We start from the raw sequence: 288,358 nt of genomic DNA, 5'->3' as shown, positions 1-288,358 counted from the left end.
TCTTAGGCAGTGGACAGAAAGGTGTGCACTATTCGACAGGTTCCCTTGTCAGTAGGTTTCCAGAAGAACTGAACAGATTGAGTGATAAATAGTAAATGTTCGAGTACAGGTTAAAATGGTTTCCTTGTAATACACTCTTTTTAATCTATACATAAGTTCCTCATAGTACTCGAAACTTTCCTCTGTAACCTGTTATTTATAAGTATAGTCTCACATATTTTCATATTTTATTTATTCACTAGCTGAGTACTCGGTGGTGCTCTGGGACATATTTGCTTCATTTCTGTTAGTCTATCTCTTCCTTCCTCCACTCTGTGTCCTCCTTCTATGTGCCCTTCTCTCTCGATCTCCTTCTCCCCATTCTCTGTCTCCTACTGCACCCCTCATCCTTGTCCACCTCCTGCGTCTTTCTCTCTCTGTTTATCTGCCACTCCCTTATCTCTGCCCATATCCTCCTCCCCACCCTCTCTGTGGATCTTCTTCTCTCCTTCTCTTTCCTTTTCATATCTTCTTCCCGCCGTCACCCTGTCCATCTCCTTCTCTCCTCCCCCTCCCTCTTTGGATCTTCTTCTCTTTCCTTTTTATGTCCTCTTTCCGCCGTCAGCCTGTCCATCGCCTTCTCCTTTTCAGTCTCCTCTTTCCCCTCGCTAGATCCATTTACTCCTTCCCCCATATCTCCTGAGCTACGTGTCGTACAGCGATATAGTTTTGTAGGTACATTCAGCTGCATATTTGGATATTGTCTGCTAACTGTGTTGCGAATAGAATTTGTACCAAAGATGCAATAAATGCAAATGTTATGACGTCATGTCTGATGCAACAGTTCAACTGTATGAACAGCGGAGATGTAGTAAGTGATAACCTTTTTACCTTTCATCATTTTGTGGGTGTTGTCAGCGAGCAAAAGTTTCTTAACGGTTTGAACTTATGTGTAAAGTTTATTGCAAGTCACTAATTGCTCTCTTTTCACTTACTGGATCAATAAAATCTAGGTATTCGCGCATCGTGGCCTAGTCCTCTTTTTCACCCCCACCCTTTTGATAGGTAGTTAGGTCTTACCCCCACAGCGATTCTTTCCAGGAAGAAGGTAATATACCCCCCCAGGGGGCCCACAACTCTTTTGTGGATACGTGCGTAGCGAGCACGGGACCCCGAGCTAATGTGACCCTCCTTTCTTTCTGGGTTACATACCTTCCCTTTCGCATCTTTCCCCATCCCCCATCTCCCCCCCCCCCTCACCTCCGCCTCTTTCCTTCCCTTTCTCCCTCTCTGGGAGTAGGTTTTGTGCCTACGTCTGGAGACGGACGGTCGAAAATGTAACGTATTCTTTGCTTCCTCTGCTTGCAAGTCTTCGTCCATCCTTTGTCCTTCTCTTTTCCTTACCTCTTCTCTTTGCCCTTTTCTTCACTGCGGCGTTTGAGACCTCTCTTCCTTCCTTTCCCTTTGTTTTTCCCTTTCTCTTTTTTCCTCCCTGTGCGTGTCTGAAGGCCAACCCAAGCATTTCCATGCATAGCCGGTGACGGGGTAACGCGTAATTCCCCGCCCCGGGTAGACAGGTACACACGTACATACCCCTGGTAACGGCCAGGCCCAGGGAGGGGTGATTACCCGAGCTGAGGCCTTCAGAAAGTGCCGATTGGTCCCTCCATCTGTTTCTCGGGAGTTGTGACCTGAGGTGTGGACAATCACCCCCAAAAGGACGGAGCGCACCATCGGAGACGCCAGTAATCATGGGGGATACTTTCGCAATGGTTTCCTCTTCTTCTACTAACTCTGCTCACAAGCGTAAGTTCAATGAGTCTCAGCCGCAGACTGTCCTTCCATCGTTGCCACAGTTCCTTGTTGTTTCTCGGTCTGACGAAGGTCACGACTTCTCCAAGGTCAATCCTTTCATTATTCAGAAAGGTGTCGACGCAATTGCACGCCCTGTAAAGTCTTGTTCCAGATTACGAAACGGCACCTTGTTGTTAGAAACAGTCAGTGCCCTCCAGGCTGCGTTCTTCGCTGCTACACACCTTCCCTGTCGGGGTGGAAGCGCACCGCACTTTAAATTCATCACGTGGGGTCGTTTATACATGCTCCCTCAACGGATTGTCTGACGATGAAATTCAACACTACCTGTCTGACCCGGGCGTAACGGCTGTTCATAGAGTCATGAAAAGGGTTGACACGAAGATCATTCCAACTCGTACTGCCTTCTTGACATTTGACAAAGTTCAACTCCCATCGAAAATCAAAGCAGGCTATGAGATAATTTCCGTTCGCCCTTACATCCCAAACCCTACGCGTTGCTATCGGTGTCAGCGGTTCAATCACACCAGCCAGTCCTGTTCCAATCCGGCCAAATGTGTTACATGTGGCAAGGATGCCCAAGAGGGTGCTTGTCCACCTCCATCCCCTCGTTGCATCAACTGTATGGGTGACCACGCTGCTTCCTCTCGAGACTGTCCCATTTTTAAAGACGAAAAGCTTATTCAGGAAATCAGAGTGAAGGAAAAGGTGTCCACCTTTGCTGCTCAAAAATTATTCGCCAGTCGAAAGCCCACTGTGCCTCAGACAGGAAAATACAGCACTGTGCTTGCCTCTCCTCGGCCAACGAAGGAGGCGGCCACGCAGACTTGTGATCTCAGCTTTAGTGCCATGGTCGTCAGATCAGCCAGCGCAAAGATCACCCACTTTCGCCTGCTCACTCTATGGCTCACCCTTCATCGGGCTCTGCTAAATCTCGAGCCCAAAAGTCAGGCATCAAGACTTCGAAAAAAGAGCATATTCGTGAAGATTTTTTACGTAGCCCAACTTCACAACCATCGGTTCCTCCTCCATCTAAACCTCATTTTTCCAAGAAGGCTAATAAGAAACCCAGTTCCTCTCCTTCTCTACACCTCCACCTGGCGGTAACCGCCCTCTGCCGTCTTCTGTGCCGCCGATCAACCGGACGATCGCTGGTGGCAGGAGCTGCTCCTGAACAACCTATGGATCAGGATCTTCTGCCTTCGGCTGATGTCGTTCCATGCTGGCGGTTGCAAGCTCTGAGCAGTCGTTGACGGCAACCTTGGCCACATTCCTCCATTTTCTGTTCACCCTATGTCCATTATCCACTGGAATATACGCGGCATTCGAGCCAATCGGGATGAATTGTCGATCCTCTTGCTGTTCTACTCGCCAGTCATCTTCTGTCTTCAGGAAACAAAGCTGCGTCCCCACGACCGCTTTGTTCTCCCCTATTTTCAGTCTGTCAGGTTTGATCTCCTCTCTGTTGAAGGCACTCCAGCACATGGAGGACTTATGATTCTTTTCCATGATACTCTCCATTATCACCCAATCCCTTTAAACATTTCCTTCCAAGCTGTTGCTGTCCGTCTTTCCCTTTCTGGATACACCTTCTCTCTTTGTCCTGCATACATTCCATCGTCCACACCAATGGTACGAGCTGATCTCCTTCATCTTCTTGGTCAGCTTCCACCCCCCCTATTTGCTGGTTGGGGACTTCAATGCCCACCACCCGCTTTGGGGATCTCCACATCCTTGTCTGCGTGGCTCACTATTGCTAGACGTCTTCCACCCAGCGGATCTTGTTTGCCTCAACACGGGGGACCCTACATTTTTGTCTGCCTCCTCGAGAAATTTCTCTCATTTGGACCTTTCGGTCGGTACTGTTTCGCTAACTCGGCGCTTCGAATGGTTCGCCCTCGAGTGACCACTTTCCATGTGTCCTTAGACTGCAGCCTCAACTGCCATATATGCGCCCGCGACGCTGGAAATTTGCCCAAGCCGATTGGACACTTTTTTCGTCTCTAGCGACATTCGATGACCGTCACTTTCCTAGCGTCGACGATGTGGTCACACATATTACAGACGTTATTCTTACAGCTGCGGAACGTTCAATACCATGCACCTCCGAATTGCCCCGGCGCCCCCCCCCCCCCCCCCCCCCCAGTTCCTTGGTGGAACGAGGCATGCCGTGACGCAATACGTGAGCGGCGACTTGCTCTTCGCGTTTTCCGCCACCATCCTACTCTAGCCAACTGTATCCGCTATAAGCAGTTCCGTGCGCGATGCCGTCGCGTCATCCGCGATAGCAAGAAGGCAAGCTGGAACTTCTTTACTACCTCATTTAACACCTTCACTCCCTCCTCGGAAGTTTGGAGTCGGATTCGACGGTTATCTGGCGCGCCTAGTTTCTCCTCGGTCTCTGGGCTCACTGTCGCGCATGATACGTTGGTGGACCCCGTCGCAATTTTTAACTCATTGGGTCAACACTTTGCTGAGATTTACAGCTCTTCAAATTACCCGCCAGTGTTTCTCCCGAAGAAATGTGCAGCGGAAGTGCAACATCTTGCTTCCTCTCTCAAAATCGCGAAAGCTATAATACTGTTTTTTTTCCATGCGGAAACATCAACATGCACTCTCTTCTTCTCGCTCCTCCGCCCCAGGACCGGATGGTATCCACATTCACATGTTGCTGCATTTATCATACCATAGTCTGGGTTACCTCCTTCGCCTTTATAATCGAATTTGGACCGACAGTATTTTTCCCAGACGATGGTGGGAAGCTATCGTCGTTCCTGTTCCGAAACCGGGAAAGGACAAACATCTCCCCTCTAGCTATCGCCCCATTTCTCTCACGAATAGTGTATGTAAGGTTTTGGAGCGTATGGTGAATTGCCGTTTAGCTTGGTGGCTGGAGTCCCGCAGTCTTTTAATATCTGCCCAATGCGGTTTCCGAAAGCATCGTTCTGCAGTTGACCATCTTGTTGCTCTCTCCACTTACATCATGAACAATTTTCTCCGGAAACGCCAAACAGTAGCAATATTTTTTGATCTGGAGAGAGCATACGATACCTGTTGGAGGACAGGCATTCTCCGCACACTGTTCTCTTGGGGCTTTCGAGGTCGGCTGCCCATTTTTCTTCGCGAATTTATGACAGAGCGCACACTTAGAGTGTGAGTGAACACTACTCTCTCCCGAACTTTCTCCCACGAAAACGGGGTACCCCAGGACTCCGTGCTGAGTGTTGTACTGGTTGCCATTGTCGTAAATCCAATTATGGACTGTCTACTTCCCGATGTCTCAGTCTCCCTCTTTGTGGACGATTTTGCGATCTACTACAGCTCTCAACGGACCAGCCTTCATGAACGACATCTTCAAGGATGTCTCGATCGCCTCCCTCTTGGAGCATCGAAACCGGCTTCCGCTTTTCTCCCAGTAAGACCGTTTGTGTTACTTTTTAGAGTCGTAAGGAGTTTCTTCCACTCTCCTTACATCTAGGACCTGTCATCCTTCCGTTTTCGGACGTCGCTAAATTTTTTGGTCTTATGTTTGACAGAAAACTGTGCTCGTCCTCCCACGTTTCCTATCTTTCTGCTCGCTGTCTGCGATCCCTCAACACCCTCCGTGTCCTGAATGGTACCTCCTGGGGAGCGGGCCGAGTGGTCCTTCTCCGCCTCTAACGCGCCTTAGTGCGCTCGAAATTGGACTATGGAAGCATAGTTTACTCCTCTGCTCGGCCGTCTATTCTTCGGCGTCTCGACTCTATCCACCATCGTGGATTACGTTTAGTGTCTGGAGCTTTTTACACCATCCCTGTGGAAAGCCTTTATGCTGAGACTGCTGAACCTCCGCTATCCAATCGGCGAGCAGTCCTTCTGAGTCGTTATACTAGCCATCTGTCTTCCATGCCTGCTAATCCGGCCCATGACATTTTTTTCGTCGCCTCCTTGGATTTAGGGTATGCAGGCCGCCCTTCCTCCCTACTACCACCGGGAGTCCGCTTCCGTCAATTGCTCAATTCTCTTTCCTTCCGCTTTCCTAAAACCTTCTTGACAACTTTGGCTACAGCACCGCCTTGGCTCCGTCCCCGGACCTGCCTGCTCCGTGACCTTTGTCAATTTCCCTAGGATGGTACCCCTTCACTTGTTTATCGTCGGGCATTTGCTGCTCTATGTGCACAAATAAAGGAAGCCACATTTATTTACACTGATGGCTCGAAAACATCGTTAGGTGTAGGGAGTGCCTATATTGTTGGCGACGCCCCAAATCGATTTCGGCTTCCCGACCAGTGTTCGGTTTATACTGCGGAGCTTTATGCTGTTCTCCAGGCTGTCCAATACATCCGTCGCCATCAGCGGATACAATATGTTATCTGTTCAGATTCTCTCAGCTCTCTCCTCAGTCTCCAAGCTCTGTACCCTGTCCACCCTCTGGTCCACCGGATTCAGGACTGCCTCCACTTGCTCCACTTGGGGGGCGTCTCTGTGGCGTTCCTCTGGATCCCAGGACACGTTGGTTTCTTTGGAAATGAGGCGGCCGATATAGCAGCCAAGGCTGTAGCCTCTCTTCTTCAGCCAGCTATTCGCACGATTCCCTTCGCCGATCTACGGAGTGTTTTATGTCGTCGTGTTACTCTTTTATGGCACGCACATTGGTCGACACTTCCGAATAATAAATTGCGGGACGTGAAAGCTCTTCCCTGTGCTTGGACCTCTTCCTCTCGAAGGGGTCGTCGGGAGGAGGTAATTTTAACTAGACTTCGGATAGGGCACTGTCTTTTTAGCCATAGACATCTTTTAAGTGGTGATCCTCCCCCACTCTGTCCCCCCTGCTCTCAGCTGTGGATGGTAAGACACCTTTTACTTGAGTGCCCCTATTTTACTCCGTTACGCGTCCGTCTACAGCTGTCACCTGATATGTCTTCCATTTTAGCAGGTAACACGCGCTCAGCTGATCGAGTTCTCGAGTTTATTAGTGCCAGTGAGAAGACGTCAGTCATTTAAAGCTCTTTTTGGGGACGACAACCCTCTTCTATAGTGGTTTTTTAAACTTTCCTTCTATTTTTAGTTTCTCCAATTTTTTGAGTTTCGTTCCATTTCTGCCTTTTCCTAAGTCACAGACTGGGTGCTAATGACCGTAGCATTTTTGCGCCCTAAAACCATAACACAAAAAAGAAGGTACTATGTGCACCAAGTTTGGCTGAAATTGGTGCCGTGATTTCGGAGGAGATGTAGAACATAGATATACACATACATACACACATTTTCATAATACGTGCGAATATCTGTTGTTTCTTTTTTTCGTGACTCGATTTTGATTAAGTATAGTGCATATGGTGACCCTCACTACGCTGAAGTTACCAATGAAAAGCTCATAAAATCCAGGCAGTAGTTTTGTAGATTAGCGTGTTCAAAGACAAACAGACAGACACGACAGTTGTACAGATTTATTACTAGTACAGGTACAGATACAGATACAGGCTAGCTTAGCGCCCGCTGCTTCACTCGCGAATACTGTATGGCCTCCAGAGATCTGCAACGCCTTCTAAGCTTTTCTCGTTAATTGAGGCCTTATAAGCATGGTCTTTTCGAATCTACTTCCGACCAAAACGTGATTCTGCTAGCGGAAGTCCGAAGTGTTTGTTAATTATGAATTTTGAATTCTTGTAGAGATATTTCCATAGCAACTTTCATCTCTTAACAAATATTTCTTTATATATAAACGAGAAGTTAAAACTTAATTTTCATAAATTTAGCTTTAAATTTTTTTAATGTAACGAAATATTTTCTTGAAATATTTCGTCCCCTGTTTCACCCCATTAGAGATTGACTTTCCAAAAGCAGTGACACGCGTATGTTTTATTTCTAACAGAAAAACCCAATAGAAATTTTCATAGATTTATCTTCAAGAATGCTTGCACAATGGAATATGTCCATAAAAAATTATATCCGCCGTTTCTTCACCAAAGGGGTTGAATTTGAAAAAACACTGAAAACTTTTTTTTTAAATTTCTAACTCAGAAGCCAAAGTTAAATTGTCATAGATTTAGCTGTAAAAGTGTTTTCATAATAAAATATCTTCATAAAAAAATTCACCCACTATTTCTCCCTCTTAGTTCAGTTTCCAAAAACACTGAAACAGACATTATTTATTTACAACCGAGAAAAAACCAGTGTTCACAAAGATAGCTTCAAAAATACTTTAGTAGTGCTTAAATAATGATATATTTTCAAAAAATCTTTATACCACTATTTCACCCCCCAAAAGGTTACATTTCCAAAAAATGCTAAACATGTAATCCTTTATCTCTGGTCGGGAAACTAAATGCCAGTTTTCGTAGGGCTAGCCTCAAAATCGTCTTAATAGCAATATTTTTAAACAATACCCTTCATCCCCTATTTCACCCTCTTTGGGTTAAAATTTCGAAATATCCCTTCTTAAAAGACGCCTACAGTATAGATCCACACCCTCTCCAAATTTCAAGTTTCTATCCTTAGCGGTTTGGGCTGGGCGATGTTGAGTCAGTCAGTCAGCAAGTCAAGACACTGCCTGTTGTACACAGATATAAATCAGCACTTCCTTGTTTTGGCTTGTAAATTTCCTGAGCCGTATTTAGAGAAAAGTACTTTGTAACCTCCCCACAAAATAAAATAATAAACAATATTAACATTTAGTGTAACCTCCCAATAGATAAATAATATGTCTAATAACCTCCCAACAGTAAAAAATATATAATTCACATTCAGCGTAACCTCCCTCAGATAAACTCCGTAACCTACCAATAATACAATGTGACTAACCTCTCAATAAAATTGTCGCTTAATTATAACCTTTCAATAATAATTGTGAATTTAAACTGGTAAATTTAGGACGTCAGCAGTGCTGCGTCATGGCCCTGAAAATTCATTCTGAATAAATTGAAAAATCTTACCTCAATTAGGTCGCCTGATAACGCGTATATATCTGCTCCTATAAGAACTTTTTCTGGCGCAGCTCTGTGCAATGCTGCACGATAGATTTGTCATGTATAAAAAGGAACAACTGATTTTTCTTTTCAATAATCGGGATGACCAAGGATTGGAGAAATTAGTAAAATCTTTAAATTGAAATTAATGATTGTCAAAAGTTACTTTTTATGAGAAACATTATTATTAAGAGATTTTTTAAAAACATTTACGTGGGACTTGATATAACAATACTACATATGCGCGAGGCTGCATTTACCTTATGCTATAACGCTCAGGCTCCGCCATCGCTTCCCACGACCGGCCCAGCCAACTTGATACACACGACTGCTCGCTAGCAACAACTTAACTGCTAATACTGCACAGTTCCTACTGCAGTCAACGCTGCTCTTTGGTCTCATATTCTCTTATAGCTTACATATCGCAGGCAGGGCGTGAGCAATCCATCGAAATTACACTCCTGGAAATTGAAAAAAGAACACCGTGAATTCATTGTCCCAGGAAGGGGAAACTTTATTGACACATTCATGGGGTCAGATACATCACATGATCACACTGACAGAACCACAGGCACATAGACACAGGCAACAGAGCATGCACAATGTCGGCACTAGTACAGTGTATATCCACCTTTCGCAGCAATGCAGGCTGCTATTCTCCCGTGGAGACGATCGTAGAGATGCTGGATGTAGTCCTGTGGAACGACTTGCCATGCCATTTCCACCTGGCGCCTCAGTTGGACCAGCGTTCGTGCTGGACGTGCAGACCGCGTGAGACGACGCTTCATCCAGTCCCAAACATGCTCAATGGGGGACAGATCAGGAGATGTTGCTGGCCAGGATAGTTGACTTACACCTTCTAGAGCACGTTGGGTGGCACGGGATACATGCGGACGTACATTGTCCTGTTGGAACAGCAAGTTCACTTGCCGGTCTAGGAATGGTAGGACGATGGGTTCGCTGACGATTTGGATGTACTGTGCACTATTCAGTGTCCCCTCAACGATCACCAGAGGTGTACGGCCAGTGTAGGAGATCGCTCCTCACACCATGATGCCGGGTGTTGGCCCTGTGTGCCTCGGTCGTATGCAGTCCTGATTGTGGCGCTCACCTGCACGGCGCCAAACACGCATACGACCATCATTGGCACCAAGGCAGAAGCGACTCTCATCGCTGAAGACGACACGTCTCATTCGTCCCTCCATTCACGCCTGTCGCGACACCACTGGAGGCGGGCTGCACGATGTTGGGGCGTGAGCGGAAGACGGCCTAACGGTGTGCGGGACCGTAGCCCAGGTTCATGGAGAGAGTTGCGAATGGTCCTCGCCGATACCCCAGGAGCAACAGTGTCCCTAATTTGCTGGGAAGTGGCGGTGCGGTCCCCTACGGCACTGCGTAGGATCCTACGGTCTTGGCGTGCATCCGTGCGTCGCTGCGGTCCGGTCCCAGGTGCACCTTCCGCCGACCACTGGCGACAACATCGATGTACTGTGGAGACCTCACGCCCACGTGTTGAGCAATTCGGCGGTACGTCCACCCGGCCTCCCGCATGCCCACTATACGCCCTCGCTCAAAGTCCGTCAACTGCACATACGGTTCACGTCCACGCTGTCGCGGCATGCTACCAGTGTTAAAGACTCCGATGGAGCTCCGTATGCCACGGCAAACTAGCTGACACTGACGGCGGCGGTGCACAAATGCTGCGCAGCTAGCGCCATTCGACGGCCAACACCGCGGTTCCTGGTGTGTCCGCTGTGCCGTGCGTGAGATCATTGCTTGTACAGCCCCCTCGCAGTGTCCGGAGCAAGTATGGTGGGTCTGACACACCGGTGTCAATGTGTTCTTTTTTCCATTTCCAGGAGTGTACATCTGCTCGAGTGCGCTAGCAACAAATTCCTTAATTATGGACCTCTTACAACTTTAAAGTTGGTGGATCATTCAGCTGTGGTCGTTGTGTAAAAAATTTTCATGTTTTAAGTACTGTCGGCTGTTGAAGTTGGGAACGGTTATTATATGGTATGTGTGTGTTAACTGTAGTTGCGCTTATATATCTTTGGTGTGTCACAGGTACCTTACATTTTGTACTGTGAAAGCCCTGAAAGCGATTACGTGAACGGCTGGTTAGTATGCAGTGGTGGTGGTGCTAAGTTCCTATGGGACCAAACTGCTGAGGTCATCGGTCCCTATGCTTACACTCTACTAAAAATGGTTCAAATGGCTCTGAGCACTATGGGACTCAACATCTTAGGTCATAAGTCCCCTAGAACTTAGAACTACTTAAACCTAACTAACCTGAGAACATCACACACATCCATGCCCGAGGCAGGATTCGAACCTGCGACCGTAGCAGTCCCGCGGTTCCGGACTGCAGCGCCAGAACCGCACGGCCACCGCGGCCGGCCTACTTAATCTAACTCAAACTAAATTACGCTAAGGACAACACACACCCCTGCTCGAGGGAAGACTCGAGCTTCCGATGGGGGGGGGGGGGGGGGGGGGGGGAGCGTTAGTTGCTTAGTTTCCTTTGTTTACAGATTTTCTAATCAGAATTCTAAACAGCAGCCACTGACTCTTTAAATGAACAAATAGCTTTGGCTTACGTGGTCCCAAAGTACCTAAAAAGTAAATAACGAAAATGATAAAGTAAATCACAGTTGAGGTTCATCGGTTCCGTGGCGTAGTGTTTGATGTTGGTATTTAGTGATTCGGGGAGCAAGGTTAGATTTACGATTACTCTTTTATGAAGGGGAATATGTAGAACGGAGTCCACTCAAGTCAGTGATGCCAAATGAATAATTCATTGATGACTAAGCAAGCATTCGAGTCATCGGTGTGTCGTCAAATAGAAAGGCCTGTAACAAATTGGCAGCAACGTTATGCGACCCAGTATTAGAAGTGACAATACCACATCGTCCGTCTTTCTTGAAGTGTTAAACAAAACACAGAAACATCAGACCATTCTGTTAAAACAAAGCAAGGGCTACGACCTCGTACAGCATTTCTAACTGGAATGGGAACGGATGCACGCACGCTGACTTCCTAGACATCATCCACAATGGATCTCTCTATAAACAGGATAGGCTTACACAAAGACAGCCGGTTTTTTTGCAAGTACAAGGAAGTCCTTCGTGCGGAGAGATGCCTTTCCACTAGCAAGGACCCGGGATGTCCGCCACTCGGAAGAGTGGCACAATGGAAGCCGCCGTGCTAGCGTGAGCGCAGAAACGAAACTAGTCCGTGCTCAGTGGAAACAGCGGTTACGTCCATGACAGCCGCGGTATTTCGCAATACTTTCTCAGCCAAATAACTGCTCGATGGCAACACAAATACATCCGTACACAGTCTAATTAAAGCTGTTGGTTGGTTGACACTTCACGCGTTGGAACTAGTTTTCTTCAGTCAGAGCGCTCGACGTCACGCACAAACTGTTCACTGTTGCCAAAATGCAGTAAACAATGGTCTGTTCACTTCCATTGTTTGGCTATTGCTGTGTATTTCGTTACCATCGTTTTGTTTTTTGTTGTTTTTTGTGGAGTTCTCACATCAGACGGAAACCGAAATAAAAGGGGAAGGTCCAGAATACGGGTTCCAAATATATCAAGAAACAAACAGAAGTGCGAGAATACTTTCAGATGGAGGAGGAAAATGAGGAATCTCTCTCACCGCTAACGAGAGCAGTCGATCAAAGCGCAGCAGCGCTTAATGTTAACGAAACGGTCGTATTTCGTTTTGCTACGTATTGACTTGCCGTGGTTGGGTAGGCTTGCGTGCCTCAGCGGTAGAGGTAGCCGTGCCGTAGGTGCAACCACTACGGAGGGATATCCCTTGAGAGGCAAGACAAACGTGCGGTTCCTAAAGAGGCAGCAGAATTTTCAGTAGTCAAAGGGGCAACAGTCTGAATGATTGACTGATCTGGCCTTGTAACATCAGCCAATATGGCCTTGTTGTGCTAGTACTGCGAACGGCTGAAAGCAAGCAGACCCTACAGCCATTATTAGATATAGTGTCAGTGGCGTTCGGTGGCAGGATGGACAGGACTTTTGGTCAGGTGAGTACAGGGCTATAAATAAAAGATTCAAATTGGGGTAGATCCAATAATGAATAAGAAAATATGAATGCAGGTAAGCCACTAACAAGGGAACCTCCACATTGCACCTCCCTCCCCCCCCCCCCCTCAGATTTAGTTATAAGTTGGTACAGTGGATAGGCCTTGAAAAACTGAACACAAATCAATCGAGAAAACAGGAAGAAGTTGTGTGGAACTATTAAAAAAAATAAGCAAAATATACAGAGTAGTCGATGAGGAAGATAGGCAACATCAAGGGCCATGTGAGCTGAGGAGCGCCGTGGTCCCGTGGTTAGCGTGAGCAGCTGCGGAACAAGAGGTCCTTGATTCAAGTCTTCCCTCGAGTGAAAAGTTTAATTTCTTATTTTTCAGACAATTATTATCTGTCCATCCGTCCGTCCGATGCGAGGTAACGGCGTCGTAGTATGGGGACGCTACACCTAAACAAACATCGAAACACATGACGTCAGTCGACTACAGCGCACGGAAACCTAAATCGGGCAAGGTAGAAGAATCTATTTACTCATTCGCCAAGTGTACAAGTTAGGTGGGTCGACAACATATTCCTGTCATGTGAGGCACATGCCGTCACCAGTGTCGTATAGAATATATCAGACGTGTTTTCCTGTGGAGGGATCGGTTGACCTATGACCTTGCGATCAATTGTTTTCGGTTCCCATTGGAGAGGCACGTCCTTTCGTGTGCTAATGACACGGTTCATCGATGCTTAATGTTATTAGTTAAAAGAAAAAAAGTGAAAAGTTTAATTTCTTATTTTTCAGACAATTATTATCTGTCCGTCCGTCCGTCCGATGCGAGGTAACTGCTCCATAGTATGGGGACGCTACACCTAAACAAACATCCACATGACGTCAGTCGACTACAGCGCACGGAAACCTAAATCGGGCAAGGTAGAAGAATCTATTTACTCATTCGCCAAGTGTACAAGTTAGGTGGGTCGACAACATATTCCTGTCATGTGAGGCACATGCCGTCACCAGTGTCGTATAGAATATATCAGATGTGTTTTCCTGTGGAGGGATCGGTTGACCTATGACCTTGCGATCAATTGTTTTCGGTTCCCATTGGAGAGGCACGTCCTTTCGTGTACTAATGACACGGTTCATCGATGGTTAATGTTATTAGTTAAAAGAAAAAAAGTGAAAAGTTTAACTTCTTATTTTTCAGACAATTATTATCTGTCCGTCCGTCCGTCCGATGCGAGGTAACTGCTCCATAGTATGGGGACGCTACACCTAAACAAACATCGAAACACATGACGTCAGTCAACTACAGCGCACGGAAACCTAAATCGGGCAAGGTAGAAGAATCTATTTACTCATTCGCCAAGTGTACAAGTTAGGTGGGTCGACAACATATTCCTGTCATGTGAGGCACATGCCGTCACCAGTGTCGTATAGAATATATCAGATGTGTTTTCATGTGGAGGAATCGGTTGACCTATGACGTTGCGATCAAATGTTTTCGGTTCCCATTGGAGAGGCACGTCCTTTCGTCTACTAATGACACGGTTTTGCGGTAAGTTCGCAAAACACAGACACTAAACTTATTACAGTGAGCAAGGATGTCAATGAACGAACGCACAGATCATAACTTTGCGAAAATAAACTTTTCACTCGGGAGAAGACTTGAACCAAGAACCTCCCGTTCCGCAGCTGTTCACGCTAACCACGGGGCCACGGGGCTCCTGAGCTCGCACTATCCTTGATGTTGCCTATCTTGTGCATGCACTACTCAGTTTGTAAATTTTGCTTATTTTTTTCATAGTTCCACACAACTTCTTCCTGTTTCCTCGATTGATCTGTGTTCAGTTTTTCAAGGCCTATCCACTGTGCCAACTTATAATTAAATCTGAGGGGGGTCGATGGGGAGGTTCCCTTGTAAGAACAGCACAGTGAACACTTATCGTACCTAAGACAGACACAAAGCCAACAACTTCCACTGCAGTACAAGTTTATATGCCAACTAACTCCGCAGATGATGAAGAGATTGAGAAAACGTGTGATGAGATAAAAAATATTATTCAGGTAGTTAAGGGAGAGTAAAATGTAATTGTGGTGGGGAAGTTGAATTAATAGTAGGAAGAAGAAAAGAAGGAAAAAATGGTGTAGATGGACTAGAGGGGTGAAGGCATGTAAGAACAAGCCGTTTGCTACAGTTTTGAATAGAGCATGATTTGGTTATTGGTAACGCTTGGTTCAAGAATCATGAAACAGGTTGTATGGAAGAGACATGGACAACACCGGAAGGTTTCAAAAATTGTTCAAATGGCTCTGAGCACTATGGGACTTAACTTCTGAGGTCATCAGTCCCCTAGAACTTAGAACTACTTAAACCTAACTAACGTAAGGGCATCACACACATCCATCCCCGAGACAGGATTCGAACCTGCGACCGTAGCGGTGGCGCAGTTCCAGACTGAACGCGCCTAGAACCGCTCGGCCAACCCGGCCGGCCCGGGAGGTTTCAGACTGATTATATAAACCACAGCAGAAGGTTTCAGATTGATTATATAATGGTAAGACAGAGTTTTCGGAACCAGACCTTAAACTGTAAGACATTCCAGCCGCAGGCGTAGCCTCTAATCACTGCTTATTGGTTATGAACTGTAGATAATAAACTGAACAAATTGCGAAAATGCAGCAAACTAAGGCGACGGGATGCAGATAAGTTAAAAAAAGAAGAACAAGGGTTGCTGAGAGCTTCAGATCGGGCATTGGACAATGATTGACTGAGGGACAAGGAATACCGCGGAAGACTAGCCATTAAATAGTGGAGGCAGCAGAGGATCAAAGAGGTAAAAAGACAAGACCTAGTAGAAATCCCGATTATCGTAGGAGACATTGGATTTAAGTAATGATGAAAATGCAAAAAAGCAGTAAATGAAGCAGGCCAAAGGGAATACACACTCCTAAAGAATTTGATTGCTAGGTAGTGCAAAATGACTAAGCAGGGATGGCTGGAGGGTAAATGAAGGATATAGAAGGCTATATAACTAAAGGAAAGATAACTACTGAATATAGGAAAATTAAGGAGACGTTTTTAGAAAATAAAAGCAGCAGTATGAGTATCAAGAGCTCAGATGGAAAGCCAATACTAAGTGAACATGGGGAAGTTGAAAGGTGGAAGAAGTATATGGGAAATGTAGCTGAAGGAAATATTATAGAAAGAGAAGGGAATGTTGATGCCTGTCTTACAGAAAGGCGTTCTACTCATCATCTTTTTACGAAGAAACTTTCAATTTGTAAAAACCTTCGTATCATGAGTAATACATACAATGTCACTGATTAACTAACAAAAAGTAAGGAAAATTCAAAGTATGTATGCATGAAACGTAAAAACGACACCTGTGGAAGAAAACCTACGTTCATTTTCCTAAAGAAGTAAATTATTTTGGAAGGAAGTGGAGACTTCCTGTTCTTATGATTCACTTCTGTTTTAATATTCGTTGTACTAAGTGGTTTGTTGTCGAAATCCCTGTGATATAGAATTTTTAAGAAATAATAATATTTTCATTCATAGATATCGCTGTCTGTTGTTATTGTACTCGACCTATTAATATCACCATGTTGAATTTATGTAATGATTTCATATTTTTCAGGCGAAAGTATCAGGAAATGCGCTCACATTGTTTTGAGGCAAAGCGAACGATTGCTTATCGTGTAATGTTATTTAAATATTCTATCCTCCACAAGTCGAACCTGCAGATCTGTTTTTACGAAGTGAATCGAATATTCTTCATCATTTTCTATGTGGAAATCACAAGAGGATTTTACGGACAACTACCGTACAGACGGAGAAGATGCTGAATAACCACCAGGATCCGATCCATTGAAACAATATAACAGCGATGACCTAAAGATTTACAAGTAACGATGGTTCAATATTTTGAAGAGTTAATTGTATATGAAAGTGTGTAAAATTACCAACAGCATCGTACCACAGCATTTGTAATGTGTCTTACCGGAGGCAAACTTATTCAAGCACAGCATGTTTTTTATTAACTTTAATAATTCTCTCTCTTTTGTCTACCGTAAAGAAAGATACGTAACAACATAGATGAAGATGATATAGGAGATATGATACTGTGAGAAGATTTTGACAGAGCACTGAAACTAGGGCTCTGGAGAAATGGAGTTTCCTCAGAACAACTGACATACTTGGAAAACCCAGCCATGACAAATGTATTCCACTTGGTATGCAAGATGAATAAGACAGGCGAAATAACCTCGGACTTCAAGAAGAATGCAGGTGCAGACATATATAAATACTACCTATCTGTTCAATTAGTAATAATTGGAAAATACTAACACGAATTCCTTATGGAAGAATGGAAAAAGATAGCAAAAGCTGATCTCGGGGAATATCAGTTTGGATTCCGGAGAAATGTAGGAGCAGGCGAAGCAATACTGACTCCACGACTTATCTTAGAAAATATGTCAAGAAAATGCAAACCTCCTTTTACAGCTTTTGTAGATTTTGGGGAAGTTTTTGACGATATTGACTGAAATACACCGTTTGAAATTCTTAAGGTAGCCGGTGTAAAACAAAAGGCGGGGAATTTTATTTATATCTTGTACAGAAACCAGATAACAGTTATGAGAGTCGAGGGGCAGGAAAGGGAAGCAGTGGTTGCGAGAGGGTGAGACAAGTTTGTAGCCCACCAGGGATGTCGTTCAATTTATGCATTGAGCAAGCAATGTGATGAAACCAAAGGAAAAGCTGGAGAAGGAGGTTAAGTCCAGGGAGAAGAAATCAAAACTTTGAGGTTTCCCGATGACACCGTAAATCTGTCAGAGACAGCGAAGGGCTTGGAACAGCAGTTGAACAGAATGGTCAGTGTCTTGAAAAGAGGACATAAGATGAACAACAACAAAAGCAAAACCTGAGTAACGGAATCTAGTCGAATTAAATCAGGCGATGCTGAGGAATCACATTAGGAACGAGACACTGACAATAGTAGATAAGTTTTGCTATTTGAGAAATAAAATGACTGATGAAGGCTGAAGCAGAGAGGGTATAAAATGTTGACAGGCAATCCCAAGAAGAGCGTTTCTGGAGAAGAGAAATTTGTTAATATCGAAATTATATTAAAGAGTTAGGAAATATTTTCTGAAGGTATTTGTCTGGAATGTAGCCTTGTATGGAAGTGAGACATGGACCATAAATAGTTCAGACGAGAAGAGAATAAAATCTTTTAAAATGTAATGCTACAGAAGAATGTTCAAGATAAGATGATAACCGACAAGAAGGTACTAAATATAACTGGGGAGAAAAGACTTGGCCAAAAGAAGAGATCGGTTGATAGTCCTATTCTGAAACATCAAGGGATCAACAGTTTAGTGTAGGAGGGAAGAGGGGGAGGGGAGGGGAGTTGTAGGGGGAGGAAAGAGAGGAATACAGTAAGCAGGTTCATAAATATGTAGGCTGCAGGAGTTATTCTGAGATGAATAGGCTTTCACAGGAAAGAACAGCAAGGAGAGCTGCATCAAACCAGCCTTCGGACTGAAGACAGCGGCAACAACAAAGAAAAATACGAGAACGAAAGAAGTAAAGCAGGACCCCCTTGTCTTCATACATCGGGCAAGAAGAGAAGTATTCAAAAACGCTTAACAGATTTGGATCCTTTCCCATAATATGCTATTCGTCGTCACAGATCTACTATTATCCTCGCAGAGACAGGTCTACTTAGATCAGCTGCGTACGAGATTGATTGGGGCCGAACTCAATTAAGGCAGTACATCATGTTCGTGACTGGTTCTGCCGAGACTCAGTTTTAAACACAAAGTATTTCGGGCGGCGAAATATTGCTGGAAAGAGAAGACATTGCCACATGGCGTTGTAGACTTTTGCTTAAAGCAAAAGATAATTCGTGGGCATTGTTTTGTTCGACGAAACACGGGTGAAGATAATACATACAGTTACGAAAGGTTGGACTGATGACAAAAGAGAAGTGCCACTGGCACAGCTGGTGGAATCACTCCGTTGTTTGCTGCTACCTACCATGGATTTATTCCAGTCTATAAACTGCTTTCCGAATCGAAGGAAACGTCGAAGTACCATGAATCATTAAAATTTTTCATTTTGTTCGAAAATACTTTGTTCGCAAATTAAGAAACTTCATCAGTAATTATTCTCGACAATCCTCCATAAGGCAACGGATTAATCTTCAGCCATGACCTATCGAAAGAAAGATGATATTCGCTGGTTATGGCGACACGAGGTTACTGTAGATGATATCCTGAAAAACGCAAAATTGTTATAACTTGTGTCGCTTCATGGCCCCACAATTCCCGACGTACGTTACGGCGACATAGCGTATAATTACGGACATATTCGTGAGAGTACCACTATCTTACTGGAACATTAACGCAGCTGAACATATTTGGGCGCAGGTGAAAGGACACATTGCTCGCGAAAGTAAAACTTTATGTGAATGTAGGTGGGAAACTAACTATTCAGAGCCTGGAAAATCTCAACGAAATGGACTGGAGGGCTGTTGTCATGTATTCTAAACGAGTACTTGACAAAGCGCGGGGTAGTGAAGGTCTTCTCGAGCATAGTTTTACGGAATTTACTAATGCTTCAAGCTGACCATTCACTTCGGAAAGTTCCAGTGGCTCTGAAATGAGTGATATGTACCTTTTGTGTAAGGAAGCTGCCTCCCTACAACCGTGTGCCAAACAGTAATGCTCATCGTCTGATAACACCTCAGCTCGTGTAACGGTGTGAGGATGGTTTCAGGTAACCAATGAAAGTGAGACATCACAATTTGCTTTTGGCGGGAAACTGAAATTTTTCTGTCTTGAGCTTACTAGTAGACATTAGCTTTAATTGCAACGAACAAAGAGAGCGTCATTAATAGTTCTGCCGTTTTTCGGATACATTGGAAATCACGAGGCTGTGATCAAGTTAGGTCTCGGTTTTAAATTCAGGTCTACAATACGCATCATCTGCTGCAGTTCGATCACTTAACACCTGCTATCCACGGAGCATCTCACGTTCGCATCATGCCTCACGGCATCCGCTGCCAACATCGCCCCACGTTAAATGTGAAGCCGTCGGCACATGGATCGTACATTCAAACACTGAACGCTGAGCGCGCCGAGTTTCCAACGCCATTGCATAGAGGAAGCACGTTAGGGTCCCTTTCCGAACGTGCAGAGGAATATCTACGAGCAGTATGACAGATATTCTGAACGTGCGTTTGAACGTAGACCATTGAGACGGAAGAACATGACGGCTTCTCTCTTCAGTTCAGTGTCGACAGACGACATATTGGCTTTCTGTAGAAGTCCATATGTATATATTCCGTTTCTAGGCTCCAACAAATTGAGGATCTCTCAAAAACGCGTCGTTAATTATACGATTTGTTGTACTAAAATGACGGGAAACGTCATATTGGTGTTAAATAATTACTGTAACTTGAGAATTGTGAAAATATGCCGTTTCAAGGCAACGGCAAATTGAGAATTCATCCAAAACGCAATGTTTCCTGTAACTGAGTGTCAGTTGTAACAAGCTGCGGTCGCAGTTTCGAATCCTGCCTCGGGCATGGATGTGTGTGGTGTCCGTAGGTTAGTTAGGTTTAAGTAGTTCTAAGTTTTAGGGGACTGATGACCTCAGTTGTTAAGTCCCATAGTGCTCAGAGCCATTTGAACCATTTTTTTTCAGTTAGTAACATATCTATGACTGGAGCTTTCAGAAGAAGGTAAGCATCAAAGAATGGTCGTAACTCACTTATTGCTGTTATAGCGTATTGAGTAGAACTGCAGAATTTTAACCTGACGGATGACGTGTTGTGGGTTACCAAAGTCATCATTGTTAGATCCAAACATATTTTTAATACCCTTCCGGTTTTCCAATAGCGTCTGACACTTTTAGCGTCTGACACTTTCTTATTAGTTTAATAAAAGTATGTTCTATAATATTCGATTTGTCTAGATATAAGTTCACTGTTCCTGAAATGTTTGTTCGATTGGCTTTATCTACATGTTGTAAATATTTTTTTACCTGAACAGGAACGGTGATTCTGCCTTAGGGTTTTTTAAAAAGTGAGCGAGTGCTGAAATAATTCTTATCTTCCGTGAAAAACATCGTCAGTTTGTATCGCACAATCTATAATGGAATTTTTATAAGCCGGTATTCTTATTGAATGGACATGATACATTTCTTTGCCTTATAACATGTTCTTGGATATTTAAGTTTTTATTTAGACTAGCATATGGACAAGCTATGAACCGTGGGTTTTAAAAGAGCTAACGAAGGAATTTTACGCCCGTACATTTTGTAAACAGTGTAATTTGTGGATATATAGCCAACAACTGCCACTCGATCGCTTTGCGATCGAGTGTACCACGTTGAGGCACCAGTATCAAATGCACAAGTCGCGTCGTTTTCTGAGCGTACGCGAGTACGTTGAACTCGACAGGCTCAACGTTGACGTTCGAAAAAAATGTCCGTGCACCGACGACTTTTCAGCCTCGGCACTTGTAAATGACCCGCCGCGTTTGTTTGTCGCCTATAACCGAGCGAAAGCCGATAGTCTATGTAGCACAAAAGTCAGCTAGCAAGTAATTTTAATCAGACTATGATTTACATTCGTATTGTAAACTGAGTGAGCAAAGGTCATCCTATGAAACGTCCCCTTAGAAAAATTTATGAATTACTGAGCTGATAAACCTCTTACACCATTTGATCTTCAAACAGCTGAGCAGAACTGAACGTACTCAGACATTTCTCTCTTTACTTATTCCGATCAACACTAAACTGACACACAATCTCTTTAGCGGAACGCAATCTGATTTTCAATAATCTCTACAAAAGAATGGCCCTGACTTACAGTAACCTATGCCTTCCATGAATCACTTACCTCAAAAAAATCTTCGTCACTCGAACTACTGCAATAATGCGAGCGCCAATATTGCCAGCTAAATAAAAGATTCTAACTACCGAAGGCAGTAACTACTGATAGGCTTAGTTAACAAATGAAAGATTTCGATAGAAACAAACAATGTATGTACCTTAATTGTGTTCAAAAGTCATTATATGTATATCAGTTCGTGACATACAGTCTTACAAATTTAATACCTCTGATGGACACACGTCCAGATCATCCGCTCTCAAAACTCCGCCATCTCTCTCCCCACATCCACCACTGCTGGCGGCTCACCTCCAACTGCGCAAAGCTACGCGCTGTTCACATCCAACTGCCCACTACAATTGAGAATATTTCAACAATGCCAACCAGAAACAGACTGCACACAGCACAGCCAGTGATTTTCATACAGAGCGCTACGTGGCGTTACCAATATAAAAACCTAAACAACCTACTTACATAAAAACCTAAACAGCCTACTTAGATAGCTCCCATGCTCCCAACAAAAAATTTTACAAATTGTTTTGGGTAGTAGCCAATACAGATTTGAAAAAAATTTTCATAATTACAATAATAAAGAAATCAAATGTACACACTTATTGATACAATGTTGGTCAAAAACTAAAATTTTCTCACAGTCCATAAAGACAGCCCTGATCATTCATCACAGTAAAATTGCAGTGTTTTTTTCTCAAAGTCTGAGCAGTAAAAGAAAATGCACACGGAAATAGTGGATTTCAAAAAAATGGTTCAAATGGCTCTGAGCGCTATGGGACTTAACATCTTAGGTCATCAGTCCTCTAGAACTTAGAACTACTTAAACCTAACTAACCTAAGGACATCACACAACACCCAGTCATCACGAGGCAGAGAAAATCCCTGACCCCTCCGGGAATAGTGGATTTCCATGCAGCCTTGAAGAAGTAGTGTTGTCCTTCCAGCGGAAAGACAGTGCTGACTCTTGACATGCAGACAGGTAATGGACCACACCAGAGCAAACCCACCGCAGTGTCAGTCGAAGTTTTGAAGAATATTGGTAGGTAGGTCATCACAGAGAAGACCCACTGGAGTCCTGGTAGAGATTACAGTGTTTTTGGGTCACCAGAGGTGCAGACCCGCTGCAGTTCTTGTAGAGACGGCCAGCAGTCACAGACTGCACACAGCACAGACAGTGATTTTCATACAGAGCGCTACGTGGCGTTACCGATATAAAAACCTAAACAGCCTACTTCCAATCTAAAGGGGCTGAAGGTGAGGTCAATGCCGCCGGAGGTTCCAGTCCTCGGGCATGGGTGTGTGTGTTGTCTTTAGCGTAAGTTAGTTTAAGTAGTGTGTCAGTCTAGGGACCGATGACCTAAGCAGTTTGGTCCCATAGGAATTCACATTTGAACATTTTTGACTGAAGGTGAGGCGTTTATAACGTCCGAACGTTCGTGTAGTGCAGTGGTGCGTATGTAGAAAGGAACAGGGTGAAAAGGACCATGTCGTGAGTTAACAGATTTTAATCGATGCAACAGATTATAATCGATACAAGACTCCTAGGTTGTAGAACATCGAGAGACACAAGAAATCTGGTTACCAATGTCATCAGTGTCTAGGGTGGATCTTAGCTCTTGACACGTGTAAACCTCCGCAGAAAATGGCCATAAGAGTTTGACAAGCGTATGTCATTACGCCTCCACAGAGCCCTTCAAGGCGATCGACAGTATACTGTGTCAGGTTGCACCCGATTTGAATGTGGGGCTTCAGGAACTCATTTAGTCAAGAATGCACTGCGTATACTTCAGCAGCGCACTACTACCTTGTGTCCCTAAGGTGACATCTGGAGCACAGCTCGACGACTGGCATGGGCCCTGTGACTATCGCTACTGGGCCATTGGCGTGTCAAATGATGAGCCATATCCAACTGATGGGGGCGTAAGAGCTTTCCTTATATCCCACGAAACTGTGCCTCAACGAGTTTGTGCCCAGGTACGAGATGGGCAGTTATGTCCTGGACAGTGCTCACATGATTGCAATTAGAACTCATTGTCCAGCCGTAGAAACCGTTGACAGGTGCACGATACATGGTCACTTTTGCAGTCCATCCATATTCATTTCTGGAATTAGAGTACCCAGATGGAGAAGCTATATTGCAATAGGACAAGACGACACATCACCTCCATTTGGCTGCACACAGGTGACATGATGAACAGTGAATTCAGGAACATGGATTGGCCTTACACATCACGCGATAATAATCCAATCGAGATGTCGGTACTCGCGTACGCTCGATGAACCCTAAACCAATCATATAAGAAACAGTTACGGATAGCAGTGCAGGATGCGTGGATCTCCAGAACGAAATTAATATCTTGCCGTCTATGCCCTGACGTGTTACTGCAGTTTTGACAGATACGAATGACAAGCTATTAATATCATCTGACTTTTGGCTACCGAGCGAGGTGGCGCAGTGGTTATCACATTGGACTCGCATTCGGGAGGACGACTGTTCAATCCTGCGTCAGGCCATCCTGATTTAGGTTTTCACTGATTTCCCTAAATCGCTCCAGGCAAATGCCGGGATGGTTCCTTTGAAAGAGCACCGCCGACTTCCTTCCGTCCCTGATACGACGAGACCGATAACCTCGCAGTTTGGTCTCTTCCCACAAACAACCCAACAACTTTTGGCTATTAAGTATAATTCTTTCAAAATGAATTACCATAGAGCAACCCAGTTCGCATCGAGGACTGATATGGAACATTAAAGGTAACGATAGAAAGAGCGGTACTGTGGTCGAAGTAGGAGCCACACACTGAACACTGCAGCATTAAGCCCACGACAACATGTTTTGGCTTCAAAGGGGACCTGCTGCTTCGAGATCGTTCTGAGTTAGCAACACTGTAGGCATACCTCTATAGAGGCGATGAACTTAACTGTGTAAGAAAATTATTTCCAGTGAGACTGTTTTGTGCTCCAACAAGAGCATGTATGGCACTTCCGAAGAACTGCCTATCACTTTCAATGTGAAGGGTCAGCAACGTATCAACATTGATACCCCTGGTCTGTGCTGGAGTACATGCATGTCAGCCTGACTGGCTGGATTATCTGACTTCACCTGGCCAGAGCGTTACCAAATATTAAATAAATTATGTTTAGTGTTGTTTTCACTAAGGGGACTTACTCGTCAATAGGAACATTTTCATCCCATACTTCCAGACTGCGTTACTCTTCAACTATAGCACTGACGACATTGGTGTTTTATGCTTCAAAATGGCTCTGAGCACTATGGGACTTAACATCTGAGGTCATCACTCCCCTTGAACTTAGAACTACTTAAACCTAACTAACCTAAGGACATCACACACGTCCATGGCCGAGACAGGATTCGAACCTGCGACCGTAGCAATTGTGCGGTTCCGGACTAGAGCCCCTAGAACCGCTTGGCCACCGCGGCCGGCATTGGTGTTTTATGCCAACAATGAATAACATTAGTTTAATTATTAGCAAAAACTGCATTTATTTATCTGTAATAGTTTAATTACTGCAACGATTTGTTTACGCTATGAATTTTCAACACACGTTTAGTTCTCAGTGTCATTATATGAGACATCATCCATCTAATATCATTTAAACTTAGTACTCTCTAAACATTCAGATAATTATTTTATGCATAATTTAAGGCGAGAAGCCTGATACGGGTTTGAGTGACATTAGGCTAGTAATGTTCTAGGTAATGGTAGCAAAAATTCATCAGAATGTCTTCAGAATTCATGGCATTAACAAATTGTTGCAGAAATTAAACTTTCTAGATAGTCAACCTAATGCCATTCAGTGTTGGCATAAAACCGCAACATCCCAAGTGTTGCACACTAAAGTGACAAAAGTCACGGGATAGCGATGAGCACATTTCAGGCATTACCTCTCACCAGGGACAACGCAGTGGCTTACACTTAACGACCAAGTGTAGCGGTATTTGCGTAGAGTTGTCAGTGGAACAGACAAGCAGCACTGTGAGAAATAACCGCAGAAATCAATGTGGGATGAACGACGAACGTATCCTTTAGGACAGTGCGGCGAAATTTGGCGTTAATGGGCTATGGCAGCAGACGCCCGTCGGAGCTTTTGCTAACAGCACATCATCACATGCGCCGCCTCTGCTGGGCTTGAGACCACATTGGTTGTACCCTAGATGACTAGTAATTCATGGCTTGGTTAGGAGAGTCCCGATTTCAGTTGATAACAGCTGATGGTAGGACTTGAGTGTGACGCTGATCGCCAGAAGCCATGTACCCAGGTTGTCAACAAAGCACTGTGCAAGCTGGTTGTGCCTTCATAATGCTGAGAGCTTCCTTACGTGGAATGGACTGGGTCCTGTGGTCCAATTGAGTCGATCATAGACTGGAAATTGTTATATTAGGCTACTTATGGACCATTTGCGACCATTCATTGACGACATGTTCCCAAAAAACAATGGAATTTTTCTGTATGACGATGCGCCATGTCACCGGTTCACATTGCGATTGGTTTGAACGAGATTCTGGACAGTTTAAGCGTATGATTTGGCCACCCAGATCACCCTACATGAGTCCCATCTAACTTTATGGGACGTAATGGAGAGGTCAGTTCTTGCATCCTGCACCGGCAACACTTTTGCATTTCCGGACGGCTATAGGGGCAGCGTGGCTCAGTATTTCTGCAGAGGACTTCCAACACCTTGTTGATTCCATCCACATCAAGCTGCTGCAATACGCCCGGAGGTCCGACATGACGTTAGGAGGTACCCATGACTTTTGTCACCGTAGATCAAGAGTAATGCACTCTGAATGTATGAGGTTAAAATGCTACCGGCTCAAGAGTAGGTCGCCATTTTTTATTTTAGTACAATCCCGTTTTTGTTTTTTCATTAGAACACTTGCTTATAGGTAATACTCGTATCTTTGCTGTTCAGACGACGGCAGAAATAAATTTCAGGTATTTAGGCTTGTAACTCCGTACATGTGAGATGCACGATTCCTTCAAGTTGACGCCAAAATATCGGAACGCTTGTTAATATACTGTACTTCAACTTAACTGGGAATTGCCATCGTTTCAAAACATAAAAAAAAATGAGGAGCTTTTAGACGACTGTCGGTTTGGAATTAAGAAAGGTAAGAAAAATAGGTTTGACGTTGCAATGGATAATGAAAGCAAAACTTATGAAAAATCAGCATTTTTCGACCTAGGAAACGCATTGGACGTTGTAAAACGATGCAAGATATTGGAAATTGTCATAAAAATAGGAGTACGTTATAGAAAAGGACAGTTAATATACAAAATGTACAAGAAACAACAGGGAGTAATAAGAAGGGAAATGCAAAAATGAAGTACTCAGATTAAGAAGACGGGGATCCATCATTTCGCCCCTACAGGAAATGAACGAAAGGCTCAATGGTGCGATTGAAATTCACGGTGAAAGTATATCAACGACAAGAATCGCTGATGACATTATTATCCTCAGTGGAAGTGACTTACAGGGCCAGCTGAATAGAATGAAAGGCTAACGAGTAAATTGAAAGAAAAGCGAAAGTAATGCGGATTAGTAGAAATGAGATTAATGATAGACATAACATCAAAATTGATGACCACAAAGCAGATGAAGTAAAAGACTTCTGCAGCCTTTAAAGTTAGTCAATCCATGGCGGTCGAACCATGGAGGACATAAAAAGCAGACTAGCACAGGCAAAGAGATTTCTCCTGCCCAGGAGAAGTCTACTAGTATCAAATAGAGGCCGTATTTTCTGAGAATGTACGACTGGAGCGCAGCATTGTATGGTAGTGAGTTATAGACTACGGGAAAGCCGTAACAGAAGAGAATCGAAGGATTTGAGATGTGGTGCTACAGACAAATGTTGAAAATTAGGTGGACTGATCAGGTAAGGAACGAGATTATTCTCCGCAGAATCGGCGAGGGAACGAATATAACGGAAACACTGAGAAGAAGAAGGGACAGGATGATAGGAGATGTGTTATGACATCAGGGGGTGACTTCGTGGTACTAGAAAGAGCCGTAGAGAGTAAAAACTCTAGGGGAAGACAGAAATTGGAACACACCCAACAAATAATCTAGGATGTGAGGTGCAAATGCTACTCTGAGATGAAGAGTTTGGCACAGAACAGGAATTTTTGGTGGGCTGTATCAAACCAGTCAGAAGACTGTTGCTCAAAAAAAGAAAAAAGGTACAATGGAAATTTACGTCCAGTTGAAAAAATCCATGGAAAAGACACTCAACGAGCAATGTACACTATAGATCACCAGTCCTCTGAGCATCTACCGCCCTGTTATTGACAACTTCCGTTAAAGTTACTCCGCAAGTTCGTGGCAGTGTCTGGATGTTTGTAAACACGCTTTTGTGAGCAGCCCACGATGAGTTCAAGCTGAACTTGTGCTCACAGTAGCTCTCTTTCTTAACATTTGCGCCCTAGATGTGGTAAGTATACTCCCGACTTGGACTCCCTGTAACTATTTTACAGTTTTATTAAATCTAAAAATTACCTTTAGCCTTTTAATGGAAAACCATGAAAATTCAAATTTTGAACACATAGTAATGTAGCTCCTCTTAAAGCAAAACGTCCCAACACTTTTCATGTAACGTAATGTACAATTTTTGTAATCTTGACACCCACTTTTCTCGCGATGGCATTGCTCAAATACTTTTTTTTAAACTCACCTGTCTTCCACTTTTTCCATTTGACATTGGTCCCCTACAGTACAATGTAAGTATTACATTCTTTCGATACTTACACTGAACGTATCTAAGTTTTCTTTTTCACTTCCAATTATGTCAAATATTTATATATCCATAGCATTATGCATTCGCAATGTCAGTTTCAGATCCACTTGAAAAGGGCTTGATGTAAACACCGAAGCTGGTCGTACAGTTTACGAAGTTCTTATTAGTTAGCGGTTTGGCTTTTCATTAGCTGAATATACAATTGGTGTGGAATTCCGCATGATGCAAGACATCATTATGTAATTTTGTTTTCAAGCAGACGTGTTTTTGCATCGTTAGTGTGTTTAATTGTTTATTTTCTTCCTGCAAAATTGTTGTTAAGTGTTCGCCTCCTGTATGGTTTATATGAACCATGGAACAAGACACTTAAATTGTAAAAAGAGCGATTATTGTCAAATATATTACATTAGTTAGCTTACAGTACAGAATTAAGACGTACATCACTGTGTTGAGTCATTCTACCTTGTACATTTAGGACATACCTAAAGGCTTCAGTTTTATAGCATATTTGGAAATAAAGTGGATGTATACATTTGTTTTCATACTTCACGTGAAGCTACTGGGTTGTTTATGCTGGCTGCTTCAAATCTACTACACAATCTACAGTTCGTCATCGGAAAATAACATTTTTTCTGTTTATTGGTCATTCCTGATGGAGATCGCTATACATCGGGACATGTAGCACCTTATTTACACTTTCTGATGTTGTATACTCTCCCCAGTACATTCGTTTCTATATGAAACTTACCATTATATATATGAACAAACTGTTATCCAAGTTACAGTCATATGCTAACCTTTGATAAAACAGAACCGAATTTGAACTTAACTATAACTGATCTGAATGCATCTTGCCTTTATAGTAAATGCACAACACAAGCATAACATTTACCTCACCCTAATCAAAATTTTCACTTTCCTTTCGTCTTGACAACATTGTTGCAGATTTCTCGAAAGCACAACGACAAGCAGCAGGCAGGCAGCGGATAAGCTAGATTTCTGTTTCTAAGTATAATTTTCAAACTGTATTCAAACTGTTGTCTACAGCATAGTGCAATGTGGTAATGCGTAATAATAAACTGTGGGATGAGGAGTGTAAGTATTCCTATGAAATGATATTCCAAAACAACGATAACAGAATGCAATACGTATTCATATAGAGAGTACAAATTTCGCGTGTTCTTCCCACATAACACTGGTTTGAACAATACTAGCCAGCCGCGGTGGCCGAATGGTTCTAGGCGCTTCAGTCCGTAACCGCGCGACTGCTAAGGTCTCAGGTTCGAATCCTGCCTCGGGCATGGATGTGTGTGATGTACTTAGGTTAGCTAGATTTAAGTAGTTCTAAGTTCTAGGGGACTGATGACTGCAGATGTTAAGTCCCATAGTGCTCAGAGCCATTTGAACCATTCGAACAATACTATGCTTAACAAAGTGAACAACGTTTTGAAAAGGGTACAGTGTTAACGGAGGATTTGTATAAAAACCAAAGAGCTTAATCAGTTAATATGTTAACGCATGACTCAGGGAAGCGGTGTGATCTTTCCCTCAACTCTGAGAAAGTGAACGAAATTAACTAGCTGACAATAATCCTTTCTACAAATTAGGTGCGCAGTGTTCCAGTTTTACCTCAGACTTCTTCTCTTCAAAAAATGATAACATTATTCAAAATTTATATTCTCTTCACCTTCCCGTATATACATCTTATGCATCTTTGCTGTCCTTTACAGTAAATCTTCCTTCGTCTAGCAGATACAATCACATTCCAACACAGCACTACTAAACAACGAAGAATGTATGAGACTACGCAGAGCCAAAGACTGTGCCACAACAAGACCAAAAATTGTGTAGCAGTAACTTAACTTCCCCCCCCCCCCTTTCTCCCTCTCTCTCTCTCTCTCTCTTACATGCATGTCGATAAAAAATCAAAATGACATGCCCACTTTACACTTGCTGTGCTTTTTTCCTTGTTGTGTCGTTGTAACACTTTTATTTCTTACGCTGTTTTCGTTACACATGCTTTTTGTGAGGCGGTGTTCCTCTCCATTTTTTTTTTTTTTACAAGCATGGAAATAAGAACTGTAACATTCACAAGATGAGCAAGCAATTGCCGAATCAGTGCCCTCCAAACACGGAGGAACTAATAACACTGCAGTGTGTTTTGGGCTTTCTCGGGATCAGGACAGGGCGACAATAGGTGCGACGCCGGTAGACGAGGCCCGGTGCTCCTCCACTAATTATCGCTTTCCCTCGTTGCCACCACAGCTCGCGGCGGTCGCAACGGTGTAAATTCGGCGTCGCCGATGGAAAAGCGTCTTAATTAGCTGTGTCCTGTACGTCTACTAAGGCCACCAATCACATGCGAACGACAGAGCAGACACGCGACGTAATGGCTGTGACACACTTTCCAAACAGCTAGGGACCGTTGTCGTTACACGTTCGCCAACGCCCTTGACAAACGAACGTTCTCTTACTGTAATGTCTTAGACAGACCTCCTAGCGTCAACTAGACTGACACATTACATTGATAGTAGTATATTATAAAAATATTTGTGATCCAACAAGACTTCACATTATAACTGGACACATATGACAGCATTCTCCGAAAGCTTTTGTTAAACATTTTCTAAGGAGCTCCACTGATCACTCAGGGAAATTAATGTCTCGTTACAGGAAAATTCGAGTACGTAGTTCCATAAACACAGTTCGATAGCACTTCAAGCGAATAGTTCAAAATGTTTCAAATGGCTCTGAGCACTATGGGATCTAACTACTTTGGTCGGCAGTATCCTAGAACTTAGAACTACTTAAACCTAACTAACCTAAGGACATCACACAACACCTAGTCATCACGAGGTAGAGAAAATCCCTGACCCCGCCGGGAATCGAACCCGGGAACACTTCAAGCGAATAAATAAGAAAATAATGCAGAAATTCACCAAAAAATCTCGAAAACATTGTATTATTTCCATTGAGATTCTTCTGTAATAAGAATTGTCAGATATATAAAAAGAGCCGAAATCCATGCACTCGGACGCCACAGCGGGCCGCGCGGGATAGCCGCGTGGTTTTGGGCGCCTTGCCACGGATCGCTCAGCTCTCCCCGTCGGAGGTTCGAGTCCTCCCTCAGGCATGGGCGTGTGTGTGTGTGTGTGTGTGTGTGTGTGTGTGTGTGTGTGTGTGTGTGTGTGTGTGTGTGTGTGTGTGTTGTTCTTAGCATAAAATAGTTTCAGTTCGATTAAGTCGTGTGTAATCCTAGGGACAGATGACCTCAGCAGATTGGTCCCATAGGAACTTACCACAAATTTACAGTTTCTAAAATTTGCCGCAGCGTGATTCCCTGCATAACAACAGTGCCAAAATGTCTATAACAGAATTTCGTTCCGTTCATCTTTTGGTTGAAACTGGACGTGAAAGGAAGGCAGTTTGGCTACACTAATTACCCTGCCTCAGTAGTGTGAAACTGTGCTGCCCTGTTAGAGCATTGAATAGCGTTTTGCGTTAGAATGCTTGAGTTCCAGAGTTCGAATCTTGGTCTAGGTGTATTCTGTTACGGTATTATTTTAGGTTGTATGATACTGTATGGTACCTAGCTCCTTAATCGTTATATAGTAATTACATTAGCTCATGCACAAAACATTTGCATTTATGTAATACCAACACAGAAATGAAAGTACATTCGTTTTTATATTCCACTTTTAAATATGTATTTTGGCTTTAAACGTTTATTTTGTTTTCTTCCATGCACCACACCACTCCATTAACAACGTCACTACCTTTTTGTTCCACCGAAGAAGACAAAAAACACCACGACCCTTCACCTTCTTGATGTATTCCCGCTTCTTGTATCCTAGCTAGCCTTAACTATATATGTATATGAAGATGGTATTTGTTCTTTCGCACATGTCCGAAAGAACAAATACCATCTGTGATCATGCAGCTCGTTGATATTAAATTACAATGAAATGAATACCCTTAGATGCATATTGGCGTTGATATAAGTTAACGGGGACAGTTTGAAACGTGTACCCCTACTGGGACTCGAACCTGGGATCTCCTGCGTACATGTCAGACGCTCTATCTATCTGAGCCACCGAGGACACAAAGAAGAGTGCGACTGCAGGAACTTATATCTGCACGCCTCCCATGAGACCCACATTCCCAACTTATTGTCCCGCACTATATTCATAATGCCCCTGTACATTATACTCATTACTCGCGGCCTGTTGCCGATTCCCGTAAGAGTTCGGGCACTGTTTGTGCATCCGAACAGAAGAAGATGGTCAAATCGCTGCTGAGCCTTAACTAGATATGTATATGATGGTGGTATCTGTTCTTTCGCACATGTCCGAAAGAACAGGTACCATCGATGACCATGCAGGTCGTTAGAATTAAATTACAATGAAAGGAATACCCTTAGATGCATACAGGCATATAGGGATAAGTCCCTGCAGTCGCACTATCCTCTGTGTCCTCGGTGTCTCAGATGGCGCCGGCACGGTAGCTCAGCGTGTTCGGTCATCGGGTAAGCTGCTCTCTGTAAAAAAACTGAGTTCATGATGAACTCCAACAAAAATCATAGAACGACCACCCCGAACAAATACGACGAACACTAACGAACAAAATGAGATCAACCCAAAACAAAGAGTATATAAAAAATAAATGGAAAGAGCATCTGCCATGTAAGCAGGAGATTCTGGGTTCGAGTCCCGGTGGGGGCACACGTTTTCAACTGTCCCCGTTGACTTATATCAATGCCTGTATGCAGCTAAAGTTCAAATGGCTCTGAGCACTATGGGACTTAACTTATGAGGTCATCAGTCCCCTAGAACAACTTAAACCTAGCTAACCTAAGGACGTCACACACATCCATGCCCGAGGCAAGATTCGAACCTGCGACCGTAGCGGTCGCGCGATTCCATAATGTAGCGCCTAGAAGAGCTCAGCCACACCGGCCGGCTGCAGCTAAGGGTATTTATTTCATTGTAACTACGCAAATCACATACAGACATAGTCAAAAATTATTGTGTCGCTCCACTTCATAAGCTATTTCCGAATGCAGTATCCAGTACCTCCTCCTGTCATTGTCTGTGTCGATCAGTGCCAGTTATCACCACTTTCATATCCATTTTATTTCTTTAGGACATTACGTCACCAATAGGGGTCCAATACCCGTGCCACAGGTAATTACGAGACTCAGCTACGTTTATTCTACTTAGCGGATGAATGTACAAGAACTGGTAGGCGTTTTGGTGCTCCTCTTGTAACGGTGGACGCCACCTCCCTTACGAAGAGTTCAGAAAAGCATGATCGAGAGAATCTTGATACGTTTGGACATGGAAGGAGATCTGTTTGAACATTTACTCTGAAGATTATGTACGTTTTGTAGAAGACATGCCGTCATTGATAACGTATTTACAGTATTACAACTGTCCAGCCTTACTGATTATACACTCACGGAAAAAAATAGCACCACCAAAAAAATAATTAATTTACAGTAATAAAAATTCGGAAATACAATTTTGTAGGTAAAATGTATAAGTGATTAACGTTGCAAGATCACAAATTAATGTAAGCGCTAGTCAAGGCATTGCAAATATGAAATGCTGCTACATTAATAATCAGTGTTACCACCAGAATGCTGAATGCAAGCATGGAAATGTGCATGAATTGTGTTGTACAACTACCAGATGTCTGTTTGTGAGATAGAGTTCCATGCCCGTTGCACTTGGTCGGTCAATACAGGGACGGTTAATGCTGCTTGTGGGTGACGCTGGACTTGTCGTCCGATGATGATCCATAGATACAGCTCTGGTGATCGAGGAAGCCAAGACAACATGTCGACACTCTTCACAGAATGTTGAGTTACAACAGTGATATGAAGGCGAACGTTACCCTGCTGGAAAAGACTCCTTGGAATTCTGTTCATGGCTGGCGGCGTAACAGGTCGAATAACCAAACTGACGTACAAATTTGCAGTAAAGGTGAATGGGATAACCACCAGAGTGCTCCTGCTGCCATACGAAATCGCATCCCAAACTCCAGGTGCGGGTCGAGTGTGGCTACCACGCAGGCATATTAGTTGCAGACCCTCAACTTGACTCCTTCGCCTCTAGGCCCTTCAGTCTGGAACCGCGCGACCGCTGCGGTCGCAGGTTCGAATCCTGCCTCGGGCATGGATGTGTGTGATATCCTTAGGTTAGTTAGGTTTAAGTAGTTCTAAGGTCTAGGGGACTGATGACCTCAGAAGTTAAGCCCCATAGTGCTCAGAGCCATTTGACTCCTTCTAACCAACACACGACCATCACTGGTACGAGGAAGAACCAGCTTTCATCAAAAAATACAACAGACCTCCAACCTTACCCTCCACTGAGCTCTCGCTTGACATCGCTGAAGTCGCAAATGGCGATGGTTTGGAATCTTCGGAATGCACGCTACAGGGAGTCTGTGTCTGAGCTGTCCTTGAAGTAACCGATTTGTAACAGTTCATTGTGTCACTGTGGTGTCAGTTGCTGCCCAAATAGCTGCTAGAGATGCAGTACATGCGACACAGCCATACGCCGAACACGATGGTCTTTCCCTCTCGGTAGTGCCAAGTAACTGTCCGGAATCCGGTCTTCTGGTGACCGTATATTCTTGTAACCACCGCTGCCAGCAATCATGTATAGTACCTATATTCCTGCCAAGTCTTCCTCCGGTATCGCAGAAGGAACATCCGGCTTCTCGTTGACTTATTAGACGACCTCGTTCATACGCAGTGAGGTGCTGATAATGGCGTCTTTGTCGCCCTAAAGGCATTCTTGACTTACTACATCCAACCACAACGGTAAGTACCGCTCACGACCGTTACAACATGTATTTAAAACAAATTTGATTTGCATCCTCATATTGGGCTCTCTTACGCGAATGGAATGTGAATAAATATCACTTTCAAATGTAGAAACAGCAATAACTTTCGTTTAAGACGTTCAACTCCTTCTTAGTGTTCTGGATTTTTTTTTTTTTTTTTTGCCGTCACTGTGATTAGGAAACTCTATTACGTTTATCTGCTCCACGAATGAATGTGGATAAACTGGTAGTGTGTTTTGGTGCTCTCTTTAATTGTGGATGCAACTCTCCTGAGATGAGTTCAGAGAGGCATGATCTAGCGAACTGTTAAGTGTTCGGATGAGCGCGGACGTCTCTGTAGAATAAGAATATGTATGTTTTATGGAAACTTGCTGTCACTGATAGTGTATTTAAAATATTAAGACTGTCCGCTGACTATAATGTGTATGTTTAACATCTCCACATTAATAAAATTTATAGTTATGTTTGTCTTATAACTCGTAATTTAATTTTATCTGATTGTTGCTCTTCATGAATATTTCTGGCGTAACTAGCAAATAACTATTACGTTCAATGTTAAAAAGCTGTAGTTGTAAGAAATGGATTGTTTAAGTAACAATGTATGCTACATGTTATTGGGCAGATCAAATTATAAAAAATTTAAGAAATTGCACCTAGAACCCGGAATCTAATTCCCGAAAGCAAAACTCTACTCACTGCAATAACTTTTGTTTCTTTAATTATGGATCTTTAACATTCCATCTCACATACTATCAGTGTAACTGGATGAATTTGTGCAGTACCAAAGCAAGTTTATCATTTCTTCGCGATTATTTGCAACAAGCCACAACACCACTTTCAAGCTCACAATATCCGTGAAAGATACCATAGCTGTATAATTCGCATCTAATAATACAGTGCTTAGCCTTTTTATCTTTTCATCCAACATTATCCACCCAGCACATACGTGAACACTTGAGTACTTTTCCTGCATGTGGTCGGTACTATTCTACAAACTGTGGAGGATTTTTGCAGTGGACATCAGTCTTACACCGTCACAGTGCTGGATTTATCTCACAGAGAGCAGCCAGGTAGTCGAGTTGCTTTTACAGATGCCCACTTAACTGGGATTCACAGTTACACAACTACTAAAGCAAAATAGTTGTACATGTAGTTACAATATTGCCAAATTGCCCTCCTTTCCCGCCGAAATATTTTTGTGCTCTTAATACCCAAGGATTCGCGCTATGGTGTCGCAGTGTGAGCCTTGGTTAAGCCTGTACATATCAAGTCAACGTAACCAACAATTCGTATCTACAAGACGACTAGGCTCCTCCGTCTCGTTGTAGCGTTGCTGGCTCGTAAAACGGATGCCACGGCTAGGTATCGTGGCTGTTTATGACTAATGCAGTTAATGAATTAAACATAAATTGGCTGCGCGCATGCGCAATCATCTGTGTGTGTGTGTGTGTGTGTGTGTGTGTGTGTGTGTGTGTGTGTGCGCGCGCGCGCTCGCGTACTTGCGTGCTCGGTGATGCTGCCCTCGACGCTCTACATCTGTTTCCATCTTGTACTAATCGTTTCTTCAGTACACAATTACTAGGCCCCACATCACTTACTATCACGTCAACTACAATTTGTTTTCAATATTCTGGCCTTTGTCTACCCCTAGAGTTGGTCCCACTTTCTCGCACCTTCCAGAGCCGATTTAACTCGTTCTAAACCGTTCTTTCTTCTAGTAAGTGTTTTCCACAATCTGCTCTCACTTTTTTTTAGCTCTTCATCATTTGGTATCTTACCTGTCCATTAAAACTGTAACGTGTTTCTATAGCACACAAAAACCGAATGCATCCAGTTTCGCCTGTTTCGATTCTTCCACGGTCCACTTTTCACTACCACTACTAAGCAACGGATTGTCACTTTAAATAACTTCTCCCTCACTTCCATTTCCATATTTTATATCTGTAGGCCGCTCTTACTGGATAAAGGTTTCTTTTTCTTTGTCGATCTACTTCATATCTTCCTTAATCTGGCTATCTGTGCAGTTTTACTTCCTCAGAAGGAGAAATCTTACGCTTTTTCCTCTGCCTCATCTTTCCCAATATTGAAGTTACCTAAGTAATTGTTTATTTTTCTACAATTCAACATGGCCATAGTCTTAGCCTCGTTACTGTTAGCCAATATTCTCTGTCAAATACAATGAAAACACTGTGATGACCTGCTTAATAGTTTGTGCCGTTTTTCAGCTAGAAGACATCAAGCATGAAAGGATGCAGGTGGGTCGCAATAGTGTTCACCTAGTGCGTCGCCACCATGAAGATTCGATTACTACCACAGGTCTTGTTGAAGCCCAAGTGAATGTTCCTCATAACATACTGTCTCTATGGGCCTGCGTCCATGGCGCTGTACATATTTCGAACGGCCTTTCGCCTGGGCGACGGCGTATCCTGACACACCCATCGACCTAATGCAACGTCGAATGTGATACACCCGACCAGGCAACACGTTTACATCGATGCATGGTCCAGCCTCTTTAATCTAGTCTGTAATGCAATCGGAGCTGACGACTTTAATGGGTCAACTCGGGAACATGTAGGGATCGTTTACTACGGAACAGCACGTGCAACAGTGTGCGCTAAACAGTGTGCTACGAAACTGGCCTGCTTTGTCCTCTTCGATAGCAGTGCAGTCAGGGTGGTGTATTGCTGACTGAAAGGGCCCGGGTTCGCTTCCCAGTCGGATCAGAGATTTTCTCCACTCGGGGACTGGGTGTTGTGCTCTTCTTACTTATGTCTGGTTATAACTGATATTTCGCTATTGAGATGGCTGCATGGGCATGTCCCGAAAGCTTGTCTGCACCAGTTCTGTACTCGCTCGTCAGATCTGCCACAGATCTCCGCATGTACTGTTTTAAAGGATTGATAAGCTCCCGACCTCCACGTTCTGTGATTCGTCGACGTCGAAAACTATTTCGCATAATCATCATTTCACCGTCCTTCACCCCGTTTCCACAGATGTTTACGATAGTAACGTTTGTTTGTTTGTTTGTTTGTTTGTTTGTTTTCAAGTGCCAGGCCATAATAACATGCTGTTTGACAAAGTCATTTGTGTCATTGGACTTACCAATTTTCGATCAGAATCTACACTAGAATGATTCACCATTTGTCTCTGCCCTACTTGTATACTCTCCTTAACATGTCACGAACCCGAAAAGTCACTGGCGGCATTCAGTGTCACGGGTGGGTAGTCGTAATGTTTTAGCTCATCTATGTATCCTAATATTTCACTTAGAGGACATATATTCTCTCATGCCTTCAGCCGAAAGGGCTAGAAAATAATCTTAACAAGTAACTTCATTGTTAATGTGGGATGTAAATAATATAAATTATCTGTACCTCGCAACACTTGCGTACGATATCGAATGTATTTGCTTTTGTAACGTCTATATTCTCCTACGTATAATGTAATACCTGTGTTACTATGTTCTATGCTCCAACACAAATGGAAATAATTGTTTTTTTGTGTGTAAAATTATTTAATGACAATTAATTTGTGAATGTAGTTTCCAAACTATGTTCTTCTATGGTAAGATAGTTAGCACCATGTTTCATGGTTCATTTTGCAGCATAAATCGTAATGATGTAAACCGAGTCATTTTACATTCACGTCGCAAATTAATTTGTACATTGGTTACATGCTAAGAATATCCACATTCACTAGTTCCACATTACAGTAATAGAAATTCTTTTACAGAACAAAACGAGTTTCTTTTCAAATTTTGCTTAGCTGTCTAGCTGTCTGTCAGACATTTTATATCACTGGGTAAGTGGTCAAAAATTTTGTTGGCACTATGAACACAATTTTGTGATAAAGACAACCTTAACGTGAAGTAATGAGTGTCATCTCTCCTTCTGGTTTTGTAATTATGTACATCATTGTTTCTTTTGAACTGTAGTGGATTATTTACAACAGGCTTCATAAGGGAATAAATACAATGTGAAGCAGTAGTCAAAATGCCCAACTGCTTAGACAGACGTCTACAAGATGATCATTGCTAAGCACCATAAATTTTTCTTAGAGCACATTTTTGAGCAACATATACTTTCTTTCTTAAAGATGAGTTACCCCAGAACATTATTGAATGAAAACATGCAGTAAATGTCAGCTTACTGATTAGCCTCCCCCCAAGATTTATAATGATTCTAAGTGCAAATGTGACTGAATTAAGTTGTGTTAGGAGTTCCAAAATATGTTTTTCCGTGTCAAATGTTCATCAGTATAGACACTTAATAATTTGGAAGGTTCCGCCCCATTTGTTATTTTCTCACCATGTGTTACACTTAGCATTGGTGTAGTACCCCTAACTCCTACACGAGCAGAACAGAATATGTTGTGTCTTTTTAAAACTGAGAATGAGACCATTCACAGAAAACCAGTCAATATTTTTAAGAACATTGTTTCCACTTCTTCTGTTTCTGTGTGTATGCTTGGATTGATTCCAATAAAAGATCTTCTGCCTAATATGCAACAAGCAGAATTAGTTCTTTTTATGCATGGCTCTAGTATTGTAATCAATCCAAGCATATAAGGAACAACAGTGGACCTAAGACTGAGTGATTTCTCCCTCCCCAGTCACAATTACATGCCCGGAGTATATTTGTTGATTTACTAAATACAACTTTCTGCGTTCTTTTGGTTAGATATGAAATTATACTTTTGCTTATTATGCCATGAATTCCATAACATTTCATTTACCTAGGAGAAAACTGTGATCCACACAAATGTTGGTCGCAGGAAACGCCAACCGGCGCTATTTTATTATGTAATGCTTTTAAATCTGGTGAATGGCGGTGGTATTCTCAGCAGAGGGACTCTTCTGAACAGCAAACTGTGATTTTCTGAGGATATTATTGTTGCTAAGGTGAGATAAATTCTAGAATACATAATCTTCTCAAAATTTTGGAAAATAATCTCAGCAATTATAATGCAAATATATTAAAGTATTTTGTACAAAACTGGTTCATGCATAACTTACGTAGATTTATGCACATGTAAAACCTGGAGGGAAGCCCCTCTGCAATGAAACACTGTAGGCGGGAATGTAAAATGTGGTTTGATGTAAAGTACCACAAGAAGTTTTTGTGGCACGGATAGTCATACGTCAGCATCCAAACAATTAACATCAGCAAGAATGGATTAATTATGTCTCGGATGCGGATGTATATTGACTGTTAGATTATGACATTTATTTGTTAGCCTTAATCAAGAAATTCCGGCGCCAAGAAGACAATTTACGGAGCAATTTTACATCAAGAGCCATAATCAAGTGTGAGGACTTCGTTTTTGTGCCATAGAAGACCGTCACAGCCACCACCTTAAATACAAGCAAAGTATAATATTGTATTTATTTGAATGGACCAGTAAGTTGCTTAATACGCAAATAATAAGTGATCTGATTTCCTTAGTCATTTACCTGCTTGGGTTTCATTTCCTAGTACTGCAAATATTCAGAGTGTCCGAATTCTAATTAATCGTTACGTTTTAAAAGTGTTTATTAACTTTAGTAGAGTAATAATTTTCTCAAGTGTTTAGATAGTCTTTTGAATGAAAGGTTTCATGTGATTGGCAGAAGTGAATAGTCAAAGTATTTCAAAAGAATTATTGCAAAGAAAAAGATCTAATTACAATAAATAATTTTCTCCCTTTTTAAAATATTTGCTGAATACTAAAAGTAACAGAATAGAATTGTGATTATAAGAAGTATTTGCAGGTTATTAAAATTTAAAGGCCAACACAATTATTCTTTATTTTGGTCTGTGATAGTGATTTTATTCTTATATTTCCGTTTGTGTAAGTATCTTCATTCTCTCCAGTCAGAAGTGTTTGTAGTAAACAGTCAGTGGACGTTACATATACTGGGTTCCCTCTACCAAATGTCGAGCCAGTAACTCAATAATTCTTATAGTGAAAGTATTTATGAAGTGTAGTGTTCATTCTAGAGACATTCGCGTTCTTGTTAATACTACTGGCAAGAAATTATTATAACCATAACAGATACAGGGCCCCATATTTCGCTTGTGTTCTGTATAATGCTAAAAGTATATGTTCCATTTGAAAACAAAAAGTAATCACTTTAGTGAGCATAACACTTTGATAATATTAGTACCTTTCAATTGTACAGTGTTGGAGCTACCTCATGACCAATTTAGTTGTGCTCCTCTCTTATTAAGTGGTACTGTGTAATGAACATAATATTTCTTGCTTTAAAACAGACAGTATGCTTTAGTGAGGGAAAATTGTTGTCCAGACATTTTTATCTTTTATTTGTGCTGCTCATGGTTAACTCCACCATCAATACTTGCTATGTTGTGCCATTGTTTCTGGTCCAGATCGCAAAACAGGTTTCAGTCCCAAGTATAGTCGCATACAGCAGTTAGCTTTCTTGATTAGAAGTATATTTACTTGGAATCGCTTAGAGTAATTAGCCTGGCGACAGTTTCTTATTTATGTAACTGCAGTTTCAGTTTTCCACCACAATTACATTTGTTCGATTCCCGTTAAAATGACTGCTTCACCCTGTCAATAAGCAAGTTTTCTGGTGACGAAATTTTGTTCGATAAATCGCTATTAGCATACCATCATGGTCAAACTTTAAATTCCTTTCGCAGGAAGTTATTGAGGAAATGAAAGAACTAGAAATAAGCGTGGAGGATCTGCACAACAAAATATAAAATCTCAAGAAACTGAAAAGCAAGGAAATAAGATTTAAACCGAAAATGGACAAATGACACACATCTGAGGAAAGCTGGAATAGATCAGAACGAATAAAAAGGTACTGGACAGTATTGTAGGGCCCAAATACGTATGCACCTCCTGAAGAACATGGCCAGCAAATGGTTGACTAAAGTGGCCTAGTGAGGCTACAAAAATATATAACAATAATAATAATAATAATATTAATAATAATAATGAAACAATATTGTTCTATTACTTAGCATGCAAGTATATATGTAATTTGATGGGTTACCCTGGTAGCCGACGTACTGAGTTCTACAGATGATTCGACTGAACCGAAACCAGCGATAATTGAAAAAATTTGGGTAATAAACGATCAGTAAAATTAGAGGCTACGTTGGTGATAATGATAAGCGTCAAAAAGTTCCTGCAAAGAAGCAGGGATTGATCCGCTAACTTTATGATAGCTAAGTTGACATTCATTCACCTGAGCTGACTTCCCAAAAAGCCTTATAGTAAACAACAGCCACGATAGTTCTGAGTTTTGGGTCGATCAGCAGATGTGGGAGGAGTGCTGAGCTGAATAATTATTATACCAAGTGCGATCACTACCGTAGAAGCAGCAACTTGGGTAGAAATGAAAGTAGTACTTGGCCTTTTACGAATAGCTGCTCCTGTCTCGGCATTACAGTCTACACGTTGTAAATAGCTTTACCGATACGTGAAGCTGTTTCACCAATGTTAATGTTTAAAAGTTGAAAGTCTAACAACACAAACATTAATCCGGTCGACTAAATGTGTTCTCAGAAACCAGGAAGAACATAAACGTCAGAAGTTCCAAACAGGCGAATGGAGAACCGCTGACTCAAACATTTTAACAATAGTCAAGAGAGTTTCCCCGATCAACGGCTAACAAAGAGCGGAAACCGACCGCAACCGAACTCCCTGCTGCACAATTGGCATTGTACCTGACACGACTCTCACTCGGAAATTTTGATGCATCACTTGCTCACAATGACACCAGTGATATAAATTTTTATGTAGTACTTCACCGGAATTTTCCGTCACTCGTGCGTACACCAAAGTGCCACTCGGGAATTTTTGCGGCACTAGTCATTTGATCGTGGATTATGACATCAACGCATGTGTAGGAAAACCAATGACTTCTGACAACGCCGACTGGTAATAGGAAAGCTTCCCGTGTTGTCCGTAGTAAATCGACATTCTGTGTCATGCGGTGGGTGAAGATAACTCTACTAACTTCTAAAGGTTGTTGGGAGACGTTCATTAGATGTTTCAATGGAAGAGGTACAAGATCACATGTACCTCACGATAGCAATCACTATAGCAATATAAACTGACATGGTTGCATCTGACAGATTATAGTGAAAATCTAGTCAAGTTTCATTCGAAACTTATATAAAATATGTCTTGTATATTTTGTGATACCTCAGACATTGGAGGTAAAAGTTATTGAATAAGCGGGAGTCAAACGAAAACGAGACCGATGGAAAAAGGTTAATAAACTATAAGCGGCGATCATGTAGTTTCGGTCTGAGGGCGTTGCTGCAGCGTATATACAACGTGGCTGCGACTCCGATGCTGCTATATAAGCACCGACACGTAGACTGGTGATTAGTGTGGTGTTCGTGTCTTTCCAACTTGCTTGCGCCAAATGCAGAAACGTGAACTGTGGTGACGTAATCACCAAATGCGTCTAAACAGGACTGTTATTCTTTAATTAGCTGCCGAAGGACAAACATCGGTAGGCATCCTTCGGAGAATGAAGAATGTCTACGGGGCTGCATGTCTGTGGGAAATTATCGTTGTGCAATGGTGCGCCAAGTTCCATGGTGGTCGCGATTCGACACAAGACGCCCCTATATCGCAAATGTCGTAAAGCAGAAGTTATTCCAGATCAAGTGAGAGACACTCGCGCATCTACCCTCAATCCTGATCGCCCCCCATCTTACTACAACTCCTTCGGCTCCTTAAAAAAGGTCTTGAGCGGCCGACGATTCCTGTCGGCCGATGATGTGCAGCAGGCACTTATGGACTTTTTCACGCGACAGGTTACCGTGCTGTATCAAACAGTATCTTCAATCTGGTGCTCCGATCGGATTATTGCCTCAAGACACACGGCGGTTTTTCCTGATTTATATATTGCTTCTGGACTGTACGGCCTTCGAACGGAAACTTTTTGATCGGTCCTTACGTTATTTCAAAAGTAATCGCCGTAAATGTTAGTACATTTATCCCATTGTGAGACAGTTCAGTCACTGCCAGCATGGAAAAATATTTGCTGTTTTCTACGGAAACATGGTTGTACCCAGGAGCGCACCTCTTCGTCCAAAACAAATGGAAAAGTTGGCAAAATATTGGCGGGGCTCTAATGAGACATCGGAACATTTCATCAGTCAGTGAATAATTTCTGTGTGGGATCATAATCATCGAAAACGTTGCAGGCAGATCGGTGTTTTGCGCGGTTGTAGGTGATGTGGTTGTCTATAGGAAGAAAGTAAATTGCAGAGGGCGGATGACTGCTAATGTAAATGTAAATTTAATGTAATGTAAATGTAAATGCAGACAGACAGGCGAAAAGCCTTGTTACTGTTCTATTACACCACCGGTTATAAATCGCTGGTGGCTGTAACACCTCTATCTGTGATTAACCGTCCGTGCTCACCTACAGAGTAAAGACCGCCTAAGACAAATAGTAGGAAAAGGGGGTGCTGGGCTGATGGGAATGTTATCTACGAAAACAGGAGGACACAAAACACCTATTCGTCCGTTCTTTTAGATATTGATCGCCTTCCTGGGACCTTTATTACGCTCGATTTATAAAATAGATAACAAGATCCAACAATGAGTGGCATGCGTCGTTGTGTGATCGTTACGGAGATGCTCAAGAACCGCAACTGGAATTTGGTACAAGAGAGACGTTGTATCTGACGGAAAGGTTTACTATTACACAAATCGAAGAGGTATGTTGCGGGCAACATATTACTTGCTCCCACAATGAGGAATTAGAGCTAATACAGGTTTTTTTACCGACAGCATTCTTTCCATGTGAATGGAGCTTGGGAGCAGGTTAAATATCAGATGTACCCGCCACCTCACACCGTAAGGTAGCGTGCGGGTATTGTTTTGGATACAGACACAGCATCATCTGGAAAAAAAACTGTAGCTGTTCAAAGAACGGCCGAATGTCACCTAGAGCCTCTAAACGACAATTCGGTTCCATCTTCGAATAGATATGTAAGGAGCCCTAGAGGTGAAGCGTCAAGGCCTATTTTACTATCGTTCTGTAGAATTATTTATCTGTCTATTTGGCATTAACAGACGTCCATTAAAGCTACAGTCTTCACGAATGTAGTTTATCGCACCAGTTGTTTAAATAAGTGTTTTGGAACGGCTATAACCACTTAACTGTGTCACAGAATATGTTGTGGACTGCAGCCGGCCAGAGTGGCCGTGCGGTTCTGGGCGCTACAGTCTGGAGTCGAGCGACCGCTACGGTCGCAGGTTCGAATCCTGCCTCGGGCATGGATGTGTGTGTTGTCCATAGGTTAGCTAGGTTTAATTAGTTCTAAGTTGTAGGCGACTGATGACCTCCGAAGTTAAGTCGCATAGTGCTCAGAGCCATTTGGTGGACTGCACTTCTTGTTATTCCGTAGTTCTTAAGAAAAAACAACAGTAAACTGCTGCAGTTTCCATAAATACTGTTATTCCGTAGACCTTAACATTACCGCGGACCACAAACCCCTCGCTGTAGCTATGTAAGCCCGCAGTTTCAAAAACAATATGCAAACAAGTTAGTATTCCCATTTAGAATTCCCCTGCCCCACTGCCACCTAGATGTGGTTTTAAAGAACTAAATTCTCCAGGGGCCGCTTTGTCCTTTCCGGAAGGGAATGAAAGATGAGTAGAAAAATAAAAATTACAAGAACGATAAGTGAGAGGCAATCCGTCATCAGATCAATGGTGGGCCGCATCTGGCCTGCGGGCCGAGATCTGAGCACCTCTGTATTACGTTATTGCCAGAAACAGTGAATCCCATAAAATACCGAGGAGTAACCACCTAGAGTGATCTTAAGTGAAATGAGCACATAAACCATAATCAGATACCGGGCTGAAAGAAAAGTAATTCATCTCTAAAGGAAGTGGTATACAAAACACTACTACTAAAAAAATGGGGTTACCTGATTGGTTGTGGCTGACTTGCAAAGCTGCTGCATCAGTGGGGAAAAAAAGACTACGTTCAACGAGGACAGTGACACCATTATGCCGCTACCATCACATACCCGTCGTAGCGATCATAAGAGTAAGTTGATAGAGATTTGGAAATGTACAGAGGCATATAGAGAGTGGTTCTTTTTCCTCAGTCGGTATGTTAGAGTAAGATAGGGAAAAAAGGTGATAACATTTCTATTATCTACCGTCTGCCGTGAACTACACAGCGGCCTGTAAAGCATGTGTTTAAATGTATATTGGCGATGTTTGCAAATAATGCAGTCGTTTTTAAGAACGAAGATGCTAATTGCGAGAAGAAGAACTGTATAGAATCAACGATTGGTGAAGGAAGTGGCTGTAAATAAATGTACGACTAGGATATTGTTCTATAAAGAGGTGAAGAGATCTATTGCTGTTCGATTAGACTATTGGTAGTAAGCCTTTGGAAACATTATCAAGGATATGATATCTGGGAGTAACCGTCTGGGCCGAGTTAAAGTAGAATGGTTAGGAGAATCAGGTACCCTGTTGAAATATGTTGGAAAAATCTTAAGGAAATTTGAGTCATCATCCACAAAAAGAGCGGCTTAAAAAACATCTTCTTGGCTGACTACAGAATACCATACACGTCTGGTGGAATGGCCACAACGAGGAGTTACAATTACTATGTAGGTTACCAACAAGTATTCTTCAGGTTCAGACTAGGGATCCCAAGTAGTGTATACATGTGGTTTACGAATGCAGTAATCTCATTGTTCTGTGTAATATTTGGGCTGGCCATTGTTGTACATTTTTTATTGTACAGGTCTTAAGAAAAAGAAGCATCTTAAATTGGTACGGTTCCCACAAAAACTATTATTTTGCAGGGCTTAAGGGCTTGGGTTGTTTGGGGGAGGAGACCAGACAGCGGTCTCATCGGATTAGGGAAGGACGGGGAAGGAAGTGTGCCGTGCTCTTTCAAAGGAACCATCCTGGCATTTTCCTGGAGCGATTTAGGGAAATCACGGAAAACTTACATCAGGATGGCCGAGCGCGGGATTGAACCGTCGTCCTCCCGAATGCGTGTCCACTGTGCTAGCCACTGCACCACCTCGCTCGGTGCAGGACTCAAGAAAGTGATGCATTGTTTTGGATAGACTAAGGTGGGTCCATATTAAAGAAATTACTTCAACGTTCCAGCAAAAGATACTCCACATCATATAGTACATGTACAGTGTAGCTCGGACAGTGCATTAGCGGAAGCTAAAAGTGAGGCAACTTTGCTGCTGCTTCTTCTTCATGTATTCATGCCCCTCTTAATATATGCCGGTTTAACTGATATCGAAGTAGAAAAATTTAGGACTGCTTTAGTGAATGAGCATGTAAAATTTCGCTTTAAAAATATTTTGTTTGTTTCAGGAAACAAACTGACGCTTACCGTCGAATTAAAGATGCGATGAACAAATATTTGTTGGTGCCGACAGTAGCTACAAATAGCAAATATCTCCCGGAAAATCTAAGGAAATAGACTTGATACCTATTACGATATATAAGCTGTCATTTTTTATCCTTGCAATTTATAAAATGATAAAATTTATTTAATATCATGACAGAACAAATCTTTGCTAAGAAAATAAGCCTAAAACAGATACTGCAGGGTCATCTGCTGAGAAGTTCTAGCCAGTTGTTGAGAGCGCCTTTTTTTCCTTCGAAAACTCGATGTATCTCCAGAAATATTTAAGGCTTTTTTAATTTTTTAAATAAATGCTTGGTTTGACTTACGGCGGACTATACTTACCGTAAATAGGAAATATGGGAATGTGAATTTCAACGAGTTAGAGTGAGCCCCAATTTTTAACGGTTTTTTCGAAACGTAGGCAATCAATCTATGCTTATCAAAAGGCAATCGATAGATCTCTTTAAGTCCTACAACTTCCTCACTTAAAACTTTTCGATCAGAGCTATAGTTTATTTACTTATTAAAAAAACGTTGCTGCCCCTCTGTGGATTGTTTGGCCATGTTAGTCATCTTGGATCGAGTTTCATGTAAAAGAAAGTCTATTTAAAATTTAGTTTCCTAAACGCTCATACTTTTTCCGGTAACGATTTTGGTAGTGATTTCTCCATAACGCTTTGACTAGAAGGATTATCTTGCATTGACGTACTTACTAGTCTTCATAGGTTTATCGATGGCCAGATACTCCTAACTGCCAGAGATTCAGAAGTGCGGTATACAAGGACACGTGATGATTTTCAGTGACGCAGCTGGTCCAAATGTCCTCTTCATTGACTGTTGTCACGAACACACTAAGCTTGTCTCGTACATGAAGTCCTGACACTGAAAACATCCACCGTAAGAAATGACCAACAATGTCTCCGGATTGAATCTTACCAAGGAGGCTTACAAGTTTTCCTACAGTTCTTCACAAGAACCATACAGTCTGCAGTTACACCTCTTGCACCATAACTTGATGAATACCGATTGAGATCAGGTCAGGCATTTTTCGTAGCTAGAGATAGTCGTATACCATGTTACCTGCCTCCTTGTTGAAGAAATTTTCTGGTTGTGTTAGACTTTTACGATATTGAGTGTTTTCCGTTTCAGAAATTTCTAATTCCAGATAGTGCAGTGTACTAAATAAAATTAAGCTTTACAAAATTCTTCTATTTGAATTTGTGGTCTCTGAGCATATGATTGGCATCAGATGGGTGCGACTTCTCACAGAGTCGTAATAAGACGATTCTTGAATTCGCTACCTACACTGACGGAAAAAAAATACAGACACCAGAAAATATTAATGTAGAGTAATGGAATTCCGAGAAAATGTTTCTCTACGTAATCTTTAAGTGATTAACGTTGCAAGGTCACAGGTTAATTTAAGCGTGAGAAAAGCCAATGCTAAAGTGAAATCGTGCTATGTTAACAACTACTGTAGCCGCTAAAATTCTGAATGTAAGTATGCAGACGTGCATACATTGTGTCGTACAGATGCCGTACTTTCGTTTATCTCTCACAACTTTTTCTTGGCATTGTTTTTTCTTCATCAGAGTAGTAACTCACCAAATAATAATAGAACAGAGCAGAAGAGGTGGTCACGCTGTTCCTGGGAAACGTGTTTAAGTGTCTTTTTATGATGAAAACCTTTAAGTCGGTATTGGTGGTTGGACCACCTGTGAGAGCCGAAGCTGATCCATCAAAAAAAAAAACTTATTTACAAGACTGTGACAGCATTCCCTTTAGTTGGTATGACCCCATTTTATTTGCCATCATCCTCCTGATGATTTGATACTGCCCCCCAAGAGCTACCTCTCCTGAGCTAACCTCTTCATCCCCGAGTAGCACTTACATCAGTGTCTTCGATTATTTGTTGGGTAAATTCCAGTCTCTGTCTCCCTCTACAATTTTCTCTCTAGTACCGTGGAAGTTATTATTTATGTGTCGTACCATCCCGTACCTTTCTCTAGTTAGTGATTTGCACATACTCCTTTCCTTGCCGATTCTCTTGAGAATCTCGTCATTTCTTAACTATCAGTTACCTAATTTTCATCATCCTTCTGTAACACCACATTTAAGACGCTTGGATTCTCTTCTTTCCCTGCATCTGTAGTCTATGTCAATTAAACTTTATCTTTTTCTGTAGTTCTTCTAGCATTCAGTGCAGTAAATACGCTCTTATTTCATAATTGTGCTTGTCTTTTGGACACCAATGTAGAGACTCAAACTAAATTGTCGCTAAGAGACAAAAACGGTTTGAATAAACATAGCAATAAAATGTGTTACTTATTTTTCTCTTTCTGATCAGAGAAATACGATCCAGCGTGTAGTTGCACTCCACAGCTTCAAGTACGTTGGATGCAGGATAGAAAGTGGCTGGAAATGTGGCACAGGTATGAGAAAAAGGTTACTGGACATAAGAAAATGAAGGAAAAGAATGAGTAGAACATTTTTAAAGAAAAAAACAGCTCTTATAAAGACAGCCTTACAATGATATGTGGAAGGGAAGAGAAGGCGAAACACGGAAGGTTTTCATATCCTGGATGATATACATCTACAATCTACGTCTATGTCTGTCACCTACAGATTGCCTTCCGGTGTGTGGCGGAGGGTACTTTGTGTATCAATGGCACTCCCTCTTTCCTTTTCCTGTCGCGAATAGTCCACGAAAAGAGCGGTTGTTGGTAAGCCACTGCGTGGGCTCGAATCTCTCTAATCATGTCTTCGTGGTGTTTTTGTAGGATTTTTTTAATTTTATCATATTCTTCTCTGTTTACAACAGCATCATCCTTGAAAATCCCCTAATGGTACTCCCGTTGTTATGCACTAGCTCATTCATGCACACATCAAAAAAAGTTTTGCATCACCCCGGTTCCCAATGTCCTGAAGATAGACATTGACTGTGGACAATGTACCACAGACACAGTCCCTTTGACTGTTCAGAGATGTCACTAAACCCGCCTAAAGATGTAAACAGCCATGAATAAGCAGCACCTATTAGGCGGAGGGTGCCCGACAGCCGATCAGTTCTAGTCATTCCACCGGGAAGGAGGAACACGGCTCGTGTTGTCTACAGTTCAACCATGCCTAGACGGTCAATACCGCGGTTTGATCGCGTCAAAATTGTTACTATGTGCGAGGAAGGGCTCTCAACAACGGAAGTGTCCAGGCGTCTCGGAGTGAACCAAAGCGATGTTGTTCGGACATGGAGGAGATACAGAGGGACAGAAGCTGTCGATGACATGCCTCGCTCAGACCGCCCAAGGGCTACTACTGCAGTGGATGACCGCTACCTGCGGATTATGGCTTGAAGGAACTTTCACGGCAACGCCACCATGTTGAATAAAGCTTTTAGTGAAGCTTTAGTGCAGCACAGCTACGACTCAAGCTGTGTGCAACAGGCTCCATGACGCGCAACTTCACTCCCGACGTCCATGGCGAGGTCCATCTTTGCAACCACGAGACCATGCAGGGCGGTACAGATGGACCCAACAACATGCCAAATGGACCGCTCAGGATTGGCATCACGTTCTCTTCACCGATGAGTGTCGCATACGCCTTCATCCAATCGTCAGAGACATGTTGGGAGGCAACCCGGTCAGGCTGAACGCCTTAGACACACGGTCCAGGAAGTGTAACAAGGTGGAGGTTCCCTGATGTTTTGGGGTGGCCTAATGTGGGGCCGATGTACACTGCTGGTGGTCATGGAAGGCGCCGTAACGGCTGTACGATTCGTGAATACCACCCTCCGACCGATAGTGCAACCATCTCGGCAGGATATTGGTGAGACATTCGTCTCCATGGACGAAAATTCGCGCCACCATCGTGCACAACTTGTGAATGACTTCCTTCAGCATAATGACATCGCTCGACTAGAGTGATGCATAACGGCTGTACGATTCGTGAATGCCATCCTCCGACCGATAGTGCAACCATCTCGTCAGCATATTGGCGAGACATTCGTCTTCATGGACGACAATTCGCGCCACCATCGTGCACATCTTGTGAATGACTTCCTTCAGCATAACGACATAGCTCGACTAGAGTGGCCAGCATGTTCTCCAGACATGAACCCTATCGAACACGCCTGTGATAAATTGAAAAGGGCTGTTTATGGACGACGTGACCCATCAACCACTCTGAGTGATCTATGCTGAATCGCAGTTGAGGAGTGGGACAATCTGGACAAATAGTGCCTTGATGAACTTGTTGATAGTATGCCACAAGGAATACAGGCATGCGTCAATGCAAGAGGACGTACTACTGGGTATTAGAGATACCGGTGTGTACAGCAGTCTGTACCACCACCTCTGAAGGTCTCGCTGCACGGTGGTACTCGTACAACACGCAATGTGTGGTTTTAATGAGAAATAAAAAGGACGGAAATGATGTTTATGTTGATCTCCATTCCAATTTTCTGTACAGGTTCCGGAACTCTCGTAACCGAAGTGATGCAGAACTTTTTTGATGTGTGTACATTTTGTTTCTGTGACACTCACTTGGAGTACGCCCAAAATTACTTTTATCTGTGTCTGTTCCTCCCTGTTAAGAATGAAATCCTGTGTTCTATTTGCTAAAAGCTATTCATTCCAATCACAAATCTGGTCCCTCATTGCGGACGCTCTACTTTGTTTGTTAGACGACATTACAGAATTGTATCAAACACCTTAGAGGAAGTCAAGGAACCTGGGCACCTGTACCTACTACCTTCTGGGAGTCATGGACAAACAGACGATCTTTACTTGCGCATTCCATATAGAATCCTGCAGAAGAGCTTTTCTGTCTCCAAAAATATCACAATACACTAGCATAAAACGCGTTCCAGTATTCTGCACCAAACTGACGTCAGCGATAAAAGTGTATAGTTTTGTGTCTGTTCGGCGATACTTCTCGAAAACAGGAGTGCCCTGTACTTTCTTCCAACCATAAGGAACGCTTCACTCTTTCAGTGACCTACAAACATTGCTGCCAGAAGAGGAGCAAGTTCTTTTGCATAGTCTATGTACAGCAATCAGATAGGTATTCCATTCGGTGCAGTCGCCTTTCCTCTGTTGATCAATTTCAGATGATTTTCTGTAGCATCGCCACTTACTTCGACATCTGTCATTTTGACATTCTTGTGAAGATTTAAAAGAGAAACAACAGTACTATCTTCCTTGGTGGAACAATTTTGGAAAAAAATTATTTAGTATTTCTACCTTCTTCCGTTTAGATTCCATTATAATCAACGGAGTGTCTGGAAATATGGTTTTGATCCGTTTACTGATTGAAAATAAGACGAAAATATAAAAACGTAGGCTTCCACGTTCGATGTGAATATAACTTAAATCCTACTTGGTGCACTGCTGTATCGTCTTAGAATTTTAAATAGTTCATAAAATGAAGCAGCAGCAAACCCAGAAGGATTTTAATGAGACAAGAAGTAAAAGTCTTAAGACTGTCACCTGTGGTGGGCGTTACAACGTACTGTTACATTAAGAGGAAAGCTACGACCCGCTAGAAATGGAAACTCAAAGGCCTGGCCAACGTTGTGACTATGGATTATACTCATTTTTAATAGCGACTGAACAGGGTGGACTGAATTTAAAGAATGCCGCGGCGGGTGCCGGGGTGAAATCGCTGCACGGGGAGCTGCCGTTTCGAATCACGACAGGGACGGACGAGCAAAACCTCTGCTGGAGTGCAGTGGCGTCGCCAGGCACTGCCCGTCGCCGGAAAAAAGCTCTGGGGAAGGCCCAAGCACACCGTCACTGGAGCTGGACAGCTTTTTGGAGTTTTGTCTCCTTAACGACGGAATTCTGCAGTAGCTGCACTAATCTGGACTGGCTGAAGTTCTGCCTATTAAAACTGTAACACCATGAACCCAGCATGCACCAAAAATCAAACTGGCGTGCTTGGATATACAAATGATTAGTATTTGAGTGCAACCTGGCAGAGTAGAGTGGAGTGGAGCCATTTGCAACCTGACTGGGACTAAAATCCGAAGTCAAAGGATACCAGTGATAAGAATCGCTGATGATATTGCTAGTCTCGTGAAAGTGAGGGTGCACTGCAGGACCAGATGAATAGACTGAACAGATTGATGGACACGTCGTCTTCAAAAAAGTGTTTGGTTAAGTCAAAAGAAAGAGGTTATTACAGATTCTGGAAGATGAACTTGTTCCCCAGCAATTTATCGATAAAACTATATAGAAAATATACGGAACAAATTTAATTGAGAAAGCGATCAGTTTATCAGATTGGGGCAGAATACATTAAGGAGCACTCCTCTTCATTATTAATATGAATAAAGTCATCCAAGGTTGGAGACAAAAATTCCACGTGTCTTCATTCAAATCAACAGAAAAACAAAGCTAGATGCTTTACTTTTTGCAGATGACTTAGCTCTTGTAGCGTGACAGAAGAGTTCTGTACACAATTTAAGTGTTATTTCCGAGATACAGCATGGGCATCAACGCCGAAAAAACAAAGACGGTGGCCTTCTGCAGAAAATACCCAGTACAAAGTAGAATATATTTGAAAAATAAAATTTTGGAAAGAGTGAGCACATTCACCCATTTAGGCTATAAACTATCGTTTTTGAAAGAATCACTCCTAGCTGCAAAAGCCACCAATTATACAAAGCAATGGGACTCATCAACAATCTAATGAAACGTACCCTAGCACAAAAGCAGCCCATGATACGCCTTTACAAGATCTTAGCACGACCTATGCTGTGCTTTGATAGTGAAACATGCATAATAAAGTTTAAGCTGGGAGAAGATTAACAGCCTGCGAATGGAATTCTGGAGGCGAGCTGCTCGTTACACCAAAGGAATGGAGATGTGTTGAAGGAACTCAAAATGGAAAGCATCATATTATATTCAGACCTACCAAAACAATGCAACGAATGAGCTCAAAGAGGATCCCAAAATCCATGCTAAACTACCATCCCAACGGCATATGATCGCTAGGTCCACCAATGAAAATATAACAGGTCAACTTCTCGGCGAGATTGTAACAGATCAAGGGGCTAAATACTCAGAAGGAAGATGATGACGATGATGATGATTGATAGCAACCGAAGAAAGATGAGAGCAGTGCGGAGCAGCATAAGTGAGATTTTTGATATACTTCAAAACTGGGGACCAAGAAGTAGACAATGCGAAGGAATTCTACTATCTTGGTAGTAAGATGACATTTGACCTACGAAATGTATTAGCACAGGCAGTTGGAGGATGACAGGGTATTTGCTATCAAAGAATAACTTCCTGGTACTCATGAGAGCTGTAGAGGGTAAAGACGTGAAGTGACGACGGAGACTGGAATACATCCAACAAATTACTGAGGACGCTGGGTGCAAGAACTACTCTAAGATGAAGAGGTCGGCACAGGAGAGGAATTCGTCGTGAGCAGTACCAAACCAGTCAGAAGACCGATGACCCAAAAAAGAGCAAAAATGACACAACTTGTTGCACATTCGTAAATCACATTTGAATATTGATTCTTTTTGGCAGATTACAGTGTTTTGCTCCGGATAGGGAGGAGAAAAATCTACCAACACGTGTCGGAATTCGAAAGCAACAGGATCGTGACCTGCGATGAGTTCCGGTTTGGCGTGCAGTATCATGATGGACGTATCCTTGTCTGGAGATGTACGTTGCCAGACTGCATTCGTCATCTTCATACATCATACCTGGCATTATGCTATGGGGGCCATTGTGTACGCAATATAATCTCCTCTGGTTCGCACAGCCGGTGAACTGGACAGCAGGCGTTGCATTTCTGTCTTGTTAAGACCGCGTGGAGTGATCAATTACAACAAGAGAACGCGAGACACATCTTTGCCTTGCTGTTCTGACTCACCTCGATAAGATGGTGTTCGACTGTGGCCTTAGCCAGTACATTTTTCAGATCTCTCACCCGCGAGAAACTAGCACGCCATCACCCGCCAGTCTCTGAGCCATTGATTCTGAAAGCGTGGAATGACGTACTAATATCTGTCATCGAAGATCAGTTTCATTTGATGCTCAGCCACATTAGAGTCATTGTTGCACCAGAAATTGCAGCTTCACGCTCTATTCATAGACCAACATCGTTAACATCGGTTTGCTGCACAATCCTGAAACATATTCTAAGTTCGAATATAATAAATTTCCTAGAGACCGATAAGCTTACGTCCACGAATCAGCACGTTTTTAGAAACTACCGCTCATGTGGAACTCAGCTTGCCTTCCCTCACATGATATACTGTGAACTATGACGAAAGCAACAGGAATATTACAAATTTCTATATTTCTGAAAAGTATTTGAAACGCTGCATCGCTGCACACGTGCAACAGAAGGACGAGCATATAGAACAGCATCCCAGATACACGGGTGGCTCGAAGACTTCTTAAGTAATAGAACCCAATATGTTGTCCTCGACGGCGAGTGTTATCAGGGATAGGGGTAGCGTCGGGAGTATTCCAGAGCAGTGTGCCAGGACCGCTATTATTTCCTATGTACATAAATGACCTGGCGGACAGCATGGGCAGCAATATGCGGTTATCCGTTGATGATGCTGTGGTGTACGGGAAGATGTCGAAATTGAGTGAGTGTCGGAGGATACAAGAAGACTTAGGCAAAATTTCTAGTTGGTGCGATGAATGGCAGCTTGCTCTAAATGTAGAAAATTGTAAGTTAATGCGGATGAATAGGGAAAACAAATCCGTGAAGTTGGAATACAGCATTGGCAGTGTCCTGCTTGACACAGTCACTTTCTTCAAATATCTGCAAAGCGATATGAAACGAAATGAACATGTGAAGATTGTGGTAGGTCAGGTTAATAGTCGATTTCGTTTTATTGGGAGAATTTTAGGAAAAAGTTGTGCATCTGTATGAGAGTCCAAGTGTAGGGCGCTAATGCTACCCATTCTTGAACATTGCTCAAGTGTTTGGGATCCGTAACAAGTCGGTAGTCGGGTTGAAGGAACACATCGACGCAGTTCAGAGGCGGACTGCTAGATTTGTATTTTTTTCTAGTTTCTTTTAGACTGTTACCTACATAAATGAACAGAGTGAATGTTGCACATGCATTTCCATGACTTTAGCACATAATACTTTAACATAACATAAAACGTGATTGTAATAACTAATCATTACGCTTTTTGAGAGGGGGAAATGTACGTAGAATTCCTACATAAAAGAAAAATAATAATAATAACTAAAAATGGGAATCCCTGAAGGCGATCTCAGAAATTTAGAGAACCGGCGTTTCAAATTGATTGCATATCGTTTCTACTGCCACCAAAATACATTTCGCGTAAGGACCACGGAAATAAGAAACGAGACATTAGGGCTCACACAGACTCATATAGATAGTCTTTCTTTCCCGCTGTCTTTCCAAGTGAAATGGGAAAGAAAATGACAAGTAGTGATATAGAGTACGGTCTGCCACGCACCGCTGTCTCTTGCTGAGTATGTACGCAGGTTTAGATTTACATCACAAATGCGCGGTAAATTTAATCACGTATTCGTTCCAAATACTTTAAACACACAAGAAGTTATACTCTATTACTGTCGTTTTAATGGCCAGTAGCGTCGTTTCCACAAGTGGTCTTGTTAATATCATATCTAGACACGGGAGCTAGCGTTCATATCCACCGTGATGTAAAGTAGATGGCATCTGTGTAATAGCGACAATGGAATCCCGGAACACGACAATCTTCATACCAGCTGGTGCATCCAATCAAATCTGCCTCCCGAATATCCACGGCATTTTCTCTTCATTGTTTATATTCCACCGCATTAGAAAGGCTGGTACCGGTTACATTGCTGATGTTCAGCTTAATAATATCAAAAAATCATATAGGCTTTTCCGACTAAAATGAAGAAAAATAATAGGATTAAAATACGCAAAAAGGTGTTTCCTTTTGATAGCACTACAGAAAAAGCACAAGTGGTGATGTTTTGAATGGAGTTATGATGTAGATGAAGGTGCTGTTTGAAGAAATTCTACGGAGATGAGATCCTAGTAAGTTCCATGACGGTAGGAAGTGAAGTGGAGGTATGACGAACAATACAGATGGATAGATCGCCATATATAGATGGGAGGGGAACGGAGAGGGGTGGCGAGTAAGTAGATCTTGGAACGTGGACGAGGCAGGACAAGGTTGACGGGACCGGTATGCGACTAAGGCTTTTGTAGTTTTAAACGATGATGGAGAGCCTGTTAGACAGTTTGGTAATTCTATTGTGGGCATCTTGTAATAACTTCAGTCAGTAAGTTACACATGTCGTCCTTGCTAAGACCATTGCGTAACAAGGTTGGCGCATTGTTAGAAGAGAGTGCATGTTCCGGGTTCCCTACAGACATAGTTCTGCTGTGGCGCGTATAACAGGTGCAGCACAGCATGCGAGAGAAATAGCACGACTGGAAACGTGCTGAAAAGTTGAAGCATTCGACATAGTACAAGTCTTGTGAGCATGACGTCTAAATGGCACACAGATTCACAGTGAAATCCTGGGTATATGCGGAGCAAACGTAATGTCGCGTCTCGCCGTAGTGAAATGGTCCCGACAATTTGACCAAGATCGCAGAAAGCCTGAATGAACATATGGTGGGGGAAGGGGTGAGGGGGGCAGAGATTTTCCATCGATGAGGACGTTCACAAAGTGGTTTTCGGTTGGATCTGCGAGGCAGGAATGGATTGTCGAGAAGCTTTTACAGGAACTTGGTGATTATGTTTAAATACAATTTCATATATCTGAGTCATTCTGAAGAGTAGTCCAGCATCTAATAAAAGCTACTTGGTCTGCTATAATTCCGTGTAACTAATTTTGTGAAGTCCCCTCGAAAATCAAGAAGACGGAAACGAAGCGAAATGCGTTCAATGGCCATTGCCAGAACTTGACAGGATTGGATTATTTGCTGTGTCAGTGGTTACAACAGGACGTGAACTTGTGATACAGTTATAAGCGAAATTTTTGCAAACGCCACATCCGATGAAGTCAACTGAGATCACATGAGACAACATGGCTTCACGCATTCCGTGTACAAACGTTGACGAATAGCCAGTCTATGTTATTCGACAAAGACAACTGAGGTCCCGGCTGACCACAGAATTAACTCGATCACTTAAGTAAACTAAGTGTCCATTGCAAACACGGACTGCGAGAGCTGAAAGTTTCTTTCTGTACAGACACATAATAGACTTAACTGAATTTACTGATGATAAAAAGAAGAAGCCAGAGTCAGTGCTGTTGGAGAAAATGACAAAGCATGAGTACAAAATAGAGTCATTAATTTGATGGTGAACAAATAACAGAATGTCGGACACGATGCGATGTGACTGGGATTTTAGCGTCTGCTTTTGAGAGGAACGAGGAAAATAGGAGCAAAAGTGCTCACAAAACATATCGATAATTTTTCTACTGGACAGCAGTTTAAACACTATTATGAACAGTACATGAAAATACTGACTCTAAACTGCCCTTGAAAGCCAAAAATAATTTTTCTGTAACCATATGATTAGATTTTCACAAGTCCCAGAACAAATGAGTGATAAATTGCTAAATACAGGTGTAGTTACGCACCTACATTAGATTTTTATGAAAGAGCGGTACATCCAAACCCGAGCCGCCACTGGGTGCTTTGGTCCAATCATGGATTCACAATCGTTGAAGAAAAGTGCCAACCATTGTGATTGTTACTATACCTTTAGTATGCGGAACCCTAGCCACTTGTTAGAATACTGGGGAGTATGTCGCTTTTGTATCCGTATTTCGCCCTCTATGGCGTAAATGTGGCAGTGCTGATAGGCTGTTTGAGACCTCCATTCAATTCGCTGATTACTGACCTTAGCATTTGGGTAGACAAGCTGTACAGCACTCTGGACAATGTATCAAGTGGTGTTTACCTTAGGAACGTTTCGCTTACTTCTTAGGATGATTACACATTTTCTGCTGTTTTGTGTTTTCTTCTCTTCCACTCGTTATCTACAACCAAATGGTGCACCAAAAAGAGTTTAACTGATCTGAAGCACTTTTCACACCAAAAGAAGGAAATTATCTTTTGATAAACAGATGTCTAGACATTTTTTAGTTATTATTAAAAGAATATTTATAATTGTGCCTTATCCGTTTTCCAATGTCAGTTCACAGATTTTTTCATCACTTTTAAGTCATAGGAGATATTCAAATCGTCCTCCGTCGTCTAAAAGGTTTCGCTACTGCATTAATAAAGAATAGAGAGAAGTTAAGATGGTGGTTTTAATGTTTCAGGTTTCATACGTAGTCTCCCCCCACTTGAGTATAACCGTGTGAAACTGTTAGATAAGTCCCTCTTTGGCGTGTTGTTCAACTTCCATATCACCCTGGCTTGAAAGTCGATTAACTCGTCAAAAAGTTGATTCTCCTAGTGAATTTCTGCATTTTCGTTTTGTAGTAGGTTCGCCACTGGTAACACCAAGTCTCGTCACCCGTGATAATTTTTTCCAGAACAGAACTGACTGCGTTCTGTATTTCACTCCAGTCACGGCAGGTGTCAACGTATCAGTGTTTTAATTCGGGAGTCAGAATGTTTGGGACAAACTATGCTAACACTTTTCTCTTCTTCAACACGCTCTGGAGAAAGACTCGAACACGTATTTAGAGGTGTTGCTCCATTGAGATTTGTGACACTATGACGTTGACACACTACGGTCGAACTTCCACAGCTTAACACTACCTGTTCACAACCGACTGGTCCAATTCACATCTGTTGTTTACAGTTGTTGGTTCGACCTTCGTCTGTAATTACTGCAGTGACGAAGCTTATACGCCAGAAATAAAATCAGCCTTGGAACACTGTGGACGGACGGTTGTCCAAGTATTTATGGTACGCCGGTATTTTGGCTAATAACTTTTGACTCTGACTCTTCAGGCCGGATTTCTGTATCATGTTTCTACTCTTCCACTTCTTCCGTCCATCCCCAAAAGTTTGCCTCATCATCAAACTTATCTTGTCTCATAAATGGCACAACATTTCCAAGCAACTCTTTATAACATTAGAAACTTTTTTTTATTACAACAACTTTATTTCATGAACTAAATTCCAAAATCACATTACAATCAGATTCATTCTGTATGCCTATAAAAATGACTTCATCCATGTGACAGAAACCACACAGTGAAACCTGCAAATCAACGGCCGAGACAACTTTCTGTGGTTGGAAAATAAAGCTTTCTGCAAAATTTCCATAACTCAAGAAACATTTCGACATCATGTACTACCATGATATTTTTTATAAATAGCCCAGTTGCTCAACAAATGAGAATTGGGCGTGAACCATTTTTGATAAAAAAATAACACCAAATCAAATTACGACAAAATTGAGAACCTTCAATATCGCAGCGCTTCAGCATTCGTTGATTAATATATTAAAAAACTAGAAACCCGCCTCGATTGCGAAAAAAGCACCTAGTGTTAACCTAGGTTTCGGTGTAGATAACTACACCTTCTTCAGAACAATAAAACCCATAAGTGCCTGAGAAGACCTTTCTCAAAGATTAAAAGAATACCGTAGCTATACATTTATAAATTAAAAAAGGAAAACACAAACAGTACATATGTACAAACTCTAAACCGTGACTTGACTTAATGGTGTAACCTCGGTCATGGCCCATCGAACATAGGCCGGTGTGAGGTGGAGGTTACACCATTAAGTTAAGTAACGGTTTAGACTTTGTACATATGTACTGTTTGTGTTTTCCTTTTTTTGTTTATAAATGTATAGCTATGGTGCTCTTTTAATCATTGACAAAGGTCTTCTTAGGCAATTGTGGGTTTTATTGTTCTGAAGAAGGTGTAGGTTAACACTAAGTGCCATTTTCGCAATCGAGGCGGGTTTCTAGTTTTTTAATATAAAAAGAAATTGTTTCCTCCATTTGCATTAAAGAAATGTGGGATGTGTTTCATTGCTAAAAGGATAGCTAGTGTAACAGGGCGGCAGTTCAGTTATAAACGTAATGAATACTAGCATAAAACTGATCTTGAAATCAGGAAGTTAGCCGCGCGGGATTAGCCGAGCGGTCTTAGGCGTTGCAGTCATGGACTGTGCGGCTCGCCCGGTGGAGGTTCGAGGTTGGTTCAAATGGCTCTGAGCACTATGGGACTTAACTTCTGAGGTCACCTGTACCGCCTAGAACCGATCGGCCCCCCCGTCCGGCTGGTTCGAGGCCTCCCTCGGGCATGGGTGTGTGTGTTGGTCCTTAGGATAATTTCGGTTAAGTAGTATGTAAGCTTAGGGACTGATGGCCTTAGTAGTTAACTCCCATAAGATTTCACACACATTTGAACACTTTTTTTTCAGGAAGTTAGTTTAGGATCACATGAAAAGTATGAATGTCAAATATCATCATGTTCCCCACAACAAACGAATAAATGCAGTACAGCTAAAAAAACGCACACTTTTGGTTGGTTCTATGGCCGTGTCACGCCTAGTAATATTTGATAAGGCTGGCAGATATCGGCACCGGGATTTCCGTATGCTGTAGATTCCATTCACGAAACCAAGTTTAATGGAAGCTCATGAAACATTTATCGTAACGAAAAACTACTTACCGTAATCACACTCAAAATGTTTTTATGTAATTAGTTGCTGCGTTTTTTAGGATACCTCACTTCAGTCATGTAAAAATTTACAGCGAAATACGATTTCTCAGCTTTCCAATAGTATCCAGTGTTTTCAGATTTATCTATCTCATAATCATCATGCACTGAACATAAACACCAAAACGTATTCGTTTCTATAGCAATACGGTCACCACAGGTGGACTTTAGGATTTGTGTGACATAAAAAGGACTCGCCCACCATCTTGTACTATCACAGATCTCAACATTCAGATCGAGTGATTTACGGGAAGCGGGTAATATCTAAATCAGAAGTTCGAAAGTGTAAATTGAAGTCAATTCCTTCGTGTCCAGTATTCTGCGTGATAACTGGCTCGATCAGAAAACTGCCGATGAAAAATTAATGAAGAAAATTTTTGTGAATTATGTCAGTCTGCTTGAAGAGAGGTATCAGTGGCGTACATTCGCGTGTATTGCAGCTTGGTTCACTCTGTCAGCATGACTTGATGAAACCTGTTCTAGGTCACACGAGAGTTGACGTGATCTGTCATAGCTTCGGCATTTGTCGATGAAAATTATATGGAACCGAGGAGGCATTACTCTAAGAGCTTCGCACTTCGAACTGCAAGGAGGAAATTCGAGTTTCAAACAATTTTTCCTGCAGCTTCTACCCACTGACAGCTTCTCAGTAACTGACATTCACTCTTTAACTGACATGTGGTAGCATTACGAGTAACACTTCATCAACATCGCGATCACTGCAAGTAGCAAGACTGAGGACGATTCCGCTCATATAACTGCCGAACATCAGGGTAAGTCGATTTACGGAACGAATGGAGAAACTAATCGGAATGGGCGGACAGTAAACTGAACTTCCGTGTGTGGATCTACCTCATACTTCAATCCAAACATGTCCTTGAGTTTTCATTTTTATTACTGCAACTTGCCGAAGTAGATTACTAGCTTGTCTTGTGCTATTTTCCTTTTCTTCTAAATATCCAAAAAACCTCGCATGATTTAACTTTACCTAGACAGACATTTGAGGTATCAATAACAATAACAAGAAGCATAAAGTAAGTATGTTCTTCCAGAGAATGATGAAATATAAACAGCAGTAGTGGACACCGGAAGATCCTAAGGAATATCCCAGCAGAGGGGTCGAAACGTCGATTATTTTAGAGGAAATATGATGCGGCCTAATAACCCAAAAGATTTTAAACTTTAGTAACAACGGCCACGAAAGCCTGGAGACTTACATGAAATATAAACTTCCTCATATCAAAACTGAAACAGCGCCTTGAGTAATATTGGGTCTGGCGGATGAGCGACGTAAGAGATCTGTGGAACATTCTAATTAGTTAGTATTGAAATTTTATAAAGAATTCTGGGACTAGTTTTGCTGCAAATTATTTGAAACTGTCCCCTTATTTTCCTATTACTTAATAAAGTGTGTACACACGTAGATTTTTCGTTCTTTGCGTCTTATTTCAAAAATTCTTAAATCATGTTCCAGTCTCTAATACAGCACTCTTTTCTTGCAATAACATATCTGGTTTACAGATGAAGTGATTTTGGTTCTCATATCTTAATAACTCTTGTACTGCCGAAATTCCATTTTTTCACTGGGCCACTTCTTTCAGTCTGAATATCGTCTTATAATCTATAAGGTGCATATTATGTATCCGTCAAATGGTGAAGAAAATGCTGTTGGACGTTAAACATACATCGAAATGTTGTTCCATGGCATTAGAGAGGATGGCTGATGAGTAAGAAATGGTATCCAGTTACGCTGGCAGAGATTATAAACCACCTACTGACTTGACTTCACATGAGTCAACAAGAGCCGGAATGATGAAATACTACAAAAGGTATAATGTGCAGGAGTTTTGTTATTTTACATTTTGCGTAAAATCTGTGAAATAGGAGATGTGCAACACACTTTCATAAAAAGGACTATCGCAGAGGACACAAACAAGGAATAGACAATCAGTCTGATAACTCATCCTTGTACATTCTGCATTATGTAAAAACAGAACAAAAGAGAAACAACTTAAATGAAAAAAGGAAGTTGGGCCATCAAAAAGTTAAAGACACCTCAGAAAAAATTTTTACTTTGTAAATATTAGTGGAAGTAAGAATACATCAAAATCCTTATAAAAAAACTTATGAAATCAGAAAAAGGCTTTGACAACACTGACAGTATCAAGAGTTTGAAATACTCAGAAAAATAGGAAAATATCAAAAGAAATGAGTGTACTATACTTCGGCAAGAGACAGTAATAAAAGTGAAAAATCAAGGACACATTTGTGTCAAAATAGATTTAACATACTGCAGCATATCATCAAAATGGTTTACGTTGCATGAGGAATTTCCTGGCATTAGCTGTCCCCAGTACATCGGTCGGCAAAGAGATTACGAGAGGATCGATAATAGGCGCTGAATCAAGCGCGCCTATCGGGAGGGAGGCCAAAGACAGACTCGCAAGCAACTCGCCGACAACGCCCTCTCGACCGCTAGTATTTAGATCGCCGCCACTCGACCGGAGAGCCCAGTCAGTCACACGACAGTCAGCCCAGTAGCAGACAGGATCAGTCGCAGTTGCAGTCAGCTCAGTTGCCAGCTCAGTCACTATTCTAGTTGGCGTCTGTCTGTTCACGTCACCGGCTAAAAGAGTGTAGTGTTCATAATGGGACTTGTACTTCACCACCAGTAAGGCTAACGTGGACTATTATGGCAAAGTTTGTACCAAAACAACTTGCTTAAAGATAAGCAGCTTCTTGTTCTTATGAATAAATAGCCACGTTAGTACACATATGCGGTTGTGTTATAGAAATAGGATACCTGCCACCAGGCAACATCCTGAAAGTTCCTGACAGATTAAAACTGTGTGCCCGACCGAGACTCGAACTCGGGACCTTTGCCTTTCGCGGGCAAGTGCTCTACCATCTGAGCTACCGAAGCACGACTCACGCCCGCTCCTCACAGCTTTACTTCTGGCAGTATCTCGTCTCCTACCTTCCAAACTTTACACTGCGAACCTAGCAGAACTAGCACTCCTGAAAGAAAGGATACTGCGGAGACATGGCTTAGCCACAGCCTGGGGGATGCTTCCAGAATGAGATATTCACTCTGCAGCGGAGTGTGCGCTGATATGAAACTTCATTCTGGAGACAACATCCTATCTTGCTTCCCATGGTACAAGACTCTACAGTGGCTATGACGACACAAAAAAGTACATAGATGCAAAGAGAAACTTGAGAATTTTATTCTGGAAAACAATTCGACTGTAAGGGAAACAGTCATCACAGCTGTGGCTTCCTCTACGAAATTTTCGTTAGTAGCTAATTTTATCCTAGTCCCCGCCCTCTCCCCAGCTCACTGATAGAACTGGTTGTTATGGTGTTAAATAAGTCCATTTCCTACAATCTATGTGTGTTTTCATCTGCGGTAATTGTTGCTGATCTTTAAAAAGTTCATATTTTCGACAAGAAACGTTTTTCAATCACTATCTGCCCTCATCTGTCCATTCATTCTGCTGTAAAAAATGTAATTCTGGCGTCTTAATACTTTTTCCTTTATTCTTTCGCTTTTGATTTCTAGTTTCCGTATAGCAAATTAAACTCTACTACAGTGAGTTTCACCTAATTTTTGACCTCAGTATGTCTCTCCAATATGCTCCTTCTTCGACTGTACAATTCAGTTACACAACATTCAAACCATTTTCGCAATCTGATATTCTCAAATGGCAAAACCGAAACATTAAATTCGCAAGCGTTAACAGCAGGTGACAAACATGATTTAGTAAGTAATGCAGTATATCGTTCAAAGGACACCATTCACTGTGTTGAACAAACGACAATAATTGTGAGTCATATTCTAAGTTGTATGTATGCCTTTTAGGATCAGGTCCCTTCTACTGTGTTTGACAAAAAAAGGTGAAGGCACCCATAAAACGTACTTGTATGTCAACGTAACTTCGTACACGTCCATACCGTCAGCGGATATGTAAATGATTAGAGTTGCAGCACTCGCCACGAGGAGTGGCCGCGCGGTTTGAGGCGCCTTGTCACGGATTGAGTGGCCGCTCCCGCCTGAGGTTCGAGTCCACCCTCAGGCAGGGTTTGTATGTTGTTCTTAGCAAAAATTTGTATAAGTTATTTTAAGTAGTCTAGGGACCGATTACCTCAGCAATTGGATCCCTCAGGAATTCGCACTCACATTTTTGGCAGTTCTCCGTGACAGGCAGAACACTCACCAAAGTGCATTGGTGTTCTTCATGTCTAATGTTGTTATTTGGCCTCTTAGGATACGTAACGGGTACGAACAGCGTCATATGTTGAATGATTGTGTGAAGGACACGGAGTTGCCGCATAATCACGTGAGAGAGCGTTATCTGCACCTGACAGTGTTTGAAAGGGGGGTGATCGTATGTCTCCATTTGGCCTGCTGGTCGGATGGCGCAGTAACTATCTTTAACGGGCTCTCAGAAGTGATAGTGGCTCGATGTTGGACTACACCATGACTGCACCAAGTACATCGTAACTGATTCACATATGCGCATGCCATCCGAGCACCAGTAATAGATTACCTGTAACATTCTGTGCTTTCCCACACCATTGGTCGGAGACCATCTGTAGTCGGACAAGGAATTAAGATCGCATGCGTAGGCTACTATTAACACTACAACAGAAACAGCTTCGTCTGGAGTGGTGCTGCATCCGTTAAGCATGAACTGCTGATGAATGGCGTCGCGGTGTGTTCAGCGATGAATTGCGGTTCTGCTGTACCCTAGATGATTATGGTAGGCGAGTTTGCTGACTCACTTTTATAATCAATGAAGAAGCATTACATACCCTTCCCGTTTAGGTTTGGTTTCCTCGCCTCCTTCTGGATGCTTCATGTTTTTATGGTAATTACTGCATTCATTTCATCTGACCATACTGCGTAGATAATATCTCTTACTCTTTACTTAATTAAATAACTCATTCCACGGCTCTGAGATCCTTCAGACTGAGCCATGATCTCCACAATACCCTTCTCTTCTTTTCGTTGCGTCTCTGTGTCCCTCCCTCACGTCTAAAGTTTGCTAATCCTTGGGTTGAGACGTTTTGGCGGATTAAAGCTGTGTGCCGGACCGAGACTCCAACTCGGGACTTTAGCCTTTGGCAAACACGTGCTCTACCAACTGAGCTACCCAAGCACGACTCACGACCCATCATCACAGCTTCTTTACTTCCCCAATACCTCGTTTCCTACCTTCCAAACCTCCCTTCAAACTTAATTCCCAAACTTCATTTCTTTCTGGAATGATTGGGTTATTCAAATTCCGACCCTATGACGCGACAAGTGTTAGGTGTCATAAGAAATGCCGTTTTATTCAGATCATAACAATTTTTCATACATCGGGATTCATTTTGTTTGCCGTGTTCAGCCAGATTCAGTAACATAATATCTGTGTGGGCAAAATAAAAAGTTATTGATGATAGAAATCCCCATTCTACATAGTCATCCAGCACTCCCTCTTCCTGCTACGCTGGGGGTCGTAAACGCCCACAAAAAATGTTCTCTGTCCCTGGCAATACTTCGGGCTACTACCATCGTTACCTTCCCTCCCTACAGCCCACATTCTCTTTCTTACTCATTGGCATAGAGCATGAAACTAACTTGTCACAAAGCTAAACGTATTAGCACAACTTCACATTCACCTGAACTCTGAACACGAAACTTTGGTCAACAACGCTGAAAGGCGACTCTCAACTTCATGGAAGAAGCTGAGCGCAGCATATACATGGATAATATGAAAAATAAAAGTTTCTTACTAATTTTACTACTAACTTATTGATGAAAAATAGTAATTAAATATCTTCATTCCAGCAACAAGTTTCAATATTTATTCGGTTAATTATGTAAAAGCTAATTGAGGCGGATATTATTTATGTTTGAAATTATGCTGATCACAATTTTATGTTTCTCGAAATTTCACTTACTTGCAACGTCTTCGTAGCACTGAGTTTGGGGAGACGATGCCAGACAACTCCCTACCTGCACTGATATTGTTCCCTGCTAAATTTTCTGGAAAAAAAGTTTGTGATGGGGGCAGGGTCTGTAATTCACGATTACTTAGGAAGATAATAACTCGCACATTAAAATATCTGACATGAATGACTCATTCTCAGAAAATATGGGAGCTTATGTTAATGAAATTCTGAACCACCGCTGTACTTAATAAAACGTTCTTCGAGCATGTTTTTGACGTGTTGCACCTCAGTTTACTCACATGGCATGGCTGAGTTAACGAAAAGACCTCAACATGGATTGATGCAAGCAGTGTCAGGCAAGCAGGACAGAAGGAGTCTGGCTAGGTGTTCTTGCATAATAAATTACTTGGGGACCATTCTGACATTGTAGGGATTAGCGCCTGTGCCTTGTGGTACCAGAAGCTGCCACACCTCCAGGCCTAACATGGCAGCCGGAGCTGTAATACCACTGACACAACGGAAATACGGAGAGCCATTGTGGCGATGGTGACCCGACTGCCACATGACCAAGCCTCGCGCTGCTGTTCGTGGGGTTGTGGTGTACACGCTGGAAAATGACGCCTGTTCGAAAGAGTTGCCCATATAAGTGCTGCCCATTTTAGCCACTCTGTATTATCCACTGCCTGCAGTCAGCTACCAAAAGTACTCCTCGCCTCTCATAGCCCTGAGATGGATCAACTAACTGCCGCTGCTAGATGCTGCCCTGACTAAGCTGGGACCGCCTGCTGTGCTAAAATCCAGGTGCTGCCTTATAGCCAGATGGCCACCTATCGACTGGCTTCCATCGCTTGCATGTCACAAAGAGAAGATCGTTACTTGACGCCTGAGTTACTCGTTTGTCTAGTGAGGTCACACTCTAACATTGCCTATTTGCCTAGTGCAGGCGGCCGGCCGAAGTGGCCGAGCGGTACTAGGCACTACAGTCTGGAACCGCGCGACCGCTACGGTCGCAGGTTCGAATCCTGCTTCGGGCATGGATGTGTGTGGTGTCCTTAGGTTAGTTAGGTTTAACTAGTTCTAAGTTCTAGGGGACTAATGACCTCAGCAGGTAAGTCCCATAGTACTCAGGGCCATTTGAACCATTTTTGAACCTAGTGCAGGCCTACTGCTTTGCTGCTGTCACTGCCATCTGCACTGAGGTCCAAGGATGAACTCCACATGAGCTGGAGGTTTCTTCACCGAGCTGTGCATAGGTGCCTCCACCTGAGATAGTCACAGCTGCATCTCGCTCTGGCTGGAGCCATGATTCTGCGGTTTCTCGTAGCCTTAATGTTGACGACCGGACGATGTCCAGACCGCTTATACTTTCATCTGGTCTTGCCGGCGAGGACTGCATGTTGATATCAGTATCTTCTACGCACTCCAGGTCCGATGACCTACCCTGGCCGCCATCTGCGACAACACAACAGCTGCATTTGAGGGAATAAATGTCTGACCAACTCTCCTGATTTAACAGCGGCCTTCTATTTGGTTCCTACACGTCGGCCAACTATGACTGGTGACAGGGTTGAGAACTGAATGCCATCCTGAGAATTAGAAGAACCGCTCTTTCACAAACCGTAGAGGCCACAACACCACTCACTTCTGCATATTGCTGCATGGGGCCATTTCTCTCACTAATTGTCAGATTGGTGACAGAAATGGCCAAATAGATTGTGGACGATATCAGTAGCCGCAACGTCCATCGTCATCAAGTGTAGGCCTCGAAGATCCTAGGAATTTCAGTGTTAGGTTTGTTAAGCCAGACGAAAACTTAAAATCTGTCCCAGTTTCGGTGGAATACTACGGAGGACTACGCAGGTATGCGTCCAGTGAGGTGCATGCAGTATAACTTACGGTACCATAGTGCACCTTGTGCAGAATCAATACCAGTTATCTGTTTTATTCGCTGTAGGTATGACCGTTACACTAGACTGTGTGTTGAGTCAAGATGACTGAGGATAGATAGAATTAAAAGCAGTATTTTATTGTTAGGATTGGCTATATTTCTATTATTTCCGTTTTGTTTTCCTGTTGTATTTCTGTGTACTGGGTAGAACATTCTCAGTTTTTGAGTCAAAATACCGGATGGTACCACACAAGAGGTGGTAGAATCCTTGTTGGATAGGTACAACAATTACAAACAGATAATACGGAAATGCATAGCTGCTCCAGCTCCCGCTGGCCTAGTTAATCCTACACTCCTGGAAATTGAAATAAGAACACCGTGAATTCATTGTCCCAGGAAGGGGAAACTTTATTGACACATTCCTGGGGTCAGATACATCACATGATCACACTGACAGAACCACAGGCACATAGACACAGGCAACAGAGCATGCACAATGTCAGCACTAGTACAGTGTATATCCACCTTTCGCAGCAATGCAGGCTGCTATTCTCCCATGGAGACGATCGTAGAGATGCTGGATGTAGTCCTGTGGAACGGCTTGCCATGCCATTTCCACCTGGCGCCTCAGTTGGACCAGCGTTCGTGCTGGACGTGCAGACCGCGTGAGACGACGCTTCATCCAGCCCCAAACATGCTCAATGGGGGACAGATCCTGAGATCTTGCTGGCCAGGGTAGTTGACTTACACCTTCTAGAGCACGTTGGGTGGCACGGGATACATGCGGACGTGCATTGTCCTGTTGGAACTGCAAGTTCCCTCGCCGGTCTAGGAATGGTAGAACGATGGGTTCGATAACGGTTTGGATGTACCGTGCACTATTTAGTGTCCCCTCGACAATCACCAGAGGTGTACGGCCAGTGTAGGAGATCGCTCCCCACACCATGATGCCGGGTGTTGGCCCTGTGTGCCTCAGTCGTATGCAGTCCTGATTGTGGCGCTCACCTGCACGGCGTCAAACACGCATACGACCATCATTGACACCAAGGCAGAAGCGACTCTCATAGCTGAAGACGACACGTCTCCATTCGTCCCTCCATTCACGCCTGTCGCGACACCACTGGAGGCGGGCTGCACGATGTTGGGGCGTGAGCGGAAGACGGCCTAACGGTGTGCGGGACCGTAGCCCAGCTTCATGGAGACGGTTGCGAATGGTCCTCGCCGATACCCCAGGAGCAACAGTGTCCCTAATTTGCTGGGTAGTGGCGGTGCGGTCCCCTACGGCACTGCGTAGGATCCTACGGTCTTGGCGTGCATCCGTGCGTCGCTGCGGTCCGGTCCCAGGTCGACGGGCACGTGCACCTTCCGCCGACCACTGGCGACAACATCGATGTACTGTGGAGACTTCACGCCCCACGTGTTGAGCAATTCGGCGGTACGTCCACCCGGCCTCCCGCATGCCCACTATACGCCCTCGCTCAAAGTCCGTCAACTGCACATACGGTTCACGTCCACGCTGTCGCGGCATGCTACCAGTGTTAAAGACTGCGATGGAGCTCCGTATGCCACGGCAAACTGGCTGACACTGACGGCGGCGGTGCACAAATGCTGCGCAGCTAGCGCCATTCGACTGCCAACACCGCGGTCCCTGGTGTGTCCGCTGTGCCGTGCGTGTGATCATTGCTTGTACAACCCTCTCGCAGTGTCCGGAGCAAGTATGGTGGGTCTGACACACCGGTGTCAATGTGTTCTTTTTTCCATTTCCAGGAGTGTATTAGTGAGCCGCTTTACAGGTATCTGACGTACTGCTAACTCGGGAGTATGGGCAGTTTTGCATTTAAAGTAAAAGTAGAGTTTATAATTTGCTGGTTGAACCATGACCATACTGGTGGATGTAATAATTACAGTCATGACACTGTAACATTGTATATCTCGGTATTACTGGATATGCTGGAAAACTTGTTACACAGAAATTCGTCCTCTCTCCTATATTATAAGTTCTTCCAATAAGTGTCGTAGATCGAGGTTCAAGGTGTTGGTTAGGAAAGTCTGAGTTTGCACTGGCAACACTTCCAACGGTTTTTTCAGCCAACACAATGCAAAGTGTGATAACTTGATTGCACTCATATCTGCGATGGTAGGTAGAGGTGAAACTACACTCCTGTGTCTCAAGTTTATCAGTATACCACTGGTCTGTAATTCTCCTTTTGTCGTACCTTGGGATATTTCGTTCTCATAACAGTTCATGATTACGATTTACAGTGACAAAAGTGAATAAATTCAGTGCACTCCTACTCTCTGGAAATGTGACCATGGGGTCAGTACTTATCTTTTGCACTGTGAAACATCCGTTTTCCCCAAGAACAACTGTATTTCATATGCCCGTGCAACTCTGGCTGGACAATTTGTAACGCTTTCTCTCAGACGTTCTCACACGTCATTAGCATGAGAGCGTAAGCTTCCTTCTGCTCCAAGATTATCAACACTTCCTGAGCTTGTACACGTATCCACTTGGCTATAGTTTCCAACTTTATTGGCTGTGGATGAAAAGGTGAAACACTCATATTCTGCGTCCAAGTACACTATCGGAAATCAGATTGATACATAAAATTTTGCTCTATCAGTACTAACATCGACAGCTATATGATAGAATAGCGCCAAGTTCTTCCCAGTTAATTCCTCTCAATACTGTAGTTATGCTGGAAATTCTTTTTATGTATGGCGAAATCCTGATAAGAATTGCTGCGGATTGTACAGTACCGAACTCAGTTGCCCTTGTAAGTCATGGTAAAACGCTTCTTACAGCGTTGCTACTTCCATTCTTGCGTCGTTGAGGCTATCCTTGGTTGAAATGGCCTAGCCACAGTCACTCTTCCGTGTAGTGAGTTTAGTCAATTGTGTTCTCTCTCTAGACTGTGGTTCATTGCCCACATAGTGTTTCTCGTGTACTGCACTAATTCTGTAGTTACCTTCCAAACTGTTTTGCCGTTATTTAACACAGTCTGTTCCACGTTTAACAGCTGCATGGTATGCCGTTCCACTGTGGTTTTAGTGGTGTCTCGTATCGTCAGTATTTATTTGTCCCACTGTGTTATTCAAGTCGGCCACTGTGGCCGAGTGGTCCTAGACGCTTCAGTCTGGGACCGCACGACCGCTACGGTCGCAGGTTCCTGCCTCGGGCATGGAGGTGTGTGATGTCCTTGGGTTAGTTAAGTTTAAGTAGTTCTAAGTTCTAGGGGACTGATGACCTCAGATGTTAAGTCCCATAGTTATTTTCAGCCATAATGGCTATGTTTGTAAACCGTGACTGTGTGGTAAAATTACTTATTTCAGTTTCTGCTACCAGTCACTTATAAAAAGTGACTGGTAGCTGAAACTGAAATAAATAAAAGTCCCATAGTGCTCAGAGCCATTTGAACCATCTGTGTTATTCAAGCTTTTATGTATTTGCTACCTGCCGTACCAAACACTGTTTTCAGTAACTTTCCTCCTGCGTCTAACCATCCTCTTTACCTTCTTGCTTGTGACTGTGGCACTAAGTCTGTTATTTGCGTCAGATTTACGAGAGCCTCAGTTATTGGTAGTCATCCTGTATTTCCGCTAGAACTTTCTCCTTCTGTATATCCTTGCACAATCCCTCCTGTAACCTGCGAACCTGATTCCATACATTATGTTTACTAAATACTTATGTTCCTCGCCTGTGTTAAGCCTAAGAAGCAGTGCCCCATCTTTGCATATGTCTGGGGACGCTTCAGCAGATGCTGTTTTCCTGCTTCTTATTTCTACACTCTCATGCCTTGTGGTTGACTTGGCCGTACGAGTATGGCCCCTACGTCCACATCTGTAACATTTGTTTCAGAGGCAAACACCCGACAGTCGCTAACTCCGTTTGAAGCAATATGGATTTCCTCTGATTGTGTGGCGATCCTAAGAGCCGCGGATAGATCAGACGGACTTTCCATCCTGCTTCTGCGTGACATGTCAGCAAGGATACACCTTAAAAAGATATCGAGAGCCCTTTTTTCAGCTTTACACAGGATGACTCTCTTAGCCTCTGCACTTCTCGTCAGCTCACGTGTTGGTGCATTTGTCTTTCGTATTCTACTAGAGAAGGATGTCACTGATATATTGTGTTTCTCTGCTAAACTACGAAGTTTTTCCCTGCAGAATCTCATACTATTCTGTTTCCAGCAGCACTGGCTCAGGCCAACAAATAACTGCTCGAACGTCTGTGTGGTACTAAGTGTTTCATGATGCATAACGTACGTCTTGACATCACCCACTAATTGTAAATTAGCCATAAGTAGGCATGTTTCGTCAGACTAATTACTCAGTTTGGCGGTAGCTACAACATCGTTAATTAACGCAGTTACATCCGCCATTGTTTTCCCAGGGAAAGGCAATACCAAATGCTCTGCTAAAGGATACACAGAAGGAGGGGGCACACTGAGCACTGATTTTGCTTCCTATGATCCCGACTGTATCTGCTGTTCAATGCCATTCAGCACTTAAATTTGTCTATGTAATTTTTCATTGTACTCTTAACTGGTTACCTGTACCAATAAAGCGACAACGGCCTAACCTCTAGTAACTGCACGTGTGTCCAGTATGTTGTTTATTCTACAACTGAAGTTACAATAAAAGAAAAACATGAGAAAACTGCACCTACAATAAACAAAAAATAAACTAAATTACTTTTTTACACTGTATAATGGTCTAACAGGACTCAAAACAGTCATGTGCCAAATGACCAAATTGTCTGCAACTGCCACATGTAATTCCCACTGCCTTAGTGCATGGCAGCTCAAGTCCTCACAAATTACAGAATTTATACCCTAATTGCGTTAAATATGTTTTCCTGCAATTTCGTCTAAACTGCTGTGCTGTGAATGTCCCTGTAATTCACATGGAAATTATCATATAAAAACAAAAAGAGGGCCGACAAATGTTTATCTAACGTACTGCAATGTGTTCGACTACAAGTCTAGAAAGGCAATAATGGCTGATGCTACAGGTGTGGTTCCATAGTCAGCGAAATCTTGAGATGACAGCCAATTTTGATACCAGAGATGGTGGCATGGTAGAACATGTCCATTAGAGAGGTGTGCTGTTGCTGTATGAAGTACAGCGGTGAGAGGCTTTTCAGCACCCTGGGGCGCTAACGAGACAACTTTACCGATTCAAACATTTGTTGTTTTGGCTTTACTGTGGAACCACATCCTCCACAGCAGTAGGGATGGAAGCAGAAGCGGGATGTGGAACTGGAACGTGCTGAAGTGTCGTTTCAGTAATCTCAAGGGTGCCTTCGTGGTCATGGCTGCCCATCTGATGGCAGGCGCTGCCCATTTGGCAGTGACACCCATCAACGTGACAGCACAGTTTGCTAGGGTGAAGTCGTAGACATTGATGATGTGCCCCAGCAAACTCCGAATAGCTCTGCATGGCACAATGACGGTTGTGCAGTTTCATCATGGCCTTTACACAACAGGAAGGTTGTGGAAGCTGGTGTCCACCTTCAGTTACAGATCTGTGGTTGGCAGTAACTAGTATGCCACACCAGAAGAGTGACCATTTGACAGTGGACTAAACACTAACAGTTCGCTGCAATTGAGCAGGTGATAAAATGCTCCAAGTCTTCACATCAGCGGAGGAGAAGAAGGCAACCCAGAAAGGTTAAGCCCAGCAGACTGCATTGTTTGCTGTCTTGAAGTTAGTAGCCATCTGGCGAATTGTAGTCAGCACATCACATGACCTACCTCAGAACTGGATCACTGCAAATGAATAGAGGGAGGACTCAGAACCCTGAGTGTAGCTATTTATCAGGGGTAAAGACATTACCCCTTGTCGATGATGACCGAATGTGACCTGATTTTCGTAAACCATCAACTTTCTTCACCATGCTTGGTGTCCTAGTCTTTCCTTTCAGATATTCAGCTCATTGCTGTGTCAGTGTGCTGAAAGTTTTTGAATATGACTTACGTGTTGTTACTCCACTGTGCATGGTTGGTAGAATGAGGTTACACTGCCTTTACAGTGAGGTCATAGTGATGAATTAGCAATTCAGACACCGTACTTGACTGAAGTATAGCAGTGTCCTTGGTTGTGTGTCAAGCTGTTTACTATATTGGCTCTTGTGCCTGCTTGACATTCCAAAGCAAATGTTGTAAAGAAGCTTGCCTAGACTTGGCTCAGTGCTCGTGAGGGAGATACTTCAAAAGTTTTACATTAGCCAATTACATCTTTCTGTGACACAACACAAACAAAAAAAAAAAACAAAAAAAATCACGAAAAACAAGATTCAGCCATTCCCAAGTATGGAGTAATTTACCCCTCTCCTAGACACATAGCCACAAAAAATGAACACCCTAATTTAATATCTGAAGCATAATTCCAACACACGAAAATATAAATCTAATAGATGAAACCCTTTCCAAAGAATGTTCCTAATCTTTCTTCTCTCCTCCTCAGTTCTATTACAAATAACTATAACTATACTCTCAAATACACACAAAACTCTAATTATGTTATCTGATGCTATTTGTTACTGTAAAATCCGGAAATACACGTGAAAATATAATATCTCGGTATGTTATTCCTATTTCCATAACCTTAATGCATATGGGATACTGTACATGAGGGTTACATAACTGCAACTAGTTTCTTGCTCTTCTTCTTACCTCTTTTCCATTTTTGTGGTATTCTGTCATCGCCACTGGAATGAATACAGTGGGGCTTTAAAAGATGAAGCACAATATTTGCATTCTTAGGCAACCGCAATCCGACATTTACTAGTGACATTATTTCTATAACCTGATACAGATCCTAGTGCCAGATTATGAATTTCTTTGTTTTACTCTTCGGAGTGTATGGGCTTATTTCTTTACTACTGATCTACACAATATTCTGGTAATTTAACATTCCATTGTCCCATCCTTTCTTGCCACTCAAGGAACTTACTCCCCTTCTTTAACATCCTGAAAAAAGCCTGGATAGGTCCCCAATCTTCCCCACCTTCGTACTGACCACTTCAAATAAGTGAAGGTATTTTCCTGCTGTTGTTGTTGTGGCCTTCAGTCCTGAGACTGGTTTGATGCAGCTCTCCATGCTGCTCTATCCTGTGCAAGCGTCTTCATCTCCCAGTACCTACTGCAGCCTACATCCTTCTGAATATGCTTACTGCATTCATCTCTTGGTCTACATCTTCGATTTTTACCCTCCACGCTGCCCTCCAATACTAAATTTGTGATCTCTTGATGACTCAGAACATGTCCCACCAACCGATCCCTTCTTATAGTCAAATCTGTGCCACAAACTCCTCCCCAATTCTATTCAATACTTCCTCATTAATTATGTGATCTACCCATCTAATCTTCAGCATTCTTCTGTAGCACCACATTTCAAAATCTTGTGTTCTCTTCTTGTCTAAACTATTTATCGTCCACGTTTCACTTTCATACATGGCTACACTCCATACAAATACTTTCAGAAACGACTTCCTGACATTTAAATCTATACTCGATGTGAACAAATTTTTCTTCTTCAGAAACGCTTTCCTTGCCATTGCCAGTCTATATTTTATATCCTCTCTACTTCGACCATCATCAGTTATTTTGCTCACCAAATAGCAAAACTCCTTTCTACTTGAAGTGTGTCATTTGCTAATCTAATTCCCTCAGCATCACCTGACTTAATTCGACTACATTCCGTTATCCTCGTTTTGCTTTTGTTGATTTTAATCTTATACCCTCCTTTCAAGACACTGTCCATTCCATTCAACTGCTCTTCCAAGTCCTTTGCTGTCTCTGACAGAATTACAATGTCATCAGCGAACCTCAAAGTTTTTATTTCTTTCCTGCTATACAATATTTAATATAGTGGTGGGCCCATGCTGTCATGTGTTTTCGAATTACTCATATAGACTGAAACCACATATGGTAAGAGACGCTCCCAGTCATTATGGCATTATAGTTGAGCATCGTATTGATCATCTGATGTAAGCATTCTGTCTGTTCATTGGCCTGTGGATATAGTTGGCTAGTTCTCAGCTTACTAACGCTTACCAAATGACATAACATCATATAAAGTAGTTACCCTGGTCCATGATTATTGTCTCAGGAGCATAAAAAAGCCGATTATTTACCACCTATGTCTCCCTTTTGGTTTGGAATAGCAAATATTGCCATATAGTTTTAGAAATAATATAGCATAGTAAGAAGGTAGCACTACACTCTGCTATCTGGGTAGAAGGTCCTAAAATATCCAACCAAATTATTTTGAAAGACTTAGTTGCCTCTGTCAACCTCTGTAGTGACACATGTTGATGATGTAGCTCTGCCAATTTTTTTTTTACATGTTGATCTAGAACTAGTTTCTGTGTTCTCGACCAATAGCACTGAGTTACTGTTCAGTCTGTGATTCTAAGACAACTGTGATTGTACAATACATGATCATACACTTAGTTGATTTGTCTTCCAATATTACAAAGGGAACCACTATGTCTGGCCTATGACTTGAGTGACTCACACAACACCTTGTTGGGAAATGCAAACTGTGGTTGTGTTGCTAAAAGTTGGCAGTCTGCATCAACTAGCTTCTGGTCTGTGCCATTCTGCAAGGCTATAACATACTGTCTGCGCTGTTCCAGCTTTATTACTAAGCCCATCTGTATTATCATGTTCCTTACCAGGTTTGTGAACCACTTCTAAATCACACTCAGTTTTGATGCGTACTTTGTAAGTCCACTCAATGGATCCCACAAACCTGACAACCACCTCAGTGCTGTGTGATCTGTCAACACCTTAAATTTCTTCCAATACAAATAACATTGGATGTATATCACCCCATACATGAAGCTTAACATTTCTCTCATGGTTGTAGAGTAAGTTTCTCAACCTCATTCAATTGGCATGATGCATGATAGGAAGCATCAATTGACAAAATAAATTTATTTTGATAATTTGGAACGATCAAAAGAAGACTAATTGTTAATAACTCTTTTACTTTTTCAAATGTAGCATAAGACTCTGGTATCCACTAAAACTTTGTGCATCTGTTTAATAACCTGTCCTAAAAACGATTGTAATTCCTTACTCATCAGTGGTGTTAAAATTCCGTCCAACCATCGCTGAAACTTGGCTAGTGCATGTTTCAAACCAAACAGCATTCACTGATACTTGTAATAACCCCAAGGATATCCATTTTTCAGATCTATCAGGAAAAAGTATATACAATGCCCCATTACCCATAGTTTCCATGATGTTCAATATTTGAAATGCATCTGTAATTATCCTAAAGTAGAATCTACATTTTTTTTTAATCATCTGAAGACTATGTGCATCACACTGGCTATTAGTTTCCTTAATAATGCCATCACTTAGTTGTTTGGTAATGAATTTCTCCACTATTCATTGTAAGTAACAGGGCACCATATATGACTTATGAGATCTGGTGTTTGATCGCCAATTGGAATCTTGAGCTGCATCACTGGGGTTGCCCCTCATGAACCAGGGACCTTACCATCAATGGGTTGACTTGTGTGCCTCAGCAATACAAACAGCTTTATCATAGATGCAGACCAATGGTAGGGTATCTGTTGAGAGGCCAGGCAAATGTGTGGTTCCTGAGAGGGACAACGGTCTGGATGATTGACTGATTTGGCCCTGTAATATGAACCAAAATGGTCTTGCTGTGCTGGTATTTCAAATGGATGAAAGCAAGGGGAAACTACAGACACAATTTCCCACAAGGATGTGCCTCTCTGCTGTATGGTCAAATGATAATGACACCCTCTTGGGTAAAATATTCTGGTCGTAAACTAGTCCTCCATTCCGACCTCTGGGAGAGGGGGGGGGGAGATACTCAGGATCTCTTAGTTGGGCAGGTAGGTTAGGAAATTTGAAAAGGGAAATGGAGATGTTGAAACGGGATATAGAGGGAATTAGTGAGGTTTGGTGACAGGGGGGACAGAAGTTCTGGTCAGGTGAATACAGGGTTATAAATACAAATTGAAATAGGAGTCTTACAGGGGTGGGTTTAATAATGAATAGAAAACTGGTATGCAGATAAGCTATTATGAACAACATAGTGAATGCATTGTCATATCCAAATTGTCAAGTGACATGAAGCCTGCGCCTTCTACAATAGTATAGGTTTATATGCCAACTAGCTCTGCAGATGATGAAGAGTTTGAAGACTTGGGGAAAGGTGAGAAGGAGCACCCTGGTAGAATTTTGCGCAGAGCATAATTTAATCATCGCTAACACATGGTTTAATAATCATAAAAGAAGGTTGTATACGTGGCACTGGAAGGTTTCAGAACGATTATATAATGGTTAAACAGTTACGAACCAGATTTTAAATTGTAAAATTTTCCAGGGGCAAATGTCGACTCTGACCAAAATTTATTGGTTATGAACTGTAGATTAAAACCGAAGAAATTTTGCAAAAAGGTAGTAAATTAAGGAGATGGTACCTGGGTAAGTTGAAAGAACCAGAGGTTGCTGATTATTTCAGAGGGAGGATTAGGCAACAAATGACTAGAACAGGGGAAAGGAATAGAAAGAGAATGGATGGCTTTAAGAGGTGAAATAGTGAAGGCAGTAGAGGATCAAATAGATAAACAGATAAGACTTAGTAGAAATCCCTGGATATCACAAGAGGTACTGAATGTAATTGATAAAAGGAGAAAATTAAAAAATGCAGCAAATGGAACAGGCGAAAGAGAATACAACTGTTTAAAAATGAGGCTGACAGAAAGTGCAAAATGGCTAAGAAGGAATGGGTAGAGGACAAATGTAAGGATTCACAAGCTTATTTTACTAGGTGAAAGATAGGTACTGCCTACAAGAATATTAAAGAGGCCTTTGGCGAAAAGAGAAACAGCTGTATGTATATCAAGAGCTCAGATGGAAAACCAGTCCCAAGCAAAGAAGGGAGAACTGATAAGTTGAAGTAGTATGTAGAGGCTCTATACAAGGGAGATGAACTTGAAAGCAGTATTACAGAAAGGGAAGTGGACGTAGATGAAGGTGAATTGGGAGATATGATAGAGTCAGAATTATTTGACAGGGTTCTGAAAGATCCAAGTCTAAACAACGCCCCGAGGTAGACGATGTTCCATCAGAACTACTGATAGCCTTGGGAGAGCCAGCCACGACAAAACTCTTCCACTGGAGTGCAAGATGTGTGAGACAGGTGAAATACCCCCAGACTTCAAGAAGAATGTAGTAATTCAGTTCCAAAGAATTATTGACAGGTGTGAAAATTACCGGACTATTAGTTTAATAAGTCATGGTTGCAAAATATAACGCGAATTATTTGCAGAAGAATAGAAAAACTGGTAGAAGGCAACCTTGGGGAAGATCAGTTTGGATTCTGGAGAAGCTTAGTAACTGACGAGACAATACTGCTCTTACGACTTATCTTAGAAGACAGGTTAAAGAAAGACAAACCTACATTTACAACATTTGTAGACTTAGAGAAAGCTTTTGACAATGTTGAAGGTAGTAGGTGTAACTCACAGGGAGCAAATGTCTGTTTACAACAAACCAGTCGGCTTAATAAGTGTCGAGGGGCATGGAGGGGAAGCTGTGGCTCAGGAGGGCGTGAGACAGGGTTGTGGTATATCCCCTATGTTACTCAATCTGTACACTGAACAAGCAGCAAAGGTAACAAAAGAAAAATTTCGAGTAGGAATTAAAGTTCAGGGAGGAGAAACAAAAACTTTGAGGTTTGACAGTGACGTTATAATTCTGTTCGAGGCAGCAAAGGACTTGGAAGAGCAGTTGAACGGAATGGACAGTATCTTGAAAGGAAGACGCAAAACAAAGATAACGGAATATAGTCGAATTAAATTAGGTGATGCTAAGGAAATTAGATCAGGAAACGATACACTTAAAGTAGTAGATAAATTATGTTATTTGTGCAAGAAAATAAGTGATGATGGCCAAAGTAGAGAGGATATAAAATTTAGACTGGCAATGGCAAGAAAAGCACTTCTGAAGAAGAGAGATTTGTTAACAGTTTACACAAAAAGAGAATATAAGATTCCGGAAGGTGGTGGTACAGAAGAAAGTTGAAGATTAGGTGTATCTTTCTCGTAAGTAATGAGGAGGCACTGAATAGAATTGGGGAGACAAGAAGTTTCTGGTCCAGCTTGAGCAAAGGAAGGGATTGGTTGATAGGACGGATTCTGAGACTTCAAAGAATTACCAGTTTAATAATGGAGGGAAGATTGGGGGGGGGGGCCAAAAATCGTAGAGGGAGGCCAAGAGATGAATACAGTAAGCAGTCTGAGACGGATGTAAGTTGCAATAGTTTAACAGAGGTGAAGAGGCTCGCACAGGATAGAGTAGCATGGAGAGCTGCTTCAAACCTGTCCTCTGACTGAAGACCATAACAGCAACACAAATCTTCGATTGCCAGCAATAGTTTTTCCATTGCTACACTCTCCACGGCTTCCAAATGTTCCACTTCTGTACGTAATGCAGTCACACTAGCGGTTTTGTTATGGCTAGGGAAGTAACTTGACCTTCCTCCGTCATCCTCGTCTAGAACATCTAAATTGGCAACTAACAATTCTTTTGACACACTTATTCCCTAGATGATGGAACTATCCACACTGACGGGTACTACGTGTTCCTCCTCTATCCCTCAGATGTGTACAATATTGCTATGTATAAAACATCACCTTTTATAAAGATAGTCACCCTCTTCCAGTTATTCCAACACACACATTTCATGTACAGGCAGGTCCATTCCTATATTTACCCACAGCAGTTTCTCTACACCTTGTTGTACTTGATCACAAGAATTGAGTCTTAATAACCTTGTACACTGTTTAATTGGTTTGTCTTTGTCTTTCATGACAGACGACCTTTCGACAGAGCATAACTGGTAACAGTTTCCCTCAGTTGGAAAAATGTTCCCCTGAGTTTTACAATGTACTTTCGAATTGAATGATGTTTACACAGGAAATCTAACTCCAGTATTGCACATTATCCGTCACCTATAAGGGCCAAAACTTCATGTACTCTCGTGGAACTGTTTAGCTCCCATCTGAAAACCTAACATCGCTGAACCTAACGACTGTACATCATTACCCCATACTTCACGTAACTTATATTGTAGCGGGTTTAATTATAGAGGGTTTAACTGCTTCTTCCCCCAAAAGGTCCACTATCCCTACAGATGCAGGTATCCCTGTGTCTAATAGCTACCGTTTTTGTGGCATCAAAACCACATTCGGTAGACTTAGAGTTGCTGTTGGTGCTTAACGATCGCACTCCGCCATTTTCCGTTACATCCCTTAACTCTGCCGTCTTGCTGCTGGTGCCCCACTCTCCTACATTTTCAGCTCTGCAGTTGGCGACAGCCCCCTGGAATGCATCCCGAACGTCCAAAGCGATAATACTTCTTGTCAGGAGAGAAGACTTTCCTTCCATGGAACATAGTTACTATGTCTTTCGTCAAGTACCTTGGCCACTGGTGGCACCAACCAGGACCTTCAGAAATTCTACAAGCACCCTTCTTGACACGTTAGGTGGAAGCACACCCCTCCCCCCTCCGCCCTCCTCTCCCCTCAGAAACGTTCCTGACAATGTTCTAGCTCTTGTAGAATGATTCTATTCGCTTCATCACTAATTTACCACATTGTAACCACAAAATTTCCAGCAGACTTGTTCTGCCTTTCCTACACTCCGTTTAACTGTTTGCGACGGAGTCTGGGGAAATTCTTCATCTGTAACAGAGGTTCACAAACTAACTCCCCCCCGTGGGGGGCGTGATGATGTTGTAAGGGGGCGCGGGTGGAGTTAGCAGTATAAACCTAATACTTATTTTTAACACCGATATTTTAATAAAAATGAATGTGCAGGTATTAATGATAGTTTATGGTGCTAAATGCAGTCGTTTGGCGTCCCACTTCCCGCAATCCTATCTCAACAACCTGTCCTAGAAGATACATCTTTTGCGGATCACGTTTAGAATGTCACGTTTAGAATGTAATACATAGAAACTCTCAAAATTACGAAGGCGATATACGTTAATTCTAATATATCAGACTTGTAAACAACTTACTTCTGACAATTGGAAAACAGAAAAGTCAGGTATTAAACTATTCCGTACAATTGTACACATGAACTGAACTTAATCATGTTATAACTTTTAGCCGTAGTAGGCTATGTTCATCAGAGTAATAATCACTGTGTAACTGCAAAATGCCGTTTTATTAACCTGTCAACCCGCGGATCCCCACGTGATGCGATTACAGTGACTTTAATAGACTGTATACGCTTCAAATGAACTGGCGGGTTCGTAATTTGGGAGCCAGGGTTATGCCCCTTGTCACCAGAAAAATGTACACGACGTGAATGCCAAACTTGTACAAGTGTTCGTCCTGAGCAGAGTACTTCAAGCCGTTCTGGAAGCATTGTCGTGACTGCTAACAATGAAACATTAGACAATGAAGTCCTTTAGTGAGGCTATTCTTTTTTTCGAACGGTCAGTATTACAGCTCATTCATTCGGATTACTTATTTGACAAAACAGTTATTTTTCTTCTGCCTTTTTTAAATACGGCATAATTTCGTTTGATATTAGTGTACATTCTTTGCTGCGACAATGGTTTCTTTTGGTACGAGTACAGAGATAACTGCTTGGCACTGTGCACAGTTTCCAGCGATGTGTGAGGTGTATCCATGACCTTTCTTAATTACTGTGAAATTTGACAACCAATTCACTGATGTTATCTCAAAACTTGTAACGTTTCGCTTACAAGTAACGAAATAATAGGGGCACGAAAACGATTTTCGCATAAAACCCCAGGCTGCACTGCTCAGAACAGCACCGCAAAACAGGTAGCAAATTCTTAGGGTGCCTCTGGGCTGTTTCCGCCCTAATCCGGGAAAAGCCCGTTTCTCCCAGCAAGAGCCCTGCTCGGTCACCAGGTCGCAGACAGACAGTGCACTGACTACCTGCGCTGCGGCTATTTTGGGTGAAATATCTCACGGTGTATCCTAGCACAGCAGAACAAGCACTGAAACTGTGTTTACCATTTTCAAGCACTTATTTGTGCGAAAGAGCATTTTCAGCGGTAGTGGCGATAAAAAATAAGCTTAGAAGCAAACTCAGTATTGCCAATGGTTTACGTTGCGCGGTTTCTACTATTCAGCCAAGAATTCAAAATATGCAAGCTCATACTTCACATTGATTTATTTGTTTTTTTCTTGCCATATGTGTATGGAAATAATATTTTTTACAATAAATACGTCACATTTTAAGAGAACTTGTTATTTTCCTCCCAACTATCCTTACTTGTAGGTAATACTGTAAAATTATAAAAAACTATTTCAAAGAAACAATATAAAATAAACATATCGAATCTGATTTAAATATAAATACTGCGTGTGATCCTTATGGATTCTGATGTAACGTGTGGTGTGTTATTTCAACTAATAATAGTATTTCTTCTGGATGAAGAAAGAGCGAAAGTTTATCCTAGACATGGCAAGCGAAGAGTAGTCCTAAAATCGTATACTGGTGAAGAAATGATGTGCAGCAAGGGAATGTAATCGAGGTAAGGAAGTTGTTTTATTCATATTTTTTAAAGTTCTGTGTAGTCTGCAAAATTATTTCTTAAAAATTATTTTTTATTTCTTGTCTGTTTCTGGGAACTGGGCCTTTGTCGCCGTTCGGTAACTGTCGTCGTTGACATAAATGCCAATCTATGTGCGATGACAATGGGGAGCGCTATAGGCGTACAAATCAGTGATGTTCGTTAACAACGTGACTGAGTACTATTTTTGATAATGAATGAAAGTAATAAGCTACACTCAACTTAAAATAATGGCCCGCATCCACTAATCTGCAAAGGTCGCAAATATTTTTTCTTGTTTACCAAGGACTTTCTTTACTTTTGGAGTGGCTTATAATCACTAGACTAGACTGATGACGTAATAGCTGCGACTCGATACATTAACAGCCCACCATGTTACATGACGTCACCATCACAAATTTTTCAATAGTTTCTTGATAATTAGTGAAAATCTCTATACTTTTTTTAGGGGCGGCACGGAAGTTTTCTTTTCGGCAGAAGGGGGCGTGACAAGCAACAATTTGGCACCCTCTGTGCATTTCTCAAATCCTCATGCCACCTAACATACGTTTTCTGCTTCCCACATCAAATGCAACTTAGTCATTTGTAGCAGCTGCTCATCTCTCCAGAAATCTAGCTTTGCAGCCTGAGCAGTCTACAAACAACTGCACGTCCTCTCCCGGAAATACACTCCTGGAAATGGAAAAAGAACACATTGACACCGGTGTGTCAGACCCACCATACTTGCTCCGGACACTGCGAGAGGGCTGTACAAGCAATGATCTCACGCACGGCACAGCGGACACACCAGGAACCGCGGTGTTGGCCGTCGAATGGCGCTAGCTGCGCAGCATTTGTGCACCGCCGCCGTCAGTGTCAGCTAGTTTGCCGTGGCATACGGAGCTCCATCGCAGTCTTTAACACTGGTAGCATACCGCGACAACGTGGACGTGAACCGTATGTGCAGTTGACGGACTTTGAGCGAGGGCGTATAGTGGGCACGCGGGAGGCCGGGTGGACGTACCGCCGAATTGCTCAACACGTGGGCGTGAGGTCTCCACAGTACATCGATGTTGTCGCCAGTGGTCGGCGGAAGGTGCACCTGGGACCGGACCGCAGCGACGCACGGATGCACGCCAAGACCGTAGGATCCTACGCAGTGCCGTAGAGGACCGCACCGCCACTTCCCAGCAAATTAGGGACACTGTTGCTCCTGGGATATCGGCGAGGACCATTCGCAACTGTCTCCATGAAGCTGGGCTACGGTCCCGCACACCGTTAGGCCGTCTTCCGCTCACGCCCCAACATCGTGCAGCCCGCCTCCAGTGGTGTCGCGACAGGCGTGAATGGAGGGACGAATGGAGACGTGTCGTCTTCAGCGATGAGAGTCGCTTCTGCCTTGGTGTCAATGATGGTCGTATGCGTGTTTGGCGCCGTGCAGGTGAGCGCCACAATCAGGACTGCATACGACTGAGGCACACAGGGCCAACACCCGGCATCATGGTGTGGGGAGCGATCTCCTACACTGGCCGTACACCTCTGGTGATCGTCGAGGGGACACTGAATAGTGCACGGTACATCCAAACCGTCATCGAACCCATCGTTCTACCATCCTAGACCGGCAAGAGAACTTGCTGTTCCAACAGGACAATGCACGTCCGCATGTATCCCGTGCCACCCAAAGTGCTCTAGAAGGTGTAAGTCAACTACCCTGGCCAGCAAGATCTCCGGATCTGTCCCCCATTGAGCATGTTTGGGACTGGATGAAGCGTCGTCTCACGCGGTCTGCACGTCCAGCACGAACGCTGGTCCAACTGAGGCGCCAGGTGGAAACGGCATGGCAAGCCGTTCCACAGGACTACATCCAGCATCTCTACGATCGTCTCCATGGGAGAATAGCAGCCTGCATTGCTGCGAAAGGTGGATATACACTGTACTAGTGCCGACATTGTGCATGCTCTGTTGCCTGTGTCTATGTGCCTGTGGTTCTGTCAGTGTGATCATGTGATGTATCCGACCCCAGGAATGTGTCAATAAAGTTTCCCCTTCCTGGGACAATGAATTCACGGTGTTCTTATTTCAATTTCCAGGAGTGTATAAATAAGGAAAAGAAAGTGTAAAGTAATGAAATTATAAATTTGTGTTAGTAAATAATGAATAAAAAGAATCATTGTCGAATTAATCATTCGACTCCAGACTCCTTGAATACAAGCAACCATACAAAGTATATAAGCACGCCTACAAACACAAGTTTCTTAAAAATGGTTGAGAGTTGCATCTTCCTTTTTGCATATGTGGAATCTTTGTCATGCACTACACACTCCGTCAGTATAACTCAAATCGGTGAAGGGACATTCGTATGGTCCCTTTGTGAACTATGCTGATTACACAGGAGTCCCCACTGACGTTTTGTAGTAGAAGAAGTTTATTGCTACTCCTTCAAGTTCTGATGGCACAATCAGAGCTGTAATACCGTTGACACAGCAGAATGGCGGAAGCCATTGCGGTGGTCGCGACATGATTGCTAGATTACCACGCCTTAAACGGCAACTCTGTTGTGGCTTATTTGCTGAAAAACAATACCCATTCAAAAGAGTGACGTGCTAAGCCCTAATAAATACTGCCCGTTTTAGCCAGCCAGTATCAGTTGCTGCTGGTAGTCAGCTACCAAAGCTACTCACGCAGCTCAGCATCCTGAGATGGGTCAACTAGGTGCTGCTTTCTTCACTAAGTTGTGGGACTGCCTGCTGCGCCTAAATCCTGATTCCACTAGGACGTGGACTGGTGCCTTCCGTATGGGAGGCCGCCTGCTGGCTGTATCCCATCGACTGCAGGTCGCCTGTTGGAGGTCTTGGTTCATAGCTGAACAAGCTCTTTGCCCAGTATGGGCATATTCTACCAGTGCCAATTTGCCTTGTGTGGTCATTCTATTCTGCTGCTGGTTCGTCCTGTGCGGGGACACACGTTACCGGCCACTGCTGCTGCCATCTTTCTACTCAACATGCCTTGGCGACTGCATTGAGATAGGCACCAGTGCCAGCCATGAACGGTGTATCCTCCTGAAGTCATCACAGCTGCATGCTGTCGTGCTCTAACTGCATTTCTATGTCACCGTAATGCTGACGATTGGATGATGCCCAGCTACAGCCTGCTTAAAGTGTGAGCTGGCCTTGCTGAGTTCAGCGCCTCCTCTGTACTCCTGAGCCAACATCTGATCATGGTCGCATTATGCCGTAACACAACCTTTGCATTTGATGGGATAAACTGCTGATAGTTTAACTCTCTCGATTTGTCAGTGGCCTTTCATTTGGTTCCTACCTGCCGCTCACTGTAACCGATGACAAAGTGGAGAGCTGAACGCTGTCCTGTCAGATGAACGGCTCTTCTAACAACACTACAGGTCAAAACACCCCTCACCTTGCGTACTGCTGCCTGGATTGTTCTAACATCTAAGTTTCAGGAACTGTTTCAGAAAATGGTGGCAGTCTATTCATACATGGCACAAGAAACGACAGTCATAGTCACTTCACTAGCACCTAAGGAGCTACCAAATGAATTAGCCGACGAATATGAGTGACGCCTCCAAATCGGCAGTAGATGGATCATCTGCAATGGCAGCATGAAGTAGGACTGGGTACTGTATCTCTTCGTCACATACTGCACCATTTCACATTGCTGGCTGACTCTTTCTGTCACTAAAGACACACTCTCATGCATCTTCCACCACTTAGTGACTTACCTAGTTCCACGTGGCGAGCCTTTTCGTACTGACGACGGCGGTGACACTTCCTTCATGAAATTCACGAGATACAGAAAGCACCAGGGAGTAACTCGCCATCCGAAACTCACGATCAGTGGTCGCAGATGATTTGAATAGATAAAAGATCAGGTGACCACAGCTGCCATCATATTCGTGGAACGTTCACGCACATTATGAGGCAGTAGTTCCTGGGCTGTTCGCCTGTGAGAGGAGATGGCACACACTGCAGGGGGCTCATTTAGCCCCACGCAATAAGAGGTACATCTGTTTGAAATGTGAGTTGTTGACAAGCTAGGTGCTCCGGTTCCTGAGATTTTCAACGAAATTGTATCATGCCAGTAGCGAGTACCAATGAGTAGCGTAATGCCTGTCACGTAACATTTTACGTGTTTCGACAGTCCACTGCCGTTTTCCAGCGCATATACTGATCTCCTTGTCCGGTGAGTTCAGAAAGCAGTGGTACTCTGAAAGGAAGTGAAGGGGCAAGGGGAATCTCGTGGCTTCCGTGGGCCCTAGCGAGAAAGTCGTTACAAATACTTTGTCACAAGCGATAGTGGACCATGACGACAGCAGTTCTCCTTGAATCGAAATGCTCACGCTAAAACCTCGACACGGTGGCACATGAAACGCCCAGTTCGTCTACGTGATCGGAATGGAATGACCCGCCTGACGCATAACCAAGATATGACCGTGATTAATCATGTGCCTTGCCTTCCCGCACTTGACTCATACGTCTATATTTTTTTCTTCTTTTTATTGGCCTTTACTCGGCATATTTACGAGATCGGCAAGTTAATTATTGGATTAGACAATGACAGAGATAGAGTGTGACCAGAAGTCCTTCTTCTTATCGCCTCCCCTCCCCCCCCCCCCCACCCCCCACCCCCTCTCCCAGGACGGAATTTGTGTGCCGCAACTGTACGCGTTTAATGTTGTCCTATGTGGAAATTTGCATAGGGTTTCTAATTGTTTGCGAATCTGGGAGCTGGGGCGGGACGGGGTTAGGTGGCGTCCCAGCACTCCAACCGCGCGCTGTAATTGTCAACGCCGTAGAGCTGCTACTGCCACAGCCCTCGCAGTGGAGTTGAGACACGATGCGCGATGACGTAGGTCCCCGTTGGTGAACGGGAGACAGAAATGCGAATTCGTACGATGGATGCTTCTTCTGATTTAAGGTTGAATGATTCATTGCCTGGATATGCAGTAGTTGTTAAATCTTATCTCATCCGCATCGTACATATCACCAATTGCGAGGAAACATCGTAATTATCAGTCTTCTCGTACGTTGTTGGCTCGTTGCTGTGGAGTTGTTGAACCTGTATGAAGCGAGATCCACAGATGCTCTTTGATCACGTCTTAGTGACCCTACACCGTAATGTTAAAAAAATGTTCAAAAGTTTTCTTTTCAGTTAATGAAGTAGGTATTTTGATATTCAGATTAAATTGTCCCTGCTGATCAGTCGTTGGTTAACTATCATTGATTAAATCACTTAATAATGTAGTCCACGCTTGATATTTCACTTGGAACGAACAGTTTATTGTTCCTTGGCCACTAAATATTTTATAACTTTCGCACCACACGCACACCCTGTTGGTTGGTAAATTCATTTCTATTAAAATTAAGTTTCATGACAATTATGACAACTTGACTCTTCAGCGTAACTGTATTATCTTCGTGAAGTCGTGTAATTGTGTCCTACTGGAGACTAATTGAGTGTAGTATTTTGATATACTATACACTCTTCTTTTAGTTCCAACTATTTGAAAGTCAAGTCCAATATTCACTAGTTTTGTCAATAAAGTTCAATTAACCCGTTACGCACGGTTAAACGCGTCTATCAGTTCCTAACTCTGCTTAGAAAATCAGTTTCCGAAGTTCGTGAATCAATTCACACAAGAAACACTTCTGAGCGCAAAACAATCTCGTCGCGTTCCGTACTCTCAATAACTAAGACAAGAATTGTTCTCGCACGTCTTTACAGGACGAGAGCCAGCAAGCGACTTCTTCTGTAAAAGAGTATTGTAGGCGCATTGAATTTCTTCGTTGCGCTTACAACTCTCTTCCACATAAAAGTTATCTCTGACTAACATCACCTTGGACTTAGCTTTCAAGATATTAATTGCTATTATCACTTGGATATGTGTCCATTAATTAAATCTGAGGTTTCTTCCTCCTCTTTAAATAACAAAAACTCTCAGTGATGTATAATGTTGTTGTTATCAAAACTTCTTGGTGTTAGCTTATAGGCAAAGATGTCGTATTTTTGCCAAGATAACTCTTCCTTACTTCATATTATGATATTCTGTCTTAATTGACTTTAAGGGTGTCGTTGGGGTGTTACACTTGCCCCCCGGACGATGAAGTGGGTATTTCATTCCTACTTCGAAGTCCTTACTTAGTTCGGGTCCTTATTTTGGGTTTTCCATTCTCACACACATCTAAAAATTTGAACTGTACACCATTCATACATATACATCGATCTTTACTGAAAATGAACCTAATGTTCATAACTTAAATAATTCATTTTATTGCACTGTCAACGTCGCATCGTCGCACTGACGCTGCGACAGCACTGGACCATGTGGGCTGCGAGACATGGCACAGTTCGAAGCCTGTTCTTCCACTCCGAACCGCTGGAGACGCTGCTACTGCATCAGATCGTACAATGCAGCGATTACGATCCGATTGTCGCCGGTCGAGGCTTGATCTCGTTGTCCTGTAGTGACGTCAGCAATAGACTGCACCACAGCTTAATGCAGCCTGTAGCTTGGCTGTCCGCAAAATCACAGTCGTAAATCTGAAACACTTGTTACACTCCCTCTCTTTGTGCACACACACACCCAACACTAATGGTTCACTGTTTACTAATGACAGTATATTTTGTTTCTGCCTAATAACGTCATTCAATAGTTTGAATAGTGTCTGATTATTCTATGGAAACTTCTGTAGTTTATTATTCATGGATTGTTCACACTATTGTCACTTAATTGTTTTGCTTACGTCATTTAAAATAGTTCTCACTATCTGGTACCTTCATGGTTACTTGATCTCTTTCTATACCAACTTCGTTTGCTTTCCCCAAAATAAGTGATCATATTTTAAAATTAATCTCCTATCCACATTAATCCTGACTGTAGTTTTCATTGTGCTTGCGTGTGTACATGCGGTGCCTTTGTTATCACAAAACATGTGAACAATATTCCAAATAAACATTCATCTTAATCTAGAACAAACACACAATTAATCGACTAAATTCCAATATATTATTCTTTTTTATGGTTTTATGGTTTGATCAATTAATAACTCAATTGATCTTATATTCATTAATTAATCCATCTCGACTTAATTAAACTTAATTAAGAAAACACTAACGATTACGAACTATTAATCTACTAATCTTAATAGAAAATATGAGCAGTCTTGATCTTCTCTTGCTTTACAAATCTCTTGATATAAAATTCTTTCTTATAAACTAACTGAAATATCTTTTTAATTTAATTTTTATTTTAATGAGGATAAACTCCTTTTACTTTTCTATGCTCTTCGTCTCTGAGAAGGTAACTTCCAGCATGAGGTATTTCAATAATTCGATAAGGTCCATTATACAGATTAAACCACTTCTTGCTCAGTCTCTTTTTCCTTGATGACTTTGGATGATTTCTTAATAATACAGCATCACCTACTTTATAGGTAATTACTACTCCTAGTCTCTTATCAAACTGATTTTTGCGTATTTTAGCCTTATGTTTTAATCTTGAGTATGACTTACATATTATTTCCTGGTGATTTCTTTGCTTCTGATTTATAGATGGTGAAGCACCAAGCCAATTATCATTACTCTGTTTATTAAATAAGATTTCATTTGGCGAATAACCAGTCGATAGGTGTGGTAGCTCGTTGTACATGGTTTCAAAACTATCTATCAGCTCCACCCATCGATGGTGTTGTTTGCCCACATACGTTCTTATAAACCTACTGAATTTTCGAAATATACTTTCTATTGGGTTCCCCGACCGGTTGAAGCGAGATATGAATACATGAGGTACTCCCCATGTCTTCATAGCCTCATGTCACATCTTACTTCTAAAGTAAGAGGCATTATCGGAAATTAGCCTCGTCGGTCTACCTATGTTCACTAAATATTCGTCTCTGATTTTCTTTAACATCGGTTTAACATTAGTTGATCGTAACGGATACAATTTCACATGTTTCGAGAATAAATCATACACAGCAAATACACACTTAAAATTCCCCTTGGCTGTTGGGAAAGGCCCACATGTGTCGCATGATACAATACTCAGTGGTTGCTTAGGCACTATGGGATGCAAAACGCCTTTAATACCATAATTAAGTGGCTTTGCTCTTTGACATATTTTACATCTTTTTACTATCTTTTGAGCTCTCTTTAGTAAATGTGGATAAAAACATAATTTCTGTAGTTCCATAACGCATTTCTGAGCTCCAAAATGACCCCAACTCACATGGGTAAACTATAAAATAGAGTCAACATACTTATCAGGCATATAGATCTTTCACCGACCTGTCTCACTTTTTCGATAAAACAACACACCTTCTTTTATTCTGCAGTGATTCTTAATCTTATTTTTCTTGCCAGTACTTAAATTACTTATATTCCTTTCATGTACCATCTATCCTTTGCATTTGTCCCAAATGGGAACACATCTCACTTACTTCCTTAGTATATGGAACAGTTTCTAGTATCATTATCTTAAAATCTACGATCCGTTCTTCAAACACCCGATTTAATCATTAAAGATGTTCTGCCCACGTTTTCGTGGCAATTAGTAAATCGTCTACGTAAACCGTAACTCGTTCCAATAGATCTGGACCAAGCACTGTGTCTATTGCTGCTAAGAATACACCACCACTGATGTTTAACCCAAACGGCGTTACCTTATATTGATAGCTTCTTCCCAAATAAATAAAAGCGGTGTATTTTCGTGATTCTTTAGAGATCTTTGTTTGCCAATATGAACTTTTGAGATCGAGGGAGGTCAGAAACCTCACTCCATGGAATTTTTCCACGAGTTCTTCAAGATTTTCTGGACGAGTCCTCACTGGTTTGATAATTTTATTGACATCCCTCGCATATAAGAATAACGTATCTCTCCATTTGGTTTAGTTACAGCTAAAAGAGGGCAGGAGTACTCTGACGTTGAAGTTTCTATAATACCCCAGTCTAACATCTTCTTTATTTCCTTCGTCACTGCTTCTCTCTTTGACCAAGGGACTTGTCGTCTTACAGAATGTATTATGAGGGTAGGTTTCAATGTGGTACTCGAAGTTTTTAATTATTCCTGGCTTTTTATTAAATACAGGTAGATATGATGTTAACACTTCTCTTAACTCTATCTGCTGCTGAATTGATAAGTATTCTGATTCCCTAACCTCTTCATCGATGCTCAACATCTCGGTTTCAACCTCGGTTAATTTATCACCGTCATCACCTATGTAATGCACAATATTCATCGGAACATAATTGACAATCATATGTTGACAATATTTTCCTAAAATAATTCTCTTCTTTCTTAACATTATCTTCAATGGCTTATCGTTAACAGTTAACGTACAAACACCTTCCTTAATGTCCAGGATTGCACCATATTCATATAAAAAATCCATTCCCCAGATGCACGGTGTAGTCATTTTAGATACTATCAAGAAAGTACATTCCAATTTAGCTTCTTGTAGTTCTACTGCTACCCGCACTTGTTTATCGTTTGCGCTTTAGCGCTAAAAGCCCCCGAAACGATACATCCTGACACTGGTAAAGTGAGTAACTTCTGTTGCCTACTAACCATATTTAAACAATTACTCGTCATTACATTGACCGTTGCACCTGTGTAAATCAGAATACTTGCAGGAATATTGTTAATCTTAGCATCTAATGTAGCCTGTAAAGTAAAATCTTCCTTATTGACCTCAGGCCATGGTTCTTTCATTAACTCGTCTCTGATGTCATAGCCGTTATTATAATTAAGGACATTGATTAACTCGTGAAGTTTGCCTCCCTCCTCATAACCGCCATCCGAGGAAGGCCTAAAATGACTGGCTTTCGTTTGACCGCCCGTCACTTAGGTTCCTCGGTGGTTCGTGTATTTCAACTAAATGTACTTCATTCACCTCTTGTGGGTACACGTTGTCTCATCTTACGTTTCTACAATCCGGTAATGGTATAGGTCGATTAGAATTACAAGAGTTGGCGGTAGTATTGGAATTATTCCAATCTACATTAGTCATTTGGCACGTTTCCCATCTAGATTTGCTCGGAGGCTCCATAGGAGCACAGTTATTCTGTCGGCTGCCGCCACAACATTGGTGGTTTGGCGACTGCCGCCCCCCATACTTTCTTTTCCTATTCATTGCTACTACATTTACTCTTTGGAATTTATTTTGTCCTTGCACTTGGTTATTGTTCAGTGCGAAAGCACCTATAGGACGATTATAATTTGAATTCCAGTTTGGATTATCCTTTAGCCTGTGATCACTTTGTGCTCTACGATTTTTAAAGTTCTGGTTGTAGTTGTAAAAATTCTTATTATTATTTGACGTCACTATTATAATTCCGATGATTGTTATTACTGTTATTACTATTATAATTACTATCGTTGTTGTGCCATTGTCTGGCGTTCTACATTAACATATCGATCGAGTCAATCGAGTCAATTGACTACAATTGACTGATAAGATCTGTTCTACCTCAAAGTCCAGTACATGAATAAGCTTTTCCCTTATATTGAACGGCAGCCTGCCCTTCAATATACGGATTACTTTACGACTTGAAATGGGTTCCGTCCAGGATCTAGTTTTATTTATATAGCGTTCAAAGTATTGTCTTAACGTTTCTTTCTTAGGATTGTAAAATTCTGGTTGGTAAACTTCCTTCCGCAAACGTTCTTGACGACTCAAGGATCAATATTCCGCCAAGAAAAGCCTTTCAAATTCTGAACACGTATTACATGTTTCACTAATTTCCGCGGCCTATAATGCAGCTTCTCCTGTGATCTCAGACACGATAAATTGTATCTTATCAAATTCAGCCCAGCTGCGCGGAAATATTCTCTTAAACGAGTTTATGAACACTTTCGGATTGATATTGTTTTTCTCACTAGAGAATGTGGGAAACTGCCTACTCTTAGAGATGCTGCGTTCCACCTTTAGAGAAGAAACACAGCTTCGTTGGACATACGGATCATCTTCTACTTGCCATTGTGAATTTACTTCCCGCTGATCACTAGCAAAGGTGTTGGACTGCATACACGGACGCTTCGTCTCGCAGTTGGATTTTATTTGACTACCTATATATTCATTTTCTGGTTTTCCGTCATTATAACATTGTTACTCGGATGCTTGCGCAAACCGTACATGACAATCATGCACAACTTAAATTGATGAAATTACTCAATGGATTTAATTGTCAAATCTTTTATTCAGACTAATTATTTAGTTATCGATCTTCTTCACCGTATTCTTTTCAATTTCACTCAGATGTTCTGTCATACTACAATAATTGTCTGTAAAGGAATTAATCCTTATCGATACCATATCACACTGTTGCGATAAATTACCAAAATTTTAACGCAATTTATCTATATAATCAGTAATTTTAATTACCTGTTTTTCTTGTTTAGTTAATCTAGATTCTACATCTTCCAATATATTATCCACTTTGATCTTTTGATCGATAAATCTAGCTTCAACATTCTCTATCCGGTTATCTACTTTAACCTGCTGTTCAGCTAATTCAGAAAATTTACTGTTGAATAATGCTTGCTGCTCTGAAAATTTAATAGCTTGCTGCTAGACTACTTCAGAAATTTTACTATTCAAGGACGTTTGCTGTTCAGCTAGTTCAGAAAATTTACTACTGAAAGACGCTTGCTGTTCTGAAAATTTAATGTCTAATTTTACTTGTAATTCAGCAAATTTTTCACCCAACATATTCAATTTTATAACATTACACTGAATATGTCTACACTTCCAGAGCTGTTCGGAGCGACATTCATTCTACATTTGCGTTCTATTCCCTCTCTAACATGAGAATTATTATCTGGTAATTCTACGACTTTATCCTCTGTTCTAAATCCCGATACACTCGGTATTGCTTCTTTATCTGGTTCAGTAAACGTTTCACCTCCTACATTGACGATATTTCTATTACCTTCTTCCTGTTCTGACAAATCACTAATCCCCTCCCTTGGTTTGGGTATTATGTATGTCACTACGCAGTCTCAAGTGTCTTTTAGGCATCATGATAACTACAGAATACAATCACAGTGAAATCTCAATTATAACTACGGTACAAAGTCTACTCTATGATACTCAAAGGATCACTTATTTTGTGGATTGCTTACTTTTCTCTGTAGTTATAAATTGTCGTGGCGTGGGTGTGATCACTTACTTTTTTGCGAACAGTTTAGCTATTTAGTGATGGAAAACGCAACTACAACTTTTAAGTAACAATAGAGAGGAATTTTGTGAATGCTGATAGTGGAAACATTGCAAAAGTTGATGCGTTTATACTCCTCCCATTTAGCGCCACGATATGTAAAACGATGAACATTCTTTTCCCTGCTCCCTTCAACATCATTAAACCCGCTCAAAAGTAAGGAATTGTGTAACTTTTGCAAATGGGGCCGTATATTGTTACCAGATTGTCGATTGACAGTCATGAACTGTGACCCAAGCATAATAAAATTATTCTCTGCAAATCTTAGTGCTGATTTCCTCTCTAGAAGACACACAACAGACGCTCGGTGGCGCAACGGATAGTGCTATCAATTGTGATCGAATCCTGGAAGGATTATATACTTTTAAAAGTTTTACACGAAAAGCGAAAATGGCGTTAGCAAGAATTGATTGTAGCCGTTGTTTCCATTGTGAGATGTATTATACATAGCTTCACATTAATCTTAGTTTGGGAAATGGACAACAGAGGATAAATGCACCTACTTCGCAAACAAACAATTCACTTTTTTGGACAGCATTGCTAGTAGTGAAGGTATCACCATATGCCCACAACACAACGATGAGTGGGACGATGGGGTTTTCTATGAGGAGAAATATAAAGCATGTACAACTTGCAGGTAACACAAACCTAAGGGCTGTGATGTTTGTGTGTGCAAACTAAGGTCAGTGTCTGAAGCAGGCTTACTTCACCTTTACGTAAAATGATGAAACTTCGAAAGTTTAAACAACAAGGATCCTAGCTGAACAGTGCCAATGTAAAAAAAAAGAAAACATTATTTCTAAACAAGTAAAAAGCATGTGGTCACATTAACTAGAAGGTATCTTTTTGAACGTGACATGTATGAGTAGCGACTGCAAGTGTAAGCGCGTGTAAATAGCAAGGAAAACATAATACTCTGCTTCTGATCGATTAGATGAAGTTTTGTAATTGTAATTTGGTTAGTATGAGTGGAGTATTGAGTCGTTTTACAAATAAGTGAAATACCCTTTCAGACCTTCTTCTAGCAACTGCGCAGTCGAAGAGTGCATATGTGCCGAGGAGTGTACGAGGGTTGGAACCTAAATAGCGGCAACTATTTATTCACAACCGATACAAAAGAGTTACATGTTTGCACCTGTTACTGTCCTTCAAAGTAGTCACAGAGTTGTGAAGAACCCGTTGCCAGCGATGCGGAAGGCGTAGCATATCGTTAGCAGAGCCTGTTCTGTTGATGGTGCGAATGGAGCGGTCTAGTGCCTGTCGAACCTCTGGAACAGTTCTGAAGCGAATACCACTAAGCCAAAACTGAAACGCCAGTCCAACGAATGGCGTCATTATGGGTCACCGCAAAAGTCGAAAGTGTGTCAGAGTCCCAGTATGGTGAGAGTTATGGTGATTCTCGTGTACGACTGTGATGGTGTTATCCTAATGCATTACGTTCCTCCACGGCAGACCGTCAATACACAGTATTGCTGTTCGTTTTTGGAGTATAACCTGCGACCAGCTTTGCGAAAGAAGCGGCAACACTCTCTGCGCAACCCACCCATCATTTTGCACGACAATCCGCGGGCGCATTCAGCGCAAACTGTGGCAGCTCTGTTCGGTCTATGGAACTGGTAAGTACTGTACCATCCACCATACTCCCAGGACTCCTAGCGACTTTTACTTGATTCCGAAGATGAAGGAACCACTTCGTAGCATTCGTTTCAGAACTGTTCCAGAGATTCGACAGGCAGTAGACCGCTCCATTCGTACCATCAACAGAACAGGCTCTGCTAACGGTATACTACGCCATCCACATCGCTGGCACTGAGTTCTACACAACGCTGGTGGCTACTTTGAAGGACAGTAACAGGTGCAAACATGTAACTCTTTTGTATCGGTTATGAATAAATAGTTGCCACTTTTTAAGTTCCAACCCTCGTATATAATTTGGATATCAGGACAATTTTCACGGGGAGTTTATTTCGTTGAATGACGTTACCAATCCATGTAACAGTGGGAAAGAATATCTCGAAGGAAAACTAATGTTAACTTCAGAGTGCAAACAATTTTTAATAACGTAAGGGAACATGTATGCCGACATGATCGCAATTTGGCGGTACAGTGCAACCACAGTTTACGCATCTTCTCATTATCTGGAACACTCAAAAACAACTTTTCAATAGTTTTTATAGATGTACTTGTACACTATAGTACTACACACTATTTGTAACCTATTTTCCCTAAAGCAAATTCCGGAACAAGACATCACTGTGTATTAACATTATGTCAGTAGCAGCAGTGAACTAGCCATTGACGTCATAGGTATCACATGACTCGAAAGGGGCGTTTTAGCGGGCTTCCAAACTATTTGAATTTTATTTCCATTTTTATAAATGAATACTGAAATTCAAGATAAAAACAAGCGTGTTAGGAAAATAAAATGCCATAATTAATCATTGAAGACAGTTTCCAGAAAACAGTCAAATAGCCTATTGTTTGTAGATGTACTGATGAAGGCAATAAAGCCGAAACAAGCTTACGTACAAAGATAAAATATCAAGCAACATACTGTTTACTCATATTAACTAGAACAAAAGCAAACTGGTGCTTTTCATTTATTATGCTGTTTACTAATTATCACTCATGTCAGTCCTTCACCAGATTTTAATTGCCATTAACAAGGCATTTCAGAAAACTAGACCTAAATTCACAAACCTTCGTAATGTTATTCTTTGGTTGCCTTTGATCAGATAATCACTATTAACGACGGCCAGACGAGCTTCAACAGTTCGTACAGCTTCATTTAAAGTTCAGTACTTGATTGAACACTGACGTACCAGCTAATCGTTCAAGGCCATCCACTACTAACAGTCAGAGATATTACACTCCTGGAAATGGAAAAAAGAACACATTGACACCGTTGTGTCAGACCCACCATACTTGCTCCGGACACTGCGAGATGGCTGTACAAGCAATGATCACACGCACGGCACAGCGGACACACCAGGTACCGCGGTGTTGGCCGTCGAATGGCGCTAGCTGCGCAGCATTTGAGCACCGCCGCCGTCAGTGTCAGCCAGTTTGCCGTAGCATACGGAGCTCCATCGCAGTCTTTAACACTGGTAGCATGCCGCGACAGCGTGGACGTGAACCGTATGTGCAGTTGACGGACTTTGAGCGAGGGCGTATAGTGGGCATGCGGGAGGCCGGGTGGACGTACCGCTGAATTGCTCAACACGTGGGGCGTAAGGTCTCCACAGTACACCGATGTTGTCGCCAGTGGTCGGCGGAAGGTGCACGTGCCCGTCGACCTGGGACCGGACCGCAGCGACGCACGGATGCACGCCAAGACCGTAGGATCCTACGCAGTGCCGTAGGGGACCGCACCGCCACTTCCCAGCAAATTAGGGACACTGTTGCTTCTGGGGTATCGGCGAGGACCATTCGCAACCGTCTCCATGAAGCTGGGCTACGGTCCCGCACACCGTTAGGCCGTCTTCCGCTCACGCCCCAACATCGTGCAGCCCGCCTCCAGTGGTGTCGCGACAGGCGTGAATGGAGGGACGAATGGAGACGTGTCGTCTTCAGCGATGAGAGTCGCTTCTGCCTTGGTGCCAATGATGGTCGTCTGCGTGTTTGGCGTCGTGCAGGTGAGCGCCACAATCAGGACCGCATACGACCGAGGCACACAGGGCCAACCCCCGGCATCATGGTGTGGGGAGCGATCTCCTACACTGGCCGTACACCTCTAGTGATTGTCGAGGGGACACTGAATAGTGCACGGTACATCCAAACCGTCATCGAACCCATCGTTCTACCATTCCTAGACCGGCAAGGGAACTTGCTGTTCCAACAGGAGAATGCACGTCCGCATGTATCCCGTGCCACCCAACGTGCTCTAGAAGGTGTAAGTCAACTACCCTGGCCAGCAAGATCTCCGGATCTGTCCCCCATTGAGCATGTTTGGGACTGGATGAAGTGTCGTCTCACGCGGTCTGCACGTCCAGCACGAACGCTGGTGCACCTGAGACGCCAGGTGGGAATGGCATGGCAAGCCGTTCCACAGGACTACATCCAGCATCTCTACGATCGTTTCCATGGGAGAATAGCAGCCTGCATTGCTGCGAAAGGTGGATATACACTGTACTAGTGCCGACATTGTGCATGCTCTGTTGCCTGTGTCTATGTGCCTGTGGTTCTGTCAGTGTGATCATGTAATTTATCTGACCCCAGGAATGTGTCAATAAAGTTTCCCCTTCCTGGGACAATGAATTCAAGGTGTTCTTATTTCAATTTCCAGGAGTGTATTATCACTCCCTATCACACACTATGCGTAACAGTATTCATTGTCATTAGTCTTAAATCGAAATTTCCGCGGACTTCATCTGCGCTCTAACAAATTTTCTTGAGGTTGCTTAACAAATCTTCCTTTGAATAGAGCCCTCAAAATTATATATTTTGGTATTATATACACTACTGGCCATTAAAATTGCTACAGCAATAAGAAATGCAGATGATAAACGGATATTCATTGGACTAATATATTATACTATAACTGACATGTGATTACATTTTCACGCAATTTGGGTGCATAGATCCTGAGAAATCATTACCCAGAACAACCACCTCTGGCCGTAATAACGACCTTGATACGCATGGGCATTGAGTCAAACAGAGATTGGATGGGGTGTACAGATACAGCTGCCCATGCAGCTTCAACACGATACCACAGCTCAGCAAGAGTATTGACTGGCGCATTGTGACGAGCCAGTTGCTCGGCCACCATTGAACAGACGTTTTCAATTGGTGAGACATCTGGAGAATGTGCTGGCCAGGGCAGCAGTCGAACATTTTCAGTATCCAGAAAGGCCCGTAGAGGACTTGCAACAAGCGGTCGTGCATTATCCTGCCGAAATGTAGGGTTTCGCAGGGATCGAATGAAGGGTAGAGCCACGGGTCGTAACACGTCTGAAATGTAGCGTCCACTGTTCAAAGTGCCGTCAATGCGAACAAGAGGTGACCGAGACCCATACCACCACGCTGGATGATACGCCAATATGGCGATGACGAGTACACGCTTCCAATGTGCGTTCACCGCGATGTCACCAAACACGGATGCGACCATCATGAAGCTGTAAGCAGAACCTGGATTCATCCGAAAAAATGACGTTTGGCCATTCGTGCACCCAGGTTCGTCGTTGAGTACACCATCGCAGGCGCTCGTGTCTGTGATGTAGCGTCAAGTGTAACCGCAGCCATGGTCTCCGAGCTGATAGTCCATGCTGCTGCAAACGTCGTCATACTGTTCGTGCAGATGGTTGTTGTCTTGCAAACGTCCCCACCTGTTGACTCAGGGATCGAGACGTGGCTGCACGATCCGTTACAGCCATGCAGATAAGATGCCTGTCATCTCGACTGCTAGTAGTACGAGGCCATTGGAATCCAGCACGGCGTTCCGTATTACCCTCCTGAACCCACCGATTCCATAATCTGCTAACAGTCATTGGATCTCGACCAACGCGAGCAGCAATGTCGCGATACGATAAACCGCAATCGCGATAGGCTATAATCCGACCTTTATCAAAGTCGGAAACGTGATGGTACGCATTTCTCCTCCTTACACGAGGCATGACAACAACGTTTCACCAGGCAACGCCAGTCAAGTGCTGCCTGTGTGTGAGAAATCGGTTGGAAACTTTCCTCATATCAGCACGCTGTAGACGTAACCACCGCCGCCAACCTTGTGTGAATGCTCTGAAACGCTAATCATTTGCATACCACAGCTTGTTCCTGTCGGTTAAATTACGCGTCTGCAGCATATCACTTTCGTGGTGTAGCAATTTTAATGGCCAGTAGTGTATTTATCTCATCTGAGCTTTTTCAGTTCTGCTTTAGAAGAGTTCTTGCTCATTAAGAATCATGAATCATCCTTAGACATATATATGATAGAACACAGTTCGACTCCAGATGTGCCAGTGAGTAAAAATTCAGCATTCCCTTTTATTAGCAAGACACTTTAATAATCAAAAATATGTCTGGATAGCGTCTTCCAGGTCGGTTGCCGCCCGCTGGCCGCCGGTTGCTCTCCAATACCGCCCGTTATACCCGGTGGCGCATCGACAGCTCTGCACTGGAACACCTCGTCAGGAGTAGACCGTAGTAAGGAGTCAAAAACAAGCATAACATTTTAATACAACAACTTATTTAAAATTATAATTCAAAACTACTACCTAAAACTTAATTTCATTCATCACATTAGATAATTGAGGAAAGGCTAAATGGCTCTGAGCACTATGCGACTTAACTTCTGAGGTCATCAGTCGCCTAGAACTTAGAACTAATTAAACCTAACTACCCTAAGAACATCACACACATCCATGCCCGAGGCAGGATTCGAACCTGCGACCGTAGCGGTCGATGGGTTCCAGACTGTAGCGCCCAGAACCGCACGGCCACTGCGGCCGGCGATTGAGGAAAGCCTGCAACTGTGGCATTCATGATTTAAATAGTGAAAACTTCACCAGTTACTCATTCTTTGACGCTTAGCATAACGCATTGCGAGAATTCATTCTCATTTTCAAGTAAATTTGTGCATGTGTCTAAATGAATGGGTTTGTTGATGTTTGCTTGTGTGATTTTCTGCCTCTCTTGCGTCTTAACACTGTAAGAAGTCTGTGTACAAATTCTTTGTGATGCCACAGTGTCGCAATATCTTCGTAGCTTGTTTTGTAAACAAACAGTGTAGGTGATGATTTGCGTGTGTGTGTGTGTAATTCTGTATAATGGAGAAGGCACGATACCTATAAGTAGTCATACAAAAGTACCATTTCTAATACCAGCGTTTAAAAACACTCAAATATTCATTTGTTCGATTTTCCGATTGCTCTCTAACTTAAAAAAGACGCAAGAGGTCCAGGAAATCATATAGGCAAACATCAACAAACTTACTTACGTAAGCCGGCCGGTGTGGCCGAACGGTTCTAGGCGCTTCAGTCTGGAATGCGCGACCGCTACGGTTGCAGGTTCGAATCCTGCCTCGGGCATGGATGTGTGTGATGGCCTTTAGGTTAGTTAGGTTTAAGTAGTTCTACGTTGTAGGGGACTGATGACCTCAGATGTTATGTCCCATAGTGCTCAGAGCCATTTGAACCATACTCATGTAAACAAACGCAGAAATGCACTTAAAAATGAGAATAAATTCTCGGAACGCACTCTGTTAAGCACCAAAAAATTAATAACTGGTGCAGTTTTCATTATTTACGAGTAAATCACTATTTCGCATGTTTGTATTTGCCTGGTGTCGCTCGGCGGTACATAGCAAAGTTTACCATGTTAATCGTCAGCACTAAACATATCTTGATGTTATCTTCCAATAATATGATGCAAGCTGGCATGTTGTCCGTGCTGTCCTGACGTACCTCGAGAGAGAGGATGTTGGACTGTTTCCGCAGCAATCACGTTCTTCAGGCCTCTCACTCACTGAAAACAACTGGTCATAGGTTCCGAGAGCCTGGCACGCCATCACACGCTATCCTGTGAGACTGATGAAAAGTGGAACAGGACTGAAGCACCATGGCATAGCCTACCCGTATCTGCCATTCAAACTCAGTTCGTTTCAATACCCATTCGGTCTAGAGCGAATATTTCTGCCATAGTGGTTAGTTAGACCTCTGAACTAAATTTCGCACCCTATATACTCCCAAATGTTCTACAGATTTAATCATGTATTCTTCGCTGGCCGATGTGGCCGAGCCGTTCTACGCGCTACAGTTTGGAACTGCGCGACCTCTACGGTCGCAGGTTCGAATCCTGCCTCGGGCATTGATGTGTGTGACGTCCTTAGGTTAGTTAGGTTTAAGTAGTTCTAATTTTTCTAGGGGACTGATGACCTTAGAAGTTAAGTCCCATAGTGCTCAGAGCCATTTGAACAATGTATTCTTCCTAAACGCCCTATATACTCAATAACAAATTTCGTTGTTTCCTACCCTTCCTGCTGCAATTTTAATGGCCAGCAATGTATATTTTCACATTGTTTTGGGAACAGTATTGTTGTTGTAGAGTACCATCAGCGGTAGCGTACAGAGATACAAGAGTGAGTGTACGGTTCCCGAGAGTACTCTTCCTCAGGACCACCTGAATAAAACTTGGTTGTATTGTAACCGTAAGTAGCATTCAGATGGCACACACCAAAAGAGCGATTAAGATAATGGACGCGTTTTAGAGATCAGTGCTGTTTAAATCCTCATCTCATCTTAATTTAAGTTGTTCGTGGATTTTCTAAATTATGGTCGATGCCGGAATAGTTTCCTTACTAAGGAGACGATCTTTCACTTTTCCCATCCTTGTCCATCTGCAGCTACTGCACCATCTCAGATGACCCAGATCCCAACAGCGCGTTCCTTTCTTCCTTCCTCAACAGACGGCTGACATGGAAGAGTGCTGCATTCCGAGGACCAAGCTCCACTCCCGTGTAGAACAGTTAAAGAGCCATGTCTCTCTTACGTAAAGGAATACGTCCGCGCCAAGACAAGGCATTGTTCGCGTGCAAATACCGTGACAGCGTACACGTCGAGCAAGTGGGTTCATGCTCACGAAGTAGGGTTATTTCATGGTTCGTATTTTCTTGCTTAAAATGACATCCTATGCGAGTGCGTCAATGGCTGAGTACTACTTCCATTTGTTCCTATGATGTGTGTGTGTGTGCGTGTGTGTGTGTGTGTGCGAGAGAGAGAGAGAGAGAGAGAGAGAGAGAGAGAGAGAGAGAGAGAGAGAGAGTATGGCAGAGAAAAATCTCTAGTAAGAAGAAAGTAATCGCAGCCCTATTCTGCTTTTAAAGAGTTGTTATATAACAACAGAAAATGATCAGATTCTATTAATACATCTAATTTAACAGTTCTGGTGCGTCAGGCGACAATTTCTCACTATGTGTTCCACGTGAAAATTATTGCTTTCATCTCTTCCACACCTAAATGTCTCCCACAGCCTAAAACTGATACCATGCCATTCAAACCGAAAAAGGTTCAAAAATGGCTCTGAGCACTATGGGACTCAACTGCTGTGGTCATTAGTCCCCTAGAACTTAGAACTACTTAAACCTAACTAACCTAAGGACATCACACACATCCATGCCCGAGGCAGGATTCGAACCTGCGACCGTAGGAGTCGCGCGGTTCCGGACTGCGCGCCTAGAACCGCTAGACCACCGCGGCCGGCCCGAAAAAGGTACTCCATAAATGTGACACTGTACCATCGGAGTGCTATTATCAGAACTTACCACAACTTAATATTGTAATTAGTTTTATTTAAGCGTGATCGAATAGTATTACAAACGAGCAATCGGAAAGTGAGTTTCGTTGACTAATGCTGTTCCGCAACTTAGGTACACCTGCCGCTTCAGGTTGGGAACACGCATTTCTATTGAAAAGGTGTTACATGTTCTAGTGGTGACACGCACTTGTAAAGTTGTACAGAAACGACGCTATTGAAATTTTGAAACGTAATATACAAAATACGACACAATTTCATATTCGACGCCAAATCTGTACGGTTAGAATGATATAGTCAGTGAATGATTCAATCATTCTAAGATGATGTGTGTGTCCTGTAGAGGATGTGACAGTACACTCAGTTAAAAGCTAAACAAGAGATAAAAACCTGACGGAATGGTTCATGAGTGTGTTACAGAGAATAGATATTTTACACTCATGGCACTTAAGATGAGGTTTGTGCTTTTTTATCAATACAAGTGCTGACCTTTCTACGTTGAAAAAGTTCAAAAATGCCTGGTTACAGCACAAAAGCTTATTCAACAATTACGAAAATAATGTAGGAAAGTCATCTAAGATGGTGCACTTCCTCAAAAAAGAAAAACCATTCTTATTTCTAAATGACTAGGTAGAAAAACTGAAATATCAAAATACTCCCTGATTGAGGAGCAGCATTAACCTATAAGTTTCACATCTGGCGCGAATACACGTTCTTCGTGAATCATATAATACAAATGTGCAGGGTGTACAGCTTAGAGGCACATACATTGGGAGTCACATAGCAGAGTTCATGAACGACTCCTTGAGAAAGAAACAATAAATCGAGAAATAGCAAAGGGATGTCGATTGTCCTCTGTATTATTTTTCTAAACTTACATTTTAGATTATCCTCGAAGACCAAATAAACAACATTTTGAGAATATCGACCGTTGTAGAACCTACTTCTACATCCACATCTAAATCTACATGGCTGCCCTGAATACTTGGTAGAGGGTTCATCGAACCACTTTCGATCTATTTCTCTACCGTTCCACTCTCGAATGGCGCGAGGGAAAAACAAACACTTACGAAAAATCGCAGCGATTACCTTGTTTGTACAAGCACTAAGATAACTACCAACTGTTAAGTCAGTCTCATACAGGGTGAGGTTGGTTTAGAAATCTGATGTCAAGGTCTTAAAAAGGGCAGGCATTTATTGTCTCGGCACAGTTTACGGAAAATGATGCTCGACTTACGGAGTGCCTGTGGCCAAAACGTTCTGTAATAGTAGTTTCGTCGTAAAATGGTACATTATCATAACAGATAGATGCGCAGAGCCTGTGACGACAACAGAAAAATTTCGTCGAAATGCGTACTACGCTCAAGAAGACACAAGCTGCTGGAAATTTTCTCGTAGTCAGTGTGGAAATAAGTGGTGGTAAGCGTCTAAAGACTTTTACTTTAAATATTTTTGTTTAATAAACAACATTAAGGCCGCCTTATCTTCCCTGAAAATTCCAGGTTTCACTAGTGTACATAATCGTTTAGGTAATCAATATATTTTCTTTTTTTATAACTTTTCAATTTGCTACATCTATTCTCCTTCTGTTGCTTCTCGCTGCTCGAAGTATAGTACTCGTAACCATAAACGCGAATAAATTAAGCTCTCATGTTATGAGTATAGGTCACAAACCCATGAAGAGTTAATTTACATATGCAAACGCACATGTTCCAGTAATATGGGTAATTTAATCAAGCGTTAATTCATTCCCAAAGTAAATTCATTTCTCTTCGAATGTTTTTAAGTGCACTCGTAAAATGTTGTATATATTTGTAGGTCTGCTGGTCGTGATAAGGTTTACAACATTAATTAGCCGCCGCTCCAAATAAATATAACCAATGTGACAATAAATGTTAGTACTGACATTCGTGCGTTTCCACCCCTTGCACCTGGAGTAACCAAAGACATTTTCGTTGTTAGTTGCATTTGGTGTAACCAACGGCGTATTTTTTTTAAAAAAAAACTAATTATAAATATGGTTGAACGACAGTGTTAGATAGTACGCTCCATACGTTTTTTATTCGCCAAAATTGCCCTTATTACCTTGAAAGTTAGGGATTTACAAGATTTTCACATATGGAGTGTTCAACCATTTCTGTTCAACTACTGAAACGCCCCGGCCCCTTTGCAACCAAACATAGTGAGCCGGGTTCAGAGAAGAACTTGGACATCACTTGTTGCATTTTATGTGCTCTGTCCAGTTAACATGGCTTTATTACAAAGTATCAAAAGTTTCGTCAGAAGCGTGCTATGATTTTACATCCACTTCGCAGATCATTTGCAGCTACTCTGAAAAAAAATTGTCAACGCAAAGTCACATGAGATAACTTGTATGATTATATTAAATGCATGCTACTATAATATTAATCCACCAGAGCTACATTTTTATGCTTTAGTTACTGCAACCGGTTTCGAGCAATGGCTCACTCTCAAGCGGTAGCTAGATAAGATCAAGTTATTGTGTATATATATATATTATATATATATATATATATATATATATATATATATATATATATATATATATATATATATATATATATATATATATAATTTTTGATTGTATTATAATCTTTTACTTACATTACAGATGATAAATTTTGTTTTTAAAATATAATCTACTTTTGTTTTGTCATATTTGTATATGGTTATCGTGTTATCGTTGTATGTGTCACAGATATCGATTGCTGTTAAATTTATATCTTTCATGAAAATCGACTTACATCATACGTAAAATTTAGGTTTGTCTTTGTGGTATAACTTCACATATGTGTCCACCTGTTCTGCTTGTATAACACAACAAATCTCTGGACTGCGCGAACAGTCAGCCGCTCACAGCATAGTGACACATGAATTCAACTCTCGGGGACATCGATGGAATAAGAAACTTACCGAGTCCTTCTCCTTGAAAAAATATTGATTATTGCATTGCATTACCTCACACTTGCGAACAACGGTGAGCGACATTTAGAACCGACCTGACGAAGAAATTACAAGACACTGTTATGTGCACTAAACTTCGTGAGGCCAACTGAGAAGCTACTTCATTGAGAAGCAGCGGTTCGAAGATCAAGAAAGAAGACAACTACCGGAAGATCGGTGTATTGACCCATGTCCCTCCATACTGCCCCAAATGACGCCATTGACAGAGGATGACATGGCTGTTGGCTGCTCCCATCTGGCCCTTCTGGGCCAGAAAACGCTTCACTAGGCCTCTGTTTTTTGGTGTCTGCTAGTACTGCACAATATTCTCGTCTCTGTTTGTAGTTCGTGTGTTTCATCGTTACTGCACAGTCACCCATTGTAAACGACGGGTAAACTGCGGAAATGACCAGCCTGCCTCTATCCGTCATGTAATATCGATCTCTTAATTACTGATAACATTGCTCACTCGGTTTAAATACAATGGCACGAGCCCATAATATTTCAGATGTGTTTAAACGGTATGTTTTAGAACAACTCGAGCACATTTTGTTTTCTAGGATAAAATAAATAGCTCTCGGCACCCGATAACATGCAACTAGCTATTGGACCGTCGTTACTTGCTATAGCTGTTCAATTCTTTTAAGTTTTTGCTATAGATTCACTTTTATACTAAGTGTCTATTTTTAACTCACGTCCACGCATACAAAATAGAGTAATACACATGTTAGAAAACATTTCATGTTATGTTTGTAAGATTTGTTGTAAATCTGTGCTAAAATGGAACGTTCATACCGTAGACAAAATAAAGATACATCACATGGATACAATTTTTCAAAAGACCTGCCGATATGTTATTAACTGATACATGAAACGAGTCTGCATAGGCTGTACACAACACCAGCTACGTGAACGATGGGCTTCATTTTCCATATCTATTCTGAAACCAATCACAAAAGCATTTAAAACACGAAAACGCAGAGAAGATATTGCTCTTTTCACAGACCGTAGCGTTTACAACATTTCACCTCTAGATTTAAGCGAAGTTGTAGCAAGAAAGGGCTTTCATCCACAGATACAAATTTAAAATCCATTATGAGAAAACATTTACATCTCTTAAATTTTGCAGTACGGCCACGAGGGTCCAAAAATTACAGTGGCTTTTATACAGACAAAATGTGCATTAAACGTAATTCTGTATCGTCATGTGACACAAAAAGTGAAATCTCCGGATTATAAGTTATGAGCTGCAAGTGATGTAATAGTTGTAATATTTACTGTAAAATTTTTAAGTACTCCATGTTCAAAGCAGTGTGGTAAAAACAAGTGCAGTGACTTCTTTATTCTTCACTTTAATGTGAACAATTGTTTAAATATAGCACATACCATTGTATACATTACACTTGTTTTGTGTCTATGCACGTCAGCCAGTAATATTACACTTTTGCTTACGTGTACTTATGTATTTCCCTGAGCCTTATGTGTGTTTCTTCCTTTTTATGGTTCAAATGGGTCTGAGCACTATGGGACTAACATCTGAGGTCATCAGTCTCCTAGAACTTAGAAGTACTTAAACCTAACTAACCTAAGGACATCACACACATCCATGTCCGAGGCAGGATTCGAACCTGCGACCGTAGCGATTGCGTGGTTTCAGACTGAAGCGCCGAGAACCGCTCGACCACACCGGCCGGCTTTCTTTTTATCGGAACTGATTTGGTAGTTGTGTAATTCATTGATAGTGAAAATTGTGCGCATAAAAATACACCGTGAACAGTTCAAAACGTGGATGTAAGAACCGTCCAGACACATTTTGTTACATATGTGGTGAACACACGACAAGGAAACAGAGACTACCAGTTTCTAACCTACTCAAGACGTCATATAGTTTATACATCAAATGCCAACTGGAAGATCAAGATAAAGTTAGGGAATGTCACATAACGAGCACTATGTTCTAAGCTAACACTATGACTGAAAGGAAAAAAGCACTTACTATTTGGCGTACCAATTATCTGACGACTTCTTCAGTACCCTTTTGATGATTGCTACATCTGTTTGACCAACTTAACCAGCTTTTCGTCAGGCAATAAAAAGAATATTAAATACCTTAACCAATCCCCGGCTATGAGACCTGATCCCGTTGGTGAAGAGCTATCAGTGCCAGCGCCTACATCCGCCTGAGAAGAAGTTCTTAATTTTGACCATGAAATACAAATCAGAGGAAGCACAGTGTTAATCAAGTGAAAGGAGCACTTTCCAGAATAAAGACCACATATATAACACAAGTAGACGTGAATGATCTAGATCGAGTTTTATATTTATTCAAGAAGCTTACAGAAATGTTATTTTCAAGTCTTAAGGAATGGAACTTACTTCGTGAAGAAATAAAGAATGCTCACTTAAAATAACGGAAGAAAGATGTGAAGCTGTACTATCGTACAGTGTGCAATGTTTGTGCTAGCAGTGATTTAGTAGATTTAATGAAACGATAAAAACACTGTATCATACTGAAGAGTGGCGCTTGTTTATAGATGTTTCCAACAGAAGTCTGAAGGTTGTACTGTTCCATATTTCGATACTTTTCCATCTCTGTATGATACTCCGTAATAAAAAAGAGAATTAAATATTTTGATCAGAAGTGCTAGAAGCTATTAATGTAACTGGTTTATTAACTGGTGTAAGCAAGGTTTCACAAAGTTTTAGAGTTTCCTTTGTGTTTGGGACGGCATTGCAACAGACATATACTGTACAGTTAAACAGTGGCCTCAGGAGCATTTGGCCCCAAGGAGAAGAAAATGGGATATATATACCTTTGATGGATTCACATAGATATTTATGTGAAGTGTTTCCTACATTAATGCAAAATTGGCATTCAAGGATGTCGTTGACTGTTTAATAGAGAAAACAAGAGAAAAAAATTTTCAAATGTGTGTGACCCTAGACTTACACATTACTTAAACTAACTCATGCTAAGAACAACACACACACCTATCCCCGAGGGAGGACTCGAACCTCCGACGGGAGGGACCGCGCAGTCCGTGACATGACGCCTCAAACCGCGCGGCCACTCAACGTGGCCACAAGAGCAAATACAATTACTAAATAATGGTAAATCTTATAGGGAACTATAAAAACCTTGGCTGCAGAATATATCTAAAATGTAATTTTTTCTTCGCATTTAGATTTATTCCTTGCCAGTCTGGGAACGGTTAGTGACGAACACGGACAAAGCTTCCATCACGACATATTGAAGTCGGAAAGCCGCTATAAAAGTAGATGGGACCCTTCAGGCCGCCGGCCGCGGTGGTCTCGCGGTTCTAGGCGCGCAGTCCGGAACCGTGCGACTGCTACGGTCGCAGGTTCGAATCTTGCCTCGGGCATGGATGTGTGTGATGTCCTTAGGTTAGTTAGGTTTAAGTAGTTCTAAGTTCTAGGGGACTAATGACCACAGCAGTTGAGTCCCATAGTGCTCAGAGCCATTTGAACCATTTTTTTTTTTTTTTTTTTTTTTTTTTTTTTTTTTTTTTTTTTTTTTTTTGGTCCCTTCAGTTTTAAGTGACCACGACTGGCTTTTGAAGGGTGAAGGATCTACATTCCGAAGAAACCCTTGTCGTTAAAAGGACTCAAGCGTCCACTAACATCATCATCCAGCAAAGGAATTTTGGATGTCTGATGGTAAAAATCTGTATTAGACCTAGAACACAATAGTAACTTAGCTTTATGACAATAAGTACGTTATTATTTGCTTAAAATGAGCCTTCCTGTCATATTCCTGAATGTTGACCATTCCTCTCAGGACACCCTGTCTCCTTTTTTAAAAATGTCTGTAGGCTACAAATGTGAGGGCGATGGCGCATAACTAAACTGCGTTTTCAGGATTAGCAGGTCCGAATTAGTTAGGTCCCCCATTGAAGTTGGAAGGCCGCCATGAAGGTAGATGGGACTCTTCAGTTTTAAGTGACCACCTGTTTTTTTCCAGTGTCATTATTAGAAAGAAGAAGTACCTGTGTCCCATAAATCGGTACTCTAACTGTTGGACTAAAATATACAATAAGTACATATACTTTTCGTATACTCCTTTTAATAATCATTCTGTAATCAACCAAGTCTGAATCTGTCATACAGCAAGCAGTCTTTCAAAACCGAGGCAGCAGGCTCATGCAATCACACTATACCAAGTGCAGTTCCTCACAGGGAACAGATAAGCTTAACATTAACATATGTTACGTCAACGGACGAGATTACTTGTAAAATATCCAGTCTTCCGCAAAATATCTCGCAGTTGGATGGCCGTGCGTGACAGGACAGGATTGGAGAGGTGAGCAGTCTGCCGATGTCTGCTCAGCAGCCGACAATTAGAAAGCTAGCTGTCTGAGGATCCCACCGTTGGCTTCTGCAGTTGTCGAACAGGAACAGGTGTGGCACATGAGTAAGACGGAGATCCCCCTGAGCCCGCAGCTCGTTATAATGGGGGATACGCCAGCCAGCTCTTCCTGGAACACGGGAAAGGAACCGCCGAGAGCCGGTGACGCCGCATTCCTCGAAATATGCGACTAGTTGAAATGCTGAAAGCATCGGTTCCTCTTCCTTACTTAACTGAACAGCTGTTTCTGCCTAGGGCTACTATGGAAATGCTCTTCGTAATACACAGCACAACAGTTCTTAATATGAGACCCCCATATTATGTTTTCGCATGTGATTGTCTTTCTTCTTCTTAACTTTCGCCTTAGCCTCAGAGACTAAATGCGTTTTCTACATTCCTCTATCACTCATTTCTCTTCCCGCCTTTCACAGTCTATTCTCTTTTCCTCAGGTCCATCGCCTTCGTATCCCAGTTGATATCATCCATCTTGAAAGTGGCCTCCTTCTTCTCCCTCTTCCTACCACAGCTATTTCCACTTCGATCCTAATTAGCTTTTCTTCATCCTTCGGACAATATCAGCTTGAGAGTACAAGTCTATCAGTTCCTGGTTTTTTAATATCCTCCATTGCTGTGACTGGATATCTCTCTTGGAGCCAAGTATTTTCCTTAATATCTTTCTCTCGACAACCAGCTCTTCTTGTTCGTCTGTTTTCCTTAATGTAAATGTTTCAGAGCCATAGGGAACTGCCAAGAGAATTACACTCTTGTATAGTCTGATTTTAAAACTTCTCTAAACTCTTCTCTTGCACAGCATGTCCCGTAAGCCAAAATATGATGTATTTCCCGCTGCGATCCTTGCCTTAATTTCAGTATCCATTCTGTTCTGCTCGGTAAAAAAGGTTCCCAAATATTTAAATACATCTACTCTTTTAAAAGTGAATTCATCATCTATCAATGTGGATTGATCATTGAGTGTTTTCTCCTTGTTAATTTATACCCTTGTTTTCCCTGCAATATTTCTGTAAGAAGTTGTCATGAGCTGGAAGTTCTCTCTGCTACCACTTACTCGTATCAACTTGGTTTAATATTATCGTCAGTTAGAAATAGTTTCCGATACATCCACGGCGAAACTAATGTAGCTACGATGTATAACGAAGACAGTCAACATCGACAATAGACATAATAATAATGAAACAGGTGATAAAAGATGAATAAATGAAGAGTCCTTGAAATATCTCTAAGGGGCAATCACGAACTTTGGATCATAGCCTTACTTGCTACAGAGATCTTCATCTTACCGGTAACAATTTCAGATTCTCCGGTTTAGCAGTAGATATACTGATGGAAATGAAAGTGTTACACCATGAAGTACCTGTACTATAATTCTCGAATTCTGTGTACATAATCATCGTATAACAGGACTTAAATAAGCAAACTTTCATTCAATTCGTAACCTATGTCCATCATCAGGACAGAAAAAAATTTTCAAATGTGTGTGAATTCCTGAGGGACCAAACTGCTGAGGTCATCGGTCCCTAGACTTACACACTACGTAAACTAACTTTAACTAACTTATGCTAAGAACAGCACATACACTCATGCCCAAGGGAGGACTCGAACTTCCGGCGGGAGGGGCCGCGCAATCCGTGACATGGCGCCTCAAACCGTTGGCCATTCCGCTCGGTAGCGACAGAACAAACTGACTTCTCCCTGTTAGCAAATTTACTAGGACGCACTAAAATAGACCAGGACAAGCAATTATCTGAACCCTACTACTACCAACACTTGGGCCGGCCGGTGTTGCCTTGCGGTTCTAGACGCTTCAGTCTGGAACCGCGTGACCGCTACGGTCGCAGATTCGAATCCTGCCTCGGGTATGGCTGTGTGTGATGTCCTTAGGTTAGTTAGGTTTAAGTAGTTCTAAGTTCTAGGGGACTGATGAACACAGATGTTAAGTCCCATAGTGCTCCGAGCCATTTGAACCATTTTCTCTCTGAGCACTATGTGACTTAAGAGCTGTGGTCATCAGTCCCTAGAACTTAGAACTACTTAAACCTAACTAACCTAAGGACATCACACATATCCATGCCCGAGGCAGGATTCGAACCTGCGACTGTAGCAGTCGCGCGGTTCCGGACTGAGCGCCTTAACCGCGAGACCACCGCGGCCGGCTTGAACCATTTTGAACCAACACTTGGCCCCTACTGACAATATGACTACATGGAGTGATCTCCATGAAAACGCATAAACTGATGCAAGCGTTATGACATTTAAGCAAAGAGATTCCGAATGTCATCACGAGGAGCTTCTTTCTATGCCTTAAAAAGAAAAAAAATCCGGTTGTTGCAGTTCCTTGTAGTCATGTTGTTAGTAGGGCGAATTGTTGGTAGTAGTAGAGTATAGATAATTAGGTGAGTCAGTAGCTTGTCCTGGTCTGTTTTAGTGCACCCTAGTAAATTTACTAACAGGGAGGAGTTAGTTTGTTCTTTTGTTTGGTGCCCACTTGAAAGTTAATCGTCGGCAGAAACAAGTCGTCATTTGATTTTAGAGCACCCATGTATAGTTGTTCTAGGCCGAAGGAAGATTATTATATTCATGTAACCTATGGATATATTTTTGCGTAAGTTCTGATATATATTATTGTTGCTCGATGTCTGAAGTTATTGCTTTTCAAACTAAAATAGAGCGCAAAGGCTTAATATTCGTACGTTCGCTGATGTAATACATTATGTAATGAAGGAGCTATTAATTTATGTCCATTCCTGCACAACCTCCAGTCGAACTCAACACCGGCCGGATCCTATTTCACAGAACACTAAGAGCTTTCCTGTACTCCAACTATCTTCCTACAGCCACCTCCATCTCTGACGGATTCCTCGAGTCGTCGCTGAACTCACAATGTCTACTTGGAAGAGCTGAACGCCATTCTGACAAACCAGAGAAACAATTCCTCCACCATCCAAGGCAGAGGTCACAATGTTCCAGGTCTCTACAAATCCTTAATAACCATTACCCGTTTCCACCTCTATATCAACACATCCCAATTTTTTTCATCTCAAAATGCTCCACGTCATTCGCAGTGCAGTTTGAACCTACTTCTCTAATAACATGAAATAATCCCTAAGATCTACCCATCGTATCAACCATAATGCATTGACCCATTTGGTGCCAAATGAAGTCTCCAATCTGCTGTGACATGAATTAACAATTCACGACACAGCTCAAGTCCTGAATCACCTGGTAGTTGGACCAGCACTGGTGCTGCATTTCCTCCACGGCATAGTACAGCTGCAACTGCAAAATTACCACACTCTGCGCCACGCAGAAGTTAGGAACGGCGTGGAATGATAACAGAGAGTAAGTCATCGAAAGAACTGGGAAATGGCATCAACTTTGAGCCCGTGCCGCGACTGTAGAGGGAAGTGGAACGAACCGTTATATGAGGCCCCGGGCCGTGGTTGGTGCGCTGTCCAGACTTGGTTATGTCCCAACATGGCTGGCTCAAGGAGTTTGCCGGCGAGTGGCGGTGCTTGGGAGGATAAGTGGAACTTGGATGCTGGTTGCTGGTTATAGCAACGGTATGTGTGTGGATGATAGGGCAGCTGCTCTCCTCATAAGTACTGTGAGGAACTTCAGTGGAGTCGTGTAGTATGAAGACAGGCACTACAAGAAGCAAGCATCCGAAAAGGTCGTCAGCTGGACAAGGCAGAGCAGGAAGTTCACGCAGAAAAGCAGTGGAGGCAGCTTAGTATAGTCTGGGGTCTCAATTTGCAGCATGGTGTAAACATGAGGCATTCGTTTCTGCCTGGCTGAACGGTCGGTGCTTGGCGTCTTCAACCCAACGAAAGCGTGGTGACAAAATACAAGCCGTTATTACCTGTGAAGAGCGCTCGGTCACGATGGTGTTAAAGAGGTTGTGCCGGTTGTGTTCGGTGCAGAATTTCGACGGTGCAGGTGGCTACGTCTGGTCTCGTTTTAGTTTAAGTTGTGCAAGTTGCTGTACTGCTATAATGGCGAGGCCGCTGCTGAGCCTAGTGTGTTAATTCCTAAAGAATTTGTATTTTATTGTTAACTGTGTTCATCGAATTTTCTGTTCTATGGTCTACTGCTAGCGTTGCTTGAATTATTGACCGTATTTATTGTGACATGTGGGCAGTAATGAGTAACCTGGGCCAGTGTGTTTTTATCATTTATTTATTTACTGTTCCTTTTGTTAAGTGATTGTATCAGTATTAGTTTGGAGTTTTGGAGAGTCGACTTTTCCTGTGGTATTGTGTCCTGATGTAGTATTTGATTATTTTATTTTTTTCTTATCATTCGTTTACAGCTTGCGTAATTATTTATGGTACGTTGACATATTGTTTTATGCCCTCGTTATCATTGTAAAACTAAAGGTAGTCCGAGCGACAGAGGAGTCTACTGTTTCTTATGTTGACATAAGTATTAACTTAAGTATACTTCTGGTTTGAATGTGGGCTAATTTACTTGTATTTGAACTTATTCGTGTGCTCTGATTTGTTAAATTTTATTATTAATAAATGTATTTAAAACTTATTACGGAATTTACACACACACAACACCTAGCCACTTTTCACTCCGATCGTTCCGTGTGCCACACTTGTCTCTTCTTGCCTAGTTGAAGCCCTGTTCCTTTAACTCCTACAAGTCGTCTATCAGCGTTTCATCCAGATACGATGCACCTTGCATCACTTTTCATGTAACACCCTCTACACTTCTTTCCTGATTAAAACTTCTCTATCCATAGTCACCAGGAGCCCCTACTTTCACCATTCTCGTTTTACGGACGAACTCATGTCGCTATCATCATATCATAAAATAATCACTACTGTAATAATTTGAAAAAGGAAGACATGGACGACAAAAACTGCAGTACTACTTTATTCTATTCAAAGGCTAGTTTCAATAATGTTATCATTACATGGTCAGTGTAAGTGAGTTATATTGGCTAATAATTATCGTCATGAACAATTAAATGCACATAGACGGCAACTGGGCAACGTCTGAATCCTTCAATGGCTAAATTAGCAGTACCTTAACGTAACATTCTTCAAAAAACCTAAAGAAATTCTGATCATGTATTAGGGCTGTCAGTGAAACCGAACGTAGGACCCGGACATGGGTAATACCCATGGATGCAACAGGACGACTATAGAAAGTACCAAGAAAAAAGCTAAACCACGTTTTCAAATGTTCCAAGTTTAAGTCTTACACTACTGCAAAAAATGAATAATACAGATATTAGTGCCAGTGGAGTCGAGAAAAAGCTGAAATCAATAAAATTCTAGGATTCCCCTGTGTCCGATAAGATCCCTGACAGATCAATGTAAAATTTGCACTCAACCATAGTATACCGCAGTTACCCTGAACAAAAACCTTTGTCTCGTGACTAGACGAAACCACAAGTCACACCAGGGTACAAGGAGATTAGCAGAAGTAACCCACAGAACTACTGTCCAACTTCATTGGAGACCATCTGTTGCACAAACGTATATTCTGAGTGCAAACAAAATGTATCTCGAAAAGGATGACACGCTCTACGCCGGACAGAATGGATTCCGACAACACCAGTGATGCGAAACCTAACTCAAGGCTTTCTCACACGACTTCGTGAAAGGCATGGATCAAGGTAAACAGATGGAGGAAGTATTTTTGGACTCTCGAAAAGCTTCTGACTCAGTATCAAACCAACGCTTATTATCGAAAGTGCTGTCGTATGGGATATAATGCGAAATTTATGAGTGGATTGAAGATATTTTGGCACGGAGTTGGCAACATATTACGTTGGATGCAGAATAATAAACAAATGCAAAAGTAATCTCAGCAGCGTCACAGAGATGTATGATGGAATCCTTGCTGTTACTGATTTGTAATTATGAACTGACAGACAATATTAATACCAATTTTTTGCGAATATCTGCCAAAAACACTTATCTTTACAAGATATCAAAGTGGCGCAAAGATTGGCAAGTTCATGATACGCTTCTAAGCGTGTGAGTGGCTCGAAGACTTCTTAAGCAATAGTACCTAGTACGTCGTCCTCGACGGCGAGCTTTCATCAGAAACAACGGAATCGTCAGTAGTGAACGAGGTAAGTGTGGCTGGCCCATGTTTGTTCTCTGTATATACAGGGTGTTTCAAAATGACCGGTATATTTGAAACGGCAATACAAACTAAACGAGCAGCCATAAAAATACACCGTTTGTTGCAATATGCTTGGGACAACAGTACATTTTCAGGCACACAAACTTTCGAAATTACAGTAGTTACAATTGTCAACAACAGATGGCACTGCGGTCTGGGAAACTCTATATACGATATTTTCCACATATCCGCCATGCGTAGCAATAATATGGCGTAGTCTCTGAATGAAATTACCCGAAACCTTTGACAACGTGTCTGGCGGAATGGTTTCACATGCAGATGAGATGTACTGCTTCAGCTGTTCAATTGTTTCTGGATTCTGGCGGTACACCTGGTCTTTCAAGTGTCCCCACAGAAAGAAGTCACAGGGGTTCATGTCTGGCGAATAGGGAGGCCAATCCACGCCGCCTCCTGTATGTTTCGGATAGCCCAAAGCAATCACACGATCATCGAAATATTCATTCAGGAAATTAAAGACGTCGGCCGTGCGATGTGGCCGGGCACCATCTTGCATAAACCACGAGGTATTCGCAGCGTCGTCTTAGGCCGTTTGTACCGCCACAAATTCACGAATAATGTCCAGATAGCGTGATGCAGTAATCGTTTCGGATCTGAAAAATGGGCCAATGATTCCTTTGGAAGAAATGGCGGCCCAGACCAGTACTTTTTGAGGATGCAGGAACGATGGGACTGCAACATGGGGCTTTTCGGTTCCCCATATGCGCCAGTTCTGTTTATTGACGAAGCCGTCCAGGTAAAAATAAGCTTCGTCAGTAAACCAAATGTTGCCCACATGCATATCGCCGTCATCAATCCTGTGCACTAAATCGTTAGCGAATGTCTCTCGTGCAGCAATGGTAGCGGCGCTGATGGGTTGCCGCGTTTGAATTTTGTATGGATAGAGGTGTAAACTCTGGCGCATGAGACGATACAGGGACGTTGGCGTCATTTGGACCGCAGCTGCAACACGGCGAACGGAAACCCGAGGCCGCTGTTGGATCAACTGCTGCACTAGCTGCGCGTTGCCCTCTGTGGTTGCCGCACGCGGTCGCCCTACCTTTCCAGCACGTTCATCCGTCACTTTCCCAGTCCGTTGAAATTTTTCAAACAGATCCTTTATTGTATCGCTTTTCGGTCCTTTGGTTACATTAAACCTCCGCTGAAAACTTCGTCTTGTTGCAACAACACTGTGTTCTAGGCGGTGGAATTCCAACACCAGAAAAATCCTCTGTTCTAAGGAATAAACCATGTTGTCCACAGCACACTTGCACGTTGGAAAACAGCACACGCTTACAGCAGAAAGACGACATACAGAATGGCGCACCCACAGACTGCGTTGTCTTCTATATCTTTCACATCACTTGCAGCGCCATCTGTTGTTGAAAATTGTAACTACTGTAATTTCGAAAGTTTGCCCGCGTGAAAATTTACTGTTGTCCCAAGCATATTGCAACAAACTGTGTATTTCTATCGCTGCTCGTTTAGTTTTTATTGCCGTTTCAAATATACCGGTCATTTTTGAAACACCCTGTATAAATGATTCGGCGGACAGAGTGGGCAGCAATCTGCGTCATTTGCTGGTGATTCTGTGGTATACGGTAAGATGCGTAGGAGGATACAAGATGACTTAGCTAAAATTTATACTTGGCTGGAGGAACAGCAGCTAGCTCTAAATGCACAAAAATGTAAATTAATGCTGACGAGTAGGAGAAACAAACCCTCGAGTTAAGAATACAACGTTAGTAGTGTGCTACTCGACACATTCACTTCGTTTAAATATCTATGAGTAATGGAACAAGCATGTAAGGATTGTGGTAGCGAAGGCGAATGGAAGACTTCATTTGTTGGGAGAATGTGATTCATCTGAAAAGGAAAGCGCATACACAACACTAGTGCTACGTATTCTTGAATGCTGCTCGAGTGTTCAGGATCCGCACAACATCGGATTAAACGAAAATACCGAAGCAACACAGAGGCGGGCTGGTGGATTCTTTACCGGTTGGTTCGAGCAACAAGCAAGTATTACGGTGACGCTTCGGGAACTCAAATGGGAACCCCTAGAGGGAAGATGACTTTCTTTTCGAGGAACACTACTGAGAAAATTTAGAGAACGACATTAGAAACTCACTGGAGGACGTTTCGATTGCCGCCAACGTACATTTCATGTAAGGACCACGAAGATAAGATACGAGGAATTAAGGCTCATATGGAGACATATAGTGACTTGAGGAGTATTCCGAGTGTCTCTCCTAAGAGTCGTTTGGCGCATTTTCTCTGGCCTTTCGGCAAATATTTGCAATTTCGTTTTTGCAGCGCGTAGCTGGTGTCAGGGCAGACAATTACTGCTCGTCGCGTCTTTCACACCTTGCCGTGTCAACAGAAAACATCTTTGTTTCCCAGTACAAAGAACATTATTTTAAAATCGGATTTTTACATGCCCATTGGACAGATCACTCCCAAATTAGTCTAGTCAGATATTTGTTTTACCATTACATACACTACTGGCCATGAAAAATGCTACACCAAGAAGAAATGCAGATGATAAACGGATATTCATTGGACTAATACATTATACTAGAACTGACATGTGATTACATTTTCACGCAGTTTGGGTGCATAGATCCTGAGAAATCATTACCCAGAACAACCACCTCTGGCCGTAATAACGGCCTTGATACGCATGGGCATTGAGTCAAACAGAGCTTCGATTACGTGTACAGTTCCAGTTGCCCATGCAGCTTCAACACGATACCACAGTTCATCAAGATTAGTGACTGGGTTATTGTGACGAGCCAGTTGCTCGGCCACCATTGACCAGTCGTTTTCAGTTGGTGAGAGATCTGGAGACTGTGCTGGCCAGGGCAGGAGTCGAACATATTCTGTATCCAGAAAGGCCCGTACAGGACCTGCAACATGCAGTCTTGCATTGTCCTGTCAAATGTAGGCTTTCGCAGGGCTCGAATGAAGGGTAGAGCCACAGGTCGTAACACATCTGAAATGTTACGTCCACTGTTCAAAGTGTCGTCAATGCGAACAAGAGGTGACCGAGACCCATACCATCATGCTGGATGATACGCCAGTATGGCGATGACGAGTACACGCTTCCAATGTGCGTTCACCGCAATGTCGCCAAACACCGATGCGACCATCATGAAGCTGTAAGCAGAACCTGGATTCATCCGAAAAAATGACGTTTTGCCATTCGTGCACCCAGGTTCGTCGTTGAGTACACCATCGCACGCGCTCGTGTCTGTGATGCAGGGTCTAGGGTAACCGCAGCCATGGTCTCCGAGCTGATAGTCCATGCTGCTGCGAACGTCGTCAAACTATTCGTGCAGATGGTTTTTGTCTTGCAAACGTCCCCTTCTGTTGACTCAGGGATCGAGACGTGGCTGCACGATCCGTTACAGCCATGCGGGTAAGATGCCTGTCATCTCGACTACTAGTGATACGAGGCAGTTGGGATCCAGCACGGCGTTCCCTATTACCCTCCTGAACCCACCGATTCCATATTCTGCTAATAGTCATTTGATCTCGACCAACGCGAGCAGCAATGTCGCTATACGATAAACCGCACTCGCGATAGGCTATAGTACGACCTTTATCAAAGTCGGAAACGTGATGGTACGCATTTCTCCTCCTTACACGAGGCATCACAACAACATTTCTCCAGGCAACACCGGTCAACTGCTGTTTGTGTATGAGAAATCTGTTGAAAATTTTCCTCATGTCAGCACGTTGTGGGTGTCACCACCGGCGCCATCCTTGTGCGAATGCTCTGAAAGGCTAATCATTTACATATCACAGTATCTTCTTCCTTTCGGTTAACTTTCGCATCTGTAGTACGTCATCTTCGTGGAGTAGCAATTTTAATGGCCAGTAGTGTATAAAGAGGGGCAGTGAAACATAAAGAGTAAACACCAATCCAGCAGCGACTTAGTAGCGCTGCATGCTTGGCGGTAGCAGTAAGATTGGGCCAGAACAGTGCAGTCCTTGCTGAAGTAGTGGTTAGTCTTCGAGTTTTACAGTCTCTTTTAATACTTACCGACATAACAAATATCACACTAGACTAATCTGAGTGCTCTCTATCTAATACGCACCTTAAATTCGCTTTCAAATACATTTTGTCTGTAACGGGAAACAAGCAGACGCTTTCCGTCGGCACTGGACCACATGTTAAGACGTGATGAGATTTGTTTGGACTGACACCAGCTGCACAATGCAAAAACTAAATTACTCAATATTTCGAAGACCAATCGAAATGTTTTCTTCAAGTGCAGCGATCTCTGCTTTAATATGTTTTTGCTGCCGTAACTCCAAGCACACTGTGAACTTTTGTCAGTCACGGGCAGTAATTTATGGCTGAGTTCAACTCCCGTTACAAATTACACCTTCTGATGCTGTTTTGTTTATCAGAACCCATGCTGACATCATGAGTCTATCGTCGGAATATTGTGCATAAAATGGAAACAACAACTCGTCTGTATAGCCGAAAGCACATCATTAATCAATCATCTCGAGAAAATCACATTGGTTGCTTGCTCTGAATGCACAGAAATGTCAAATTGTGCAACATTCTTCAAGTAGATGACTTTTTCTTATTATTACGATGAATTACCAGGATGTGCTAACTTTTATCCCACTTTCTCAAAATCAAATGAGGTTAATGTGTTCGGGAATGCCACAGCAGAACTACTGTAAGACAATATACACCATGGAGGTCGACGGTGGGTAGATACGTTGCCGATTAGGATCCTAGGCATCCTCAGGCAGAACGTTAACAGCGGACATCGGCCTCCAACATACGAGATTCACTACTTCTGGGGCTGTCTGATGGAACTCTCACGTGACATTTCGTGCAGACCTGGAGCAGCGAGCCGTCAGGGCGATAGCTGCAGCAACTAGGACCCGCTTTCTCGCTGTCGCTGAGCCGGTGAAAGGCCACGACACCCGAAAAACAAGGATTCTTCTGGGCACCTCCAGGCCGCGGGTCTATTTGCTCGGGTTTAGCGATTTGCTGAATCACACTGCACTTCGCTATACTCTATTTGTGACCACCCGGGGATGTCTGTCACGGAAAGGAGGCAGCAGTCGAGACACCCCCATGCAACGTGCATTGTTTCATTCTCTTCCTGTTTCTTACGACCGCCGCAGTAAAAGTCTTGCAGAAATCTAATCGCGAAGAAACTACCAGGAGACATGAGGATCAGTTCGGGATTCTGAGAAGTGAGTACCGATGTTTTAGATCGGAGCCAAATGGACGACCAAATAAGTGTTAGCAACTCAGCAGTTAATTTTTTAATAAATATTCAGTGTAAATCGGCATCACAATCCCATTTCAAAAATCGATACTTTGAAATTCTGCCTGCTGTTTGCCAAATGTTAGAGACTACCTACACAGTTTAACCAAGGAAGCTGCCTACTCTAAAAACATCATGTAAATTAGCTGAGCTGATTATAATCGTTTAATTTCTCTATTTTCGATTACCAGATGAGAGTTTCAAACCTTTTTCTTACTCCCGGATAGTAGGAATTCCTAGATCAAGCCATCACCCAGTGTCATAAGATTAATATACATTTGTCTTTATACATCTAATTCCCGAGAGACATTAATGGAGCGTTTCCTTCTACCAACGCACAGATTTAACGCCAATTCTAGCCGTGTTAAAAATTGTCGCTCCGCTTAAATTAATAGAAAGGTTACGTCACAAAACGAGCATAATTCATCTGTGACTGAAGGTGACGAATGTCTCGCCCAATTTTTTCTTAAGGGTTGAGCGGAATAGTACCGATCAGCTGCCTGTAATGCGTATCAAACAGGACTAACAGAAGAGATAGGGAAGATCTGATAATGAAATGCATGATTCGGCATGATGATCTGGCCAATATTATCCGGATACTTATTTGAGAACATCAGTATCGGGTGTGTCCACCCTTCACCTTTATACCGTTTAGAATTCCGTTGCGGACACTTTCAGTGAGGTGTCTGTGTGGAGGATTGGCAACCCATTCTTCCTCAAGCACCGTGACCATAGAAGGCTGTGATGTTTGGGTGCTGAGGTGTAGCGAAGTCGACCTTTTAATTCATCAAATAATTTTCCATTTGGTTCGGTTCGGGGCTTTGGTCACGCCACTCCATTTGTCCACAAAACTATTGTCTCACAGATGCTGCTTTATCAAAGGGTGCGTTGTCATGCTGGTACACTCTTCGCACTCTTCGCCTCCGAAGTGTTCCTCTGCTGTAAGCAGTATATATATAATGCTGTTACTGTTTCTCTATGCACTATACTTCTTGTCTTCTGGAATACTGGCGGGTCCACCTGTCGTACATCTAGCGGTCAGTTCCGCCTTACATAGGGTGTCTGGATATTTTGGATCAGACACCGTAATATGAGCGACATTGTCACCATTGTTCTTAATAAACTCTAATGGAGGACGTTAAAACAAGGACTAGGCTTAAAATTTTAAGAATATAACCGGACATCACCCATTGGTATTTTTTGTGATCTCTCAAAGGCCTTTGATTGTGTAAATCATGGAATTCTTTTAGATAAGCTAAATCATTATGGTTTGAGGGGGCAGTGCACAAATGTTTTAATTCATACTTAACAGGAAGAATGCAGAAAGTTGAAATAAGTGGTTCATGTAATGTTAAAACAACAGCTGATTCCTCAAACTGGGGGGCTATCAAGTACAGGGTCCCACAGGGTTCGGCCTTAGGTCTTTTACTGTTCTTGATATACATTAATGACTTACCAATCCATATTGATGAAGATGCAAAGTTAGTTCTTTTTGCTGATGATACAAGTATAGTAATAACATCCAAAAACCAAGAACTAAGTGATGTAATTGTAAATGATGTTTTTCACTAAATAATTAAGTGGTTCTCAGCAAACGGACTCTCTTTAAATTTTGATAAAACACAGTATATACAGTTCCGTACAGTAAATGGCACAACTCCAGTAATAAATATAGACTTTGAACAGAAGTCTGTAGCTAAGGTAGAATTTTCAAAATTTTTAGGTGTGTCCATTGGTGAGAGGTTAAACTGGAAGCAACACATTGATGGTCTGCTGAAACATCTGAGTTCAGCTACGTATGATATTAGGGTTATTGCAAATTTTGGTGATAAGAATCTCAGTAAATTAGCTTACTATGCCTACTTTCATTCACTGCTTTCGTATGGCATCATATTCTGGGGTAATTCATCGTTGAGTAGAAAAGTATTCATTGCCCAAAAACGTGTAATCAGAATAATTGATGGAGCTCACCCATGGTCATCTTGCAGACATCTATTTAAGGATCTAGGGGTCCTCACAGTAACCTCACAGTATATATATTCACTTATGAAATTTGTTGTTAATAATCCAACCCAGTTCAAAAGTAACAGCAGTGTGCATAGCTATAACACTAGGAGAAAGGATGATCTTCACTATGCAGGGTTAAATCTGACTTTGGCACAGAAAGGGGTAAATTATGCTGCCACAAAAGTCTTTGGTCACCTACCAAACAGCATCAAAAGCCTGACAGATAGTCAACCAACATTTAAAAATAAATTAAAATAATTTCTAGATGACAACTCATTCTACTCATTGCCTGAATTTTTAGATATAAATTAAGGGAGGGGGAGGGAAAAAATAAAAAAAACTAACTTAAACATTAGTATCATGCAATATTTTGTGTAATGTAATATCTTGTACAGACATCTTTTATTAAGCTGACACGTTCCACATCATTACGAAGTGTCGTATTCATGATCTATGGAACAAGTATTAATCTAATCTAATCTAATCCCTCACACACGCACAGATTGCGATAATGGGCTTATCCAGTGGCACATAGGGTGCTGGCAGTCCCCTTCTCCACTCACCAGAAGAACAGCAGAGGGAGAGACGTACCCTCAGCCACTTTCTGTCCATTGGCCTGCGGAGCACAAATAAAAGTGCAGGTGTAACTCTCATCCATTAAAACGTTTCGTAACTTATGACATTAAACGAATTTCATTACATCCGAAGGATCTTCGCGAGATGAATGGAAAGTATTTAAGGTCGACAAGTTAAAAGGATTTTCCAGCAGTCTCTCATTCAAAGGTGCAACACCTAGCTAGATGGGACGGCTACATGAGTCGTGCGAACAATCTATGACTGCAACGCCAGTTCTGTCGTCCTTTCACCACAGCTCTATTGTACACTCCGTAGGTTACTCCGGTAAAGACAACAGCGTTCTCAATATTGACTATTGAAGACATATCGCTTTACAGCCATAAGATTTTGTCTGCTCTGTGGAATCTGTGAGAATCCATTGACTTTTAATGGTTTCATTTAGAAAGGTTACTGTGTAAGAGGTAGCTGCAAGCAAGCAATAGACTTCTGGAGGAGTGGAAAGTTACTCTCTCTTCTTCCGAAATGTGTTCCGTATTTCACGTATATCCTAAGTTCATATGAAACGTTAATATTTTCTTACTGAAACTATTAACAACTATGTCAGTCTCATAGCCATTTCTATTTTTCTGAATAAATTCAGGTATTTCTTAGGTAGTTAGCCTGCAAACGATATGCGACCGATACTTGTAGCCCATTTCTCTCTCAAATAAAATAGAATATTGACACTGTAAACGAAAATGTGTTATAATATTCCACTCTTTCTCTTCAATATCTGTTCGGTGATAAAGAGATAATTATTAGGCTTAGGAGAGATAGTCTCTCCATTGCAGTCTTTTATCCTAATTCTTACAACAATTCTCAGTTATTACACACGTAATAAATATAAAGCTACCTTCATAACGTCAGGCGTAGCTTCCATTCGTCAAACGTTTAGTACAGACTTCAAAAATATGTGGCTATGGTTATGAAACGATGCGCTAAATTCGACTGAAAACAAATATTAATCAATTCACTACAAATCTTCTTAGGTCGTTTTATATGAAGAAAAGTGAGAATTTTGTACCAGTACCATGTTGATGATTGAGTACTATTCTGAGGGAGGGAGAGAGGGAGAGAGAGAGAACTCGTACTCGGGAAGGATGAGGAAGGAAATCAGCCATACAAAAGAAAGTGAGAAGAAACAACACAATACCAACCGATAGATTATTGATATTCAACAGCACCAAGGCAGACACCGTGTTTAATTACCCCATCCTATCAACGGATCACGATAAACAGTCACTTGCTCTCAGTCCATTAAACACTGCAGGGAAGTTTGAGACTTGGTACTTGATACAGGTAGAAAGCTTCGTTTCAGGAAGCCCACATACTGTTCGTAGTAATTTGTTATACATCACCAGGGTTCGCATCGGTTGCCTATGGGTCAGCAGTCATCGCACCAGGATGTATCAGAGACCTTGGTTACTAAACCGTGTCAAAGGAGGGCTATGCTGTGGCCTCAAAGTAGCCATAAACTTCGTAGATCTAACCACTGGTATCAGTACACTAACACATTGTTTCATTATTGACAGAAAATTAGAACTACAGTCATACTAATATCGTCTTGCTCACAACATCCAGTAGCACACGAAAATGCGTCTGTTCGATACATGGTAAAGATTGCAGAGCAGAGTTACACACGATAAAATAGTTTATCTCAACCCTATCCTGATTGACCACACCTTGTAGAGGAAACAAAAATGAAAAATTATGTCCTTCCTTTATGTTCCCTCTGCTGTGCACTACAATTGTGGCATGGAGAACTGTACTATTCCGTACAAGTATCACAGAGTGTAGCCAAATCAATCAAGGCCTGCTACTGTAAGAATTACCACGAAGTGAGGAACAGCACAGCCCAGTGGACCTCTCATAGTAAAGATAACAATTACTTGGCAAAATTGGGGTGCACAAAATTACTTGTCCTCATTGTAAGTAGTTATATATTGGTCAACTAGCCAGAGACAAAGCAGCCATGTTGGCTGAACATGAAAGCATTTGGAAGTTGCGAAATTGTGACTCCACGTAGACTGAGCGTGTAGTGAGTGAGGGCTACAGTCCCATATCTTCCACTTAGATAACAAAAACCAAAAATGGCTTCTCGGACTTGGCGACAGTTTACAGAGACCGAAACTGTACCACAAACACCAGGACAGGGCCGACCACGTGTGACATCAGAGAGAGAAGATCGGTATTTGTCTGTAAGGACACGACGTTAACGCCTTAGTATTGCACGGCAACTGGCATCTGACTTTGCAGCATCTGCTGGACGTGCTGTTGACAAACGGTGTACGGAAGTCTTCGGCAGACTGGCCCTTATTGTCGGAGACCTGCTGCATGTGTCGACGCGCCTTCATAGAGCCTTCATAGAAGAGAATATCGAGAGTGGAGTCGTCAACATGTCACATGGACGGTCGAACAGTGGGCCAATGTTCATTTCGCAGATGAGACGCGACTTGATCTGGAGAGTGGTTCGTGACAGACTCGCGTCTGAGGAGAACGTGGAACTCGATTTCGGGATCCAAACATAGTGGTAACAGACCGATATAGAGGAGGATCCCTAATGGTGTGGGCAGGGACTATGTTGGCCAGTCGAACACCTCTCCATGAAATTGTATGGTTGAATCAGCAAGGCTTAACTGCTGTCGGGTATCGTGAGGAGATCTTTGGACCTTACGTGCGGTTGTTGTGAGGAGCTGTGGATCCATACTTCGTACTGATAGACAATAATGTTCGACATCATAGAACACAGGTGGTTGATGTTTCCTTGGAAACAGAAGATTTGCACGCACAGCATGGCCTTGGTGGCCTCATGGTGACTATTCTATACGCCTGCATCGGCAGCACGTTTCCGTGCGAGCTCATATCGGGAAGAACGAATGCAGTAGGGTCTTAAGCATTATCCATCTCCTGATCATCCCCGGTTCATCTGGGAGCCCGGAGCGGCCTGTAGCATTTCTTCGTCTTCTGGAAGTTCAAAAACAACGTCGTCCGCTCACGAAACGGGGCAGTTAGGTCCGGTCAGCGCCGATGCTCCTTGGCATCAGGGTGTCAGTGCTGGCGGCGTGCGGAATGTCACCGTTGGGGTCTTTATGGCGTCGCTGCGTTCCGGTTTCACTCAGTAAAATGTCCTGCCCATGATGGGGATGGACACCGGCACCTGCACATGTGACCTCTTCCTTGGAATCATTTGGTGGGCTTGTGACGACTTCAGCTTGCAAACACGACTCCGATTCTGCCGTCGATGGAATCTTCCTCTTCTTGCGTCGTTTTGGTGACCGTTGGTTCTGAGTTGGACGACGGGATGTAATCTCAACGATTAGGAATGTAGGTGGCAGTAGGCGCAACCATGGCCTGGAGAACCATACCACCTTCACGTCTGTCAAGATCTTCTCCGTTGGAGGAGCCGCTGTGTTCGTCCTTAGGATAATTTAGGTTAAGTAGTGTGTAAGCTTAGGGACTGATGACCTTAGCAGTTAAGTCCCATAAATTTCACACACATTAAAAAAAATTTTGAACCAAACGCAACGAAAAATATCGAACATAATGGGAATAAAATGGTGAAGCGAGCGCTCGCAATAAGCGGGAAATCCAGATTCGAGTGCCGATGCAGAACATACACTCCTGGAAATTGAAATAAGAACACCGTGAATTCATTGTCCCAGGAAGGGGAAACTTTATTGACAAATTCCTGGGGTCAGATACATCACATGATCACACTGACAGAACCACAGGCACATAGACACAGGCAACAGAGCATGTACAATGTCAGCACTAGTACAGTGTATATCCACCTTTCGCAGCAATGCAGGCTGCTATTCTCCCATGGAGACGATCGTAGAGATGCTGGATGTAGTCCTGTGGAACGTCTTGCCATGCCATTTCCACCTGGCGCCTCAGTTGGACCAGCGTTCCTACTGGACGTGCAGACCGCGTGAGACGACGCTTCATCCAGTCCCAAACATGCTCAATGGGGGACAGATCCGGAGATCTTGCTGGCCAGGGTAGTTGACTTACACCTTCTTGAGCACGTTGGGTGGCACGGGATACATGCGGACGTGCATTGTGCTGTTGGAACAGCAAGTTCCCTTGCCGTTCTAGGAATGGTAGAACGATGGGTTCGATGGCGGTTTGGATGTACCGTGCACTATTCAGTGTCCCCTCGACGATCACCAGAGGTGTACGGCCAGTGTAGGAGATCGCTCCCCACACCATGATGCCGGGTGTTGGCCCTGTATGCCTCGGTCGTATGCAGTCCTGATTGTGGCGCTCACCTGCACGGCGCCAAACACGCATACGACCATCATTGGCACCAAGGCAGAAGCGACTCTCATCGCTGAAGACGACACGTCTCCATTCGTCCCTCCATTCACGCCTGTCGCGACACCACTGGAGGCGGGCTGCACGATGTTGTGGCGTGAGCGGAAGACGGCCTAACGGTGTGCGGGACCGTAGCCCAGCTTCATGGAGACGGTTGCGAATGGTCCTCGCCGATACCCCAGGAGCAACAGTGTCCCTAATTTGCTGGTAAGTGGCGGTGCGGTCCCCTACGGCACTGCGTAGGATCCTACGGTCTTGGCGAGCATCCGTGCGTCGCTGCGGTCCGGTCCCAGGTCGACGGGCACGTGCACCTTCCGCCGACCACTGGCGACAACATCGATGTACTGTGGAGACCTCACACCCCACGTGTTGAGCAATTCGGCGGTACGTCCACCCGGCCTCCCGCATGCCCACTATACGTCCTCGCTCAAAGTCCGTCAACTGCACATACGGTTCACGTCCACGCTGTCGCGGCATGCTACCAGTGTTAAAGACTGCGATGGAGCTCCGTATGCCACGGCAAACTGGCTGACACTGACGGCGGCGGTGCACATTTGCGCACCGCCGCTGCGCAGCTAGCGCCATTCGACGGCCAACACCGCGGTTCCTGGTGTGTCCGCTGTGCCGTGCGTGTGATCATTGCTTGTACAGCCCTCTCGCAGTGTCCGGAGCAAGTATGGTGGGTCTGACACACCGGTGTCAATATTTCCAGGAGTGTATTTTCACTGTCGGCATTACAATCTGTAGCTGATGGTTGTCCACATTCGCAATTGCGAATACATTTAATGTATTTCAAAATGACTGTAGTCGTCGCAGAGCATCTTATTATCGACATGCATGCATGTCCAAAGGAACTCCACAACGTTAATTCAGAATAACACGGGCACTGCAATATTGTATTTAGATTTTAGTTGAATGATAAAGCTGATCATTTTCTTTTCAAATTCAATTTTCTCTCATCGACAAGAAGCCGAGTTTCTTCTCCAGGACATTGTAATTGACATACTCCTTACACAGTTTAAATAAGGAAAATTGTATTTTATTTCCTTCAGAGTGTGGACAACCGTGATTTTCTCAAAATGTTGAAAATGGAGACATGTTGATACCTCTGACACCATATGACATATTTGATTCAGTTTACTTGAGTGAAGTATATGATCCCAATTTCCAACGTTTCGCTATGAGAAAACAACGTTAATGACCTCTACCTCGGGATAAATGCGACCAACAACGTGGTGCCATCATAGACACCTAGTACAACATTTAGCGAAACAAGATTTTCGTCTTTGAATTCACTAGCAATGAGATGTCATCCAGAAAAATTTGCAAAGATCAAAGAAATGTAGCCTTGTAATCCTCCTAGAACTATAACCCTTCTGAGGTACAGTTGGCGGCGAAGTACCACAGAATGGCGTCATCAACAGGTTGCTCTTGTATCTATCACCCAACTCATTCAGTGAAGATCTGTTGACGAGACCTTAAATCTTAGCTTGCCGCTCTAAATCCAAGCTGTTCGATGAGTCGCACATCGGCATCCATAAAATTTAAGTCATTTCCGAATGCATGCCTGGAAAGACGATCGTAAGGAATGAGTACAACTCACAATAACGTTGACCACGGAATCTATCATTTTCAAAGATTTGCAAGTCACTATGGCCATGCAACATTATATCACCCCACACTAAAACATCTTGAGCACCAAAACGATCATATTATGTTCCTAGGTGAATTAAGTCTTCCCACTGATCGCCATACGAGTGTATGTCCAGAATCACAGCTCAGACTGAATCTGCACTCATCCGAGGTGACCTCGAGACCACAAGCCTCGTTGGGTGCTTTCTGATGCTCTGGGGGCCATCGTAAACGGTGGCGCCGATGAGTGGGTGTCAACAGAACACAGAGTACTGGTTGTTGGGCATAGAGACCATCCATGCACTTGCCGTGCCATTGTGGAGTGTGTGTTTTCGTGCCTTGTCGTCTTATTAAATGTGTTTCGAATGGAATTCGCTGATTCACGGGGGTGTCTTCTTGCCTATTGCACAATGTAGCGTCCATGTGGCTGTAGTTGAGTGTATTCGACCACCTTCGTTGGACAGCACTGCCTGTGGTTCGGAACAGTCCCCATTGCTGTGAGCAATACCAAACTCCTGGGCTACGTCCGTCACCCTTTGTCGTTCCTCTAGTTTCCCGACGCATCTTCCCCGTCTGAATTTGCACAAATATCTGCGGGCCATGCTGTAATGAAGACCACCACCGCAGTGCAAGTAGCTGCTCGCTGGTTGATACACACACACACACACACACACACACACACACACACACACACTGTCTTTTCCCGTTAGTTCAACTGCCTCGTGTTGCGGGCGAGACTTATTTGGCGCTGTACTCACACTAACCTCATGCTAAGTTGACATCCAACATTCTGTGCACGACTCAGAGACCTCTGTAAACATGTTACCATCTTTCATTCATTTTACCCGAGTAGTTAACACGCTATGTTACCTGATCCATCTCGTTCTTAAATTCTGCAGAACAGTACATTATGATCACATTGCCAAAGAAGCACGCGCGGATAAAAGCGAAAATTATCGAACAATTAGTATAACAAGTCGCTTGTAAATTGCTAGCCACGATAATATGTAGAAAAATAGAAACAAAAATAAAGAACAAATTAAGTGCTTATTACAAAACAACCTTCGGTACTACCGTTTCTGCATCACTGTTGACTCAATGGACTGGCACATCTCCACATTTATCAGGGACACAGCGATCCCTGCGCCTAGTCGAAACTTCACCGAAGCGCCGTTCACCGTAAGTGTGAACGTGAACTTGAGAAGCATTCCAACTGTTGTTATGGTCACTTGCTTGACGGCGTGGCGACTTGTGGTGTTGTTGGACTCCGGTGGAGAAAAACACTTGATATGTGGCATAGCTTGTTACAGACAAAAGAAGTGATGTTATGAAAGTGACAGTGACATCTTTCCAGGCAGTTACTGCACTCTGGACTTAGTTTTCTTGGAATGATTTTATATTTTTGTTAATTTTTTGGATGAAGTCTGGTAGGCAACGCTATGGGTGAGTGAATTATACGATCGTTTATTCGCTCTATATGGTATGAACAGCAAATTACACACTGCATAATTTACGATGTTAAGTTTGGATCTTTAATTACTGAATTACCTGCTTTACCACGAGTCGTAAGAATACTCTGTGACCATAAGCTCACTGAATCAACGATGATGGCGATTGCATTTATCAGTTGATTGATATGAAGAATGACAACGACCAGAAACTTTTACTACACAGTTTCCCTCTTTGAATGTAACTTGTTCAACCGTTATCGTCTAATGAGCTGTAGTACTTTTTAAGGCTTTGATGATCGATGGGTGTGATGATTGAAATTCTTTGATCCTGACCTTTTCATTCGCAGTAAGTCTGATGATGACGTCATGGATTAAAGAATTAGAATGTGCCACATCGTCTACAAAGGAACGCACACTGACATCTAGAACTGCATGCAGCATATGTCCGCTTGCGTTCCATGACAGTGTAAATGAACTTAGGCTTCGCTGCAATTATTACGTGAGTTTCGATTTGTAGTAATTGCCAACAAAGCAATAATATCTGTAAAACTCAAACTACTCGAATCAGAGGGTGGTCACAATTTCTGAACCATTTCATTCAGCTCGCTGCTTGAAGACAAAGGAAGAGCACTTTGAGAAACAGGAACAGAAACGTGTTTGCCTTAGTGTGACGAGTAAATCGAAAAAAAAGTTCCGAGCGATCTGTTACGGCCGGCCATTATGGCCGAGCGGTTCTAGGCGCTTCAGTCCAGTTCAAATGGCTGTGAGCACTATGGGACTTAACATCTGAGGTCATCAGTCCTCTAGAACTTAGAACTACCTAAACCTAACTAACCTAAGGACATCACACACATCCATGCCCGAGGCAGGATTCGAACCTGCGACCGTAGCGGTTGCGCGGTTCCAGATTGAAGCGCCTAGAACCGCTCGGCCACATCGGCCGGCGCTTCAGTCCGGAACCGCGCTGCTGCTACGGTCGCAAGTTCCAATCCTGCTTCGGGCATGGATGTGTGTGATGTCCTTAGGTTAGTTAGGTTTAAGTAGTTCTAAGTTTAGGGGACTGATGACCTCAGATGTTAAGTCCCATAGTGCTCAGAGCCATCTGATTTTTTTTTTTTTTTTTTTTTTTTTATCTGTTACGACAGCGGTGACACGGAGCGATGAACGGAAAACAAACACCTGCACTTTGCGAATGCCGACGACAAGCGAGATACGTTCTTCCAAAGTGTAATAGAAAACAATCTAAAGCACACTAACCCCCAAAATGCATGGTTAATACGAACACAACGTTCAGATTCATAAGACACGACAGCATGATAGGCTTCCCTTGTGCAGCAAAATATCAAGTGATTCCTCTCACTGATATTTTGTGTAAAATAAGCCAGTAGGCATTGTTGTAGTGTCTAGTGATGTTACTAATCGTTTACGGCCGTTTTCCTGGATTACCAAGTGACGTGCTCGACTCATACTGGCTTACTTACGGGCTTTATTTATACGCCAGCGGACACGCTCATGTAACATGAAATTACCGCTCCTTGTTGTTCCGAGAACGAGTATCTCCGATTCAGGTCTACAGCGATTCTAGAGCCAGATGTGGTTGTACACCCCGTATACATGCTGGATACGCTTACAAAATCATGACTTCGAGACAAACTGTTTATTCGCAGGCAGACGTCCATTCGGGTACATCAGTGCATATCATTACCCAGTGATATTTGACGTGTTGGCGGACTTATCCATCGAACAGCTTTCATACTACATGCGAAAGAAGGAAGCATCTGAGGGTAGTGGCATATTTATGGCTGCCACTGAACGGTACTGGTACAGATGACTGTTAGCAATAAGCCTGGCGGTAGCATACTACCTCTAAGTAATAATTCTGGATCGTCGTTGTTACGGTAAAGAAAGAAATGTTGGAGTGACTGCCATTAAAATTGCAACGCCATGAAGGCGGTATGCAGTAAATCTAAAATGGGCTTGAAGTGTTCTACATATTTGAATATTGTAAATATTAGCGTTTACTTATAAATGCACAAAGCAGGTATGACTATCACCATGTATGTCCTGTAAATAAGAAAGGTTACGCAGCGGGTATCCAAGACATGAAACGAATGAGAATCTTGGTTGTTGGCGAGAAGATAGTGCCACGTCTCGAGTAGAAAGGAGGAACGTTTACGAGCATGTGACAGGATTTGACAAAGGCACGATCGTGTCCCACCAAGACTGCAGTTTGTGTTTCCGAGACATTGCTGCTCGCCTGGGTCCGGCTCGCATGACTGTCATATCCATATGGAATCAACGGGTTCAAAGGGCCATGGTGCCATTCATGATCTCAACGGCCCATGCGACTAGCACCCGAGAGAACATACGTACTGCTCGCTCGACATTGTAGGATCGTACAGTCAAGAGTCCCGATTCTGCTTTCAGCACCACGATGGGCGTATCTACAGGTTGAGGTTCGAGGAAAACCAACGTTGCCAGATTGCATTTTTCGTCGTCTTTCGGTCCCGGCTCCTACATAGCAGTATGGGTTGCCATAGAGTACCACGGGTGGGCAATCGCTAGCCAGATCAGTTACTATCCGGCCCGCGGAAGAAATTCATGGTGAACATAAAATGAGCGTACTCTCACAAACGCATGTTTTGAGACACAGTTTGTTTGCGTGGTGTATCGCGCCATAAACATTAACGAGACGGACACTACAGTTTTGACTTGATGCGCCACGCGACGAAGCCGCCCACGAGCTTAAGTATGTGAATAAGGCCCCCAAATAACCAAAAGTTGCCGGGCCTAAAGAACACAACACGATCACATCAGTTTCACTCAGACGATAATTTGAACAGCAAGCGTTGCATTTCTGCTTTGTTAAGGCTGATGGGTGTGTGTCCCATCTTCGAGGTCTTCGTGACGTCATGTTTCAACAAGATAATATAAAACCTCGTGTTTTACGTAGTGTCCTGACCTACCTCGATAAATGGAATATTCGAATGCTGCACTGGCCAGCACATTCTCCAGATTTCTCTCCCACCGAAAACATCTGTCAGAGGTTGCCGAAAGCGTGACATGCGACAACTCACCAAACACTACAGCTGATGAACTCTTGGCACACAGTTCAAGTAGAATGGAATAATGAACCTAAATCTGTCATCCAAGCTCATTTCGACTCGATGTTGCTGAATCAGGTGGCAGTTCTTCATGCTAAATTTCGCATCTTGTATACCCACAAGTTACCTACAAGAGTATACGTGTATTCTTCCTACTGTGTTGTATTTGCACTATACGTAAAACGTGGTTAATTGCTTTCCTAATTATCAGTAGGGTATATTTCAGCGGTCGAGAGCAGCTCATTGTGAGGTGAGAGGCCTCATGTCTGTTAACTAAGGAAGAATGTAAACACCATCATTAGCGTCAAATTCACAATTCCGAAATGCGCTTATGTTGTGCTGGGATTTCATCGACTTCAGAGTATTAATTGCAAGGAGACAATACATTCAAAAAGTGTACTGTTTCCAAATACAATATATTATCGTTAATTAGTTTACACTTGAGAAATAAAATGCAGACTTACTAGCGCTAACTCAACTGGCGTATTCGAATAGCAAATTTTGTTCTATGTGTGTACGAATATGAACAACGGAGTTCTGTCGATCCACGCTCTTCCTCGGTGTTAAGGTGATGTTCAGCACTTAATGTGAGCAATTAAATATACGGATAAACAAACTGGTTCTATGGGAGATGCTACGATAACAGTGCAGTCTTGTACTGAAGCATTAAATCCTTTTGACTGTCCGTGCAAAGGTAGAAATTTGGACATGACAGGGTTTTTTCGTTGTAATGAAACTTTTTCTTCGGATTCATTGCACTAAGTGACTCCCAAAAAATATAGAATCGTTTTACACAGCCTAGTACCTAAACTGGTGTATGACTCGCTCCAAAGAACAGATTCGCCCATTTCGTAGAGAGATAATTACTAATATTTAGTAAAGGCAATCGCAGCGTATTTTACTTTAAATTTTTGTAATTAGTATCTACGGAAAACACTTCCACCATTCCTACTAACTCACTCTCCACTCTGGTGTTAATTCGGTAGCTAAAGATGTGTATGTGCTTCTAATTTTATATATTGAGATTTAAAGTCTATTTATATTCTTATAAAAATTACTGTATGTATGTGTGTACGTCTCTCGTCTCCAGCTAATTCACTGGATCGATTTCAACAAAACTTCGTGCACCTATCATTACCAGTCTCTGGAAAGAAGCACTTGTGGATTAAAACTACTGATCTGCCACAGTATTGAGAGGGAGAGATACAAAAAAAGGGTCAAACTAAAGCTTAACTCGTGAATGTCTGCAGCAACTTCAACTAAATTCTATACATGCATGACTCATTATTTGTATTACTTGTACAGAAGTTTGTGGGAGTAATATATCCCTACCACCCCTAGGAGTGGGGTAGGATGCCACGACATTTACAAGTGTATCGTAACGACCAATATTATTATCGAATCAATGGTTTTCGGAGCCATTATGCTCACTGGTGTCATTCCAGATTACGCTTGACCCCTAGAGATAGGAATGGGGTTGTATAGGGGCAGTACGGAAGGGGGTGTGTAGCCCATTGATGTGAAAATATTGTTGGAATAAGATTGCCTTACTGCCGCTAGTTTGTGTGTGTGGGGAGGGGGGGGGGGGGAGGTGGAGACGAGAAAGAATGCCATGTGACAATGTTTGAAAACGCTACATGTATGAAGCACAATCTGTCTTGTTTTGTTGTTCATTGGGTCAACTTAGGTCTAAGAACAATCACTGCCAACGAGCCGTAAATATGTCACTGTGTTTCGAGGTCAAAGATTTTTGCCGCGCAGCTGAATACCACTGATATACTTACTGTCCTTTCTTACGTTTCTAGGATTACCTCTGAATATAAACATTTTCTCAAGAATGCAAGACGATATAGTTCACGCTTTCAAATGACGTCATCTAAAGTATCATTTGTTATTGAACGAAATGAGTTTGTACCAACGATGAAGGTTCAGAGTCAAATACACCAGTGGGCTCTCTTCCCCCTCCTCCTACCCCCTACCAAATTAAACTGTCAAGGTTTTACAGGCGTACTTCACGTGAGATGAAGAACTGGAAGCAGAACAAAGCTGTGGTTCTGTCGTTGAAGTAAGCCATGACGTAAGACTGAAAATTCAAACAACATTTCAGAAACACAACGAACTGAAGATGGCCTTGTAAGCCGGAAACCGGTTAACACAATAAAAGTAATATTGTAGAACAAAAGCAAACTGGTGCTTTTCATTTATTATAATTTTGTTCTACCAAGAACCGACTGAAGATTCTTTTAACACAACGAGCTCATTTTTATAAGCCGTGTTCCAGATCTCATTTGTTATAATAAACACACAAAACATCGCCTGGTTCACATTTTCTTTTATCACAGACTACTCGTTTCGATGTGTCCTGCAGATCATATTCTGATCTGGTGTTGCAAGGTGAAGTTCGTCAACAGTGATTCCGTTGGCAGTTTACAAATTGCACCTTCCGGCGCCACAAATAAAAATGAGTTGAAGAAAAATCAAAAACGCTAATAGCTAATAAAACAAATTGTGATTCAGACAGTGTTTTGCGTGCTAATGTTTTTGGAGTTTTGTTTGTAAGTTGAAATAAATGTTACTCCCAAAACCTCGACTCTCCTTCTACACCGGGACTCTCACGATAAACAAAATTTAAAAAGAAAAGGAAGGAATGCGAGTGAATGTGAACGAGTCAGATGAAATACACTATCACAAATATAAAAAGTTTTTATTCCGATTTCATACCAATAAAGTTGAACCATTGTTCTCGACCTTTTGCATACTTCCTACCCTGCAGGAGTAAAGATTTCTTCAGAATTCAGATGAAACAACAAGACGAAATTCACTGCAGGTACGGAAGAAATATGTATACAAATAAAACGTAGTCCTTTAAATATATGTAAAAATGTATATGTGTGAAACATATGTGATATATGCGTCGCGAGCAAAGCCACTGACAAAAAGCTAGTCTAGTTTAAAATAACAAACGTATCTAATACTTTTTTCTGCTATTCATGCGTCCCACATCTCTCGTACCTTTCGACTACTTTTCTAACCAGGGTATATCATTCGATATTAACAGCCTTGTAGTTGAAAATAGTAAGCATTTAAAGAAGTATTTTTCCATTCTAGTGTATCACCGAATCAGTAGCCGTTGACAGCCTATACTATTGTGCTGAAGGTTCAAATGGTTCAAATGACTCTAAGTACTATGGGACAACATCTGAGGTCATCAGTCCTCTAAACGTAGAACTACTTTAACCTAACTAATCTAAGGACATCACACACATCCATGTCCGAGGCAGGATTCGAACCTGCGACAGTAGCAGCTGCGCGGTTCCGAACTGAAGCACCTAGAACCGCTTGGTCACTGCGGCCGGCATGTGCTGTAAGTGAAATAATAGCCCTTACTTCTTTATCCATCCCTTTACTTAATTCGTTTGTGGTGTATAACTACGAAAAAACTATTATTTTGTTTTATTAGCGATAAGTGACAATTCAGGAATGAATCATGACCCATCCTCCCCCTTTACATTCCGGCATTTCTCTGAGTGGTCTAAGTAAGCCGTGTAAAACATTCGTTTCGCCTTCTGCAGTAGTAATGAAGTCTGCCGTGCCTCGTGCACAAACATAGCATGACAAAACGTATGTTCCAGAAGACCTTCGGCGCTTAACCGGATGCAAGACCTTCAGAAAATTCTCGACTAGTTTCCAAGGTCTATCATAAACGGCCAAATTTCCAAGTAGCGTCTTCTTTAAAAAGCATTTTGTGGTTTTTCGAATTGGAGAGCCACACACTTGTGAATTATGCAAACAGCTGATTGAAACAATAGCGTCACGTTATAACATGTCATCCCTGCGGATGCCGATCCTTCAGAAAAGACTGTCGAATATCATTGACAAAGAAGTAGTACCGGATTTAACAGAACACACATAGTTTATTTCGTGGTTATCGGTCCCCACGTTTCGAAACGTTTACACTAGGCGAGATGATGGTATCTCGCTCATACTGTTTAACATAGACTTCAACAAAATCATCCGAAAAACGATATCAATGAGAAAGATGCCAATTTTTATGGAAGAACACAATTTTTAGTACATGGTGATGACACTTGAGCCCTAACAGACTGGGAAGTCGAGATGGTGACGACAGCGAGAGATCTAGCCCAGAATGAAAGCAGAGTTGGCCTGAAAACCGACGTCTAATTGATAGAAGTGGTGGTGCTATCCAGAGGAGGAGGAGGGGCCGAAGCCAAGACTCCACTGCAAGCCATAGACCTGAGTCTATGAGAGAACACAAAAGGCAAAAATCAATTATAGCTGAAGAACAGATTATTGGACGGAGACAGTTCAAAGTAGAATCAAGCAGAAACGGATTAAAGATTAGTACAACACTATGTAATAACGCAAATAATAAAAGTGCTCGTAATAATAAAGACGATGAATGTAAAAAGATGAAGAAGAAAGACAAGATTTTACACAGAGTACGCGAAGGAACTTGCCCCCCTTCTTGCAGCGGTGTACCGTAGGTCTCTAGAAGAGCGAAGCGTTCCAAAGGATTGGAAAAGGGCACAGGTCATCCCCGTTTTCAAGAAGGGACGTCGAACAGATGTGCAGAACTATAGACCTATATCTCTAACGTCGATCAGTTGTAGAATTTTGGAACACGCATTATGTTCGAGTATAATGACTTTTCTGGAGACTAGAAATCTACTCTGTAGGAATCAGCATGGGTTTCGAAAAAGACGGTCGTGTGAAACCCAGCTCGCGCTATTCGTCCACGAGACTCAGAGGGCCTTAGACACGGGTTCACAGGTAGATGCCGTTTTTCTTGACTTCCGCAAGGCGTTTGACACAGTTCCCCACAGTCGTTTAATGAACAAAGTAAGAGCATACGGACTATCAGATCAATTGTGTGATTGGATTGAGGAGTTCCTAGATAACAGAACGTCGCATGTCATTCTCAATGGAGAGAAGTCTTCGGAAGTAAGAGTGATTTCAGGTATGCCGCAGGGGAGTGTCATAGGACCGTTGCTATTCACAATATACATAAATGACCTGGTGGATGACATCGGAAGTTCACTGAGGCTTTTTGCAGATGATGCTGTGGTGTATCGAGAGGTTGCAACAATGGAAAAATGTACTGAAATGCAGGAGGATCTGCAGCGAATTGACGCATGGTGCAGGGAATGGCAATTGAATCTCAATGTAGACAAGTGTAATGTAATGCGAATACATAGAAAGATAGGTCCCTTATCATTTAGCTACAAAATAGCAGGTCAGCAACTGGAAGCAGTTAATTCCATAAATTATCTGGGAGTACGCATTAGGAGTGATTTAAAATGGAATGATCATATAAAGTTGATCGTCGGTAAAGCAGAAGCCAGACTGAGATTCATTGGAAGAATCCTAAGGAAATGCAATCCGACAACAAAGGAAGTAGGTTACAATACGCTTGTTCGCCCACTGCTCGAATACTGCTCAGCAGTGTGGGATCCGCACCAGATAGGGTTGATAGAGAAGATCCAACGGAGAGCAGCGCGCTTCGTTACAGGATCATTTAGTAATCGCGAAAGCGTTACGGAGATGATAGATAAACTCCAGTGGAAGACTCTGCACGAGAGACGCTCAGTAGCTCGGTACGGGCTTTTGTTAAAGTTTCGAGAACATACCTTCACCGAAGAGTCAAGCAGTATATTGCTCCCTCCTACGTATATCTCGCGAAGAGACCATGAGGATAAAATCAGAGAGATTAGAGCCCACACAGAAGCATACCGACAATCCTTCTTTCCACGTACAATACGAGACTGGAATAGAAGGGAGAACCGATAGAGGTACACAGGGTACCCTCCGCCACACACCGACAGGTGGTTTGCGGAGTATGGCTGTAGATGTAGATGAAATCATCACAGCCACTTATGTGCTAGCATCATCTGCTAACAAAAGCCTTCTTTACTATTATGCTATTAAATTATTATATACTAAATACTATTAAATTAAAATTCAAAAATTGACATGTATTTTTTGCTGAAAATACGCAATCACTGGTTGTGGGACATTTTTTTTCTTCTGGATTGCATATATTAGTACAATTGTGACCGGTTTCAGATTCATCAAACGATCTTCAGATCTGAGTGTATCGGGTACAAGAGTAACTCTCAGAGAAACAACTTAAATGTAAAGATAATTTGATGAAACCGAAAACAATTACAGTATTACTAATATGTGCAGCCTAAATGAACAAAAACAATGTTGATAAAATGAGATACAGTGAACAGGGTAAACTAAGGGTGACCTAAAATTATCGAAAATGCCTTGGAATTGAAGGAAGTTTTTGGCGGATTGTCTCGTTTGGTGGATCGGAACGTTTGTTTCGATTCTCGCTGTTTCACGTGTTCCCCGACTTCTGAGATACGAAATCAACAGAATGGTGTGCCAACATCAAATTCTGTAAACCGATTTGTTCCCCATCATTTCGATTAATATCGTTCAGATGATATACGGAACACGTAACTAACTAACCAAGTAATCAACTATCCTGTCAGAAAACGCTGAAAAGATCAGGAAAGAGACCATACTGAGCGAATGAAACTAATCCATACATGTCATAGTTCAGGAGATTTGGCGTCACAAATACTGAGATTCCTGAAAAATTACCGCATTGTGCATGACATTTAAATTTAGTACTTCTTTGTTACTAACTCTATTCGGAAGAAAAATCAAATGGCTCCAAGCACTATGCGACTTGACATCTGAGGTCATCAGTCCCCTAGACCTAGAACTACTTAAACCTAACTAACCTAGGGACGTCACACACTCCATGGCCGAGGCTGGATTCGAACCTGCGACCGTAGCAGCAGCGCGGTTCCGGACTGAAGCGCCTAGAACCGCTCGGCCACAGCGGCCGGCTATTCGCAACACATATTGCGACAGTATCCACATATGTCGCTAAATGTACCTAAACAAATATGTCATTGTAGACACATAGTTCAAGAGATACGACGTCTTAAGCACTGAGATGCATGAAAAAATGGCGCATCATGCATGGAGGATCAATACTTCTATTCTTTACTACTAAGACACTCCTATAGGCGAGCCAACTTAAGGAAATCCCTGCACCTGGCAGCGCTTTTGGTAGCTTTAAATCGTTAAGCGCAAACGGCTGTAGGTGAAAACAATCGTCTATAGAGTTATGAAGACGCGTTGCCATAGAGACATTTACAAAATCGCGTAGCAGACATGCGAAGCAGCTGCGCCCAGCGTAATAGAAACTGTATGGGATATTACACCACAAACACAATTTGTTTTTGTTTTCGTTTCTAAAAGAAAATTAGCAAACTGAGTATCTGGGCAATGCCGGGTTTGTCAACTAGTACGAGATTAAACGAAAGCTATCAAAACTCTGAAATTGCCCCTTTGATGTACATCGCGTGTCCGAATCGCGGATAATAATAGAAGGTTTATTTGATGGAAAAAAGCCTTACGTAAGAAAATTCCTTCAGTGTATTTGTAGAGTCTGTGGTCCCAAGCATAACAAAAATAATTCCACTAGCTGATTTGCTATTTCGTGTACTATAGGACAAATGTTCTTGTGGCCGTGGAATTGCCCAGAGCGCAGGTCGTGTCCCGGCGGGTGCAGGTCGGAACGAAAGAAACAAAAACAGGCAGAAAAGCGCGAAGCGCCGACTCACGAAGGCTGGCCCGCAAGAAGGGCAGCGACGGTGGTGCATGTGGGACCCCGCGGGCCGCAGCCGCAGCCGCAGCTCGCGTCTGGGCGCGCAGTCTCCCCTCCCCCCAACCCGCCACGACTGCTTTCGCGGCCCCCTCCGCCGCGGCTGAGCCGCCATGTTAAAAGCCTTGTAGGGCGGTGGCGCGCACTTCACTTGTTTCACACGATCCTCAGTGCTCGGCACACGGGCACCACTCGCTCTGCTCAGCGCTCCGCTCCTCGCACGACCACAAGTAAGTGCTGCCGCTGCCGCTGCCGCTGAGCCGTGCTGCCCTTCCGGTGCCGCTAAACAGGTGACTGCCGCCCGCACTCACGGACCACCGTCTTCGTGTGTCGGACTCGAGCGAGCGTGTGGAAAATTGCATCTAGGACTTCCCTGTGAGTACGGTGGTGTTCAGTGGAAACCGAAGGAAGGTTAAGGCGTCAAGTCCCTATTGACATCCGATTCATTAGAGAACTAGCTCTTGGACACTTCCAAGGGTGTCGTACCGGTATTTTCCTCAAGTGATTTGTGGAGAACCAACGTAAAATCTAAATTATATTCAGATGTAATCAGCCACATTTATTCGACTTTCCACGAAACTTTTCGGGCAAGCTGTACTCTCATCATCCCACTCTGAAAATGCAAGTGTTGTTCATACGACAGAACAAGCAGCCTTTGACAACTGAATGGCAGAGTCACAGGTTATGCAAACGTCTTACATACTAGGCATCCATAGCTTATTAACTCTTGAACTGATAATGTTGCCCTCAAGTAATAGTGATTTGCAATAGACAGTGTACGAGCGCTAAAAGCTCTAACGCATTTTGGATGGCAGTATTGCCCTCAGTCAACCACTGGCTGTACACATTTATTACAGCCCACGTTTGCGGTGTTTTGTCACCGAATGGCATATATGAAGCGGAAAACACGATTACTGTGTCCGGCCGGAAATCAAGTGTTTTCTTTTTTCTTTTTTATTGATGTGTTTGATCCCGAATGCGAGGAGACTTACGTGCAGGTTTCGACAGTTCACTTTTACAATATACAGTAGCGTTTAAATTCATTTACATAAAAATGAAGTACCGCAAAGACTTAACAGCATACGATCAACACCAGCACGTCTTGAAATATGTACGAATACATTTGTAAAAATAGCTTATTACGCTATGATAGTACCTCGATTTTGTTTGAAATAAACTTTTTTTCAAACTTTTAAAGCAGTCCCACATCAAGGATTAATTGACATACATCCAGTTGATGACGGAGCAATAATTTCTTCGAAAAGTTTCGTGGAAAACAGTACAAATGAGGATGGTACAGGTATTTCCTTGTCCCGGTTGATATTCATAACTTTTGTTTTCGCAAAAGAAGTAAGACACGTACACTTTTTTATTTATTTATATTTCATCTTTTGGGGCAAGATTCGGGGTCGCAGTGTCATATATACTAAGCCCCCAAAACAAACAGCGAAATAATGGAATTAAACGAATAAAATTAAAAGAAAGCGTAGCTGCGAAGCTTCTGCCCCCCCCCCCCCCCCCCCCAAAAAAAAAATATCAATTACGGATATGCAAATGGAATTCTCCTTCGGAAATAATGGAGAATGTCCTGAAATATTCATAAGTCACGGTCTACCCTGACTTTAAGAGTTTGCGTTTAAAATAAAAATCAATCGGTATGAGAGGGCGCGGATTCTGGACACCGATCCGCTTCGCCTTCGGCCCTGTCAGATATTTTGTTTCTCTGAAATAAGGATCTTCTGTGAATTCAATGCTTTTCGCAATGAGTGAAAAAGATGGACCGAGCAACTGATTCCGCAACAGTGTTGCGATGAGATACGCTAGGACGTCCCAATTCTTCTTTTCTTGTCAACGTCTCACATCTCGTAGTAAGAGGTGAACCTTACCTTAATCGCCCAAGGGTCGGCAAAGGAATCTGGTGTGACGTTAATGAAGGGACCATAATCGCATTCACCTGATTTAGGTAAGATCTACAAAGCCTGTAGTCATGAATACTACACAGCGATTCGGATATATCTGTTTGTGGATGTGAGTGTCTAGACCATTTGATTCGACACGCTGATTTACAGAATATGTTTTTCTGATGTTACTCCTGCAGTAAATTTTACTAGTGTTCGTACGAAAAACGAACAGCCCAATTCTTGAGAGTCAGCAGGCATTCCTTTTAAAAAAATATATGCGAGGACCTAAACCAACCTCTTAAGCATTCTAGCGTACTTCTTTATACGTTTTACTGATGTACCAAAGAAAACGAAGAGTCTGGTTGCTAACTCCTTGTTAAAAAGAGTCAAGACCGTACTCTCACAACTTTTCTTCCATGGGTAGTGTTTACTGTTTCCATTTATTTACTATCGATTACGAAGCAATGACGACTTCATCGCCTGGCACTGTGATCTATGAGATATAAATCCTGTAAATGTACCCCAGCATCCTCTACTGTGGCAACTATAAGACTGCCTAAGTGTATGCGATAGATAGGACATAAAAATTAATGTCTGATAATGAAGTTTATTGGCCAAAACTGATAAAATTAAACAACATATTCAAAAACCCTGATTACTACAGTCAGCTGAAAAGAATGTTTTATTTAGGCATGGGTGTACGAAGGAAACACAAACACACTGCGATTTTACTGCACGTATAGTCATGGGTTCCTTTACAGTTAAAATATGGAATCGTTATTATGACTTTATTATGGTGTATTTGAACCCATTACGAGCCTTTTTTTATACGATGACATTTTTCTTCTGCCACTCTAGATTTTCTTTTATTTATCTTCTGAAGGACACATTTCGAGAAACAGCTGCAATTATCAAGTGTGTACTTTTTTGTGAAGTATGACAGTTTCAAGCGTCAAGTCATAGCAAGCGAAAAAAAACCTGATAACCGTAATAACCTGCCAAAACGCGCCGTGCAGAAAATAAAGAAAACTCGTGAGTTGTAACAGCAACAGCTATTGTATAACATAGAAAACCATTATTATGATTATAGATTTGTAGAATTTTCAAAATGGTTCAAATGGATCTGAGCACTATGGAACTTAACTTCTGAGGCCATCAGTCCTGTAGAACTTAGAACTACTTAAACTTAACTAACCTAAGGACATCACACACATCCATGCCCGAAACAGGATGCGACCATAGAGGTTGCGTGGCTCAAGACTGTAACGCCTAGAACCGCTCGGCCATTCCGGTCGGCAGTAGAATTATCGTTGACAGGAAGTTATATGGTAGTTTTACAGTATCAACTGGATTATAATCTTGCAGTAGCAGCTGGATTATAATCTTGCGGGATCGTAGGGTTCAGCATAAGAACAGAGAGGTCAGCTGATCGCATTATTCATGTATGCGCTTCTCCGGCGGCCTCAGACAGACACCACTCGTCCGGAGCTGCGCGGGTCAGCTGTCAGCACACCTGAGCAGCATTTCTGAGTCTAGCCCTCTATACTTTGCGCAACGCGCCGATATTGGGCAAGCGTTTTGGGCGAACACCAAGGCTGCGTGCTGCTCGGCGTGACACAGATTCTGCGCCTGCGCAGAGCCGAGTTGGCCGGCTCCAGCTTTCCGGTGATTCGCCCCTCCCCTCCCCCTCACACCCCCACCCTACTCGGCAGCTTCCACTGCGGCCAGTCACCCGCCGTGGCGCGCTTTCCTGCTGTTTGCTTTTTATTTACCTTTCACTTTCTCCTCCCGCTGCCGCTCCCCGCTTCTTGCTGCTCCTCTCCCTACTACTGGCCCATTTCTGGCGCGAGGGAAAACAACCTAACCAGCACGCTGGACTGCTAGCGAAATGCCGTTAATTACTGCCCTCTGCCGGCATGTAGCACTTCGGCGCCGGATGCGCACCGCCAGTTTACGGGAAACGTCTACTTGCGTGCCTCAGGCGCCAAGTTTAATCGCAGCAAGTTTAATCGCAGCCATCTCGAGTAATTAAGACCAGGCGGAAAAATAAAAAGGCATTAAATTTCAGTTGTCCTTGTCCAACGGCTGTCCTCGACCTCAAGGATGGCTAAGTAGGCCTAATTTTGGGCTGTTCTTCTCACTACTCTACTCCGCCCCAAGGGAACGTACTCTTGTTCAGTCAACCTTCATTTACAACCGTCCGTATAAGCACGCTCATGGCGTACTCTCACGTTGTTATGGTGGTCTTCAGTCCGAAGACTTACTCGCCACATCTCTCCATGCTACTGTATCCAGCTCAAGCCTCTCCATCTCTTTATCACTACTACAACCTACATCCACTTTAATTGGGAGTGTCCTTAGAAAATGTAGTCCATCAACAAAGGAGGTGGCTTACAAAACACTCGTTCGACCTATACTTCAGGATTGCTCATCTGTGTGGGATCCATACCAGGTCGGGTTGACGGAGGAGATGGAGAAGATCCAAAGAAGAGCGGCACGTTTCGTCACAGGGTCATTTGGTAAACGTGATAGCGTTACAGAGATGTTTAGTTAACTCAAGTGACAGACTCTGCAAGAGAGACGCTCTGCATCGCGGTGTAGCTTGCTGTCCAGGTTTCGAGTGGGTGCGTTTCTCGATGAGGTATCGAATATATTGCTTCCCCCTACTTACACCGCCCGAGGAAATCACGAATGTAAAATTAGAAAGATTCCAATGCGCACGGAGGCTTTCCGGCAGTCGTTCTTCCCGCAAACCATACGCGACTGGAACAGGAAAGGAAAGTAATGACAGTGGTGCGTAAAGTGCCCTCCGCCACACACCGTTGAGTGGCTTGCGGAGTATAAATGTAAATGCAGATGTAATTTGCTTACTACTGTCGAACCTTGACATCTCTCTGCAGCTTTTATTCCTCCACTCTCACCACCATGAACAAACTCACGATTCGTTTAGACCGTACGATGTGTCCTTATCTATCCCTTCTTTTAATCACGTTATGCCACGCATTTCTGTCCACACTGACTCCATTCAACACTTCGTCATTAGTTACCTCACTACCCATCTAATCTTCAGAATTCTCTTGTAGCATCACATTCGAAAACCTGCTCTCTTCTTGCCCGAACTATTTCCCGTCCATGTTTCACTTCTGTACACGGCTACAATTCAGACAAAGGGCTTCAGAAAAGACATCCTAATGCTTAAATTTATATTTGATGTACAAAAGTTTCCCACTTTAAGCAATGCTTTTCTCGCTATTGCCAGTTTTCATTTGCTCTCCTCTCGATTCTCCTCTCTACTTCAGGCATAGTCCGTAATTTTGCTGCCCAAATGGTAAAACTCATTTATTACTTTCAGGGTCTACTTTCCTGATTTAATTCTTCTGGCATCACCTGATTTCATTCACTCCCATATATTTCTGAATTCCACTTCTATCTTGATACTTGTTTAGAACGCTTCGCATTCCATAAATGTGATTATGTTCCGCTAAGTGTATCGTCAAATTTTTCTCTTTTCTGTTGCAATACTCTGGATTTGTTTTCCTTTCTGCTTTTTTTCATATTCAACTGTTAACTGCTGTTAACCTTCCTTCAGCAACACAATCCTACGGTTATGCAACTGAACATGAAATTAACTTGTATTACTTCCACGTATTATTTTTCAAACACCCAACATGCTGCCCATAGCCCCTACCCATGGATTTTATGCAACCCACAACGCCTTCAAATAGCCGCGTGGTCTAGGGCGTCTTGTCACGCTTCGCGCGGCTCCTCCCGTCTGGCCGGGCGCTGGTGGCCGAGCGGTTCTAGGCGCTTCAGTCTGGAACCGCGCGACCGCTACGGTCGCAGGTTCGAATCCTGCCTCGGGCATGGATGTGTATGATGTACTTAGGTTAGTTAGGTTTAAATAGTTCTAGAACTAATGACCTCAGATGTTAAGTCCCATAGTGCTCAGAGCCATTTGAACCATTTGAACCCCCCGCCGGAGGTTCGAGTCCTCTCTCGAGCATGGGTGTGTCTGTTGTCCTTAGCGTAAGTTAGTTTAACTTAGATTAAGTAGTGAGTAAGCCTAGGGACCGATTACCTCAGCAGTTTGGTCCCATAATACTGTCTCGCTCGCTGTGAACAAACTATTACTCCTACAGAGGAAATGAACAAGACCTTTTTGTAGGAAATTTAACGAATTTAAATTTTGTACTGGGATATGTTATCACTAGAGGACTTAGTTCTCGAATTATTCAAGAAAAACATACAAAGGTGACCTTCAAAACGTGTTTTTATTGAATAACTGGAAAGCCGTGGCCTCCAGCGATGTTTGAAGGTGTTGGTCGTTGCATAAAACCTACAGTTAGCAAGAGCTGAATCATATTGTATTTCCAGACAAACTAAAACTGTGTACCGAATGTGAATCGAACACATGATGAAAGTTTTGGTCCCAGAATTACTCAGTCAGGAATATTCATTTTAGTAGACACTTCAATGTCAAACAAGGGTATTTTCTCAGAATTATTTGACTTATGATGTAGGCATCTCTAAGTTCGTATGAGACTGAGAAACATTGACTTAAATATTTCGATCCCACTCTTAAGTCGATCGATTCCACATTTGCATTATCGGATGTTTATATTTATACGTATCGGCGAAGGAGAGGCAAGTGCGTAAGCGCTGGAGTCGTGTTTGGGTTGAAATCCCGTGTTTCGAACAAACCCTTGGCCAATTTATCTATCATACGAGAGTGACTCGGTATATGTCGTCATTGTCAGGGCAAAGACCGCAGTGGTGCATCAGATGTACATTATTAATATAGAACAATCACTTATCGCTTCTTTCTCCTTTGCCAATATTTCATTGTTGAGAAAAATACCAAATTGTGCAGTAGTCTGCAGACCTCAGTCAAGTGTTGGCGACCATGTACTTAATGGACAAGGAAACGATGGTAAATGCATGGCACCACAAGGGCAGTGTATTCCAACGAAACTTCGAGTGAGTACACTTGTTCTATCCCGGGCAAGTTCAACAGATACAGGCCAAAGACGTTATTCACAGAAATCCAGACACACACATTCACCTTGAGTTTGTGGGAACCCGACGGGTGATCCGTGCGGGTGAAGGCAGTATTCACTGAAACTTAAATTCTGCACGCCAGATACAAATGCGGTGCTCGTTGGCGGCCACTGTAGCCTTTGCCTTTCACTCGACAGCCTGGCCGGCAATTTTATAGCAGACGCTCATCTGCCACGCTTTCCTCCGGCAGGGCGGTCTGCGCCAAACCGTCATTTTGAATTACACGCGACTCGAAGCCGGGTGTGCAGCACGGACACGTCAATTACGAAAGATGTCCCGTTAGTTTCGCATTCAGACATTTAATGGGGTACTCATCGCTTGCACTTCGCTAACCCCACACACCGCAAATGCGTAATGGAATTTAAGTTCCACATCTACATTCAGAGTGTTTAAAAAAGTATCACATTCCTACAAGGGTAGTACAGAGGAAAACTTGAAAAAACAGTTCCTATAATGATACGTCTAGAAACCAATATCTACATTTTATTTACAGATGAGGCAGGATTCACAAAACATGGTAGCCCGCCGGGAGCGACCGAGCGGTTCTAGGCACTTCAGTCAGGAACCGCGGGACCGCTGCGGTCGCAGGTTCGAATCCTGCCTCGGGCATTGATGTGTATTATGTCCTTAGGTTAGTTAGGTTTAAGTAGTTCTAAGTTCTAGAGGACTGATGACCTCAGCTGTTAAGTCCCATAGCTCTCAGAGCCATTTGAACCATTTTTGAACAAAATATGGTATAGTAGACTGTTACAATACGCACGTGTGAGCATACGCAAATCCTCGAGCTATCAAGGGGCTTCAGTATCAGTGTTTGATCAGGAACTGTCGGTGATAGATTCACGGGGTCATATACTTTGACAAACAGATCAACAGGTGCTTTGCACCACCCATTTCTGAGATGAGTTACCAAAGCTACTGGAGAACGTTACCCCTGTAGGGAGACAATGACTGTGGTTTACACGCGACAGTACACCACACCTTTTCTTACAGATCGTGCGACAGCGCCTTACCGTAATGTTTAATGGGCGGCGGATTGGCCGATTAATGCCAGTTGTCTCAGTAGTTTCGGCAACATGCTCTATACTAGGGCACCTCGCCTGTACAACTGAGCGAGCTTTTCATTGGCCGGAAGACGTCAGTGGCGTATCGCCTCCAATAGATGCGTGAAAGTCAGTTTCTGGTCCATTACTGTATTGGTCCCCACGCCCCATATTTTTACGTCGCACACCATCTTGAAAGCCACCTGCAGTTGTGATTGAAACATTGGTTCATTAGTTTCCAGCATCACGCGATGTATAACACAAAAAAATGTTGTGGAAACTGACTCTAAACACGAAAACCTAGTAAAGTATACGCACCTACTAATAAGCGCAGTATTTCCGTGAGAGATTTTTTTTTTTCAAATACTTCTTTGCGCCGGAGATGGTGCCGGCATCACCACATGAAATTAGTGTGTCATTAACTAACCGTACATTCCTTCCCTAGGAGTGATGGTGATACTTAATAATGTTACCAGCACAACATTACAATCATGATTATCCAGTAGTTTCTCTTCGTTAAAAACAATTACAACTGTAAATATTTTGGCACATTGTTCCCGTTAAATATACTTTACACACATATAACATTTCAATTTTTGGTTAGGACAGTGTCCATAATGATGGACGACGTCCCAGAAATAAATTAATATTGTTCCAGTCTCTTGGTTCTGACCAAGGTTTTTGGGAGGTCTTCCTCAGTTGTAAGGTGAAGTCCAGAACTGGTAAGCCCCTCCCTTTTATTTCCAATTCGGATCCCCCCAACTGCTCTACTATCAGCTTGTCTGATAACTCACTGAATATGACCGCAACTCTTGGGCCGGGTCTCGCACATCCCGCTCCAATCCTTGGAGTGGAGAATGAATGGAGTTTTAAAAAAGTTCGCATTTAGGTGCCACTTTCTCTTTTTTAAAAGCTAGTTAACCAACACCCATACGTGGCCAATTAAAGTGTCGGCTGCAGTATGTCAATAAAGTGCCATTTTGCTTAGGACACCTGCTAACAGAGGCTGAGATAACTAAGTGAACCTTCATAAAAGTTTGCAGTTGATCACGACCGGATCCCACCAGGTGACGTAAAAACGACACTTCAACAAACGACACAAGGTTTCAGCTTTCCACTGATGAATCGGGAGAGTTGTTTTCTTCCTTGCGTGCCACAAACATGTTGCCCATGATTCACATTAATGATGGCAGTGATGAACTGCAATATTTCTTTAGATTTCTGGGACAACAGGGCTAAGCGACATGAGACATTCAGGGAATAGATTAACGCTTAACTGCAACAAAACGCTATGCACACATTTCATGACATGAAACTCTTGTAATAACGATGTTCCATTATCACAAGTTGGTCAAACGACTGAAGTAGGTGGTAAGCGCTTTTCGTAATGTCAGGTTCAATATCTCGTGAAGAAATGAATGATGCTGTACTACACGAATAAATTCCACTGCCTGACACTGAAAAACGAAAGCTTGTTTACATCGATTACTTTCACACTATTAGCCCCTATGGTATCGTATTTTGGGGCAACTCTTCACATTCATGGATAACATTGTTATTCCAGAAATGGGCCGTCAGGCGGATCTACTGTGTCTTCGTGTACTTTGTATAGGCCGTTGTGCATGTGTCGCGGAATTCTTTGTCATCCTTGTGCATGCAATCCATAATGGGGTTTGTAGTTGTCAATACTGACTCACTCAGACGAAACTGGAGCATTCGGTGAATACTAAACTGAAAAACAATACACATTACCTAAAGCACTGTACGAAAAGGTTTGCGCTGTTCAGCCGGTTTCATAGGCATCCAGCAGGACTAAAAAAATTGTGTACTAAATTCCAAGACTTCAAACCAAAGTTGGAAGGTTTCAGTGTGACACACTCCCTGTATTTTATACTGAAGTTCCTCGTAGTAGGTGAGAAATTTTCTCTCACGTGTGTTATTGATTCCTATAATCTCTCATTCTGTTTGTTTATAACTTTTCCAGAAGGCATTCCATGCACTCCATACTGACTCCTTCCATAATCAGTAAGCTGTGGGTCGAATGGTTCCACGGAATCTGGTAAATATATAACAAAACAGAACAATTGCAAGTGCATCTCTCAACTTAAGTCACAAGGACACTAAGACCTCCTCAAGTAGAATCTAATATCTTAAGACAGAAAGCATTTCTTTTTTAAGGAGAATAAAAACGACTATGAGATGGTTTAATACACACGGGACCTTCGAATCGTTCGTATTTTGGAATCTTAATGGTCACGTTATGAAACGAAGAGAAAATACTTGTCTCTCACGTTTGCGACGACGTGTAGGGACGTCTGCGCGGCACTGCTTCTGTTAGTCAGAGCAGCGTTCTTGCAGCTACCTAAGAAGCAAATGACGCAATAGGTATCCGTTGTATAACCGGCCACGAAAAACCGGTTGCCGATGAAAGAAAATGTTGCGAGAGCTGCTGCACCAGAATATCTTACAGGCTATTATCCCCTATTTCAATTTCTAGATCTCTCCAACAGAGGCAGATTTTCACCGTCAGTTTTCTTTACTTATTTTCTCCGATTTCTGTAACGTGGCTCTATTTTACAGTTTTACATTTTTTTATTGCAGCTAGACGGAATCTTCAAATCTGTTGTTTCCATAAGTATCGCTTTCCAGACTCTCCGCTACAATCTCTTGATAGTAAACTGCCGATATTACAGTCTAACTCGCATTTTCATTTGTTATAACAGATATCCTGTTTCGGTTTCATAGTCATCATTTCCTATGGACAATAGAAACAAAGTTATTTTAGAATTTGTGCAACATTAGTACGAACACCGAAAAGAAATAAGCTACCTTATAAACGTAGCGGCCTTGAGGATGCGTAGTTGTAAAATGAACTAATTCTGATACTTGAGTAACAGGGAACAAATTTCAAAGCTAGGAGCTGGTGGCGCTGCTTTCCTTCTCTGTTATTCCTAGTGCCTATGACAAAGAAATGGGTTGTGGCCTCAACACTTTGCTCTCATTGGAGACCCATCTTGGGTCTCATACACATTTCTTCACGTGTTTTGTCTCTGCATTCTGCAGCAGATTTTGAATTACATAGCGCACCCGACGTATAATAAATTACAATTACGCTGTAATCGGGGAATTCGACATCAGACTGCCTTTTCACTGTGGCTTCCTTGTGCAAAAGTGTATGCTTACATCAAAGAAAAACTCAAGGATTAACGTATACTGCTCAAAATAAAAGCTGAAATCCTTATCGATCGAAACCATCCCTCCGACGTTGGTTATGTCTGACCAAAACATACTAAGTCTATTTAAGAATTCAAAGACATTGCTGATGTACGTTTTAATGAGAACGACTTGGCACGAAGATATAATACTTTCGAAAACATCCTCACCGTTAATCTTGATAATATGTCCAACCAGAATCACAAATGATTTGCAATGTTATGCTCATAACATGTATGAAACGTCATCTTCATGTAATATGATATATTAATTGCGGTATAGGATAGTCGTCCCTAAATACTGTCTGTGCGTACAAGAGTGCAAGGCCTTGGAATACATTACACGTTTAGTGAATACGGCAGGTCGAAGAAGACTTGCTAAGCAGGTGAAAACCGCATACCATCGAACATTAAACGAATTTGTTGCAAGTTAGACAATTACGGTCCTTCTATCATAGATATACTTTAGCTGTTTAAACTAGGTGACTAACAGCCATTAACTGTGCTGATTATTTTTCAGAAACCTGGTATAAAAGCATACATACAAATATAACTACAAAGAATGCTACTCATGTAAGAGGGAAAAAAAAAACATCGCTTTGACCAGGTTATGATTTATTGATCAGCATCTAGAGAAACATTCATTTTAAAAAGATTTAAATTGTTGATGTTATGAAACTATTATTAAAGTAAAGGTGTAACAAATATGAAACTTCTTGGAAAATTAGTATATCTTCAGCATTAGATACTCAGAAACATCAACCGAGAGACAGAAATGTTCCATGCCCAGCAGATCTGGCAGTGGTCGTAAGGAAACCCTGCTTCCGTATTGTATCGTCCAGGAAATTGATTCTCAGGGCAAGATTCTGACAGTTCTATAACAAAAAAATTAGTTACTTCGTGAGAAATTTTTACTGAAGACCAATATCCCGTTCGTTCTGTCAACGACCGAATGTTCTTAGTGCGTCTAGTGAAAGAGCACATCGGGCATTTGCAAGAGGTACACAAAAACTGACAAGAATTGTACACAGAAGAATGGAAAAGGAAGCTGAGGTTCTGTCACATGGTGATTAGTTTGGCTTTACGAAAAGTAACGCTTAATAATGGAAGCAAGAGTTAAGAAACTGGTGACCCATTCATAGGATTTGTCTATCAAGAAAAAGCATTCAACAATGTAAAATGGTCCAAGGTGCTCAACCTTCTCAGAAAACTAAGTAAGCTATAGGGAAAGACCGATTATATAGAATATGTACAAGAACCAAGAAGAAAGAAGGACATTGGAAGATCAAAAACGAAGTACTCGAATAAAAAAGGATGTAAGACAGGAACTCAGAGTTTCACTCCTATTTTTGAATCTATACATCGAAGCAGCAACGAAGGAAATAAAAGAAAGGTTGAGGAATTGTATTAAAATTCAGAGTGAAAGGATGTCTGTGGTACGATTCTTTGCTAATATTGCTATCCTCAGTGAAAGCAAAGAAAAATTACAGATATTGTTGAATGGAATAAGCAGCCTAATAAATACAAAATCAGGATTCAAGAAAACCGGAAAAAGACAAAAATAGTGAGAAATAGCAAAAATCATAAACGCAACATAAAATTGGTGACCACAAATTAGATGAAATTAAGGAATTCTGCTGCCTTGGAAGCAAAGTAACACATGACAGACGAAACAGGGGGAACATAAAAATCAGAATAAGGCAAAGAGAGCATTCCTCGCGAAAAGAAGTCTATTATTTTTTTAATACTGGCCTTTATTTCAGGAAAAAAATCTGAGAATGTACGTTTGGAGAACAGCATTATATTGTAGTTAATCATTGACTGTGGATAAACCGGAAAAGAAGAGACTCCAAGCGTTTGAGATGTGGTGCTGAAGAACGATGATAAACATTAACTGGACTAATAAGAAATGCGCTCGCTCTCAGCTGTATCAGCGAGGAAAGAAACATGGAGAACATGTGGTGTCACCAGTTTAGCATAGTCTTCAGCTACGTCATTTGCTACGACCTACAAGGCGCCATATTCAGTTACTATTGATATTTATATTATGACTCATGATACCGTAAAGAGCGACGTTCATCATTAATGGATTAAAGTTAAGTATCAAACTAGCTACGTCCGCTTTCTGAATTCTAATTCCTTGTCATGTTTCAGACCTCACGTCAGTATAGTCCTTCCCTCCTCACGCCAGCCTACGTGAGCTAAACGCGTGCATTTCGGCGTCCTCTAGTAACACGGTGTTGGCTCTTCTGCCAACCCAACAGAACATTGGAAAGAAGAAGGGACAGGATGATAGGACACATATTACGACATCAGCGAATGGACCCGTTATACTTGAGGGAGATGTAGAGGATAAAAACTGTATATGTGAAGACAGATATTGGAATATATGGGTCAAATATTTGAAGACGTAGGGTTCAAGTGCTACTCTGACATGTATAGATTGTCACAGGAGAGAAAATCGCACATTTCGCGTCAAACCAGCCAGGAAACGGATGAAAAGTTCGATCCTAATCGTACCACATGATTTGCACGTTTACGTAAAAGAGGCACTCTCATTAATCCGGATCTTTCTTTTGAAAATAAAAACTTTTTAGTCAGAGGCTTAAGTTTCTGTCCCCATTCATTTAGAAGACGTATTCATTTGAAATCAAATAGGTGTTTTTGAAACAGTCTATATTCAGAAAACATTCGAATTGCCAGCTGACGTGCTTCATCGAGTTCGTTTAGCCTTCACACAAAGTACGACGTCTTCTCAAACTTCGGACCGCGAGGCGACCATGGGCGACCTTGCGACGACTACCAGTGGCGCCACGATGTGGCAGCGCGCCGAATCACTGTCGGTGTCGGCACACGGTCATTGGGTCAGCGGGAGATTTCACTTTCTGCCTTTCGCCAGCAGTTAGCGCCTGCGTGTCTGGCGGCACTCTACCCGCGGCACACATTGGTCCAAACAGCTGAGACCGTTACATTTAACTTTCCAAATGAGGAGACGCGCTAAGCAATCTGCTGATAAAAGAAGTAAAATTGAACTTTTCGGCCTCATTCCTTATCATGTTTGAGGTTGCTTCTATGCACACAGAAGTAAACCTGTACAATTGTAGTGACGGTATCAATTTTCATCGTCTATGTTGGGTCTACGCAAGGGTGATGTACTTGAGAACAATATTATGGAAATGGAAGAGGATGTAGATGAAGATGAAATGGGAGATACGATACTGCATGAAGAGTCTGATAGAGCACAGAAAGACCTGAGTCGAAACAAGGACCCGGGAGTAGACAACATTCCATTAGAACTACTGACGGCCTTGGGAAAGCCAGTCCTGACAAAACTCTACCATCAGGTGAGCAAGATGAACGAGACAGGGGAAATGCCCTCAGACTTCAATATAATAATTCCAATACCAAAGAAAGCAGGTGTTGACAGATGTGAAAATTACCGAACTATCAGTTTAATAAGTCACAGCTGCAAAATACTAACGCGAATTCTTTACAGACAAATGGAAAAACTGGTAGAAGCCGACCTCGGGGAAGATCAGTTTGGATTCCGTAGAAATGTTGGAACACATGAGGCAATACTGACCTTACGACTTATCTTAGAAGAAAGATTAAGGAAAGGCAAACCTACGTTTCTAGCATTTGTAGACTTAGAGAAAGCTTTTAACATTGTTGACTGGAATACTTTCTTTCAAATTCTAAAGGTGGCAAGGTTAAAATACAGGGAGCGAAAGGCTATTTACAATTTGTACATAAACCAGATGGCAGTTATAAGAGTCGAGGGACATGAAAGGGAAGCAGTGGTAGGGAAGGGAGTGAGACAGGGTTGTAGCGTCTCCCCGATGTTATTCAATCTGTATATTGAGCAAGCAGTAAAGGAAACAAAAGAAAAATTTGGAGTAGGTATTAAAATCCAGGGAGAAGAAATAAAAACTTTAAGGTTCGCCGATGACATTGCAATTCTGTCAGAGACAGCAAAGGACCTGGAAGAGCAGTTGAACGGAATGGATAGTGTCTTGAAAGGAGGATATAAGATGAACATCAACAAAAGCAAAACGAGGATAATGGAATGTAGTCGAATTAAGTCGGGTGATGCTGAGAGAGTTAGATTGGGAAATGAGACACTTAAAGTAGTGAATGAGTTTTCCTATTTGGGGAGCAAAATAACTGATGATGGTTGAAGTAGAGAGGATATAAAATGTAGACTGGCAATGGCAAGGGAAGCATTTCTGAAGAAGAGAAATTTGTTAACATCGAGTATAGATTTGAGTGTCAGGAAGTCGTTTCTGAAAATATTTGTATGGAGTGTAGCCATGTATGGAAGTGAAACACGGACGATAAATAGTTTGGACAAGAAGAGAATAGAAGCTTTCGAAATGTGGTGCTACAGAAGAATGTTGAAGATTAGGTGGGTAGATCACGTAACTAATGAGGAGATATTGAATAGGATTCGGGAGAAGAGTAATTTGTGGCACAACTTGACTAGAAGAAGGGATCGATTGGTAGGACATGTTCTGAGGCATCAAGGGATCACAAATTTGGCACTGGAGGGCAGCGTGGAGGGTAAAAATCGTAGAGGGAGACCAAAAGATGAATACACTAAGAAGATTCAGAAGGATGTAGGCTGCAGTAGCTACTGGGAGATTAAAAAGCTTGCACAGGATAGAGTTACATGGAGAGGCGTATCAAACTACTCTCAGGACTGAAGACCACAACAACAACAACATGTTGAATTGTTAGCACGGTGTCCCAGATTATATTAGCTAAATTTCGTATTTGTAATAATTCAATAGAACCTTGTTGGAAGACTCAATGTGGATAGCAATATTATAAGCTTTTTTTTAATTTTACTTTCATTTTGGCCCTCATACATTATATACTATTACATCTCATAGCACTAAATGACAACAACGCTATATTTTTCTTATAATCCACGCGTCTTCCTGATTCAAGATACTTACTTATATTGAAAGACTCAGATACTTGTTTCCTTCAGATTCGTTGCATTATTTTCTAGTTCTTCTCTTCTGTACTTTTTTGTTTTAAGTTCGGTTATTATAACCGCAGTTTACCTCATTGCTGATTCTAAAATATATTCTGCATTAGGTGTATTTTGTTTCGAGAAAAGAAAATGTTGGTAAAGCTATGAGTAAATTTCTTAATGAGTGCACAACATTTATGTCGCACGTATGTATTTTGACTACCGGCGTTGGTAGTATGTCTTCAAATGACATTTCAAAATAATCATGGTGTGAAATCTAAGTAATGTACTTAGTATCTGAAAGAGTAGTTAATAACATCTCTCGAACGGCTATAATCAAAAAATCTGATGAATTACAAATTTGAGAATTAGAGAGGCATTTTACTAATGACATTTATGGTTACAGAGTGATATTTGTAGAGAGTGTTATCGTTGATCATAGCTTTGTAGTCACCCATGCGCGTAATAAAGGTGTAACTGCCCGCACTGACATGGTACATACAGAATTGCCGTATTCTGGAACACACTAAAACCACGACAGCAGTACATGTTTCGGAAAAAAAATTCCTTTTGGGCTTATCACTTCAAAACTTTGAGTACGTCCTGATTTCACTTAATTGTCCTTAACTGTCGTGAAAGTCCATGCATACATTCGTGACGGAAACTAACGGATCGCTGGTAATGTTGATGGGCGAAACGAAGAAACTAGCTGGGTTTTTCCCCGTTTAGCGGGGGGGGGGGGGGGGGCAGACGGTTGGGAGTTGCTAATTAAACTTGTTCGCCGGGATAGCCACGGAGAACATAACATTACGTTGGGAAACTACGAAGCTGGAAAGGTACTATTTCGTAATTGGAATGAAAAACAGCGACCTAAACGGATGTTCTTCACTCACAGACCAACTGCTTTGTTGGAATTTCCCGGTAGCCTTCATTGTTCCAACGGCGCTTGTGCTGGATTTTTTCAAATCTCAGAACTTGCAAATAACTTACGTGGAGTACAATGTCCAACGAAGTATTACGGCTCGAATTTTTTCTGTTGCATTAGTGAAATAATGAAACAAATTGGCAGAAAACGCCAGACGTTAATCAACCAGCAATTTCAGTTTGTTTATTTTTTCGTTTTTTCGGTTATTATTGAGTTAACTGACTTGGACGTTTCGTAAGAGGGAAGACCCAATTCCAGTATGACTCGCTCACGCTCGCCGACGTCACTGTGAACCTATTATTAGTGCTAAAAACATCTGCCCACATTGTACTCAAAATGCTCAAATCACTGTTGAGTATATTAGCCGACAGAGTGTTAAATGTCAATTCTACTGCACAGCCAACGAACTTTTCAGGTTGGCATGTTCTACCCAGACGAGTCTCTTCGTCAGTTGCCTATCAGTCTTTGGTTACTTTCAGTGATTTCACAGTCTTAACAGACAATATGCAGCTTCTAATGTGAATATAATAAAGCGTGAATAAGACAAATAAGAAACAGGTGACAGGAAATATTTACTAACAATGTTCCAGAGTCGCTCTCACTTTCTATCTTTCGAGATGAAGTCGTTTTTAATACTTCTTTAAAATGCAGAGTTGTTAATATGTACCACTGATGTTTCAGAAGACGAATGTACGAAACCACAACACAGACAGAAAATAAGCACATGTCAGCGGATATAGCCCCAGATCATGTAGTTTTCTACGTGTTCTGGGCTACAGGTCCTCTCCAAGTCTCGATTCGTTCACCGGCAATTTCGTACCAAATATTAGGTATAAACACCAACAGACAAAACAATCCGTTGGTGATACAATACTGCTGCATATATGATGCGAAGAAAACAGACCGACTGGGACTGTCACACGAGAATGAATGTCTGCAGGAGTCGCCCTTCAGGAGCCCGACTAAATCGAATGCACGTGCTAGCAGAGAACTCCAGATGCCGCCGTCAACTGTCTGGCGAACTCCACGGAAGCATCTGCGTGTAAAATCACACCAGTAGTAGCTGGAAGTCACTGCGTGGCATAGTCAGAACGAAGCTTATTGTCCCGAGTAGTCAGCGTAGGTAACTAGCGGCTGCTGGAGGAAGACAGTATTCCACAGAAGCTGGTTTTTAGTGGCGAAGCCATATTTCGAGTGAGTGGAAAGGTGATTCGTCATAACCCGCGTGTCTGGGACACGGATCAAGAACACGAGATTGTGGAATATATTGGTGATTCACATAAAGTTAACATCTTTAATGCCATGTCCTCTCTCATTTTTATTTTTCGAGAAAACTGTGGCAGGTTTTGTGAGTCTGAACATGGTGCACCAATTACTCAAAACATCGGACACTTCACATTGCAACAAGACGGTGCTCCACCACACTTTCTTTCAGACGTGCCTGATTATCTCATTGCCAAATTGCGTTGGCTGCACGCGCTTCCCGCCATAACTTTCCTCTTATTCAGGGCCGCCACAGTCACCTGTCTTAACTCGATGTGATTTGTTATCATGGGCTTATGTCAAAGATAGTGTGTTCCTCCTTCCACTACCACTTGTCATTTGGAAGAGATGCGGCCGGCAGCAGTAGCCGAGCGGTTCTAGGCGCTACAGTCTGGAACCGCGCGACCGCTACGGTCACAGGTTCGAATCCTGCATCGGGCATGGATGTGTGTGATGTCCTTAGGTTAGTTAGGTTTAAGTAGTTCTAAGTTTTAGGGGACTGATGACCTCAGATGTTAAGTCCCATACTGCTCAGAGCATTTGAACCATTTGAAATAAACTTTCATAATTCAACAATTCCATAAATAACTATTCTAACAAAAAATTAACATCTACTGTGGCTCCGAAAGCATCAGAATTTATGAAATAGTGTGACAGCAACTGAGACATAAATGTCATATGGATATCAAGACCACATGATGTAAGTAGCAACCTATAATTCTGTAACAGGTTAAATTATCTACTTAAAATTTTGAAATATTATACCAAATTAAAAACAGTATAATCTAACACAGCAGCGTCTTTTGTCTCACGACATAATACAATATATGACGCAGCTGGCCAAAATAAGTACAAATAAAAATAGCTATCGACAGACGGAAAATAAGCCTGTTTATTTTTGTTTATATAAGGATCGCGGATGATGACAAATTTGTCCACTTCTGATAAACCTTCGAATTAATGACAGCACGACCTTCTTAACTACACCCAAATCAGACTTTTACTACGCGTAAAATTGATCGACGTGGGACTGAATGCTGTCTTATATAGCGATGAATAATCGTTGATAGAACCAGAACGCAATTTTCTCTATACAACGGAATGTGCGTGCTGATATGAAACATCCTGGCAGAGTAGAGCTGTGTGCCGGACTGAGACTAGAAATCGGGATCTTGCTTTTCGTGGACAAGTGCTCTACCAACTGAGCTTCCCAAACATGGCTCACGACCTGTCCTCACCAGTACATCTTTCCCTATCTTCCAAATTTCACGGAAGATCTCGTGCGGAACTTGTGGGACTAGCCCCCCTGGAAGATGGGATATTGTGGAGACATGGCTTAGCCACTGCCTGGAGCATGTTTCCAGAATGAGAATTTTCGCTCTAAAGTTCCTGGCAGTTTAAAACTGCGTGGCGAACGACGATTCGAACTCGGGATCTTTGACTTTCTCAGGGAAGTGCCATTTGATAGTTTTTTGGCTGCACTGGAGAGATAATTCCGAATCCTGAAGAAACTCGTATCGCTAAGCACTCTCACTGCTCACCGCGTGAATCCCGTACGCAGTGTAGCTGCCGAACGCCGTGGTGACGTTGTCAGAGGAAAGCCGCGCCGTCGGCAGTCGCGTCACGCAGACCACTAAGCGACGCGCCGCTTGGGTAAGCCTCAGTCGCCGGCACCGCTCCCTCGTCGCCTCGTGGGCCCTGCTGCATCCCGACGGGTCACAGCGGACGCGACGCTCCGTCACACGCACACGCAGGTAGGTCGCGCCACCCGTACAACATGTGCTGGGTCGCGTTACCTAGACCATGTTCTCTTATTTTGTAATCGCCACTACTGTCCAGTTTAGTCTGTCTAGCCATTTTTAAGTGATCGCACCCGATAACATCTACGTGTACACCTTAGGCCGCAGGCCCCCTAAAGGTGAGTGGCTGTGGGTACTTGTAGTAGCTATAACTTTCCCTGTTCCAGTCGCGAATGGCGCATGGAAAGGATGATGGTCAACAAGGCTCTCCATTAGCTGTAATTTCTCGAATATTCTTATCGTGATCACTTCACGAGATGTATGTGAGAGATAATATGTTGTCCGACTCTTCCCAGAAATAGTTCTCTCAAAGTTTCAATAGTCAACCGCTCCGTCATGCACAACGTCTTTCTTGTAACGCTGCCACTAGAGTTTGTTGAGCATCTCTGAACGATACCGTGAAGAAACGCGCCGCTCTTCGTTGGTTCTTCTCTATCTCTTCTATCAGTCATGCCTGGTAAGGATACCACGTTGAACAACACTCAAGAATCGGTTCAGAAATGTTCAAATGTGTGTTAAATCTTATGGTACTTAACTGCTAAGGTCATCTATCCCTAACGTTACACACTACTTAATCTACATTACCCTAAGGACAAACACACCCACCCATGCCCGAGGGAGGACTCGAACCTCCTCCGGGACCAGCAGCACAGTCCATTACTAAGAATCGGTTAAACAAGTGCCTTTAGGCCATTTCGTTCATGGATTACATTTCCTTAAGATTCTTCCTATGAATCTCAGCCATTCGTTTTTCCTACCATTTGTTTCATGTGGTCATCACATTTAAGGTTGCTCTGGATAATTGCTCCTAGATAATTTACGTTAGATACTGTTTCCAGCCGTTTCGCATCAATTGTGTGGCTGCACGTTCGTGGATTGTTGTCGTTGTGTTGTCCTGATCACCATCATTTTATCCCCATCAGCGCACAAATTGCCGAAGTGGCGCCAAATCGAAAGACTTGCACCCGGCGAACTGGGTACCCGATGGGAGGCCCTAGTCACACGACATTTATTTAGCAAATTTTATTACTCGAGCACTGAAGCTCCTAGGAAGCATACCATTTAGAACTGAGGATATGTAAATACATGTTCGTTTACAGGAAATTATTCTGCTTTAAAATGTACATTTGCATAATTTGAAGCCTGAAAGTTACCACTGTAGTTTCGAAAATATTCAAAAGTATGATGTGGTATGTTTAAGCAGTTCAGCTGAGCACGTTTACGCACTATTATATATTGCAATCTTTACTGATACCCCAGCCAAGGGAACTTGAAAGAAAAAGACAGGAGAGAAAAAGATAAAAACTGCTAAGGAAAAGCTGTTTCAATGTAATGAACCTCAAGCAGAAAGAATTATTTCTATGATAGCAAGGACTGATGAGAGCAAAAACTGCTAAAACCAATAAAAAGACAAAATGTGGATAAGCCTACATCTGATATCATTAGTGTTCTGCCCAAAGGCAGGTTTTCACAGGATAACTCTGCATGATCTTCTGTCTTTTACCCACCTCTCAAGTCAGTCTAATCTCTGATTTCCTCTATGTAGTCTGTCAGCTTGTACCTCTTTCTTCTTACTCCTCTCACAGATAAGTCTTTCCAAAGAGTCTGTTGGCATGCACTCCTGGGGCCAACGAATGTCCCATCCAGTTGTTCTTCACTATTCTTATAACCTGCACTAATCTGAAGAAGAGCATGAACCATATTTCCTTCGTATTTACTGCTTGGAACGATTAAATCTATCAAAAATAAGTCACGATTGAATGTAATGCCTTTGATGTATGTTGTGGGATCACTACGATTGTGTCGCAGAAAACACATTGTTTTATGTATGCATAAATCCCAACTCAGACAGTGATGATTAACATTCAGACTTCTACGTAGACCATATTATGCTGACAGGTGGAAGTTGGCCTAAAAATTTGTTTACTGCCAGAGGCATTGTTGTGTTTTACCATGGTATTTGGTGTAAGTAAGACTGTAATTTTGTTTAGTAACAAAAAATCGTATTTTGTATAGTTGTGAGTTTTGTTCACTCATTCATGTGTCTGTGATATGCGTAAACGTGTCCCCTTAGGTGCATAAACCAGTTCCATACCCAGGGCTGACTTGAGTCTATATAAAATTATTTTGGACCTCTAAATGTAATGTTAGGGTCGAAGTATATATACCAAGTTATACTTTAATAAATATGTTATAAGACTAAACACTTTCACGCACGAGAAATCAAACCTAAAAATTTGAAAAACACGAAACGAAATCCACATTAAATGTGCCCCGGTCTCCGCCCCACCCCCTTCCCCATAGATAGGAAAGTACGGTGAAGCAGTTGGCATTGTTGCGAGAACAGTTCAACGTGGCGTCGTTATGCCGCTCTTTCACTGCATTCAGTAGAACGAGGAGCACATCCGGTGACTCTTCAGAAGTGAATTTTATTTTTCAGAAATTCGGATTTTACAAAGGCCTTATCGATTAAATAATTCAAAAGCAAATGGTGTTTCTGGTGATCCTCAGATGGTAAAAATACATTTTAAAATAAGAAAGTACTTTTTGATTGTTGTCATTAACGGTAAAATGTCTCAGTTATCCGGATCTACAATGCTCCACGTTTCGATCCGTCTCCAGGTATTTTCTTCGCGATACTTCTGGTGTTCCCAGGTGCTGAACAGAACCGTGACGCGGCTCAACAACTCAGATGATTTTTTTCATCAAATAAAAAGTTGATTACAGAAATAAAACCAATCAAAAATGGAAAATTGACGCGTCTCTTGCAGAACGCAAGCTACTTAAGATGCGAATCCAAAGCACACGACAGAAATGTGTCCGGCTTGCTGTGCCCGTGTAATAAAGGAAATGGAGCAGGCCGGGTGGAGCATATTGGATAAATGCGATGTACTGTGCGCAGGTATAGTTGGATGCCATCCAGAGACGAACTCGGCTGCTAGTTACAATGAGAAGCATCTCAGATGTGATTACGTGCTGGCGAAGGCCGTGGGTCGCACGGGTCTAGTCTGCGCCTCACCTTGCCGGTGGCTGCAGCTGTCGCGCTCATCTCTGTGAGAACCTGTGTTCCGCCCGCCGCAGAGCTTTCTGACGCAGATTTCACGCTCTCCTTTCCAGTTGGCCCCATGTCAGCCTTTGTTTATGCCAGTTCCCTGTACAGCTGCGCCGTTAAATTGCCAGTCAGCAAGGAAAATGGCGTTTTCCACTGCAGGGACACGTCTACCCGTTGGCGTGGAATTATGGCTTGCTGTGGCGGTCGTAGGCGCTACCTAGAATGATCCAAAACGCGGTGCATAAAAACGAAATTTTTCCGTGGCTCACACCTCGGGTTCTGTTGATGACAGATGGGTAGTGTCAAGTGTTTTGGATAGTCTTTGGGCTAGCAACCATTTGTGTACCCAGCAGAAGGATCGTCTTACTGTAACTATCCTACAACACAGGATCAAAGTTTGAATATCACACACTTCCTCCAGCTTAGAGAAATAGGACAAATCGGGGCTGCGCAGCATTAGCCGAGCGGTCTGAGGCGCTACAGTCATGGACTCTGCGGCTGGTTCCGGCGGAGGTTCGAGTCTTCCCTCGGGCATGGGTGTGTGTGTTTGTCCTTAGGATAATTTAGGTTAAGTAGTGTGTAAGCTTAGGGACTGATGACCTTAGCAGTTAAGTGCCATAAGATTTCACACACATTTGAACATTTTTTGGAACAAATCGGATGGTTCTTTTTGCATTATATGTGGTCTATGATGCGCCTTCAGGCGCTTATGGAGGCAACATTTAGTTCATGAGCAGTTCCTGAGAAATTCGAAAAACAATTTTTGGGTACCAAAGCCGAGCCGCGGATTCCAGGACATCTATGCATAGCAAATCGCTGAAAATTTTACGATATACTCCGAAGCAGCCGGTCTCGATAAGTCTTGAAAATGTTCTTGATGTCTTCATCCGTTTCCGAGATACAGAGCTTTAAAATTATCCACTTGTACACGTAAGATACAGTGTGAAGTGAAAACGTAGTACGGTCGCAGGTGCGAATCCTGCCTCGGGCATAGATGTGTGTGATGTCCTTAAGTTAGTTAGGTTTAAGTAGTTCTAAGTTCTAGGGGACTGATGACTTCAGAAGTTAAGTCCCATAGTGCTCAGAGCCACTTGAACCATTTTTCAAAACGTAGTTTATAATGTGATGTAGATAGGATAAATATAGTGTAAAGTGTCGTCGTTATCATCGGGAGCGTTCTGGCAATTCCATGTCGTAGTACTGAAAAACGTGCAAACTTTCTGTGCACGTAAAATCAGGTCTGAGCAATAAAATTAGTTTTGCATTCTTTGAATTACACATAAGTAAAGCGTATGGTCACTGGATGCAGATATGGATGGCCATTGTCAGTTTCCGTGGCCGGAGTCGCTACTTCTCAATGAGGTAGCTCCTTAATTGACCTCACAAGGGCTGAGTGCACCCAGATTGCAAACAGCGCTCGGCAGATCTGCACGGTCACTCACGCAAGTGGTACCCAAACCCGACAGCGCTTTAACTTCGGTGATCTGACGCGAACCGGTGTTACCACTGCGGTAAGGCTGCTGGCAATTTTACATAAGTAAAATATCAAAATTTTACTGATCCATAAAATTCTTTTCATAAGGTGGCATGCCCTCTATGGTAGGGAAAAGAAGGTAAAGGATCGAAAAACTCTCCTATCCCAACAGAAACGCCCCTGTTTATTAAAAGACTGACTGGAAGTACCAGCTGCCTCATTCTACCTTCTTCAGCACCTTAAAAATTTTCCCAATGACTGTGAAGTACCAGTTGCCTCATTCAACCTTCCTCAGCACCTTTACAAAAGTCCCCCAATATTTTGGCATAGGGACATAATGGTACTTTTTTTTTATTCTGAGAGGAGTCGAGTCCTTTAAAACAGGAGCATATTGTGTTCTGATAGGAGCATTTTTCCCACTGGTACAGGTTTTATTCTCTTCGGTTGCGATATAACACTACCATCAGAGATGGGTATGCTGACGCATACCACATACATTTCATGTTGCTCAGGAATCTTGTTACGCCGATTTGACTATACACTCATCTAATGGCACACTTTGTGCACTCCGTCGTAGTCCACAAGCTCGCAAAAATTCTTAAAGTTTCCGCTTAAGTAAGCAGTACATCTAGATAAAGTGACCCGAGTCATTTAATGCGCATGACATTAATAGACTGAGAATCAATCTCTTAGTCGATGTCTGACGAACAACGATACTCCTAAAAGAGGACGGGATTTTGAATTTACATGTAATAACAAGTTTATATCAAGTATTTCACAATTTTTTTAAGGGTACATGATGAGGCACTCTGCCTGGCAATGGATTTCCTTTCTTTCTTTGCTGCAATTTAATTACAACATATATATTTAAGCCTACAACTCAGGACTTATAGGGCACATCCTAAGACACAACAACATCATTGGAACAATAGCAGAAGGAGCTATTGAGGGAAGTAATCGGCAGGGGCGAGCAAGGATATCATACATGCGACAGATCATGAATGATGGTGGATGTAACACGTACGTGGAAATGAAGAGGAAGGCAGACAGAAGAGAGGAATGGCGCTCTGCTACAAACCAACCTCAGCGTTGAACACTAAAAGAAGAAAGAAGAAGACGATTCAGGAACAAAAGGCCACAGTTCAACACTTGCAGAAGACACAACATAATGCAGCTCACGAACTCTCTTTCATTTTTCATTAATCAGCACCTGTCTCCTTTCCTCGATACCCAATTAAGTATTTCAAGAAGGCTTATCGCAACTCATTAAGGCAGCTTTGTCGCTAAGACGAAATCTTACGTTCCAATTAAAATTTCGGACCTTTGTTAAGAAAAGATGATTTAAATTTTAATTTCTAGAATTTCTGATTTTGGTTTGAGGTTCCAGAGAAGAACATTGACGGCACTGAAGCCAGCCGGAGAAGGCAGAATGTTGACGAGCATAATGAAGGGCTGAAAAAAACGAAAGGAAACACGAAAAAGAGTGGTCAGCGTGACTAACTCCCTTGAGGATTCAGTTCTCAGCAGTGATGAGAGAACTGGGGGGGGGGGGGGGGGGGGGGTGACCACTCAACTCCGTGAGGCCAACTGAGAGCTGCTACAATCAGAAGCAGCAGCTCAAACGTTTGAAAAACTGAAACAACTGGGAGATCGGTGTACTGGACCCATGCCCCTCCATACAGCTTCTGCATGGCGTCACGTATGGCAGAGGATGACACTGCAGCCGGTCGACATCTTGCAATCCTTGGACCAACTTTGATGAATTGAGTATCAGATCCCAAGCCTTACTTAAACTGAAACCAACCTCTCTCTCTCTCTCTCTCTCTCTCTCTCTCTCTCTCTCTCTCTCTCTCTGTCGGTTTCTTAGATATTTCCAACGTTTTTACTTCGGTAGACTCGTTGATTACACTGTCCCAGAAACTTAGCGTTTGCACCGGACACTAGTCTCGTCATCGTTAATTTTATGATTATACTCGAGGCAGTGCTCTGCGGTGATAGCCGACTACAGACGACAGTACACAATAAATTGTTTCTGACTGAATGCGCAAGTTGAATAAAGTAGAGTAACTTGTGTTTTCCCCAAAACGACGTACGCTTAATAAGAAAGCGAGTCAAGAACAAATCATTTCTCTTTACTTTTCGCAATGTTAACAACAAAACAGCGATCAATAGTTAACTAAAGACATAACTCCTAGCGTGGATAGTATACGGACGACAAAGGTAAAGAACACAACAATAACACGTCGATACCAGTGCGTTGGGACAGATATACTGTAAGGAGAAGCTCTTGCGACGACTTGCGGCAAAGGGGCTACGGAGTATTTTCTGGCAAGGCGTTGCGTTGAAAGCGGGGTTGAGTCAGACACGGACGACTGGGTCCTCCTGGCGCAACTCAGCTCGCACCTCGCATTGCTAAGTACCGTGTGTGCCGTGCGTTGCGATTTCGGTGCGTAATGTCTTCTTCAGGACAGCGCCGTAGCGCTAGACTTGACGTCAGGAACGGCGCCCAGACATATTTCCTAGCTAGTAATTGTTGATGACTTTCGGAAAACCGTCCCTCTGATCTAAGGTGCACACTTCAGTTATCCAAAAAGGTAATCATTGTTTGGATTCTGTCGCTACTTAACGGCGACAAACAGTACAGGTGCTGGAGGGTAATATTTAACTGAAGATAACACCTCAGTTGATAACGAAAGCAAGTCTTAAATCAAGACATTTCCGTAAGATTGATCGACTTAGGTTAGTTAGGTTAGTGTTTTTTTTTTTTTTTTTAACGTCCCGTCGACAACGAGGTCATTAGAGACGGAGCACAAGCTCGGGTTAGGTAAGGATGGGGAAGGAAATCGGCCGTGCCCTTTCAAAGGAACCATCCCGGCATTTGCCTGAAACGATTTAGGGAAATCACGGAAAACCTAAATCAGGATGGCTGGAGACGGAATTGAACCGTCGTCGTCCTGAATGCGAGTCCAGTGTGCTAACCACTGTGCCACCTCGCTCGGTGTTTGTCGACTTAAAAACACTTTCGAATATGTAAGACGTACAAAATTCAGTGAAAATAGCTATAACGAAAGGCGGTAAGACATGATATGTGTAAGATACAATACGGTATAAAATCAGGAAGGAACAATAAGACTGTAGGTCCAAGAATGAAGTGCTCATGTTCAAACAGATGTGAGACAGAGATGCAGTGCCCCTATCCTACTGTTCAGTCTCCACGTCGAACAGGGGTTCGGGTGTGGAATAAAAATTCAAAGTGCAAGCACAACAATGATGACATTACTATCCTCAGTGAATGTGAGGGAGAATTATAAAACCTGTTGAATGGAATGGCCGAAGGAGCACAGAAAATGAATTGATAGTAAATTGGTGAAAGAGGAAATCAATGAGCAACAACAGAAAGGTGACGAGCGATAAACTCAACTTAAAAACTGGGAATCAAGGACAAGACACAGTGAAGGAATTCTGCTACCTTGGAAGTAAAATAACACTTGGCGGCGCGACGTAAAGATGACATAATAAGCAGGAAAATATCTGAGAATATGCGTTTTGAGCAGAGTATTATATGGATGAGAACCACGGACCGTGAGAAAACTAGAAAAAAGAATCGAAGCGTTTGAATGCGGTGCTGTAGAAGGATACTGAAAATCACCTCGACTTAAGAAACTTGGAAGTTCTCTGCAGAATAGGATAGGAAAGCGGCATGTGGAAAACACTGACAAGAAGAAAGGACAGGATGACAGGATATGTTTTAAGACATCAAAGAATAACATCGATTGTTCTAAAGGAGCTGTAGAAGGTAAAAGTTGTAGGGGAAGACAGAAATTGTAACGTACCCAACAAATAATGGAGGACGTTGAACTTAAGTGCTACTCTGAGATCCAGTGGCTATCATAGTAGAGATCATTGCGGTTCGCATCAAGCTAATCAGATGACTGACGACCCAAAAAACATCTAAGAACTATTAGGACGATCGTGTGGACATCAGTTGATAAAATTGTGTGCTTTACATAGAGAAAACACGTCGAAAGAGGTCGGTCTTTCTATTTGGTAAGACAAGACGATTAAAAAACGTTACGAAAGGCAAGTTGTCACTTCAGTAAGGTCGTCGGGTATGTAGAGTTTACGTCAGGAAATTATGTATTACTAAATGTGTTCTTTCTCCAGACAAGTCTCAGCGAGCTTATCTGGCTATTCACGGATATGCAATACCTCTGCCACCGAAAGAACTTTACCTCAGAGTTCTTTAAATGAACTTGCATACGTACTGTGATATTCTTAGCGGATATCTACGACTGTTGAGCAACTGTGTATCATTCATATGGTAAAGCTGTCCGTTGGGGCCACTGATGACCGATATGTGTCCAAAACATGCATCGCATCCGATTTAATAGAGTTGGGAATGTATTTTAATCACTACAGCTGGCGAAATATAATGAACACGTCATTGTAACAGCTACCGAGGAAAAAATCTGTCTCTGTCTTTACAAATCTAATGGGTTTCTTCTCATTACAGAAACCGCTAAATTGTAAGTCGATAGACTGGTAACGCGTTGGGTAAAATACACTCTAAGATGAAAAGAAAAAACGACACACCACGTCAGAATTATTCGAATGGGACGGACGTCGGTAGATGTCATGTAAATGACAGACAAATAAATGATTAACATTTCAGAAAAATTGGATGATTTATTTAAGAGAGAGAGCATTACAAATTGAGCAACTGGTCCACCTCTGATCCCTGCGCAGGCTATTATTCGGCTTGGCATTGACTGACAGAGTTGTTGGATGTCCTCCTGAGGGATATCGTATCCAATTCTGTCCAATTAGTGCGTTGGATCGTCAAAATCTTGAGCTGGTTAAAGGTCCCTACCATAATGATTCAAACTTTCTGAGTTGTTGATAGATCCGGGGACCTTGATGGCAAGCTCGAAGATAAGCAGTAGAAACTCCCGCCGTGTGTGTCAGCTTTACCTTCCTGAAATGTAAAACCCAGGATGCCTTGCCATTAGGGGCAACCAAACGGGGCGTGGAATATCTTCGACGCACTCCTGTGCTGTCAGGGAGCAGCGGATGATAACCACAGGGGTAATACTGTGAAGAGGAATGGGACCCCAGACCATCACACCTGGTTGTCGGGACGTACAGCTTGCGACTGTCAGGGAGGTATTTCACCGCTGCCTGCGGCGTCTCCAGAGACGTCTTCGCTGGACATCGGGACTCAGTTTGAGACGGGACTCATCACTGAAGACAATACTTCTCCAGTCAATGAGACTCCAGGCTGAACACGTATTCGCGGTAACCTGCATCAGTCTCCGTAAGTAAAACGTCGTCAAAACATTAAACAACCACCTATGGCCTAAATTTCACCTTCCACATACTGCTGGTTTGAAACCTCATTGGGTCGTGGGTGCATTCGGCACCTTGCGTAACTTGAAAGAGGGAAAATAGTGACTCTTTGGGCCACACCCCACGTCCTGTCAAGTTCCTGTATTATTTGGCCCATTGAAGTAGTATCAGTTGCATGCAGTTCCGTTAGCAGTATTCGCTTTGAAACTAGTTGAGATGGACCTACATTCACTGACAGCAGGAATTTGAAGGAATGACAGTCATCTCCGATCCCTAGTGCACGATTTCTTGCAGACAGATTGGAAGCCCATTCCTATATACCAACAAATCGCGATTCCTCTTTCACAGTGTGGTCATCGACACGTCGGAACACGAAATGTCCTTTCGGTCATTCTGTAACGTGTCCACGTCGACCTACCATACTGCGCTGATTCCATATGACTTCACACTATTTCAGCTCCATGGCCCACTTCAATGGTGGTGGGTCTATAGACTGCCAGTTCTAGACCATTCATGGTACTCCAAAACGACCAATTGAAATTTCGCCCGGTGAGACTTATTCACACAAGTGCAAAAGCAGATTAAACGATATATAAAGATATCTTATGGTTCAAATGGTTCAAACGGCTCTAAGCACTGTAGGACTTAGCATCTGAGGTCATAAGTCCGCTAGACTTAGAACTACTTAAACCTAACTAACCTAAGGACATCACACACATCCATGGCCGAGGCAGGATTCGAACCTGCGACCGTGAAAGTAGCGCGGCTCCGGACTGAAGCACCTAGAACCGCTCGGCCATAGCGGCCGGCGATATCTTATGTATTTTAGTTCCTTTCATATGAGCTCACAAATGGACTTATGCGACTTTTCATCTGCACTGAGTGAATATGTTTTTCAGAAATGCCTATGGGAGTAAGAAAATATATCTCTAATTACTTTGTTCTCACAACTATCGTTTCCCTATGCCGCCAGGAAAGCGGTCTCAGTGATTAACGCATTGGACTCGTCCACAAGAGGAGCAGGATTCAAATCAACTGCCTTCCATACAGTTTTAGGGTTTGTGCGGTTTCATTAAATCACTTGTGGTGAGTGTAGTTTATTCTTGTGTAAGGGTCACGGCCCATTTCCTTCACCATCCGAGCTTATTCTCGCTAATGATCGCTTTGTCGACAAAAATTTTGCGTCTGATTACCCTTCTCCTATTTTCGTAAGCTGTACATGTCAGAAGCGCATCGCACTGCTGCCGTCCTTTACGCAGCAAGAAGCAATAGGAAGTACCCCTGATTGTTAATAATTACTGTCTTTTTAATTTACTTTCGTTAAGCAGATAAAGTTTTTTGTCTTTCAATATTTTCAGAACTAGCCACAATGAGGGGACACTGAATACTTCTCAAACGAAATTAGCTTTCAAACAAAGTAAAATATTTACTTACAGCTTTCTTGCGTATCAGCGACCGTGTCGATATTGCATAAATGTATTCTCTGAGGACGGTAATTCCGATATGATTAAATAAAATGCTGGACTTTATTGTTACTGACCGATTACACGAACAACATTACCAAGAGAAGCAGGCACTACTTTAATTTTTAAAAAACACATTTAGTGATAGAGCTGGAAGAATACTCAATACAATGCGCTACAATTCGTAAAAGATGCTCGCGTATAAGAAATCGTCTTGATTTGCATTTTTCTTAAATTCTATTACAAACCACCTTGTCAAACTAAACATAATTATCCTTTTGCCTCCACGATCTTTCTCAAATCACATTTCATGGCGCTGAACCTACCTGCTGTTCCTGTCTCTATAACAAGCGATGTCATGAGGCAGTCTGACTGTGCACTAAGCACAAGGTAGACTTTCTTTGAACATAAATAAAATAAACCTACGGAAAGAAAGTGCAGTGTTACCTGTTCATAACCGATTATAAAGCTATGGAACGAAGATTGTCGAGACAGAAACTAATTACAGACGTAATGAGTCACAATTATTGAAAATGTTACCTACTTGAATGGTTTACCATGAGCTTAAGACCCTCATAGTTTCCCGCCACGAACACTATTTTAGAATATGCAACTTTTTTCTACAGAGAGGAACATGACCCGTTGTTCAGTATTCGTCCAAGATAAAAGCTCGTGAAGAAAGCAGTTAATTGCGTTGTCCTCTAATTAAAGTAAGATAAAATAGAAATAATTTTTTTCTGTTTGTCTGTCACTACAAAAGGTGCAATGTGCCAGTGTGAACTCAGGCTAATGTAAGAAGCCAGTCCCTGGTTTCAGCTGAAGCAAATCAGGGTATCCATAAATGCTGAAATGATAATTCCTTGACCAAGTTTCAAATCACTGTAACCCTGTCTAAATGGCCAGCAGCTTTTTACTGTTCCATGTTCCACGACGTCACTACTTCTGGGATCGTACGCAGTTTTCTTCTTAGAAATAGAAATGAATTCTCTATTGGAGACATGTATTTTGATATACAGCCAACACGTGGGACATTGACACGCCTTCCAGAGCACATACCGTCATTAAGAAATGCAAGCTGTAGTGCTGGGCTGTGCACGTGTCGTTGAGACCTCAAGGCAAAGACAAAGCGAACATGCATATTTAAAAAATAACAGAGACAGGCTACGAGGTCGGCGCCCCGTAATTTACCACCGTGACGTTCCCGACGGTATTACCGTCTTACGTAAACACAGTTGTAGAAGACAGTTCATAGATCTATCGCAATCTTGTTAAACATGTTCTGCTACATATATTGCTCTTTCATGTCTTATTCGCCTCATTCCGTTATTTTTCTCTGTGCGCTCATCATTACGCAAGAAAAATTTGGGCGGGCCACGGTGGTCTCGCGGTTCTAGGCGCGCAGCCCGGAACCGCGCGACTGCTACGGTCGCAGGTTCGAATCCTGCCTCGGGCATGGATGTGTGTGATGTCCTTAGGTTAGTTAGGTTTAAGTAGTTCTAAGTTCTAGGGGACTGATGACCTAAGATGTTAAGTCCCATAGTGCTCAGAGCCATTTGAACCATTGAAAAATTTGAACCTGATTGAACAAAGCAGTCTCTGGACTTCTTATTCGGTCCTCTTTCCTTTACTTTAACCCAAAATTCTCGAAATCCGTTAATGTTAGAATCGTCTGCAAGACTGTTTTATGCAGACTACATCGAATGCACTTTAGAGCTATAGTTTTCTTTTTGGAACGGAAACACACTCTAGTCATCGATTTTATTATAGAACTGGGAATTTTGTGATGTGGACGGTTAGCTGAACAATTCAGAAGGCTCAGAATATTTCAACTTTAACAGCTACGGCCACAAAAGCCTACAAACGTACGTAATCTGTTTATAGTTACTGCGACAATTTCCGATGCCACCTATCTTATTCTTGATAAAGCTTAATGGTGATTTGACAGAGTCATTCATTTACGTTTCTCTCTTTTTCCTATTTATCCATAGTAACACAAACGTAATACTACACGTGACAAGTACACGCCTCGTTAATCAGTATAATTCACAAATTAATGTTTGAAATTGGACTCATTCTTGTATGTTATGCGCTTTCCTGAATAAACTTCTAACGTCTTAGCAATACAGCTTCCTTGACGTCATATTTTCGAATACGTTCTCTGAATGTAACGATTTACTACAACGGTGTTGCCATACCTATGAAATTAACTACCTTAGCTTACACTTGGAGAGAACTGAGGACAGCGAATTACTCTGTTATACTCCCGAAGTCTGTTGTGACATGATAATTTGGGACAGAGGGCAGCAGAAGCAGCTAGGAAAGTTTATCTGAATATGTGTGCATTCTCTCTTATTTAAATTATACCTAAAAATTCTTCTTCAGAAACCACCCTTTCCAGTACTGAACGGACTGAAAAGCTTATCTAGATCTTCATTCATAATGCGTAAGCCACCACATGGTACAAAGGTGTCTGCTAGTGGGTACCAGTCATTCCATTCCAGCGCCACTTGCAAATGAAGCGAGGGAAATCGATTGGCAAAATGCCTCCATAGGAGCCTTAATTTCTTTTACTTTGTCCTCAAGATCCTGTCGTGAAATTCTTCTTGTACAATTGGTCTGGCTCCCCATTTACTATTCACTAGTTTTCTCAAGATGCTTTTCCTGGCGGCAAAATTTTCTTCTGTGATATTTGCATGTCACTGATCTGCCAATCACGACATCCAGCTATGTTGGTTTGTCTTTATGCTCACGACTGCTGCGATTCCAGGTTACGTTTCCTATTCCACTGCATTAACTTACATTTTTCTACAATAACTACCATGATAACAAATATGTACATAATGTGGGACAGATTTTGGTTTCTCACGTTGCCTGTTACGTTTCTGCCCATCTCAAAGAGCATAGTCAACGCTTCAGCTGCATTGCTCAATGTTACGCTCGCACCTTAAAGCCGCTTACCTCGCCGACTACTACGTAACCATCAAAGAAGAGCGTAGTGTATCCTGTGAACTCGATTTCCCTTCCCAGACTGGTGTAGCAAGGGCTTCGAGGACAGGATCCGCTCACCTTGTCCTTTTCCTCGAGGTCTCCAGGGACTCTGGAGCGTCGAATGTCGAGATTCCCCATGGAGTGTAAGGACGGACTCTCATTCTGGAATGATTTAATCCATCTCGCTCTCTCACTTACTAAACGTTTCGGCGTTCTCAAAATATTTCATATTTCAGTATCGTCAGTCACAAGTTTCTGTCCAGAATGCCAGTTATATTATTTTACATTGCGTTATCTAACAATGCCTGTGGTGTCAAACCTCATCTACGAGGGTTACCCAGAAAGTAATGCACCACATTTTTTTTTCTCTCAGCCGAAAACATTGCTTCGAATGCTAGACGTTACGTATGTGTTATTTGAAGTTTCCTGAGTGAGTGAGCCAAGTTTCCGTCACTTCCGACAGATAGCATAGCTGTAGGACGGTATCAAAATGGCGTCTGTAGGTGATGTACGTTACAAGCAACGTGCCGTCAATGAATTTCTCACCGCAGAGAAAGAAACAACGGGGAATAACCACAAATGCTTGTGCAAAGTCTATGGAGCATATGCTGTCGACAGAAGTACAGCTAGTCCCTGGGCCCAGAGGGTGAGGCCATCAGAAGGCGGTTCGGCGGAGCTCCGCGGTTTGCTTCGGTCGTGGAGATCATCGACGGCTGTCACACCTGACATGTTGCAAAGCGCTGATGTCATTCGCCAGGACAGACGCATTACGACTAGGCAGATGGCGCTGCATCTATCAATCAGCAAAGGATGTATGGGTGTAATTCTCCACGCTCTTGGATATTCAGAAGTGTGTGCAAGATGGGTCTCGGCGTGTCTAACGATGGATAACAAATCGCACAGAAAAAAAATATCTTTATTTGTTGCAACGTTTTGAAGCTGAGGGAAAGGCCTTCTTTCCCCGGGTTGTGACAGATGATGAAACTTGAGCCCGAAAAAAACGACAGTAGACGGAACGGCACCATTGCTACTCCCCACAGAAGGGAAAAATTCAAAACAACTGCTTCTGCCAGTAAGGTCATGATCACTGTGTTCTGGGACTGTGAAGGTGTGAATCTCATTGATGTGATGCCAAGAGGCGGTACCATTAATTCAGAAGCATATGTCACCAGATCACCAAATTAACAAAACTCAAGACGCGCTTCCTGCGTCTTCAGCGCCACAGCAACCAAGGAGATGTTTTGCTGCAACACGATAACGCTCGGCCCCACGCAAGTCTGAGGACTGCTGAACACATCGAAAAACAGGGTTGAACAGGGCTGATAGTGTTACCCCATCCACCCTACAGCCCTAGCCTAGTGCCTTGTTTAGGCCATTAAAGGATGCCATTCGTGGAAGACATTTTGAGGACGATGAGGAGGTGATTCACACAGTGAAGCACTGGCTCCGCCACCAGGCCAAGGATGTTAACAAATTTCTCTTCTTCAGGAACGCTTTCCTTGCCATTACCAGTCTACATAATATATCCGCTCTACTTCGACTATCATCAGTTATTTTCTCCCCAAATAGCAAAACTCCTTTACTACTTTGTCTCATTTCCTAATCTTGTTAGGTGTTAAAATTTCGAAAAACATCCTTTTACGCTTTCATACCATGTGCAAATATATGGGAATGATGTGTGTATCAGATTTCGGATACTTTTGTAACGCCCTCCTCCTCTGCAATTTGCATGAACATGCTGTGAGACGACGCGGTCATCTGGATGTTCAAAATGGTTCAAATGGCTCTGAGCACTATGGTACTTAACATCTGAGGTCATCAGTCCCCTAGAACTTAGAACTACTTAAACCTAACTAACCTAAGGACAACACACACATCCATGCCCGAGGCAGGATTCGAATCTGCGACCATAGTAGTCTGGCAGTTCCGGACTGAGGCGCCTAGAACCGATCGGCCACCGCGGCTGGCCATCTGGATGCACTTTTAATAACTTTTATTTATGTCTTGATCACACTTTTATTTTTCATTAACCTTACACATTTCGACTTTTCGTTATTTTCGAAAGCAACGTTATGTCAGTCATATAAAAACAATGTATCTAATGTTTTTATATGACTGACATGGCCTTGCCGTTGAAAATGACGAAAAGTCAAAACGCGTAAGGTTGATGAAAAATAAAAGTGTGGTTAAGACATAAGGTAAAAGTTGTTAAAAGTGCCCTCCTCCCCACCACCTTTCGCGCTCTGTTCCAGTCCCTTCCTGTACAGACTTGTAGAGGGGCTATTTCGGGTAATAACTTGCCCGCGACATGACGCAAGAGCTGAGACACGCTCCGCCAAACTATAGTGGCGTCACAGCCGCGCAGGAGAAAGTCGTGCTGGCGGCCGGTGGCCGGCGGCCGCGCCGCCCACGTGTCGCTGCGCTGTCGCCCCCCGCCGCCCATCTGTCGCGTCCGCAGTGACCAGGCCACAAGTCGTCACGACGCTTCACAATTTCAGTTGGTTTCGCCGTCACAGATCCTACAACAGCCGGATTTCAGATTCAGAGTGATAAGCAGCTAACGTCGAATACGAAACCGCATTTCCATTTGTTGCAATAGTTGTATGTAACAAGCCTGTGTGGAAACACTTGATCATGCAATGTCACTAACTGTCCTTGGATCACAGGTGTTTCTATATTGAGGAACTTTAAATGCGGATATTTTAGATTAGGCTTGATGTCAATTAGTTATACGAGGGTCAGTCAAAAAGTAATGCCTCCTATTTTTTTTTCTACGTTTAATTGTCAGGAAATTTAAATGCAATTACATAGGTTGAAAACCACAACATTGAGGATCATTTTGTCATTTTTCAATGTAATCTCCGCCCATCTCTACAGTTTTGGTCCATCTTTGAACAAGGGCATGTATCCCAGCACGGTAAAAATCACAGCTCTGCTTCCTAAGCCATTGACGCACGGATGTTTGGACGGCCTCCTCATCTTCAAAATGAATCCCACGATGAGCTTCTTTTAGTGGCCCGAACAGATGGAAGTCTGATGGTGCCAGGTCAGGGCTGTATGGGGGATGAGGCAAAACTTCCCATCCAATTTTGACAATCTCGTCAGAGGTGAGACGACTGGTGTGTGGTCTTGCATTGTCATGCAAAAGAAGAACATCTGCCATTGATTTTGTTGGGCGAACTCGCTGAAGACGTGCTTTAAGTTTTTTGAGGGTTGTGACGTATTGAACAGAATTTATTGTGCATCCCTGCTCCAAAAAATCAACCAGAATCACAGCCTCTGTATCCCAGAAAACTGTTGCCATAACTTTCCCTGCCGATCGCACAGTTTTGAATTTTTTCTTCCTCGGCGAGCTTGTGTGACGCCACTCTATTGACTGCCTCTTTGATTCGGGTTCAAAAAAATGCACCCATGTTTCGTCCCCGGTCACAATTTTTTTCAGAAACTCATCTCCCTCCAAACGGAAGCGCTGCAAGTGTTGGGAGGCTATTGTTTTCCTTGCCTCTTTATTCTGATCGGTTAACATTCTTGGAACCCACCGTGCACAAACTTTTGAGTACCCCAATTGTTTAATAATCGTGATCACACTGCCTTTACTAAGAGAAATAATGCGACACACTTCATCTGCGGTCACCCGACGGTCACCACGAATGATGTCATCAACTTGCTGAATGTTGTGTGGAGTCACTGCACTCACCGGCCTGCCGCTCCGCTTTTCGTCAGTCAACGGTGTTTGCCCTTCAGCTTCCTTACAACGACGAACCCATCGTCTAACAGTGCTCGACATCCACTGTCACAACACCATACACCTTCTTCAGTCTTTCATGAATGCGTATGGGCGTTTCACCTTCTGCATTCAAGAATTCAATCACACAACGCTGTCTCAAACGAACATCGATGTCGGCCATCTTACAAACTTCTGCTGTGCTGCCACCTGTTGACACAGAAAGTTACTACTGCAGTGGATTGCAGAAGAAGGTTTGAGGAATGGCGCCAAATTCAAATTTTTCACTTAACTTAATTTTTTTAAGTAGAAAAAAATGGGAGGCATTACTTTTTGACCGACCCTCATATTATTCCTTCCTTTGCTAATTTCTGGGGATTATACCTAGATTATCGGACGTATTTGTGGAAACGTCATCTTTGCTTAGTTCAGAGTACAGCAAATGACCACATCGACTTGTGCTTATTATCACTGGATGTAAAGGCACAAGTGAACGAAATCTGATCATTCAAAACCAACAAAGGCGCCGTTCGTCTGTAGCAAAAGACCATCGTATTTATACCAAATCTTTCTCCTGTTAGTATGATATAATAATAGTTCTCACATGTTCCGATTGTTCTGGTTGACGGCAAGTGCACAAACTACCAGGACAGTTTACTAAAGCAAAGACTTTGGGATTATTTTCTCTGATTTCCTTCATTCCCTTTGCGATGGATATCACATATCTTTCTGGGTCTGCGCAGAGGTAACTTAGCTGATTAACAACGTCAAATCAAAACTATATAGACGATTCTCTGTTCCAGTCACATATTGTCACTGCAGGTTCTTATCCGATCATCGAAGCCACGTTCCTGGCCGGCCGCTGTGGCCGAGCGGTTCTAGGCGCTTCAGTCCGGAACCGCGTGACCGATACAGTCACAGGTTCGAATCCTGCCTCGGGCATGGATGTGTGTGACGTTCATAGATTAGTTAGGTTTAGGTAGTTCTAAGAACTAGGGGACTGATGACCTCAGATGTGAAGTCCCATAGTGCTCACAGACATTTGAACCATTTTTGAGCCACGTTGCCCAAAATAAAAGTTATAGAATTTATAAGTTTATTGATAGTGCTCAGTAGAAAACATACAGTTGTCTAAATACTACTGTCGCAAGCCTTTTGAGACACTAACCGTAACAATTGAAGAACTTTGGATCCTCGCTTGCAGAGACAATTTCCGGCTGCTTCACAGTAAAAAATTCCAGTGAACTGATTTTGGGATTACTCTCTTTGAGACTCGTTTGCCGTTATTCTCTCTCCAGTCAGTTCCAAAACCTGATCGGCCTTGCTCACCAAGATCATCAACATACGGTGGACAGGCCCGCTGTCTATCAGAAAAGTTTCGCTTCTATTGCCAATGTACGACAATTTAGCCAGTGACTCCAACCACAAACATGAGAAAGGAAAGTGCTACGTTTCGATAGTCCTCCACACCGAGCTCCTATGAGATAGAGCTCAATTAATTGTGCCCTTGCTGAAGGAATCAGTCCGGTATTCATTTGATCTTCTCTAGAGACTCCATTTCTATAATAAATAACCTCAACAGCTGCCTTGAGAAGACTTTTTCATGTCCTATTGCGTCACAACTAGTATCATCAGTATAAAGTCACGTCCCCAGGTGCCAAAAAATTCACCTAAATAAGAGGCAAAATCCTTTTTTAACCTAAACCACTTGACAAAATTTAAATTACATTGTAAATAAGTAAAGAAGACAATGGACCTTTGTACATATGGAAGCCGTCCCTCAATGAAACATATAGCCTCTTACCCTCATGTTGATAATAGAGTAAAAAAGCAAGCACCTCGAACATGAGAGTGGACTACTTGCGACAAGTAACCTAGAACAATTGGGGACACTAAGAAACCAATCAAATCATAAAAGAATCCCGGAAATAAATAATGATTACGCAAGGAATGTTGACAATACATTAACAAAAAAGTAGTAATAAATAGTGCTTACACAAGCAACGGTGAGAGGACGTGAGCGGAGGGGTTCGGCCGGTAACGTAGTACAGGGTGTTTATAAATCAATATCGGGGTTTTAACGCTTTATAATATTTATTACACTAAACTTACAGTTATAAATGATATATCAAATGAAAGACCAACTCAAAGACATTTGTTTGGCGCCACCTCACTGGCATAGCGAAGTACGCGATTGGTTGAACTTCACTGTACCCAAGCAACGCAAGGGGCCCAATGACAGGGCTTGCTTTCCATGACCTCCACGTTCACCCGACCTAACGCCTTGCGACTATTTCCTTTGAGGCTTCATCAAGGATTGTGTGTACGTGTCGCCGCTACCAGCAAACGTCCCTGAATTAAGAAACCGGATTGAAGTAGCTGTTGTTACAATCACTGAAGACACACTTATCAACGTTTGGTAAGAACTCGGCTATAGACTTGGTGTATGCCGTGTGACAAATGGTGCTCACATTGAACATTTATAAGGTTCATGGTAAAACTGTTTGAGTTGCTCTTTCATTTGACATATCATTTATAACTGTAAGTTTAATGTAATAAGTATTATAAAGCGTTAAAACCCCGATATTCAGTTATAAACACCCTGTTTATACAATCAGCTCAGGGGCAATACATGGAAATACCGCCCAGTCACGCATGCGCGGAAGGTTCACCCAGCTCACTAAATCGTATTCACGATAATGATAAGACATGCTGGAGTGCCAATTTAGTCTAAATTAGAATTATAAGTCCCCTCCAGCAGGGAGCGTAGAAGAATATCTGTCCAACGACACACTTGCTGATTAAAATCATGTAAATTTCCCTTGTACTAACTGTATGGACAAACTAATATTTACAATGATGTGCCTCCTGGGTCCTTAGTATCCCTGCTTGTTCTTGGTTGTATCTCGCATGTAGTTCATCGTCCAGTTTTTGACCGTTGCGTTTTTGAGCTGTGATCAGCATGAGGATAGGGGACATCTATGGTTTTTTGAGGGATGACTTTCGCGTCTAAACGTCGTTCTTTTTTTACTTATGATGTAATTAAAACTATTTCCCATAGTTTTGCGTATGAAGGCCTACAAAAGATTTTTTTGCGTCTGCTTTACGTCAGTTGTTTAGCACCTGAGGATGTGACTTCACAGTCACGAAACTACAGTAGTTTTGAACCAGTAGGAGATTAATAAATTTTCTCACGGCAGCTGTTGCGGTTATTTCTTCAGCTGCGGTTGCTCCACTCACCAAGTGACCTGATCCAGAGAAATTGTAGCTAACCTATATCGCGATTATTGAATGAAATCAGACCGCATATGGTTGTAAAAATTGCAATTAAGAAATTTTTTCACTGCAAAGCGTTGTGAGATGTTGACGCCCACTCCACAACGTGAATTTCTGACATGCTGGTACATAGTTCCCAGCAGTTTGAAACCAAATGTGTGGCAGTATTAGTGTACCCGCTGGTTGTGGTTCAACGTTTAATATGTTTTATAGCTGTTATTGCTAAAATCCTCTATACCTGTGGCATGTTAAATGTGGTGGACGACGGCGAACTATATTTGAGGGGACGGGCGAGGGGGGGGGGGGGGGGGGGGGCAATGGAGAAACAGTTACCCTCTGCCCCTACACTGAACCCTGGATCCGTGCCTACCTAAAAACTTATGAAGCCATCCACCAGACAGGGATGTTACGTGTAGTGGCCGTTTGTCCTTATCTGCTGTGCTGCAATGTCTCCCTCGTGCTGCATTAGTCATCAGCGACATAAGCACGATACTAAGCATTCACTCCACAACGCTGATCTCGGTTATCTGGTCTAAGCGCTCCCCATAACAATAAATAAATTGTCAGTCACTCATTAACGTGTGCATTTAAGTCAGTCCTAGAGTACAGTTTCATGCACAAACATAAAAGAATGTATATAATTATTGTTATTTTGTACTCAATTCTATATTTTTACTACAATGTCCCTTTGTTCCACATCACAGATCAGTTTTCGAATACAGCCAGAATTAAACAGACAGTGTCAACTTTGTTACAAATACCACTTATTTTTAAGTAAGAGACAGGAGGATAGCTATGTAGAACAAAAATGTTCCGTAAGTTACACACACGCAAACAATGCGATCGAAATAAGGTAACACCCGATAGGTATGCAACACACCTAACGCACAGGTAACACGGTACGATCTTAACCGACCAAAGCTACTAGGAAAATTACCATAGCCTACAGTAGTTTTACAGCTCTAGTCATACACATTGCCATTAAGAGCTTCATTCTGCTCAGTGCAAGACAAACCCTCGGCGCATTAAAATGGGGCTAACTTAAAAGTATGGGCGGAAAAGCGTGAAACGAGTCGGGTTTAATTATGAGAAAGTTCAGCGAGGCACTCGCCTCGTTTCAGCAAGGACGACAGGTAACAGCTGGCCTGAGCGTGCCGAGTATTTGTCGCTCACCTTAACATACGATCTGCAGGTTTCTCAAGAGTGTCTGCGCTTGCTACATGAGCGAAATAGGTCTCCAGTTTCTCCCGAGCTGCCTGAAATTGTGAAATGTGTCACCATTTATGAGTTAAAATTAATTCCGTAGGAGATCAGGAAAAATTGTACTACCCTTAGCTTACGTTGCTTCAAAGCATCTGAGAGCATCATGTGATTATTTCCAAGTTCAACGAATCTCTCTTAAGGGGAGGTTTACTACCTTTGGCCCGAAAAAAGCATGTTCTTTGAGAATTTTTTTCTCTGGATGTGTTATAGATATCAATGTCAAATTGCGTCAAAATGTTTATTGATATTTCCTCTACAAACTAGAATTTTTTGACCGGAAATGTCGAAGAGCAAAGGTGGAAGTGCCGTCGGAAGTAAAAAAAATTTCGATGTTGACCTCCATGAGCGGTATGTCACACGTCAGTCGGCTCGTCTGAAATCAAAATTGAGTTGACGTTAGCGAAGTATATAAGGTTCTATAAGGAGTTGTACCTCGCTCAAGTTATTTGGACCATAGGAAACAAAATGGCGACCATTTGAAAAAAAAGGGTTTTTCATAGATTTTTCGATTTCGTAGGCCCAGTAAAAATATTTATAGTTGATGGATCGGAATAAAAGGGCTACAACTCCTAGACAGTTTAGTTAGCTTTGTCAGAAACAAAGAATCATGCCAATCGGTTCAGTAGATTTGAAGTTACCATACCGCACGATAAAAAAAGTCATTTCGAGAAAAACGCGTTTGAAGTTTTGTCTACATATAAACGCAATATTATGCAACTTACATTCAATCTGCTATTCCGGATCCATAAACTAGTACATTCTCTTCCTCATAGAGGGCGTTCTGTTCGATCTGGGCCATCCTGCGCTGCTCCAGAGCCGGTCGTACGACCGGTGACAAGCAGTTTTCGGCCGCTTGAATTCGGTGGTCGTCCGAACGCTTGGCGAACTGCGTCAAATAGAGTCCCAGGGTGATGTCCATCGTTGTCTTGGTCTTCAGAATTGCTGAATAACCCATGATTGAAGCTGCTCACTGCCAGGAAAGTCGCAATCTCCACAGTCTTCGCAACACAATGCAAATGCTTGGGGGCTAACTTCCAAACACACGCGTTCAAACTTTCATTTGAATTTTGTGTGTTTTCCCCCAAGCACCGGTACAATAACTCGTCCTCCGAAAGAAAACAATTGGAGCGTGAAAAAGGCCGATTTCAGGCAGGTGTATTTTTTTGTTCAACCGCGAATAACAAACATTTCCGTTCCGTATTAGGAAAAACCGTTTCAGGGGTGGATTCTAAACACTTTTCTCAATCAAAAAAAGCAATTTAAAAAAATAGATTTTTTTTAATCAAGAGATAGTAAACTTCCTCCTAAGCGTTCGCTGTGAATATTATTGCTCAGGGATGGAAAGGCTTTGCAGTATGGATTTAGATCACACTGTATCAAATTCTGTAGCACACGATGGTTAATACACAATTTCTGTATCGAATTATGGGCCATTGGTCCCATTGCGTCTCACTCATTTTCTGGTAGGTATGTACAACACTACTTACCTTTCTCTAAACACGCATTTCGTCAATGGAAGCCCCTACAGTTATTTCCCCCTACCATCTCACCTGCTAAGCTCTAATTCATGAAACATTTTCGGATTGGTGGTAAAATTGTGAGTAAACTGTTTAGAAAGTATCAAATACCTGTGTTTCCGATGTATCATCAAATCTCATCACCGGTATCACGTCAGTTCAGTGAGAGCTAAGCGTAAGAGCTGTTCAAAGCTCTGTCCACAAACATGCAGAAGAACAGTTACAATTGCATGGTTCAGAATATAATGCTATGAAAATATGATAGTGCGTAGCGTTCTATGAGTGTAAGAGACGATAAATAAAGTATAAGAATCGTGGAATCTGTATTGTGAGTCAGGATAGAGCGGTAAGCGATATATAAGTAGCATACGTGCAATGTAAGTAGCTGATTCGATGGAAAGTGAATGTAGTTGACCGGTATTGATTCCATCTCGGTCGCTGCCAACTATAACTAGCAGCCAACACTGTACGGTCATCAGTACATAATTTAGTTGTGATGATGGTTTGTCATTTTCATTTCCGTATCACACGTTAGCATTAAAAGTCGACAAAATCGTTTGAAATGATTTTCTGATGACAAATCCAACTGTTGCCAACGAAAAGAAAGTTATGTGTGAAATATGTCACTTGTATTGCTTTGTATGGTTAGTGGATTATAAATACTAAATACGCGTGCTTGGAGACGATAACCGTCCAGATTGCAATCGCAACTAATAAATATACTGGTAGCCATAAACGGCATTTTCCATGTTCAAAAATTTTGTAACAGCTGTGGACCCTTGCTTCATCAAACTGTAAGCAACTCTGTTTGACGTCGTCTATGTCCATAACTATGATTATAGTCAGTTCTACATAATATTTTAGTGATCGTGAACACGGCGAGTCGCTCGTTCTTTCATTGACGTAGTGTTTGCTTGCTAAAGTTCGCAGCTGACAGAAATCAACGCCAGTTGACGTCATTCGATTTCTATTGTCAGATACATCTGCCAACCACCTCACTGAAAATCTTCGTAGAGTGTGTATAGAAACAACAGGCCACACAGTAGCCACTTTTCTGTGATCTGACGCTTTTAGCCCACATCACAAAATTCTGTATAAGTATTCCTGACAATGGACTGGTAATACCCAAATGTGGGTGTCGATACGGCAATCTGTATCAGTTTACTTCAACATTAGTTAGCCGAACGGAGTGGACGCGCGGTTTGAGTCACGGATTGCGCAGCCACCCCCGCCGGAGATTCTAGTTCTCGCTCGGGCATGGGTGTGTTGTTCTTAGCATAAGATAGTTTCAGTAGTGTGTAAGTGTATAGACCGATGACCTCAGCAATCGGTCCCGTGCTAATTCATACACATTTGAATAACATTAGTTTCTTGGTCACAGAAGTTAGTACTAAGTTTGTCTATAAAGCTATGTAGAGTGAAACTGCATCTTCCATTAACATAAACACGATTATTTGTATCCAGATTCTGGCAACTCGTCAGCAAGAGGCGTTCTAGCTGCTTCCCAGGCTACTTAATACTTAATGTACTGTCAGTTCTTACTGACTGCGACAGAAAATCCCTCACAGACAGCCCAGTGACTCTCATGCTTGATAGTTGCTGACGTCTGTCGATGTCTTGGAAGGACCATTACCTACAGTACCACGAAGAATGGTTTAACGGTAGCATGAAATGTGGTCGGAAGTTATATTGCACAAAGTTTATTCGTCAGAAAGGTGTGGAGTCAGTCTCTACAAGCGCTGAGGTACTGCCGCATGTGGTCCCACGTCATTGGACCTGAAGTTGTAAAACGCCAGGTGAAACGAACTCGTGGCAAGACTTATTGCTCTCAAAAAGGTGCATAAGTTGTCATCCATCTCAGGCTCCTTTTTGTTAATGAAACGGAAAGAAACCTTAACACGCTGGAACCCTAAAAGTACACCATAACATGCTTAACATGTTGCTGTGATTTTCAGAGTATCAATAACATGTAACTGTAGGTATACATGCAGAATCGCAGATCGCAGAAAACTAGTAGTGCTGACTTGGTAAGACTAGATTTAGAGAAACGAGCAGCAGTAAGTGATACGCTGCCTAAAATGACAGGGTGGCATGGTTCACGAAGATAGACACCGTGGTAGAGCGCCGACTTCCCAGAAAGCGTGCCGCACGACAGCCGCTCATACGGCAGTTTCATGCTTTCGGTGTCTCACAAGGTCACAACACCGCTTGGCTTTGTCACCAGTGGCTGTCCACATCACATCATGCCTAAGTCACATACTCCAGCCAAAATAACAAGTTGACTATACAGGCTGAACACAAACACTACTGACAACATTTTAGAGGTTGTTCACACCTATTTTATGATTATTTCGGTGTACAGGACACATGGTGTCCCGCGGCTGGTTTCAGGCGACTTAAATCTCTTTTTTTTTTTTCTTTGCCACATTTGTCTTTGTGTATTTACAGTAAAGCTATCAGTTTTGGGTGTAAAATAGACGGAATGTTTCAGCCTGAATATAACAGAATTTCCGTTTTTCCGTGTTCTATGTACGACATATTGCACTACATGTATCTGGTTACAAACGTTAGTGTATCTCAGTCGAATCATCTGTTTCCCTATTTTGGAATGTACTATATGTTGCACCATCGAAGAAATTTAAGCTCTCTGACATGCGGTAGTCGACAGTCGAGGATTTTATGTGTGAAGTGGGTCTCTGACAACATCGAGTAACAGTTGATTGTGTCTGTCAGTTTGCAGAACGAGAGCATAGTGGCTACAGCTTAAATGTATTGTCATGTGCTCATTTAAATGTAATTACATGGTTTCATTCGCAACTAATTTTACATAATCCGTACCTATCATATGGTCCCAAGTGCGGAACAGAAACTTGAATTGTGTGCCACGTTTAATGTGATACATGACGTGATACGCAGGGACAGGTAAGCCGAGGTACAGACTATGTCATGTCTATAATAACATTGTTATTACGCCTTGTAAGTTTTTACAAAGTATGTACTGATATTACACTGTGTTCCACGATGATAATGATATAAATGTCGAAATAGTCCGATGGCATAATTAATAAGTAATAACACAGCCTACTACAAACCGTGTTTTCCTTCTGTATTTTGTGTTGTACCTTACAGACATTTTCTTTATTGTGAAATTGTGTTCACAGAAACAAAGATAATTGGAGTAGCAAACTGAATGAATCATAATGACGTTATTACTCCGTAAGGAGCCACAGGAGACTACGAGTCCCTTACCCCAAAGTTATCAGGAGAAGCAAATCTGACCACCAGGATCGTGACAGCAGCTTGTGTACCAGTAGAGGACGAGAGTCTTCCGGAACGTTGCAGAGTTTCCTAATAACTAGAATACACTGACTGTATTCACAGTTTCTTGTTAAACTGAGTCATCCATAATCCGTCAGGTGCAGTTTTCTGTAGCTTTTACGCAAGGAAAGACACATGGACTGGAGGATGAGTTGAGTTGTACAGTTCGCCTTTGTTGTTTCGCCACCTCAAAAATTTCTAAACAGAGTTCCTCTTCCTTTTATGTACTTGGTGCCGTCAAAGTTACGTTGATAATATAAACCAGCAACGAGCAGTTTCAGAAATATCAGTTTTGAGATGTGCGCACTGTTGAAGGTGCTCGCCTGGAATAGTGTTCAAACCACTAGTCCGATTTACGTTTCCCATTACCTCTTGAATACCGTGACTGTTTTTGCAACGACTATTACTGACACCCTATTCCATTCTTGTTCAGTTTACCTAATAATCCGTCAGTAATAAGCACTTCATTTCTTCAGATATTTAAAAGTGTCACACTGTCCGAAGTGCTTAGAGTTCTTCTCGACAAGTAAAGAAATCTTAATTAGCGACTCTGGGTTCTCCAACAACGTCAGGAGCCGGTTGTTGAAGGCTAATATCTCCAAAGGAACTGGCTCCCTTACATAACGAAGCAGCTTTCACTTATATAGGTTTCGCTTCGAATTAAGAGTTTCGTAGCTCAGACGAAACGCAATTCGCCTCTCTTTTCGCTGATGGATAGGGAACAACTTTTTCATTTCCTAAATTAAAGCGTTTCTGTGACAATTGGCAGATACAGCAAGTGTGACAGCGTTCACTGTGTAAACCTAGTACTCTCTTTGATCCAAGGCAGCACTTTGCTCAGCCAAATTTATTTAATTCATCGCACACGTTGTTTCAGTGAAACAAATTGTTCATTTCCTAATTTTCGAGGAATTTTCAAGATTTTGGAAGTTCACAGCCTTGCATCTCTTTTGAGTGTATGATACGTACACTTGGAACTCACAATGAGTTTTAACATACACACCTCTCTTCAAAACAACCCTTGGTTCACTCTTTTTAGATAATACGTCTCTGAGATACTGCCCCATTTGGGAACACGGGGTACTCCGTAAAACCGAAAATAGTAGGTTTGCTTTGTTTGTGCAAATTTCGCGACATACGGCCGCCATGAATGTCGTGACAGCACTACTATAAACTTTCTTCATTTTTAACATGAATATAAAATGACGGTGTTATGTCTTTTTGTAGCATAGTTATATGCGAGATTGCCCAACTCCATAGCTCAGTGACTACCGCGTATGACTGCTGTGCGAAGGACGCAGGTTCGATACCCGGTATTACCAAGGACTTTTTATTGGTGGGAGGACGTGACCGGAGTACACTCAGCCTCGCGAGGCCAATTGAGTAGTTGCTTCACTGAGAAGCAGCGGCTCCAAGGTCAAGAAAGTCGGATCAGCTGTGTGCTGATCCCACGACCCTCCATACAACAGATGACGACACGGCGGCAGGTCGGTGCTGATGGGTTCATCAGGGAGCTTCACTTGTTTTTATATGTGAGATTAAACCTTAATTTTCTTCGTATTTCAGAAGAAATCTGCCACTGGAGCCGTGCATACCACTCAAATAAAAAGTACGTAGAAGTGGCAAAGAGAGTTCTTGTTAAAGTGAAAAACACCGACAAGACAGAATGACATATCTGCCGAAACTATACGTGCGGAAGTCAGAACCTTACACAAAACATCATTTCAAGCCTCTGGCGACAGCTCAGTGACACAGGAAATACACTGGGTGGTCAAAAATCATGGGAAGGGTATTACGCTTTAGGTCGGTCGTCGGCTGCTGAAGTCTCCTCTCCCATTCGTATAAGTTGCGACCTGACTCATTGTAGAGCTTCAGACGTTTGGCTAAATGCAACTCAGTTTTATTGCTTGTTGCTCCTTAGCCAATATAAATGTTCTGAAAGATTTTATGGGTCCTTTCATTGACACTGAATGTTTCAACTGATAAACCATTATCAAACGAACTCTGAGTAAGCGAGTCCCACTATGGCAAAATTTTTCACAAATATGCCGTCTGACAGAAAAAGTAAAGTACCCAGAAGAGAAGGAGGAAACGTAACTTTACGGAATGAGAGGCATGTGATGTTATATTAGAAATTAGAAAAACGAGTCAAACTTATAAAGGACTTGACAGTATTGAGCCTTTTTTGTCAATATAAAATTGCACATCCTTTCACCTGAATGCACGCACTCATTCGGTTGTCTCGAGTGGTCCTCGATATCCTTAATATAGGTGCTGGGATGAAGTTGATGCTGAGCTTGTCTCACACACATTCTGTGAGGAATGGATATAGGGATCTTGCTGGCCATCTCAGTATCACGCAGGCAGGTCACGGAAGCAAGTGCCGTGCGTGAATGAGCATTGTCATGTGAACTGTGAACCGAGGTCATACTCGATAGGTCGCCACACTATCACGTCGGGAGTACTGTGCTGTGCTTGTCCAGAATTCTGGAAGAATGAATCAGACCTCTCCCGAGAGCGCCATCGTACTCGACGACGAGGTTCGTCCGGTGTTTTTCAGAACCGCGATCCATCGCTGAATACAGTGCGACTCGATTCATCAGCAGTCCGATCTTCCTGGTCACGTCAGCACGCCAAACGCAGCTTTTTGTGTTAGGACGTTAACGGTAGTCTACAACCGGGACGGTAAATCTATAGCCCGACTGCTCCAGCCTCCGACCAACGGTGCTAGATGACACAGCATGCTGCAGGGAGTCCATGACTTGTTCCCCTACGGCAGATGCAGACAGGAACGAATTCCGTCATGCTTGGTGCACAATATGACGATTATCAATACGTGATTATCAGACGACGATGATGATGGTGTTTGGATTGTGGGGTGCTGAGCTGCGCGGTTATCAGCGCCCGTACAAATTCCCAACCTTTTCTCATTCCAATCTTGCCAGTTGCATGAATGGATGAAATGATGAGGACAACACAATATTGAATGCTGATCACTCCCCTTGTATATACCTACTACCAAGCCTGGTAATAATGCTCATCATGAACAACATAAATTCCCTCTGATGATTGCTCTACGTGACATAGAGTATTCCGGCTTTAATCATTTACATACCTGTCGATGTTCTTTGCGTATATAAAGCTGCACTGACATCTTCAGAGTGCATCACTTTTTTTTCAGGCAGTATATTTGTCATGATGTAACTTGCTTACTCAAAATTCATGTGTCTGATAAAGGCTTGACGACCGAAATCGTCAGTAACACAAATAAAAGGACTTAAAAAAGAGGTAGCTGAGGAAAAATGTTATCTTTCAGTCAGTGCGTCTCGTCACACCTCTGCGACACACTGTCTGACGAGTAAAATAACAGTTTCTCAGGAGTAAGATCCACTGGCATTTGAAAACATGAGCCACCACCAAGAGAAAATTTTAGACCACCGTCGACAATCTGAGGCATGTCAGGGTAACCAAATCCCCATTAACCGTTTTTGTGTTGTCGGCGATATTTTTTACTTATGCGTGTCTTCAGTTCCAGAAATTGTTTAATTACTCGTTTTGTACACTGTCGCATGCCAATTTCTCCTGCAAAACTTGCCTGTATCTTGTTCAAGAAATTTGCTTTCATTTCTTGTGCCCAACTTTCAGCACACATTATGTACTGGGCTTTGCTAATGACGTATTAAGAGTGCTCTACGACAAAACGGAAAGACTCCGGTTACGTTGCTGCTAACATTACAGAGAAGCTTTGCGAGCAAAATTCGTATGTAATGAGCAGCATGTTCCACCAGTTGTTTCCCCCGGCTGGCGTGTTTGCGGATAACACCTTGGCTGACCTCTGCAGCCGCCCAGACGTGTGTCGGTTACGCAAGAATACGCAGAAGAGCCTTGCATCGCTGGCGGCACCGTTGGCGTGTAGGCCAAGGGCGTTCCGAACACCAGCCGGCCATCAGGCGGCTCATTGCTTCGTCTCGCGGCTGCCAGCCGGCCCGTTTCCCTTTCCCTGGCTGACCGCGAAGCGCCGTTTTCGCCGCCTGTTGGCAGCAAGGTCGATGGCGTCCAGCGCGACCTCACGACACAGCCGCGGAGGATCAGCGACTTCCTGTACACCACGCACGCAAGTCTCTCTGCATGTGAAAGGAAGTGTTGGCGCGAACGAGGATGCGATGAGGCCCGGGAAGGGGTGGTGACAGGAAGGGCATCCGGCCACCCTCTAACATTGGCAGGGGACTGATGATCTCCGATGTTGAGTCCCGTAGCGCTCAGAGCCATTTGAACCATTTTTTTCCCGAAATATAGCTCTTAATCTCATGTGAATTTCTAAAGCAGTCACTTCGTCCCTCCAACGGTGCCCATACTTGTCTGCTTCCATGCTGTCTTACTGATGTCCACCAACGCGTTCGCAAGCCGGAATAAGTGCTGCTGCAATCGACATACATTTCAGACTGCTATTCTGCAGGAGTTACAGGAGTGCCAACGAATATTGTACAATCTAAATAAATTGACGTACAGTACTTTCACTCATCACATTTGATAAGCACACAGTTTAAATTTCACAAAGAATATAAACAACTTTGAGATTTTATGCCACCGAAATCTTATTGCAGAATGGATTTCATATATGGCGAGATTTTCAGTTGCAATGCTTATTTTGAAAAGCCACTGTAGGCGAACGAGAAGCTTTGTGGTTTTCTCGCTGTCGATGCTGTACGCATACTGACCTACTGCCTGAGACAGTCTGCGTTATCGTTCCCTTTCTGTCACTACTCGCATACACCAAGAAAACGGCATACAAGGTACAAGCCAATGTATCCCGTAGATACATGATAATTAATTGAAAACAACTGCCACAGTATATTACGAGGGTCACTCCACAACAAACGCACACTATTTTTGTAAAAATACAGTTTTCATTCTGCATATGTGAAAGTTTTACAGTGTATAGATACATCCTTCCCGCTTGTTTTCAAACTTAGTTCAACCTGTTTCCCTGAGTGGCGCCGTCACAGCATGTCTTCAAGATGGCTGCTACGCTTGACGTTCGTCAGAAGCAGCGTGCCGTCATAGAATTGCTGTACTGTGAAAACAGTGGGAAACATCCACAAGAGGTTGAAAAAGGTGTATGGAGATGCTGATGTCGATCGCAGTACAGTTAGTCGGTGGACAAGCAGGTTACGTGACGAAAGCGGGCACGGCAATATTAAGGATTGTCCTCGCAGCGGCACGCCTCGTACTGCACACACTCCAGACAACGTGCAGAGAGTTAACGGATTGGTGACTGCTGACAGACGTATCACAGTGAACGAATTGTCACGCTATGTTGGGACAGGGGAAGGAAGTGTTTGCAGAATACTGAAAGTGTTGGCGTTAAAAAAGGTTTGTGCCACGTGGGTTCCCAGGATGTTAACAGTGGCTCACAAAGAAACAAGAAAAACGGTATGCAGCGAACTTTCGCAACAGTTCGAGAATGGTGGAGACGAATTTCTTGGAAAAATTGTGACAAGTGATGAAACATGGCTCCATCATTTTTCACCAGAGACGAAGAGCCAATCAAAGGGGCGGCATCATTCAAATTCATTCAAGAAAAAAAATCAAAACCACACCTTCTGCTGGAAAAGTTATGGCTACGGTGTTTTTCGGTTCCGAATGCCTCTTGCTTGTGGACATCATGCGTAGTGGAACCACCATAAATTCTGATGCGTATGTGACGACACTGAAGAAAGTTCAAGCTCGACGGCCACATGTCAGCCAAAAAACCATGGAAGCGATCACAAAGCTAGGACGGACAACACTGAAACACTCGCCTTACAGTCCTGACCGGGCTCCATGTGACTATCATCTCTTTGGGAAACTGAAAGACTCTCTTCGCGAAACAAGGTTTGAAGATGATGACCCCCTTGTGCACGCTGTCAAGCAGTGGCTGCAACAGGTTGGTCCAGAATTTTACCGTGCGGGTATACGGGCGCTGGTTTCAAGATGGCGTAAGGCAGTTTAGAGGGATGTAAATTATGTGCTGAAATGAAAATATTGAACCTAAAGGATGTATCTGCACACTGTAAAACTTTAAAACATGTAGAAATAGCGTGTATTTCTTTTGGGGTGACCGTTGTACAATGTCCACAGTTGCAATGTACGGTTCTGGCGTTGCGCTACAACTGGTGTTGTTGTGTTTCAGCATGAGCCGGCTGCCCCTCCTCGTTTGCCTCGCGGGCTGCGTAGTCTCGCTGGTATCGTCGCTGCCCCTGGCGCCGGAACAGCAGGAAGTGGTGCAACTGCCGCTGGATATACAGGTCAGTCTCCAAACTCTTTTACCAGACAGCAGTGTTCAGTCATCTGCAACTCCACGCCCAGTGTGCAGTACACATTTGGTATCGTCATGTTCACGTATCTCTATTGTTTTTAACTTTATTTCATTTCATGAATACTGCCATTTGGCTGGAGGGTTAACAAGTTTCAACATGAAAGAGGGAAACAACATACCCTGCGTTTGCTGGGAACACCTCCCAGTATAACAGTGTGCTTCTGAGATTTCACCCGAGTCGTCGTCTTCCCATTTTACGGACAACCAATAATTCCTTCGACGGTTCTTCAAACAGTCGAACTCCCATGCGTAAAACAGCTCCTTTTTAAGAAACGTCAGTTTGTCGAGCATCACAATGTTTATGACGTTATATCTCCTGAGCTATGTAACGTACAATGATAAAAATTTTCAGATGTCGATAAGGGCTGCAAAATATGTTGCGAATAGAGTTAGTAATAAAGAAGTAATAAAATAAAACGTAACGACTATTGCTGAAGTTTTATTGCATTAATATGTACAAGAATTAACTAAGGTTTCACACAACATGTCCCTCCGTCTTAATCATTTACGATCATTTCTCAACGAGTTTCATGCGTACATAAAACAGTCTGGACACAAATTCTCAAATTATGACAATAAAGAAATGTGTGTGTTTAACGGTTGTAATCTACACCTAAGTACATTAAAATTTAATATCACAATACACAGAAGTAATGGTAATGAAATATCCACATTCATATTTTCTTCCCTTATGCAACTAGCTAAACGTTTCCTTAAGAGACTTGCTGAAAAGTACAAATAAACTATATAAAAATGAGCTGGTTATCGGTCCTAACTTTCCCCAAAATTTAGTTCCAAATACCTCATCACTTTTAACATACCACACGTTAATGTCGCGGTTACTGGCACACGAAATAGGGGCAGATGACGCTGTTCAGTTTGTCGAAAGGGGCCGACTGTCGTTCTCATCTGCTGTTGGCTGTTTCCGCCACAACTGGAGACTGCTGTAGTCAAGGCACGTGTCAGTCAGGGAATACCTGTCCAAAGCGACTCGTCGCTGCATTTGCCGCATTTTCATTACGTGATGGGAAGGCTGAGGCAAATTAGTGGGCTTCCTCGACCAACGTTATTTTATTACCCAGAATCTCGCAGTTTCTCAAGCAGAACAAAAAGATGATTGTTGGCATTTAACTCAGAGGAACAACGTTTCTTCTGCTGAAAAACACTTATTTACTTCTGAAGTAATTTCCGCTATATCCTCGTTTTCGTCATCTATGAATTCGTGAAATAATGACTGACATCCAAAGATTACTGAAAAACTTACTTCGTTCTAAAACTGTATCATCAAATAGTGTATAACTTCTAGTCAGCCAAATAACATAAATAGTATATCCTTCTGTTCTTATTTCTGAAAACAGTGCAAGGAGAAAAAGTATTTCGTAGGACGCTGTTTCTCAATCGATTACTCCCTGATGAAAGGTACGCAATTATTCAAAAGTTCCGTCATCAATTGATCAACTCGTGAACGCTCTTGTAACTAGAAAAATCATTGTTGAAATCACACATGGCGTCACCGGTTGTTTTCGACTAATACCGGCTAGAGTTTTCAAGTGAAAAGCATAGATTTCAGTGATTTTTAACGAAGTTCTCTTCCAATTTTTATCGGCCTCTATACTACGCCATCGTTGCCATTTGCGCTTCGTTGCGCAGTTAACAGTGTCATTTCTGAGTGACAGTGAAAGTTGTAGAGGCAATCGCCACTAAAGCCCCGTCACAGTTTCAAAACACGGAAGATGTTCCTCTTAATGAACTAAATTATCACATTCCAACTACAACGTCGTTGTGTCACGGCAATAATAAAAATAAAAGGAGATTCGAGACGGGATGGCGTATTCACTAATGGCAGCACAACTGTTTAATCAGGGTAAGAGGCGAAAGGAAAACTTGAGCGCAAGATTTACCAGTAAGTAAGCCAACACTCAGACCCAAAGGAGAAAGTCAGTGGGTGAAGAACTCTCCTTGGCTGTCAACAGCCGACTGGTATGAGTAGGTCTTACGCCACAATCGTGTCGAAACGGTGCAATCACTCTGTAACAGTGACTTGTCTTCCTGTGAGACGCTTCACTCTAACTTGCCGCAACGATTTGTCGACTGTTAAAATGTCTGCCTTCTGCAGGCTGTCACCACAGTCATCATACATGATTTCTGATTGATTCAGCAGTTCAGCCCCACTCATGTGACTGTCGTTTTACGGAAAAGTTAACAAAAAAGTCTGATCAGTGTTATTTGCCACCAGAGCTGTCATCTTTCATCTCCCTACTTCTCAGATTTAGGAAGACATTATCTTTTTTTTAGGTAAGTGAAATTCCAAATAGTCTGCTTCTCTGTTGCTTTAGCATCTATGATAAATCCTGATTTTTTTCACTGGTTCACTAGTTCTACGGCTGTAAAAGTGACACCTAATTGCTGCTGATTTGTATCACTAATTTCATTTCGCTCACGTGCGTAACTAATTTAACAGCTATGTAGATTCACAAGTCACATTTAGATGGTACGCAATAACAGAATTTTCTAAACTGCGAAGAAAATAAACAATGTCGCAAACTCGAGCAAAAATTTGGTACTAAATACCACAAAAGACTGAGGAGACTATCAGTCTAGCCATGAGTCTGATAGACTTTCAAATATCATTCCACATGTGCATCATTTTGTCTTTAGGTGTTATTTTATCTTGGCACCGTCAGTGAACTTTATTTACAACTGTACTTTTTAAACGAAAGTCTAAGTTTTACAGTACAACTGGTTTAATGTTTAGAGCTGTCAGCCAACTCTGAACGCAATTTTCAGTGCTGTCAGCCAGCTTTAAACTGTATATTCTGATGATGCTCTCGTTTATTTGAAGGGCGAAACCGGTGAATAAAAAATGCCAAGTGGGACTTGTAGCTGTTTGCAAAACCTTAAAAAACATTTAGACCAATATTTTTAGGTAAATACAGCGCACAAAAAGTTAGTCACCTCCAGGAGAGACGCTAATACCGTGTAACGTCGCCTCTAATTTTGATAGAGGCCTCATTCCAGCCAGTAAGAAAATACACATGTTTACGCAGATATACCATATACAGCTGTGTCGATTAGATCCTACAGGCACAACAGACTGCAGGGCTGTTTATTCCTAAGCTTTATGCGCTATTCCAGACACTCCCAGACAGTTTATATTGGATTGTAATCGAGTGATTTAGTGAGTCAGTCGAGGCCCTGAGCGTTCGTTAAACTAGAAACGTATTACTGCAGCCCTGTAAATACCTGTGTTATCATTTTGTAAGACGGAGTTGTCCACAGTACTAACTGTGAGGGGGACTGATGACCTTAGCTGTTTAGTCCCCCTTAAACATCCCAACAACAACAACTAACTGTGAAGATGTAGAAGAAAGGGCGATACTTAGTCACCGAGAATGTTGAAATAAACATCCCGGTTTATGCTCACAAACAAAAACACCGTCCGGACAAACCTCGAAGACCCAACGGTAGCTACTGGCTGCCGTGTCATCCTCAGCGCTTAGGCGACACCGGATACGGACACGGAGGGGCATCTGGTCAGCACACCGCTCTCCCGGCCGTTATCAGTTTTGGTGACCGGTGATTTCTGTTCACGGTTATCCGAATAAGCGGTCCCATGGTATGTAAACCACCCCTATGCCCTCACAGAATCATCTCCAGTATGAACCGCACCGTGAGATAAGCTCCACATTGGTCCGTCAGTGCACTCGATGCGTTCGATCTTTAGAAGTCAGTCAAACCCTTTAATCGTAGGACCAAACCACTTCCAGTCAGCTACTGTCACGTTTCCGTGTTGTGAGAAATAGCCTTTCGCAAGGTACTCGAGTCCAAACATCCAAAGCACACATTTTCCCTTCACTGTGTTAACTCGTAAGTTGGTTGAGATGGAGTTGCATCGATTGACATCAGCAATGCTCGTTGGCACGACATTCGTCTCTAGACCGTGTCGGTTAGATACTTTACGACCACTGTTCCTGGGTTACGTCTTCCTCTGTGACGCATTGAACGCTCCGTCTTGAAACGCCAACAAATTGGGCAACTTCACTCACGGTGTGGTTCACCGTACGTACAACATGTTATCTCCTTTCTGCCATTCTTTCACGTCTCCACGTCGACCCATCTTATTGCGCTGGTTCCATGCAACCGACTGACACACCCACACAACTTCATTTCCATGACATACGAAACAAGGCCCTAGGAGTAGACAACATTCCATTAGAACTACTGATAGCCTTGGGAGAGCCAGTCCTGACAAAATTCTACCATCTGTTGAGCAAGATGTATGAGACAGGCGAAATACCCTCAGACTTCAAGAAGAATATAATAATTCCAATCCCAAAGAAAGCAGGTGTCGACAGATGTTAAAATTACCGAACTATCAGTTTAATAAGTCACAGCTGCAAAATACTAACGCGAATTCTTTACAGACGAATGGAAAAACTGATAGAATTCGACCTCGGGGGAGAACAGTTTGGATTCCATAGAAATATTGGAACACGTGAGGCAATGTTGACCCTACGACCTGCCTTAGAAGATAGATTATGGAAAGGCAAACCTACGTTTCTAGCATTTGCAGACTTAGAGAAAACTTTTGACAATGTTGACTGGAATACTCTATTTCAAATTCTGAAGGTGGCAGGGGTATAATACAGGGAGCGAAAGGCTATTTACAATTTGTACAGAAACCAGATGGCAGTTATAAGAGTCGAGAGACATGAAAGGGAAAGGTGGTTGGCAAGGGAGTGAGACAGGGTTGTAGCCTCTCCCCGATGCTATTCAATCTGTATATTGAGCAAGCAGTAAGGGAAACGAAAAGTTCGGATTAGGTATTAAAATCCACGGAGAAGAAATAAAAACTTTGAGGTTCGCAGATGACATTGTAATTCTGTCAGAGACAGCAAAGGACTTGGAAGAGCACTTGATCGGAATGGACAGTGTCTTGAAAGGAGGGTATAAGATGAACATCAACAAAAGGAAAATGAGGATAAAGGAATGTAGTCGAATTAAGTCGGGTGATGCTGAGGGAATTAGATTAGGAATGAGACACTTAAAGTAGTAAACGGTTTTTGCTGTTTGGGGAGCAAAATAACTGATGATGGTCGAAGTAGAGAGGATATTAAATGAAGATTAGATGGATAGATCACAGAACTAATGAGGAGGTATTGAATAGAACTGGGGAGAAGAGGAGTTTGTGGCACAACTTGACCAGAAGAAGGGATCGGTTGGAAGGACATGTTCTGAGGCATCAAGGGATCACCAATTTAGTATTGGAGGACAGCGTGGAGGGTAAAAATCGTAGGGGGAGACCAAGAGCTGAATACACTAAGCAGATTCAGAAGGATGTAGGCTGCAGTAGGTACTGGGAGATGAAGAAGCTTGCACAGGATAGAGTAGCATGGAGAGCTGCATCAAACCAGTCTCAGGACTGAAGACCACAACAACGTTAGAGATCGAGTGTCACATAACCACCTGATACTGGATCTACACCATCCAATGCGCTCCAACGCGAGCAACTTCCTCTTCTAAGCGGGTGATTAATCTTTTGACCGGTGAGTGTAAAAAATAGAGAGAAATTCCTTTGAAGTCGTGTGTAGCCTGACACAAGCGGCCGATTGAGAACGAAGATATGAAATTTTGGTAATTAACCTGTTCTGAGTGCTTACACCAACTGCGCCTCAGAAAGGGCTACTGAGTGGGTGTAGTATGGAGGCTGACCGTCCGCTCACCCTGGCGGACCGGTCCGGTCCGGAGCACAGCGTTTCGCCACTCCATAACTCGTTATTCTCGCTCCGGTCAAGGAAAATGGAAGGGGCGACTCCTGCTGCTCTCAGCATCCACTTTCGCCGCTCGCATGCTCGGTGGCGCTACTTCGACTCCAGTGAAAGGATAACTCTTCTCTAACCCCCGTTGGAGGTCATCTTCTTTGACTCCAGCAGTGAAGGGGGAAATCCGGTCGTAATTTCTCTGCTAACTACCGTCACGTACCCTAAGAAATATTTTCTCCGTAAAAAAGAGCTTTCACAGGAAATGATAGAGAGGAAATGTCTTTCAGTGTATAATAAAATTTCTTTACAATTGTATTCTTTACTCATCTGCTCACTTCATAGTACTATACATTTCAGTGTTCTATACTCCGCCCGCCCACCTGCTAGAGTTGGATGGTAAAATCAGCTTCCCAAAACAAATTTACTCGTGGAAATTGATTGTACCATCAACTCCATAAAATATTTGAATATGAACTCATACAACTCCGAAATCGATAGCACTAGGAAATGAACAGAACAACAATGAATACAGCTGTACAAAAAAAAAGAAATTACTTACACAATGAAATATCCACCAGTTGACAACCTCTAATTGTATACCTTTTCTATAATGGAGAAATGTAATGAATGGTAGCGTTCTTAAGGCTGTAAAAGAAAACCAAAAAAAAAAAAATCGTGTGACTAGGGCCTCCCGTCGGGTAGACCGTTCGAAGGGTGCAAGTCTTTCGATTTGACACCACTTCGGCGACTTGTGCGTTTTTACAGAGGGCAGCTAACCGTCTGACCGAACACGCTGAGTTACCGTGCCGGCATTTCCCTTTTGTTCGCTTTTGTTCGTCGCATCTGCTCGGGGCGGACGTCGTAAGATACCCTTTTAAGTTCGTTGTTGATCGATTAACTCGGTTTTTTTTATTACAGAGGGCAGTTACCCCTCTGACCGAACACGCTGAGCTACCGTGCCGGCACCACTCAGCTACAGGGGTCGGACAAAGAAAAGCAGAAAATTACACAGAGTGGTGTCAGAGAAGGACACGAAACTGCCGCTGATGAATGGACAAATTATTAATTTGCAGTTGTTGTCCTCAGAGATACGTGCTCTTTGTCCCTGTAACACTCAACCTCTGTACCACTATTCCCCCACTGAAATTCAGTACATGCATTACACGTCTCGTGAAACTTAGATGAATGCGCTCTCTGCGACTTCAGGCTATGTATCCGATTCGTAAGAGTTGTTACAAGGGGGAGAGAACGTAAACTTGCTTTTGACGTGAAAATGTCTTCGAAATCGATGTCGAAGGTGGGTAGGAAATGGTGCTCAAAATTAATGACTTTTCTATCGACGTCATTTCAAAATTCAATCCCTCAACCAAAAGTAATCACATTATCATTATCGTGCCTCGTCCAAAAGAAGAAAATTTGTTATATATACTACAGCGGCGCTCACAGATCCCGCACATCCCGAATTGTATACGCCCCAATTAAACTCACAAAGACTGTTAGCAAAATGATAAGAAATGAGGAGATTCTTCTCAGAATCATCGAGAAAAAGAATATTTGGAAGACACTTACTACAAATACGAACAGGATCTTATACCCGTGTTGAGAGGTCAGGTAGCAGAGGGAGTCGTAAAGAGCAACGACTTCTGGGGAAGACAGAAATTTGAATATATTCAGCAACAAGAATATATTCAACAGTAACTGGGTATCGGCGCTACTCTGACACGAAAAGTTTGGCACGGTACAGCTAATCTTCGCAGATCTCATCAAACCAGTCAGAAGCCTGATGACCCAAAAAAAGACATGTCATTAGTTATTGTGAATTTTAACTGTTGGTCTCAAAAAACAGTAGAGGGATGTGACAAATGAATCTGAAATGTTCGAAAATTACTCAAACTTCTTGAACTGTCGCAATAAATGAATGTCAAGCACAATAATAATTACAAAACACGCGCGCAAATGCATCAAGCGCAAAATTCTAAGGAGATGATACCGTATACGTCGGGACCAGATTGAATACCAACTTGCAGTTCAGTTACGAATACAAGTAATATAAGTAGTCTCGCAGACCTCGAGAGGCGTCCAGTGAGGCTAGGTCGTGCGTAGATATGGATTTCGATGCTGACTGCTATTGGGACAGTGGCTGTCTTCAAGGGCGTGCTGAAAAGTAATTCCTCCGAATGTTTTATACTGATCTCAAGATCAGTTGAAGTATTTCGTGTCGTGCATCTTACTCGATCGATTTTCCCGCTTCCCTCATGCAAGGTACAACCTTCTGCCGCTAGAGGGCTCCGAAGTGTAGCGTTAACGTGGCGGTGCGTTATGTAACAATGTCGGTGCTTGACAGACCCTCAGAAAACTGAAAGCACGAATTCGAAGAATTCGTCCACACATGGAGCACCATCTCCTTCAGCACAACGATGCCAGGCCACTCACGGCATGTGTAACAATCCGACGCCTTGGTTTCACTGTCATGGTTCATCCTCAATAGAATTCCGACTTGGCACCATCCGATTTTCAACTCTTTCCATACCTTAAACCACACCTTCGAGGACTGACCTTTGGTATTGATGAAGTGATGCCAGCAAGGGCGAGGCTGTGGCTCCGACAACAAAGCCAACCATTCTACAGCGATGGTACCAGTAAAATGATCTAAAGACAAAGTTCTAAACATGTAGACTTCAAGAATAAAGATATAGAATGTTAATGAATTGTTTTTATTTAAAAATCTTGAAGAGTTTTCACATAAGAAATTCGGAAGCATTACTTTCAATGCGCCCTCGGACTTCTCTTTACCAGCCTCAAAGACCTTTCCATTCCTGAAGATATTCTTTCTTTGAAGAAATTACGTGGTTAGGTATTTGATGTTTGTTGTAGATTAGATTGTTTCCTTACTTGTGTCAGAATGAACTGACTAAGAGAATGTAATGAAATCTTGTGCGATATGGCAACTGGAGCCTGTAAACTCGGATATTCACCAGAGAGATTTCACAGGAGGCGCATATGCTTGGTGCCATTGACAGTGATATTGTTGTGGAGCGCTAGAGGACAGAGATGGGCTTCAGCACAAAGACCGTCGTCGTTCTGCTAGGTCCAAAAAATTGACAGTAGGGCGTCGCTGCATTTTACAGAGTATTATACCAACCACCCATCAGATACAAGTTTATTATTGGCATCGGATGTCACCTGCAGCCAGTCCTTTTACAATAATCGTAATTGCTTTTCGATAACAACGGCGTTATTGATGTCGGAAAGGTACGTGCGCAAATTCTTCTCCTGCTTTGAGAGGACTCATGCTATTATATCTTCCCTTGCTGAAGCTCCTGGGAATCTGCAATGACAAATTTGTCCATCCTGAGTGACATCCTTAGACAAAACAATTATCAAGTCGTTCTTAATCCCTAAATACGTAGTGGCGGCTGCGGAATAATTTTAGCAGATATTGTAATTCATACGCAAAGGGGTGGTTGCTTCTTAAGCTGTATAAAGGTTAAAGAAGAATAAACGCTAAAATAAGATATGGAATTTGATTATATTATGATCGGTTCTTTCGCTTGGTATGCATGTGGGAGAAATTGTATTACGTATGCTGATTGTCAGCTCTGCTGTTGGAACAGTGGTATTCGATGTCGCACAAATACGAGTATTTCTGGCACTGGATTGCGTTTCAAAGAATGAAGGAATATCACGAACCTCTGGAATTCCGCATCTAATTCACTTTTAAATTAGGCTGCCCATGTATCAAGCACATCGTGATGTCTGGACTCCTGTAGAAGTCACCCATCAGAGAGTCGCATTGTTAGACTCTTTGAGATTGATATCTTTCTAATCTTCGGAAATCTCCGAATAAATATAACAAAGAATATGATCAATAGATCTGCTTCCGTAGAAAAATTACCAAATCATGGGTTTGCGTTCATGTTAGAGCCGCGAATCGTCCCAATCCAAATGGTGCAACGAATTACACCCCAATATTTTCCCTGCAAGGTGTGGAAAGATGGTCACATAAAGTTTCTGGTCATCAAAGTAATGATAGTGTTCTGAATGAAATGCAGTCTCTCACTGAGCACAGTCGGTGGCAAACATTCCATCGGAAGATATGCCCCGCTAGTGCTAGCCGTGTTTGTACCTGCTCCATCCCTTTCATTCCATATTTTTCCACAATAACACAAAAACAACGCTGCAACACATAAGCACTCACCACATCATCCACATGGTACATCTAAAAATTCATAACAGATCAGACAAATAACCACGAAAGTAGTATTAGTCTTCTGAATGAAACTCTAAGTCTGTACGCAGAGTCTCATGGAGCTCAGCGATAGTGTACTGCCGATAGTACACATTTCATCGAAAGATATGCGAAACTTGTCCCGTTTCTGCTACTCGTGTTTGCCTGCACTGGACTTCGTCTCTCCATCCCTTTCATTCCATACGCCTCCGCAACAACACAAACACAACACTGCAATACGTAAGGACTCATCACGGCACATCTGAAACTTCGTAACAGGTCAGACTAATTCACATGAATATGAGTCACAAAGCTACAGTGCTAGCTAATGACTAAACTAGATCATTTTCTCGGCTGAACATGGATCCGTCTCGTACACAGAGCTAAGAAGTGGAAAGGGTTCAGAGATCTTCAGTAGGCAAAAATGGAAATAAAATAACTCTCAACCTAAATGGAAAATGTTGCGGAAATACTTCCACTTTTCATGCTAGCAGTAGATTATTAGGCACAAGGCACATACTGTGAAGTCCATCAGATACAGTTGTAGTTAGTCTCCCAGATGAAACCTGCCAACAATACTACCCGCAAGCTCACATTTCGTTCTAGTCGTACGTCAAGGCACGATCGTATACCTAGAATAATTTCTCTATCTGACACCGCTTGGACATTCGAGCATCACGTGCTCTGTATACCGTTCCATGATAATGCTCACTCACAATGACCTCGAAATCAACATTTCACATGTCACCACCGTCTTTCGTTCCGCATATGTAACGACCTCGGTGCCACCTGTTCTACGAGTATAACGTCCAACCCTCGTTTCTTCCTTTGTTCCTAAGCTATGTTCTACACTCGGTTTTCTGATCATAATAAATAGCACTTAATTCCTCTTCTCTCGAAGAAACACTATCCATCTGCCAACAGCCGGTCTAATCTTTCGTGCCAGCACAGCATATGCAGCGTAGCAACCTTGGAGCCAGTATCGTTCATCTTACGAAGGCCGCTCTCGGCTTGGAAGAAACACACGTGTCTCCTGGGTGAACGAGTTCGACGCACGCTGGAGCATGGTCGTACTCACGTAATAGTTTCGTGTGTGAGCAGACATACACACACACACACCACACACACCACACACACACACACACACACACACACACACACACACACACACACACACACACACACACAAAGTCTGCAGAGTGGTTACAGCATTTACGTAAGCGGCAATATAGTCCTCTCCGAGCCGGTCTGCTCTCGAGATAACCGTCTTCCGCGTTCCGTACCAGCTTTCGCCGACAGCTGAAATTGCCGGATGCAGCATCAGCGGCGCCCATCACGACCACCGACGTCAGCCTCCGCACATCCAGAGGCATCCAACGTTCACCTCGTGTATAACTTTCCTCCAGCGAAGGGGCGAGTGCAGAATCTCGATTAAGTACGTACATCGCGAGGTCAGCTGATGTTAGGTCGCATGTGTCAGTTACTGCTTTCGCTAAGGAAGAACCCGTTTTCGCCGCCGCCTTCCGGAATCGTTTGTACTTTCGCTGCCTGCAGCGCTCTTCCGCACTAGAGGTAGCATCTGATATTTTGTGAAATAATTCGAGACACTGAATTTTGTGGATAAACTACGGCATGAGACAATTTTATCGGTGCAATTAACCACAACTGTACGGAAATGCTCGAGCATCGATCGAGATCGTATAGACGTGAAAAAGATACTCGAGCACTCTATTTCATTCTCCTAGTGACTGTTTCCAGCGCGCTCTATGAGGGTTTCAGTTACATCTCTTCTCTCCTTGTAACATAGCGAAAATACACCAGTTGATAGAGAATAAAATCATCACCGACACACGTGCTACTTTTACATGCAACAAACCTTCCGAAAGACAAAAATCGAATGTCCGAAAACGATTTTTGCAGACGAGTTTATATGTTAAGACCTGAACAGATTTTTCTGGTCCGATCTAATGTTATTTTTTGATCGTCAGTTGTTTCCCAAGTACGACCTCTCGAAATCAGCTTTCTAGTTTCCGATTTTGTCACTCGACGTCTGCTTTTCTTCACTCGCTTATAAGTAGTAACAATTTCTTGCTAAGGCCGATATTTCATCTTCTTCTTCTTCTTCTTCTTCTCCGTACCAAATGTCAATCCGTCCAAATTAGCTGACATTTTTAAGAGTAAGTACGAACCATCCTCTTCTTCTTCTTCGCCCTACCATAGGTCAATCCGTCCGAATTAGCTGACATTTTTAAGAGTAAGTACGAACCAGAAAAAATGTTCAAATGCGTGTGAAATCTTATGGGACTTAACTGCTTACACACTACTTAACCTAAATTATCCTAAGGACAAACGCACACACCCATGCCCGAGGGAGGACTCGAACCTTCGCCGGGACGAGACGCACAGTCCATTAATGTAGCACCCCAGACCACTCGGCTAATTCCGCGCGGCAAGTACGAACCTGACAGCGCAGCCATGTTTAAAAAAAGATGTAGCGTTTAAACGTGTGCGAATATCTATAGCGAGAGAGGAAATCCGGTAGCTGTAGCTGTTATTCCAACATTGATATTGAAGTGTTCACATGGCCAACCAGAGGCGGTATCGAAAATGGTTTACGAAAACTACAATCGGGAACACCTCGTAAATATGGTGACTGAATCTTACTTTCTGGACAGAAGATAACAATCACACATCTTGTGTACTGCCTAGAGAATACTATAACGTTGTATTTATTGGAAAACAGCCAACACGAATTCAGAAAATATCGTTCTTGTGAAACATGACTAGTTCTTGATTTTCACGAAGTACTATCGACGGGGGATGTCAAACTGATTCCATATTTTTATATTTCCAGAAGCCTTCTGACACCGTTCCTCACAAACGACTTCTAATGATATTGCCTTCCTACTGAGTATCGTTTCAGTGTGCGACTGGATTCGCGATTTCCTGTCAAAAGGGTCACAGTTTGTAATAACTGATACAAAGTAATCGAGTAAAACAGAAGCAAAATCTGGTGTTTCCCGATGAAGCCCTCTGCTGTTCCTGGTCCACATAAACGATTTAGGAAACAATCTGAGTAGCCCTCATAGATTGTTTGCGGATGATGCCGTCATTTACTGTCTTGTAAAGCCATCAGGGATCAAAACCAATTGAAAAATGATTTAGAGAAGATATCTGTATGATGTGAAACGTGGCAATTAATGCTTAAGAATAAAAAGTGTAAAATCATCCACACGAGTACTAAAAGGAATCCACTAAATTTTGGTTACACGATGAAGACTGGAAATTAAATAAGTACTTAGGGTTTACAATTACGAACAACGTAAACTGGAACGATTACTCAGATAAAAGCGAACTAAAGAGTGCGATTTATTGGCAGAACACTTAGAAAATGCAACATGTCTACTAAACAAACTGCCTACGGTCTACGCTTGCCCGTCCCCTTCTAGAGTATTGCTGCGCGGTATGCGATACGCATCAGATCGGATTGACGGATGACTTCGAAAAAGTTCGAAAAAGGGTAAGTTGTTCTGTATTGTTGCAAAATAGGGGAGAGAGTGCCACGGATATGATATGCGAATTGGGGAGGCAATCATAAAAAAGGTGTTTTTCGTTGTGGCAGGATCTTCTCATGGAATTTCAGTCACGAGATGTCTCGTTAGAGTACGAAAATATTTTGTTGGCGCCCACCTACATAGGAAGAAACGATCATCATCATAAAATAAAATAAATCGTAGCTCGCACGGAATGATTTAAGTGTTCGCTTTTCCCGCACGCTGTTCGAGAATGGAAGGTAGTTCGATGAACCCTCTGTCAGGAACTGAACTGTGAATCGCAGAGTAATCGTGTAGATGTAGATATAGGAAACAAAAAACCGCCTCATACAGGAAAACACGTCTCGAAGAACAAAAGAGTGTTGAAACCAAAAGTATCAAGTGGCATCAGATGCAAGTCAAAATATCATTTAAGTGTCTCCAGATGTATGTCAAAAGAGCAGTTAAGTTCTGGGATCACTTAATATTGTAATGAATACAGCAATGGAATGTATACTTTCAAAACTATCTGTCATTGTTAAATGTACTTCATCCAACATAACTGAGAAATGATGCGACTGTCTGTACTGCTCAAGTAGTAGATTTCATTATCAGAAATTAAGAAAGGTGGACGGAAGATAAGCATTTAGCTTCTGGCGACGGCGAGGTCGTTAGAGACGGACAAAGATGGAGACCGTGTTGTTTCCAAAGGAACCATCCCAACATTGGCTTTAGTTGATTACAAAAATCACAGGGAAACTAAATCCGGGTGGCTGGGCACGGATCTTGCCGAATGCGAGTCCAGTACCTCAATGGGAGGGAAGAACGAAATAGGATTATAGGACAGTGCTGTCTAGCTCCAAGTGCTGAATTCTGCGAAAAATATTATTACAGCAAGCCTAGGAAGAACAGACCTCGAGTTGTTTGAAGTTATCTAAGGACAATTTCCCTTTGACCTTTGGACAACATGAGAGTCTAAAGTTAGAAATTACCAGAACATGACATCACAACGAAAGAATGTGTTACTGCTGTCTAGAATGTAACTGATGTATCGTTAAAGACCATAGGAGAATATGAGACATCATATTACTTGGAACTTCTGAGAATATGAAGTCTTGGACAAACATATTTCTCTGATTTAACAGTTGACGTAGGTTGAGGCTGGCACAAATTAATCCCCTATTGCCTCTTGTATTTTTAGTAGCGTTACTGGCGTCTGCCGTGAAATGCAAATAAAATTTCCTGCTTCTCTGAAGGACTTTAATCTATTGTGGTACGTCACTGTATTTGAAGACCGAGCACAGCGCGTTTGAAAGACATTCATTTTAAATTTAATTCTGCAGTCCTCTGTGCATTACCACAAAGACAGCGAAAGTGACAGTGGCATTTTCGTCTGAAAATATGGCTCTTTAGGCGACTCACCTATCAGAGGCACGGGGCTGACGCCCCAATAGATCTCCAGGCTGAATAAGCAGGATAGGAAAACATAACGCACTAGACTGACATTTTCTAAACTACCTGTAGTAGATCTTCATTGACATTACTGTGAGGTAATGTATAAATAGAATGTTATTGACAGTCTTCCACTGTTGAATCCCAGCTGATAGTTATGAGACTAATGCGTTGTTGATGCAACAACCTTTAATAATATTCTGTCTGTGATTAACCCATTGTGTTCGTACATAATAAGTCTCGTTAACCGTAGAATACCAAAGATAAAGTAAGACATTTGCTGAAAGAATATTAGTCAGAATATAAACAATAATAGAAACAACAGTCTTCAGTTAGCACATCAAAACTGGGAACAAAATACTTAAATGTGTACCGTAATTTAAAAATGGACTGCAGAACGATTTCGAAAAGAGATAAAGACGGAGGAGAATGCTATGGACCAGATGGTTTACTGCGATGCAGGACTGATGCCATGAAAAGAAATAGAATACATTCATAAATTATGTCTATTGCGAAAATGGGCATAATCTGAGCTTACAAGAATTCATAATTATAAAATACAGTAACCATAAAGAAGATGGTATCCTGAAATCTCGAGCAATTTAAGGAAATATTTGGTGCCAGAAAAATACAGAACTTACTTACAGAACAGAAAGATGCAAGAGGACCGTTTACAACAGCACATACTCATTTTGGGATCGTGACATATACTTAGAACCAGAATTAGTCCGTATACTGTGAGCTATAAATTAGAGTATTAATCTTTTACGTCGTAGATTTTTCTGTTGTTTGTATCCAGTGTGCAACTCTTGCTCAGCAACGACCTCTGCGCACAAAATAATCTCTATCAAACGCACCCAATTGCAACAAATGAACAGGATAATGATTTACCAAATAAATTTCACTAGCGGACGAGATTATTATTATACGCAGTGACAACTGGTAAGCCCCAAAACGAAATCCCAGTGCCATCATGTTTCCATCTAAACTGTAAGGTTTTAAGTGAGTGTTGAAATGGATTTAGCTCCCTTAGAATCTCTGTCGATTTTATTACTGGACTGCAAGGCCAATGATGAGTAGTCTGCAACACAGTTTCTACTTTTCTTCCAATTTTCGTTGATGCTCTACGCACATCTTGTGGCGCTACATACACGAGGTTGCAGAGTGTAAAATGTAAGAGCTGTGCTAGCTGTAAAACGGTGGAAGGATCCATTTGTGTAGACCAGAAAGAAGTAATTTGAGTGTTCAAGTACTTATAACATCTACTCTCATAAGATTTGACAAACATCTTACCTCCAAATCATAAAGATTTCTTTGAAATGGAGGAACATGTTTGACAGCGTCTTCATCTTCTTTCGTTGACATACACTTTATTTCGACTCTTCAGACATATGAAGGGACCACGTTGCAGTTTGTCTTCTTGCATCCTGCAATGTCGTATTATTAATAGACTGAAGTGCTCCTGGTCATAGTATTTAGGACGATTTCCTTTAAATAGGCATGATGTTGTGGCCAAAGTTCATCTGCAAACGACAGAAAAATTTGTATACCGGGCGAGGTGGCGAAATGGTTAAGACGTTAGATTCATATTTGGAAGGAGCAGGACTCGAAACTCCGTCCAGTTACCCAGGCTTTGGTCTTCACTAGTTCACACTGAAAAGGCCACAGTCGATATTCTGCCCAATAATCGTTCTATTCGAGCGAATAACCTAATCATCCAAGGGGCTTTAAATCTCAGTCATCCTTTCCGTAAAAATAAGCTCTTCATATTGCAGAAACAAATGTTATTAGACAATTACAAAAGCTTCCCATAGTAAGTCAATCTCATCTGCTATCAAAAACGATGGAAACAGCAACGAACTATTGAACAGAGTTACAGCCTCTATCAAAAGCTCTGCTTGTTCAGTGTAAAAAACTTACGACAATGATGATTACAAAGATCTGCAACTGAAAATTACTGTTTTCTTACGAAAAAGCTGTCTCGTAGCCCTATTACAAGTATACAAATAGAGGTAGACGTGAAAAACAGAAGAACTGTAAAATTCTCCATTCTCAAACAATTTTCTGGGGGCCTTGATAATATTATTATTATTATTTATTATTATTATTCTCGTGTCAAAGCATATACATTTACTCAGTGAGCAAACAGTATATTATATAGAAATCGACCACACTTGGCCGCTTCTAGTGCATTCTCCGAGGCCTGAGACAAGTCACCTTCCGTTGAGGTAGCATTAGCTTAAATCTGTGATCTTCTTCAAAGCCGCACTTCACAATATCTTGTTTGTCGTAACCTCATCTTACCACATTAACCGTGGATCTGCCCAACTCTGATGAAGGATTTCCACGCCAGTCATCGCTTGGCATCCTTGTCATAAAAAGGTGAAAGAATTTCAGATACTATTTTGCAACCACTGGGAAGAGGGTCCTACGCTTTCCACAGTCGCAAAATAGATATTTCATCTGTTGCTGTAGGTACGTCTAATGTTCTGAGAAAGCTGTTCCTGGATTTCAGTCTCTGCAGTGCATTTAATGTCTATTTTGTTCCTTTTGTTCGCAGCTATTTCTCTTTCAACGTAAGATAAAGCTATTTCTGCCTGTTGCCGCACAAAAACCAACATCTCCTGTCCTGTTGAGGACACGAACCGACGATTTAGTTCCACGTAGACCTATACGAGTGACCTCCTTCTTAGCGAGAGAGAGAGCTGACATTTACACACGGCTTTAGCAATTATGTTGAGATATTTACTCTGACAGGCGATGTGTGAGAGCACATGTGATTACGAACGCTCTCACGAAGCCGCTTTTAGCAACGTGTTTGGCTTTCGTAGTGCATATCCAACGTTCACACTGGTCATTTGACTTACTATTGAAGGAAGCAGTCAAAATATTTGCAGAGAGGATTTAGCACACTCCATGTATGCGAGAGTGATTCAGAGAGTAATGCAAAAAGCTCTGAGAGGTATTATTTATTCCAGTCGAATTAAGTCGGGTGATGCTGAGGGAATTAGATTAGGAAATGAGACACTTAAAGTAGTAAAGGAGTTTTGCTATTTGGTGAGCAAAATAACTGATCATGGTCGAAGTAGAGAAGATATAAAATGTAGACCGGCAATGGCAAGGAAAGCGTTTCTGAAGAAGAGAAATTTGTTAACATCGAGTATAGTTTTAAGTGTCAGGAATTCGTTTCTGAAAGTATTTGTATGGAGTGTAGCCATGTATGGGAGTGAAACATGGGCGATAAATAGTTTGGACAAGAAGCGAATAGAAGCTTTCGAAATGTGGTTCTACAGAAGAATGCTGAAGATTAGATGGGTAGATCACATAACTAATGAGGAAGTATTGAATAGGATTGGGGAGAAGAGGAGTTTGTGGCACAACTTGACTAGAAGAAGGAATTGATTGGTAGGACATGTTTTGAGACATCAAGGGATTGCCAATTTAGTATTGGAGGTCATCGTGGAGAGTAAAAATCGTAGAGGGAGACCAAGAGATGAAATAACTAACCAGATTCAGAAGGATGTAGGCTGCAGTAGGTACTGGGAGATGAAGAAGCTTGCACAGGATAGGGTAGCATGGAGAGCTGCATCAAACCAGTCTCAGGACTGAAGACCACAACAACAACAACTATGCTGATATACTGTAGCACTGCGCTGTCCCTCGTTGGTTTCGAACACTCTTTTGGACCCAGCGTTTGTCCCCTCCTGCAGCAACATGTCGATGGCCGCATAGAACAAACCTACGACAAACACTCCAAACCACGCCACCAAAAGTCCGCATTGATCTTTGCTCAACTACAACAAAAGTCCTCCTCCAACGAGGAAAGGAAGAAACGCTGTTGTGAAAAATGGACGCCAAGATCATTCCACACAGAGCACTAGCTGTGTTTGGACAAGGATATTCAAGGATCTTCTCGGTATTTACCTCGACTTATTTTAGAGACGCAAAGGAAAATTAAATCCTGATGGTTGGAAAGAGTCTGAAACCCATCCCTTAACCGTCGATCCACCTCACTCGGTCTGTATCTTCAATGCTCCGAACAGATGGAAACGTCTATACATCGGGGCTATGCCGAAGAATAGCGTTTCCGAAAACTGGTAGCTATCAAAGGTATACGATACTGTTTAAGCATAGCTACCTATGTACTGAAGTTTGATTATGAAAGTTCGTATTAAATTTTACGAATTGTGTCAGTGCAGCTGCTATTCTAGTGAAGTTTTATTTGCAAAACAAGAACGGACATGAGAGAAATCGGGTTATGACAAACAATACAGAATTGGGGCATGATGTACATAAGCAACTAGTCAGCTTGCACACAGTTGCACCATTTAACCCATAAGTGATATCTTCCACAAAAAAAAAAAAAATGGTTCAAATGGCTCTGAGCACTATGGGACTCAACATCTTAGGTCATAAGTCCCCTAGAACTTAGAACTACTTAAACCTAACTAACCTAAGGACAGCACACACACCCATGCCCGAGGCAGGATTCGAACCTGCGACAGTAGCAGCCACGCGGTTCCGGACTGCAGCGCCAGAACCGCACGGCCACCGCGGCCGGCGATATCTTCCACAGTTGTAATTTTTTTTCGCTTGTAAATTGGCAAGTGAATGACACCAATGTATTATTTTTAAAGAATCCTCCCTCAGCTTATATTGTCCTAATGTGCTAACTTATTTTTTGACTTCTACCACTGGCTAAAGGAAATTTTGATGGATAACATCTTCATGGATCAGTAAATCGTCTGAGGTTGTGAACATGCCTTATTGTGGTGACAGAATTGCTGGAAACTCCAGGACCGCAATCAAACAGAGACTGATAATAAACAAGTGCACAGATTACATTGGCCATCGAGGCTGGAGTCAGTTTCAAACAACCGCACAAAATACTTAAGACTTTGATCTTGCTTTTTCCCCGTTTAGAAAATCTTTCAATGAATTAAAATAAGAGACTAATTTCCGCTCTAAACCTTCCGTGCACATTAAGATCCTTTTTAACAACTTACTAAAAAAAGTATCAAAAAAGTTCAGGTGTCAGTGTTAATGAAGTAAGGTGGTATCAAACCGATTTGTGATTAATACTGCTTCACAAACTCGTGTAAATTTATCGTCTTTATTGTTCGAAAAATTTACATTAAACGCCAAAATAATCGAATTGAGAAAAAGATATGTACGTGTAACATATCGTATAGCTCAGCACTGGTAAAGAATATAAATATCCTCTTCCACAACATCATCTAACTGTTTCCAGAACTAATTAATGTTTTCCGGAGAACTAAGAAAAAAGTACTAGTGAAAATCTACTTTTTCCAGCAAATTATCCATCCACGTAACACAAGGCAGAGATAAAACAGTGAAGTCTATACCAGTAGTAATATGCGAGACACTTGCGACCGCAAATGTTCCATGTAACATGGCGGTGTGTAAAGTAACTATGTCGGTGAACGAGAAAACTGGAAGCACAATTCCAGACCACACAAAAGTGGGTTCACTGACATCGATCATACTGCATACAATCCCGACCTGGGCCTATCCGATTTTCATCTGTTTCCAAAACTTGGTGAACACCTTTGACAACATCTTTTTGATTCTGATGAGGCCTTGCAACCAGAACTGAAGTTGTGGCTCCGTCAACGAAATCAAACATTCTACAGAGACGTTATCAACAAACTGGTGCCGGCCGTGGTGGTCTAGCGGTTCTAGGAGCACAGTCCGGAACCGCGCGACTGCTACGGTCGCAGGTTCGAATCCTGCCTCGGGCATGGATTTGTGTGTTGTCCTTAGGTTAGTTAGGTTAAAGTAGTTCTAAGTTCTAGGGGACTGATGACCACAGATGTTAAGTCCCTTAGTGCTCAGAACCATTTGAACCATTTGAACAAACTGGTCTCTCGTTAGGAAAAATGTGTTCGTCGTCAGCGTGACTATGTTGAGAAATAAATTCGTAGACGGAAGAATAAAGATGTAGAATATTAATAACGTTGGTTTTATTTAAAAAACATTAAGAGTTTTACATAAAAAATGCGGAAGCATTACTTATCAACACGCCCTCGTAGAAATTTACGCATATACCTCAGTAGAAGTCTCCTTAAAGAGCAAACGTATAAAGTCCTCAGAAGACAATTGTGACCGACGAGACTAAACTGTGGTCTGATCTCAGGACATTTTCTCGTGAAATACTAGAAATATACTACGCATCTGCATTATTAATTAAAGAGATCGGCGTGACTGTTAGATAAAGTTGCAACTTAATTTCTACCTTTGTCACAGTGTTATCCGTAACTGCTGCTAAATACTTCAACAACATGAGCAGTTCTTTTCATTCAATAAAAATATTCTCAAAACAAGGTACATAAACGTTCAAACGAACATAGATGAGCAACAGTTACAAAGTTACACAACACTGAAACTTGCGCAGCCACATCGGGGTGATATGTAGCGCTGCAAATGAAAACAGACTGGAGGTTCAGTTTCAAAGACAGAAATATCTGCAAAATGTGAACGAAGACAGCACATTCTCACCTAATGAAGAAACATACATCGATACAGGGCAATATGTAAAATACCTTAATAAACATTGTTCGCTCTCCAGTAAAACAAAATTGTAATACATTTTTAATAATCAGGTTACTGATGATGCTTTAACTGAACATAACAAAATACTAACGCTAAAGGCGGCAAGTCATCATAGGTAGTTACATACGCAGTACCATATTAAGACAGTGGTGGAATATAAACATGAAGCCCCGTAAGGACAGAAAGAATTCTAGCAAATCTGGGTAACATTTTGACTACAATTTTCACCCTTATAGTAAGAAATGCATTTACGTGGCCCTCCAGTTTGGCATGTCATAAACTTTGCTAACGTAGACACTAAATAACAGATCTGCATTGGATTTAATAAGACGCCAAATTAATGTTTATCATTTCCATTTAAATGTTTCTGATCGAACACTCAGCTCTGAATATCGCTTGTCCACAGAAATATAAATTTGAGCGATAACTGAAGCATAGAGTTGTAGCAGTTAGTGAGACAAATTTAGACAAACTAAAGACTTCTGCGCTATGGTTACTGGTACTTCCACCAATCAGTACCAGGCAGGTGTCTTCAATAACCGAGTTTTGTGAGTGTTTTATGCGCCAACGTGAGATGTTCAGGGAAGAGTTTTATGTCTCGCAATGCATGTTGCTGCTGGCTGTCAGTATGTGAAATAATACGATGTAATGACTTGTGTTTCTTTGTTTTAGAGAACTTGTTCATGGGATAACGTAGTCCCCAAATATGTTATGGTAAATAAATCACACATTTCCGACAATTGGTGGGTAGCATTCTCAGCCCTACTTCGTGAGCAAGACAGGTAAATCTATATTGTAGCGTGTCTATGGTGAGACAGCGACGGCATTGATTCGTGACACTAAGTCACATACGAATTAGTCCCCAGCTCGTGGTCTAGTGGCTAGCGTTGCTGCCTCTGGATGACGGGGTCCCGGGTTCGATTCCCGGTCGGGTTGGGGATTTCCTCTCCCCAGGAGCTGGGTGTTTGTGTTGTCCACATCATTTCATCATCATCCGTAACAGTGGCTAGATTGGACTTTGGACTGCGTTAAAACTGGGACTTTTTACGGGCGCTGATGCTCGCGCAGTTGAGCGCCCCACAAACCAAACATGATCATCATCATACACGAAATAGGCGCTCACTGGTGAGTAAAAGGTTGTGTACACTTGATACCACGAGGGCGTCACCGCCATTGGAAGGACAGGAAGGCTAAGATGAAACCACGCCGTCTTCCAAGAAGTTTGCGGCGATCCCCGTTCAACAGCCGCTGTACGGTCAATCCCTCTCCTGCGCATTAAATAAAATGTGGTAGTGAGATCGTGCCATTGTCGGTTATCAGCCCCCAAATAACTGATAGAATATAAAATTCACGGACATGTTTTAACTGGAAATTCACTTGACCAATATCGACAGGCGAATGAAGACTGCTCGACCGCAGAAAGTGAAATAACCGAGCGTGACTGTGTGGATTGCGTGAGAGATACTCAATATGGTGCGGCGAACAAATAACACAAACGCTTTCTTTGAATATCGGAAAGGCCCAATCACCCGAGAAAACTCACACGCGCCGTCATCTCGTATTGTAATCTAAAAATTCATGCTTCCTTCGAAAACGACTAGACAGCTGCTTCAGTTTCCTAGCCATCTTCGCGGGAAGGGGAAAGATCTGAGCGACGTAATATGCCATGCATATGACGGAGTTATTCAGGATCCGAACTTTCTGAATCAGATGACACCCCTGATATGAACATACCCCTTATGAGACATCATATGTGACGAAATTCCGCTTTCATAATAAAGTGAGGCCTTCCGTCGAACATTACTTTTTTCTGTGGCCCCACAACCTGAGATAAACTGGACATTCACTAATAAGAGATAACTGCCCAAGACTTGCACCGCATCAGGTTTCAGTGTAGCCTGTTTCTTTGCGAAAACAGTGGCAAAAACTCAGGTTCGCCTACGGCGGTGAAAGCTGCAAATCATACGAACGAACGTGGTAGCAAAAAGGAGGGCATGATTCTGTAATACTTTAGGAACAACTTTTTTATACGCTCCTCCTTGCTCTACTGCTCACGTCGCTGAAAAAGGCTACGGACAAAGAATGAAACCGGCCTCTCTCCTTCTCTCGGTGTATCGAATTGTAATCGATAATCTAGCACCAGGTGAAACTGAAAGCTTAGACTTTGATCTTGCTTTTTCCCCGTCTAGAAACTCTTTCAATGAATTAAAATAAGAGATTGCTTTCCTCTCTAAACCTTCCGTGCAGATTAAAATCCTTTTTAACAACTTATTAAATAAAGTATCAAAAAAGTTCACGTCTCAATGCTAATGACTAAGGTGGTATCAAATCGATCTGTGATTAATACTGCTTCACAAACCACTGTAAAATCAACGACTTTATTGTTCGAAAAGTTTACGTTAAACGCCAAAATAATCGAAATGAGGAAAATATATGATATGTACGTTTAACATATCGTCTAGCTCAGCACTAGTAAAGAATATAAATATCCTCTTCCACAACATCATCTAACTGTTTCCAGAACTAATTAATGTATTTCGGAGAATTAAGAAGAAAGTAGTAGTGAAAATCTAGTTTTTCCAGAAAATTATTCATCTAGTGTCTGTATGTATAACACAAGGCAGAGACAAAACAGTGAAGTTTATACCAGTAGTAATGTGCAAGACACTTTCGGCCGCAAATGTCTGAAACACGCAAAAGTGAATGATAAATGTTAAACATGCGACGTCACGAAATGACGTACCTCACCGCACGTGCAGCGGTTTGGCTTGTGGTCCTACCCTCGCCGTTACGTGGCAGTATAACACATCTGTCCGCTAGGCTACCCTGATTTCGTTCTTGCATTATCCTGTGTGATACGGTGGTTCTCGCAGTAGTGGTAATACAAGTCTATCGGCTTACATTTACGAAAACAGAGTAGCCTAGCTAAGCGAAGTATAGCACTGCACTAGTGATAGTAGGATCGAAAAGCCCATCCACAGCACGTGCAGCGATGGATGTCGTCTGGTGACGTCACATGTTCAACAATTGTCACCCAGTTTTTGGGATATTTCCCGACATTTGCGGCCCCATATGTCTTGTTTTATTTTAATTGCTGGTTACGGGTTTTTCAACTTTAATAAGAATCATCCTCTATATAAAGAAGGAGAGAGAGAGACAATTATACTGCTTATTTCAGAAGAACTTCTTTATTACAATTGCAGCATAATCAAAACTTTCTGGTTACAGCCTTCAACAGCCTGAAAATATCAGGAACACAAAACGCAATAGATCTCTATTCAAAATAATCTTACAGAAAACACACGAGGAAAGAGTGTGTGATAATATTTGCAGTAAATACTGACGAACGATTTTGTAAGTCTGTTTTATTCGTACTTTCTTTCATTGTGTCTTCTGTGTCGTAAATACGTGCACAACATTCTTCACTAACAAGAAAAGTTTTCTCGTTACTTCTGCATGTGACGAAACAAGGCCAGTTTTATCACTTCACTTTATTGGCAACGACGCCTGAGATTGGCAAAACATTACACGAAAGTATGCGCAATGTGCCAGAGGATTACGCATAACTGGCTTCCAGTCACTTACGTCCTCGTGGCACAGACTTGACTTCATGTTTCGTAAAACCATACCAAAGAAACCTTGAGTAGAATTGTGACCTCACCTTAACTGTTTTTTGGTACCAAGTTTAAACACCCCCACCCCACCCCGGTAAAATTTACTCATATGAAAGACAGGAAGGAGAATTAGGGTTTAATGGCCAGTTGAAACCGATGCCATTAGGGCATATTCGGGATAGATAGGGAACCATACCGAGATTTGCCTTAAGCGATTTAAGGCAATCACAGAAAAGTTAAATCTGGAGGATCGGGTGGGGATATGAATCCTTGTTCTCCCGAATGCGAGTCCATTGCCGTATCGCTGCTTCCACCTCCCACGGCATGGAAAGATTTAGTGCCGCTATCAGATATTGATAACAAAGCTTTCACTTTTTCTCTTCTATTTGGACTTCATTGAGTCAAGGCGAAATGGGTTCATGGATAAGTCGTAAAAATGAAAACTTTATTTCTGCAACAAAAAGCACTTAATTAATGAAAACCGCTCCAGTTGCTTAATTAGAACTTTAGTCCACACGACCGGTTTCAGTCTTTATATTACACTATTATCCTAGTATTCCTATTATAAAAAATATCCATATACCCGCCATACTATATACTAACATTTGGCAGTTTCAAATACAATATCACAAGTGTTTGACCGGACGATCTGGGTAGCTATACAACATAGGAAAGTCTGACCATCCAAATCTCGTCGCGGGACAAGAGATACTTTCGCTATCAACTAACAGCAAAAATATAAAAAGAAAGCCAGCAGTATTCTTTCTGATTCGATATCACCACACACTTCATCCTACTCTGTGTTAATTTTGTCCTCTCGATGGCTACAGAACCCGACACACACACCAATTGGATTGAGATATTCCAATAACTCCAGAATGAATTTTCACCATGCAGCGGAGTGTGCGCTGGTATGAAACTTCGTGGCAGATTAAAACTGTGTGCCGGAACGGGATGCGGAACTGGGATCTTTGCGAACAACCTAATCTTCCAGGTTGTTTCACATCAGCGTACACTCCGCTGCAGAGCGAAAATTCATTCTGGGAACATCCCCCAAGTTGTGACTAGGTCATGTCTCTGCAATATCCTTTCTTACAGGACTGCTGGTTCCGCAAATTATGCAGGGGGTTTTCTAATACGTTTAAATCACAGGAGATGAGATACCGCCGGAAGTAAAGCTATGAGGGAGGGCTGTTCGTCTTACTTCGATAGTCTGTAGGTACAGCACTTATCCACGAAAGTCGTAGATCGTAGGTTCGAATCACGATATGGCACACATATTTAGTATTCCAATAAGTGTCTCTCCCCATTAATGCAACATCCGGAGCCAAAGTGACTGTTCCTCGACGCAGTGGCAGATGCCCCAGTAACTAGGTTCAAATGGCTCTGAGCACTATGGGACTTAACTGCTGTGGTCATCAGTCCCCGAGAACTTAGAACTACTTAAACCTAACTAACCTCAGAACATCACACACATCCATGCCCGAAGCAGGATTCGAACCTGTGACGGTAGCGGTCACGCGGTTCCAGACTGTAGCGCCTAGAACCGCACGGCCACTCCGGCCGGCCCAGTAACTAGGCTTACTCCGTTTTTCTGTTAAAGGCTTTCCACAGACATCTTCCCTCACCATTTCATGCACTCCTTCGTTTCGTATTTAATCTGTCCGTTTTATTCGTAACGTTTTCATACAGCTCTGCAATTGAGAAGTTCTCTATCTTCCTCTTCTCTAATTCCCCCGTGACTCACCCGTTATTTTCTGTATTAAACATTTTTCTAATATCCACTTTAATGAACTTCTTTTTCAGTTGCATGTCAAAAATTGGTTTTAAAACATGCACTTTTTTTAAATTCCTAGATAGTAAGATTTTTGACTGCTTGTTCTACTCTGACTTCGCTAACTATGACGTACAGATGCCGCTATTCCCGCTTCTACATCACATCACTTCCGTCTTAGCGCACTGTTTCGTTAATCCATGATTTGTGTCAAGTCGACTGGCCGTATACTCAACGCGAAGAGGAGAATTTATATTCACGAAGTAGTGTCCGGATAAACAGCGATCGACTATTCACAAAGGAAAAACACATAAAAAGACGTACAGGAGGTGGACAAGAATATGGATACATCAGGAACACAGAACATTACGATGCCTAACACGGTGTAGAAAACCCGTTGGCGTTCAAAACACCTTCCAGTCATCCTGTACGGTTTTAAAGGTAGGCCGGCCGATGTGGCCGAGCGGTTCTAGGCGCTTCAGTCTGGAACCACGCGACCACTACGGTCGCAGGTTCGAAACCAGCCTCGGGCATGGATGTGTGTGGTGTCCTTATGTTAGTTAGGTTTAAGTAGTTCTAAGTTCTAGGGGAATGATGACTTCAGATGTTAAGTCCCATAGTGCTCGGAGCCATTTGAACCATATTTAAAGGTAAGTGAATAGCGATCGCGTGCCCTTCTCTCCAAAGCAGACCACAAAGAATCAGTAACGCTGAGATCTAGTGACTGCGGTGGTCAGGGGAGATGCGACAATTCATCCTCGTTCTCACAAAACCCATTTGGGAGCACGATGGTCCAATCCCGCGTCCGGCCATCCTGATTTAGGTTTTCCGTGATTTCCCTAAATCGGTCCCGGCAAATGCCGGGATGGTTCCTTTGAAAGGGCACTGCCGGCTTCCTTCCCCGTCCTTCCCTTATCCGATGAGACCGATGGCCTCGCTGTCTGGTCTCCTCCCCCAAACAATCCAATCCAATCCACAAAACCATTCCTGGACGAAGCGAGCTGTGGGTGTTTTGGAACATGGCATCACCATGGGGGAACAATCATTGTTCCATGCGGTGGACCTGATGAGACAAAATACTCACTTAACCCTTGGCATTTATGCGAACTCGCACAATAACCATGGAACCAATGGAACACCAGGTTATGTCTGCCCAAATTATCACCGAACACCCACCGTGTTTCACTCTGGGGAAGAAAGATCGGCCAGAAGTTGGAAACAGTGTGAAATGAGACTCATTCGACCAAAGGACTTCCTTCCATTGCTTCACAGTCCATGTCTTATGACTCGGCAACATTCTTTTTCTGTTACGGACAGTTGCATCACTTATGAGTGGTTTGACAATTCCATGTCGCCCTCCAGTCCAAGCTTATGGCGCTTCCTTCATGTTGCTTCGGTGCTGACGGGTTCGCGACTACCCTTTCAGTTCAAACTTCTCCAGTGACCGTCTGCTAAGACCACTCATCACACACTTTCGTCCGCGTTGTGACTTAGCGGAAGATGTTTCTCCGTTTTCCATTGTGCGATGTAAACCTCGGATACGCTGCCTTTTGAAACACCAAACACATCGGCTACCTTGGTTACGGAAGCATCCACTACACGATCACACACAATTTTCCCACGTTAAAATTCACTTAGCTCAGACACACAATGCAATCACAGCTATCCAGAACACTGTTCTGACGACGACAGTCGCGTACAGCGTATTGAGGACATTGGAGAGGTGGCCATCGTGAACAAATACAACAGCGCAACCTGCAAACTTGGCTACCATCCGTATTCATGTTAGAGTTTGCATTTCTATCGGTGTTTCCATATTTTTATGCAACCCCTAAAAGCCTTAAATTCAAAGCTGTCTGTTCTGTAGAATGAGTATTCAGCATCTCGGTACTGTACTCCTTTCTGCTGGATCGAATGTAACACGATAGATACATGAAATGACAGCGGCGACCTTGTGGTAGCTGGCTGCACGTGTCTCCCACGTGGAGGTCGCTGGCCGACCCAGACGTCCTTGCCTCGTTCCCTGGATAGGCCCTCTCACCTGTCACAGCCGCCGTGTCTGCCGTTTCCTTACGGCGTGAACCTGTCCCACTTATCTCCGGAACAAGCATTATGTCTGAGACTACATTCCTTCTTAACGATAACTGCTGTGTGTAGACCATAACAGCAGTATACTCCCATGTCCTCGACCCGAGGTCATCTTCCACGCTCCACTCTTCTTTCCACAGTTGTTACCCTTGACGCACCCTCTACGCCCTCTCTTCCCGAACATGCACACAACCAAAACAATTAAAGCGGGTCGGTGCTAACTGGTCTTGCGTTATATCTGCATTATTTTTCTGACTGGACCATTGGCTTGCTTCTTTTTGGAAACATGTCACATCTCTGTTAATTAACTTAAGAAAAAAAGATCAATATTTTTAGATTCACTTTCTGCCAAAGAAGGTAGAGCAATAAAGTTTGGTTCTCTTCCGTAGCGACTCATTCGTTTCATGTTTCCATATACCTCTTCCACTGCAAATGAAATATTTATCCATTGTAATTGTTTACTGCACCTATTTTTCTTCTGTTTTAATTTATTTGTCTGTTTATTTGGTCGTCTTTCATAGCCGACGGATACTGGAACAACTTATTGTACTAATACACCGCCGGCCGCGGTGGTCTCGCGGTTCTAGGCGCGCAGTCCGGAGCCGTGCGACTGCTACGGTCGCAGGTTCTAATCCTGCCTCGGGCATGGATGTGTGTGATATCCTTAACTTAGTTAGGTTTAAGTAGTTCTAAGTTCTAGGGGACTAATGAACACAGCAGTTGAGTCCCATAGTGCTCAGAGCCATTTGAACCATTTTTACTAATACACCAAGACAAAGCCTGTTTTGCTATGACTACATTTCTGTCATAGGTTTGGATCATTTTCAACACAATCATCTTCGAAACCTTTTGCAGTTTCACATTCAGCTGCAATACCGAGCGTACATGTAACTTCAAATTGAGTGGAGAATCCGTACTAGTCTGCAAACGACACTATCAACAGACGAACGTCCTGTGTCAAGTAGAAAGTTAAATTACAGAGAGAAATGATAATCACATTAAAAACGCGGCATTTTCACTAATGCAAATTTCAGGGCCTAGACCCTATGTGGCGCACTCTTTGAATGATCCACCCATGCCACAGACATTTCCAATTATTTCAGCACATTTATCTATCAAGAGTATTATGAGCAATGTTTCCTATACCAGCAGCACGTGAGATAAAACAACAATATGAAGCCACCAGAGGCTGCTGTAACTTTTTTTTTGTTTGCGACAACTACTTTCGATCTTCAAAAGTTACGGGCACTTTAATATGATGACATATGAGACTTGGAAAGTTTCTGGAACCATGCATTTTCTCCATTACATGAGGTTAAAGGAAGGTTCCTTGGCGTCAAGTACATAACTATTACCAGCTGCAGTATCTGTCACTTGTAAGTGTATCCATTTATGCTACGCTTTTGGTGAAACAGGATGCTGAAGGGATCAATGGCCTCTCACTTTGTGCACTAGGTGACAAACAAAAACATTTAGAAGATATTGGATGTAAGTGTGACAGATGCTGCAACTAATAATAATTAAGAACTTATTAACAAGTAGCCTACGTATTTCCATTCTAAACTCCTCAAATATTGCGTAGTTTGGCTTGTATTCTTGATTGTAACGATTATGTCTGAGCATTGTGGCATGATATTAGTGTCAGGCTAAGCATCACTTAGATGAACTTTAATTTACCTATTACTTCTTCCTCGCTTACGTATATGCTTTGAAACATTACAAAGAGGCTGAAAATTCTGCTTGACGTATACGTTTACATGGCGCTTCTCGATTGCTCTCAGGCGATATTATAATCAAAGGGGTACGAACAGGAAATCGATATAGCAAACTTGGTAAGACGAACAAGCAATTCCATAAAGGAAGTGCACGAGTTGGTAGGCTGTGGTTTCAGATGCACTGTAGTTGCCATCTTTCCATTTGAATCAGCGTGGGACATCTACGTGGCGTTCCCTAGTGGAGATGAGTACCCGCAGGTGTTGTCGTCGGAAAGTTTAATAAAAAGGCAACGAGCATTTGTATGGAATGCCACGAGTTAACAGCTTCCTCTAGAGAGAACCAGAAGCATGTCTGGATCTGTGAAGACTGTACGGCAGACTATGACAATGGAAACGATTACACGGGACATACAACCCTCCATTTGAAAGTGAATGACACGTTTAGATCGATATAAACACACTGGAATAAGTTAGAATCGATCAATAACCATGCTCCTATACGGAAAATAGGAATGTTTTTGAATGGGTTGCCTTATTTTCAAATTGTCTATTTGTATGTAAATTGAAGATGGACAGGGGAAGAACAGAAAGGAAAGGGACTAACAGTGTCATGTATCGGGACTATATGCAGATTCAGCGGTGACGAGTGAAAATGTGTGGAGACTGGGATTTCAATACAGGATCTCCTGCTTACTAAGCAGTTGGGCTAATCACTGCGCCGCGCAGACAGTGTTTATCGCAAATGAATGGACTGCCTCAGCACGTCTCCCGGTCGATCCACACTTCACCGAGCGCCACCTACCCGCAGTCCCCTGTCCATGCCCTCCATGAAAGCAGGAGGTCGGACGTGTTATGCATCCGTACTGAAGAAGGTGGATTCGTTGCCCATCGAGGCGAATCAGTTATATGAATGGGGGCGTCTGATCTTAACTAATGTGAAGGTCGATGGCAGCTTTTCGATCGGTACCCCTGGGATTTGCAGTGGGATGACAGAGGCTAGCACGAGTTGGGTGATTGTAGGAATCTGGAGTATTCTATAATAATTAGTACTGGAATACTTTAGTAAATAACTTTTACTTACCTTTATTCTGCTACTGAACTCCGGGAACATAACTAATAACAACTATCTTTCTTAAATACAAATGACTCATTAACAAACATTAACTGAATTACACGAGGGTGAGTCAAATGAAAACCTTAAATATTTTTTTTAAATATTATTTATTGTGCAGAAGTGTTACAAAGCTGTATCACTTTTCAACATAATCTCCCCCACGCTCAATGCAAGTCCTCCAGCGCTTACAAAGTGCATGAATTCCTTTAGAAAAAAATTCTTTTTGTAGTCCGTGCACCACGTGGCGTACCTCTTCATCAGAATGGAACTTCTTTCCTCCCATTGCGTCTTTGAGTGGTCCAAACATACGGAAATCACTTGGGGCAAGGTCTGGTGAGTATGGTGGATGAGGAAGACACTCAAAATACAGGACTGTCATTGTTGCAACTGTTGTATGGGCAGTGTGGGGCCTTGCATTGTTATGTTGTAAAAGGACACCTGCTGACAGCAATCCAGGTCGCTTTGATTTGATTGCAGGCCGCAAATGATTTTTTAGGAAATCTGTGTATGATGCCCTGGTGACAGTGGTTCCTCTAGGCATGTAATGCTCCAAACTGACGCCTTTTTAGTCCCAAAAGAGAGTCAGCATAATCTTACCTGCTGACGGTTCTGTTCGGAACTTCTCTGGTTTTGGTGATGAGGAATGGCGCCACTCCTTGTTCGCTCTCTTCGTTTCCAGTTGGTGGAAGTGAACCCAGGTTTCGTCCCCAGGAACGATTGTTGCAAGGAAGCCATCACCTTCTCGTTCAAAGCGCCGAAGACGTTCTTCACAAACATCAACACGTCGCTGCCGTGGCACTTATCTTGCAGACACTTTGTGAAGCTGGAGCACATCGTGCACAACGTAGTGTGCTGACCCATGACTAATCTGTAAACATTCTGCAATGTCATTCATTGTCACTCGGTGGTTTTCCTTCACTATGGCTACAACTGCTGCAATGTTCTGTGGAGTCACAACTCGTTGTGCCTGACGGACGAGGAGCATCTTTCACTGAAGTCACACCATTTGCGAACTTCCTATCCCATTCGTAGACCTGTTGCTGTTACAAACATGCATCACCGTACTGAACCTTCATTCGTAGATGAATTTCAATAGGTTTCACACCTTCACTACGCAAAATCGAATAACAGAACGCTATTCTTCCCTGGTGCAAATCGCAAGTGGGGTGGCCATCTTTAACTGATACTGCGACAGTATGTGTGCATCTGCACTATGCTGCCACCTACAGGCCCTTCTGCACGCCGTTTGTAGCACGCGAAATTTCGATTTGTTATTACAAATTTAAGGTTTTCATTGGACTCACCCTCGTATAACAAGCAAGATAGCGCAATTCTGGTATTACGTGCGTAATACATGCGCGAACTAGAGGCTGCGAACCTGGCGAGCTGAAGGCTATTGTAATCTGACTTCGCTCACGACCTGTCGCTGACTCGGCCGGTGCAATCTCCAAGTCTCTGTTCGTGCCATACGGCGGCGCTGCAAGCGCCAGCGAGTCCAGAGATGTTGCAAGTGCTGGACCGCTATCGATTATCGCAACCTCTAGCGTGGTATCTAACGTTGACACCACACTTATCTGTTTGTTATTTGAGTTTAAACAATTCTCATATTATTCAAGTGCTGTGGCGCTCATAACTGTAAAAAAACCTTAAGGGACTAAGAAAAAGTTTTTTCGTTCGAAGGCCGTACAGTCCAGAATCGGTATGCTAGTCTGGTAAAATCGCGCTGAGCGTTGAGGCAATCATGCCAATGACGCACGAGGTTGGAGATACCCTTTTGGTAGACCACCGTGTCCTGCTGTGTGAAGTAGTCCGTAACTGCCTGCTGCACATCCTCGTCCGACGGTAACTGTAGAACCTTGAAGGCCTTTTTTAAGGGGCTGAAAGCGTGACAATAGCTCGGGGAGAGATAGGAATACAGAGCGGGCGCTCGAGAGTCTCCCACTTGAGTTGACGTAACTCCTACGTTGCGACATTTGCGATACGGGGACGTGCATTATCATGAAGCAGCAGCATCCCCTGGGGCACCATTCACAACGGTTGTTTTCGACAGGCACACGTTCTTCATTCTCCGATGGATGTCTGTCGGTGTTTTTCTTCGGCAGCCAAGAAAAAGAATAACAGCACGTTGGTCCTGTTTGGACGTATTTTGTGGTAGCATGCACGTCAAAAAGACACTTATGGTACAATAATCCTTTGCCTACATGTCGGTGCATACTCGCTGCAGCAACTCCCTCAAAAGGAAGCTCTTTGAACACACCTTACATTACATATACTGTACATACACACTGTTTCCATGATAAAGATAAAACTTTCAGCAGTGATGGAGGAGAACTGATGTATCAGTATGAGATACGATACACTGGTCCGGAAACGACTAGGTCGAAAGTTACAAAAGAAAATAAGATGATTCGAATTTACCGTTGGTCTGCTGACAACCACAAAAAACTAAGTATACATATCTGCAAAATTTTAATTATGTAAATAACAAGAACTAGAAACTACATACTTCAAAAAGAAATGCATCTCCCCGGTTTCCAGAACTCCTGAAGATAGACGTTGACTGTGGATATTGTATTACAGACACAGTCACTTTAGACTGTTCAGAAATGTCACTAAATCCGCCCAAAGATGTAAACAACCATGCATGAGCAACACCTATAAGACAGAGGGCGTCCGACAGCTGATCAGTTCCAGTCATTCCACCAGGAAGGAGGTACACGGCTCGTTTTGTCTGTAGTTCAACCATGCCTAGACGTTCAATACCGCGGTTAGATCACGTCCACATTGTTACTTTGTGCCAGGAAGGGCTCTCAACATTGGAATTGTCCAGGCGTCTCGGAGTGAACCAAAGCGATGTTGTTCGGATATGGGGGAGATACAGAGAGACAGAAACTGACTATGACATGCGTCGCTCAGACCGCCCAAGGGCTAATACTGCAGTGGATGACCGCTACCTACGGATTCTGGCTCGGAGGATCCCGGACATCAACTCCTCCATGTTGGATAATGCTTTTCGTGCTGCCACAGGACGTCGTGTTAAAACTCAAACTGTGCACAATAGGCTGCATGATGCGCAACTTCACTCCCGACGTCCATGGCGAGGTCCTTCTTTGCAACCACGTCACCATACACAGCGGTACAGATGGGCCCAACAGCACGCCGAATGAACCGCTCATGATTGGCATCACGTTCTCTTCACCGATGAGTGTCGCATATGCCTTCAGTCGACGTACGCCGCTGGTGGTCATGGAAGGCGCCATAGCGGCTGTACGATACGTGAATAACATCCTCCGACCGCCTAGTGCAACCATATCGGCAGCATAATGGCGAGGAATTCGCCTTCATGGACGACAGTTCGCGCCCCCATCGTGTACATCTTGTGAATGCCTTCCTTCAGGATAACGACATCGCTCGACTACAATGATCAGCATTTTCTCCGGACATGAACCCTATTGCACATGCCTGGGCTAAATTGAAAAGGGCTGTTTATGGACGACGTGACCCACCAACCACTCTTAGGGATCAACACCGAATCGCCGTTGAGAAGTGGGACAATCTGGACTAACACTGCCCTTGATGAACTTATGGATAGTATGCTACGACGAATACAGGCATGCATCAATGCAAGAGGACGTTCTACTGTGATTTTCATGAGCAATAAAAAGGGCGGAAATGATGATTATGTTGATCTGTATTCCAATTTTCTGTACTGGTTCCAGAACTCTCGGAACCGAGGTGATGCAAAACTTTTTTTGATGCTTGTTTATTAAGAACAAGTGTTCAGAGTGGCTTAACATAGCTCTCATGCAGGCATAATATGGTAGCTCCAAGTTCTGTCGTACTCGACGGAACAACCCCAGTATTGTTCAAAGAATATCACAAGCAGCAAAAATTCCTCCCAGTCTCTATAGGTTGCTTGTGCCCAAACCGCTTCGTATCACAGCAAAAGAAGAATCGAGAAGGTATCAGTACATATGAACGAGCCGACCATGAAACAGAACTCCTCGTGAATGTATGATTACATGTTACTCGCGTTTGTCTCGTCTGCAGTATTAGGAAATAAAACACAAAATAAATCAGTTCATTAGCATGTTGCAAAAAACTATTATTATGTTCTTGTATGTCACTGAACGAGTTGTGTCACAACACATCTGGCTTTCACCATTTTCAACTCAGTGCTTAAAGTGACACATTCGTCCTTATCCGACATACTTAAACGTTTGTACCACCATCACGGAAACACACTGTTTTGTTTATTCATCAAGGCTGTGTATTCGCAATGTATACGATACGCGTGAAGTGTGGTGAGGATGAGGCAGTGCTGTCCACTACCCGACGCAACCTGTCGATTCAGCTCCCGGGGAAAGAAGCCGTTAGTTATACGCTGCCTTCGTGCCCAAGGTCGCCACCAGGGAAATGACAGCGCCCATTGTGCAGTATCCCAAGCAGAGCGCAGAATCGTGAGCGCGTGTCAAGGGGAAAGTGGTGCAGCGTGGCCTGGAGAAAGTACCTCCAGCTAATGGTCGCGCCGCGCAAGGACGAGTCGCAGCCAGCGTCTGGATCAGCAGCGCCCGTGCAAGGCCGCGCCGCGGCTACTTCTGCGTCCCTTACATCCACATGGTAACTACCCACAGCGGGTGGCGGACGGTAAACCGTATGCCACTATGATTTCCCTGCCGCATCCATTTCAGTTCGGAAATCGTACACGAGTTTTGTTCATTCGCCTCCAACTTAATCCATATTCCTCTCATTTCGCTGATTTAGACGTATTTTTGAGGATGGAATTCGTCTCTTGTCTATTCCCAAACGAGTGCCCTTAGAACTGCAACACTTTGTTTTCCATGCCTTATAGAAAACAATTTTCAGAAACGCGGCTGCAACAGAGTTAGAGGATTGTAACAAGACTAGAAGAACAAACAGTAAGTATGGTATAAAATGCTTACTTACATTCAACCATCACCGGTTTCTAACGTTTAAAAATACACTGGTGTGCAACACTTAAGGAAGAAAGTAGCTTTCGCATGATGTGTCACTGCCAATTAACATAGCTCGATAAAACTTGGACCACGCAAAGGGTACTAGAAAAGTTTTGCAATACGACGCAACAATAAGTCTCAGGATGCTGATTGTTGCATTGTTCTGAGAATGCTTCTTACTTGCCAAGTCTGTGGGTGCAGTAGTTCAATACCAGATTTAGTCTGAAGTGCTTGCTATGGCATCGTGGTTACGAAGTGAAATTCGGGCAGTTTTGCGGTACAACTACGCGTATGGTTTAAACGTAGACCAGTGCTTTGAATAAATGACTCTTGCGCTCGGTAATGTATGTCCATATCGTACAACTATATTCAGGTGGTACAGAGAATTGCAAAAACGAAATCTTACTCTGGAAGACGCTGAGAGGACCGTAAGGCCACGATCATCAGTTACGGAGGAAAAGGTTGATGTTGTGAGGAAAATGCTAGATGTAGACAGGCGAGTGACCTCTAAGCAGACAGAGCATACCTTAGGGCTAAGTTTATCAACAATTCGTTCGATTCTGCATGATAATTTTCAAGTAAAAAAACTTTGTTCTCTCTCGGTGCCGCATAGACTGAAGGAAGAGCAGATGACGCGATGTGTGACTTGGTGCCAGGAGATGGTAAGGAAGTTTTCGAAGGGACAATCTCAGTATGTGAATAACATCGTGACAGGTGATGAAATTTGGCTGTACTACTATGATGTACCGACTAAGACTCAAAACAAAGTTTGGGTCTTTGAAGATGGTGACACATTCGTAGCTGTCAGAAAATCCCGATCAGTAAAGAAGAAAATGATAGGTAATTTTCTTTTTTCTTTTCAAGTCGAATGGAACTGTGTACGCTTTGATTTTGACACATAGAAGACAGTCACAGCTAAATGGTACACTGAGTAGTGCCTGCCCAAAGTCATCCAATCTCTGAAGAACCTGTGACCGAAGTCAAGAATAGAAAATAGGTTCCTGCATCAGGACAGCGCTCCAGCTCACCGCGCCAAAGCATGCACCAAGTATTTGCGGGGTATAGGACCCTCCACACAGTCCAGACCTTGCTCCCTGTGACTCTGCACTGTTCTCACATGTGAAAATGAAGCTGAAGGAAGTACAGATCTCAGATGATGAGGACCTCCTGAGGGCTCAGACAAAGAGTGTGCCTGACTCCCTATAGAAACTTGGGAGGACTAGTGCAGTGATAGATGTATTCAATGTGGCGGAAATTACTTCGAAAAATTCAAATAAATAATATCATTTCTGAAAAAGAGAAATATGGTTATATTTAATATAAATGTAACTGTAATGAAGTATTTTCTGAAGGTATTTGTCTGATCTGTACCCTAGTACAGAAGTGAAACGTAGTTGATACGGAGTTGAGGAAGATGAGAAGACAAGCTTTTGAAATATGCTGCTACAGAAGAATCCTGAATATTAGCTGAGTAGATCATAATGACGAGGTACTGATACGAACTGCAGAGAAAAGAACTAAAAGAAGGGATCGGCGGTAGAACACATTCTGCAGCATCAATCAACCGTCAATTTGCTAATGGAGAGGAGTGTGGAGGGAAAAAATTGTTGACGTAAGTATGTATACAGGAAGCAGATTCAGATGGGTGTTGCTTATAGAAGCTATGCAGAGAGGAAGAGGATTGCTCAGGACATATCTGATGCATCAAACCAGTCTTCGGACTGAAGATCACAATAACAACAAGATGCCAATGAAAGCGTTTCTGCTTTGTTGCACTGACATACATGTGCTTCGTTAGCTTAATTTCACGGCTTTGTATTGTTCCTCTCTTATAAAAGTAAATATTCTGTGAAATGTCAGTCTACAGCCATTCGGTGCATGAGGAAAGCCTGAAAAGTTTTTAATGACATAAAATGCCGTAGGAAATTTTCAGACCTGCAATTAATTTGTGAATACGCCGTTGTTCTCCCAACAGTTAACAGTTGCAGAAGTCGCATCAACGAAATTAAAAGAATTATTTTTCTTGATGCCTTCTGCGAAGCGTAGTGATTAATGAAATTTAGATATTCAGTAAGAAACAGTAATACAGTATTCAGTGGAATCTGAGGACACTATGTGAATACTGTAATCCATTAGTATCTAAAGAATGTCGGTGCTGATTAACGCTATGTGTGAGTGACCGAAATGCTTGTCAACGGAGTACTGAGACCAGGAAAGTAAAAACTGATGTATTTTAAAGTAAAGTAATTACGAAACCGGCAGTTGGTCTGAAAAAAAGGGTATGCATAACCACAGAGAGGTGGCCTGCCGTTAACTAAATTCGTCAAGTAAATTGACTCGCCCAGACAGTTATGAAGGAATTACGAGTGGCGTGGAGTTCGACATGTCGAGAAAGCACTAAAACGCTCCAAGGAAGCCGCCGAGCACAACGCTCTGATCTTCCAGAGGAATAATCATCAACGATGTTGTATGCCATAGAACGTCATACGGTGTAAAAATAACAATCCTGACATCAAGAACCCTACATCGCACCTTTCCGTTTTCCGCGGATAAAAATTCCGTCTGCCACATGATTCTAAACCGGTGCCACTGGCCGCTATTACAGCAGGTTGGATTATGATTCATATGCTAACAAAATAAACTATTTTAATTATTAAATGGCGACGTGTTCGATATCAACATTAAAGAGATACTTAGATAAAATTAAACTTCAGAAAACGATTTTTGAAATTACGGGTGTATAGGTACTAAAAGTAAAAGAAAACAACTGTCTCGCGTAGTGTTCCTTAGTAAGATGGTTTGCTAAAAATTCTTTAAACAAATCACATTAAAACGAGTTTATCTCAAGATTAAATAGCTTTCTTTTTGCCAAACATTGCGCAGTTTTGTTCCACTTAGACCGCAACGGGAGCAATTTGGGGAGGATGTGAACAGACTGTTCTCCCTATAGAATGCCGAGAACATTTCAGAAATGATGCACAGTCGAAATTGTATTTCAGGATTCAGCCAGACCACTGCCAGTGAAAAGAATGGAACTCTCGCTACGTTAGCAAAAGAAAACGCGAGGGAAATTTCCCAGAAAGAAAGCGCCGCTCATTTGCAGTAGGGCTGCAGGAAAAGCAGAAAGTGCCGCTCATTTGCAGTAGGGCTGCAAGAAAAGCAGAAAGTGCCGCTCATTTGCAGTAGGGCTGCAAGAAAAGCTATGTTCCTGTGGTAGCTTAAAAAAAAAATTTTGCAAGCAACAGAGTTAATTAGCCTCAGTTGGCAAAGTTTACACTGCAAACGATTCCGGTTGCCTTGCCTTTCAACTGTAACACATTTTCAGATACTTTTGCGAAACTTTTCAGCTTCAACATTAACCAACATTTTATCATCGTATTCAACTTTTCAGAACCTTTCGAATATCGTTAAAAAAAGCAAATCGTTCGATTTATAGAAGACTTTCTTGCTGCAATACCTTGATTGATACGACAAATTACGTGCCGCTCTGCCTACTGTCATTTGCGGAAAATCTTGTTTCGATATCTCGTACTCTTCACAGAATAAAATGGGAGTATTTTTTACTATAATATGAAATAACTGAAATGTCACGTAATATGTAACTTCTGTTAGTTGTTCTAAACTGATTTGTTGTTTAGTGCAGCGTGGCAAACATAGCTTAAAATTGTCATATGAACCTAAGTGTATTATAAGTACAGAAGCGTATAATAAGAGTCATTAGTATTGTAAAATCAAGAACATCATGTAGAAACATGTTCAAAGACTTGGGCATATTAACCACAGCTTCTCAGTATATTTATTCCTTAATGAAGTTTGTTGTAAATAATACATCTCTTTTTCCAACTAACTACTTAGTACACAGTATCAGTACTAGGAATGAGAACAATATACATAAAGATTTAAAATCACTTACTCTTGCCCAGAAAGGAGTTCAGTATTCAGCAACGCATATATTCAATAAGTTACCAGCAACCATTAAGAGTTTAGTTTCAGACAAGGTACAATTAAACATAATTTAAAAGGATGTTTGGTGGGCAACTTCTTCTATTCCACTCATGAGTTTCTCAACAAGTGCAGTAGACCATTTTAATGAAAATTTATTATACTTCAATTTTTGACAATACTTGGTTGTAATAGCCAAGTAGTTACCTACTGTGTGATTGATGGATGTATGGAAAGCAGATGTAAGTCTTAAGTCTGTAAATAGTGGAAGTTTAAATCTAGTACATAATCTGACTGTTTTTAACTGAGGATCACTGAAATGCATAATTTACTTTAATTTTTGACAATGCTTGGTTTTAATAGCCAAGAAACTAGCAAATGTCTGAATGATGGATTTAATGAAAGCAGATGTAAGTATTAAACCCGTATGTTAGAAGTTTAAATTTAATTCGTGTACATAATTTTACTGTTTGTTGACTGAGGATCATTTAAACTAATGAAAATCAAGTTTTTCTAACTACATTTTTGTAATGTGTTTATCTGACATGTTCCACACCCAGGAGGATTCCCTCCTTTATGGGTCTACGTAATGAATAATTAATCTAATCTAATCTAATCCGACGTCGATTTATGCTCTTCGTTCCATTCGACTGTAAATAATTCGTGTCAGTATTTCGCAACCATGACTTTTGGCTCTGCAAAATTCATACCTGCGTCCTCTAGAATCTTAAAGTATACCTAGTGCAACTTAATCTAACGGCCAGTGTTTGCTATCGCGCAGGAGGCGTTGGCCAAGCTGCAGCTGGCGGAGCAGTCGTACGAGGAAGAGACGCCGCGGGACAAGAGGACCATCGGCGTGCTGCGCCAGCTCTTCCCCGGGCTGTCCCAGGTCAGTACCCAAATTGCTGGTCAGGTGCGTGCTTCACTGCAACAACTCCAGTCTTCACCGCGTTTGTTTCATTTCTTCCGACTGACGTTAAAATGTCTTACTCAAATACATGTCTTACTACTGCCGGGTGGTTAGAATTAAAGTGAAGCTACTCGCGGAGGTCCAGTGCGCTCTGTAATTATCGTATGGCAGCGAAACTCATAGATACACTAATGTGTTAATGCGGAACCGATTTACATTGAAAACATTAGTCCCAGTTTTTGCCACAAGGTGCAAATCTTGTGCTGTGCACTGTTTGTATGACGGTATGACAAACACTCTTTGTCATTCGACAAGCCATACAGTGGGTGAATAGTACGGTTATAGCAGGACGTGGATAGCAGTAGAATATCGCCGACTGAAAGGTCTGGGGAAGAGGCCCGATGTCATTAAATGGCTAAAGAAGATGATAATGAAATTCGAAAACACAGGTGAGTTTGGTGTGGAGCCTGGATGTGGACGGCGTCCTATCCCGATGGAAGTTCCTGACGAGGTTGCTAATGTTGTAACTGACCATGCAGCATGTGCCCCTGGTAATGTTAGTGCTCGTGCACTGTCACCAGAATTGTCCATCCCATCGTCAACAGCACGGAAAGTTTTGCGTTCTGTGTTACACCGGTGGCCGTTCAAGGTACAGGCGGTGCAGCAACTGAAAGCCCATGATCCGTAGCAGAGTTCTGAGTTGGCTCTTCGGTTTCTGGCATGGATCGAATATGACGACATATGGCTAGGAAATGTTCTATGGAGTGATGAGTCACATGTTATACTACAGGGCCGGCCGGAGTGGCCGAGAGGTTCTAGGCGCTACAGTCTGGAACCGCGCGACCGCTACGGTCGCAGGTTCGAATCCTGCCTCGGGCATGGATGTGTGTGATGTCCTTAGGTTAGTTAGGTTTAAGTAGTTATAAGTTCTAGGGGACTGATGACCTCAGTAGTTAAGTCCCATAGTGCTCAGAGCCATATACAACAGGACGCTGTTAATACACAGAATGCCGATTTTGGTGTGCTGTTAAACCGTGTGTCATGCACGAACAGCCACTCACTGTATGTGACTCTGTGCCGTAGAATCACAAGCACCTTTATTTTCTTTCTGTTCTTTTTTGTAGAGATTCACCTAGAGGGCCTGTCAGGTGTACTGTGACGTCTCCACATTATCGAGACCTCCTTGTACAGCTTTGGAAGAGCGCAACTGTGTGGACACCACTGTTTTCGAGCAAGACTGGGCAAGACGACACGTCGCTCTCTTAGTGATAGATCTACTTAATGAAACATTGAGGAACGTGTTATCGCCAAAGGTGTTACAGATGCATGGCCTTCAAGAACACCCGATCTAAACCCAGGTGATATTTGACGCCGTCGATATAAAAAAGAATGTATTTTCCAGCAACACGTTCGGTCTCTGCCTGATCTGAAGGACATTATTACAAGAACACGTTGTCAGATTCCACCGGAACCACTGCGAGCAACTGTTGAATATATCGTTTTACCGATGCAACATCTCATTGACGTCTCCGGTGCCCATATGGAACAAATTGTGTAAGCGGTGGTTAATAAGAAAATCTTCATTATGCTTTTCTCACCTGTTTAGCCTTTTCTGCCCACACCCCATACCTAATTCAATACATATGGAAGATAATTACATACGTCTTTGTTACATTCACAGCGCCAGATTTGCACTTGGTGGCCAAAATTGTAATTAATTTTTTTTTCAGTGTAAATCGATTCCGCATTAAGTCATCAGAATATCTACCAACTTCCGCTGCCATACGATTATTACAGCCCTGGATCTCTGTGATTAGCTGCACTCTAATTATAACCACCCAGTATTTCTTCTACTTCCGATTTGCACTTCACGACTCGCGGTCTATTTCTTTGCCTAAACAAGTGCCTTCCCGTTTGCCCATATCCCTTCTAACGAGAATCACAAAGATACTGTGTTATGTAGGGCACGTTATCCAAAGGGCTCGAGATGCCTTCATTCGCAACAGAGCTTGACTCTGTATCGAGCGCAGCTCGAACAGCCGCTGTATGACGCTCGCGGCAATAGTGGACGCGATACGCGAGGAACCCCAACAAGCTAAAGCTCTGCTTAATATCTAACAACTTTGTGCGGTAATTAGGAAAAATCGTTGTGATTCGAACGCACGCGCCCCTAACGACATATATTGAACTTGCCGCTCTATTATTAATAAATACTGACCCACCAGCCTTCTCCCATGATTTAATAAAGATAAGTCCTACAATTTTCTGCCCTCGTTCACTGTGTCTCGATATTACTCAATACATAAAGGGCCTGTCACTGGTTTGATGTTTACTGTTAGATGTTTGTGCAGCTTCACTCTTAGCGGGAAATGTAAACAACAACAAAAACCAACGTTTGGTTTGATGTTGGCGACATGCGCACTACTAGGCTATGCCCCCTCCATAGATATTGCTACTGTATATTTTTAATGTAATACTACAGTCTAACAGAGACCGTTCCGTCCCGTTTTTGTCAACCCCAGCGACAGCAGCGCCCCAAGCAGCCAGCTAGCTAAACTTCTGAATACGGTATCGGATGAGTACGAACAATAACGTTTTTATAGATATGTACCACGTGATTATTTAGTTTCCTATGGAACCTGGCAGATAAGAAAAGGTGCACTGTGGGACGGTTTATTTACGATTCTCTTGTAACGTACACGCATTTCCTAAACACTATAGTTTTCCTTTAATAACAAAAAAAAATCTGGTAAAAACCTGAAGACCTGGCCCTTTACAGAAAGACGTTGTACTTCTACCAATACCTACATTATTTAACGTATCAAATAAGCCACCATAGCTGTAGATTAAGGGAAAACCACACATACTGATAATAAACCGTCAAAAGCAATAAAACTGTTTTCCAACAGAGGAGAAACAAATTCCACTATTTTTGCTAAATCTGAGCTACAAACGAAAAGAATCTCAACAAATTCCTTTTGAAGCAAAAGTAATTACATTTACTAAAATTCTGGTGTATTAGAAAGTCGAGTGAATTGTAAGAAATGGCCAATCACTGGACTCCTTAAAAAACTGTAAGTATCAAGGAAAATGCCTATGATTATGACAACAGACAACAACAAATGGGTCTCATGCGTGACATAGGTTTCTTTCTATTCTCTTTCTTTCGGTGGAATAAACTGCAAATATAAACATGCTGTAAAGTAGTTATTCATTACAGAGTTGTAGCTTGTGCCACTGAATCAGTCTGATGTGACTGTTTTTAAATATGTTTCACGATAATTCATGTCCCTTGATAATTAATGTCCCGTGGCACCTTACTAACGCATGGAACGTAGAACTATTCCGTTAATTCAGTAGAAAATAATTAAAAACCAACATTATCGTAACAACGCATGTGAGTCTCCTTTCTCACCGATTGGAGCATTGGTGTTCCTCCAGCTGTCAAAGGTTAACAACTTTCGCGCCAGCGAGTGTCGTGGCGGTACTTACTGGACTGTAGTAATACTAGAAAATCAGGTCACGATTCCAGGGTAGTAAGAAAATGAAAACTGTTTTTAACGTAGATTGAATAGAAGTTTGTGTCACCCAACTGCTTCAGTGCTTCAATAAATACTATACAAAGAAGAACTGAAAATGGAATTCTTTTCTATTTGATGCGTCCGACAATATCCTGTAATTCGAATTACGTGCGTGATGAAATTAATTTTTACCGAGCATTCATCCTGATGGTCCTGAAAGTTTAATATCCTTCATGTAGCTGTGATTCAGTGAGACAATGCATAACATCCGCAAGAAAAGCTTACTAAAATTTCGAGACTTTCAGATGTTACTAACTGTGTTTGTGCTCCACAACGTGATTAATATCACAAGGAAAAAGATATTATATGACGTAGGTCATAGCAAATGATTCCAGTACTGAACAGTGAGACGAGTTACAGAATGACATGGTTAGCTGTAGCGGTCACGTGAGCGTACCTTCCTAATTCAGACAAGACAGTAGTTCCTGCGGAGGAATTAATGTTTGCTTCTCGTATTACCGAATGTCTTATTTACTTATTCCATCAAATAATCACTGTACATACACGTAAATTATAGACAAAATGATTCTCAGAAATTGTGTATTCCGAACTATTGCTTAATACACACACAAAGAATTTAAAAATAATAAATCCCTGTACAGTGATGAAAGACATAATCTCAAGCTGAGGCTTTTCCATATCGACAGTTCTTGCTTTTGGAGCAGTTTGCGGAAGCTTCTTGAGCTACCGATGTATTATGGCCAACTAAACATTATCTTTTTTTGGGGGCACGAACTTTTTTTTAGAATAGTAATACTTTCTCAGATCAGAAAATCAACTATATGATTTTCTCTAATTATTCCAGGGCGGAAGGAAGAAAAGTAGAGGCTTTTCCATTAATTGTCACAAAGTGCACAGCCGTGAGACAAACGTGCTCTTTCCTAACATCAGTTTCTCTGGTAGTCGTGCTGTACTGCTAAAGAGCATGTGGAACTGGGTATTTCATTTCGCTCATGGAGCGAAAAATAAACATACCAAAATCTACCTGATGCGCCCGGGAAACCACTCGAATTCCATCGAACAGCCGAAATTTGTCCCTTTGAGAGCAGACACACTCTTAAAACCTTTTTGTATTTGGGGTTATACGGGACCATCCGAAAAGGAAATACCACATAACTTCATAATAAATAGGGCACGTTATACTATGGGCAGCCTAAGATAAGCCGTATGAGCTTGTGGTTCTCACATAGTAATTTTAAAACCCTTGAACTGTACCTTTGACAGAGATGAAACTGATAACATTTGACGCCAGCATCAATGAACTTTCCATATGCGCGTAGCACATCAGCAACTGCTCATTCGATCTGGTATCTCCAGTTACGACAAAATTATTCACATCGTGCACATTTATCTTCTGCACTCTGTGTGACTAAAAACCACAAACAGCATTTAAGTAGTAAGCTGTAATAAATTGTGTTATTACATTGCGTACGCCAAATTAGAATAACTGGAATAGCAACTGGCTTTTATCAACAAACGAATGACTGCCTTTTTTGTTACTGTCATTGGTATTTCGTAACAGTAGCTATACGTGGAAAAATATTCGCTTTCTATACGGCTCCTTGTCGAAAGGCCACAGGAATAGGCGCTATAGCGGAAAGTTGTTCATATCTCTATTCCCAAAACTATCTAAGTCTGTAAAATAGTTCTCTTGTGCTGAAACCATCAATTACTTGTCGATACAACTGCTTCGACTTACTTGCAACCCAAAACTTATTTTGCACTGCCATACTACATAAGTGCAGGGAAACTACGTTCTAGCAAAAAGTAATAGTATATGTTAGTGGTTTAAGGGAGCTCAAATTGAGATTAGCGGCGCTGAAGCGTAATATACAATGTTGCGCAAAACTTAAGAACGGGAGTAACTTCCGCGTAATGTGTCCACAGGCGTCAGTCAACACATGTTAGCTACTAGGCAAATGATTTTTCTGACCCAATGACAAATTTTCTGTTAGAACTACTACACCATTTTAAAAGAAGCTTGTTTCTATATTGTCCTAAACGAAAAAGTATATAGCTCAAACTTATATACAAATAAAAGAATAAACGTTACGGAGGATATTTTCTTCAATGAAAAGAGTAAGTGAACCAAACGCATGAAGACTGGGCAGCTTAAATAATACAAGTCATATAAGTATCTATGTGAAAAAAAAATATTTCTTTATCATCAGTCATTATAATATCCAATGCTTTGTTTCTAATCGATAAATGCATTTGTCAATTTACATTAGATAACTCACATTTTTTATTGTCTTTATAGATGTGACGCTTCAGGACGGCTGTTGTTACAATGTTGCTGTTGTTTGTCTGCCTGTCTATTTATGTCTTCAAGCCGTGATGGCTTCTCACGTTTCCTCAAACGCCTCCGCGCGTATGGAGTCTTGAACATCGGGAGTCAGTTCTTCGTCTCTCCGACCAAAAAGTATTTGTTTTGCAGCTACTGTTCAATTCACTTCTTTTCACAGATTTCAGAGGAAGAGTGCTGCTTACAATATTTTGTGACATTCTAGATATATTTGTCACCATGAGACACAAAACTGCGGAAGGAAATGGAGTTCTATGATAAATTTCCCTCAAATTAACCGAAGTATTTCCCTGGACGTTTCCGTGACGAATCCTGTACCCTAAGGCATTTTCCGCAGCACCTGATAACTGGTATGTATCTCGTTCCTACAGTTCAAAGTTCACTTGAACGAAGGTGGCATTTTGTGGACTTACGAACTGTGAAGACTGCTTAACCACACTCCACAAACACAAAGTTCACTCTTATTCTCTAGCATTTCGCCCTTATACGAGCTACAATTTGAGAAAAAAGCTTCCTGCCTCTACCTCAACTGTACTACATACCTTTACATTGCCAACTTAAATGTCCAATGCCGAGTTTCTGGGGATCCGGTTTTAACTTTTTGAATCCTCTGAGGAGAAAAAAAGCTATATTTTATTAACATAAAAAGGCAGAAAAATCATACATCAGTGACATTATTGCAAGAACATATAATGATAATATATTTCGTCAATGCTTGAGGTATTTGCAAAAGGTATATTGGTGTTTCTTTTAGGAGTCATGGCAGCCGATCTCATAGATTTTAAGAATACAGTATTACTGAAATCGCTCCACATGTGAATTTTATGAGCTACGAAAATAGACAATACTCTTATGCGGTCAGATTTTAAAATAAATTTGGAGAAGGCATTGCATCCGCTGTTATGCAGTGGCGTAATGTCGTTTGTTCCCTTCCGCATTCGGTATTGAAGAGGTTAAGGTGAAATGTGGAATTCCATTAGCGTTTCCGAGTCGAAATAAAGAGCAATATTAAGCAGTATTTCTCTTCCCCAGGGAACAGAATGTTCAAGTTGTTTAAGGGTGGTGGTGAAAATCGTTCCTAAAAGGAAGTCACATGGCTACAGACAGCAAAAGTAATGAGCGGAAGCAAGAGAAATATACTAGTGTTCTCATGCCGATTTAGAACCTGCTATAAACAATCAGGTTAATCAGCAAGGTACCTCTTTTAACCTTAACTCTAGATATCGTTTACAAGTCTGAATTATTTGCTTACTTTAAGGTATCGGCAGGCATTAAAAATATGCTATAATTTCGTATAGCAATAATTTGTAAACGTTAGACATTGACAACATGGTACTCACGATACCACTTAATTATTTTCCAGAAAATCAACACTGGAAATATTTATAGTTATAGCTCAATACTTCAGAAATACTGAAACTTTAAACTTAGTAAAATGCGCTTCTTTCCTTGGATCAACCACAAAACGAATTCAGTTTGTCAAGGAAGAAAGTGTGTTTATGAAATATGTAAAATTTTATGCAAAATAATCATGCTGCCGTATGACCATGGCGTAGACACGTCCTTGCTGTTCCCCGCAGCATTTCGTTATTTAATACTGTAGCTTTCAGACCCCTCAGGAATGCCAGTCAAGTAAGGGTATCGCAAATACGCAGCAAACAATTCCTCCTCCCACACAAAAAGAATAAAAAAGTAAAATCGTCGCACATACTTTTTTTTTAGAAAATTCGTACATTCCTTACAATGACTAGTGCTGCCGTACCATCATTATAAGACAAAACACAATGAAAGCTTTCCCGACGACTAATGTTTTTTGTATTCTCTGTGCTTGAATTCTTTGCCACAGCAGCCTTGGCTCATCGAATAAAAGGTGGTCCAATACGATTGTCTCATTGTATTTCTGGTCCCTTAACCATTTTCGCCGTCGTGTGACGCAGTGGTTGAGCACCGTTGTACTCAGAATATCGGTAGTCACCTGTTGAGACTTCTCATACTCCCTCAAAGCTACTTTACGTGAATGCCACGATGATTCGCCCAATAAGGTAATAATTCAGTTCTATCTTCCTCGCCCACACTTTTTTTCAAGTAAGTTAAAGATCTGCTGTTAGTGATATTCCAGACAATGAGATGTCAGACATTTATGAAAGTCTGTCGCAAATAGTATACTTTCTCCTACCATCTACCGATCCCTGAACAGGCTCACTCAGCCAATTACAGGTGGACCTATGGTTTACAGTAAAATCCTAATTACTGTACAGTTTCACAACTGCAGCGGCCACACAGTATTTGCAAATGTGAAGGTCATTCTATGAACTCGGATAACGTATGGGACACCAAGCGGAGCACGACATTGCAGCTAGTGAATGTATGACCAGTCCTCATTTCGTGTTTTCGCAGCATTTAAAAGAATAGACGAGCTACCTCGATTTGCGTGCACGGGTTTGACTATCCTGAGAGTCATCAGATCTTTATTTCCCCTCGCATCTGAATTATGGACAAGAATAGCACAGACGGTCTTAGTCATTACTTTCCACACAGCACTTTCCCGACGTCACCAGTCATCTTGCGATAATGTATCCCTAGCGTGCTTCTGACAATATTTCTTCAAAGCCGCATGCCCACTTGCAGGTTGATGAGAATCTACAGTATGTCAGGCGCGGCTGGTGATAAAAGCCTCTGGGCGGAGCCTACGTCTCAGTGACGTAGCACAGAATTTACGTTATAAGATCCCATTTCGCGTATTTCCCACACGGATTTAAATAAATACGGTGAAAGTTTTTGGAACTGTTTGACTGAGGTATTTATTATTGGTTACAGATTAAGCACTTGAAAATGACTTAAAAGTTGGCACTGCAATTGTGAAGATTAGAATCATTAGTGCAGCCCTTGCCGAACATCATGTCATTTACAAAATTCCGCGAGACTGCGAACCAAGAAAAATAAGGTTGAGTTGATTGCTTCTGCATTACAATGAAGTGACAAGAGTCAAGGGCTACCTCATAAAGTCATGTCGAACCTCCTTTTGCTCCGAGGCAACTCGACCTGGCATGGATTCAACAAATCGCAGGGAGCCCTCTGCAGAAACACTGAGCCATGCTGCCTCTACAGTGGCCCATAATTGCGAAAGTTTTGCCGACGCAAGGTTTTGTGCACGAACTGACCTCTTGTTTATGTACCATAAATGTTCGATTGGATTCATGCCGGGCGATCTGTGTGGCCAGATCATTAGCTCGAATTATCCAGAATGTTTCTCGAACCAATTGCAAACAACTGTGGCCCAGTGACATGACATCGTTGTTTGGAAATATAAAGTCCATGAATGACCGCAAATGGTCCCCATGCAGCCGAACATAACCATTTCGAGTCAATGATCGGTTCATTTGGACCAGAGGACCCAGTCCATTCTGCTGTGTCATCCGAACAAGACATCAGGGCAAAAGCACCACGGGCGCAGAGATGCGAGCTGGTGCTGGTGCCATAGAGACTCAGCACTTGAGCGAGTTCCACCAGCGTCACGGTTGGCGCTGAGGATAAAGATATCGACTTGACCTCGGCCAGTTGCCGGCCGAGTGCAATTCACCATTGCCGGACAGAAGCCTACTCGGAAAATAGAAAGCGGCTCTCGCCCACTTGGTTATAGATCACCGTCCAGAGCTCATTTAGACAGGGAACGTCATATGGTGAACTCTTAGAAGTGAACATAGCATTTGCTATGTATTGTGAAGTTTACCGACGATTATTTTCACTTAGCCATTGAGGACCTTTTTTGTGTTACATTACATGCAGTGTTGCAGACTTAATCAATCAACAAGTCACAAAGATAAGTAAACCTTGTAATTCGTTTGTGAGACTTTGTTACTAATTTGTTGGAGTGCTGTAGAACTTTCGTTCTCCTCTCCTGTTACCTGATTCTGGGAGATAGCTGTGTAATAGTGGCAGGCAGAAAGTGTCTTACTGGTGTACTGCATCAGAAGCCGTTTCACGAACCCACAAACTCTGCCCCCCACAGCAGTAGCGACGAGGCCTTCACAAAACTGGCGACGAGGGTTTACAACACAGTCTATGTAAACACAGCCCACACCATTATGGAGCCACCACAAGCCTGTACAGACCTTGTTGAATAATTGAGTCCATGACTTCGTGGGATCTGCGCCACACTCTAACCCCACCATCAGGTCTTACCAACTAAAATCGAGACTCAGGTTACCAGGTCACGGTTCTCCTTTCTTGTAGGCTCCAACCGGTATGGTCACGGTCCCAGCAGAGTAGCTCAGGCCGGTGTGCTATTACCAAAGGCACTCGGGCCGGTTGTCTGATGCCATAGCGCTAAATTTCGCTGCACTGCCCTAACGGATACGTTCGTCGTACGTCCCTCATTGATTTCTGTAGTTATTTCATGCAGTGTTGCTTGTATATTAGCACTGACAGCTCTGCAAACGCCACTGCTCTCGGTCGTTAAATGAAGGCCGTCGGCTACTGCGACGTCCGTGGTGGAAGATAATGCCTGAAATTTGGTGTTCTCAGCACACACTTGACACTGTAGATCACGGAATACTGAATTCCCTAGGTAATGGAACGTCGCATGTGTCTAGCTGCAACTACCATTCCGCTTTCAAAACCTGTTGATTCTCATCGTGTGGCCACATACAGTCGGAAACCTTGTCAGATGAATCACTGGAGTATACAGGGCGAAAAGTATTTAAACTGACAAACTTTGGGAGGTTGTAGGGGACATCAAAATAAGTATTTTTCCCTAATGTCATTTTTTCCTATGAGGATTATTTAAACCGGTGGAGGCCGTATTACGATCTTCAGTTGTAGGCATTGTGTCTGTTACTAATGAAGCGATACACCTAGAGTGACTACACTGATATGGTTGGTGCGTAATACGTAGCGCACCACGACGGACGAGCTGCACAACACGTTAATCAATAACAATATCCTAATCACCGTATCCTGCATCAAATGACCTTTGCTGCTGTGTACCAACGTCTGCGTGAGACCGGGTCATTTAGCAGATTACCTGGACAGGGACGCCGTCGCTCGGTAAGAGTGCTGCAATTTGAGGAAGCTGCCTTGCAGCATGTGGAGCGGGATCCTTCAATCAGCACTCATGCAATTGCACGTAACATGGGGACGAATCAGACGAATGTAAGAACAGTCCTTCGAGAGCAATTGTTACGTCCATTTCACTTACAACGTGTCCACAACCTGGAACCAGTTGATTATCCACCCAGAGCACAGTTTTCGCAGTTGTACCTGGAACAGTGTGAAATGCACCCTACATTTCCATCCTCTGTGTTATTTACTGATGGAGCAACGTTCGGGCGTGATGGAGTCTTCAACATGCACAATTCTCATGTTTGGAGTGAGGATAACCCACATGCCACAGTTACTAGCTCTCAAGTACGGTTCTTCGTTAATGTGTGGGTCGGTGTTGTTGGGGACTGTTTAATTGGGCCGCATCTGCTACCTAGGCCATTAAATGGCAGGCACTATTACAATTTTCTCGCCAGAGCACTGCCAGAATTGCTGGAAGACGTCCCACTCCCTACAAGACAACGCAGGTGTTTCCAACATGACGGGACTCAGGCACATTTCAGTCGTCGTGTGCGTCGATTCCTGGACCGACGGTTTCCAGAAATGTGGATTGACAGAGGTGGTCCTGTACCATGGCCTGCTGGATCCCCAGATATGTCCCCTTTGGACTTTTTTTGTGTGGGGAGAGATGCGCAACCTTGTTTTACGCAACCCCTGTTGCATCAGAAGAGGATCTGGTTGCCCGGATAGTAGCAGCAGCAGGAACAATTCAGGATACTCCTCGAGTTTTTGCCCGTGTCAGACAGAACATGACCCGACGGTGTAACCTTTGTTTACATGTCAATTGAGGCATTTTTAAAAATATACTGTAATTAAAATTGGGTTGTGTTAAAGTGTTGTCTCTTGGTCATAAAAAATGGAAAAGTGTTCGTTGGTGTAATTAATTTGCCGCCAGAGAAATCTTCCTCTACCGGTTTAAATATTCCTCATAGGAAAAAATGACATTAGGGAAAAATATTTGTTTTGATGACCCCTAAAACCTCCCACAGTTTGTCGGTTTAAGTATTTATCACCCTGTATAAATGACAGCTCTGCCAACGCACTCTCCGTCTATACCTTCTGTGTCACGATACTGCCGCGATCTGTGTACAGGCTGTTACAAAAAGGTACGGCCAAACTTTCAGGAAACATTCCTCACACACAAAGGAAGAAAACATGTTATGTGGACATGTGTCCGAAAACGCTTACTTTCCATGTTATTGCTCATTTTATTACTTCTCTTCAAATCCCATTAATCATGGAATGGAAACACACAGCAACAGAACGTACCAGCGTTACTTCAAACACTTTGTTACAGGAAATGTTCAAAATGTCCTCCGTTAGCGAGGATACATGCATCCACCCTCCGTCGCATGGAATCCCTGATGCGCTGATGCAGCCCTGGAGAATGGCATATTGTATCATAGCCGTCCACAATACGAGCACGAAGAGTCTTTACATTTGGTACCGGGGTTGCGTAGACAAGAGCTTTGAAATGCCCCCATAAATGAAAGTCAAGAGGGTTGAGGTCAGGAGAGCGTGGAGGCCATGGAATTGGTCCGCCTCTACCAATCCGTCGGTCACCGAATCTGTTGTTGAGAAGCGTACGAACACTTCGACTGAAATGTGCAGGAGCTCCATCGTGCATGAACCACATGTTGTGTCGTACTTGTAAAGGCATATGTTCTAGCAGCACAGGTAGAGTATCACGTATGAAATCATGATAACGTGCTCCATTGAGCGTAGGTGGAAGAACAGGGGGCCCAATCGAAACATCACCAACAATGCCTGCCCAAACTTTCACAGAAAATCTGTGTTGATTACGTGATTGCACAATTGTGTGCGGATTCTCGTCAGCCCACACACGTTGACTGTGAAAATTTACAATTTGATCACTTTGGAATGAAGCCTCATCCGTAACGAGAACATTTGCACTGAAATGAGGATTGACACATTGTTGGATGAACCATTCGCAGAAGTGTACCTGTGGAGGCCAATCAGCTGCTGATAGTGCCTGCAAACGCAGTACATGGTACGGAAACAACTGGTTCTCCCGTAGCACTCTCCATACAGTGACGTGGCCAACGTTACCTTGTACAGCAGCAACTTCTATGACGCTGACATTAGGGTTATCGTTAACTGTACAAAGAATTACCTCGTCATTGCAGGTGTCCTCGTCGTTCTAGGTCTTGCCCAGTCGCGAGTCATAGGCTGGAGTGTTCCGTGCTCCCTAAGACGCCGATCAGTTTGCTTCGAACGTCTTCCTGTCGGGTCACCTTCGTTCTGGAAATCTGTCTCGATACAAACGTACCCCGTGCTAATCCACACATCAAATGTGCATCTGCCAATTTCGCATTTTTAAACATTGCACTGACTGCAAAACCACGTTCGTGATGAACGCTAACCTGTTGATGCTACGTACTGATGTGCCTGATGCTAGTACTGTAGAGCAGTGAGTCGCATCTCAACACAAGCACCGAAGTCAACATTACCTTCCTTCAATTGGGCCAACTGGCGGTGAATCGAGGAAGTACAGTACCTACTGACGAAACTAAAATGAGCTCTAACATGGAAAGTAAGCGTTTCAGAACACATGTCCGCATAACATATTTTCTTACTTTGTGTGTGAGGGATGTTTCCTGAAAGTTTGGCCGTACCTTTTTGTAACACCCTGTATGTGCATATCGCTATCCGTGCCTTTTGTCACCTCGGTGTGTTTAAGGACTGTTCCACACATACGTGGCAGCAGTGAGTGGCGTCAGTTTCTGGGCTGCAGGAGGGAGAAGGAGACAGCGGCCGTGGGCGCGGTTTGGAAAGCGTGCGGCGAGCAGTGGTGTGGCCAGCGGCCTGGCAGGTAGGAGGCCAGCGCGGGAAAGCCACGGAGAGCACCAGAGCAGGCCGCTCGTATTTCAGGCACCCGCGCGCTCTAGAAAGCGAGGTAACGCACACTGTGCGGACACCTCGCGCGGCGCAGCTGCCGCGACACTGCGCCCAACGGTTGGCCATCCCCACTGCAACTGTTGTACTAAACATGTTTAGAGTACAGATACTAAACGCAACTGAGATAATGACCCCATTTTGGCGAAGAACCAAAGAGTAGAAATACGTATCTCTGGAGTGAGCATTCAGAAGCGCAGAATTGATTTTGTGCTGTCAACATACGTTGCCACAATGGTCACGTGATCTCGGGACGCCGCAGATTTGTCCGACATTTGCCCTATAAATTTTGAATGTTGTCATATCGCCAGTAAAGACAGATTCCCTTCGTAAGTGCTGTGGATTTAGTATAGACGTTTGCAGGCACCATAACAGTTTACTTCTGATATTTGAAATAAATTGGGCTCTTAGCTTTGAAGAGCAAAATGAACGAACATGACGTCACAGGAGCTTCACGTCAGTGTGTCACATCTCGTCAAGTCGCTTAACACAGTACTGAACGGCGAAATTGGGGTTTTGAGTCACCCTCCCTAACATGCATAAAATGTTAGAGTATAGTATCAGAACTGAGGAGCTAACAACGACAAAATTTGTCAATGGCCGAAGCAAACTTTATAACCTATGTTCTTGATCAATTACGTTTGGTAAATTACTGAGCAGTGAGACAACGTTTCAAAGCATCGACAATTATTTGCTAGGGAAAATATGTACATTCGTACACATCAAAGAAAGCTTCAAACGCATTAATGAAGCCTGTTAAACTTATTTATTATGTTTTTTCTTACGTAATTAATAACGTCATATACAACTGTATTTTATTCCTTCATTAAAGCTGACTTTTTTGCTTAAAATGTCATATGGTGTAAATTGCTTCGTCTACTTATGTTCTTATACATGTACATTGTGGGTGTCAGCGCCGTTGTGTTAAAGTAAAACCTAAATAACTTTTCGCCTTCAGATATACGACCTCGGTTGTGTAAGAAAGTGGAAAAAAATATCCCAGTCGTCATGGAACATCTCCAATTTGTCACTAAAACAAAGCGCTATTATAAAATAAAGATTATGAAAATACAACAGTATAAAATCGACTATTATAAGGAGAATGAGCGCGGTGAAAATAGGTTAACTTAAGATCTTAACAGACTGGTACCGTTAAAATTTTCTTCCCGAGAAACCTTGACGTACCGTGAAATGACGTGACGTTCCGTTGACGACCTGTGCGAATGCCTCCATTCGAAAGGTATTGTAGAATGTTTTGGTGTTATGTGACGAGACGTGACGTTACCTGATGACGGACGCGAATTGGCGCTAAACAATCGACGTCGTCCCTAGATCACGTGACAATTGCAGTTTAATGTTGACAACATGCGCAGGGCGCAATGCACACTCCAGAGATATTTCTACTCTATGCGTAGAAAAGAATCCACATACAGTCGAAGCCACCCACTGAAGATTTCATAGTGTAGAGCAAAGAAATTGAGAGGAAGTTATTCGCTAAGGTTTTACCCTGCTCCAGATAGTCCCATATATTTCTTATGGGATTGAGATCGGGCGATTTAGCGAGTTTGATGGAATGCCTGAGTGTTCGTCGAACCGGGAAAGTATACCTGCAGTCCTGTGAACGCTGCTATTACCACAGCACTCTCCACAGCATATTTATCATCAAAACTTATAAGAAAGGGTGACATCTGAACACCAGAATGTTGAAACAAAGATACACTGTCCAGTCACATAGACATGACCACCTGTCAAAAGCCTGAATAGTCACCATTTCCAGTGCGGACCAATGCAAGACGTGCAGTCCCTCTCCAGAAGTACTATGTAATGTTTCTTCGGATATGCATGCCTCTCTGAAGGAACAGGCACTGCGGCGACTACAGCCGTCATGAAACACATGAAATGTCTTCGTAATTGCGAATATGGGCAACCATCAGCTGTATAATGGAATGATAACAGTGAAAGTTTGTGTCGGACCGAATCACGAACCCCTATTTCCCGCTTATGAGCCGTCGCCTTACCATTAGACTAACCGAGCACGACTTACGGCCAGAACCAAACTTCCATATGTCGTCAACCATGTGTCCACAGCCTGCACTCATACATTCATTACCTATATTCCTGTACAGGAGAACATTTTAAATGAAAACTGCCTGTCCAGTGTTGGCGCATGATTCAGATATTGCAATGCCTGTGTTATTCAGAAGTACGTCACAGTGTTCCTTCGGTCATGCATGCACGGGTCTTGTTCTCCATCAACCTGGTAAATTTTGAACATAGAAAAGATTCAACATGCATTCAATCAGACAAAAAGTCGTCCACAAGAATGGAAACAGATCCTAACGGGAGATACATTCGTACTTCCTGATTCCATCGAAGTCAGCCTCTTTAGCTTACACGTTAAACCGCAAACAGTTTCGTCTGTAAAGAATGCAAAACCAACGGTTTAGTAGCAGAGTAGACATTTTACAACAAATTTATTTCAACCTCAGTCACTGATTCCGCACCTTGTTACTCACCACCAATAGTTCACCTTACGGCACAGTTTTTTTGTTTATTAGATACACATTAATCTCATGAACTAACCAGACGCTGACTCAGTTTCCCAATATTTATTTCTTGCATCGACAACTTAGTCATTATTAGCAAAGATTGACACTATAAAAACCCGAACTCCATTTCTTTCCTAGTTGTAACTGAAATGTATTAACTTCTGTTCTGATCTCTTGGTTGTGGAAACTGTCTACTCTGCTACTTACAACTTTTGATGCAAACATGTTTCCATTTCACGTAGGCAGCACTCTTTGTAATTCTTATCTCTGTCTCAGACGATCAACAGCAGTAGGAAGTTATGATTGATTCTTGTCAATTTTTTCTTGAAACCCTGTCTGACTTTCGTTGGAGCCCTTTTGCAAATGGCAAGCCTCGTCTAGAAATACTTGGTCTGTCCCTGTCTCTCGTTAGTCCATGCTGTCTGTGGATGTCTAGCGTCAAATGCCATATCGTTCACCTTCAAGACTAGCTGCAGCGTTATATAGGCAGAAATGTACCGTAGGTCCTTTATGAAAGTTTACAAGAAACCATCAAAGCACCACTCAGTGAGGTTGCTTGCACAGTGGTTAAGACATTGAACATACATTCAGCATGGCGACTGTTCAAATCCCCCTCCAATCATTCTGGTTTATGTTTTCCGTTATTTCCCTAAATCTCTTAAGGCAAATGCAAGGAAATAACATAGTTTGTGATCCGTGTCTAACAACCCCGTCGTCGACCAGACGTTTAATGCCAGCCTTCCTCCATTCATAGTAGAAGTACCAGAGAAACTGAGGTGCAGATATAATGCCGATGAGTCACCCTCTGAACCACCGAATTCATAAATGAGGAATAAAGTGATCTCCATAAACTTTGCACGTGAAACAGTGGTAAACTCTGCTTTCACATCGGAAAGTATTGTGACAACCCCTTTGTACGAGGGCTATTCTTTTTTCAAGGTTTGATCGGTCGCAAAATTAAAGCCAAAGTGAAAATCCGCTTAAGCTTTGCGCAAACGTGTTGCGCGGAGTCTCTGGTATGCCCGACGATCGCACCACGTCGCATTTTTCAGTTCTGAGCGCACAGTGAGCATGTAAAGATGCCTAAGACAACAGAACCTCCCGATCACTTACCATAAAGACCGGACTTGGATCTCTCTGGTTTTCATCTCTTTTTCCGACATGGAACGCTGGCTATGAGAACAGCATTTTGGCACAGACAGCGAGATGCAAACCAGGGTAGGGAATTGGCGAAAAGCACGGGCATCTGCCTTCTATGACGAGGGTGTGGGAATGTTGGTACAATGCTAAGACAAATGTCTGACGGAGCGGTGACTGTGTAGAGAAGTAGCTGGTAGCTGGAAGGTGTAGCTAAATGTTGCAAATAAAACTTTTTGATTTTTCACTGCGGTTTCCATTTCGCGACCGGTCAGACCTTAAAAATAAAAAAAAAAGAGCCCCTTCTAAAATTCGCACAATGTTCGTGAATACATTAGAGGGTTGTGCCACCGTATGGTATGGTTAAGATAGGCCAGGGGGGCGGGGTGGGGGGGGGGGGGGGGGGGGGAGACAACCTACCGCAGAACATCCAACTGCAAGATGGTGCCTGTGGACGAATAACTTACGTACCGACTCTCTGGCAGTTGCGACAACGTATCCATAGAATCGCGAGATTTTATCTGCATAAATGTTCTTTTCTTCACTTGAACTCGCCTGAAATTTTCCATTCTAGATTGTTCAACACAGATGTTCACAGATCCAAGAGGTGTGTATATTTTATTGGCGCGTCTTCACAGACAACAGATATTCCACGTCCATATGATATAGGATTACAGTGTAAACCGTAGCATAACTGACCAAAAACTTAGCACTGAATTGTCATGTGCTAATTTGCAATACCGCAGATTTCAGTGAGGTGCAAACGACGAAAAGTTGGTCAGCATACGAAGTGTTTGAGAAAAATAATGAGACTGACTACACTGCGAGCGTGTGTTGTTATACTAGTGTAGACTGGTAGTTCGTACCATCCAGATGCTCTGCCCGAGTATCAGGTTCGTACAGATATCACGTGATTTTTAGAGCGCCACAAATGAAATTGTTTTCGTTGTGTGTTCCGAAAATGGAACATCGGAGTTTAGTGCAACCTTATCCCATCAAGTTTTGAGTGAAACTCTGGGAATCCGCGACTGTGACCCTTGAAAAGTTAAAACAGGTATATGGGGAACATTTCTTGGGCTGGGTAGGGTTGGGTTGGGTTGGGTTGAGTTGTTTGGGGGAGGAGACCAGAGAGCGAGGTTATCAGTCTCATTGGATTAGGGAAGGACGGGGAAGGACGTCGGCCGTGCCCTTTCAAAGCAACCATCCCGGCATTTGCCTGGAGGGATTTAGGGAAATCACGGAAAACCTACGTCAGGATGGCCGGACGCGGGATTGAACCGTCATCCTCCCGAATGCTAGTCCAGTGTGCTAGCCACTGTGCCACCTCACTCAGTGAACATTTCTCATTAAGGGCATATGTTTTTCGCTGGCACAAATCATTTATGTAAGACAGAAAACACGATGAAGATGAACCTCGCTCAGGGAGACCTTTAACTTCAAGAACGGACGAGAGCGTCGAACGTGTGCTATCTCGTAGACAGGAAAAAAAATCGAAAGAGCAAATCAAAGATCAAAACAATACTGTTCTTTTTTTTTGACAGTATGGGTATCGTGCAGAAGGAACTTGTTCCTAGAAAACAAACTATCAGTAAAATGTTTCACAAAGATGTCCTTGAAAGGCTCAGGAAAAGGGTGAATCGAGTGGGACCAGACATTGCAGACAAGTAGATGCTGCGAGTCCTTGTGACATTTTTCTTTTCCTGCAATTGAAAAATATCTCTAAAGGACGTCATTGTTGTAACCCTGGAGCACATTCAAAAGATGGTGACCGACATATTAAAGACCCTACCCGCTGAAGCATTTCGGCGCTGCTACCAAAACTGGAAACGACTCTGCAGGTGTATAGCTGCCGAAGGAAGCTGCTTTAAAGGGGACAATATTGTTGTTTGAAAAAAATTAAAAATTTAATAGATAAAAAATCAGTCTCATTACTTTTCCCATACACTTCGTATAAAGTTGTTTCCAGTTTCATCTTAAATAAGATTCTAGAGGTTTTAGAGAATTCAGAAAACAAGTCTGAAATTTAAAAAAATTACATAGAAGGTAAGGAATTTCTATCTTCAGTCGGGCAGCTTTTCGTACGTGTCAGTTTCAGACTTTGATAAAGTCAAATACACGAAAAGTTAAATGGAGGAGTTTAGTATGGATGACCCTAAATTTCTGTCGTATAAGGCAAAATTTGTTATATTTAATATGTGGATCGTTGATTACCAACGCAACTGCAAAAAAGATCTAAATATTAATATTCCACTACAGAAAGAAATAGTAACATCTGTCGCCCCTTGATATATCGAAAGATGAATGTACAGAAACTCGAATGGTAGTCGAGATTATCAACAACATTGCTAGATGTCTCGTTCGCTTCGCGTAAAAATTCCTATACAAACTGTTTCCAGCGTCAGGATGATATTGAGCACTCCAAAGAAGAGGGAAACCCCAGACACCGCCCCAGAGGAGTGAACCGTCACGAGGTACCCATTTCGTTATCAAATACGTCCAGAAAATCCAAGGGAAGTCAGATACAGATTTGAAATCCGACCAACCCGAATAGGAGCCAATAGTTAATTACATTGCTAGATATGTCAGCTGCTCTGTTTGAAAAAACTATGTTGCGCTTCCACGGTAGAGGGTGACTAAGAACGATTAAAATTGATTGATAGTTGACATCTGTCACACGCCGCTGCAGCGTTTCGACGTTGGCTGCCAGCTACCGCTCAGTTATGGGTGACACAAACACGGCGAGTCGCTTCACAAATGCTGTTAATGTGCAACGCGAAGCAATGTTGTAAGAGGCCGCCAGGCATGGCTGAAATGCGAGATTTCTCTGTCGACAGCTGATTTTAAGCGACCAATCACTGAACTGCGGAACATGACGCATTTCGTAGCCCTGAATTTACACTCACGTCTTAACCTTACCACAACCTCGTGATGTACAATGTATCTGAGAAAACGGCGTCAGTAATCAGCCGTACACCTATTAAACCACGACCGTTTTCTTCAGGGGAATTAAAGCTAACCTCTACGAGCAAACTCAAGACAAAAATTTCAGTTTCAACGCTAAAAAAAACAAACTGTATTTCTCGCTATCACTCATTGGTTATCTGAAGCTACCCTCACACTGGCTACACGAACAGGCGCTTTACCAAACAATGAGCAGTCCTGATTGGTCCTTAGGTGTAGATTATAAACGATACTGGCAGATTCCAAATGAAAAAAAAAAGAATTTAGGAAAAAATGAAGGCAAATAAAAAATGTCAATACAATAATGAAAATGACATGGCAAAGTTTTAAAAATTTATAAAATATATTTAAATCGATTAACTGAACAAAAATAACAATGAAAGTCCTTTTATTAGACTTACAAATGAAAAGCATTCAAATATTCACTGTGATATACTAGTTTCGAACTACGATTTTTCACAAAACAGGCCAATGCGCTAACCATTACACTACGATGCCTTAACTTGTTTAATTTATGATTCTGATAGCCCAGTATCAACGATTAATTGCAGCCTTTAAAACCTTCGGCTCCGCGTAATGTCATGCGAAACTTTTCTAAAGGAAACCGATCTCCGTGGGTATAAAAACTGTATACATGGCGCTGAATCGCGTGTATTGTGCAACGCTCTAGTAGTGTTTGGTTAGTGTCGTGCCAAACTGCCCCAACGATCGCTCATTTCATCTTGCCAGGCTTTCTTTCTCGTTGTGTTTGGATCCCGAATTCTAGATCTGGCCCATTAATTTCGGATTTCATCACATCTAGAATTCGGGATCCAAACACAACGAGAAAGAAAGCCTGACAAGATGAACTGACTGATCGTTGGGGCAGTTTGGTAACGGCGAAGGGTTCGGGCGTTATGTTGAGCGCTCCAATTGAAGGTAACCGGCTCCAGCCCGTGAAGTGTCAACTATCTAGTAATTTTAATCGGACTATAGGCATCGAAATGACGATATCATCTATACTGAAAAATACGAGAACTTTTTTTTCAAGTAATTTGGTGGGCTTTGCTCTTCTCCTACCAGTCTATTTAATTTAGGATACATAATTACGACCGAGGACCCGGACTTCCCATCCTACTCGTGAGAAGCTAAAGTCAGTGGGGTGGACCAGACTGGACAAGACACCAAACAAAGGCACTTCTCTGATTCTAGACAATCGATAATCAGATCCCACCGGTCACTCAGGCCGTTTTCCGCGCGTTGAGCCAGAGGATTCTGGACAGCGGCCGCAGCGGCGGGCAGCCGGCGCCAGAAACGACCTCGGCTGCTGAGCAGGAAGACGTCACGAGCTACTTTGATGCAGCCAACGATCCCGCGCTGTCGCTATATGCTGCGTGAAGAGGGGACGGCCGACTCCTCGCCGCGGCAATGCGAACGAAGGCGTAACGGTTTTTAATGACAGCGGTTCCCAAACTGCTTCCCACAAAACCTCAGTCTTTTAAAGCACCTTTGGTCAATCATGAAAAAATCACGTGTCAAATACATAAACAAATAAAGCAAAAATCGATTTATATGATGCTGGAAAGTCACTATTCCATGTTTCTATGTGCAATTCAAAATAAGCAAGAATCAATCAAGGGGCTGGCTCTGAAAATCGATGAAGTGCAACATGAGTTGTGGATTCAGTAAAGCCGTGGATGTCATTTTTTGAGGTTCTGTGATCAAAGAAGTTTGGGAATCGCTGATTTATGGCATAGATTGTCAAGCTGTGCACAATGTGAAGGACAGAGGAACGATCTGACGATATTTCTAGTCCCACGTTATAGCATTTTTATTTTCCAGGCCATTCAAATTGCAGTTGCATTGCAGTCAAAAGTGGTGCTGGGCATCTCGCGCAATATTTCGGGGACGTATATCTGGAGCTTTGCAAGACGCAGAAACACAGCACTTGTAGTTGCTGAGCACGATATTCCTCTAGATCACAATGAACTGTCTTCACCCTAATATATCTCCTTCAATTTCCTAGAATAATAGACATATCTGTGTTTCACTTTCAATAGGTTGCCAATGGGAAAGAAAAAAGCAAGTGATAAACCTATTTAGTGGAAATACTTCCTTGCAGTGCATATGTTTTATTCTGTCATGCGTTCTCAGCAGCTTAGAGAATAAGGCATATGGCATGTACATACACATGTAGTAAGATTAATCTCTTATTAGTCATTTTTCTCAACAGCAACATCCTGCAAACTACATCTGTTACGATTCGACCCATTAGTGAATAATTTTTGATTAAACTGTCCTACAGTTTGAAACGAAATAAAAAGTTTCATAGCAAATGATCTATCAGGTACCGTCGCCCAACCAACCACGCCAGTTGCACCGCAAAAATCTTCAGATTTTTAAAATGCTTCTGAAATATCTTCTATTAGACTGAAATGTGCCAGCCATTCTGTATTGACACAACTTCAAACTGGAATTATTTGGACGATAATCAGTGAACATAAGGTAGCTTCCCTGCATCTCTACAGGAATGCTCTAGTGATCATAAAAAGTCGCATCAGTTTTTCGCTTAGGCTAGAACCCCATCCCACTTTTTATTTTCGCAAAACTATGAGGTAGGATTTAAATCTCTGCAAAATGAATTATATTCGCTGTCGTTTTTCGTGAGAAATTATGCTGATATCCAGCTGCCCCATATGAACACCTTTTTTGTGAGACATTCCATTCTATGTTATAGGGCAGTAGGGCCACCAGTTTTGACTGATATTACAGACAGTAGTACTGAGAAACTGTCTGCTAGACATCCACAATCAGGTCCTCATCAAAGGACACTGGACAGCGAGGGACATGGGAATATCGGAACATGTGCAATTGATGAATAGAATACCAATAGCTCGTCTTTGCTTCTAGATAATCGATAGGAAAATCCAAATGATCACTCAGTACTTATTCCGAGTAATCGGTCGGCTGGTGCTGAGAGGTGGTCTGCTGGGAGGCGGCAACCGCGGTGGCGGAGGCTCCTCTGGCGATGGGGGCAGCAGGCGCATCAGCATAACATTGCCAACATACCCGCCCTTCGAGGAGGAAGAGGGCGAGGACACTGAACAACCAGGCACCGAGTCAACTGACGTCGAAGAGCTCACCTCCCCCCCAGCATAGACTACCAGTGTATACGTACAGCCAACAAAAAAGATACACACCACCGACAAACAAATAAAGATTCTCATAATTTGACTAAACACACACACACACACACACACACACACACACACACACACACACACACACACACACACACCTCTTTCCTAACAAGGGTCTTAAAGGACACAGCTGTTACAGGAGAGCACAGAATTGACCAGATTTGTTGACAGTTAACAGTGCAGTGGCACATTTATTGAAATAATTTATTACTTTCCTTAAAATTTCTGCAAAGGCCCAAAAAAATGGAATTTGCTGAAAGCTTCATTCAGTATTTGAGAAACTGCTGCAGAACATACAGATGACCACAAAACAACCATATGTTGTGCCAATGTAATATAGGGAAAGTGCTCATTTATCAGAAATATGGTAAGATTATTTTTTAATCACTTTTGGTACTCCCAAAGTGAATACAGTCATCAGTCATAAATAAAAGGTCTGTGATATGCTTATAAAGTACTATATAAGCATAAAGATATTCAGTCAACCTGCTGAACAAAAAATCAGTAGTTTTAATGTGTACAACATAATTTGAGCAAAGATACACAGAGTGCTACTCCCAAAGTGTACATATTGTTGCAAATTGCAGATTCAGTCTTGATACAATACAGTTTTTTGATCATATCTACTACTGATCCACATCAAAGGAGTACACACTTGTATATTTGTATACTTTCTTGACACAAATGTGTTTGTTACACATTTTTCCTTAGTCGCACCAACTCAACAATCACTTAGAACCACACAAGTGTGTGTTGACTTGTCTTGCAGTAAGTTTATTTTGATCCTGATGAAAAAAGTATGTTGCTCACTGCTTGAACAATATGCACAAATTTGCAAGCAATTTTTTCATAATTAAAAGGGCCATATCTGTAGAGTATCTGGTCAGTCTCCTCTCTCCTGCACAGTTGTTAGCAGCGTATGTTCACGTAGATATCGAATTTAATTTACTGAAGCTATATTATGTCACTTTCTACTGTGTACATTCCCATAGACTTTGAAAGAACAGTGACGCACTTGTAATCAAACTTTGTATCTACGTTAACATACATTTTTTGTAAACTCCCAAATAATACTGTTCATACTTCACTTACATGCATGCCCTGGCACACTAGTAACGTTCAGTTTAGTACTGGGATGGATGATGAGAGTACAAAACATCTGCAAAGAAGTAAAATATGTATATCACCATGGCTTATTACAAGAGCAATGTTGAGAAAATGCCTGTCATCTTCCCAGTGCTAAGCTTTCTGAGTACTTCATACACTGTATTTATTGATTATAGCCCCAAATACATCTTAACAGACTAACAAAATTTTTGTATGGTACTAATTTATTTATATGAGAAATGTAAATGACAGCAGTGGATGTACATAGCAGTTGTATTTGGGTGTTATTCTTTGATGCATACATATGGCCTTTGTTTATAGAAATACAAACCTCATTAAGATTATAATTTCCAAATAAACTCAAATACTTAGGAGAACATATTGTAAATTATTTGAAATATGTACAAATTGTTCGAACACAGGCTTATGGCTATTGTTCTGTGACATCCTGGTGTTGGTCTGTTCTCACAATCTGAATGCATCCTTACAATATTTAACATTTTGAAAATTGCTTTCTTGCTCGTTTTTAATGGCTAACAACTGTTGAAGCTCTGTACCATTTTTAATCTCATGGTGTTGGTGTGGACTCGAAAACATTTTTGTTATTCTTTAGATTTCCAGAAATAACCTCCTTTATTTTGTGAAATTGTGCACTGTAGCAATGGACTAACTTTTCAGTATTTAACTTACTGATTTCTTCTATCTTTTGTTACACAGCTCTAAACATATACTGTGAAAATAACAAAAGTAAAATAGCCTCTGTTTTATGTATTGTAACGTTGACTTGCAAGATTAAACATATAAGTAATAATCATTATCTCAACAGAAATAAATTAAGGAAATGGTTTATCATGTATTACGTATACTAATGCACACTGCAGTTACACCAACCTCACTTCAAACAAATACCATACAATACACAAAACTGAAATGAGAGCTCTGTTATTTGTTTGCTTCCTTTCGGCAGTGAATGTATTTCTCCTCATATGACTGACAGATTCAATATCTGAATTCATCTAACAGGCATCTAATGATGGCAGTAACAGCTTGTATGTTTCCTCCCATATGATTGACAGATATGGGATTGTGTGTCTTCTAACAGCTTGCTTGATGTTGACAAGGTTTGTATGTCATCAGTCACTTTATTAACAGTTGTCTCTGGCTGCTTTGTTTTGCTTGATAAGACATCTCATTGAAAGAACTGCAGAACATTTCATGACATGTTTGGGAAACTTATCATCATATTACTGGACTAACTGTCATCTTGATTGTTTGTGCTGGTTCAGCTGATGTCACAGACAAAGCTAGAAAACAAGCCATTCAATAAACACCACATTTATTCAGCAGTTGTCAAGAGAAAGTCATCTATAAATCCTATAATGTGTGATATTGTATAAAAAGTGTCAGATGTTTTGTTTTATTATGGTTTGTTACTCTGTTTTAGAATGTTAATTGTATTTGATGACATATTATTGTGAAATAAATTTTTGATTTTTAGTATAGTTTTGAATGTTGCTAGTTTTTTATGTACCTCTTCAGTTACTGAATGTGAGTTAGAAACAGTTGATGACAAATATGCCTACAGCATCATTAATTTGTTACTTATTATATAAATTTAGTTTCATTTTGTGAAACATGATTTTTAGTCAACTTAAATGCTTCATTACAAAGTTTCATGTGAGAAAGACACACAGGACATCCAACCTGTCCTCCTCCTCCTTGTCCTCAAATTACCTGGGAGGAATAAACTGACAGAGTACGTCTTACCACATATAGTGACTTTTAAATGCTTTTTTCTCAAGTACATAAATTATTATTTCAAACAGTCCAACATTTCACTTCATGCATAAAATGTCTATAAAATCATCCTAGTCCTAGTGATATATTTGCAAATGATTCTTACTCTCTTCAGCACACGTGCAAACCAAACACTATTTTATACAGACAGAATGGAATTTTTGCACACAAACAAGAAAAGTTTAGAATGCAACTTTAGTCAGGACCAATGCACAGCTTGTCATTCCACACACTTTTCTCTAGATATATACTACAGTCTTATCCTTTTGTAGTCATTTACCGTGTAGTACACACAGCTAGATGAAACAGGCATCTGTGCTATGTGCTGTGACATATATCATGACTGAATCAAATATACAATGGGCACTTAGTGTCTGTGTACCTGGTGCCTCTACAGACGGAATTAAATCCTGAAGAGAATCAGCTGTCTGGGGCAGAATCCCAGCAGAGTGAAGTTCGTGTCCAGTATGGTGAGGACCAAGAACTGGCAGCAAGTGGAGGCAACAGTGCACCCAGTGACAATGCTGCACCTGCACCTGCAGCAGATGCAGATTCTGAGGAGGCTGACCGCAACAAACGGTTGATCAACTTTGGGTTTGGAGCTTCTGCTGGCACTGGAGGCTCAGGTGGCGGATCTGGGAACTTCCTCTTTGACATCATTCGGGTAAGTCTCAGTCTTGGTACTAATTGAGGTGAGTGCCTGTGAGACATTTTTGGCATCTTTCAAAAAATCTGACCTGGCAAAGCTACTTAGCAACAACCTTTCATCATTCTAACTCCTGCAAACAGAAATACTGTAAATGACCATTTTGTTTTATGGTCAATCCCCCCCAATCCTCTCTCTCTCTCTCTCTCTCTCTCTCTCTCTCTCTCTCTCTCTCTCTCTCTCTCTCTCTCTAACCATTATTACATTTGTTACATATACCTTGCTATGTCTGAATGTTTGAAATAATGCAGTGACTTCTGTCTGAATATACAAATTACAGATTAGTCACTCAGTCTCTGGTAGTAGGGTTAACAGATGATGATTACTGTTGGAGCTACAAAGCTGGCCAAAAGACCTGAAAAGCTGGAGAATATAAGAAGACTGAAGTCTTTTGCAGTATATCCAGTGGAAGTTAAATGATACGTTAAAATCAGTTATAGAATCAAAAATTTCTGCTCAGCTATTAATGAAATAAATACACTCTAAGGTTTATTAAGACATTTAGAATAATCCACTAACCAATTAAAAGAACCGTTATAAAAATGTATTCTTGATGGATATTAGTATCATTGTCTTCAAAAAATATTTGTTGTTTATACTGTTCTCTAAACATGAGATATGTATGGATTAAAAGAGCTAGGAAGGTCAGTGAATGATGCATCGTAAAGATATTGTACAGCTAGTCTTGGAGCAGTGTGAAATGTAATTGTAAATAAATGAAGATCAGACCAGTCACAGGGATTTTACAGGGCTGCATTACTGCAGAGCTAAGTGAACCAGAACATAGGAAAAGTTTACAAGCTGTGAACAGAATTTGGGTGACACGCATTTGCCCCTGTATCAAATATCTGACAATTATCACCATGTATGAGTGTTGTATTCAGTCTTCCACTTAACATTAAATAGCATGATTTCATAATAATGTCTCACAGAGGGATTCACTGACCCTCACAAAACATTATCAGCTGAGTTACCAAACAGAAGGAATATAGCCTATCTTCAATATTTGTAGCTTTTTCAAAAGCAGAAATTGACAGTAAATATATAAAGAGGAGGAAAAAGAAAATTGTGATCTTTGGTTTGCAAGGTAAAAGGAACCACTTGAATGCACTTTGGAAAAAAAGTTAGAAGTTAACAGTGTCAAAAAATGTGTGTGTGTGTGTGTGTGTGTGTGTGTGTGTGTGTGTGTGTGTGTGTGTGCGCGCGTGCGCGTGTTGAAAGGGGGGGGGGGGGGGTTGAATAACCCAGTGGTGTGCACATAAGAAAGTGAGTGGAGCAGGTTGGGGGAGGGGGAATTCCCAGTGGCAAGGAGTAGTGTACATGAAGCTCCAGCCAATGTTATCATTCTGTTGCCAAAGTTGGTAGCGTGTGCTTTGGGGTGCATGTAGTACATCTAGTGTTCGTATTTGTGTTAGTTTAGGGATGGTGAGAGTAATTAGCTTAATTAGTGTTATGGGTGGCATAGAGCAAACATGGCAAATATTATCTTAATAAGTGACAATGTGTGTTTTTTGAGCATATGATATTTTTATGGAGAGTAAGAAGCAGAACAGGTGGTTTGGCATGTCACCCACCTGGGCATTGCCAGTTACCAGAGTAGGGAACAGCTGAAGCATGTGACATGGAATGGAGACAGAGAACATGTTGGTGATGCCACAAAGTATTTCCTATCCCTCTCTGTGCAGAATGCATCACTTAGCTCCCTGTATACTTTCACACCATTGTAAGGCATTGCAGAGTAGAAACAGATAGTGGCATATGAAGGAATGATATGAGACAGAAAAATGAAGAAGCAGTAAATTGACAACACTACTAAAAGGAAAAGGAAAATGCCATTTTTTTTATTTTCATAGACAATATAAGCCAAAAATCAAAAGAACTTCACAGTCAGAGAAATTAAGTCTGTAAATAAAATAAGAGATGGGAATAAAGCCACATTTTATGCAGATCTCTTGAGGATGTTTTTGCAATCTGGACTTGGAATAAAATAGTATTTTCCTCTTCTAACAGTGCAATTTATTTCTTATTTTTTATTAGATTAGAAAATTTAATTGAAGTTCAACTTCATGCTTGAAAGGCTTCTGTCGATAATTTTAACACGTGCAGTTGTATGCCAGGTCATCAATTTTTTGTGTTACGCAAATGAAGAATGTACAGGTTTTCAAAACAAATGCATGCAGCTACACAAATGACAGTCTCCGCCGCTAGAGACTGAACATAGATAGGGTGGTAAAATGATTAAATTAAGAACTTTAGGAATAAGATTTGTGTGTTATAATCCTACTTTGACAATTACAATGTGACACTGCACAATATATTTGTCAAATAAGAGGTGAATGAAAAATATAATTAATAAACTGGACTGGAATATTTAAGTTGAAAACATATACCAAATTTATCTCTTCACATGCCATTAAAAATTTGGGTAATTTACATTTATTTTATTTCACATTCTCAGCTAGCTGGAAAACATGAAAGAAAAATATCCTTAAAAAATTAGAAGTTGCTTAACAATTACTAAGACATAGGAAAATATTAAGTATAAATTAGTTACACAGAGAGAAAGACCAGAAACTTTAGCAGTTGCAAGAAAAATCAATAAACAGACAACTGATAGAGATCAGAAAATTCACTGTTTTATACATATTATATCTCTGTTTGATGAGGCTCACCAGACTGTGTTGCTAACTGATGTAGAGGACCGCCGACCGTGCAGCGCGTGCAGCAGGCACGGTATACCGTGTTGTGGCTGGTACTGAAAGCCTAGGGCTGGGTGTTGCTACTGGGACGAAAACCACCACCAGCTCCCGCACCAATCAGACGACTGTCACTAGCCTCACCACCAACAATGCTACTCCCCGTGCGGTAATGACCAAACCACAACCATGATTGACACCATAGTGGCATACATTCAAGGAGTGGGGCTCTGTACATGTGCTTTAGTTGACAGGCAGTATGCAGCTTTTAATACTACCACACAACTGGTTCATATTGGTGTCATCAGACCACAATATCTACCAGTGGTTAGGTTTTATTATGACACTAGAATTTTTGTGAACAAATTTAATCCCAATAAATAACTTAAAGTGGAACAATAAAGTTCACTATTTTCTGGAATAGTCTCTGACTTACACAACTTTTAGTTTTCTCTTCTCAAATCCGAATGTAGTTTTTATAATCTGAAGTGCTCAATAAAGCTATATCACAAGTTACTCAATTTTGGTGCAGTATTTTCCTGACTTATCGTTGAGTAACTTATTCCCTTACAGTCTATCAACTACACTGTTTGCTCTGCTCTTTCCTAATCTTTGATACTGTTTTTCACACTATTTATGATTTTTACATACAATTTATCATGTTTATTTGATAACAGTAGCCTTGTAACAGAGTTCCACTACTTAGTAAGTCACATGGGGTTGTAGAACTTGATGCTGCTTCTTATAAAGCCATACCTTTCCCATTAGTCTGTCCTAATCCAATTCTGTATTATCTTCTTGCACTGGCACTATTCCATTTCCATTTACCAATGTTCTGTACTGGGCAATTTTAGACTCTGTAACTATGACTTAATTATAATGCAAAATCCAGATGTTAAGTTGATTTATTAACAACACCAGGAGTTCAGTAAATAGAATGATGTTCCACATTTCCCATAATGAAATTATTATTTATACACCTACATTCATGAATCCAAAATATGTTGGAAGATGTGACTGACAACTATAATAACATATGATTTAAAACATTTTGCAGATTTCTGTTCTGTGATTTATAACTTGATCTCAGATCTTACATCAGTGGGTGATTTATGGCACAAGACCATAAACATTTAGTGTCAGTGTAAGATTACAACTGATTCTCCTGTATCAGCTGCCTGCTTAATGTGCACAGTATCTAGTATTCTTGCACATTAGCTACTCTGATTTTCACAAACTTGCATGACCTTCACAAAAAGTATGCACTCACTAACAACATAGTTCATCAAGAGCCCTGAAAATTAAAAAGAAATTAGAAGTTATGGCTGCAGACTACATTACAGACAGATTAAAAGTTGTCATGATCAAATGCAGAGATTTTAATGGAGCTGAGATTAAAAATTATGAAAGCAACTATCATACTAAAAGACCTGAAATTTTAACTGTTTGAAACGTGGGATGGAGATGTAAGTGGCAAATAAAGGAAGTAATCATAATTTCAGTTTCTAAAAGACATCCATAAGTAAATGTTTATCTTTACTGCTTCCACTCTTTTGTCGAAAATTAATATCTGTGATTCTGTCATGTATTATTTGCCTCTCTTATACCATACTTTACTAACTTCTCTGCTAGCATCAAACTTTCTTCAAAGGCATGCTGTTAAATTTGTTACCAATCACTGACTGTCAGACATGATAACTTTTATCAGACAAAGGAATACAAGATTTTTAAAACTATTACTCTGTCAGCATCCACACGTTTATTGGTCTGCTACCATCTGATAAGTAGAAGTTTGTATACCTACTTTTGGCACACTTGTAAGACAGACTCAGATGATTTTTCTAATTTTAAAATATTTTAGGCAAAAGATAATAGAGATCAAAGCTATGCAGTCAGTGTCCCCATACTCCATTTCTCAATGAAATGTGGAACAGTAATCATAAATATAGTACCAAGTATGAACCCCATTTCAACGGGCAATGTACACCAGCTTGCAAGAATGACTGTAGGTATGAATTGTAAACATCTCCGCTTCACAATATCCATTTATTTTCTGAATTCATATTCTTTTGGTTCCTTTGCAGTTTGTTCCCTGTTTTATAACACCCAGCAGTTTTGTATAACTTAATTTATAGACTTCTTAGCTTTTCATATAAGGAATTGATAGATAAAACAGCTCAACAATCATGGACATCTTTTTAGAGGTACTACTGTTGGCTTGTTTATGATACCTGCATTTGACAGGCACTGTCATTTTATATGTATGTAATGTAGTTTGTAGTTAATAAGAAGACAGAGAGCTCAAACCACCTTCTAGCTAAGTATTCTTATTGTCATATGCGTATTTTTAGTAGAAATTTTACAGAAATCCTATATACTGTTATTTATCTATTTCTTATTAAATGATTTTTCAAACTGTGCTAACAATCTCACAACTGGTCATTTTAGAAATATGCTCAACATTTTACTGTAACTGATAGTAACAGATTGAAATTATGTGCCAGAAGTGTTGTGTGTTATAAACCTGTTGAATACTATTATCAAGAATTGAAACATTTTTATAAAACCCAGGTGGTTTCTTACATTCAGCTTGCAGATTTGCTTACCACCAGTTGTGAAAATTTTCATAAGAAGTTCACAAACATAACTTGCCTATTATACTGAAATTTCCAGTAATAAATTCATTTCTAAAGTACAATTAATTAAATTGTTCTTTTTTGCGTATTATGTGCACAATAAGACAAAAGCTTATATTTTACATGATAAAAGAAAATAACATTTTTACACGTGCCATTTTCACAGTACTCAATTAATTACAACACTTGTGTCACATGTTCTTAAAATGGCAGAAAATTAAACATTTTTTAACAATTAAGTTTCAGAATATTTTCAGTATTAAAAGAATATTTCTTCTTTGCATGTGACTTCATTTTATATTTTTTAAGCATGATATTTTCTGTTTTCTATGGTCATCCTTTATACTAATGTTTCTTTCTGGCAATGGTTACACTGTGGGTTAAACAGAAATTCATTTCAGAATAATGTCTTCGATTCTGCTTTAGACCGCAAAGTTAACTTTCTTAATTGCTAAACTCTAGTCATGACATTCCTGCCTGCACCCATGAGTGACCATATAGGCAGCAGCATGCCTTAACAACATAAAAGAACTTGACCATGGAACTACTGACAAAACTAATGACTCGCCTGATGACTCTCCCTTCCACAATGGACTAAAAGATGTTCAATTAAAAGGTATTAATGTTGATTCTTCTCATAAAAATAGCTTGTGCCACAGATGATGATGTTGTTGTGTTCTTCAGAGAAGACCTCTGCCTTGTCAAGTACAGGTAGTTGAAAATGAGGTAAGAACGTAATGTCTATAACTTGTTCAGGTTTTTGTGTAATGGTAACCAATTCTGTATAACAACCAGCTTGTGATGAATGATTCTTTTAGTATTCCATATAAAGTTCTATATCACCATCATAGAACAACAAATGGGGGTCATCTCAGTAAACAGAAAGTGAAATTGAATTAAAGGGACCCCGAAAATAAGAACAAAGGTTTACGCGTACAAGAATTAATTGGTAGGTCCAATGAAAATGCAGGATTAATACCAGAGTGTACAGGTGTGACAGAATAATGGATAAATAAGTAACATGAGTAATACTAGCAGAGAGAACAGACTAAATAAGATGAAGTTATGAAGTGTCACTAAAACATCTGAATCATACTGAAGGAAACTTTGCTTCTCATTGTGCAGTCATGTCTTACTACGTGGTATAGGGAAGTTCAGACAAGTCTTTTGTCCTGTCACTCAATAATTTTTCACATAGCTTCTACAACATTTAACTACCAAGATGAGAGGTCTAACACATATTACTCTCTTTGATAAAAGATCTAAAAGCAGACAGCTAAGAAGCATACATAGTGCTGAAGCTCATTTCAAATTTCAAGAGTCAGAATTTACTTGAAGTCCATACATTACAATTTGATAACAGACTCTTAACTACATTGATAATTAAGACATCGATACTAAAGAATGTTGCTTTCAGGCACACATTAAATTCCCATCATCTTTCTGTTACATGTTTATTCCTTTTCAGTCTTTACTCATCATCATTTGGCTCTATTCCTTCCCTCAAAGCATCTTTATTGTTATGTGAAACATTCTTCTGTAAATACACATACTTTCATGTTCATTCACAATATTTCTACTCAAAGGTGACTATTTATTTCTTTGTACATTCATGTCCTTGTGTCTTTTCCTCTTCCCCTTCTTTTGTTTAAGTCCTTTAAAAAATAATGAAAAATCTAGTCACCCTTTTCAATGTTTCTGATAGTCTGAAAGTAGCTGGTGGGTGTATTTATTTACAATGCAGAACCCATTTAACATCCTCATTTATTACAATGTTTGCAGTAAAATTAGTGTCCAGACATACACAAAAAATTATTTTTCCTGTGTAAATATAAATGTGCATTAAACATAAGATTAACTACAAAGGCACACATTCCTTGAAAGCAAGAACATAATGTTATGGTAAGATATTTATAGCTGTTTAATTTGCAAACACAAAAAACCTAGTAAGCTATAATTGTATTGCATAATCAGTTGTTTCACTCCATTAACACACTATCTGATAGACCTAATATCTGATACTGTAATGAAACTTGACTATGTTGTTAACTACACATAAAGTATAATAGTTTCTTGCAAATGAAGAAGTGGTCATAAACATATCACAACTAAAATCATAAACTCTGTCACAAAGACTATTTGCAGCAGCAACATGTTAAGACTGAACAACTATTTTTCCGAGTGGTAGTGGAAACTGTTGGGTTGTAATAGTTCAGCTACTATGATATATCCAAACAAATTCAAATTTTTCACACAGTTCTATCTCCCTCAACAATGTAAATCATTAGTAGTTTAAAAGAGTGTGATTTGGCCATTTCATCATTGGTTTCTTGAACTGATGGAACTTTCTAGAAAGAATAAAGGGCCAAAAATGGATAAAAGAGAATACTTATATTAAATAAGATATCAATAAGTCACAGGTTATGTGATATGCCTGTGTCAGAGCATACTTGTTATTTTCAGAATACAAAAGCCTATAGATTACTGAAGTTTTCAAAATATGAAACAGACATGCAGTTCACATAGCTGCAAAAGTCATCATGACACTAATGAACTTCAAACAGGAATTATGTTCAGAAACTGATAATGTCATTCATTTAGTACACTGACTAACTAAAAAGTGAAGCATGCAGGAGGGAGAAGGAAATGAAATGAACCTACACACATTGAAAGGGTATGTGATGTTATTTCACTGATTACAATACTGAATCAGATTTACAAAGACCTTGGCAGTATGAAGCCACTTGTCAGTATGATGCTGCAACCTCTTTGCCTGAATGCATGCATTGACTCGGTTGGGATGAAAGTCATGAGACCATTGAATCTTCTCCTGAGGCAAGTTGTTCTAGGTCCACCATATGCTGATGAGCATTGTCCTGTTCAAAAACAGCATCATGATACCATTGAATGAGAGGTAACACATAACGATGCCTGTTACATACCATTGTGCCATCAGAGTTCCCTTAATCACACTACCAAACCACAACCTGAAGCTGTACCCAATGGTTCCCTACAACATGATGCAAGCAGTTGCATTGCTGTGCCTCTCCAAAATATTGAAAGAATGGGACCTCTCTGCGGATCACTGCAGTAGTCACCAAAGATTGTCATTTGGGGTAGTGCAAAACTATGATGCGCTGCTGAACACAATACAATGCCATTCATCAGCAGTCCATGCTTCCTGGTCACAGCTCCACTCCAAGTTTACCCATTGGTGTTATGGTGTTAATAGCAGCCTACACATGGGACAGTAATTCCCTAGTCTGGCTGCTATTAGTCTCTGACCATTGCTGAAAGGTGACACAGAATATTGTGGGGAGTCCATTATTTGTTCTCAAATGGAAGGCACAGATGTGAAGGGAGTTATGACATGCTTGGTGCACAATATGTTGAACTTCCCTTGTAGTGGTCAGATGTGGTCAACCAGAAACTTGAGAATGAGTACGCCTGCCTTCACATTTCCATGCAATCCAACATCAAGCCTCTGTCACATCTGAGTGCATAACAAATCTGGATATTGCACAACTCAACCAGGAGAGCAAATAGAGAACCACACTCTGTGCCCTTTACATTGATCATTCAATATATGATATTGTTTTCACTCATATATACCCTACAAAGCCTGGTAACATTACTAAACACGAACAACACTAATGCATTTCTGGTGGCCATTCTACCTGTTGTGCAGTATTACAACTCTAATCCTTCACACACCTGCTGACATCGTGTAAGCATACAGTTACAGTTACTGTTGACCATTTCTTCTGAGTGCTTCACTTGTTTTGCCAGGCAGTGTAGATTTTAGTAATTAATGTCCAGGAAGATAGTAACACATTAAAACACTCTCTTTATCTGCTTACTTATTTTTGGATAAGGTCTTTTCTTATCTATAAAAGGAACTGGAAGTAACAAAATGTTGCCTTAAAAAAAAAAGAGAGAGAAGAAGAAGAAGAAGAAAGAATAAGATATACTGACCCAACCAGGAAGTAAGTAATTTTCCAGTAGAGCGAATTAATGAAAATTTTTAGTTATGTATTCCTCTAGAGTAATCAAATGAACTTCCTGAAACTGTGTAACTTTAATTTTGCCTTCTCTTAACAGTGTACATAACTCTTTATACAACAAGAAAGAAACAATTGTATAAGTATCAAAAAATTATTTAAATTTTGTGTTGTCCAAACAATCACAAACATTGATAGATTATAAGGAAAATATGACATTCTGGAACTAATGACAGATGAGATGTGCAAAGCCACTGAAGAAACAAACACAGTAAAGATGTCTGGAAAGGGTAGTGTTTTGGCAGAAATAATTAAAGATGGAAGAAAAGTAATGCAAGAAGAACTAGCAACATTATTTACAGGCTGTACATGGAGGAAGATTAAAAAAAACCGTAGACCAATCTTAGACACTTCTGCAGTTATGATACCCACCAAAACTATTAAACACTGCACAGGAAAATACAGGATTTAAATCATAGAAAAGAACAAGCAGGCTTTAGAACCAAATGCAGCACAATACATCATTTTCAAGTAATGACAAAATTATGGCAAGGAACAATGAGGGCAAATTACAAATTTGCCTTAGCTTCTTAGATTTTGAGGAAACTTTTGAGCTAATTCCAACAAAATCTGTAATAATAGCACTTAAGAAATAAGGTACTAATTCAACCTATGTTAGTGTACTGAAAAAAAGCATGTATCATCGGACAGCTTCCATTAGACTTAATCAAGAAAGTGGGACATTAAGAAATGACTGGTGCTTGGTAATTTCGTTTTACTAAAAATATCCTCAGAACACTAAAGGAAATTACAGCTCTTTAAATGGACAACGAAAGATAAATAAGTGTTAATGGAAGATATCTGAACCATTTTAGTTCTAATGATGACATTGCACTAACACAAATAAACTTCAACAGCTAATGACAGAAGTTAAAGGAGAATATCTGAAAGCATGCTTGAACTGCAACTGAATTGTACAAACTAAGAACAAAGCCATACAGCCAGTTGAAGAGTTTTCATAACTACTGGATGGACAGAAGAAGAAATAAACAAAAGAGTAAAAATATCCTGTAGTGATTTTGGTTAGCTAAATAGTTTTCAAAATAAAGCCTCCGGTCTATCTGAAATGGAAAATTACAGTCAGTGTGTATCATAAGTTTTGATTAATGGCAGTGAGGCACAGAATATTAATGCAAAAAACATTCGAAAACAGAGGGGCCACACGGTTGTCAATGGTGCACTGCATGCTGAAATGAAATGTGGACAAGAGAATAGATGGTAGATAGACCACGGAAGTGTTCTCCTGGTTTTTTAGAGATAAGAAAAGGCCAGGTAGATATTTTAATGGAAGGTGAGAAGATGACACTAGAAAACATGCAGGAGCAACATGGCTGTGTGCTGCTGAAGGTCATAATGGATGTAGAAGTCCAGATAAGGCATTTACTCATCTGTGGATGTTGAATGGCTGCTGAAGATCTTGAGCATGATGATACGTAATTCTGTGTTCCTAACAGCAACAGCTAACATTTTTTATCTACCCATCTTTCAAAAATTTCTCTTATGTTACTCTACATGTTTTGCTAAACTAATTTTTACTGCAACTATGTGCACACCTTATATCTTTCTTTTGTCATCAGTCTTTAGATTGGTTTAATTCAGCCAACAATGGCTCCCTCCCCTGTCCCAACCTCTTCATATCAGAGTAACACTTGCACCAGTCATCCTCAATTACATGATGGATATATTCCAAGCTCTATCTTACTGTACAATTTTTGCCCTCTGTGGCTCCCTCTATTGCCATGCAAGTTATGCCCTGATGTCGTAACACATTATCTTCTCATCCTGTTCCTGCTTCTAGCTCGTACTCACAAATTTAAACCAAGCAGTTAGCAAAGAAAAAGACATGCAGAGTGTGTTACAACATTTAAGTATGAGTAAGAAGCAAAAGCAAGATAATACTAAACAAGCTGTAATTGATAATGACTGCATATGAGAACTACTTTCCACCATGACATTCAGAAATATACATATATAAAAGAGACTGAGAATTTTTAACACAGGGACATACTTTATTTTCACACTGACAAATATTTAAAATAAGTTGATGGGCATCATTTGCGCAGGATGCACTCTGTTACTAGTTGCATAAACAATGACATTCTTTGAAGTATGTGAATTTAATTGAAGACTTTGTGACATGTTTGTATGATATATGGTATAAAAGCAAGTGATGTGTCCGTGCTGTTACTTGTGTTCACGTGCCAAATATCGATCAGTCACAGGTAAAATACATACCTCTTCTACAACTTCATGCAAGCAAATTTCTTTTCTGTAGTTGACTACTGTGTAAGTACACTTTTAATTTAGTGTTATAGCCTGACCAAGCACATTGAGGGTGTACTGATGAGAGGTGGAGCTACTCGCAGACTCGAACATGATGAAAAAGATATATTCAGTACAACCTTTTACAGTTCACAACATTATCTTCTGTAGAGAAAGAATTCTAATGTGCAATAAACAAAGGTGTCCTAGGTTCCTCAAATAGTTTCCAAATCCACCGCAGTCCTTCTAGGCACAGACTTCGTATGTCTGGGCTCAAAATAGATATTATATTATCACAAATCAAAACAAGTTTCATTATTTACCAAAACCCAAAGTGTAGTTGTTATGAAGAGACAATAGGAAAACAGAATAGTTGAGGAAAAGATGTGAGCTTACAAAACTCTCAATGTGTCAACACCAATAGTATTACATATTAGTTTATTGTGACAAAAAAGCTGTTGTCTTGCAAGGTACAAGGAGGGTGTTGAATGCTTTGCAATCATTCTTTGTCATTTCTTCTTTTTCCTTTATAGCTTTGAGTGTTCATTAAAATACTAAACATCCAGCAACAGATATAAACAAAACAAAGACTTTTGATTGTAGTTCATTTTGGTAGCCCTTCAAGCACGTTCTCTGTCTTTCCATAATTTGTGATAATAGTGAAACTAATTCTCTTTTATCGAGTTTTATTCTGTTAGTTTGAAGTTACTTATGTCATCATCCATCATACTTAACTACCACAAGAGGAGAAACATGTTTAATTACTTTAAGTAAAATGGTCACTGTCTTGAACGTATTTTTAACTTTAAATACAGCATGTTCTAAGAAAACTCTATACGGTAAAGATTCTGCAAGACCTGACGAAAAAGTCTAATTCTGTTATATAAATTGCAGCTGGTCGCTGGCAGTGGCAACACAGAGCCAAGTGGAGAATCTGCAAGTGCCAGTGCAGGAGCTTCAGCAGATGCTGGTGTTGTAAGAGATGATGGATACCAAGCAGGTGTCCCTGGACCAATCACACGGTTGTTTATCATTGCCAACCGTGGCATAGCCAATCTCATGCAGGACCTGATCTTGGTAAGGGAATTTCAGGACTACAATCAATAATGCGTTATAACAAAATATTTTTGAACCATCGACTTTCATGATTCGTTCAATAAATTTGTCATTCTTTCATGTAATGTTCAAGTAAATGTTTGCAGTTTTCCATTAAATAAAATAGTTTGTATATCAGAAACATCAGACAGTTATACTATAGAATGTATCATCTAATAAAATCAGATGGTGTGGAAGTTTGTGTTTATTAGACACAAAAGAGGCAAACTGAAGCAGTCACATTGTACAAACCTTTATTTCTTGTGATAGCACTATGTCCAGTTACTATAAATTACAAATTTCACTATATTCTGTTATGACTCATTACAGTTGGGAAGGATTATTTTGACACTTTAATACGTAGGGTGTGAATTTCTTTAATGTTGCCTCTAGACTAAGACATCACTTTCATAGTGCCTCTGAACGTATGACAAATGCTTGTTATGTTGGCACTGTCATAAATTCCTTAGGAAAGTAGAGAGAAGTGAAACATGCCAACAAGTCAAGGAGACTGCACATCCCCATTCGGAGTATACAACAAATACCTTGTTGCATGGCACCAGGAAGATCTCTAAGATTAGATAACCAAACAGAACATCACATGAAATGATTTTCCTAGACGCCTACATAACAATTTTTGATTTATTCATTGCTCTTCACTATTATTAAGTGATGCCAACCTTCATTCTAAGAGAAGTTCCCATCAAGCTACTTATGTACCTGCAAGCTGATCAGCTTCCTACGGCTTAACACCAACAGCACAGGTATTAATTCCATTTCAATATTGTCTATCAAATCTGACCTTAGCATAACACCTCATTTCATGGTGCTTCATCAGCATTATCATGATACTTCTTGCTTCAGTCTCATTATATCACTCATAATATAATTTTTGTAGCTGCTCTCAGATATGTTAATTATTAGTAGAAGATGCGCATAGCATTCTCATCCTGGCATCACCAACAGCAGATTTCTAATGTCTGCTTTTCAACAGTGTACATTTCATGCCCAAAGTTCGTTTTAAATAAAGTTTTGTTTTTATTCGCCAGCGCTTCATTTATCTGTATTTTATTTTCAAGATTATAAGAACATTTCTTCCAAATGCAGGCCATCAATAGATTTGATCAGTACAGTCCCATTGGAGTCAGTTTTGGTCTTTAAGTTACCATGATATTTATCTTCTTGGAGACTTCTCACTTTTGCTATTTAATTTCATGGTAAATAATTAAGGGTCTTCTTTTATTTCTTATCAACAATTTTGTTTCATCAGTATATCTAGGTTGCTGGCATTTTTAACATTAATTTAGCAACAGTGTGAGATACTAGAAACCCAAATTTTCCCACAATTACTCCACTATATAAATAAAAAAAGCAATAGCTGTGAAATACACATTGGTTTGTTAAATTTTTGGATGTTGCACCACTTTGTATTCCATAAATTTCATTTCATGTTTTAATTACATTTTCTCTTTTGACAGCGCCTGGCTCAGACAAGTGAGAGGATAGTGAACTTCAAGGCCCGCCTGATCACCTCCATTATTTAAAGAGAAACTGTTCGTTCCTGGTACAAGGATCACACCTTTATGACTCTATCCTCATGAAAAGTGTTATAATTAAAGCGCAAGCATCTTATAGAAGAATTCTGCAGCAAACTGGACACATGTTCTTCTTCCTTTGACAACGTGAACATCATAATTTCATGATACAAAGAACAGAGCATATGTTTAGGTCAGCTGATCATGGGTTCAGATCTGTTGCATTATTATCACACAGTACGTGTTGTGTGAGAGACTGAATGGCCACTGGCCTGCTACCATTCCTCTAAATACTGATGTGACTAACAGAAGCATATAGAGGTATATTCAGCTAGTCAGTGGCACTTTCTTCTGCATGTTTGCTTGTGCTTTAATTTTATCTACAGTCTATGTAAACTATCAACCATTTCAATAGTTACCATTGAAATACTCGAGTGAATTACTGTATATAACAGTGGAGAAATTGAAAGTTACTGGCAATGGCAGTATTGCTACATTATTTAAACAATGACAATTGTATTAGATTTGTTTTGTATAGTATCTGTGTAATTGTATGAACTGAAATTTATTATATTTTATGTGAAAATGCATTCAATGAGTATTTTATAATTGGTTTAGATTGAATGTCTTATTGAAGAGACATCACATACACAGCAATCTGTAAAAATCTTAATATTTGAAACTGTAATATTTTTATATAACATTTGTGTTACATTGTACGAATATTTTTGTTATAAAAAGAATTATACAACACTTGCCTTGTTAAAAGTCTCTTCTTAAAATCTCTATCCCAAGTCAAGAAAATCTATTTCTATTTCATTCTTAGATACATGAAATATGTGCTGTGAATCTGACAAAAGATTCCAAGCTCAGCAAAGTGAGACCAGATTGTTTTGGGAAATATATTGATTCACAAACATTCTTAGTTTCATAGATTTGAACAACTAGTGAATAATAGATACAGGATTTGAAGACTGAGAAGTCCATTCCAAAACATGTGCATAAGAGCATGAGTGCAGCACAGTTTAGTGTAATTTCCATTTCTTGACAATACCACCACTCATTACTATAGCCTGCGAATAGCTACTTCACACATTGTCCAGAGGGTAACTGATTCAATTATATAGCACCACACAGATTCTCATCAGGTAGGAAAGAATGTAGGCAATTTGAAGCTCCAGATGTATAAAACAGAATCCATGGAGGAACAGAACTGCAAATTGCTTGAGCTATAGGTGTAAATTTCTGAAACAAAGGTAATAATGATTTCTAAATCTCTTATCAGTATATTTTGACTCATCCACCCTTATGATTGAACAAACTGCCTTTACTTTTCAGACCCATCACCACTGAGGCAGATTGAAAATCCAATGTACTTTGTACTGGCATTATCAGAACCGAATAATAAGAACCTGCATCAAACAGTCCAGGATTTCTTATTTCGCCCTTAGTTGCAATTATTATTTGTAAGCAAGGCATCTATCAAGTTTTTTTTGCGATCTCAGTAACCTTCCTAGAATCCCTGTTGTACTGTTGGATTTCTGTAGATTTGTGCAGTAAGTTGGCAGGTAAAGCAGATAAATGAAATTAAAAATTGACTTGTTACATCCTTTTGATATGGAATGTACTCCTGCACTCCAGATAACTATCATTGTGGCTCTGGTTATCATTCAAAAACTTTTTTAATTCCTTATAATTCACTAAGCATATTTGAAAGATTATTTAGATATCAGTGTAGTATCATCAATCACTCTGAAAACAAAAAAACTCATCATAATCTGTCTGATAGTGCTGGACAACAAGAACCACTTTCCTCCAGACTGTAACACATCCATATTTGAATGATGGTGAAGAGGAGGTGGCCCAGCACTTCCCAACATTAAACATACTTCAGTCAAAACAAATGACACATACTGTAAATTCCCAATTCAAGTATACAGGGAGCTTAGTTTTGAAAACCTATTGAGCTCACCGGATGCGCTCCAGGACATTTAAGTCTTCTGTTTCTTTTCTTGCCCCTCTACAATAATGTAGCAACTTTCTATTTTCAAATTTGCCATTTGGTTTGGGAAGTGGAAAGCTGATTAAAGACTATCTTCCTTACTGCAGTTCTACTAACTGCTCAATCTCCACTACCTAAATTTAAGAGCCATATTTATTATCCACCTACACAATAAGGGCCTGCATATTATTTGAATAATAACTTTAGAAGAGTCAAAAATCACTACTTGTAATCATCAGCTCACGTGATGACACCTCAGTTCCATTTGCTGGAATACACTGCCTGCATACAGTAATCCATAGAACAGTAAGCTTTTCAAGGAATAAGGTAAAGCATGAACTGGTAAAATTAAGTACAATTAATCTTTTTACATTCACACTCTAAGAAATACAAACAGCATCATGTGACACATTTATGATTGAAAAATATGAGACTTTTACAATTTTTGATTCTATTAATTGAAATTATTGTTGGCTGGTTAGCCCAAAAGTAAATCTGCTCACCCTAAAAGAGGAAAGTTCTAAAGGGTTGCTGCAAGTTTCCCTAATTTCCAGACAAGTTTTAGCATTTTTCCCTGGCAAGTTTTGAGATCTCAAAGATAAGTCAAGACGTAAGTTGACAATCTATCTTTGCAGCTACGATACAAGAAACAACAGTGCAAAATAAGGAAACATCTGAAAAAAAAGCTTGCAAGCAGATGGTGTTTCATGATGCCAGCAAAAATCTTTTGTAATGAACTGTTTTAGATGGAGAAAGCAAGCCAAATGACGCGTGTGTTTCATTAAGACCACGGATGCTATTTTACTTCAGTAAAACGAAACACATTTGGAGTTGCAAGACGGATTTAAAATCCCTTCACTGATTTCAGAAATGACCACAAAAAAAAGTTGGCCTCTTGAAAGAAGTGTGTAAGGTGAGGAAGAATTGTGTAAACCAACACTGTAGGCGACCGCCAATAAAATGTTGGTTCTACTATGTCTGTTATATCTATTATTTTACAGGTATTGTGAGATTTTTCTTTCAAGGAATATATGAGTACATAGCATAAAACCTGCTAACGACTGACAATATTCTTCTTCTTATCGTCCATACTTTCTAACATATAAACTACTTTTGAAGCACCAAAATATAATAGAACAAATAAAATGTCCATACTCTACAATGTACCTGTGGTGAAATGGGCACAGTTCCTGAAATCCTTCACCCTTGGTATCTGGCCTGCAGAGGAGCACCATAGTCCTGGGTCCACAGATAATCCATGAAAATCCACTGCATTGTGCCATACACAAACAGACACAGCCTGCAGGCAGATTGGTGAGATTAGATCCAATGGGCAGGGCCTGCACAGTAGTGAGAATCAATGGCTTCAGATCAGCAGGCCTGAGCCCTTACAGGTACCCACAGAACGGCCTCCGGTTTTGGCCCATTGTGGAAATACACTTGTGTGGCCAGATATTCACAAGCCACAGACAGCATGTTGATGAAATGAGACAACAGTGATCAATCCATGCAACAGATAACATGCTCAAATACTCTCAGAATCAGGAGCAACGAGGATAGGTGGCAACTCATTGAAAAGATGACTGCTGAGCCACAGACAGGCATGCAGAAAAGTCAATCGCACTCTCACAACTAATTTTTCAGCCATAGCCTTTGTCAGAAAACAAGAGCGCGCGCGTGCACGCACACGCGCACACACACACACACACACACACACACACACACACACACACACACACACACACACACACACACACACACACACACACACACACAAAAAAACTCGTGCACATGTGACCACCATCACCGGCTACTGTGTCTACAGTCTCTGAGTATCATATCCAAACAAATCACTCCTCATGTCTCCCTGCCTCTTGTCGGCAGCTGGGCACAGCAAGAAGTGGTGGCATCACTGACTGTAAGCTGAGGGGAGTGGTAGGAAGGGGAGAAGCTGTAGAAATGAGGGAGTAGGGAGGTGGTGCACATACTCAGCTGCACCGAACCAGCAATTATGCATGATATCGCAGTAAACAAAACATTTCATCTACTGAGACAAATTTCCCTAATATTTCCCTGATGTGTTTGAAATTCCCTGACATTCCTTGATTTCCAGAACTTGTGGCAACCTTGCTCTAATACTCTATTTGCCATGAAGTTTCTCATTCAGACAGTGCACAAAAACCTCAAATACTTTAACGAAATCTAAGCTATGTAAATCTGCAAGTCACTTCTTCTAGT

At 42.0% G+C, this 288,358-nt stretch overlaps 1 protein-coding gene across 1 annotated transcript; it reads left to right on the top strand.

The window, feature by feature from the left end:
- The first annotated feature begins 146,984 nt into the window (after positions 1–146,984).
- Positions 146,985–284,871, top strand: LOC126355605 (zinc finger protein AEBP2). The gene is made up of 8 exons (XM_050005968.1): positions 146,985–147,089; positions 200,629–200,743; positions 242,367–242,474; positions 265,934–266,176; positions 269,525–269,791; positions 272,531–272,698; positions 282,383–282,565; positions 284,062–284,871. The coding sequence occupies exons 2-8, from the start codon at positions 200,630–200,632 to the stop codon at positions 284,125–284,127; spliced, it is 1,149 nt and encodes a 382-aa protein (XP_049861925.1). The 5' UTR covers positions 146,985–147,089; position 200,629; the 3' UTR covers positions 284,128–284,871.
- The last annotated feature ends 3,487 nt before the right edge of the window (positions 284,872–288,358 follow it).

Source organism: Schistocerca gregaria, chromosome 3, assembly GCF_023897955.1.
Source record: "Schistocerca gregaria isolate iqSchGreg1 chromosome 3, iqSchGreg1.2, whole genome shotgun sequence".
NCBI lineage: Eukaryota > Metazoa > Arthropoda > Insecta > Orthoptera > Acrididae > Schistocerca > Schistocerca gregaria.
The sequence above is the reverse complement of the archived record's forward strand: the minus strand, read 5'-3'. Positions and strand labels throughout refer to the sequence as shown.

Coding starts and splice junctions, on each gene's coding strand:
- LOC126355605 (XM_050005968.1), top strand. CDS start 200,630: ATGAGCCGGCTGCCCCTCCTCGTTTGCCTCGCGGGCTGCGTAGTCTCG. Junction 200,744..242,366: donor AACTGCCGCTGGATATACAG/GTCAGTCTCCAA, acceptor GCTATCGCGCAG/GAGGCGTTGGCCAAGCTGCA. Junction 269,792..272,530: donor TCCTCTTTGACATCATTCGG/GTAAGTCTCAGT, acceptor TAACTGATGTAG/AGGACCGCCGACCGTGCAGC.